We start from the raw sequence: 249,233 nt of genomic DNA, 5'->3' as shown, positions 1-249,233 counted from the left end.
CTGTCTGTCCTGTCTGTCTGTCCTGTCTGTCTGTCCTGTCTGTCCTGTCTGTCCTGTCTGTCCTGTCTGTCTGTCCTGTCTGTCTGTCCTGTCTGTCCTGTCTGTCTGTCCTGTCTGTCTGTCCTGTCTGTCTGTCCTGTCTGTCTGTCCTGTCTGTCTGTCCTGTCTGTCTGTCTGTCTGTCCTGTCTATCCTGTCTGTCATGTCTGTCCTGTCTGTCCTGTCTGTCCTGTCTGTCCTGTTCTGTCCTGTCTGTCTGTCCTGTCTGTCTGTCCTGTCTGTCTGTCTGTCCTGTCTGTCTGTCCTGTCCTGTCTGTCCTGTCTGTCTGTCCTGTCTGTCTGTCCTGTCTGTCTGTCCTGTCTGTCCTGTTCTGTCCTGTCTGTCCTGTCTGTCCTGTCTGTCCTGTCTGTCCTGTCTGTCTGTCCTGTCTGTCTGTCCTGTCTGTCTGTCTGTCCTGTCTGTCCTGTCCTGTCTGTCTGTCCTGTCTGTCTGTCCTGTCTGTCTGTCCTGTCTGTCTGTCCTGTCTGTCTGTCCTGTCTGTCTGTCCTGTCTGTCTGTCCTGTCTGTCTGTCCTGTCTGTCTGTCCTGTCTGTCTGTCCTGTCTGTCTGTCCTGTCTGTCTGTCCTGTCTGTCTGTCCTGTCTGTCCTGTCTGTCTGTCTGTCCTGTCTGTCTTCCTGTCTGTCCTGTCCCTTGTCCTGTCCTGTCCTGTCTGTCTGTCCTGTCTGTCTGTCTGTCCTGTCTGTCCTGTCTGTCTGTCCTGTCTGTCTGTCCTGTCTGTCTGTCCTGTCTGTCTGTCCTGTCTGTCTGTCCTGTCTGTCTGTCCTGTCTGTCCCTGTCTGTCTGTCCTGTCTGTCTGTCCTGTCTGTCTGTCCTGTCTGTCTGTCCTGTCTGTCTGTCCTGTCTGTCTGTCCTGTCTGTCTGTCCTGTCTGTCTGTCCTGTCTGTCTGTCCTGTCTGTCTGTCCTGTCTGTCTGTCCTGTCTGTCTGTCCTGTCTGTCTGTCCTGTCTGTCTGTCCTGTCTGTCCTGTCCTGTCTGTCCTGTCCTGTCTGTCTGTCCTGTCTGTCTGTCCTGTCTGTCTCCTGTCCTGTCTGTCTGTCCTGTCTGTCTGTCCTGTCTGTCTGTCCTGTCTGTCTGTCCTGTCTGTCTGTCCTGTCTGTCTGTCCTGTCTGTCTGTCCTGTCTGTCTGTCCTGTCTGTCCTGTCTGTCCTGTCTGTCTGTCTGTCCTGTCTGTCCTGTCTGTCCTGTCTGTCTGTCCTGTCTGTCTGTCCTGTCTGTCTGTCCTGTCTGTCTGTCCTGTCTGTCTGTCCTGTCTGTCTGTCCTGTCTGTCTGTCCCTGTCTGTCCTGTCTGTCTGTCCTGTCTGTCTGTCCTGTCTGTCTGTCCTGTCTGTCTGTCCTGTCTGTCTGTCCTGTCTGTCTGTCCTGTCTGTCTGTCCTGTCTGTTTGTCTGTCTGTCTGTCCTGTCTGTCTGTCCTGTCTGTCTGTCCTGTCTGTCTGTCCTGTCTGTCTGTCCTGTCTGTCTGTCCTGTCTGTCTGTCCTGTCTGTCTGTCCTGTCTGTCTGTCCTGTCCCTGTCTGTCTGTCCTGTCTGTCTGTCCTGTCTGTCTGTCCTGTCTGTCTGTCTGTCCTCCTGTCTGTCTGTCTGTCTGTCCTGTCCCTGTCTGTCTGTCCTGTCTGTCCTGTCTGTCCTGTCTGTCCTGTCTGTCCTGTCCTGTCCTGTCTGTCCTGTCTGTCCTGTCTGTCCTGTCTGTCCTGTCTGTCCTGTCTGTCTGTCCTGTCTGTCTGTCCTGTCTGTCTGTCCTGTCTGTCTGTCCTGTCTGTCTGTCCTGTCTGTCTGTCCTGTCTGTCTGTCCTGTCTGTCCTGTCTGTCTGTCCTCTGTCCCTGTCTGTCCTGTCTGTCTGTCCTGTCTGTCTGTCCTGTCCTGTCTGTCCTGTCTGTCTGTCCTGTCTGTCTGTCCTGTCTGTCTGTCCTGTCTGTCTGTCCCTGTCTGTCCTGTCTGTCTGTCCTGTCTGTCTGTCCTGTCCTGTCTGTCCTGTCTGTCTGTCCTGTCTGTCTGTCCTGTCTGTCTGTCCTGTCTGTCTGTCCTGTCTGTCTGTCCTGTCTGTCTGTCCTGTCTGTCTGTCCTGTCTGTCTGTCCTGTCCTGTCTGTCCTGTCTGTCTGTCCTGTCTGTCTGTCCTGTCTGTCTGTCCTGTCTGTCTGTCCTGTCTGTCTGTCCTGTCTGTCTGTCCTGTCTGTCTGTCCTGTCTGTCTGTCCTGTCCTGTTCTGTCTTGTCCTGTCTGTCCTGTCCTGTCTGTCTGTCCCTGTCTGTCTGTCCTGTCTGTCTGTCCTGTCTGTCTGTCCTGTCTGTCTGTCCTGTCTGTCTGTCCTGTCTGTCCTGTCTGTCTGTCTGTCCTGTCTGTCTGTCCTGTCTGTCTGTCCTGTCTGTCTGTCCTGTCTGTCCTGTCTGTCCTGTCTGTCTGTCCTGTCTGTCTGTCCTGTCTGTCTGTCCTGTCTGTCCTGTCTGTCTGTCCTGTTCCCTGTCTGTCCTGTCTGTCTGTCCTGTCTGTCTGTCCTTTCTGTCTGTCCTGTCTGTCTGTCCTGTCTGTCTGTCCTGTCTGTCTGTCCTGTCTGTCTGTCCTGTCTGTCCTGTCTGTCTGTCCTGTCTGTCTGTCCTGTCTGTCTGTCCTGTCTGTCTGTCCTGTCTGTCTGTCCTGTCTGTCTGTCCCTGTCTGTCCTGTCTGTCCTGTCTGTCCTGTCTGTCCCCTGTCTGTCCTGTCTGTCCTGTCCTGTCTGTCCTGTCTGTCTGTCCTGTCCTGTCTGTCCTGTCTGTCTGTCCTGTCTGGTCTGTCCCCTTCTGTCTGTCCTGTCCTGTCTGTGTCCTGTCTGTCTGTCCTGTCTGTCCTGTCCTGTCTGTCTGTCCTGTCTGTCTGTCCTGTCTGTCTGTCCTGTCTGTCTGTCCTGTCTGTCTGTCCTGTCTGTCTGTCCGTCCTGTCTCTGTCCTGTCTGTCTGTCCTGTCTGTCTGTCCTGTCTGTCTGTCCTGTCTGTCTGTCCTGTCTGTCTGTCCTTTCTGTCTGTCCTGTCTGTCTGTCCTGTCTGTCTGTCCTGTCCTGTCTGTCCCTGTCTGTCTGTCCTGTCTGTCTGTCCTGTCTGTCTGTCCTGTCTGTCTGTCCTGTCTGTCTGTCCTGTCTGTCTGTCCTGTCCTGTCTGTCCTGTCTGTCTGTCCTGTCTGTCTGTCCTGTCTGTCTGTCCTGTCCTGTCCTGTCTCTGTCTGTCCTGTCCCTGTCTGTCTGTCCTGTCCTGTCCTGTCCTGTCCCTGTCTGTTCCTGTCCTGTCCTGTCTGTCCTGTCTGTCTGTCCTGTCTGTCTGTCCTGTCTGTCTGTCCTGTCTGTCTTGTCTGTCTGCCCTGTCTGTCTGTCCTGTCTGTCTGTCCTGTCTGTCCCTGTCCCCTGTCCTGTCTGTCCCTGTCCTGTCCTGTCTGTCCTGTCTGTCTGTCCTGTCTGTCTGTCCTGTCTGTCTGTCCTGTCTGTCTGTCCTGTCTGTCTGTCCTGTCTGTCTGTCCTGTCTGTCTGTCCTGTCCTGTCTGTCCTGTCTGTCTGTCCTGTCTGTCTGTCCTGTCCTGTCTGTCCTGTCTGTCTGTCCTGTCCTGTCTGTCCTGTCTGTCTGTTCCTGTCTGTCTGTCCTGGTCTGTCCTGTCTGTCTGTCCTGTCTGTCTGTCCTGTCTGTCTGTCCTGTCTGTCTGTCCTGTCTGTCTGTCCTGTCTGTCTGTCCTGTCTGTCTGTCCTGTCTGTCTGTCCTGTCTGTCTGTCCTGTCTGGCGGAAGACCCCTCTTGTTTAGCTTATGGATCGTAGCTATATATACATCCGGAGGTATAATTAAAATAGCATCCTCCTTGTTCCTTCTCTGGGAGAAAAGTACAATAGCCTCTACGAAAGTATGTCTGTTCGTGGGTGTCTTGGTTGAATGTCGGAAGAGGCTATCCCCTGTTCAAGGTCCTTGATTTCTTCGGCTTTGTTTCTGGGGCACATCCTTGCTGCATCTTCCTGCCACTTGGCTGGGGAAACTTTGGTTCGTTATTTTCGCAGGCAGACTCGCCGGGAGCCAATTAAATTTTTGAATCTGAATGACGGAAAAGAGCTGCCAAAGCAAACACCTCAACTCCTATAGTCCTTGCCCGATTCTCCCCTCGTCCTGCTAACAGTGTATCATTAATAAGCAACGCCAACGAAACCAACAACAACTAAAACAACAAGAACAAGAACAACAACCCAGGATAATAGTTTGCCAGAAGAGTGGGACACATATTTTTGGTTTGGCAAAAAGTTGGGAGCCAGTTTCCTTGGTTGTTTGGCAACAACTTTCGTGTTGACAGTTGGCATATCTCGATGGCGCCACCTCCTTGCCATCCGGCCCCCCCTTCCCGCTCCCGTTCCCGCTCTTACATTAACTTGTCAGAGGGGGGAGGGGACAGGAGGGGCAGGAGGAGAAGGAAGTTGAAGCGTGCAAATTAATTTAAGCGCCGCATGCAAGGAGCTCGCACGCAGGAGGGCGCAGCCTTCTTCTCACCTTGTCACAGCTCCTGTCTTTCATACCTTATCAGTGCAGGCCCTCTCCTCCTCAGAGTCGTGTGTGCCGGCACTTGGGCTCTCCAGTGCCCTGGCACTCGCCTGGCGAACGGGGCCAGGCCATAATGGGGTGCCGGGCCAGAGAATAGTCTTGGCATTTGGCACATGGAAAAAATATATTCAGCTGCAGGTGCATACGAATTACGCATTACTCCGAGGGCTCAAAGTGGGCCCTAAACACTACGCACCAGCCCTGCTCATCGCTCCGCCACCCCAAGGAAGGGCCGCCCTCTCAGTTCCACAATTTCGAGGCAGCTCCGAAAACTTTTCGCATATTTGTTTAGAAAACTATCTGAAATAAATCATATGCCGTGCACATCGACTCTCAGAATGCGAAAAGTTCAACTTAATTAGTGATTCCCTCACAGGCTCCGTCTCGATTCTACCATTTTTGAACAGCCCTGGCAAATGCAAATCGAAAAATGCCCAAAAAGGCAGTGATGGCTCTCCGATGAAGCCACAGAACATCATCAGGCAGGGCCTAAATGTGTAAATAACTGCAATGCTTTATAGATATAGCCCCAAGTCGGGGCCGAAGCAGAAACAGAAACCAAAATAACCCGGGGCCGAAAAATAAGTTCTACGGGAGGAGGGCTCGGGCTCCTTCACATTCGAGCTGTTTTCTGTTTAGAGTCCTTTCTGCCCGCCTTCTACATTGCTTAAACTTGCACTAACACTCCAAACAACAGTCGCTCATGTGTGCGGCGCTCGGCACTTACGCAGGACAATTGCATTTGGGTAACGGAAGCGAAAATTGCTTCAAATGGCTGCATATCGGAAGTGGAAATGGCCGCCGGGCGAAATCGCTTCGCACAATTCACGTTGCCTCTGTCTTGGTGCTGGCACTGTCTTCATGTGGGAGTTGCCACAGGTCCTAGCCGAAACCCGCCAAAAGGCTGAAAGTGTGGGCTGCAGCGTTAGTACCAGGTATCGCATAGCCCCACGATACGCCGTGGCAGCCTCCTCCTGGCTTCGGTTCCAAGTCTCCATTCGCAGTTTCCAGGCTCCAATACCGTCAACCTTCTCCGTAGAACGTCCTGCAGTTCTCCTGACCCGGATTCCGGCCAAACGGGCATTTCCGCAACGCACACTAGCCCACTTTCAGTCAATAGCAATTGCAATCCGAATCCAAATCCAAATCCAAAAGTTCCACGACCAAAGACCAACTTGCCACTGCGAACTTTGGCTAATGTGCCACGCCGCCCGCACCCCTGTTGTTGGTGTTGCGAGTGTTGCTGTAGCTGGTTGTGTTGATGGTATTGTTGCCCCATCAGCCCTGGGGCTGTTGGTTGCTGGCTCGCCCCAGCCCAGCACGAGGCATGAGGCATGAGGCATGAGGCATGAGGCACGAGGCACCAAAACCAACAATGGCAAGAACAAAATGCAACAAGGCGAGCTGCTCGCTCCTGCTGCTGCTCCAGACAAAAATCAAATAAATAAACATTCATATGAAGGAATGTTGCATGCAACTGGGCAAGCAAGCAACAAAGCAACTAAGCAACCAGGCAACCATACAACCGACCGACTGAGCGACCGTCCGACCGGCTAACTTGGCCAACAGACACTCGTCTTGGCCGGGCCAGAAGCAAAAGTTTTTTGCCGCAAGGCTGCTCCAAATGTTTTATAGGTGATAGAAAAATATTTTGAGAACGTGATGAGAATTTATCGTTTGCCATCACATCGCATCTCGGGACGCAGCAAAGGGAGAAAAATGAAGGCGAGCTGCGTCTATCGACAAAGAGTCAACAGCAACAACAGGGACAGGGACTCGCCTCCTCTGGCGCAGGGAAGAATATGGCATATTTGGTCCTGGCAAACGCCAAACGCTTAAATAAACTGACTGTAAATGATATGAGGTTGCCTGGTGGGATGCCTTTTCAAGGGCAAGGGTCCTTTCACTTCGCCGAGAGACAGGGTACCGAGGAAGGACCCTGAAGAACGACGCCACCGAAGAAGTCCTCCGAAGTCACTTACGCCCGATACAATAAATCCTAGGCTGGGTAGGCATTGTATCCTTTCTTCGCTGCAGCATTCCAGCCACTGCTCTGAGCGACGGCTGCCAGGGGCGTTAATTAATTTCAATTAAGCTTCCTGCTCCTCCCTCCCGCGTGGTGGGTCCGAAACACCGTACGGGGAAGGTCTCCAGCCACAAGGTTGCAGGACGAGGAGTGTAGTGTAAAGTGGAAAAAAGCCAGCTTAAGCCGAACTCTGCTAACTCGGCCATCACAAATTGGCAATGGCAATCGATTGTGGCAGTGCTGCAATTGCAGCTTTGCAGTTGCGCCCTCGACTTCTTGGCAATTAATTCCAGTTACTGGGCAAAAACTCCGGGAATTAATATTCATTTGGCTCGGAGTGACTGGGAAATAGAGGCGTTCTCGACCGGGGTCTCTTCCCGGCCCTGCAGGCCCTGCAGAAGAAGTCTAGTTTGTAGTTGTGCCGGACATTTGAAGAACTTAACAAACCGTAAGAAATGAACATTAAACAGAGTGTGGACGAGTCTGTTTTTCTTTGTATCTTTGATTGTGTTCCCTGGTCGAATGATTTTCGAGTGGGAGGGTGCGACTGGAGGGAGGAGGTGGATGGGGAGCGGGGGACGGGGACGGGGAATGGGGGTTATGTGAAGGTCGGTGGAGGGTCAACGTCTCAGCCAGCAATTCAAATAAAGTCCTCGACTCGACAGCGATGAACCTTCGCAAATTGAAACAAGATCCTTCCAGGGAGCCAGGACGACGACACATTTTTGACACTTGCGGTGCGAAAGGGGCCCAGGATCCCAGGATGCAGGATCCCAGGATCCCAAGGAGGGGTATGTGAGTGCTGTTGAATTTTTGTTATTTGTCCGCTTGTTATCTTTAAACGCTGTAAATGGCTTTGAAAACTGCCAGGACACAGTTACAGACAAGGCTTCGGGGAAGGGATGCCCCCAGAGCTTGCCTAGGGATGGCAGCTGAAGACATCGCACTGCGAACTTATACCGACCACTTTATTGGCAACGAGCAGCGCCCATTTGTGTGGCAATGATGCAGGAATACACAAAATTAAACGATGAGGAGCTCACGAGAGTCAAAAGGTCACCCACCTCTATCGAGGCACCCGGCAGTGTTTGTCCCAACCAGCAAATTGGACACAAATAAAAATGCTATTGACACAGTTTGTCAAAATGCCAAGCTGTCCTTTGTCCTTTGTCCTTTTGGGGTTTGCTGGGCCAGCCCCTCGCCCCACGCCCCCCGCCCCACATCCTGTCCAGCTGTGTGTGTTGTTGTGCGCTTGTTTGGTTTGGCCATCGAAATAAGCTTGATAGAGTTGTTATGGCTTTTGCCATTTGTGCTCATCGTTGTTGATTTGTTTTGGCTTCTCAAGGGATATCCCGGCCACATTCCCATTGCCCATCGCCCATTGCCCATCCCACTGCATCCTGCTCCCACATCTTTCGGGTTAAAAGGGCCAGTCCAGTCCGGCGGAGTGTATTAAATGTTTGCTGGAGGGGGGAAGGTCTAAACTGTGTGACAATGACGAAGTGTTGACAAATGTGTTGGGGGATTTGCGGTTGGCTGGCTGGCAGGACTGGCTGGCCGCGTCTCTGGCTTGTGATTCGGCTTTAAACAACAGATTTCGGCCTCCGCCGCCGCCGAATTGAAGTCGTGCGTTGTATTTGATTACAGATCAGCGGAAAGTGTCCCATCCAGAGCGCCACCCCCTTCAGGCCCCCTTCTGGCCGACAGCCCACCACACTGCTAATGTGGGTCGGCCATAAGCGTGTGCTGGCCGACATGTTTGGGCCCGGCTTTTTGTGCGGCCACTGGCCAGTGGCCAAAACAGTATTTAACGCTCAACAAAGGCGGCATTAAGGATCTGAACGGCCGCAGACATAAAGGCGGCGCAGGCAGGGCCAGAAGGACCTGCCGGAGGAGAAGCGGGAGCGGGAGCAGGAGCGCCAGGAGGAGTCCGCCTGCATTGAATTGCATTTAATGCATGGCCAACATAATTTTAATGAGTTTTTGCTCTTAATCCGTTTGCAAGATGTTTTCAATGAGCCTTCGGCTCCCTCTGCTCTCGCCCTCTTCCCACGGCATTGCTGGCGGTTTTTTATCCACTCTTTTTGAAACGTTTGTTTTTGTTTTTTCTGTGTTCTTTCCGAGAAATACTTCCATAATGCGCCGCCGACGGCCGCCTGTCAGCGAGTGTATGTATGTGTGTCTTTCGAGAGCGTGTTCCGCCCATATTTTCTTTCTATCTGCGCTGCAACAATTTCCCTTTTGGCCGCAGGACACGGGACCGAGGACAGAGGACACAGGACTCTGCCGCGCCCCGCTCCGCCCAGCCCCGCCCCTGTGTTTGTTATAATTTTCCGCTGTTTCCAGCATTTTAATTTGATTCCATCACCGGGAAGCGGCAGCTCGCACCCTCCCCACCAGGGCCCCGCATGCATTTCATGACTTTTTTGTGGCCGGGCGGGGAAATCCCACCAGGGAGAGCATCTGCAAAGACGCAGAAGAGCTTTCCTGGGGCGCTTTTGTGTGACACTTTTATGTTTTTAGTTTGCCAGTCTCCTGTCGCTCATCCTGCACGCGGCCTGCATTTGGGCATTGCCGTTTTTAATCTGCACACAAATATATGTGTCTATATGGGATTAAATTGCGGGGGCCCAGGACCAGGACCAGGACCAGGACCAGGACCAGTAGAAGGACTAGGCCGAAGCCCAACTCAGACCCAGAGCCAGAGCCAGAGCCAGAAACAGAAGCAGCATCCAAATCAGAGCCAGAATGATTGAAATGCCAATTAACCAATATATTTGCTTCAACAATTCCACGGCGCTTGCCTGGGAAATGGGGAATGCCCAGCATCCTTTGGGCCAAATTCGAAATCAAAGCGCATTTGGGGCAATGCTAAGAATTCATTCTGGCCTTAAGACCTGGCCCGCAGAAGGCCTCCCCGCCTTCTGCGGGCCAGAGTCAGAGTCGGAAGGCGACTAAAGGATGCCCAGTACATCTCGCATCCAACGTCTTGGGAGTACAGTCCAGAGCCGCTTCGGCCAGGCCCAATACGGTCTGAGCCACTTCCAGAGGACTGTAATCAAAAGCGCGATGAACACCCCGAAAGGATGGCTGCTGGAAGCTTGAGGAAGCATTGCATGTTTTGAGGGGCAGCTTGGAAATGTAAAATATTTTTAATTAATTCGTCGTCGCTGGCTGCCACAATTTCAATTTTCGAATTTAGAAGAAGCGGCCAAGAACGAAAAGAAAACCGAAATATAATATTTTCATTTAAATCTGTCTCACTTTCATCTCGCCTCCCGCCGGCGCGCCCGGCGAACCCTTTTCTGTGGCTTTCATTTAATTTTGGCCGCCCTTGTTTGTGCAACACTCGAGAGCACCAAGGACTCCCGCTCCGGCTCCCGCTCCCAAGGACCAGCGACTCACCTTCCCGCTCCCCTCACAGTCCCTTACAGTCCCTCACAGCCCCCTACAGCCCCTCACAGCTGATGGGCAAAGGCAAACTTTCTTCCCGGCCTTTCCGGTTTTGTTTATTCATGAGCTTGATTTCTCTGGCCGCCCAGCCAAGACTTCTGTAACTTTTTGAGCCGCTCAGGTGAAAGTTGGGCGAGTGAAAGTCAAGGGAGGGTCGGGTGGCGACAAGCAGTCGGAAAAACTCATAATTATTTTATTGGCATTCGGGCTCTGGCATCTGATAAACACATTCCATTCAATAGCCGTCCCGGCCTCTGAGTTTTCGGCCTAAACTGGCCGGAGTCGGAGTCCTGCAGCTTCCACATATTATTCCCCGCCTGCAACTTCTGTGGTTCTGACGGGGAGTGGGATGCCCCCCCGGGCGGATATCGAAATGGCAGTGCAATGCAGTGCACTTCGCAAATCCCATCTGCCAGAACGAACACATATTATATCCTATGAGGTTCCTGTGTGTCTGCCACATGTAAGCGCATTGCGTGGCGCAGCAGGCAGGGGCGTGGGGCTGCACACAGGCCTTTGGCCGATAATGGAGCTTATCTTGCCCGGATAACGCCGCATCACAAAGCCAGGGGCCGGTTCGCAATTCGTGACAACTCACAGAGACAAAAATTGGAGGCGGTAGTTGCAAGGCTCCCGGGCGATTACTGCCCACTAATTGGGACTCCTCCCGCTTTGAAGTGGGATTGGCTCGGGGTCGCCTATTACTTCCCAGGAAGAAATACCTTTCGGGAAGGTCCCTTATTTTTCTCAATGTCCTTATTTGTAGGTCGTGTGTGTGCTGTCTGGCTGGGAGTGTGTGGGTTTGCGAGAAAATTGTATTATGTGAGGCATAAATTCGCATCGTCCGCCATTTGTGCCAACGACATCGACATCATTGACATTCATTGGATTTGGTGGCCATTCGCACCTGATGCTGAATATCTCTGCTGCCTTCCCAGCCCCCCTCTCCACTCCTCTTAACTCCTCTCCGCCCCTCGCCACGCGCCGTCACTGTGTCGCACCCCTTTCGGGCCATCCGGGGATCCATGACCCTGACACAAAGTGTTTTATGGTTATTCAAATGCGGCCAGTCAACGAGACCCATAACCGTAAAATGATTTACCAGGTTTGCCAGGACAGGTGGGTGAAATGGCTCCCGGAGGGGGCGCGGCGGGGAGGGGTGTTCCAGGATTCAGGGAGCCACTCATTATGCCACTGTATGGCGGCACAAATCGCTTCTACGAAAATTACATTACTGAGAGGGGCGTGGAGTGGGGCTTTAAACATTCATTTAATTTTTAGGCCATGTACTATGCTATAGCCTGGATTTTTAATTTAGATCCCAGACTTTAACGCGCTTCCCCTCCACGTCCAATTCCACTCCATTTTTATCCGAAGGCGGCATTGCGGACAAGTGTTTTTAAAGCACTTCCCCTGCACACTCTATTAAAATGTAATTATTCATTGCTAGGCCGTTGCCACTTTGCACCTGACAGACCGCACACGTCCTCCCCCGCCACTGTCCCGTCCCACCAGCCCCCGCCTCCTCGGCCATTTCAATTTGGCCTCCTCTGGGAGGGAGCTGGGGGGCTGGGGCTGGCGTTTCTGCTTTGCATAAAGAATCCCTTAAAATAATTACAGTTTTCAAAACTGTTTCGGAGCTAGCACTTCTGGCCTTCTTTTTTCGACCACCCACCCACCGTGCCTCCGTGCCACCGTGCCACCTAGGCAGCCCCCTCTCCGCCCCCCTGTCATTGAGCTTGTTGTGTACAAATTTTTAGTGCCTTGTTCTCGGGCATTTATTAGCTGTCATGGAGGGGTAGGTGGGCAGCTTGGAGGGGGTGCTTGCGAGCCGGGTGCCGGGCGCCGGGCGGACACAAGGTAAGACGCCTGGCCGCCAACAACAAGTGAAATAAAATGTAAAACAAAAGCAAACAACAAAGTTGGCCATATTTTTAATGCGACCTCCCTGGCCTCCCGTCCCCACCTCGTCCTCCCCGACCACCCCGCCCCCCTCGGCGCCCATGGAACCACGCATTAAATTAAATGATGTGAAAATAATGTTGGTGTTTGTGCCTCCGGGGCGGAGGTGGGCAGGAGTCGGAGGAAATGCGCGCCAAGGCGGCAAATGTGCAAATAATTCGAAATAAAATGTAACCGAAGGCACAAATGGCCAGACGTCCTCGGAGGAGGAGGGGCAGAGGGACAGGCAGAGGGGTATCCTGGGAAGCCAGACAAAGGAGCACATTAATTACGCACACCCACATACACTCCCGGAGATTTGGCCAACACTCAAATAATTTAACGCACATTACTCACATGCAAAATAAGCTGTTTGCTGTTCATCCCGCAGCTGGCTGCCGGCTCCTCCCGTAGCGGCCTTTCCGCAGGGAGATCATGCTTTCCCTGCTCTGGCGATGGGTTTGCTTTTGTGGCGTCGCAGTACTACCTGAAAAGTTCAAGCACATGGTCAGGATTGGTGTTGGCACGGCTATATTATAACTATATATATTGCTATATTGGTAATATTTAAAGAACCGCGTGATTTTCAACCATACCGAATTGGATCACCCTTCCGCCTATAAGAGCTCCTCCAAATTGCACCCGATCTGAAGGACGTACACAGTTCTCTTCTCAAATTCGTGATGGACCCCCTTGATGGTCTTATGGCCCCTTGCGAAGGCCATATCTTGGGAAATATTTATCCGATCCCTAAAAGGGATGCAGTTATGGAATTGTGGAATGATTCTCTTTAAATCTGCATCAAAATCTAGAGGTCGAATTTTTTTTAGATTTTTTTCAAAAATTTATGATGGACCCCCCTGAAAATCGAGGCATGCCCCCCGAAATGCACATATGGCCCCTTGCGAAGGCCATATCTTGGGAAATATTTATCCGATCCCTAGATGGGATGCAGTTATGGAATTGTGGAATGATTCTCTTTAAATCTGCATCAAAATCTAGAGGTCGAATTTTTTTTAGATTTTTTTCAAAAATTTATGATGAACCCCCTTAAAATCGAGGCATGCCCCCGAAATGCACATATGGCCCCTTGCGAAGGCCATATCTTGGGAAATATTTATCCGATCCCTAAAAGGGATGCAGTTATGGAATTGTGGAACGATTCTCTTTAAATCTGCATCAAAATCTAGAGGTCGAATTTTTTTTAGATTTTTTTCAAAAATTTATGATAGACCCCCCTGAAAATCGAGGCATGCCCCCCGAAATGCACATATGGCCCCTTGCGAAGGCCATATCTTGGGAAATATTTATCCGATCCCTAGATGGGATGCAGTTATGGAATTGTGGAATGATTCTCTTTAAATCTGCATCAAAATCTAGAGGTCGAATTTTTTTTAGATTTTTTTCAAAAATTTATGATGAACCCCCTTAAAATCGAGGCATGCCCCCGAAATGCACATATGGCCCCTTGCGAAGGCCATATCTTAAGAAATATTTATCCGATCCTTAAAAGGGATGCAGTTATGGAATCGTTGAACTATTCTCTATAAATCTGCATTAAAACATGGAGGTCGAATTTTTTTTTGATTTATTTCAAAAATTTCTGATGGACCCCCTTGAAAAGCGAGAGAAGCCCCGAAACGCACATATGACCCCTTGCGAAGGCCATATCTTGGGAAATATTTATCCGATCCCTAAAAGGAATGCAGTTATGGAATCGTGAAACTATTATCTATAAATCTGCATCAAAACCTGGAGGTCGAATTTTTTTTTGATTTATTTCAAAAATTTCTGATAGACCCCCTTAAAAATCGAGGCAATCTCCCGAAACGCACAAATGGCCGTTTGCGGAGGCCATATTTTGAGAAATATGTATCCGATCCCTAAAAGGGATGCAGTTATGGAATCGTGGAACTATTATCTATCAATCTGCACCAAAACCTCGAGGTCGAATTTTTTTTTTATTTATTTGAAAAAATCGAGGCAAGCCCGCGAAACGCACATATGGCCCTTTTCGAGGGCTATATCATGGGAAGTATTTATCCGATCCCTAAAAGGGATGCAGTTATGGAATCGTGGAACTATTCTCTATAACTCTGCATATTGGTTAATTTCTGTAGGATTCCTGAGCGGAATACCTTAAAAAATTTTTAGATCGATTCTTTATCGTTCTGCATCAAAATCAAAAAACAAAATATTTATTAGATTATTTTGTAAAATTTTCAGGGGGATACCCAATATCAATAGTAAAAGATGCTTGGAAGGACATTTTGGGCCTCTGCGATGGCTATATCTTGGCCAATTTTCTTTTAATTCTTGAGCGGCATAGTCCAAACCGATTCCTTAGCAATCTGCATCTTTTAGTATTTTTTATAGTGTTTGGGTTTGGTATGGTATTTTATGGTATCGTGGCTCACAACGCAGCGATATATCGATACCATTTGATGGAGCAGGTTTCATCTCTAGTTTTCAAACCAAATATGGCGAAGTGATTTTTTTCCACTTTTTATATTTATTCGTCCGGTTTGCAAGCAAATTGTGTCAGCCTGGTTCGTAAGCCGGTTAGTCCAAAGTTCTTTCGATTAAAACTATATATATATATTGGTCTAATAGATACCATTCAGATCGTAAGCCAAGAAAACCACTGAGATATGTGGAACCAATGGCAAGCGGCTTCTGTGCCTATTTCAGCGCCGCCGCCGACTCCATCGGTGCCACCTCCTCTGCCGGATGCCCCTCCTCCGCCGCCGCCGTCGGACCAGGGAGCTTCTGGCGCAGCTGCTGCTTCAGCGCCATCCGTATCAACGGCCGTCGCAGCACCCACAGCCACCGTCGGCGGCGTCAGCATTGCCGTCAACCCTTATAGCAGCACCGGCCCGGCGACAATGGGTGGTGCTGGCAACCCCTATGAGCAGTATACGGCTGCTCAATACGCAGCGATGACTCCGGAGCAGCAGTACGCCCTCCAGCACCACTGGCACCAGTGGCAGACCTACCAGCAGGAGTACGCCAAGTGGCATGCTCAGTACGGTGAGCAGGTAAGTACTGAATGTGATTACCTTTTTACGCTCTCAGCCTAATCCCGGGTTTTTCTCATTCCTACAGTACAAGCGCGAAATGGCTGCTGCGGCTGCAGCTAATTCAGGAGGAGCGACCGTAACTGTGGCCCCCTCACCCGTCGCCGCTCCGGCCCCCGCCCCCGTCATCGCTCCCGCACCAGTCCCAACTCCGGTTGCGCCAGGTCCTCAGGCTTATCCCCCGGGTCAAAACTATTACCCGACTGTTGCCACAAGCTCCGCTCCTATGACTGCCGGTCCAACGCCCCCCTTGGTGGGGCCCGGAATACCCGGAAAGATAATGGCTCAGCCGCAGTTGTATAACCAACCACCACCGCCGCCACCCCAGAAATCTGGCGGCTTTAATCAGCAGAACATGTGGCAAGGACCACCGCCAAATATGCAGCACCAGCAGCAAGGGCCGAACAGATACGGCAACCAAATTAATTACAACAACCAAGGCATGGACAACCAGGGTTTCCCCAATCTTCATCAACCACCTCCTAATTTGCACAGGCCGCCACCGCAGAACCAAAATCCCGTTCAGCAACAGCAAGACAACCAGTGGGGCAATAGCCGGTCGCCTTGGCAGCAAGGTTCATCGGATAACTCTGGCCAGGGACGCTGGGATGGCCCTCCACCGCTGCAAAACGACATTACCAATCGTTGGAGTGGACCGCCTCCTGGAATAAGTAACAACACTAACAACGATAGCAATCGTGTTCGCTGGGAGCCGCCGGGGCCACTACCGCCACAAGTTACTGGTGCAGATAAAAAAAGCTGGATGACTGGGCCACCGCCCGATGATCAAAATCCGAATCGCCGCTGGGATGGACCCCCGCCAAGCATGAACGATTTGCAGCAGAATCAGAATAACCGGCAGAACAGCAATAGGTGGGGCGGAAATTCTAATGACGAAATTAGAAACAAACCGAATAACTTTCAGGACCAACGAACCAATTGGGGAGGCGATAACAGTCAGGAGTCGGACGGCGTTTCGCGTAATTCCAACCAAGGCAAAATCCAGCAGAGCACCTTTACCAAGAACAGCTCGACTGACTTTGTGCGGGATTTAGCGGGTAACGCTGACAATTTTGGAAAACGTTCTGGAAACTTTCAAAACAACTATGGAAATAACTTTAATCAGAACCAAAACCAGGGAGGAAATTTTGGTGGCGGAGGAGGAAAACAAGGAGGTCCTGGTAACTTCGCTAGCAGAGGAGGAGGCCCTGATAATTTTGGAAATAACAATAATTTCAATCAAACCAATCGCCGCCAAAATAATCGCTGGGTTGACAACGATAATCGCAACCAAAATCAAAACAAGAACTTCAATAACCAGGGATGCTACGATGGTGATAGTGATAGCGGGAGCTACAACAACTCAAACCGCGGAAACTTCAATCAGCGTAATTTCAATAATCAACAGAATCAACAGAACTCCTCGTATAATCAAAATCAACTTTGGAACCAGAACCAACAGCCAAATCGCCAGCAAAATCCGCAGCAACAGCCGGACCTAGACGAAGCCAGCTTTGATCGTCTGTTCGATCAATGGGAAAAACAGTTTGAGGATTGGAAAAAGGCCAACGCCAACCATCCGGATAGGGAGGAGTACCACAGATATGAGGAAGAGTTTGAAAAACAACGACGTCGGATTGCCGAACGAAGAGAGCAGATGCGCCGACGTCGTCAACAAGCTGGCGCAACTGGAGGCGGAATGGGACAAGGACAAGGATCTGGATCGGGGCCAGAATCAAACTCTAGTTTTGGGGGTGCCTACCAAGAAGGTTCGAGAAGCGATTCGGAGAAGCCATCACATGAAGAACGTGCCGCTGACCAGTTCAGGCCTGTTCAGGGAAATTATAATGAACAGAGTCAAGGTGCCGGCTCGAATTCAAATAAATTCAATGAACCTTCAAAAAGCAGAACTAAAGCCTTTGCAAATGAAAACCGTGAATATGACAGGGGAAATGTTGGAAGTACAGATGGAAGTTACTGGGGCCCTCCAGATTCAGAGCCAAACTTCACCCCAATGCCAGAATCCAGTCAGGAGAACAAGAACACTTCAAAACCAGAAGATGACAATGGAAACAAACCCCCTGTAGCTTCTGTTAGCCAGCAAACTAAGCAAACTGCGTCTGCATCTGTATCTTCCGCATCTACAGCAGTGCCACCTGCAAAAACTCTGATAACAGGAAAACGTCGTCAACCGGGCGGAGACCCTACTTTGACGACGCCCGCCAAACAGGTCCGAGAGGAGGCAATCCTGACCATTTCCTTGGACGACGACGACGACGAGGAGGAGGAAGCCGAGTGCAATAAGAGTCAGGCTGCGGCTACGCCCATGGGAAATATTTTTAAGAAAAGTGATGGCATTCCTGGCTTAGATTTGGTAGACGAGGAAGGCAGCAAGAATCCGCCTTCGCTTTTTGGAGGCGTGGGCCAACAGGAAGCGTCTGCTCTATCAAAGCCGTCAGATCAGCCAGCAAGCAAAAATCAGAACAACGAATCCCTTAGCAATGCACTTAAAGATCCCGATTTTATCAACAACCTTACTCAGGCAGTGGCCAATGTCCAGGAGCGTGAGCAGCAACAGCAGCAACAAAAGCCACAGGAGCAGAAGAATGAAGATGGAGATAATTTTGCAGGCAGCGATGGGCGACCCCTGTCCTTCGCGGAGTGGCAGCGGAAAAAAAACAATGGGCAGGATAGTAAATCGCGGGACTCGTTTGACTCAAGTAGCCCAGGTGGGCAAAATCAAGCTTCCGATCCAGGCAAAGACTCTGGCAAGAGTCCAGGCCCAATTGCAGGTCCCGGACCTGTTCAAAAGTCTGGTTCACGATATAGTCCAAATATTAATGACCCCCAAGTGGCTGGCAACAATTTTATGAATTTCGAAGGCAACGAATCAGGATGTGGACCATCGGCGGGTCCTGGCCCTTCCCGTGGTATGGAATTTGGTCCCCGAAACTTTGGACCCAGTGGCCAGGGTCCAAACTTCGGTCCAGGTGGTCCTGGAGGGCCAAATTTTGGACCCAATTTCGGTCCAGGCGGCCCGGGTCCCAATTTCGGACCCAATGGTCCGGGATTTGGCTTCGGGCCGCGATCAGGACCTAACTTCAGGCACAACGGTCCCCCAGGCTATGGTTTTGGATTCGGACCAAATTTCGGACCGGGACCGGGTCCAGGACCAGGACCTCGCGGTTTCGGACCACGTGGAGGTGGCTTTGGACCACGACGCGGCGATGACTTTGGACCACGACGCGGTGACGACTTTGGAGGCCCACCCTTCGGAGGACCCAATTTCGGACCGGGCGGTGGTTCTGGAGGGCCGAGAGGATTTAATGGGCCTAACTTTTTGTCAGGACCCAACAGTGATAACAATCCTTTCCGACGTCAGAGCGGTCCGCCCATGCCCAACTTCGACGATGACGGCGGAGAAGGTGGTGGTGGTGGTACTCAGCGCGGACAGAGGAACTTTCAGAACCGGAGCTTCGGAGGAGGCAACAACCGCAAAAACTGGAATGACGGGTATGTGTCCTAATCCGCTTTTTAATTTTAACCTTTAAATAACGCCTTTCGAAAAATTGTCGCAAAAAATGTGTATAGAGTTCACAATGTCTCGATTTATCCAAAGTCAAAATCCACTTGAGGAAATAATAAATAGAAGGGGAGGAAAGAGGTAGTTGCTACAGTCCCCCTTGAAACCTCGAATTTTTGATTTGTCTGATTGCCTGAAGCATCTTTTTTGAATAAAGTGCAGTTTGTACGATACATTCCATGTTGTCGAATTTCTTCATTAATCTAAAGATACAGAATAAACAATAGGCTGCATAAGAAAATTAAATGATTTTTTTAAAGAGAGAGAAAAAGAAGTTTTAGTTAACTAATTTAGGATTTGTATTTTTTCATTGATTGCAATTTCAGTTTGTTGTCCGAAATATGTATAAGATCTGTAAGATCAGGACCTCCGTAAAAATCAGGAGAAGATTGCCTCGCCAAACCCACCATCACCCCGCGCTTTGTCCTCCTCTCTTTCTCTCTCGCCCTTTGTCTCTCTCACTTTCGCTCTCTGTACTGATCTCATTCAATTTATGTAGTTACCTTGCGCAGGCGTTTTTCTGGTTATCGTTAATGCTGGAATTTCGATTCCAACCCCGTTTTCTCTTCTTTTCTTCTACTTCTATGCAATACTGATACAAAAACGAATCATAAAAAACTATAAAAAATATATATATATATATGTCTATATATGCTATATGTGTATTACAAATAATGTGGCACCACAAAAATATAATTTACCGAAAAAACCAACAAAAAAACGGATTATGCAACTATTGGCTTTGGCATTTGGTTGCCCCTAAAAACCAATACCCGATATACATGTGGTATGTTTTGGTGTTGCACTTACATTTCGCACCCACCGATCCGTGTCTGATCTGATCCATTGTCTGAGCGCAGCAAGAACAGGGGCGGTAAAAACCAACAGCAGCACCAGCAGCAGCGCAGGATCTGAGATATGAACTCTGAACTCCGAGCTGTGACCTATGAACTTTGACCTCTGCAGTTTGAACAGCATAAGATCAGAAACAATTTTTTAACTGAACTTTGAAACGGGATCTGTGTAGGAAAGTCAGAGATATTATTTATTGGGGGTGCCCACCTGACCTGACCCATCGCAGAACCCAGAGAGCAAATACTAAATTTAGACTTTAAGGCCACACCATCTGCCAGATCCGAAAGAAATACGAATAACAGACACACTTGAAAGAATACAGAAACAGAATTGCTCGATATTCGAAGTTTTTTTTATATACATTACTCTTATTCATCCTAAAGAAAAAACTCATCAAAAAAGTAAAAAATTACATCATCAAAGGATTATTTTTTGATTCATTAACATTTAACTGACGCGATTTAAATATTCTTTTAATGTAAATTCAACGGAAAAAGAAAACATCAGTCTCGCTTAGTGGAATATGTAAATCTTTTATATAGACACGAAGTTATATAAATCGTATATGTTAAAAATATACCATGGATTTAATTGATTAATAAAGGAAGACAAAAGTAAACCAATTTTCCTCGGGGGAAACTCAAGAGCCAAACTGCATGAAGTGGTCCGATTTTTTGTGTACTGTCTGTCTGTCTGATGGAATTTAAGATGTTCCTATTCAATTCCAAGTTTTATTGATCCGATCGTATGAAACAGGCTTCGTAATGGGTATCTTATAGTCAAAGTGTAATATATAAGGAAATTCTGTTAAAACCCAGACAGAAATTGTCTCATTACTTGCCCAAAATTCTCGAAAACTCAAAGAAATGAGTTTATTTCTATAAGCCCTATTGATATATTGATTTTTATATCCTAAAGAAAAACAAATCGGAACCATTATTGCTTAAGATATGTAGAATCCGGCGATATTAATAATAAACTCGCTTCGTACTTTTAAGGGCTAAAATAAAGTTAAATCTTGTCCGTTGTCCGCTTTAATATTGTGTAAAACGAATCAAACAATTTTCTAGGATTTTGACTTCCTGTTGTGGTATTAGCCTGTACTGATCCGAATCGCACTGTAAAATAAAAATGTGGTCCGCTTAGCTTTAATTTTTTCTTTGAACAGAATGTGTTTAACATATTTCTCCGATTATGAGCGATATTTAGGATTTTAATCCAAATTTTAATTAAACGGATCTAGCCGTTAGCCTAGCCTAAGTATAGAGCCAGATATTATACGTATAAATCATATTTATGGTCGCCGATCCCCTTCCTTTTGAGGGGGACTTGGCATATCTGCCCCTGCCTGCCACGCCCCTGAAAACTCAAAAAAAAAAAGATTTTTAGTAAATTTCAAACCAAGTAAAAGTTCAAGTGTTTTTCTTTTGGTTTTTGAACATTGAAAACCTCAATACGAAACGAAAAATCCTTTGAATGTGAAACCAAAACCAAATTCAAATTTAAAAAATATGTATAACAACAACCAAACAAAAACCAACTGCAACTGCAACTCCAACCAACTACCACATCATCAACCAAACCTACAAACATAATCAACAAAATTATATACAAACTGTGTGCGCCACCCACTGACCTACCGTCTGTAACCCGCAACCTGAACACCAAAGCGAGGTGCCGTTTCCTGACGAACCTGTCTACCGACCGATGAAGGTTTTCGACTACTCTAACACTCCCACTGCGGCGAAGGTGATCGACTACGGCCACATGTCGGCGGACGGCTCAGGACCAAGCGGAATGCCTAGCATGGGCTCCGGAATGCCCGATTTTCGACCAGTACAGACCTTTGAGTACGGCCATGCATCGTTGCCGGGATCGAATCGAATGCCTGCAGGAGGAGGAGGAGGCGGAGTATGTCTTGGAGGAGGAATGCGAGGATTAGGAGGAGGACAGAACTCCATAGGTTTGGGAGGAGGTTCAGGACATGGATATGGACAGGGAGCTAACTTGGCAGGCAAGCGTAAAAACAAAAGAAAAAATAAACTGCAACGCCAACAGGGGCGCTATAACATACAGGAAAATGAAAATCAAAACACTTTGCCAAACGATGAAAACCGCCAGCCAGAGGTGAGTTATCCAGACGAAAAGTCTGAGACTCTCTAAAATTGCATTGTTTAAGCAACTCATTGATTCTTCCCAATCCATAGGACAATGAAATGGAAGTAGTCCATCAAGACGATTCGTCTCAGGACCATGGAAGCCAATCAAATGATCTCGAAGATATTTCCGACGGTGAAGAGTAAGAATTTTATAAATATCGTTAAAAATAATCACGGCATTTTATGACATTTTTTTGTTTCAGTAATCTTACTCCAATCGACTGTAATGAGGTGGATTCACTGCCGTCGCCCCCATCTATGCAAACTTGGAGTGATGTCTCCGATCTAGCGGGAAATCCGCACCTTCCTCAAGTATCAGTAAATGAACCTGTATCTTACGGTCGGGATAAGATATTCACGCCACCTCCAGCAGCCCCGCCATTGTCTTTGTTTCCCTCAAGGGCCACTGCCAACCAGAAATTGCCCCAGATGGTCAGTGCGTCCCACTTGGAGATGAGCGTGCCGACAAACGAGAATTGCAACACTATAACCGTAGACGAAGTGCTGCTCCCGCCCGGACGCCTGACCCGTCCTAAGCGAATCTGCATCATTTTGCGGGGACCACCCGGCTGCGGCAAGTCGCATGTGGCCCGTCTGATCAAGGACAAGGAGCTGGAGATGGGCGGCGCCAATCCACGCATTCTCAGCATTGACGACTATTTTATCATTGAAAATGACTATGAAGAGAAGTGTCCCAAGACAGGGAAAAAGGTGGGATGGTGATTTACTCGTTAGGTATGAAGTACTATTTGTTATTTTTTAAAGATTCCCAAAAAGGAGATCCTGTACGAGTACGACGACACCATGGAGGACACCTATATGCAGTATCTCTTGAAGTCGTTCAAAAAGACGCTGAGCGACAATTTGTACGATTTCATTATTGTGGACTGCAACAACAATTCGCTGCGCACGATGAACGAATTCTACTGCCATGCAAAAGACTCAAACTTTGTGGTATTACATTAAATTCTATTTGTAGACCACAGCTGGAAATAAAGTAAATCAACCTTATTCCCTACAGCCCTATATTGTGGACTTGCACTGTGATCTGGAAACGTGTCTGGGAAGGAATTCGCACCAGCGCACCAAAAATGATATTGAGGTGGTGCTCAACAACTGGTGCCCCACGCCACTGCACTACATCAAACTAGACGTCAGCTCGCTGCTGGAGAACGTGGTGGAGATGGAAGACGTTGAGAACATGGCAACGGTAACTATGCAGTAAGGCGGCGGTGCAATGCCTGGACTCACCGCAAGCCAATCTGTCGAGCCGGGTCTTCGGGGTGGCTAGGGGCGCGTCGTAGTCAGCCGACCCTATTGGCGCTAGCTACGGACGCCACTGGCCAGTCCGGAGCCTTCAGCTCTGGCATTCAACTGAACTCAGAAACGTCGGAAAGCAAACCGAATTAGATACTCAAATTTATGCTCACAATTAGAGTTTAAGCCAAGAATCCCAAAAATGGGCAACATCTTTGACCTGGCCGGGCCAAGTTCTTTCTGAAAACGTATTAACCACAAGAAGCTCAATATTATGTTAAGTTGTTCTTTGGAGTTTACGCTTATATATATTATGATATATATTCTACTTTACAATTTTATTACATGCCATATGCACAGTTCCTTAGCTCTAAGATCCACTTTCTTATCTAAAATTAAGCTCCCTAGTAAAGGCAACTCTGCAAGCGGGGTCAAGCGAACTTTTTTTTGATATATGGCGGCTTCGTTTCACTTTCAGGATGACAATGCCAACGCCAGCGACGCTGCTCCGTCGGTCGCAGTTACAGGCTCCGACATTGCGAATGTGGAGGAGGAAGACGATGACAACAGTGCCGATGCCTCGAACGATGTAAGTTTTTGTGATTTTGTTTCTTTAACTCTCAAAGAGATTTCACCGACCGATTGAGAGAGGGGTAACGCTCCATTTAGTCGGTGAAAGTGACGCATCCTTCCTTATTCCTTCATCTTGACTTTGTGCTCATCGAGTCTGCAATTTCTACACATTTTTCAAATCCAATTGCAATCCATTTAATCGGCAATACGTATTTCGTTTCGCGTTCAGTGCGGCTTCCTGAAAAGCAAGTGGGAGTGCGACACTACCGAGGACAATTTAGGTAAGTTCTTTGGCATTTTCGCTTGGAGATTTAGACAAACTCTTATGTGATTTCCTCTTCCAGCCCGTTTGGATGGCACCAAGCGACTGATGCAGAACCGCAAGGCAGCCAGCATGGCGGACTACCTCCAGCTGGATGAAGAATGGGAGCCACCCAGATTCACAGCCAACGGGAAAAAGAGGGTGAGTGTGTGGTATAAACAGAGAGATGGTTACCCTCGGATATTTCTATCTCTTTTCTTTTCATTACAATTTTTGTAATTTTTTTTTTAAAGTTAACTAACTAGACATACGTGATAGTTTATAATTATTAATGTTTCATCGGTTTATTTATAGTTTTAAAAAGCTTTTAAAATGAAGTATAAAGCCTGTTAATGAGGTTCAAAGAAACTTGCATAACTTTTTCTTTTCTTACATTTTAGGTACGCTGGGCCGACATCGAGGAAAAGCGTTCGCAGGAAAAGATGCGCGCAATCGGATTCGTAGTAGGTCAGACCGATTGGAACCGGATGATGGATCCTCATGCTGGGAGTCGGGCTTTGAACAAGACAAAATATATTGAGCGCATTAATAAGCGTCGGTAGGCGCCTTTTTCTGGCAAATGACAATTGTCAGTAGGCACGCAGACTCAGACAACTTGCGTTATTGATCGTAATGCATTTCCAGGGAGCATGCGGGGATTGGAACACTCTTACCCAACAACCACCATGTACTAAATAAAAACCACCATTACCACCACCTACCATCAATAATAGCTTCAAAGGCCTCCAAATTAAAATAATTACTTATCATCTACGCTATTCAGTATAATATTGTAATCATTCAATCCATTGTTGCATTAACTTTTTGTGGAGGAAACAATGTTCGTGTCGCTGAGCTCACGATGCATTTGATCACATTAATAATTATTTTAAATATCCATCCCTTCGCGGGATGAGTAAGTAGACTAAAGCATATGTTTAGAATAGCAATTTAAACTTTTGTATTTGAATTTGAAATTTAGACATTTCATAGTCGACGAAATAAGAAACTTGCAAAATTTGTATGTATAGAAAATATAACATACATAGAAACAGGAGTCCTCGTTCGATTTAGGTCTGTGTTCAACATTTACTGTTTAGACGGGTTCAACGAACTTCTCTTTGCTCGAGAGGGTAAACAAGCATTGACAGCTGTTCCGAGAGAAGACGAGATAGGGGTCCACCAGGGGTGGAGCCTGGGAAGAAGACTGCATCGCTCACATGCTTGCCAAGGCGATTTAAAAATGTCAGCTCCAGGCAGAGTTGCACAACACGGCGTATGAAGTATGCGCATGTTGGAGTGGTTGGGTGGCTCTGCTGGTTGGGAGTTTGGGGGTGCCAGTCACGCAGGGGAGGTAGGAAGCGGTGTGGCGTAAATGGCACCAAAAGTCACCAATAGTTCACATCCACTGACACGCAACCCAGTGCAATCGGTGATGCCGGCAATGTCGATAGTTTTGATCAATCAAGGGAAAGTTTGGTCAGAAACACATTTAAATCATTCAATGTTAGGTTTATAACACAACAAGATAAAGTTTCATATGAAATTATACGTAATTGCATACGTCTTGAAGCCAGGAGGAAAAAGGAGGAAAGGTAAGTTTTGTCTTAGGTCGTAGTATTCTAAGATATATCTTCCTAAATAATACTCAACTGAAATCTCTGAATTAAAATCGAATGTAAAATTTTGGAGATTGCGCTAATAGTTTTCATCGAAACCAACAGAAGAAATAAGACTTATAACAGGGCAAAACGAGTTTTAAAAGAAACGATTTATAGCTCTCATAACAATGGACTAATAAATTTGATTATCCTTCGAAAGGCCTGGATAATTTGGCGGCTTTTTCGCCAAGTTTGTGGCTCTGCCAGGCGTTTTACCGAAGTCCCTCGTACGAAGCCGAATGCTGCTCTGCTTGGATTTGCTGCTGGTTGGCTGGCTCGCTGCTATGCTCTGTCAGTCGAGCCTCACAACTCAAACGCAACGGTAGACGAGAATAAAGAACGGCGAAAGCCTCGTGCTCCTCCAAGCCCCAAAACCAAGAACAACAACAAGGCGTCCAATGGCAAAACAAGCAATGGCAGTAGCAGCAACTACACATTCCTGTTAACCGTTAACCAAATGGCAATTTAATTAAATAATATATATTTTTTTTGAGTTTTCTAACAGTAATAAAACGAGTTACCGTTCTAAAACTGTAACTAATACCTTGAAATAGTGAAAAAATAAAGCGAAAGGCAGCAGCCGCATTTTGAAGTTACGTCAAAAGGAGTCAGTCGCCAAAGCTGGGTACCCGAAGAGCGCGAGGGAGAGATCTGACGGAAAGCAACGAAAACACAACAGGAGAGCACGCGATAAACGAATATAACTGAAATTGTGAAAGGAGCAGAGTGAAGAAGGCAGTAGCAGAGAAAGCGGCAGCGTCATCGAAAGGAGAAAGTTGTTTTTGGCGCGTCGTCCTCGCCGCCATTTCATTTCCTTTTTATTTTTTGTTTCCCTAGTTTTGGCTTTTGTTTGCGTTTTAGTTTTTGCGTTTGCAGTCAGCCGGCTTGGCCATAGAGTCGATAAACCAGATTGTGGGAGAGGAAGTGTAGGAGCTAAGGAGCCAGGGAGGAGGAGCAGGCAAAAAAAGAAGGCTACACCGAAGGCTTATGTAAAGCGTAATATGGAAGCATGTCGTCCACTTCCAGCTCCGTGCTAGCGTTGTCATCGTTTAATCTATTATTTTTCACCCAAGGTAAGCACCTGACACTTTACATAAGCCCTTATCGGCATCCACATAGAACTCGAACTCGGACATGGACATGGACATGGCTGGGCGGGGACTTAGAGAATTCAGTTATTGTAGAAGTCAGCTAAAATAAAGTAATACAATTCCTACGCCGGAGCAACTAAGGCCTTCAGGCTAGAGAAACAAATATTTTTTGGCCTACATGTCGTATGAGTTATTTTTTTTTAGCTCATGAAAAATCATAGAAAAGGTCTCACAAAGGCAGTCAATTATACGTGTTATTACTCATACATAATAATATTTAATATTTGAATACATAATATTTGAATTTAATTAAAACAAAAGCGGCAGAAATGTTGTTTGCTGGCACAGCTGTTCCTAGATGGAAAACTAATTTTTTTAGTTTTCCGCTTAGTTTCGGTTTAAAACAGCCGCCAGGCTTAATTGAAGGCTTTGGGGCAAGCCAAGCGCTAATAATTGGAAACGGAATGTGGCTAAACTATAGCAGGATGGAAACAAAAGAGAGGGGTCTGCTGACAGCCAAACACTCTCCGTGGGGAATATTTCCCAATCAAATAAAACGCCGCTGTTGACCCAACACTGTGGTTTCGACACTTGCAGCACAACCACAGAGAGTGGGAAATATGCAACAATCTGCTTTGTTCTTCTTCAAGGACTGAAACTATTTTTAGGCACTTAGTTGCCCCACACACTTAAGCCACACAAAGCACAATTGGACTGCGCTGCAACTTGTAAATTGAGGACTACAGTACCGTGGAATATATTTTAACAACAATCCCAATCAGTGCATCCATTTACTTCTTTGGAAGAAAAATCCAATATAATCCAAAGTCTCATTTATTTTTATATATTTTCTACCTTTCCAAAGGCTGTGCATTTTAAAATACGCAACTTAAGGACTCTTTTGACAATTAAACCTTACCAAAAAAACGAAAAGCTTGCCCTGAAATGTAGGCAATAAAAAATGCAATTTGCAATTATTCCTACCGACAACAACAAGTTCAACAAGTGTGACCTACGGGGTTGGAAATGGGTAGGGGACAATATTAAAGACTTAGCTGGCCCGGTACTCAGTTGCCTGGCCCCCTGGCCCGCTGACCCCACTGCCCCTTTTCCCTGCCTCATCGCCGTCTAGGTTACTCTTCTGCAAAGCAAATAAAGTGCGAAATGAGAATTGACATGCAGCATGGACGGCACAGTGGGAGATGGAAATAGATTTATTTAGAAAACGGTTTGTTGTTAGTTTCGACCAAACATAGACTGTTTATACAAAAGAAAAATCTGGTGCCAGGAATTGAATTTCGATATAGTGGCTCTAACTTTTCGCAACCACTGTGCGGGGTGGAAAGCCTTTCGCAAGCTGAGCCAGTGGCTGGGATTAGCTCTTGTTGTGACCTCGTGGCCTGGTGGCATGCAAAATGCAACTAATTATGAATTTTAATTAATTCTGGCGTTTTATTTTGTTTGCTTCTGTTACCGCTGCGTAGCCCGTGGGCAATAATACAAATAATAAAGTGACTCTGGGAATTGCAGCAGAAGTGTTCAGCTCTATCCCCTCTCTTTTGTCCCCAAAGGCTTTCTTCTACTCTTTGCACTTTTCCCAGCACTTTCTCTTGCCATTGAGGGGCACGCCCACGACTTGGCAAGGATAAAAATAAAACAGCAGGAAAACAAGAACATTGAATGACTCTGTGGATCCGACCAACCCCACCACACCCAGCTAGGCTTCAAGTGGTTGTTTTTGTTCGTGTTTCGTTTGATTGGGCCGGGTTCATGGCATTTTGGCCATGGGAGCTTGCATTTCGCTCTTGACCAGCTGCGGGGACATTGAAAAACCAGCTGCCACCGTCACCGCAACCAGGAAATGTTTTCATTTTCAGAATGCAAATCTTACGAAAAGCACCAAATTCAGCTTTGAGCATTCTTTTCGATATTTTGCCAAGGCAACGAAATCACTGAGGCCACAAGGCCAAAAATTCAATACCCAAACATTGAAAACTGGCAAAAATTTGTGTTTAATTAGAGAAAATATAACATTGGCTTTTCATAATTTTTTCTTGCAACAATTTTCTGGATTGCCCACAGGCTTCATGTTTATAAATGAAAATGCTTTGCCGCCTATTTCTGCCATATTTTATGTTTTTTTTTAACGAGAATAATATTGTATTGGGCTGGCATACTAAATATTTCGATTTTGGGTGCAACAGCTGCTTGAGACAGATTATGTGACCTCCATCCTTAACCCTATAACGCCCAATGCTGACTCCATGGAAGCTTTAATTTAATACTCTAGTGGCTTAAACTGTATTTTGTCTATTGGACATTTGTAATTAACTGTGTGGTCGTTCTAGGACAAATGCATTATTAAGTTCCATAAAAATGTCAGGGATGTCGTAGAAGTGCACTGAGAGAAGTTCCGGCCTAATCATACCCACGCATTTTGCCCACAGATATGTACACACAGAATCTTTATTGATTGGTTTAAATCCAGTTCGAAGCCTGCAACTGAGGCGAAGGTGTACGGTTTTTTACAAGAGCTCGTCAAATGCCTTGCACAGATCCTCAAGAGGATGCTTCCTTTGGGTAATTGGACCCGATCTCTCAGGTGTGTGCCATCAGGAAAACTTTATTGCTTGTCACGTTGCATACAGACAAGTGAAAAGACAGCAAAAAGGCTTAGGACATACAAATATGCAGCATACAAACAAGAAACGTGCCAGAAACTAGGGGCACATTTCCAACCACCGTGTTGTTAAACCAATTGACAAACATTGTCATTATATTACTGTTTCATTCCATCTCCCATTTCTGTTTCAATTTTCCCTCTTTTTGTTACTTTTCCTTAAAGCCTAAACCGCCTTTTAGTCAATTCGTTCTCTGGAGGAGTTCCTTCTACTCGAAAATAGCCGGGTTCAGGATTCAAGGGTATCCCATTTTATAAACAATAGCCGTCGCCCGCCGGACCGTCTCCAGATTTATTTTCCTGGGTTTCCATATTTGTTTGTTTTGTCTGATAGAGACAAAGAATCTCCCACTTTGATAGGGGGATGTGGGTGTTTGTTTATGGCAAAATCAATGCAAACCTTGTCTAAAAATAGCAACTGTCCAAAATGCGTCACAATACGGGTTGGCTAAAAGGCCCTACGCGACCTAATTAAATCGTCCGACAATTGATGGATTGGCGCATCGAAAAAAGTAAATTATTGGTTGATTGAATGACGAACTGATTGACTGACCCTGCACTGGGAGAATCGAGGTTGATGGTTAAGGTAAATAGTTTTCTAGGAAGCTTAAAAATAAGAACCTATCTATAAGCTTCTTAAGTTTTAAACTATCTTAAGCTTCTTAAGTTTTAAACTAAAAAGTGCTTCATAACGAGTCCCTTAATCTTAGTTAGACTTTTTTTCCCCGTGTAAGTTTAGTCGCTTTTATTGGCGATTCGTGTGGAAATCAATTAACTGACGTCAGCAAGGGTGTGAGTGGGGTTTGCCCCTGGAAAGGGGGCGGTGGGAGGCAGTGGGCCATGTGTGGGCAGGATGATAGTGAGTTGAAGAACAACAACAGTGCATACCTTTCGGCAAGCAGATTGCCGAATCGCCTTGCATAACCTCACACATGCGAAGAGTACTTTTGTTTTCTGCAATCCCCTTCCCCCTTTCTACCCACTGGAGCTTCCTGTAAAAGCTTTCTTCCCCCACCCCTTTCCCCCTCCCATTGAAAACTTATTATGGCCACTTTTTGGTTTGCACAACTTTATCAACATTATGGATGACTGACTGACTTACTTCTGCTTTCACACTCCACCAACGTTGAACCTAAGAATTATTTGATATCTGGCAATCCAGAAATATTAAGATGTTTTCCTGGGTGTTTTTGGGCTCTGCGAATTGCAATCGAGGAACCCTATTATGCTCCATCAGTTTACCGGGATTCTTTTGTTGGATCATACATAATTATGTGAAAAATATTGTTATGGTTTCACGTTGCTGTGGATGAGATTTCTATGTTTATTTAAATTGTTTTTCCTCGTTAAAAATAAAGTTTTTTCCAGACGTATGATGTGAATCCAATAATAAAATAAGATATATGTATATATAATATATGAGGAACATTAATAGCCCTTTGCCTTCTCTTCTTATTTAATCAGGTCCTTTCTTACTCAGTTTTTTTTCCGATGGCTGTCGAACAGTCGAAAGAGAGGAAGCAGAAGGAGCGAAAACAGGCATCGCCATAAATATGTAAACAGTGCATGCTACCTTGTGGGTACTGTACTTTGTACACGAGTGACCTTCGCGTGTCGGGGCAACATTTAACATTTAACATGGAGAATTTTCTGAATATTAGCTGCAAGCAGTTAGCAAAAAAAAAGCGCACAGGGAGGCACAATAACAACAACATTGCAATATTAAGGACAATGGGTGTTGCTGCCATCCACCTTTGGTGATGAGCTCTGAACCTGATATTTGATTTATTAGCCGTTAGTTGCCGGCTTGATAAGGGACACGAACTGCATGAAAATGACCAGGGCCTCTAGCATGAAGAAGAATACCTTTTTGGGATTTAAATTGTTTTTAGATAAGTCTTGTTGATAGGAAAAATGTTGATAGGTTACCCCGGCCAAGGTCTGGAGATTCAGGTGGTAGATACCACATATTTCGAACTCTATGGGATCCTGCATGATCTGCATGGCAAACTCCTCGATCTGGACTCTCTCGTTATGCGTGTGTCCTGATCGATCCTTGAGCAGAATATGCAGGAGTTTTGACTGAAAAGTGAGTGTATATTAAGATGGTTGTGCTAAGTATTATGCCAAAAATTCACCTTTCCCACACATCGGTGGCAGGCGGCACACAAAGTTGATAGCTTGTAGATAGTGGGTAGGACCACGTAACTGGCCATGGCAAAAAGAAGCCAGTTTCCGGGCATCTGCTCCAGATAGTCGCCCATAAAGTAGACGTTGCACACAATGAGACAGTCGCCGGTGCACAAGACATTCAGGAGGAGCAAGGAGAAGCCGTAGAGCTGGGTGACACTCCGCGATAGCCTGGCCAGGCGGGCGTACTCGGCCCTCAGGACCTGATAATCTACCAGGTCGCCTTTCTGAGCCTTGACCAGCAGAAGGTCCATCTGGTAGTCTAGGCGCTCAACCAGAAGCTGCATTTGCAGATAGCGGCCTCGAACCGCTTGGGTGCTATAGGCGTACCGGAGGTTCTCTAAGTACATTCCACTCCACGCCGCGGACAAGTAGCTCACAAGAAGGATGTAGAAGATCAGCAGGATTTCCAGGCCGAACTGTCTGTAGAAAAAGCGGCTGGACCGCACTGCCGGCAGCTCCTCCAAGAGACGACAACTTCGTCGGCACTCGACCATCGCCCCAAAGGCTATGCCCAAGTGGAGCACCCTGTATGCTACACTGATGCTTTGAATGCTTTGTACGAAGTAGAAGGCTAATACCTTTCCATAAGTTTCTTTGCCACGAACGAATTTTCGTATCTGGTTGGCCAGTTCAGTCATCACCATCAGGAGGAAGCAGCTTCCGAAGAGGCGACCCAGGCGGTTGCCATTCCAGCCGCAGGCCAAGCCTAGGAGCTGAAAGTAGCCCCAGAGACAGTGTTCTAGCCACCAGGACATCGGGTCAAAGACTGAAGCACTTTTGACTTCCACACAGGGGTTTAGGTCAGGGGTTATCTGTCAATTAATCAAAGTGTGCACCAAGTATACAAGTTAATCAGTAAATGGGGTTGGGTTTCCTGGGCTACCGTCGATGTTCTTTTTGGTAATCAATGAAGAACGCCTTTCATTTTATATTAGAAGTAGACTTTTTACTCGTAATTTCTTTCAGTGCTCACGGTGCTTAGTTCGACGATCAAGTACAATGAATATGCCACTGACAGGGGCGGTAATGTGAGCATTCCCTGCATTGCCCAGGGCAACATAATGTGGGTGAAAGAGCACGGCAGCAACAGCACTATAGTTCAGGTGCGTACACTGTAAGGGCATTTCTAATCCCCTAAAATATTCCAATCCCCTAATCATAAAAAATACAGACTGGTCGTGTTTTGGTACTGCGCAATGTGAGTACCGCGGATTCTGGCATTTACGTGTGCTTCGCCTCGCAGCCACGCCCATCAACAACGCCTGTAATTGTAGCATCTGTAAAACCTGCCACATCAACAACTACCTCGCCAGCATCCAAGAAAGAGGAGCCCGTGCAGAATGAACAGAATGACAGCACAGAGTCCCCTAAGGATTCGGAGCAGGAGGAGATGGCATACCAGGCTTTCCAGCGAACTAGACTCACCGTCCGTACGGTCCCCGGCCCGGTGACCCAGCTCTACTTCAAGGCCTCGACCATCCTTGGCTTTCTCATCTGGCGGTTTAACAAGACCCAGTCCGGGGGCTACCCGGTGCGCAGCTTCACGGCTGAGTTCCGAAACGTCTCCTACAGCTCTCCGCCGGCAAACGCCAGTTTCGAGCATGTCTGGAGCCGAATGGATCCCATCAACATAGCTCCCAATGTGGTGAGTTGTTCGGCTGAGTTCTTCTTAAAGGTTTAATACGGCATACAGCATTTTTCAATTTTGCATATGATAGTTTTCGATTGAAATTTTATACTTGAATTCCCTCCGAATTTTACAGCGTCAAATGGAGGTATATCGACTGGCACCCAACACTACCTATGAGTTTCGGATATGGGCCAACAACGAGCTGGGTAGCGGAGAGGTGGTCACCACGAATGTCACAACTCTGCCGGAGACCAAAGAGGAGGGTGAGTACTCCCGGTCCGAGGCTCAGATAAGAGTTTCTTTAAGTCTAGAATAAGCTAGGTCAATCCGCGCTATACTCTATGTCGTTGACTATACCTGTACCTATTACTGATCATTTTGGAATATATTTTCGATGTGTAAACCGTAAAACGTAAAAGTAAATCGTTTCTTAGCTGGTCATTCCTAATTTCCAATTGGTGTGGACATCCTGCGAGGGGGATTGCAAACAATCCCGCTGATACAAAGAGGCGCTCTGGAATTTTGCAATTCCTGTCGCGGAATCAAGTCTAGTTTTTTTATTGATTGGTAGAGAAACCTAAGATATAGATCATTGTTTAGTACATCCAATTTTAATATATTTTTATGGTAATTTTCGTTTTGCATCTATCTCTTTCTCCCTTCTCTCTGTGTGAATCTTTCCGACCTCGGTCTATCTTTCTTTATCTCTGGCCCAGATCTCATACGCCTTATAAAACCCGACTTAGACAATTTCGATCCACGCATTTGGATAGTAGCTGTCAGCATAGTGCTCGGAACCCTTGTGATATTAGCGATTGGACTCTGCATTGTGCTCTCCAAGGAGTGCTATCAGTCAACGCAAATGGGTACAGACTAAGTCGATCAACTTTAGACCAACTCCAAAAACTCCAGACTCAGCTCCAAAATCCAGTTTTGAATAAATCAAAAATTACCTGTAGACTATCATCACCTTTAGTGGCGGAAAATGTTTTTTTTTTTTTTTTTTATTTTCCATATTTTATTTTATTTTAAATAATTCTCTTTTAAGTAATTTACAACATTTAAATGCAATGTTAACTGTTTTTGTTATGGCTATTGATGTTGTTGCTGTGTCGTTGTTGTTGCTATATTATTGTTGCTGTTGCCGCTTATATTTATTAATGTTGTAAAAAGTTTAGTTTGCTTTAAGATTTTTTACATATAGTTGCGACGCTGGTTGTTTTTTGTAAACCATTTAGCCACCAAAATAATATATTAAAATCTTTCTGTATATAAAAATATGGTTAGGAACTGTAAATAAAATTACAGATAAATACGAGGCTTACGACCAGGTCATAAAACCGCATTTACGGGTTCCCATTACCACTCAAATATATAATCGAAACATTTTATTATATCCTCAGAGCGGAAAAATTTGTTTCATAAATGAAAATAACTTTGTGTATTCTATTTTGTAGCTTAAGCTTAGAAAACACTCAGTAAGGGCAAAAAATCTTCCTAAGTCATTTAAAAATTAAATAGTAATCTCTTAATTTTCGAACCTATATTTTTTACTCACGTATATATGAGTTAAAGCCTCTATAAAGTAGTGTCCTAGACCAAAGAATAAGAAGCTTTAAGCACTTCAACTGTGATAGCCAGCACTTGTAGCCGAAAATCAATTACTGGATAAAAGAAAATCAAACTAAATAGAAAACAAATAGACGCCTCAAAATAAACTTTAAGCTCCAGCGAACCAAAGTCTTGCTTATAAAAATCGTTAAAATTTATATCATAAAATTGTTAAATGCCTAGAGACCAAGGAAATGCTTTATTAATGTTGTAACCGTGTATGTAATTTACTCTTAAATATAATATTGTGTTATTTGCATTTACAACTTAATATAAAACCCAAAAAGAGCACGAATATTAAACGTTTTAATGAGGAAAAGAAATATGTTTCGTTGAGTATTTGATTTAGTTCTTTTTGGAGATACTCCAGCTTGGATTTTAATAATGATGCACTCTCCAAAAACACACTATATACATACTTTATCCATACTATATCCATACAAAGATCGCATACCTCTTTAGCGAGAGAAAATTGTTGCTTCCATTACGCATACGTCCTGTGGGCCCAGTGCGCCGTTTGTAGGCTAAAGTGTCGCTTTTTTCAAGTGGCACTTGGCTGAAGCGCCACAGACGCTTGTAAATATTTGCGTTAAGCTGTTGCACACACCAATACACACACACCAACACAAACACAAAAAGATATTCCAAAAAAAATAAAATAAAATAAAAGGTAAAGTACTGAACAAATAATAAAAATTTGTCTAATAAATGTATTTTTTCTCTCTCTCTTTCTGTCCGTCTCTTTCTATCTTTTATCTACCTATATGATTGACTATACCTCTATGTAAATTTTAATATTTTACCTGGAACTATCTTGAAGAACTGCAAGATGGTTGGGACAGCATAGAGCTTATACCGAATATAATACTTAATCCCGGTTTCAGCGAGTCTGACGGTGCTGGAGAGCCTGGTGGCGATAGGGAGCATGCAGATGGCGAGGAGGAGGAGGAAAACGGGGAGGAGGAAGAAGAGGTCATAGACCAGGCCCCGCCTCTGGCGTTTCCCCGCAGTATTTTGTTTTCTCCGCCCCAGGGCCACCAGCTGCAACATCCTCACACTACCTCCGCCCATCTGCACTTGAAGCACCACCCCCACTATCCGTACTACCCGAACCGTCGACAGAACCACTTCCCGCATCACCGTAGACGCGACGAGGAGGAGGAGGAGGAGTACGAGGAAGAGCAGGAGCCCACCATGGAGAGGTTCAAGCGGAAGGTGTCGGTCTTCTTCACCGGTCCCACCATCAAACGTATTTGAGAGTACAAAAACTTCAGCGCCGGGTTGTTAATTGCTGTTTGATCGGCCGATAGTCTACAAAATAAATACATAGTATATAGCGAGAGAGAGCTTACCGGCTAAATATTATTTTTATTAGGTTTTTGCTTGAAGGCTAGAAAATAAAACAGAGCACCAAAGATAGTCCTGTCCCCTTTGATTTTTGCTCATTGTTGCTTATTCAGATCACAAGATATATAAATAAATAGATATATATAGCATACACTAGTATTGTACACTGATAACAAATATATTGCTGTGATAAAAATTCAATTGAGAGGACATTGTAAGAACTCGAAACCTAAAACACACAATGAAAATTATTAACCATTATAAATTTTGCTGAAGCTCGTAAAAGAAAAAAATACCCACTTGAATTTTGCGTAGTTAAATATGTCATCTGAGTTTATATATAAATTATAGTAAAGTCGTAAAAATTTCCTTAGAAATCTAAAGGATCTTATCTTAAAAAAGATATCTAGGGGGTCCACTTTAGTTTCTTTGTTATTTAAGATCTTGGAGATTAAATTTAAAAATATACATTTAACAGATACTTTGTGGCATTTGGTTAAAATTAAATGGTCCTCTGATTTTTCTAAAACATTATATAAAATCAAAATGAAAATAAAAAAATATGCTGCAAAGAATCTCTTATAGTCAGAGCTTACGACTATAGCGTTCCAATTTTTTGGGTTTTAGGTTCAAAACGATTTAACAAACTGTGAAACAATTTTATAATTGAGCAAATATTTTGCACTGTAGAGCGCACCAATCGATCTATTTATGGATATATAAATATATTGATAAAGTAAAGTTTGATAAAAATTTTAAATAAAAATGGGAAATTGGCAATGCCTTGTGCTTCAGTTCGGCCTCAAAGCTAATAAAATTAAAACCAAAAAGAGTATGACATTATATACGAAATTATATACATACATAGATATATAGTTTATTTAGTTGAAAAACCAAAAATTTCAAATGATAAAATAAAAAACTGCTTCCACACACAAACAACAATAAAAAAACGAAAACCAAAAACCAAACAATGAAATTGTTATAAAAGATAAATCAAAACTAATTTTTAAGAAACGATTATTGTGTATATATATACGGATTAAAAACAAATAAATATGGACATACGGAGGGAGTGTTGTACATAAGAATATTTGGTATCTTAAGAAAGACTGTAGTTACCTTCTAAGACACTGGCCTGCGCTATTAACCAGTTCCTTGGTTCGATATCATAGGCACTCCAGAAATTATTGTTTTTTCATCGATCTGCTAAAGATACCCACAAAAACATATACAGAAATACTATATATTTCTAATCAATTCGAAACGGACACCTAACATAAAAGCAAAGTAAATCGAAAGAGTTGAATACCAACTAAATTAAATGCTAACTAAATCTGGCCTACGCCCTGATCTTAAACTCTTGGCTGTATTTCTAGTTCTTATAGCTTTGGGTTGTGGCTTATTATTACTGCGCTTATCGAGGGAGATGGGCTTCTAACACCAATGAAAATCAACAAGAACTTAAATATTAAAAAAATTATAAATAAATCTAAGTTTACAAGCAAAATTGCAAGTATTTTCCACGAAGAGGAGACTCAACTCAAACTAATAGTTTGTTTAAAAATAGGACACATCCTTCTTTTTTGATCCTTGGAATTGATTTTCAGGATCTTTGAATGGATTTACATAACAATAATTAAATAAAATAAAAGATACAAGAAACTTTGACGAATTTTCTTTAAAAATGCATGTGTTTTTTATTGTTTGACAAAAAAAACGAAGCGTATTGTATTAAAAAATAGTGGATGGGAAGCTTATGGATATGGATGTCTGGGGATGGGCTGTACTGATCGGTCGCATGAGGGGTGTGCGAGGAGCGATCTGGGTTGTCATCTTGACCATCCAGGACCTCTGACTCCAGAATTCTATAACTCTGGCGCCGTTCTACTGGCGGCGGGATGCCTGGGAGGAGGACTGGCGCCAAGGCTGGTGGACGGCGTGGTAGCCGGACTGGGTCTGGGCAGGAGTACTGCGGCCGAAGGGACTCTTCGAGTTTACCTGAAGCATGTAGTCTCCCTCAAGGTCGAAGTCGGTGGCGATGCCCATGTAGGCGCGCTTGCCATACCCCTTGTTCTGCTTGTACTCTTTGTAGGAGCTGGCGGCCACCGAGGGGAAGTTTCGTTCGTTTCCGGGGCGGACGGACTCGGCAAAGTAGCGAGTTGCACGCATAGCGGCCTCCACGACGTTGTCAGCTCCGGGAACTCCGGTACCAGGTCCGTTGGGGTAGAAATCAACATTAGCCAGGCGCTCGGAGGTGCCCATGCCGTAGGCCGAAGTGTGGATGGCATCGACAAAGTCGGCGTCACCGCGTGCCAGGCCAGTAAGCTTCTCCTCAGGTTTGCCGTAAATCTTGGAGGGGTCCAGGGCGGTGATGCGGCGCAGCTTGTGTCCGGTCTGGCGCGTGAACTGGCGGCCAGCGACTCCGGCAACGTGGGCAGCGGGGCCGGATCCGATAAGGTGGATGATCTCCTGTGGCACGTTGACAGTGTTGGTCAGTTCCACGAGGCGGTTGCCAATGATCTCGCCGATCCGCTCGATGTTCAAAGTTGCGTATTGCTCGAAGTTCTCGATGGCATCGCCCAACTGGATCACGATCAGGTCTCCGGTCTTGGTATCATCCTGGTCATCGTTCTGCTTCCTGCGCTGCTGCTGCTGCTCTTCGGAGGAGTCGGAGTCGGTACCAGGGTAGGGCTGGAGGTTGTAGCGTTGTTGGTACGCCTGGACCAGTTTGCGGGTGGCCTTCTGCACCTGGGACGAGCGCTGAGGCAGACCCTGGATGAAGATGGTCACCTCGTCGTCACCGAAGTTCTGCTGGCGTTTCACAGTCTGGACGAAGTTGTTTAGGTTGAACTGAATCTTCTGGCCATTCTCGCCGACAATGTAACCGCGTACTTGGCTGGGTTCCGGGGTGTACTCTGGCTTAAAGACTCCATTGAACTGGGACAGATGATCTACGAATGGGATATAAGTTACTGCTTAGCCGCAAGGTTTTCAATGAATAATAAGTGTGTACTTACAGAGTTTGTCCAGCAGGGAGGCTCCCTCCTCGAGGCTCATCTCCTGTAGCTTGTTCAGGGTGACCTGCTTCAGGGAAGGAAGCTCCTCAATTTCCCGGGGGCTAACCCAGTTGCTGGGCTGGTCCACTCCATTCAAAGAGTTAGAGCGGCTCTGAGGATTGGCCATGACGGAGGCCGCCAGGAGGCAGGCCACCAGGCATACGGTGCGCAGAGGATTCATTTTGGGTTCCGTTCCGGTTTTCGGCTTCGTAAGACTGTTTCAGACACCGTACTAAACTGTACTGCATGCCCCTGACTGCAAATGGGCCCTTTTTATAGCTCCCGAAAAATATACAACTCGTCAAGCAAATCCAAGAGTCAGCGATATTGCACACGCGCCGGAAGAAATTGATTGCGATCGAATCGATTTAGCAACCGCACCTGACTTCTACCCGGATCAGCAGAAATTATAGACATTCTCTGATTAGGCAACCTCTTGATGAGTTGTGCAATTTTCACTTTTTCGTTTTTTTATTTTCTGTTGACAATCTCTTATTGAAAATTTCTTCAATCCCTATATTCTTTCCACGCTTATGTAATTTTGTAGGCGAGATTTTGGTAACAGAAATTTCGTTTTTCAATAACATTTTTAAACCTATGGCTTTTTTGCAGCTTTGAAAGCTTTTCCAAGTATATATTAATAATGTGTTCAGAAATTATTTTTTTTAACGTTATATCTTTAAGAAGTCCCTGGAAAAACTTTCACTGGATAATTGTTATATCAAGCCCCAAAAACTTCCATTCTAATAAATATTTTGGTTAAATGCTTATATTGATATTTAAGCATATACTTTTTTAACTGTGGAAATATACAAGAGTTACAAAATAAAAAAAAATATTTGAAGCGACGCATCGAATATCAAATTATAATAACACAATTATCGATATCAATTATAGTTTGAATGGGAACAATTTATTTTTTTGCTATTAATATTATTCGAATTGTTGATACAAACCAAAAGTAGTATTAAAAATAATTAAATTTCTTAAAATTAAGTTTTATATACATATGTATTGTAGGACCCCTTTCAAATCTTGCAATCCCTCATGGAAACTGAAAACTTTCCGCCATTCGTCTTATCAAGTGTAAATCTAGAATCATTGAACTGATTTGTCCTTGAATTAGAGATGGAAAACTAAGATCAAAGAAAAACTAAAAACTTAAGAAGCATATCAAATCCAAAAGAAGATACAATTTTAAAATAGATCATTTTAAAATAGATCATTTTATAATAAGAATTAAAGCCAGATCCCCCAAGACTTAAAACATTTAACAATGTGTGAAAACTACAAAGTAAATACAATTTAATAATTTTAATTAAGCGATTAGCAGCCGCATCAATCGCGTCAGGCAAAGGTAAATGGTCTTATCGGTCGTGTAGAAAACCTACTATATATGGAGCGACTCATGCGATTCCCAGGCGGAAAACCTTACGTTGCAGAAAGCAATATATTGCTGGCACTAGCATAAAATATAATTGATTCTATATATTCACATATGGGGCTACTCTGGCTATATAAACCCCTGTCTTTGAGTGCCAAAATCAGTTCAACTCGCTCTGTGTTGAAGTCGCAATCCCGGATCCGAACCCGAACCATGAACCCCATGAAAGTGCTCAGCCTTTTGGCTTTCCTGGCGGTAGCCGCCTTAGGCAAACCCAACAACCGCATGGACAACTCCGTAAGCCAGGCCCTGAAGCCGTCCCAGTGGCTCTCCGGCTCCCAGCTGGAGGCCATTCCTGCGGTGGATGACCTCACCCTCGAACGTCTGGAAAGCATGAGCCTCGAGAAAGGAGCAGAGTTGGTGCAACAGATCTGTAAGTAAATATGCAGATTTCCTTATTGGCTATTAAGTCCTTAAAATTTGTGAGGTTTCAAAATCCCCAAGACAATCCTAAACACTTAAATTAAATTAATTGGAACTTCAGTCAAGAAAGTAAACTATAACGGCCTCTACCCTCCAATAGACCACTTGTCCCAGATTCACCACAATGTGGAGCCCAACTTCGTGCCCAGCAACATTCAAGCCTACGTGCCCAAGCCCAATGGCGAGAAATTGGCTGCTCCCCTGAACGAGATGATCCAGCGCCTGAAGCAGAAGCAGAACTTCGGCGACGATGAGGTGACCATCATTCTGACCGGCCTGCCCCAGACCACCGAGACCGTTAAGAAGGCCACCCGGAAGCTGGTCCAGGCCTACATGCAGCGATACAACTTGCAGCAGCAGCGCCAGAAGGGCAAGAACACCAACCAGGACTACGACTATGGAAGCGAGAAGCGCAACCAGCGCACCAGCAGCGAGGAGAACTCCAGCGAGGAGGTTAAGAACGCCAAAACCCAGAGCGGAGACATCATTGTAAGTTTTCCTAAGGTTCCCCAGTTACTAAACAAGAATAACTAAGTCCTTGAATTCCCCTTCGTTAGGTGATTGATCTAGGATCCACCCTGACTAACTACAAGCGCTACGCCATGCTAGACATTGAAAAGACTGGTGCCAAGATCGGCAAGTGGATCGTCCAGATGGTCAACGAGCTTGACATGCCTTTCGACACCATCCATCTGATTGGTCAGAACGTGGGCGCCCATGTCGCCGGAGCCGCCGCCCAGGAGTTCACTCGCCTCACCGGACACCAGCTGCGTCGCGTCACCGGTCTGGATCCCTCCAAGATCGTAGCCAAGAGCAAGAACACCCTGACCGGACTGGCCCGCGGCGATGCAGAGTTCGTCGATGCCATCCATACATCCGTCTACGGTATGGGCACCCCTATTCGCTCAGGAGACGTCGACTTCTACCCCAACGGACCCGCCGCCGGAGTGCCCGGAGCCAGCAACGTAGTGGAGGCCGCCATGCGCGCCACCCGCTATTTCGCCGAATCCGTTCGCCCTGGAAACGAGCGCAGCTTCCCCGCCGTCCCAGCCAACTCTCTGGAGCAGTACAAGCGCAACGATGGCTTCGGCAAGCGCGCCTACATGGGAATTGATACCGCTCACGACCTCGAAGGCGACTATATCCTCCAGGTGAACGCCCAGAGCCCCTTCGGCCGCAACGCCCCCGCCCAAAAGCAGAGCAGCTACCACGGCGTTCACCAGACGTGGAGCAGCAAGGACAACAAGGACTATGAATAAGGAGCACGCTCGCAACTTCCCCTCCCCTCCCGCAAACCACAACCACGACCCAGCTCGGGACCGTGCACTGGAAAGCCTGTTAGTTTAAGTCGATTTGAATTGGCATTTTCTTGAGTAACTTTTAGTAAGCAGAGCTCAAAATTCAACATGCAATAAACGCAAAAGACTCTTTTTGAATAAGAGCTTGAACGTTATCAAATAGAAATCGTTTAAATTCAAAGGGGGATAAAAATCACAAATATACATATAGCTTCATATGGATTCACTTCAAAAAGTAATAAACTCACAAAACTTACCCGCTGCATCCATAGCATTTATTTCCCTTTTCTTTTTCTCCATTTTGTATGCATCTCTTACGCAAAAAGTCCCGTTATTGAACAACTGCACCATACGATTGCATCGCTGCACATTAACACGAAAAGCAATAACAAACACTTGCATTTAAAAACTGCACTAAAATTACTTTCGATCGTAACAAGACTCCGATATTTTTTTTATAACTTTTAAACTAGTAAATAAACACTTACCAAGTTTTAATACAACCGGATATATAACTGTCCGAGATGTTCAGCGGTGGTTCCACGTCTCCTTTCTAGCCTAGGGATTATATGCCCCCAGGCCAGGGTTGTATCTTCGCCAATACAGATCCGATTTTCAGCGGAAACCTTTAACCGCTTCGTAGACCATTTCGATCAATTTTTTTATATATTTAGTCTTAGTCTTATAATATTTTTCATGGGGTGCCCTGGGAAAGCCTGGTAAGGAAAATATGGCCCCAAGCGATTGCTGTATCTTTGCCAATATATATCCGATTCTTAAGCGGAATACCTTAAAAGATTCGTAGACCCATTCCCTATCAATCTGCATCAAAATCTTGAAACAACATTTTCGATCCATTTTTCTCCACTTTTTTCATGGGGTGCCCTGGGAAAGCTTGGTATGGAAAATATGGCCCCAAGCGATTGCTGTATCTTTGCCAATATATATCCGATTCTTAAGCAGAATACATTAAAAGATTCGTAGACCCATTCCCTATCAATCTGCATCAAAATCTTGAAACAACATTTTCGATCCATTTTTTTCATTTTTTTCATGGGGTGCCCTGGGAAAGCTTGGTATGGAAAATATGGCCCCAAGCGATTGCTGTATCTTTGCCAATATATATCCGATTCTTAAGCGGAATACCTTAAACGATTCGTAGATTCATTTCCTATCAATCTGCATCAAAATCTTGAAACAGCATTTTCGATCCATTTTTTTCATGGGGTGCCCATGGGAAAGCCTGGTATGGAAAATATGGCCCCAAGCGATTGCTGTATCTTTGCCAATATATATCCGATTCTTAAGCGGAATACCTTAAAAGATTTGTAGACCGATTCCCTATTAATCTGCCTCAAAATCTTGGAACAAAATTTTCGATCCATTTTTCTCCACTTTTTTCATGGGGTGCCCTGGAAAGCTTGGTATGGAAAATATGGCCCCAAACCACTGCTGTACCTTTGCCAATATATATCCGATTCTTAAGCGGAATACCTTAAACGACTGGTATACCGGTTCTCTATGAATCTGCATCAAAATCTTGGAACGAAATTTTCGATCTATTTTTCTTCGTTTTTTTCATGGGATGCCCATGGCCCATCGCAGCACTGTTCGTAGTTTTTGTAGGATAGACTTAAAAATCGTGTCAAAAACTCGAAATTTAATATGTATAAACCCTGCGCTCGATTTTGGATTTTAGGGTTTCTGAGCCAGGTGGGTAAGGCTTGAGTATTGATAGTTTATAATCGCAAGCTTGGAAATAAGCTGGCACCACCATTCATTGTTATGGCAAGGCGGAAAATTTGCAACTAAGCTGTTGAAAGCTTTTATAACAATAATTCAATGTTATTATGTAAAATACAGAAAAATTTCTTTAAAAACACGGACTTTAACATATGAACTTATCATTATCTTAATTCAATAATAACGCTGCTGTCGTTAACTTAAATGTCATCTGTATCGGTGAATTACAAGAAGTAGAAGTTTGGATTACTTGATATGTTTATTTAATAATGAAAGCATATTATCCATTACGAATATACACATGCATACATACATATATCTTATGTATTTATATTGCTGTTTATATTGCTTACTCGCTGAGTGGGCAGGCGCAAAAAAAATGGATCGGGTTGAACTCGATTCGATGGATTGGTTTAAGTTTTAAAGGACACAATATCACTAAGCTTAAATAAGATTCATTAATGTCGACTCCTCCATTTCCTCGTCGTCGGGGAACTAATCACAAATTTGAAATTAAACATTTACAACATGGAATGGAGGAATAGGTGCAAAAGTGATGAGAAGTGAGGTGAGGTGGGATGAGGGTCAAGATCGGATATATGGAAAGGAATGAGGGTGTTATCAGTCTAGTCCCGGCAGACCTGCTCCGCGGGCGACCAGGTGCACATGCCCCCCACCCCATTGTAGGTCAATCCCTTGGGGCAAGTGTACTCCCAGCCCACGATGCCGCCGGTCTCCTCGAATCTCGCGCAGGAGATAAACTTTCGGCAGTTCAGCGGATGTGGAAAGTTTCCTTGCGCCCGACACTCGATTATGCCACGCCCATGGACAATGACCTTGGGTTCTTCAGGCGCCTTAGTGCTGATTCTTCGGGTCTTGCTCGTTTTGGTGGTCTTTGTGGTTCCCACGTTGTCGCTGCGACGACGTTGCGCCACCTGGTAGCTTTCCACCCCCATCCCCGACAGTTCCTCACCCTGTTCCCCCTTGTGGGCCAACGTGGCGGTCACCACGGCCCCTGGATTGCTGGGAGGACGACTGTACACCTCGATATACTTGTGCGGGCGGCGGCGGCTCTGCTGGCGGCGAGAGAGGGGCGGGGCCGAGTGCCCACCCTTCGAGGCGGTAGAGGCGCTAGTAGGCTGTGCCGTGGTGGGTGTCACAGTTGCCGCTGTTGACTGAGGTCGACGGGGGCGTGGTATCAACTGGCGGCCTGCAAGAAAGTAATTTTTAATTTTCTTTTATTTCTTGGTAAATTTAACTTTTAAATCTTAGTAAATTTAAAATTAAAATTAGTGGAACTGCGTTAATACGTAAATACACAACTTCACTCTAAAAATGTATGTCTTTACGTGCAACGTATATTGCACAAATAACACTTACGAATTGCAGTGTTAATTCCTGACAGAGGTTGAGCCTGAGGTGCTTGTGTGGTAGTGTCGGTGCTGCTGCTGCCCACAGGTGAGAGGTCAAAGGTGGAACGATGTTTCACCTGGTCAGGTATCTGATTAAAGCGACTTGTGTGAATGCTTGATTTGGCCACCTGATCCTCATCGTCCTCGTTTGGATACAAACTAGTGGTGGTTTCCAGGGCGAGGGGCACATTGGTCGTGCGGACAGACGGTGGAGACGTGGAAATCAGAGTCAAACGGCGTTTAAAAAGTGGATTCTGGGTGCGCGGAATTTCTGTTGCTGTTAGAAGAAAATTTAAGTTACTTTTCTATGGTAATGGTCGTGGTTTTTAATCCTCGAAGCTTAGGGGATCCTCTTTGGAAGAAGCAGATCTACATACATGCATACATAGGCAAAGATACAGCCCTCGCTTGGGGACATATTTGCCCTTCCAGGATTTTCCCAATGTACTTCTTCAGGAGGATTTGTGTTCGGATTTTTCTTTTTCAATTTTCTTGATATTTTCTCAATTTGTAGCCTTCGTAATTTCAAGTCCTTGGAGAGGTTTTTCTTAGTGTACTTACCGCTCTCATCGGCGTTGGTTGCTGGTGCAAAAGTTGTCAACCGACGCGTCTGGAATTGGCGGCGCAGCGCAAAGCTAGCGGGCTGGAACTTGTGTTGTTTTTGTGTGACGTCATTGCTGCTGCTGCCGCTGCCCGACATTGGCGTCAGCGTCGCTGTTTCGCTGAAAGCGGCTGCGGCGGCTGCCTTAGCTTTAAGCTTGCTCAGGTAGCTATTGCTGCTGGTGGGAGATGTTGTTGTTGGCATGTTGGTTGTTGCTGCTGCTGCTGACGCGATCGTGGTGGCTACTGTGGGCAGCTTACTGCGCAGCCGGCTGTATTTGGAGGTCGTGGCTGGCAGTTCGACGATCTGCGTTCTTGTAGCCTCTGACGCCGTCGCAGTAGCAGCTAGCGTCGACGCAGGCGAGTTAATAATGCGGCGGCGCACACTCAAGACCGGACGGCGAGAGACGTTGGCAGTCGTCGGCTGGCGCAGCTGTTAGTTGAAAGTGAACACATGAAAGTAGACAAGCAGTGCTCCGATTAAAATTTTAATATTAAAATAAAGCAAATAAATTTATATTGTCACTGTGCTTTAGTGGTGTTTTATATTTTTTGATAATCTCCGATCAGTGAAGTTTCTGGCAGTTCAACAACAACTCAAAAGCGCGCTACAACAATATGCAAAAAGTCAATGAATAAATAATAATATAGATAAAATCAGCCAGGGTTAAATAATATGTACATAAGATTTATACATAAGTCTTAAAATAAATTAATTACTATTTGGTTGTGTTTTGTGGTTTTGTGTGTATTATTTGGGGGTGAAAATGGAAAACCCGAGAGCCATCCACAATAACTTTCGCCCCTTTTCTCCTCAAACTCTTTCCCTTTTCAGAAAATTGTATGTTTCTTTTTGACCGAGAGTTGAAGCAAGAAAACACCCAGCAAAGTTGCCGCAGTAGTCGCGAAAATGCAGTCAGGCATTTTAATTGAAGGACGTTCGGATCTGAATTTGAGTTCAAAATAAACAAATAACCCACACTGAGCAGCACAACAAGTTATTGGCCCGGCCAATGTCCAGTGGCCATTAGTTTTGCGCTAGTTTGCTTTTGCCCAACAATCTAGTTGACATTGAAAAACGTAGATTAGTCCATTATATGCTATTAAATAATGAACAACAAAGAGTTGTTTTATACCCATAAAGGAAATTGTTACATATAGAAATTGAATATATATTTTCCTAATTTTCACGGCATGAAATCACAAAAAAAATCATATCACACATAAAAAAATCATATCCAAACACCAAAAAATCTGGGGAGCGTGTATTTTTTTGGTGTTTGGATATTTGGCATTTGGCAATCCAGCTACATGCCAATGTGATTGCATAATCCCAAGCTCTAACCCCCCGCCTGCCTCTTGTGGCAGATGCGCACTTCTTCTTCGTCGGCAAACTGGTTGGCTTTTTGATTAAATGTTGTGCAAGCGAGCTGGTCAGCATCTGGATGGCTCAAAGTATTAAAAAAAAAAAAAAAACGAGGAATGCGGAGAGTGATGATACGTGCAGGGCGTTGTCAGCTGCTTCTTTCCACTTCTCCCGGGAGACACAAAGTTGTGAAAGTTGCGAAACAAAAGACTTAAGACACGAACTCGACACTTCAGTAGGGAAAGTTGCAATCGCAAAGGGCGATGCTTGTGTTTCAAGGGCACACAAAACTAAAAATAAGAGCTGTCAAACGATGTATATATGTTACACAATATACAAAACTCCATTTTTTTCATGTACACCTAATACACTTGAAAACGAAAATAATAAAGCCCTATTTGTTGGAGTGCAACATCTTTTATCTGCTTTAATGGCTTCTTTGAGTGCTCGCGTATTTTTAAATGGGATGTTTCATGGACACATCAATTGAAGAAAAATAAAACGTGGTAAAAGTGGAAAATCGTCCAGTAAGTCGGTAACGATCTTTTTGTCATCTTGATTTGTGGAGAGGCGCCTTTTTGGTCGGGATTGTTATGTTTGGCACGTGGTTTTGCTGTTGGTAATTATCGTTGCTTGATTCGACTTGTTATTTTTTGTGGGGATTATGAAACATGTCTGGGACCCAGAGCCTCTCGAAACTAAACTGCCAGCAATTTGCAAATTTTTTCAACCTAACTCGTTTATATGCTTTTTTTTTCATGTTTCCCTCACTCCATACCCCTTGAACATCTTGCGGACTCATCGAAAGTTGAAGCCGATTATCCAGACTACACATACATGCATAAGTTAGCTTAGTGCTTTACCATATAAAATACCTATGGATGTATGTATTTATACATTTCGGTTGCTTTGGGGGTAATATTTATCCCAGAAAATAGATGTATATACATATGTATATAAAGTCAGGCTGACATTAAAACAAAGCAAGAAAACACGGAATCTTTGTTAGGCTAAATGTCGAATAAAATAAAAAATTTCAAGTGACATTTGAAAGATCAAAAAACGGCAAAAGTTCAAAGTAACCAGATGGATATAAATGCATTGCTAATGCTGCAACTGCTAAAAAATGCATCTATTTGGCGCCTCCTAAAATTTATTTATTTTGGTATTTACATTTAAAAAATAGCGCCCTATTTGAAATATACTGTAAAGAATAAAATTAACTAAATAAAAAATTTAAATTTATATACACAATTGTCCACGTCGTTCCCATGTATATACAAATTTCATATATGTATATATATATCGGAAAGGGGTTAGCTTAGGAGGGGGCTTTTAAAGGGTTTAAGGATGTAAGTGTTTTGTTGTGGAAAAAATAATATGTATAGGTTGTTTCATTTTGTTCATTATTTTATTTTTGTGCATAAATATTTTACAACTAAAGCTAATCTTAAAATATTCGTTTTCGAACAGTGGAAAAGATAAAAAAAATGAGTTGAAAATTAAAAAGATAGAAGAGGAATAGAAAAAGGAAGTTTTTAAAAAGAACTGCGCCTGATAAAAAGCAATTAAGAGTTATTTTTCCACTGTGGGTCGTTTAAATATTCTCATTATTTATGTTATTTCCGATTTTTAAATTGTTGAACCAAGAAAGACTCTTCGCATCTGAATGGGGTGTTTGTGATTTTATGTGTGTGAGTAGATGTTTTGTGTTCATTTAGGTATGGCAGCTCGAAGAATACGAATAGTTAAAATAATTTATACAAGAAGAATATTTAATAAGCAGCAGCACTGTAGAAAAAATGCGCTTTGAAACAAAAGCAGCCAAAAGATTGATTTTTTAAGTTCGATTTTGAAGAAAAAAGCAATGAAGCCAATTTGCTACGGTTCGGAATTTAGTTTAGTTAAAGGGGTTAAAAGCTCGCTGAAGAATTCTTCTGGGAACTTAGAACTCGATATAAAACTGGATAAGGGCTAAGACTAGAAATAACTAACTATGTTGTTGTGTTTCATATTTTTGTGTGTTCTTTTGTGACCTATTCCGGCACCATTGTGGTGGTGTCGTTGAAAACCTCATCCACTGTGGTGGTGGGTGTTTCTACTGTGGTCGTTGTGGGTGCCGCTGTTGTGGTTGAGGTCTTGCGGTTGCGCAGGCGTCGGCCCCGCCCTTTGCGTCCGCTTTTCTTGCGATGCACCACATGTTCTTCGGTGCTAAAGCTCACTGATTCGCTAACTCTTTTGCCATTAACAGTTTGGTATGTTTGGTTATTGTTGTTTTCTGTTACAGTGTTTGGGTTGATATTTTCCATTTCGTTTTTTAAAGATGTTGTTGTTGCATTTGTGGCGCCAAAATCTTTTCCCTGACTAATAGCGTCACTGCTGATCACTGTTTTTGCCTCTGAGGTTGTGTATGCCGCCCCACCAAGCTGACCCACAATAGCCGCTCCAATAGGAACGGCTTTCGGAGTCGGTGTATCTAGTATGCTGTCACTAGTTGTCTCAATGACCAAGTTTGTGGTTTGTTCAACGGCTTCTTCTTTATCTAATGTGTCGATTGTTGTTTGGGTGGTTGATTCCCTGTCGTCAATGTCAAAGGGTGCCCGCACCACCTGGTGTTGGCGCACAGAAAAAGCGGAATTAGAGTCCGGCGACACGGTGGTTGCAGTGCCGGAGATTTCTATGGCAGGAGTGGTGGTGTCCTCCGCCTCGTTCAGGGACTTCTGCACCTTGCTCAGTATTACCTGATCAAGATTGGCTATCGAGATAACCAGGGGCGAGGACTCATTGGATTCGGGTCTTAAGAGGGGAACAATCGGTCTTACATAAGCGGGCGCCATAGTTGCCAGGGTATTGGTGGTACTGGTGTTCCGGTCGTCGGTAATTTCCGGACTAATTGTGGTTATTCCCTCCACTCCGTCTTCGCTCCACAAGCTATTTCCACTTAGCTGCTTGCCTTTTCGCGCCGAGTCAAACAAACCCTCCAGGGAAATGGTTGAGGTCTCCAACGCACCACTTATGACTTCAGGCAATAAGGACTTTCCGTTTCTTTCCTGCTCCGGTAGTTCTGGTAGGGAATTTCTCACAGGCGGCGAGTTGCGCGCCTCGAAAATCGTCGGTTCCGTGGGGGTGTAGTCCGCCACAGTGCTGTGGCCATCATTGATCTGAATATCGCTGCCGTCCACCAGGTGGACGTATTTCACCACACTAATTTCGCCTAGCTGCTCCACGTGGGGCAAAGACTCCACACGCAGGATTCCAAAGTCCTGGTTGGCCTTTGACTTGCGCTGAGAAGCCTTGGCCTGCTTAGAATTGATCTCGACGATGCGATTAATCTCAATAAACTTGTGCTTTGGCACTACCTCGATCTGTCTGGTGGGTAGCAGAAGGGGCATAGGCTTCCTTGTAGTGGTCTGCGCCTCGTCCTCCGATTCGCCCTCCAACAGGGTGAACACATGCAGCAGAGTGGTGGCCGGAGGAGGAGCCTGGGTGGTGCTCGAGGGCGATCCAAACAGCGTTGAACTGGGGAGGTCCTGTGAATTGACGGAAGTGGCTTCATTAGCATTGATCGCTGTTTCAGTTTCTGTATCTATTTCGGTAACTGTTTCTATTTTTGTTTCTGTGACGGGTTCAGTTTCGGGTACAGTTTCGGTTTCAGTTTCAGTTTCTGGTGTAATGGTGGTGGCTGGGTTTGCCTGTGTGTCTGATTGTGTGGTGCTGGGTGGTGCTGGTGGTTGAGGTTCTGGTGTACTGGGTGTGGTGGTCACAAAGCCTTGCTCTTCAGTGGTCTCCTCCTCTACCGGCGTGGTCACCTCTGTTCCACTCTCCACTTCCGATTCTAATTCTAATCCGAACCCAGTCGCAGCACCATTCTCCGGCCTTGGGACCTTTTGCTTCAGCGTGGTGTGCTTCTTGCTATGTATATCAAAAATCTTTTTGTTTCTGGCATTCAATGCGTCGATATTTAAATCTTCGATCAGTGAGTTTTCGCTGGCCGTTTCGGCCGCCTCGGTCGAGGGTCCGGTATATTTCCGCTCATAACTCCTTGTATTACTGGGAATGAAGGGTGCCGGCTTGAGGGGCGTAAGGGGGGTGGTACGCTCGTAGTCGCTTGCCACTGGCTTGATTGTCAGATTGGGGGAAGCGACTCCCGGGGGTCGGTTAACCACTCGAGGTCGCTTGGTGGTGCCGAAGCGGTTGGTTGGTCCGCTGGCATTGGTGGTGCTGGACGATGGGCGGTTGCGCGGGTTAAATGGGACATTTCCGCCTCCGCTAGCTGAGGGCCCAGTGGCCCCAATTCCAGTGACTCCAAAGGTAGGTCTACTGCCAGGTGGAGCACGATTGTCCTTAGGCTTGTAGGGCGAATTGAATTTGGGCTTGGTGTCCTGCTTGGGCTTTTCTTCTTCTCCATCGAAGGGCTTCTCCGGTGTCTCATCTTCTTCTTCGTCGTCCTCCTCAGAATCATCTTCCTCGTCATCGTCCTCTTCTTCCTCGCTATTTTCGTTGCTATTCTCATGAGCCTGTAGCTTGACGGACAGCTTGTCCTTAGGCACAAAAGGTCTTCTCAAAATACCGCCACCCAGTTGGTTTTGCAGAGGCTGCTCGTATTGCGCCTTCAGCTCCTCCTCTTGGTCCTCGTTCTCGTCATCTTGATCGCCGCTCTGGGACTTGAAGCGCTCAGTGCCCGGCAGTCTAGCTCCACGCGGGTCGCTTCGCACGAAGCCCTCTCCGCGCTGACGCACGTTCGAGTTGAAGGGGTCAAATCGGCCATTCTTGCGCCTCACAAATTTGGACGTGGGCCGGGTAGTGCTAAAGTTAATTGGCGCCTTAGTAGTCGCCACTGCCCCACCTCCCGACGGGGGAGTGTAGGGCCGTCTAGCCACCAATTTCCGCTTAAAAAAGGGTCGCGGTGAAGTAGGCGTCTCCTCTGCTTGTTCTCCTGGCAACTCCTGACGCGGCTTTTCCAACTTCTCAGCGAGTAGTTTTTTCAGGCGATCGTTAATTACCCCTTGCTCCCCCTCTCCACGGGCCTGCTCGGCCTTGACCTTGTCCCTTAGCCTCTGCAGATCTGAGACCTCTTGTTCCTGTTCTCTTTGAGACAGAGTTTTTAATCGATTGCTGGGGATAAAAGGCTTGCGGGTGGTTTCCTCAGCATTCGACTCCGCCGCACTAGAAGCCGTGCTAGAGTCGACGGGCCTAAGTTTTCGAACCACTTTCCGGAATCGTTTGGTACCAGTGGCGCTTACGGTGCTTGTGGATGTGTCTGTGGGTGGTGAAGTGACTGTGGCTGTGTCGAATGTTTGTGGGGAGTTGGTGTCAGTGACGCTATTAGGGAGACTGTCTAAGGCGATGCTATTGGTATTGTTTAGGGGTCTGCGGAATTTCAGCACTCGAATGCGCTTTGGCGTCGGCCTGCTAGTAGTGGTGGTGGTCGTTTCGGTGGCTTCGTCCTCACTGGCCTCTTCGTCCTGGTCTTCTCGAGCATCTTCTGTCTGGCCAGGCCTGCCTTTGGCCTCCGTCTCGTCAGTCTGCTGATCGACTAGGGTTAGTTTAGTTACCTGGGCGCGCTGGCGAGCCCCGAAGGCCAAACGTCTGGCGTTCGTCGAGGAAGGAGCTTGGGTAGTGGTGCTGGTGGTTGTGCTGCCGATGCCTCTGGTGCGGCTCAGCTGATAACGGTTCTGAAATCGTCGTTTAAAATTAACGTCATTTCCTAACGCATTCTCCCCCTGCTTCTCTAGACTAGCATCATTATCATCTTCGTTATTATTATCATTATCAGTATCATCTTCATCGCCTTGACTAGCTGGCTTAATATTAGGTTTGTTGCTGTTTGTGAAACTTCGGTTTGACTTGAAACGATTAATCAAATAATTGGCTACGGTGCTGTTACTACGTTGACTAGCTACATTCAGTGCGGTGCTAAGGTTATTGGTGCTGTTAGAGTTAGTAATAGTGGTAGTGTTAGTGGTAGTGGTTGCGGTAGTGCCTGCCTGGTTATTGTTACCAGCATATACCTCCGAGGAGTCATCCTCCTCTTCTTCGTCATGGTCATATTCGTCCTCAGTTTCGTCCGAGTCAGTTTCATGTGGCTTTTTGCGTATATCAGTGGGTTTTTGGGTGCCGGCCGTGCTTAGTGGTTGCCTCTGCCTGCTGGCAAGCAGTTGACTTAATCGCGAACTTGGAGGGGGTCGCCTATGTCTTTCTTGTTCTCCTTCCTCATCATACTCGTCGTCTGCTTCTTCCTCATCCTGCTGCGACTCCTCGTCCTCCTCCTCCTGATCCTCGTCTTCTTCCTGTCGGTGATATAGGTTCCTGTTTATGGCCACTAAATTACGACGCGTACTCGAGCTGACTCTGGGTGGTGCCGAAGTGGTTCGACGAGCCGCAAAGGTGGGTGGCTTCCGAGAAGATTGCTCATCCTCTGCTGTGGGCTTCAAAGCTCGATGGCGGTTGGTTTGAAGGAAGCCCGGACGAGGCAGTACCACACGTTCTTCTTCATTTTCACTGTCCACAGTCCTATCGCTATCTTCCTCTCTGTCGGTGGCTACAGCTCGTGGGGTTGTGAATCTAGTGCGTGAACGGTTCAAGGCCGCGTAGGAACGACGTGTGCTAATCTCTACACTGTTCGTTGCCCCCGAAGCGGTTGTTGTTGTGGGTCGACGTGACAAAGACGGTCGCCGTGTGTTGCTTGGAATTACCTCACCTTGATCTATTTTATTGTCAGTACTTGGATCCTTTGTTGTTGTTGTAGTATAAGTGGTATTGAAGCGTCGGCGTATCAAAAGCTGCTGTCTTGAAGGAGCTGCTGTTGTTGGGACTTTTAGTGTTGAGCTCTCTTTATCATCTTGATCAATCTCATTATCCAGATTTTCCTCTGGCTTAGCGGTTGTTGTTGTGGTTGTCCCATTAAAGCGTCGACGGATCACCAGCTGGCGACGTGAGGTAGTGCTGTTTGGAGTGGTCGACGGTGTTTTTGTCGTTGAGGTCGATTTTACATCTTCAAGGGGAATCTCATTATCATTATCGATGTGAGCTTCTAATTCAGCTTCTTCAGTTGTACCCTCAGTATCTTGGGATTCATTGGGCTTCTCGGGAGAGTGTTCCGTTTGATTTTCCTCCTCTTCTATTTCATCAGTGACTGGGGCTAATGTAGGTAATTCCGCATCGTTATTTTCATTATTTTCTATTTCATTTTCAATTATTGCTTCAGACTTTTCTGTCGTTGTTGTTGTTGTTGTAGAAGTCACTCTACGACTGATGCCGACATAAGGCTGCCTAGTGGTTCCTACAGTAGACACTATGGTAGTCTCAGTTGGGGATGCACTTGTTGCCTCAGCGGTAGGGGTGGTACTGCTGATGCGACCCTTAAATCGATTTAGACCAGCGTAGAGTCGTCTCGTTGTGGACTCTGTCTTAATCTGGTCATCGTCTTCGAGCTCTTCTGTCGTGGCAGGAGTTGACGTTGTAGAGCGACTGCGGAATCGTTGGGGAACGCTGTAGCTTCTTCGGGTGGTTATATCCAGTGTCTCTTCTTTAGCGCTCTCCGGGAGCTTGGTGGATGGTGTCAAGCGAGTCCGATTCAATCTTGTATAGGTACGCAGCGCTCTTGCATCCGATTCGTCTCTTTCTTTTTCTTCCAGAAGTGAGATGCTGACAATCTTGGAGGTTCCATTAGTTGATGCAGTATCTAATGGAATAGTTTTAAAGGTTTTTCCCCGTCTATGCAACGACTTGTCTTTTTCTTGAACGGCTTGCCCGTAGTCATCCTCATCGATCTCACCAGTGATTTCTTCATCGTCTATAGTCTCCTCTCCTGATCCGACTAATTTTGCCCCCGGGTGACCTACTTTGACCCGGGGGTTTTCAATAAAAAATGACCGAGCTCGGCATTAATTTCTCTAGCCTGCTCCATTGCCAGGCGATGGTCCTCGTTTTCGCCCTCGCCATCAAGCGAATTGTTTGGTGTCTCGTTACCACTGACATTGAACACATCGTGTATCTGCTGTTTTATGTTCACAGTCACATTTTCGATGTCCGGTGGGGCTGAGGACTTGTCAATGTAAGTAATTGGGGAGTCCTTCACATACTGGTAGTACTTCCTTCTGTGATATATGGGAAGGGAAAGCTTATCATCGCTCTCATCGTCTGTAGCCACAGTTTCCTTGACTGTGGCTTCGTTTTCAACTCGATTACCTGACTGCAGGCGGTTAATAGCCTTCGTCAGTTGATCTTTAAGATTGCCTAAATCCGCTTCAGTAGTACTGGAGATTACGGTTGTTGGCTCAGTAGTAGTAGAGGTCGTGCTGGTTCTCAGTCGATTCACAAATCTCAACTTTGCTGCTGCTAATTGGTTTTCCGTGGTCTCTTCCTCAGCCGTTTCAGAAACGATATAGGGAGAGGTGGTGGTTTTGGCAATCAGGGGTTTTCTATGACCTACAAATCTCTTTGTGGTGGATTCCGTAGATGCAGTTTCGGTACTAACTTCAATAGTTGTGGCTGGCTCTTTGGTTGGCCTCTTGAAAGTAATGTTGGTCCTCCTAGTGCTGGCTTCAACTTTATTCGCTTCTTTAGTGGACACGGATGTGGTGGAAGTGGTTGTGCTACCTCTGGTGGGCCTGGTTCTTCGGATGATGGCTCTGGCGGTGGTACTGACTGGAGACTCCTCCTCTTCCACCTCGTTTCCTGACTCGTACTGGTATTCCTCCACTTCCTCGTGTTCTACTGTTTCCTTGGGTCTTTTTAGCAAACGTCTGCGAATCTTGGTTACAGTTGCCTCTGTAGTTTGGGCCTTTTGGCGATTGCGCGGGGCAAAGTCTAGAGCCAGGAGAGAAGACAGATCATTGCTCTGGAAGCGGACAGAACCACGATTGCGAGTCACACTGCGCTTTGTGGTGCTCGGCGTTGGCGGCCGCGTAACTTCATCCACTATATACTCGTATTCAGCGGGTTTCTCTTCTATAGTTTTGGTGTGAATGTGCTTCACCACTTTCTGACCCGCGTCTAAGGTGCGCACATAGGTTGTGCGGGTGCGAGTAATGCCGTTGCCTAGATTCTCAGTTTTTGTGGTTGTGCGGTTGCGTAGAGTATTAAACTTTTTCACTTGTTTCGCCTCCTCTGGGTGTTCCGACGTCAGCGGACGTTCCGTTTCCTCAAGTTCGTTACTTTCAGATTTCTTAACTTCCAATGGTGCTTCGGTGCTCTGCTGGTGGTTTCTGACCCTTTTGTTTGCGTCAGCAGCCAGGAGAGAAGAAAGATCTCCCTCTTGACGAGGTCTGTATTTTCCTCGAATAATAACGCGACGACGGGGAAGATCGGTTGAAGTCTCAACTTCTTTTTCCCCTTCTGTAGGTATAATTATTGGGGATTCAGTACTTCTGCTGCGAATGAGGGGTCTTCTCGTGGTGCTGATTGTTTCGGCTGCTTCTGTAGTAGTGGTTCTTACTGCATCCGTCTTGTTGCGGAAAAGCGAACGTCGAGTAGTTGGAGGCTCTGGGGTTGTTATCTCTGATTCAATTTCATTACTAGTTGTGCTGCCATCTTTGGTGGCATCGGATCTCGAAGCTTCTGTGGTGGTACTGATAAATAAAGAACTTCGTGTCGGCGTATCTTCGGTTGTTGTATCCGTTTGAATGTCCGCTTCAGTAGAGCTGCTAATGTTTTCTTCAGTGATGCCATGTCTAAGGAAAGAAGGTCGGTTGGTGGCCTCGGTTGATGTGCTATCATCGGTCAAAGCTTCACCAGAACTGCTTAGAGCTACAGTAGTGGTTCTCTCCCCAGTTGAAGATTCTGTGGTGCTACTTTTAAAGGAGTATCGTGATGATTGTTTAGTGGATGTCGATTCTTCTTGATTAATGGTATCAGTGGTGCTACTAATGCTTTCTTCTGTGGGGACTGCCGTCGAACTTCCTCTGAAAAATTTGCGGCTTTTAATTCCTTTTGCAGTTGACTCTTCAACTGCAACCGATGGCACGGCTGATATGCTACCATCGGTAAGAGATTGACTGTTTAGAGTTTCAGTAGTGGTGCTGATGCTCTCCCCGGTTGAATCTTCTGTGGTGCTACTTCTAAAGAAGGTGCGTCGCGATGATTGCTCAGTGGATGTCGATTCTTCTTTTTCAATGGCACCAGTGGTGCTACTAATGCTTTCTTCCGTTGCGACAACTGTCGAACTTCCTCTGACAAATTTTCGGCTTTTAATTCCTTTTGCAGTTGACGCTTCAACAGATATTGCTTCAGTAGTGCTACTAGGCTTTTCAGTGCTGCTGACTCTAGTCCTTAAAACTGCTCGATGTCTCGGATTCACACTTGATGTTGATTCTTCTTTGGCAACGGATTCCGTCGCTGTTGAACCAAATATGTCAAAATCACGACGGCTTGGTTTTGCTGTGGTTATTATGATACTTTCTGTCACTGGCAGTGGTTCATTACTGATCACTGGTTGTTCAGTGATGGGTTCTTTATCTCCTTTGGGGACTAGTGGGCTTTTTTCGATTAGTGACTCATTCCTCATATCAATTGAGCTACTGATGGATGCTTCGGATTTTGCCGTTGTACTGCTGATTGTCGACTCGGAAGAACTTTCGCTCTTTGATTCTTCAAGAGGGGTCGAAGTGGTTACTTTGGCTAATTTATCAGCCTCTGAGGAAAGCAGTGCTGCCATTTCTGTCACTGATTCAGGGGATTCCTGCTCGGTGGCTGTATTGCTATCATCAGCATTGTCACTGCCAGCTGGGGCTTTCGTTTCGCCCCGTTTCTCGTCGTCAATAACCTCCGCGGCTATATTTTCATCTTCGGTTGAGGCATCAACAATCTGACCATCTAATATGGGAGTAAAATGATGAATGGGTAAAATTACAGTCTATGTTAGATTTTCTTACCTGACTGATGGTTGATGCTTTGGTAGCTGCGTGCCTTCTGGTCGCTTTCGGCGGCAGCGTGAGCCACTTCGGACTCGTCTTCAGCAGAATTTAAGCGGCGACTGCGAAACTTTGTGGTACTGGAAAGGTCCTGGTCTAATGATATGTCGTTCAACTGCTTGCCGGCAAAACGGCGCGAGTCTTTATCATCTCTCGCTAGAGAATTACGAGGACGCGCGGTCGGTTTGCGCACTGCCCGCCATGTGTACTTTGTCTTGGTCTGGGTAATGCCACCATTATCGGCATCATCGATATGGTTTGGAGTTTGACTTAAACTAGAGCTAACTACTTCATGCCTTAAGCTATTGCCACCATTACCAGCTACTTCTACTTGGGATTCTTGTTGGTCTTGGTGGTGTAGGTTGTGCAGTGTGGATCTGGTTGCTGTTTGAAGACTGGCACTCACCTTGGGCCTATCCCCTGGGGATGGTCGCGTCTTCTTCACTACACTGGCAACGGCATCAGTTTCGTTTGTATTATCGTTATCGGTACTGTTATTGTTATCAGATTGGTTGGTGGTGGTGGTGGGGATGCTACTACTAGGTCGTGTGCGACGTCGGGGATAACCAAAGGGTCGGGGACTAGAAACACTGCTCAGGCTGGCAGAGGAATTCGGTTCGATGGTTGTATGTTCGGGTTGGGTTTGGGGTGGCCTTCTGCCCGGGTTGGTATTAATGGAGGCTCTAATTTTATTAAAACTACTCAAACCGTTTCTTGGACTAGCATCGTTCGCAGCTTCAGAATTGTTGTTGTTTGCAGTTGTATTTGTTGTTCTCGTTGCTGTGGTATTAGTTATGCGCCTCCGATTGGTAGTTGCATACTTATACTGTGTCTTGGGTTTCGTTACCTCACTGTCATCACTGTCGTTATCGTTGTCAATGTCGTTATTCAGTTCACTGTGGATCCCTGTCGACGTCGTCGTTACTGGTGTTGTTGTCTTCGGTGTGGTGGTCGTTGTCGTGGCCAGTTCGGGTTCCGTGGTGGTTGTTGGAGGTGCTAAGTCAGGGGATTCGGGGATAAGGGGGTTAGGCGACCCGTCGGCCGAACTTTCCGAGTCGACGCCAGGAATTGTTGTTGTTGGGGTAGTGGTTGCTAGACTTGGTGTGGGTGTAGATGTGAATGTGGTAGATGGGTTGTTAGTGGTGGTTGTGGTTGAGGATCTATCATTTGGTTCAGTGGTTTCGTTAGTGTTTGTTTCTGTGGTTGTTTCGGGCTCTTGATTGGTGCTGGTTGGTGTAGGGAGTGCTGTGGTGCTGCTTTCTTCTGTTACTGTTGTTGGTATTATGTTATTCTGTTTCGCTTGGCTGTTCTTGTTGTTGTTGCTGTTGTAGTGGATGTTGTTGTTGTTGGCCTTGGCGGTCTCTGTGCCTGAGGTGGTTGTTGTTTCTGGTGTTGCTGTGGTTGTTGTACTTCTGCGGCCTATGCTCGCATATTTACGTGTGTTTGTGCTTTGTTTTCTCTGTACCGTAATGTTCTCCTCCTCGTACTCCTCCTCCTCGTCTTCTTGGTCAGCAGGCTCTTCCGAGTCCTTGGAAGCTTCCAAAGTGGCCGCTTTTGTAGGTCGTGTTCGCTCGAAGTATTTGTAACTAAAATGAGATGATTCTTGAATTATTGTTCAAACACAGATTTGAGCTCAATACTCACCGAGTTGTGGTTGAACTAGGTACTGCTTCGGTGGCTTCCGTAGTGGTGGTGCCTGGTCCTGTGGTGGTCCGTTCTCTTGCACGGTTTAAGGTGGCATAGGATTTGACCTGCTGCTGGGACCTGCTGTTCTTCTCCACCACCTCTTCCTCCTCCTCCTCCTGTTTGGAGGACTCTCCTACCAATGGTGCCATTGTGGTGGGTCTTGTTCGCCGAAGACTGGTATACGACGGAGTTACGGAGCTTAAAGCACGGCGTGTGGTTGTCTCCACCTGCTCATTTTCCTCGTCCTCTTCCTCGTGTTGGCTGTGCTCCTCAGCATCGCCCTGGTTGGGGGATCGCTGGCGATTGATGGTCACATATTGCTTGCGTTCTTTGAGAAAACCATCGAACTCAGCCAGCTTATCGATTCCCTCGTTTTGAGGACCCTGGCGACTGTTGCCTCTCAAAACCGAGGAGTACTTGGAGTAGGTGTTGCCGGCAGACACACTGGTGCTCGTTGTTGCTTCAGTGCCCGACGCCTCGGCGATTTTCAAACGGTTACGTGTTAAGGAGCTCAAAGTTCCGGGGCGACTCAGCACTCGGTCATACAAGGATTTGCTGATCGTCGAGGGCGTGGTTACTGCCCCGTTGGCGGAGTTCTCCTTTAGTGTAATAGAGCCGTCCTTGTTGCGCAGGAGGTGCTTTTCCAATTGCTCCACTCCTCCCACTTTACGTATCAGATCAATCAGCTCCTTGATTACCTGAGGATCCTCCTCTCCGTCGTGTGACTTGTTGGGCGATTGTTCATCCGTATCCTCCTCGTACTCCAGGTCCTCCACTGGCTCCGGAGTGGTTGTAGTGGTCGTTGTACTAGTGCTGGTGCTGCTGGTCCGTGGGTACACAGGGCGAGCGGTCGGAGCCGCTGTCACTCGATTAGAACGGGCAGTGGTGGTCGTGGTCGTGGTGGTGGAAGTCAAAGGAGCGACTGTAGTGGATCTAAAGGATAAATTTAATTTTGAAATAGCCATTGGATCGATTTTAAAAAGCGTCCACTCACTTTTTAGTCTTGCAGGGTACATTCCTAGCAAAGTCACACGAATCAGCTGCAGGATTAAAGTACAGTCCCGACGGGCAGGTGAACATATGGGCTACGATTCCAAGGCCGGAAGGACCACTGTCTAAACACCAGTAATACTTCTTGCAGTCCCTAGGGTGCTGGAAGAAGCCCTCTTCCTCGCACTTGAAGTCCGAGCCTGGGTCTGGGGTGGTAGGCGGAGGCGGAGTGGTGGACGCCCTACCTCCGATATATAGGGACGAACCCTCGGCATCAGTCAGCTTGAAGGTTGTGCTGGGGGGCGGGGATTGGGTGGTTCTGGAGACAGCCGGACGTCGGGCCCCATTAGCGGGTCGCACTGACGTCGATGTATTCTCTGGTTTTCCGTTCAAGCGATTTCTGGTGCTTCCATTATCGCGGCTACGGGATCGCGATGGTTTTTGAGGTCCACTCGGCTTGGCCACCTCGTTGATGCCCAGACTGGACAGAGAATATAATATTAAACAGGTATTATGTGAAATGCAATAGATTATTTTACCCCAATGCCTCGACCATGGCCTCCTTGGCTGCCTCAATCAGTGGGTAGGGCTTTCCATTACAGGTTCCCCGGAAATCGTCGTTATCAATAGCCCAGAACATAATTCCGCCCAGGCCTTGGGCCACTACGTACTCGGCCTTCTTGCGCACAATAGCCTCGTCATCGTAGCCCACCCACTGGTTCCTCCTGAAGGCATAGGGACCCATGACATTGGCGTTTGGTTGTACCACCGTCCACTCGGGATCGTCCTTGAGCGTCTGACAGATCTGGAAAGCAGGGTCTCTAGGTGACTGGTAAAATTCGTTTCAAACGCTTACTTCATAATAGGCCAAGTAACCCTTTTCGCGGGTCGCGTCCCCCTGCTCTCCAGGACCCTCGGAAGGAGCACCCAGCTCGGTGCTCTCCTCGTTGATCAACGTATAGGATCGACCATAGGTGGGAATTCCCAACACCAGCTTGTCTCTGTCTGCTCCAGCTTTCAGGTAGTACTTGATGGAGTAGTCCTAAAAAAATGTATAATATTAGAATAAGAAGGGAATAAAACCAAACCAATCCCTACAATATTCAACTCGGCATCGTAGTTATACTCGGAGTCCTCCTCCAGGGAATATAGAGGAGCATGGTGGTTGACGGAGGGCTCGTGGGAGGAGTGAAAATCATAGGTGAGGACGTTGAACCAGTCGAGGTACTTGTTCAGCTTTGGCACATCATAGCCCTTATCGATGTATTCTATGCCGGCGGGCACGGCCATGGTCAGGAGGAGACGTGTCCGTCCCGTCTTCTCCGCCTCCCGCTCGAATTCGGCTCGAAGCTCCTGGACGAATTGGGCGTAGTTGTCGCGGTCCCGGGACTTGCCGCCTTCGCGGTGGGCGGGGTACTCCCAGTCGAGGTCGATACCGTCGAAGTGGTTTTGGCGCAGGAACTTCAGGATATTTTTGATGAACTGCTGTCGACGATCCGGACTGGCCACCAGGGGGGAGAAGCGAGAACTAGCCTCGTTCCAGCCTCCGATAGCAATCATGGTCTTTAGCTGCTTGTTGTAGGTCTTCAGTCCGGTGAACTTAGCATACCCACCTAGTGGATGGAGTTGGAGGAGGATGCATGGTGTCCATCAGACGGACAGGAAATTAAAATCGAGCCAAATTAACTCGCCGGATAGAAGGGGCGTGTCTGGGTTGCGGGCACGAGCTCACAAACACAAACACTGACTCACCCTGCTCAATGTCCTGGTACTTGTCGAAGGGCTTCATTTGGTTGTCCTTCGTGAATCCACCAAATGCGTACACCAGATGTGTACACAGGTATGGATTGATGTTCTGTGGATTGAATTTTGCTGTTCCGGGACGGTAGACACTCCAGTTTGTGTAGTAACAGACGACGCGACCCTCGCTGCTGGCCTCTGTTTTGAGTTGGGGTGTAAGGGTTTTAATCGAATAATTATGGAATTGATTAAAAAAAGGAAACTTGATAGCTTCTTCTATTTAAGAGATCAAAGGAATTCATGTGCACTTATATAACCTGAGAGTGCCAGGACCTCATACACTTCTAACTATACTATGTGTATGCTGTGAGAAGCACTACCTCTTTAATAAATTTTATAATTTTTAATTTTCATAAAAAATAGTTTTTAACTTACCATTAATGCAATAGGCGAGTGCGCAGAGAAGGAAGAGCATTTGCCAAGCCGCTCCACGCCGGAACTGCAATGGACAACAAATAAATCGAATATAATTTGACATAATGAAATGATTGCTTTTGAAAAAAGTTTCTAACTCCGGGCGGAAGTAGTCTTGGGGGGTTTCGAGATCGGATCTCGGATCGATTAGCGCGAACCGCTTCGAATTCGATACAGCATTGACACAGTGACATCGATGTATCGCACGGATCGGAGATTGGACAGGTCTCCGGTCCGCACGATTGACAAAAGACCCACGGTTCCCATGAAGGTCGAAGCGACCCGTCAAAAAGACAAGGCTTACATAAGCTGTGATGAGATGAATTTCATATGCAAATCGGACCTAATCAGATGCAGGAGCGCCTTTGGGCCACGCCCTTTTCGGTTATAAGCGACGAGGCGACACGGAAACGGAGCGGGGTATGTTATTTGTGCAGAGTGGCTCTCGGGTTTTGGCAATTGAGTCTGAGTCACACTCAAAAATATCTTAAACGGATTTTCATATTAAAATGCCAAAGTGTTACAACAGCCCCACAATGGGCCCAAATCTTTTTCGGATTTTGGTCAGCAGCCATCGAAAGAGAAACAACAAGCCGACAAATATTACATAACATAATACTCAGGCTGAACAGAAACTGAAAACTGAAAACAACTTGACTTCGATTGCGTATGTGCGTGTGTTTGTGCATGTGAGCCATGCCGGTTTTAATTTTTTTTTTTTACAATTTTTATACATTTTTTGGGTTTCATTGATCGAAGTGATTTTTACTCATAGCGCTGAAACAAAGTGCCTGGAATAAAAATTTATGAAGCTGCTATGTAAGACATCTCGTCATCTTTGCCGAAAACATCTGCCTTCGCAGCCTGGTTGCTGGGGACAGGTTAGCTCTATAACTAATTAGCAGTCTATAAGGCTGTATCTTTGCGTCGGTATCTGTGGCTGTATGTGTCGTTATAAGATGAGCCAGCTGCTAGCAGAAAGTGAATTTTGCTAATTACGAGGGGCGATACCAGCTTTCTTTTGCTAAAAACCAAGCATAAAATTATTAAGTAAAATCCGAAGATGAAGCCTTTACTGGGAATGGAATAAGGCACTAGCCCCTTTCCGTAGAAACGTTTTCGTACTTTTCCTCTTGAAATCCCTTAGAGTATACTAGAGTCCTTTGAAAAGGATCTTTACAAAAGCTCTTTTCTTGGCAATGCTACCACTTTGACTCAGTTTCTGCGGCATAGAGGCAAAGAGGGGGCATCAAATGGGGACAGCTTTCGCCACTTGGCCTCGCCATATCCGGCGCACTTGTGCCATTTTGGCACTCGAAAACATTCTGGCGGGATCGGAATCCGAGTGGCCAACAGCTAATAGCAAATGGCTAATAGTAATGGCTAATGGGCTGAAAGCATTGGTGTGCTTGGTGGGTCATTGGACCAGGTAAGACCGCAAGTAAACAAGCTCTGTTTATGGAACACTTTGGCAATTTACATTTATATATAGCCATCATTTACATGGTTGTAGTACTGTTGCTGTTGTCGCTCACGCATTGCTTAACATTGCTTTATGGCAGCTTTTTCTGGTACTGCAGCTGCTTACATAAAAGACTGCAGGCCAAAATAAAAATGACCAAACAGAAATAATCAAAATGAAAAAGAAATGACAACAATTTGGATTGTACAATGCGCATGAGCATTCGCATTTCACATTTCGCATTGATTGGCCAGCGTTTGCTCTGACAAATTTGCCGATTTTACGCACAGTGAACATTACACAGAGAAAAAATACACAGAAAAAGAGTAAGTCATGAGGGGAAACAATCAAAGTAATGATCGAAAAAATGCTCCAATTACAGTAATTTTTTCCAAGTGTCTTGGCCACACTTGCCCTGAAAGACAAGTCAAAGATTTGTTTCAGTTTTTCTAGCCTTTTTCAATTCCAACTTGTTTCTGTGGCTGGCAATTAAAATCGGAGCCGAGTACAGTAAGGTAGTGTAGATGTTGCTGCTGTGACTACAACAACCAAGAAGAAACCTGCAACTTGCAACCTAAGTTGCTGCAGGGCAGGCCAAAACCGTTCTCAATTTTGGCCGGATTTACAGCTAGTAGCACACAATTTATGGACAAGCTGCTGTTGCAGTTGCTACTGCGACAAGTTGCAACACTTAACTGTGTGTGTGTGGCACATTTACACATATTTATTCGCTTATAAAATGCAGCTGGATGGGTTACGTAAGTCATCGCGTTACGCTACTAAAAAACAAAACCCAAAAAACACTCCACAAATATGCAGAAACGTTGCGTATAACATTATACTTGCAGTTTCGGCGTTGCAGTTGGTTTGCATAAAATCTGGATTTAACCTTGAATCGGCGAGACCCGTTTGACTTCGACTAGTTGGAATTGGAAGCAGGTTTTCTTCTTTCCGTTGAGAACTTGGGTCACGAGAGATTGATTGCACTTTGGTGATCAGTCGCGATTGAAAGTGGTTGGCGCGGGAACTAGAATTCCTTTCGTTGAAAAATGAGTCACCCCCTCTATTTAATTAGAGTTAATTGAGCGCACGCTGAAGCACCATAAATGCCTAGCTGTTCATAAATCTATATATAAACATAAATATGCGAATTTTTTAGAGTTAGGATTGGCTTTGAAACGGTGTTGGCATGTTTATGCGTTTATGCGTTCGGCATGGCTTAATTACAGCAGACAGTTTTGAATATGATAGGTCAGATAATGGAATGTTAATGACTCATTGGCAGCTGTGAGTACAATGAATACTCTGGCTGTGAACCATACATGAATTTTTGGTGAGTTGCGAGTCTTGTTATGGCCATCAATCTTGGCCAGAAAAAACTCCCTGTATAATGCAATGGCTATTCATAATACCCGCCGCTCTAGCAGCTGCAGCTTGAGACTCACGTGCACTCAGACCCTCCAACACTCGCACTCACTCGTTCAATCCCGTATTCACACACACTCGCTTGGCCCAAAATCATGACTGGCTGGAAACTGTCGGAGCTAAAAAAAAACTAAGAACCAAGGGATAAAGAAAAACGCTGTAAACTTTAGCATACAACTTAAAATTCAAAGAAGGTCCAACGCTGCAGCCTCTCCCCTTCTCACCTCGCTCCCCCTGCCCCTCGTCCCTGGTCCCTTCCCTTTCCGCATTGACTGGAAATTTCCGCTGTAGCACGTAGAATGTGCTGCACATCATGTCACGTTTCAGGTACCAACGTCACAATGTCAACGCCCCACAAAATCCAAAAACAAAATAAGCCAAGAAATAAAACAAAAGCAAGAAGGCCCGAAGAGATCAATGGCTTGGTAAGTGGGTTGCGTATACGCCCCGTGAGCCCTCCAACATTTCATGTATTTTATTTCGGGTGTGCCCTGAGCTGGAACTGAAACTTAAACTCAGGCTGAAGCTGTAACTGAAGAGTTTTGTAAACAAAACTTTTGACATTTGAGCATTTTCGGGGATTCCGAACCACTCCACATGTACGCCGAAATAAACCAAAATCCACCGGCCCTGGCTGCTATTTCGACTCCGACTCAGCCCAGTGGGAGTGTCTGACCAAAAACAAAACGGGCCACAATAATGCCACAGATCGGCCGATAAGCTGATGCATTTACTTTTGCATTTTGGCCGCGATTTATGTCGTGCGAATACTGTGCTTTGTTGGCCAACATCCGAGATTAGCGTGCGAACTGTTTTCAGAGTCTCAGTCAGTCAAGGCACTTTCAATTAACAACTGAATAGGCCAAAAAGCACGAGACACGACAGAACAACTGCCTAAAAGTGGTAGCTGAAAACACTCAAGTCTTGGGATGGCACTCACGTGCGAGGTTTCCATCAATTAATCCAATGAATTTGATTTTGGGAAGAGTGGAAAGCTACTGGACTGGCATGGGAATAATTAGTGGTGCACACTCGCACTTGCGATGCCAATTATGGAGCAGAAGCCACCCAGTCATTGACTCCGCTTAGGGAACCAGTTGGCCCCAACTCCTGACCATCCTTGTATCAGATTAATCGCCTTTTGGCGTGACAAGAGACAGGAGCCAAAAGCCAATACCGAAATCGCAAAGAAAAGCGAAAGTTGATGTCGCCGGATGCTGAAAAAGTTGGGGTGAGATTATGTCCATCTTTTATTCGCTGTTTCTCAGCCGGATCGTTGGATGCAATGGGTCAGCAAACGGCGGCCAAGAGCCAAAAAAAGAAACGATCTGCGAAGCGGTTTTCCAGCTCTCACACAATTGAGCCATAAACCAATGGGGCCGCCAATTGCCGTCTAAACTGGACAACTGATAAACCATTTCATTACTAAACTAGTCCCGCATCTTTGGCTCTTGACAAGAGTGCATGTTGCGTGGATCCCCTCCCACCGACCAACGTCAATGCATCGATGTCAAAATTTGCATTTCTGAAAATTCGGTTTCTGCCTTTTGGCCAAACTTTGTGCAGTTTCAAGTTCATACGGCGAAGCTATTGTTTTCGAATGGCATTGCCTTGAAATTTAGAAACCGAAGATGGAGATAAAAACGGAGATGGAGATAGTGGATGGAGATCTTCGTTCTATCATTGTTTTCGTCACGTCACGAGCCCAACAATGGGCTGTTCATTAAATCCAATTACGTGCCAAATATTTCTCGTCGGCTGCCTTTTAATTCCTTTCAATTTTGCTGAATTTCCAGCTCTTTTGACCACCCAATTTTGACCCACTTACCAGCACTACTCCATCGACAACCATAGTTTGATACTCTTCCTACTTTAATTCTGGGCAGAAATAATAAGCCCAAACTTTCAGAAAGGATAGTGTGTTCGATTACTCATAATTGCCCCTTTTTCGCGCTTTATTTTGCCAGACTTAAGCTCATGTCCCGTCATTTTTCCTGTCCAATCAAAACATTGCCCTCTTTGGTGGTGATGCAGCGTGAAAATTCAATTTAAGGCTTGAGTGATCTAAGCAGTTGAACTGCCAGGACCCTGCCAGAATTGGTTTCGCCAATGTTCGATTTCTATGCATACATTCTTTCTATGCTTTTCGAATTCCGGTTGCTCAGTAGATGAATCACTGACTCCGCACAACGTTAAATGTCAAAGCATTCTGTTTTCCCTTCGCCACATAATTTCAGTTCAGCTCAACCGCTTCCAGCTCTTTGAAGTGTCAGCTTCGATGTCAAGGAGCTCCATCAATCGATTGGTCAAAACAAACGAGACATCATGTCGTTTAGTAAGTGGGCTAAGGCTTATCAATATGCACTTGGCTATGTTAATGGTACAGTTTTCCCCATTAAATCCGCGCATATCGAGTACAGATGTTTGGCGAAAGTGCAAAAAAAAAACTTGTTTACTGAGCGAAACTAAATTTATAAGTGACTTTTGAGCTTCTTAATTAGTTTCGTTTTGCTTGGTAAGATAAGATAACACAGCTAATACTCTAATTTAGCCATTTAGTGTATTTTCCCACAACTTTTTGGTGGTTTTCGTTGACATCTCCTGGCCAAGCAGTGGCTGTTTTGACCATAAACTTTCCCCTTCCATCTGACAGGTTAATACCATAATTAATGTTTGATCACAGCTTAATTGCCACTCCGACTGCACACCTGCGATGGCCGGCTTCGGATTTGCCTGGCAGGAAAAACAGAAAATCGGTGGAGTTTCCCCCAAAACCCCATTTAGTCTGCACAAATTTTCATCGTCTTCTTGGGTGAAGAGCTGTTTTTGTTTTGATTTTTGGTGGACTTCTGGCGCAATTTACGACATCGTCAAAATCTGCTAGTGAGTCAATACCAGAAAGTCTAATGTAGTAAAGAAAGCTATTCAGGAGAAGTGCTCAAACGTTTCAGATAGATTATTTTGTTAGCAGTTTCAGCAGCCAGAACCAGTTGAGAATTGTAAAATGCAATGAATGGCATTGGTAACAGTTGGGAATTATAAACCATAAGATTACTTCATGGTTTTTCAAGGCAATGACATTTTCTGTGCGTGCGGAAGGTGCGTAATTTGCAGCCGTCTCTTGAAAGTGAAATCGAAAGTTGGCCCCTCGCCAGGGGCACCCCCTGCCGGCTCCTCTCTCCGAGGGTTGATCGATAAAAAGTCTCATCGCATTAACTTCGAAGTAATCATTGTAGTGGCCGATAATTGGCAAACGAAGCAAAATTAGCAGGCGGCTAACGGTAGGTGTTATAAACCACCTCATCTCCTGTTAAATTTCGTTTTTATTTTTCACTTTTATGCCTTGTTGTTGTTGTCTCTATAGCTGGTGGTCAAATTAAAGAGTTGTAAAGAGCTGCGAGCATTTCTTTCGCTCGTTTGAACCAATTATGTCATATCAACTGAACAATGAAATCCAAACACTAAAAACCAACGGAAGAAGCTCCATCGGAGGCGAGGTCTTGCGTAAGCTTTATGCCCTTTTAAACACAGCTTTGGTATACAACTTATTTATGCCTTTTCTTATTAGCTCTAGCTTTGGTGGCTGCTTCTTGCCCCTTTCAATTTCGTTCGGTCGAAATTGTTTAACCAAACAAAGCAGAATACATCCGGTAACAAAGCATCAGCAAAAACCACGTTAAGATGAAAAACTGAAATGAGAAAAAAGCGCCATGCGCACTGAGGGTCCAGGTGGCGGTTTCATGATCTTCCTAGGGTTATGACCGGGAAAATCATCTTAATTAGATCGAAACGTGACTCGGCTCGATTAAATTTGATTTTTTGATAACAAATTATGATTTTTATTAGAGAAAATAGAGGCAAAAAATTACTGAAAGGGAAGATTGGTAACTTTCTTATTTAATAATGACATTTGTTAATTAAATATCAAAATTCACTTCACAGATTTCACTTTTAGACAGAGAAAATAGTTGCCGAGTTTGCGCATAAAACCTTTTTCCAAGCTAGTCTAATTTATTGTTCTGTACTTTTTCTTAAAAACCACTGACAATTGAGTCAACAAAGTCCATTTGTTTGTTTTTGACCACCATCCTTGTGGCAATTAAAGTCCATTGTTCATTTTGATTCAGTTTTTTAGCAGTTTCTTGTCTGTTTTTTTCTTAGCTTAGAGCCGTTTCGTTTCGGCCTGGTGGCAAATGCAGTCACATTCTTTTTGTAGAAAATAAAGTACCCTGTATACTTTGGTATGTTACAATGCACGCTTTTATAGATATAGGAAGGAGAAAGAGATCTTCGAGTAGTTATAATTGTCCCACTCTAAGAAATAGAGAATAAGAAAATATGTATATCAATTTTTCCTCAGTCACAAATAAAGTTCCGAAGCATACACACGGTGTTTTAATTTTGTCGCTTCGAATTCTGCCGCTCAAGAGGTTATGGGCCCAGGCACTGGAGAATTCAAGTTATTCGGTGTGTGACTCGATATTAAGAACAATGAGTGCTCTTTATCAAATTGATAAGTTAGAGGAGACGAACTATGACACATGGAAAATACAGATGCGATCTGTATTGGTGCATTCCGGTTTGTGGAGTGTTACGTCTGGAGAGCTAACTGAAACAAATGTTCCAGAAGGACAACAGTTTGCGGCCTTGGACAGTAAGGCGTTGGCAACAATAACATTGAGTGTAAAGTCATCTCAATTGACCTACATCAAGAATTGCTTGACGGCTGTGGAGGCATGGACCAAGTTGAAGGAGGTTCATCAACCAAGCGGACCTGTACGAAAGGTACAGTTGTACAAGAAATTGCTTAATAAACGGATGGAGCAAGGGCAGAGTATGACGACCTACATAAGTGAATTTGTGGAAATTCTGGATGGTCTAACTGGAGTTGGAATAGAGCTAAACGACGAACTTCGCACTATCGTTTTGCTATCAAGCCTTCCAGAGCAATTTGAACATTTCGTGGTCGCTATGGAGACACGAGATAAGTTACCTTCGTTCGAAGTTCTCACCATAAAGTTAAAGGAGGAGAGCGAAAGAAAAGGAATAGCAGATGAACGAGTTGACACTAAGGCATTCGCTGCAACGCAGAAACACAACTCACAGACGAAAACCTATGGGCAGAAGAAAAGAAAGAATATCGTTTGTTTCAAGTGTGGTGAACAAGGACACATTAAGTCCCAGTGTCAAAATGAGGGTGAGGGAGATCACCGCATGGCATCAAGAAATGTGGCGAATCGCCAAAGCAGCCTTTTGCACGCCTGTGACGTCAACAACATTGACAATTCAACATGGTGTTTGGATAGTGGCGCAACAAGCCATATGTGTTGCGAAAGAGAGCTATTCACAAAGTTTGAGAAACACACTGAACAGATCGGACTTGCCAATGCTGGTTTCCTTCAAGCAGAAGGTATAGGTGACGTCAAGATACAGACAGGCCAGTGCATGTTGACACTAAAAAATGTTCTTTACGTTCCGAAGATGACCGGAAATTTCTATTCAGTGAGCAGTGCTGTCCAGAACAGATGCAAGGTGACCTTTGACTTAGAGAATGCCAAGGTGATGCAAGATGGAGAATGCATAGTAAAAGCCAAAAAGATTGGCAACTTGTATTTGTTTGTGGGTGGTCGCAGCAAATGTTTTGCCATGTCAGCTGTAGATGGGATTTTGCTACACAAGAGATATGGACATATTAATTTCTCTAGCTTGAAAGAGATGGTATCCAAAGGGATAGTTCGAGGGATAGATAATATTCGGTTGCCAGAGAATATTAGTTGCAAAACGTGTATGGTTAGCAAAATCCATGTTCAACCCTTTCCATCAGCAACAAGTAATCGGGCCAAGGAGATTTTAGATCTAGTACATGCAGATGTTTGTGGACCTTTCCCAACATTGTCCCTCGGAGGTTCCAAGTATTTTTTGACGTTCATTGACGATAAGTCCAGAAGGATTTTTGTTTACTTCCTGCGTGGGAAGAATGAGGTGCTACCCAAATTCGTCGATTTCAAGAACCTGGTGGAGCGACAGACAGGAAGAAGACTTAAATGCCTGCGGAGTGATAATGGCGGAGAATTTGTCAATAAACAGTTTGACGAATGTCTGAGGCAGCATGGAATCGACAGACAGCTAACAATAGCGTATACTCCCCAGCAAAATGGAGTTGCGGAACGGGCAAATCGTACGCTAGTGGAGATGTCAAGATGCCTTCTGGTCCAGGCGGGACTGGGAGATCAGTTTTGGGCAGAAGCTGTCAACACTTCGGTTTATTTGCGAAACCGCTCCCCTACTAGCGCATTAGAGAGTATGACTCCTATGGAAGCGTGGACGGGTAAGAGACCTTATGTACAACACCTAAAAGTTTTTGGATCTCTTGCAGTTGCTCTGGACAAGGGTCCGAGGAAGGGCAGCAAATTTCAACCTAAAGGCAAAGAGTACATTATGGTTGGGTACTCTGTGGCAGCAAAAGGTTATCGACTATATGATCCATCAACTCGGCAATTGGTCGAGAAACGAGATGTGTTATTTGATGAACATCATGACGTGGCATCCAAGGGTGATGCTGTGACGATCAATCTGGAGGAACTGGAGGAGGCCCACCAGCAGCAGGGACCCGGAGATGCAGAAATCGTTTCTGACTTATCCATCGACGCCGGCAGCTCCGATGAGAGTACAGATCAGTACGAGAGTGCCGAAGAAAAAAGTGAGCATGTCGTGGAGGAGGCACGCAGGGGCCCCGGTCGTCCTAAGATCATTCGGAGTGGAAAACCTGGACGCCCAAAGAAGCAGTACAATATACTAGGCGCCCTTGTTTCGGAAAATGTTCCGATTCCATTAACTTGCAAAGAGGCGCTGAAGAGTAAATATGCAAAGGAGTGGCGTGAAGCCATGGAAAGAGAACATGATTCTCTAGTTGCCAACCAGACTTGGGAAATCACTGATTTACCCAAAAATCAGCGAGCAATTGGATGCAAGTGGGTATTCAACGTGAAGCGTGATAAAGATGGCCAAATAGAACGTTTCAAGGCTCGACTGGTAGCAAAAGGATGCTCCCAGCAGTTTGGCGTAAATTACCTAGAAACCTTTTCGCCGGTATGCCGATTGGAGAGTGTGCGCTTTATTATAGCACTGGCGGCTGAGCTCAAGCTACATCTTCATCAAATGGATGTATGCACCGCGTATCTTAACAGTGATCTGAATGAGACGGTCTACATGAAGCAGCCGGAAGGGTACTCAGATGAAACAAATCCTGACAAGGTATTGCTTCTGAAAAGAGCAATATATGGTTTAAAGCAATCCGGAAGGGCCTGGAACGAGAAGCTAAATGGCGTGTTAACTAATATGGGATTCGTTGCCTGTGATAACGAGCCATGTTTGTACAAACATTGTGGAGAAGGTAATCTTGTATTAATCCTTGTATATGTTGACGATATACTTATAGCCAGCCAATCGCACGAGGATTTGCTAAAAATCAAGAGCAGCATCTCACGATCATTCGAGTGCGTTGACAAGGGTCAACTTAACCATTTCCTGGGCATGGAAATCGAACGGGACGGTGATCTTGGAGCAATTACTTTAGGGCACACGCAATATATCAAGGACTTATTGCATACCCATGGGATTGATTTTTGCAAATCGGCGAAGACACCTTTGGATCCTGGTTTTCAAGTAGATTGCACAAGTCCCCAATGCAAAAAGGTGGATCCTACTTCTTATCAGTCCGTAGTAGGAGAGCTTATGTGGCTAGCTCTTACAACAAGGCCAGACATATTGCATTCAGTGTCAAAATTGGCACAACGGAATCAAAACCCGCATGCTGAACACATGGCAGGCGTAAAGCACGTCTTTAGATATCTCTCATCTACGATTGACAAGAAACTACACTACCGACAATGTGGTCAATCGTTCTGTGGATACGTGGACGCGGATTGGGCAGGTGATAGGCTTGACAGGAAGTCCTATACTGGTTATATCTACCTGTTAGCAGGTGGTCCGATTTCTTGGCGTTCGGAAAAGCAGCGAAGTGTGGCGTTGAGCAGTACCGAGGCGGAGTACATGGCACTATCGGCGGCATTTAAGGAGGCGATAGTCATGCGAAGGCTGATTATGGAAATTGGTTGCGGAGACAACGACACCCCGATCGTCGTTTATGGGGATAATCTGAGTGCGCAGGCGCTAACTAAGAATCCCGTTCATCATTCCAGAACAAAGCACATTGATATACGTTATCATTTTGTTAGAGACGTTGTTAAGAAAGGGCAAGTTTTGTTAAAATACAAATGTACAACCGAAATGATAGCAGATATTTTGACAAAAAATCTTCCTAAAACGAAACACGAAGAGCTTACAAATATGTTTAATTTGTTTTGATATTTAGTTTTGTAAACAAGCTTGCATTGAGGAAGGGTGTAGAAAATAAAGTACCCTGTATACTTTGGTATGTTACAATGCACGCTTTTATAGATATAGGAAGGAGAAAGAGATCTTCGAGTAGTTATAATTGTCCCACTCTAAGAAATAGAGAATAAGAAAATATGTATATCAATTTTTCCTCAGTCACAAATAAAGTTCCGAAGCATACACACGGTGTTTTAATTTTGTCGCTTCGAATTCTGCCGCTCAAGACTTTTAAATACCAATTGGGGGTCAGTTAGTCTCTGTCGGCCAAGACTCGAGGTGCGAGACTCAAGACTCAGGAATTTTTCAGCAAGTGTTTTGTTATTGTTTCTGTTATGGCTATTGTCCATTGGGTATTTGGTATTAGGTATTGGCCAAACTCAAACGAGTTTAGATGCGGAGAGTGGTCGTGCTCTGGCTTAATAAATTAATTTATAACTTTTGCTTTTTTCTTCTCAGTGACTGAATAAAAACAGGTTGACCTTCAGGCTGCATAACCGCTACATGGAGGAATATAATATATGTATGTATAGTAGGTCTGTAAGATCACCCATACTCTGGTGATTTGTATATGTAGTATATTTTATTTGGGTTCGGTATGCGTGAGGCTGTCAGGTGAATTTACAGTTATGTTTCAAGGGTGCGAACTGTATATTTTATGAAACGATTGTACGATCATGACTAAAAATATATTTTAATTGGCAAGTGTGGTAAGTCTGGCTAGCAGGCAACACTTGGCTAAAACCCAATCTTAAATCCAAAATCGACTTCAACGGGGCCCCCTTTTCACAGGGGCGTAGTAATGATTTGCATGTTCCCCAAATCAATGTCTCCCCAAGCATTCCATCCACTTGAGCCCTTTTCCGTCAGCCAGGTCGGGTAGTTGTTGCCATGAAATCAAATCATCCCAGCGGTCTGTGGAGCATGTCTTTGTCCTAAGCCAGCGCTTTGCCAAACCAAACCCCCCTTTTCCAGAGGCCGCCTCCTACGTAACGAGCAGAGCAGCGACAGCAAAAACAAATCCAACAGAAGCACAAAAATTGCAAATTTTGCAATGGGGCTGCTGAAGGAAGGCAGAGCAGATACCTCCAGATGCACGTGTGTCTGTGAAGCTGACAGATACAATTACCAAAGCAATTGCAGTGGATGCGACTGGGAATGCTGGCATTTCAGGCCAATATTAAACCGCATAGCCGAAAACCGGTAACTTAATGAGACCGACTTGTGGGCCCACTTAAGTCTTCTATAATGCTTTTTGAATAAAATGCCAAAACGCATCAATCCCACCAATACATCCTAGTCAGCCCCATACCCCCCGCTAGCGGCCTACAGGGTCGCGAATACATTCACTTTTACCCTCTTGTTGTTGTCGTTCCAAGCCTTTGTTGCCGGGTTTCACTTTCAGCCAGCGGCGAATTCCGATTTGCCAATCTGGATTTGCCTCTTTCTTTGGACGCTACGCGGATGCGAGGCGGATGTGGCACCTCCAGGGGGTCAAAATTATATAGATTTAATATATTCGTAAAATTAGCTGTTGGAATAACTATTTTCCTACCATTGGGATATTGAAAAGCTCTATTCTTGTATTCAATAAGCATAAGTCTATGAATGAGTCTATTCAGTTTTAGTTCATACAACTAGAAATGATCATTGTATCGAGGAACAGGGACTCCATGGGACTTTGCAAAACTGTGGAATTGTGGATACATTATAAACAAATATCAGATGCTTCGTCGGATGACTACGCTTCCAGCTTGTTTTTGGCTGAGGCTTGCTTTTGGATCGTCTCAGGGGCCCAGTTCACTGTCATTGTCTTTGGGTGCGGCATGCCACTGCGTTGGCGTTGATGCTGGCTACAATCTTGTTGCACTCCAGGTGCATGAATGTGCAATTTTCAGCAAGCGGGCTGGGCTTAGTTAGGTTAATACACACAGACGTACAGTTCCAATTCGATTTCCGCCTGGCTAAGACAAAGACCTCGGCCAGGTTTCCTCTTCTCACGCATTTTTGTGGCCTGACGTGATTGGAGATGGAGCCCCCTACTATCCAAGCCCAAAGACTCATCTGCTATCGAGCACTTGTCGCCAAAACACGTTCGCCTACTCACACAAGACACCGAAAAAAAGCGTGGCAAAAATAAGTTCAGGCAAAAATACGACAAAAACAACAAAACCCAGGCTATAAAAACCACAATTCCTAAACGAGTTTTCAGCGCATGCGCAACTAAATTTGCATGGAATTTGCGATTGAGAATCGTTTGTGGGTCCAAAAAACTGATTTACTTACATCTACGGATGCGAGTGGTGTGAGTATTTTGTATCTTTAAAATGCGTGCAATGTCTTTGATATGTATCCTCTAAATTAAGGGTGCTTCGTGTTTGAAAGTTTTGCACCCAATTAGCATGGGAAGTGCAATCAGAGGTGTTAATCGGGGTAAAAGTTTGGGGATTATGTAACTCGAAGTTTGTAAAAACGTTATAAGCCGATATAAATCTATGATGTAATCTAATCTAGATTTAATCTATGACAGAACTACTTTAAAATCATATTCAATCTGTAGTTTTCCATCTTTTCATCAAGCAAATTTTATTGCCCAAAAAACATAAAAATCTATAATCAAACTTTAAAGTGGAAGCTGGAAGAAGGAAACACTCGTTTCTTTCTCATGGCGAGAATTCCATTCCGCGATGTGTCACACATTAATTATGCAATCATCTAAGAGAGACATTTAATATCAACAAGTCAAACCGGGCCAACGAAATCGAAATCAACTCCGATGAATAATTCAGATATGTGGTAGGTACATATATTCAAAGATGAAGATCCCAGAACCAGTTTAATGGCTCGAAGGCTTCGATTCTTCCTGAACGCATAGACTGTCCTTGGCAGTCCTGTCAGGGACAACCACTTTCGATTTACAACTTGAGGCCCAATCCCGTCAAGGTTGTCGGGACCCCTGTTAGCCCCCTTATGGGTGCCAGGAAATGGTTAACGCTGGTCTAAAAATTTACGACTCTCAGCCAGATTTGCGCTAATTGCGTACAAAATGCAGCAGGCGATATAAAAATGATTTCTTGGCGAGTTTTTCGATTCAATTGCTGCAAAGTTGCAAGTTGCAACCACTTACCGGAAGCATTTTGGCGGCTTTTTGCTGGTCGAGATGGCAATATAAGGCTCCTTGGGATATATGTGGCTTCCAAATTGGATGTTGTAGCTGCTGCTCCCCTTCTTGTTGCTGTTTTTCCGACTTCTTCTTGTTATTGTTATTGTTGTTGCTGTTGTTGGAGTAAACGCGACGACAACGGCGAGGAGGAAAAAATAACGCAAAAGATTTAGTGTGAGATTTTTGTTTGTCGCTGCATTTTTCTAGTTTTTTTTTTAAATATTACTGCTTTGAAAAATGGGCTAAGTGCGGTCTGTGATTTTTGCTGTTGTTGTTTGTTGCGGCTAAAACTGGGTAGAGCTGTACACTGAAAAAAATACGAAGACAAGGCAAAAGTTTGAGGCAAAAGAGACTATCCAAATGGCAGCAGTCTTCGTTTTTTTGCTGCCTGTATTTTATGCAATCTGCACAGATCTTGGTTAAATGGTCCACCGCCTTCCAGCAAACAGCCAAGGCAGCAAAAGCAGGCAAGGGATGCCAAAACCAGGCCGAAAGTAAAAACCATGTTACACACGTCTGCGCATTCAGTTTTTCACTTTCGGCCATCCGCGGCGGCGCCTTTTTTCAGTTTTCATTTTTTATTTTTTAGTCTTTAAGCCCGCTAATGTTAATAGCAAATAATCGAAAAGTAAATCCACACAACACCAGTTGAATCCTATCTGCACATTTTGCACATTCACTCGAGACACGCAAGAAAATTGAATGCCAAGAAACAAATTAAAAAAAAATAAAAAAATTTATCAAAATGGAAAAGTTCCAGAAAAAAAATTGAAAATAAGTAACAGCACCGCAGCTTTATTTTCTGTTTAGTATTCACGCCGTAGTGGCGAGTTACCGCTAAGCCAACAATACCGTTCAAGAGTCGCCGCTGCACTGACGGGCCCGTTGCCGTTTTGGCCAACAGAAACCAGCCAACAGAAACCAGTCAACAGCAACCAGACGGCAGCAACATGCGACATAACAACAGCAGCAACTAACAACGCCAAAACGAGTTGCTGCGCTGCCGCAAAAGCACTCTGTTAACGATGGGGTCTGTTAGCCAGGCCAAGAGCTGTTAGCTTGGCCAGTTTCTTCTGTTCTTGGACCCAATAATTAATACCAGAGTAAACACGACAAAATTTCCTGGTAATAGTGGGCTGTAATGAAGTTATGATGATTACCACCAGCAGCCAAAAAACTTATCAATTACGGGCTGTTTCTGTGGTTAAAATCAAAGCAGCAGCATAGTCGGCCTATAGGTCTCGACCACAATTCAAGGGATAGTAAAATATTGTGAAAGAGCCATAAGTGTTAAAAAAATAAATCCTTTTAACCTTTTGGATTAAAAAAATATTTCTATTGCTCCAAGAGTTTGTTTCAAAAAAACCACCAATCTTTCGGGTCTTACGCTTAATAAGACACTCAAAGTATCGAATTTGTGAAATCGTTCAGAGAAATTCGTATGAAAGTAAAATATAAATACGACCCACAGTTTTTACATTGGTAGATAATGCCCCCAGCTTTTTGGATCATCTTGTAGTGCCCAATATTGCAACAGGTTGATTTTTTTGGCCGAAACGGAGATGGTTAATGGGCTTAATTTGTTGCGCACACAACAGAGACTGCGGTGTTCGAAAAAACCACATTATGGGTTTGGCCGGAACTTCAAAATCAATTCAAAGCCTATATGGGACAGGGCTTTATTATTTTTGTGGCTGACCTTTCTGGGAGCCCCTTTCCCCTTTCCCCGCCTCTAGCAGAAACACTAAGAAAAAGTTTACATAATAGCTTTAAATGCTGTCATCGAAATGCCAACGGCTGCCAAGCAGCGGCGCGAAATGAATTTCAAATATTTTATCAAGCGATTTGCTTATGCCCCATTATTTCAGATGTTGTTGTTAGTGTGATTGCTGTGGCTGTCCTCCTCTTTCTCTTTTTCTTTCTCTTTTATTCCTCTCCCCCAAAACTAAAAAATAGGTGCCTGGCTCTGCTCTCCAATATTTAAATGCCGCTTTATGCCCTTCCCAGTTTTGATTATTACGATATCCCAGTAACATTACTATTAATTTTCAGACATTCAAGGGGGCGGCCATGAAAAACCTGGAAAATTCTGTAAAAATACCTAACTAAAATAAGGGAAAATATGGCCCCAAGCGACTGCTGTATCTTTGCCAATATATATCCGATTCTTAAGCGGAATACCTTAAAAGATTCTTAGACCAATTTCCTACCAATATGCATCAAAATCTTGGAACAACATTTTCGATCCATTTTTCTTCATTTTTTTCATGGGGTGCCCATGGGAAAGCCTGGTAGGGAAAATATGGCCCCAAGCGATTGCTGTATCTTTGCCAATATATATCCGATTCTTAAGCGGAATACGTCAAACGATTCGTAGACCAATTCCCTATCAATCTGTATCAAAATCTGGGAACAACATTTTCGATCCATTTTTCTTCATTTTTTTCATGGGGTGCCCATGGGAAAGCCTGGTAGGGAAAATATGGCCCCAAGCGATTGCTGTATCTTTGCCAATATATATACGATTCTTAAGCGGAATACGTCAAACGATTCGTAGACCGATTCCCTATCAATCTGCATCAAAATCTGGGAACAACATTTTCGATCCATTTTTCTTCATTTTTTTCATGGGGTGCCCATGGGAAAGCCTGGTAGGGAAAATATGGCCCCAAGCGATTGCTGTATCTTTGCCAATATATATCCGATTCTTAAGCGGAATACGTCAAACGATTCGTAGACCAATTCCCTATCAATCTGTATCAAAATCTGGGAACAACATTTTCGATCCATTTTTCTTCATTTTTTTCATGGGGTGCCCATGGGAAAGCCTGGTAGGGAAAATATGGCCCCAAGCGATTGCTGTATCTTTGCCAATATATATACGATTCTTAAGCGGAATACGTCAAACGATTCGTAGACCGATTCCCTATCAATCTGCATCAAAATCTGGGAACAACATTTTCGATCCATTTTTCTTCATTTTTTTCATGGGGTGCCCATGGGAAAGCCTGGTAGGGAAAATATGGCCCCAAGCGATTGCTGTATCTTTGCCAATATATATCCGATTCTTAAGCGGAATACGTCAAACTATTCGTAGACCGATTCCCTATCAATCTTCATCAAAATCTGGGAACAACATTTTCGATCCATTTTTCTTCATTTTTTTCATGGGGTGCCCATGGGAAAGCCTGGTAGGGAAAATATGGCCCCAAGCGATTGCTGTATCTTTGCCAATATATATCCGATTCTTAAGCGGAATACCTTAAACGATTCATAGACCGATTCCCTATCAATCTGCATCAAAATCTGGGAACGTCATTTTTGATCCATTTTTCTTCATTTTTTTCATGGGGTGCCCATGGGAAAGCCTGGTAGGGAAAATATGGCCCCGAGCGATTGCTGTATCTTTGCCAATATATATCTGATTCTTAAGCGGAATATCTTAAACGACTCGTAGACCGATTCCCTATCAATCTGCATCAAAATCTGGGAACGTCATTTTTGATCCATTTTTCTTCTTTTTTTCATGGGGTGCCCATGGGAAAGCCTGGTAGGGAAAATATGGCCCCAAGCGATTGCTGTATCTTTGCCAATATATATCCGATTCTTAAGCGGAATACGTCAAACGATTCGTAGACCAATTCCCTATCAATCTGTATCAAAATCTGGGAACAACATTTTCGATCCATTTTTCTTCATTTTTTTCATGGGGTGCCCATGGGAAAGCCTGGTAGGGAAAATATGGCCCCAAGCGATTGCTGTATCTTTGCCAATATATATCCGATTCTTAAGCGGAATACCTTAAACGATTCATAGACCGATTCCCTATCAATCTGCATCAAAATCTGGGAACGTCATTTTTGATCCATTTTTCTTAATTTTTTTTCATGGGGTGCCCATGGGAAAGCCTGGTAGGGAAAATATGGCCCCAAGCGATTGCTGTATCTTTGCCAATATATATCCGATTCTTAAGCGGAATACCTTAAAAGATTCTTAGACCAATTTCCTACCAATATGCATCAAAATCTTGGAACAACATTTTCGATCCATTTTTCTTAATTTTTTTTCATGGGGTGCCCATGGGAAAGCCTGGTAGGGAAAATATGGCCCCAAGCGATTGCTGTATCTTTGCCAATATATATCCGATTCTTAAGCGGAATACGTCAAACAATTCGTAGACCAATTCCCTATCAATCTGCATCAAAATTTGGGAACAACATTTTCGATCCATTTTTCTTCATTTTTTCCATGGGGTGCCCTGGAAAGCTTGGTATGGAAAATATGGCCCCAAGCGATTGCTGTATCTTTGCCAATATATATCCGATTCTTAAGCGAAATACCTTAAAAGATTCGTAGACCCATTCCCTATCAATCTGCATCAAAATCTGGGAACGTCATTTTTGATCCATTTTTCTTCATTTTTTTCATGGGGTGCCCATGGGAAAGCCTGGAAGGGAAAATATGGCCCCAAGCGATTGCTGCATCTTTGCCAATATATATCCGATTCTTAAGCGAAATACCTTAAAAGATTCGTAGACCCATTCCCTATCAATCTGCATCAAAATCTTGGAACAAAATTTTCGATCCATTTTCTTAATTTTTTTTCATGGGGTGCTCATGGGAAAGCCTGGTAGGGAAAATATGGCCCCAAGCGATTGCTGTATCTTTGCCAATATATATCCGATTCTTAAGCGGAATACCTTAAACGATTTAATTTCCTATCAATCTGCATCAAAATCTTGGAACTTTTTCGATCAATTTTTCTTAATTTTTTTTATCGTTAATTTAAAGCTTGCCGGTTTTTTAGAGCGCGGACTATCGATATTTTAATCGATAGTCCTTTCAGTGCTGCCACATTTTTCAAATAAGTGGCGCCTATTTCTTTATAAAATTTTTGTGTAATTATAAATTTAATTTAAGGCAGGTTTAGGGTAAGTATATTATAAATATCTAACTTCTTTAAATTTAAATTGTTAGAATTTTAAGGCATATCAGTAGTTCTGCATTCATATTGAATGAAACGCTAAAATAAATATAATCTTACAAATTAATAATTGGTAGAGAATTATTGAGAATTTAAAATACGTTGAGTTTATATATACTTCGGGATTATTATGAATAGTTTGAATATCAATTTGAATTTGGCGCTCCGTTAGTGGTATATAAATGTAGTATATTTTCCTCAGTGTTGGTAAATTCCATTACATGCAGTATTTTCGTAACGCCACCTGCGGAAATACCGCGCACCCGCTGTTTGGTCTCACTCTGTGGATAAAGAAGTTAATTTTTTTTTTTGCTGTGACAAAATAATTGCAAAAGCGAAAAGTAAACGCTAATAACCAAAATATAGCCTCTGGCATGGCCTTAGCCACTTAACTATATGGTGCCCGTGCAGCAGCAGCAAAAACCTCAGAGATTGGAAATCCAAAGTAAACTAAACTTAACCTCGCAAAACGAAGCGAAGTCGGCGAGTGAAAAGTCTTTGTGAGTGTGTTAGTGTTCGCGTTTTTTTTTTATTGTTATTGCTACTATTGTAGCACACGCTGGTCGCGAAACTTAATTTTAATTTGTATTGGAAAAAAGAAGAACGGAAGGAGTCCCCAACCGGCGAATGTCACTCTCTTTGGCACACGCAGAAATTGCTGAAACTGACATGTGTGCATAAAAAAAGGCAAAGGAAATAAAAGAAAACTCTCGAAAACACAAATACAGTAGCAAAGGTAAAAACAGCAAAGCAAAGCCAAGCAAAGACACAATCAACGCAAAGTAAAAGCAATAAAAATACCGGTGCAAAAGGCAAATGCAAAATAGCAACAAAATGTACGTACAATCTGTGTGATTATCAGTGTTTGTTTGAGTTTGTGCCTGCCAGGGGCTTAAAGGACGAGTCCCAATCATATATTTTTCAACTTTGTTAAAGTTGCATTAGTTTTCATCTTTTTTTACACTGCATTCGCTTCGGTCGCTCTTTTGAGCATCTTCGCTATTTCCGTCTCTCTCGCTCGCACTCACTCCAATTGGACTCGTGATGTCGATCTCAAAGCGCAGGCAAGCAGGATGCAGAGTATCGCTAAGAGAAAGAGGGGAAGGGGATAAATAACAGACAGTCGAGGAGGAAAAATTAGGTCTAAAAATTAACCCTTATTCAGTCCATAAAGGAAACATATTCTGTTCTGGAGAGTGCTTACGTGTTTCAAACTCTAGAAAAAAGTTCAAAGTATTATAATATTTTCTCTAGGATTTTTACTCAAATTTTGTTTGCTATAAATAGCAACAAAATTATGATGATAAGAAAACGCTTTTAGATAAGAGTCTGCTAGTCACACACAGTGGACCCGAAAATTCTAAAGACTAGTATGTTTACAGAAGGTACTTAAAATTATTATCAATAGCGCTGTTTTTTGTTTTCCAGATGAATTTGCCATCTGTCGAATTTTGTCGCATTTATTGCCGACGAATGCAGTCGCTGTTAAGTTGCCCGTACAAATGGTGAAGAGAGGTTACACCTTTAAAGCTTGCATCGGAAACAATCCCGTGTGTAAAACCGCTAACTGTGAATCCACCAAAACAAGAAAAAACAATATACCCGATAACTATTAACCGCAATGGATCAGTTTCAAACGTCGCTAAATCCACGAAAACAGGAGTTACTGGAGGCGCGTTTTATCGGAATCAGGGTAAGTCCATGACAATTCAAATTACCTTATTCGAAGTCTGTTTTTTCGGTGTACTTGATTGGCCTGTTTGGCCTCCTGTCAGCGGTGACGCCGCCGCCGCCGCGAAAGTCGGTGCAACGGAAAAGAGAACAAAAACAACAAGCTCAGCCGGCTAGTGCTTAGGCATGTTATTAACAGTGACGTTTTGCCGGCTCTCTCTCGTCTGCTGGCTCTCTCAGAGGTTCGCTCTACGATCCATGTGGTCGTAGGTCGGGCGCTGTCTCCCCATTGTTCCCACTTATTGCACTGTCACAACTTATTTTTCTTCATTTTCCATGTTTTTCCTTATCTTTCTGCAAAATTTTAATTTTAAACACGCACTCTGCAAAAATTAAATTAAATCATAAGTACCCTCCCACTCGCCAAAGGGGAGTCAGTCGGGACTCAGGACTTGGTATTGTCAAATCGCTACTTAAGGGGTAAAACAAAATACAAAAACAATAAAGCTAAAACGAAAAAAGCAGCATCCACGGAAGCTGGCGTTAACGCCACCGCCGGCAGCGACAGCGACAGCAGACAAAGCAGCGTTTTGGCGACTTTGCATTTGCCGAAATTTGTAAACAGTTCGTTGTCGGACTTCGTGGTAGTCCTGTGTCGCCTCTGAGTTTTCCACCAAAAGCATCAGAAACTTTCTGCACCCGAAAAAAGAAGGAAGCCAGCCGCGGCACTGACGTCGACGTCGTCCGAGGCAGAGGCAGTGGCCAGGCACTGACAGCAGCCGACGCAGCGGCAGCGTACTTATTGCCGCAGTCGCGTTGCAAACGTTGAAAACCCAAGGCCAAAGGCGGCCCACAAAGGAGAAACGTCTACAAATATATCCGTGGAGAAGATAGGCAGAGCAGAGGCGAAGTAGGCGAGCAAAGAGTGGAGCGAAAAATCGGTTTTCCGAGCCGCCGCCGGGTTTTCTCAATCGCTTGCCACGCTTCAATGGAGTTTCGGTTTCAGTTCGCGTTGCATATTCGCGGTTTGCTGCGTCGCTGTCCCGGTCGTTGTTATCGCAATTGTTGTCGGTGGCGTTATCGTTATCGGAATCGGTACCCACTCCCAGTGGCGCAGCCGAGGAAGTAGGAGTGCGGGGAACTCGAAGAACAGCATCAACAAATGCAATTATTTTTAGTTTTTTGTGTGCATTTTTTTTTGTGAATACTTTGAAGTGCTTTCCTGGAGACAAACCCTTTAAAACACTAATCATAAAACATTGAAACACGAAGTACAACAATAAATGAAGCTAAACTAAACAAAAAGCCTTACTAGCCCCAACATAAAACGCAAGCGAACAGTGGAAAGCGCAGAGGGAGAAGGAGAGAGAGCGCGATGCCCGTGGTAAAGCAGCGGAAAATGAGCCGCTTTAAGGTTAGTCTACAAAATCCCGAAGAGAGCTGCAAGAAAATGGCGAAAAAATGTTTGGAAAATCTCAAACAAATAGCGGGAAGGGGAGGGGAGGGGAGGGGCATTAGGAGAAAGTGTGAAGACGAGGTGGATTGGAAGCAGAGTCGGAAGCCCCAAAACTGTGAGGGAATAAAAGGAACAACTGGGCTTGGGTGACTTTGATCTTAAACGTTATGGCAAAAAATACTTTATGATACTATGGAATATCCATTTAGCATAGGATAACTTGATAGAATCCCATTGGAATTGGATGAGCTCTTTAAATCCGAGATTAGGCTGGTCCGTCTTCCCTTTAAGCCAAGATCTTCAGCAATTGAACTTCATGCACAAATTGGCACGCTTGGGGCATAAAAGAAAACTAGTGAGGAAACCTAATTTCTCTTTTGTCTTGTTTCCACTTCTAATTCTTCTTCTTATTTCGCCACTTATTGCTTGAATACTCCAAGAAAATAGGAGAAAAAATTCAAATACAACACAGAAACTAGTAGAAGAAAAAAGCGAAGGAAAAAATTCGCAAGTTCATTGAACTTGCCATGAAAATTATACGCCGCCAGCTCACGACGCCAGAAGAAAACACTAAAGAGAGAAAAGGAGGAGGAGGAAGAGGAGGTGGAGCAGTAGAAAAAGCAGTAGAATCAGAAGCAGAAGTGAAAAAACCAGAAACGAGTCATGAGGCGTCGTTTTTGCTGCATAGATTTTGCGACCTGACCTAAAATGCAAAAGTTTTTTCTTTTCTGTCAATGAGCAGTTAACGATGTCGCTTCAAACGTCTGTTACTTAACAGTCCCTCTACAGAGCGAGTGGTCGTGGAGCTGCGGGTGAAAGGCGGAGAAAGAGGCGGAGCAGGAAAGAAAAGCCGAGTGGACCGAGTGGAAAGAATAAGAAGTGATCTGAAATGTTGTTCTTGGGTTGCGATAATAATCTTTGATTAGGGAATGTGGGTTAAATTAATATTATTTAAATTGTTTTGAAGCCCTAAGCCTTTCTGAAGGAGTTGCTGCGAAATACACTAAAAGAAATACATATGACAGTTTTAAGTTATCTCTAAACTAGGACTCTTATCCTGGGACTTACCCTAACACTAAAAACTAGATGTGAATTTCAAGTTAAGAGTAAGAGTACATAAGCTTTTTTAAAGCTATAGCTTTTCTTTTTTGAGAAGGACGTAGGCCTTACTGGAGTGGAATGGTGGGGGGGCGGTGGGGGTGCAGTAAAGGCGACGACAACGCCGCTCAGTGGCGCCCCCAAGAGTACAATATGCTATGTATTATGTATGTGTGCTTGTTTCCATACATATACATACATATATATATGTATATATGTCTATGTACATACATAGATACGTATTTTTTTGGCTGTGCTGATGCTTTTTCTCGGGTTTATTTTATTTGTTCTCTCTTTCTCTGGTTGACACAAATGGGCGGAAGGAGGAGGGCGAGGTGGCTCGTGGCGGGAGGTACTGGGGTGTCATATTCGTAGGTGCCGCCATCTGACGGTGGTTGTGTGAGGTTAACATCACAGCGGATATGAAATTTTCAATATTTACAGTTGCTTTTGCTTTTGCTTTTGTTGTTGCCAATGTATGCAACTCTCGCACACACACACACACCCACACATACCCTCACCCTCACCCTCACTCATGGGACGGGGAGCGACAGTAGGCGGGGCAAAAGCTTCGTCCTTCCACCTACTCAAAACCGAAAGCCCCTTCCTGCCCCCAACATTTTTCTACGCCCCTTGAGAGTCGCCTCTTTTTGTGCTTATGTAAGCATTTTCAGCATGTTTCACTTTTATATACTTTGAGTTGGCGTTAGCTGAAAAAGGGGGCGGGGCTGCCCACGCATAACCAACAAGCTCGCAACCTCCATGCTCCATTCTCCACGTCCCCTTCCACACGCCAGAAAGCCCTGTCTTTGTCCTTTTTCCAGGCTCTTTTCCCTGCCACTTTTCCAGCCAAATCTTTGTTATCCTTCTGCTTTCCATTTTTTCCTCTCCACCTCTTACTCTATCATCCTTTTACGTTGCTTTTATTTTGTAATATATTTTGTACTCGGGGAGGTGCACTTTTCCACCGACAGATGACGCTGCTAGTCCCATCTAATGAGTCAATTTGTTTAGCATTTTCGGTCTAAGATTTCTAGAACTACTAGAAGGGCAACATATTACGCAAAAGAGCGTTTGGCCGACTGAGTTTGTGTCCAGTATTCCGTAAATAAAATGTTTCTTTGTTCCACGCGGCGTATGCGCAATTATTGCAATTAAAAATTAAGTATACGCCCGGCTGGCCCGGCACCCCAAACAGAAGGAATAATTGAGAAGTCAAGTAGTAATCGTAGTAAGTAAGCCGAGCGCCTATGTTAATCCGAAAAACATATTCCACTTTTTAATGCAAATTATCCAGCGATTCGGGGGGCATGGAAACGCACTTTCCATTAGGAGCCGCACTCGTTAGAGCCACATAGGTGTGTGGCATGGCATGGGCATGTACATAAATCTGGAGACTAGCATATGGCCACATGACCGGAACAGAACTAATATAATATGCGTTAAGTATATGCAGCTCAACGCACACGCATGCAGGCACAATAATTCTGCATCTGCGTGGGTGTGTGTGCAACTTTTGTACAATGAGAAGTGCTCTGACCAGCGAGCTATACATATTTATATGAATTCGTTTGCCCACTGAGCTACGAGTCCACGAGAAGCAAGTCAAGAATAGTGGACCTCCTGGGCACATGACTCCCAAATTATGTGCGATATGAAAACAGGGTTTTTTCTCCCGACTTTGTAATTAATTTTCCACCACTCTCGGATGCCCCCGATGGTCTTTTCCGTGTTTGCAAAACATTTTGCCAGTCACATAAACCCCAACTGCACACACGCAGGCATTCGCGAGTGGGTATTCCAATTCGTTTAAATGTGTGTGTCCGCAACACGCAGATTCGCAAGGATTTGACAATTGAAAATTAGCGGATTAGGGCCACCATAGCCGTGGCTTCACAGTGGCATTAGTGGGGAAACGGGGCTCTCGGGGCCAGGAGGTTTGGGGGTTTCAGTGCGGTTTAGGGTTTCCAGGATATTCGGGGTGAAATGCTTTCCATTAATTTGTTGGCTTTCGAAAACACTTGACTGCAATAACTCGAACAAGGCAGCCAAAGGGTTGCTATATGTGGTTGCTCAATGTCCTGGTTTTGAGCTAAAAACTGTGAATGGTTTCCCTTAATGGAGAATGTAGTTGATATGCCTATGCCACCTGTGTCCGCTCGGAACTAGACTGTGAGTTCTTGCGATGTTTTTGCACTCACGCGCTCATCTCCATCTCACGGCCTGCCGAGTGTGTTGGGTCCTGTATCGCATGTGTGTGGGTAGGTGGGGGCTGTGGGTATTTGGCTGTGTCGCCCAGTGGTTCGGTGGCTCGCTAGCTGGATGGCTGAATGGCTGGATGGCTGACTGCATGGCAACGCAGTTCGACGCATTTTGGGCGGCTGCCTTCAGTGGAATCGTCAGTTCGGCACCAGTTGGTAGGTGGGAGATTGCTTAGAAGTGGGCGTGGGGGGTCGTGTAGTTCTGTGGGTGGTGTCATAGGTGAGTGTGTGGGTGGGAGCGGGTGTGTGGTCCACCATCGAAACATTGCCCATACAGCCATTTCCCCGGCAGTTTGCACATAGTTATTCCAACCCGCTGTTCCCGCAGATACAGCAGCTCCAGCTCCAGCTCCAGCTCTGGCTCCAACTACAACTACAACTAAAAATCTACAGCCACAAACACATCTACAGACACACACTCACACAAACACAGATACAGATTCAGATACAAATACAGATTTGACTCCAGAGATGGAGATGGAGATGGGATTGGGATGCAGATAGCGAGATACATATGTATCTGGTATCGGGTATTGGGCACATAGCATAGGCATAAGCCCCTGTGTGTGTATCCGCCGCCTCTTCTGCATATATATTATTTGTATATATTTATTTGCCGGAGAAGTTCCTTGTTAGTTTTGTCTCAATCGCATTTCCTTCTTTCACTTTTTCGCGACGCGCTTTCACTGATTTTCTACACCCTTGATGTACACTCTCTGGGGTCCTTTGGCTGGTCCTCCACCCCTTCACATTTGCTTGAGTTGCAAAATATGTTATCTTCGATTCCTGAGAAATAATTAAAATAAAAAACAGTTCTACTAAAATAAGTTTTTGGATTTTATATTTGATTGAATGTGGCTGAGTAATACCTTTATGGTATAAGCCTGGGACTATCGGGTGCCCCGTCAACCGCAGGTCTTCTACACTTTCTACACTTGAAGAAAAAGATTTCTGTTTCCACCTATGACATTTTTTAATTAATGTAACTAGGAAGTTTGTGCAACTGGGTAGTTGAACCAATTTGGTTATTAGGAACAAATTTAAAAACTAAACAATTCTTTCGGATGTGTGTGACTCTTCTAGACTCTTCTAGATGTTGCAAACTTTTTGCCATCTTTCCCGCCTGCCTCCTAACATTTTCCGATTTTCCTTGCTGGGTGTGTGTGTGCACTGCACGTGTGTGTGTGTGTGTGTCAGGCGCTGTGTCTGGCAAGCAAATTAAAAATTCAATTTTGTTGTGCAACTTTGCACTTGCAATGCAGCTATGCAGCCATGCAGCCCTCTTCCCTTCTCTCACATTCTCCAACATTTATCCCTGCTTCCGCTTCTTACTTTCTCCGCTGCCGCCGCATTCCCCAATTTCCACTGTTGCGTGCATTTAAGCCATATTTCCCCTATTTTTATTTTGAGAGTGAGTGCCACAACACTCATAATCGCTTCACCTATCAGTCACTCTCTGTTTTCTGAACCTTTCTTCTCCTAGGGTGTCCTGGCTGTGTTTTCCCCATGGCCACTGTGTGAGTGTGCGAGTGCCACGCCTACAATGTGTATTTTTTCTGCCATGCAAATTGGGGTGGCACTGCACCCCCGCTCCCTGCTTGTACGAGAACACCAGTCAAGAGTTATTTGTAATATGCAATTTTTTACTGTTTCTTGACAGACTGCATGATATTCTGTTTAATTTGCCTGTTTTTGTCCTTGAATATGTGCTGAAACTGGAAGCTAAGCTCAGTATTCTTTGGCCTGGCCTCTCGCCCCCACTTGTCCCCCAACTGCAACGGGCTTCGGGTTCAGTTCCAGCACAAATTCGTTTGTTTAGTTTACCTGTCGACGGTTGTTGTTGCCTGTTCAGTGTCCGAGTACCTATTGCCCAGTGCCCGTTATGTCGTTCGTGTTGCGTCGGTCAGTTTTGGTTTTTGGTTGCCACACAACAGGAAAAACAACAGCAGCAGCAGCAGCAGCCACTAAGGGCACAAAGCGGCAGCAGCACAGAAACTGCGCACAGTTGCTGGCAGGACAATAGCAACTATTGGCTTACAGGTTCAACTGACCAAACACTTTCTGGCCAACAACCGATTCTGGGGAAGCATTTTCTGCTCCGAACTATATTAATTACATGAATACTAAAAACAATTCGGTTGGCGCGCCGGTTTCTACGATTCTGACCACCGGTGTAGAGTAAGTATTTTGCGTTGCGATTTTCAACATCTCCTCCAGAGGCTGAAGATGAGGCTCTTGTTGTTGCTGCTGCCTGCGATGACGACAACAGCGCTGGCTTCCAGTTGTTGTTCTTGTTACTCGCTGCTGCCTAGGCTCACATTCTCATTACAGTTCATTCACCCAAAAGATACGGCTTTATGTATCTATTAGTTATGTATGTGCCTCTCAGCCTTCAGTTTAGTTAGTTGGCTGCTGTTGCTAAAGTTGGTGTTGCAGCAACCGCAGAAACGGCAGCCTCCGCCTGCCTCCCGTTTTAGCCAAGTTTTGATTTGTGTTATGTTGCAGACTCACACACACGCGCTGGCCAAAGGCAGCAGCCGCCGATGCAGATACAGATACATTCCTCTTGACCATCTGTCGGCGTCATCTGTCCCCTCTCCCTGGCCCTCCCCTTTTTCCACTTTATTCCCATCTCACTTGCTCCCGTATCCATGTTTCTCATTATTTGACTAAAGATAAAGAAAGAATTGTTTGAAAACTACCAACCTCAGATGCATTTCACGTTCAGAGCTTGCGTGTAGCCTCTTTAATGGCCGAGTTCCCAACACCGACTGAATGAATACCCTCTATCCTACTTATGCATAGTCTTACCTCTAGTCTGCGTACACCCTCACTTCATAATGCAACTAATATTTACGATGTTTCTTTCCCTTTCAGGTGAGTGTCTGGGCCATTCCAAAACTAGCAATTTGCGATTTCTAGGGTAAGCCGTACACAACAGCAGAGAACTGTATGAATTGGCAATAACAATATTAAATTCTACCAGAGAACACGTCCATCCAAGACCTCCTTTTCATACGTATCGGGCTTTCCTCAGTATCTATTCCGTGAAACGTGTGTGTGGTTTAGGTTTTTGTATCTTTGGGCTTTTCGGCCAAAAAAGAAACCCTTGGAAAGTGGAAGAGACCGGGCACAGAGCTCCATTGGTCCCCCACTTGGCCACCTCTCCTCTCACTTTTCAGGGCTTAATTTTCCAATGTGCAACATGCAGCATCTGCGAGACGGAGAGAGTCGGCGGGAGAGAGCGAGAGAAAAGAAGGTAGTTAGAAAAGAGCGAGCCAGAGTGGTGATGAGGGGTGCGGTGCTGATGGTGGTGGTGGTGATGGTGATGGGGCAGTGGAGCTGGTTGATGGTAATGCCATGCCGATGGTGCTGCTGATGTTGGTGGCTGCCATTTCCAGTGTGTATTTAGCAAAATGTTTTGCTGTTGCTTTTGTAGTTTAGTTTTCCCACTTCCAGGCATCAGTCAACTACAGTTGCAACATCAGCTTGCAACCAGCACCAGGAACCTGTAACAACAAAAGGTTCGCAACAGAGCCCGGCAGAGCCACGAAGAGCAACAACCTCGATTCGTGGTTTTGTGTCTATTACCACCACGCACCCGCCGCCTCCCACCACCCCCTTCTAAGCCCCGCTTTGCAGTTCATAGGGCTAACACTGGGGTTCCCCAATGAAAATGAAACATCTCCATCCGAGTAATGCAACGCTGCACTCGAGTTACTCAAATTAAGAAGTGGCCCTTGCCCCAAGCTTGTGAAACACAGGAGGCATTAGGCAATCATTGGTTTTGGTTTTTTATTTCAGATATTCACAGTTTCGGGGCTACGTTTCGGTACTCAGCTGCGCTCTCCTTTTGGCCAACTATTTGTGTTCATTGTAATGCATCTTGTTTGGGCTGGAAATAATACAAAATGAATATTAAAATAAAAGGCGATCTTAGAATCATTGGCAGGAGTCATTTAATTCATCTTTTTATGCATCAGAATGGGTGGTGGAGCGTTGGCCAAAACAATTGACTGCTCTAAAGCAAATTGGGAGAATCACTTAGGTTCCTGTGCTCATTTTTCCTCACATTCGCATAAAAATGAGAAAGTTCCAATCGTCACCACATTCCTATTTAAAGTATATATGTTTAAAAGTATGTTTATTTGAAATTGAAGTATATTTAAAGAGAAATATCGGTTTAGTGCCGATTAGTGCCTGGGCAAAGAGTCTTATTTCTGAATAATTACTATGTGGGTCTGAGGATTCTGAATATGATAATGCAGTAGGTTGGCTGATTTAAGCCAGTTCCCAACCATTAGGCCCTAATCATTTGGGCCAATAATCAACCCAATAATTCACCCTTCGCACTCGATATTCCAAAAAGTACAAAGCTTCCAAACCCATTGGCCAGAGACCAGTGGTGTTGGGGTATTGAAAATCACACAGTCACAGTTTATGGTTAGGTAACTCCTCTCAGAGCTCCCCATGGCCAAGTCTTTGGTTTGGCACCGATATGCGAATGAGATGGTTGGCACAGTTGGCTCAAGTGCGAGAGGGACGGGGCTGCGACACTCGCATCCTGCAACACATATCGCATCGCAAGTGCAATGCGAAGAAGCAGGCAGCAAATTGGGAACACATTCGAGAGGTTTCGGGGCTAATAAGTGAAGTATCCGTAATTGTTTGATGGCCAAGTCTTGCTCACACATTTTCGGGTGGGCGGGTTGTCGGGTGGTAGTGCGGTGCCGGTGCAGTAGGGTAGGGGGCGTGCCTCTGTACTAATCCCACATGCAACACACAAACAGACGCACAACGTCGGCTCTAACCCAGAAATCATAATTCTCTCCCAGGCGGATTATAAATGCTCGGTGTGTCTGTATTGGTGAGTGAGTGCGTGGGTGTATCTGTGAGATGCGTGACTTGCATTCGCAGGATGCGCGCGCTGCATTCGGTAAAGTACACACACCATCACACAGCGGCAAACCCACACACTGACACTGCAAGGAACAAACGACGACAATGGCCCTCAATCACAGTTTCTAGGCGAAACTGTGAATGTGGCGACAAGGGGCGCACAGTGCAGGGGGAGTCACCGAAGGATTGGTGGAAAATGGTGGAACATTTTCGGGAGCCGCCAACCCATTAGCACGATGGGAATGCGATGACGAGCCCAGCCTCGGTTGGCTGGCTCTGCTGAAAGCATTTTCCTCTGCCTATTTTAATGGTGCCGGGCAAGACTATATACAAGTATTGATTTAATAGCATAACTTATTGTTCAAAATAGAAGAAGCTATATAGTAGTGGGATAGGAATGGTCAAAACATAGGCTTTCCTTTTCAAATTGCTTAAAGCCATACCCTGTCCTTCCGCACCGCTAACATATCCTGCCTCAGATGTCCATTCTGTATCCTAAACACTTTTTTAAAGGACCAAAACTCCATTATTATTTTGTCGTAGGTTTGTTGGAGGTTAAAGGTACCTTTTTAAGGCTATCCGCTTTTATAAAACCCCTTCAGCTGCAGTTCCCCAGGCCCTTTTATTTCACAAAGTTCTGGGAGATTTATTTCCATTTGCATAACATGTGCAGTACATGACTAGCTGTCCCTTTCTGTAGGTGCCGAATTTTGACAGTTTTCCTGAGGCTTTCCGCTACTAGTTCCGCCGCGTGTGGCACCACTTTTCCCTCCTCTCGCCAGTCGCCTTGTGCACTCCCCTATTTCCGTATTTCCTGGCACCATTTTTTTACCCTTTGCCCGTGGTTATGTTACTCTTCTATGGCTTTTCTGACCTTTGTCAGCTGTGGCAGGCTCGGGAAACCTTTCGATGCAGTTCTCGCATGCTCATCCCGCCTTAAGCAGCAGATCCTCCTCTCCTAGGAAACCTATTTTCCTGTCGCCTTTTGAGTTATTTTGTTTTCAAGTGCGTTTGCTTAACTTGCATCAGTCCAAAAGTGTCGGTTGCCCCGGGCAGGAGTAGTGTATGCATGGAAACCCCCCCAGGATTCGGCTGGATGTAGTTGGTTGTGTCACGAACCAAAAATTGTGCGCTGGCTCAATTCTATGAGTCCATAACTCAGCTAACGATACCAGCACCTCTCTCGCTCCCCCTCTGCTCTCCGCTCTGCCTCGCTCTCGCTCCGTCTCTTTCCAGCATTGTGGGGGAAGGCAGCGGCCCTCTTATTCGCCCAAGTGAATGGCCATCTCTTTCTGGCCGCGTTTTTTGGGGCCATCAGAAATTCTCCGAAGAGAGGAGTCAAAGCCAAAGCCAAAGCTTCGCATCGCAAGTTGCCACTTTAAGTTGGTTCCGTTGGCTGTCGTTGCCGGGCTAACGGTGGCCCCCACTCAGTCCCACACCCCCACATAACCCCGCACTCACACACTCTCGTTCAGGACCCTCTCGCAAAAACACATGTCCAAGGAAAACGGAAGTCTCATCGCAGAAAAGTCAAAAAGGAGATGAAAACATACAGAAGAAAAACTGGCTGGCAATGCCGAAAGTGGAACTGTTACAGGGTAAAGGGTTGATGAATATTCAGCGATGATACTCCAAAAACTTCTGGTAAATATCAATTGCCGACAACAGAGAAACATATTCAAAAACAATAGGATCGTTTAAGAAGCAAACTTTGAACAATGTGAAGTGAATCGCTAAATTAAGTCTTCGGGAAGTGCCAAGCTCCGATTAAGTTTAGTAATTGGCGCTTCAAGAGTCTCCCAACTTCGGGAAAGACTTTAAGCCGTTTTCAAAACCGCAAAGGGGTTTTTAGGTAAAAGCATGCTTTTGAACGCTGTTGTTGAACCTCCTACGGCTTCCGTATTCATTATCTTCAACCTGCGAATCCATGATGCAAGCTTTAAGTTTCCGCTTAAGTTCAACTGCGTAGAACCCCCAAAAAATCATAAAAGCTGACCTAGCGCAATCGAACCCCTTGAAATCCGGACTATCGAGGTTCGATTGCTGTTCGATTGCAACACGCAACCTGCGACATGCAACATCCAAGTGGATTCCAATTGGGAGCTTCGTTTGTTGTCATCGGCATCTGCTGATGTTGCTGCTTTTCAAACTGTGTCAGAGTTGCAGTTTTTTCATCTATGCTCTAGCTTTTTGCTCGCAGCTTACAAAACCAGTTGTAAATGAAATGCGGGAGAAAGGGAAGAAGAAAGGTGGGGGCACTGAGCCCCCTGAATGGCAAGAGCAGGAGGGGACAGGGGAGCATGACCGAAGGAGGCAAGACAGAAACTGGCACTGTCCTACGAAAAAGAGTCCCTGTGTCCCTGTGTGGCGAAAAGAACACGCCTGGGCCACTGCTTCGCTACTGAGCATGTAAATATGGACTCATGAGCACACCATACCCCCAATGGGACACCAGAGGCCGCAAAAAAGTAACCACAGCAATACAGATAGTAGCATAAAAATGTCAACGATTTTTTTTATTAGTGTAGTACCTAGTTATCCCTCTATGCTGGGCCTTAATCATTTAGTGGCGGTATTGGGTTGGACACTATTGCCTTTGGGCTCGCACTAGAAGCTGATTTTGCGACCAAACTTGGGAGGCATTAGCATTAACATTAACGTTACACAGGCTGCTCGACTCGAGGCAAGTCAGGTCCTTTCCCTCTCTGTTACCACCTCACTCCGTCCTTTTGCAGCCAACCCCTGTCGCATTTTTCACTCATTTTCCCCCCATTTCCATTCCCCAGCGCCCGCCCCGCCCCCGCCCTCGATTTTTCTTTTATTTAGCGTGCTTCTTTCTGTTTTCTTGTGCTTTAACGTTGGCTTTGGCTTCTTTCTATGGCCGTCGTTGCGACGCCGACTGCGCTGCCACTTTCTGCTGCACACACACAAGGGCAGCGTAGCACTCACAGACACACCAATACCCACTCACGTATTTACTACATTCCTCAGTACTTGAAGCGCCTCCGGAAGTGATGGTTTTCATCTCTGCGGCGGTGCGTCGCGAATTTTGAGAGCAAACAACCGAAAAAGCAATAGTGAACGCAGAAGTAACACAAATTGTGCAAATATCGGAACGGAAAGGCTGTAGGGGAAATACATAGTTTGATAAAACGGGAGCGGCAGAAGCTGCGTTAATTTTATTTTTGTTTGGTGCTCAAAAACAAAGCAAAACAGGATTTGTAAGTTAGGACATCGATAATTTGTCATGTGGGTGTCCAACGAATAAAATTGAACGCGAGAGCAGAAGACCCAGCTGGAAGAATGCGAAGCAAAAGAAACACCACCGATTTGGGTCTACTACAGCGCACCTGCATTGTTGGCGGAAAATCGGTGAGATACTAAGCTATATAAACAGTTTAGACGTTGACTAATAAACCAAAACACCATTCCGCTAAATGTTTTATTGCATAAATGACTCCAAATACCCATTCAAATGAATTCATAAATGAAAGAACTGCCCAGAAAATGTAACAAAATCACTCAAATTAAATCAAGATAGCCCGAAACAAAATGAATTTGTCTCCTTGGACCCACAACAAATTTCCCATTCATATTCAACCAGAAAATAATAATTAGTCAAGCAAAGTGTATAGGGGCCCTCTTCTCCGCCACTCTCCCTCTCTTTATTGAGCTTTTCAATATGCCAAATGAGAGCCCAAGAATACACATGCGCGCGAGAGCGAACCAACGAGAGCGAGAGCAGAGCAACACACGATTTGATTCGCTACTTCACATGACTTTTTTAAGCTTCTGTCTGGCGTTTTTTGCCGCTGCTGGGCGCCTGTTACATTCTGTAGACTGCAGCGTCATTGCAGCGACGCTCACCCTTGGATTTGTTGTTATTTTTAAAAGCTACAGCAGCGTCAGCAGCAGCACCATTAGAAACTCCAACTTTATTCGAATAAAATTTCACAAAACGTGCGACAAGCGAAACGAAAATCAAAAACCGCAACGAACTTTAACTACAACAATCTGTAGCTATGCTCGCATACAGGTAAGAGACTCGACGTGGCCTGTGGTTTGTCAAGAGTGGGTGGAGGGGAGGGGCAAGTGCGAGAGGGCGAGACAGACCGAGTGATGAGCGGCTGTGTTGATTGTTTTGAGTGGCCGCTGGGGGGCGCTAATTTGCTTTTCTCAGAGGGCTCCCACACAGCCAATAAAATTGTGTTAGTACAGTGGAGGTCCACTAAATGGATTTATTAACAGCAGTAATAGCGCAGAAACAAGGAATTAGAACCTTTGCATAGCCATCTCTGGATTTCTTTCTTCAAATACCAATAAAGTAATTTCAATCGAAATTTCTAAAGAAAATATCATCACATGTGCATACATATGTATATTTTTATCTTGTAGTCGCTTTACTCACAATTAGTGTCATTGTTGTGCTTTTGATTGGACGATTATTTGTGGAGGTGAAATGCTTGTTCGCGCATTCTTCAGTTCCAGTATTTCCAGGTGGCACCGTGCAACAAATACAGAGTAATTTGGTTCAGTAATCGGATGTGGCGAAACTTGTTATCGTTTTGGGGATAAAAGTTAACTAAAAGCCACAGACAAAATATACCCCAACCTCAAACCTATACCCCCATGGATTGAAGTGAATTAAGTTTAAAGTGAAATTTTAATATTGTTTGTTTTATGTTGTCCAATCGTTAATTTTTTCGTTAAAAATTCGTTAATACAATAAGTATTATGTATTTCGTGATAGAGTGACAACCCTGTGCAATTAATGCTCTCTCCGGCTATCCCACTCGCTGGCCCACATCCCACATCGTTCTCCGGCGCTCTGTTATGCTCTCTGGCTGTTGTTCCCGCTGTTTGCCTGTTAAATTGGCGGTTAGACGCGCGCGTCAGGTAGAAAGCGCGGACACGGATGCAGCACCACACGCCATAAGGCGTCGATTGCTTTGCTGAGCAGTGCCTAAGCAAAGCTGAGAGCAGTCAGTCAGACCCTGCTGCCGAGGACTTCCTTTTTCTATTCTCAGCGGTGGTTGTTTGTCGGCTTTTTTTTTGTTTCTCCTGCTACTATCAGCAGCTTCAAGTTTATCGATTTTTTTTTCTGGCGCTCCCCAGCTAGCTGCTCCCACTGCTCTCTCGCTGGCACTGGTCTCGGGCAAAGCAACGACACTCTCTTTAACTTGTGTGGCTGCTGGCGATTGCTGCGCGCCTGTTCTTTCCCTCGAATATCGAATCTCGATTTCGATGAGATTTTGTTACTAGCCAACTACACAATACGAAACCGCACTCAACCCATCCCTCCAATTATTTATTTATTATATGGATTACAAATGCCTCTTCAAAAGAATGCAAAAATGTAAAACAGCAACGGACGGCAGATCGAGAAAAAACAGCGACAGACGGGTCTGAAATTCTTAGCAACGGTCGTCGCACTCACCTTCACCATATCACAGAACTCGTATGGTTGTGTGTATTTGTATCTGAACCCAACAAACCTCACCACTCGACAGCTGCTGGCTCTCGCTTCGCCTCTCTCTGGCTCTCGCCTTGATTTCATCATATTTAATTCCGTTTAAATGAAAATGAACTCAAACCGATTACCTAGCAATATATCCCCCCGATTCCGATTTCCTACTCCTACGGCGGCAGCAACTATATATATAGCAATCTGGCAGACTTCTGGCAAACAGAACGTGCAAGCGTCGCGCCTTGCAGCCAACTGAAGTGATAACATGCGGCCAACTGGCAGGGCAGCAACAGCTACGCATACAGATACGGATTCAGATACAGATACTTATACAGGGGCAGCTACACTGGTATACAACTATACAGATATACGGACCCTCTACACCAAACATAGCAGCGCAGCAGCAGCACCAGAGGCAGTAGCGATGGGCAACGAACCCCAACATTTTACCAACAACAACAGCTATACATACAACACGTATAAAACAGCTAAAGATACAAAAACAACAGCCACTCAACAGTCAAGTGTTCGGCTTGTGGCCCAGGCAAAAAGCGGCGTGTGAAGTGTTTCCTATACAGCCCACATCACACAATGGCGAAATAGACCGACGAGATGATACCCTCTAAGCTGTGTCAATTTGAAAAGGATTAATTATCATAAATCCCACATTGCTATGAAAAAATGCATCGTCACCATACAATTACCTCTTGATTAGGTTCTAGAAGGTAACAAATGGATATACCCCCGTTAGAGGGTACTGAAAATCGACGAGTAAAACGGAAAGAGATGAAAAAACGCAAACAAAAACGAAAAAGTATAACGAGGCAGGCCGACAAAATTGCAAAGCTCTCCGTGTGCGCGCGACCCCAAAGCTTAAACCGTTGAGTCGAGGACTGACTGCCGCCGAGTGTGGAGTGTTGAATGAACACGCACGAACACGTTCGCATTCGCAAAATGACAGAAGCCGACACACACGGGCTGTCAGCAAATTCTCTCACACAAATCCAAAAACCAGAACACATGATTAGCCTAGTAAAATGAGCCATAGCTATGCACCGCACTATGGTTCAGTCGGCCGATTTCTGTTGCTGAAACTAATATCTGAATAATATTTCTAACTAATACCTAAATAAACAAGAGATGGACCTAAGTAGATCGAAGACTGAGGCACACTCCTAAGACTGTTATGAGTAGCACTCAGAAATAGTTTTTTAGTTGCGGAGGTGTCAACTGGATAGCCAAATTACTTAAAAGAATCCTTATATTGGAGTTCAGCTACATTCAGTGTCCCAAAAAGTATGCTATGTTTTTCTAAGGCAACCCACTGTGCTTATCTGACCCTTTCCCTTTTCTCCATGTGCAAGCCAGTAAAAAAAAATAAACCGGTTGCACTGCTTACCGACATTTTCCGCTACGTTGCCGGCTAGAAAGAGATTCGGGGAGCCAGAGTACGGGTGTGTATGTGTGTGTGGGTTGGGGGGAATGGAGTCTGAAAGAGCACCGTTGGATGGGTGAGACGATGGGGTTAGCCCCACGAGAGAAAGAGAACGAGAGAGAGAACAAGAGAGCATAAGCAGCAAAGAAAGGTCGTCGTGTTGTTGATTTTCGTTGTCGGCAAGCCGAACAAGTGTTCATGTATCTGTGTGTTGGAATAACTGTATCTGTGTGCTGCCATAACCGGAAGGTCGCTTTTACCACACATTTATTATGGAAAATCGCGTAATCACTGTCGTATCACATTTTTCTTATTTTGGCTTCTTGGACGAGAGAGTGGTGAAAAAATACGAACCACAGAGAACCAAAAACAGAAAAAGGGAAAGAAAGAGGCAGTATAGCTTTCTCTGTCCTTAGTCTGTAGTCCTGTAGCTCGGTGTTGGTTTGTTTTATTTTTAGAAGGCTTCAAACTTGTTGCAAGGTGCTCGCATGTTTGATGTGCGAACTCTATGCAAACTTTACCTTTTTTTTCTCTCTTTTTTGCTTTTTTTCGCTCTTGTTTGTTTGCTTTATTTTCCCCATCTTGGCATTAAAGCTCTCGGGGGTCCATAATTTTTAGTATGGCACTCGCTGATTAAATGGAAGGCGGCATTATGCACAATTTCGATTGGATGACATGGTACTCGTTCGCACGAAAAGGGTTGCCACCAAACTGTATTAATCATTAAAAACTTGAGCTTGCTTGAAAAAAGCCTTGTATCTGACAATTGAGGATTGTGTGTATTATTTTTTGAATTACATTAATGAACAAATAATATGTGAGTCGAGGTAGCCCAAGGCATTTCATTTATTCGACATTTGATTTAATTTGAGGAAGTACTCAATGCCTTTTTTATCGTTTTGTCTTTAAGTTTCACACCTTTTACTACTTGCTTGAATTTTGAATTGTCTGACATATGTATTTACTCACCCATTTCTGGGAGCTTTTCTGTTTGTGTTTTAGTTTTTTCCCCATTTTTTATATTGTACTTTCGGTTGAGCTTTGCCGTTGCTACCTTTCGCCCGAAAAAATCCGCACACACAGACAGCTACAGAAATTTTCCAGCTCTGGGGATCTCGCCGATATTCCAATGCAATTTTATTCGAGGCAGGGGCGTGGGCCTGGTGGCTGGCTGGTTGGTTGGTTGGCTGGCTGGCTGGCTGGCTGGCTCCGACGGCTAGGGTGTGTATATGTACATATGTATGTAAATTAACTAGAAGTTTAAGCCATATTTTATATGAATATTATAAACAATTATTTGGGCACTTGCCACCAAGCTCTTTTGAGTCTTTATAATATAAACATTCCCACACTCGCATCTAGCACCCTAACGGAAGACCAAGCTTGAGAAATGAAATAAACAAATTCCCCCTATTGAGCCGGCCACGGCAAAAACAACATTAGACTAAACATCCGCTAGAATCACGCCACTGCGGCTCCCCTTTTTAAGCATCCGTATTGATACCCAAATTTTCCATGCTGATCACAGCAATCCCATTCGGGAAATTCTCTTCGGAATTCAATTCGTAATATACTTCGGGAAGATCCCGAACCAAGAAGGAAAAGAATCAGCTCAAGCCTGGTCAGTCGGAATCTAGCTTAGGTTAAGATATAATGCCTTGTTAGACTTAAGATCGGAATGAAACCTAATAAAGTTTAAATATATATTTTTTTAAAAGTTAAAACCCGTCGTGATTATAATTGGCGCCCAACGTGGGGCACGCGTTAATTAAAAATATCGATTAAAAAAAGATATTCGCGAGTGCCTCAAATAAAAATCATAGACCTGAAAAATAAAGGTTTCTATGTAAAAAAACTTATATCACGTACCGGTAATAACTAGAATAACCTCAACACCCAAAGTGGAATTTTTCAAGAAAAAAGTGACACAAAAGGAGAACAAAAACAAAATATACAAACTAAATAAATTTTGAACCACCAAAAAGTGAAAAATCAAACGAACTCAAAAAAGTGAAAAAAATTAACCCTCAACGCCCTAAGTGGAATTTTTTCAAGAAAAAAGTGACACAAAAGAGAACAAAAACAAAATATACAAATGAATAAATTTTGAACCACCAAAAAAGTAAAGAATCAAACGAACAAAGTGAAAAAATTAACTAAAATAAAATTACAAAAAAAAAAAAAAAAAAAAAAAACACACAAACACAACAAACAACCCCGACAAACAAGAAGATAAAAAAGAAAAAGATTAAAAATAAAAAGTAAAAACTTAAACAAACTCGAAAAAAGTGAAAAAAAAATTAAATAAAATAAATTAAAAACCAAAAACCTATATTTAAAAAAAAAAAAAAAAAAAAAAAAAAAAAAAAAACGGCAGAAGACCCCCCACTCAACGGAAAAAGGACTGGGAAGGAAGAAAAAAAAAAAAAAAAAGCAATTTCATCAGAGGAACACCAAAAAAAAATCACAAACGTGAGATAGATTATTGTTTAGTTTTATAAAAAAAATAAATAATTAAAAATAAAAAACACATCAATGTAAATCCTATTTTACACACCGACACTATATTGAATTTATATGTAACCTTTTTTTTTTTCCTCCTCTATTGTGTTTTTATAAATCCCCGTCTCAAAATATGTCTATATATATTTCATATAATATACCAATTATATACTAAATTAAATTCAAGAAAAAAATTGCCTGCTGTTTTGCTAAATAGTGATTAATACTGGAAGAATTAATAAACGCTTTAAGAAACTTTAAAATGACAGACTCAAACGGTCCATCTACTAGCCATAGCGCTAATTTAAGCCGACAAACACCTGAACAAACACTAACATCAGACCTAATTGTCCGATTGATAGCTAACAACCTAACACCACTACATGAGGAAATAAAAACGTTACGTTCTCTCTTGGATTCCAAATCCAATTTAGTGACCGAATTCCAAATCGAACAGATTGACGATACCATTCCATGCGACGAAACACTAGAAATAGTCAAATCCGTTCCCCAATTTTCTGGAAATTTAGACAATTACGTAGCTTGGCGAGAAGCCGCTGAAACAGCAATGGGACTCTATGTCCGCAAAAGTCGTCGGTACTTTGTAGCCCTAACCATTTTAAGAAACAAGATTGTAGGCAAAGCCAATGACGCTTTAACAAACCATGGAACCGTATTGAACTTTGACGCTATTTTGGCCAGACTCGATTTTGTCTTTAGCGACAAGAGGCCAATCCACATAATCGAACAAGAATTAAGCGTGCTGACACAAAACAGATTTTCTGTTATGGACTTTTATAATTTGGTTAACAAAAAGTTAACCCTCTTAATAAATAAAACCATAATGACGTACGGAAAAGAAAATCCAATAACTACAGAAGCAAACCTCAGACATAGACAAAATGCCTTGAGGGTATTCATAACTGGCCTAAACGGCCCAATTTCTGGCATGTTATTTTCCCTAAATCCTCCAGACTTACCAAACGCTCTAGCTAGAGTTCAAGAAATGGAGAGCAATCATATGAGGGCACAGTTCGCTTATCGTTTTAGCGCACCTCAGCGCCGTTATAACGATAACCAACGAAACCAAAACGAACCATATTATAGATCTGATGGTCAGAATCAGGGCAATCAATTGCGCCTGAACAGAACCAACGACAATTACAAAAATTATAACGGACAAAATCCCAATTATCAGCATAACAATAGAAGTTCTCCTCAGAATAATAATAATTCCCAAAATAAAAATAACCCCCAAAATAGTAATAGCTACCAAAACCATAATAGCTATCAACACAATAACACTCGGTATAATCCCTATCCAAGTTATAATACTTGGACTCAAAGGAATAATACATACCAAAACAGAAGCGAACCTATGGAAGTGGACTCCAGCATCCAAATCCAAAATAAAAATAGTAACCAAGTATTCCCAAATGGTGAACAATACCAAACTACAAATAGCCTCCAATATAATTCATTCCAACAACCAGAACAGGCAGTTAAACGCGCACAAATTGAGTCATCTGCTCAACCTAGAAACAAACAAATGCGCATAAATAATATCAAAGAGGAACATTTTTTAGGAGAAGAATAGGTCTGCCACACATATTACGATTTGACAAAAAAATTAATAAAAAACTTAATGTTATGATAGATACAGGAGCCACAGCCTGTTACATAAAAAAAGGTACCTACCAAAACGGGATAGAATTGCCCATTTACAAAAGAGTATCCACGGTTAATGGATACTCAACAATAAAAAAATGCCACTACATAACAATTTTTCAAACAAAACAAATTTTTTACGAAATAGAGGGCCTAAAGGCAGACTTATTAATAGGATACAATTTACTAAAAAAGATAGGAGCAGTCATTGACACGAACAATGACACACTAAAATGTAAGGGAAAAATCGAAAAATTGCACTATGATGAAAAAATAAATTTATTAGAACTAAACAAAGAAACAACCATACTTCCACTAAAAAAATATATATTAGACAAATATTTTAACTACGAAAATTTGTCAAGCAAGAATTCACTTAGCATAAAAAGTTTGGGATATATAAGCCCCAAACACGCCGTCGACGCTCATTCCGACATATACACTTTAGAGTACTCAGGGTCCAAAAACTCTGTCAGCGATATTTCCGAAAATTATAAATGCAACAGTTTGGGGTACATACAACCCGAACACGCCGTCGATGTTCAATCCGACACACACAATTCGAAACACTTAAGTTCTAAGAGCACCATCAGCGATACTTCTGACAATTTCAAATCTAATAGTTTGGGTTATATAAAACCCAAACACGCCGTCGATGTTCATTCCGACACAAGAAATTTGGAATACTCAGGTTCCAAATGCACCAAAAGTCAGATTTCCGACAACTACCCCTCAAGTGGTTCAGGGTACTCAGACACTGAACACGATGCCGATGTAAAATCCGATTCAAACGATATAAAGAATATAGATAACACGGCCGAAAATATTTTTGGCATAAACAATGTAAAAAACAATATAGACGAAACCGATACAGAAAACTACATTGAACTAATAATAAGCACAATAAAAAAAGTACATTCAGAAATAAATACAAATTTACCATTCCGGACGGACGTTCGCTGTGAAATAGACACAATAAACGATAAACCGATTTACTCAAGGCAATACCCATACTCACAAGCAGTAAACGAATTTGTTAATCAAGAAATACAACGAATGATTAATGATGAAATCATTAGACCCAGCAAAAGTCCTTATAACTCACCCGTAATTGTAGTATCAAAAAAAGGTACTAATGAAGATGGCACCCCTAAACATAGATTATGCATCGATTTCAGGAAACTAAACCTTAGCACGATTCCAGATAGATACCCCATGCAAGATCCGACAGTCATTTTATCAAATCTAGGAAAAGCTAAATACTTTAGTACTATAGACTTAGAATCAGGTTTCCACCAAATTTTGATGAAAGAATCAGACGTAGAAAAAACTTCATTTTCAATTAACAACGGAAAGTACGAATTCATTAGAATGCCATTCGGGTTAACAAACGCACCTCGAATCTTCCAGAGGGCAATGGATGATATACTTCGAGAACATGTTGGTAAATTCTGCCATGTCTACATGGATGACATAATTGTTTTCTCTCACTCCCTCGAACAACATTTCAAAGACCTAAATTCAATCATTAATATTTTACATAAAGCCAATATGAAAATATCATTAGAAAAATCTCAATTTTTTAAATTAGAAACTTCATTTTTAGGATATGTAGTAGCGCAAAACGTTATTAAAACCGATCCTCAAAAAATAGACACCATATCGAATTACCCAATTCCCAAAAATATCAGAGAGCTGCGTAGCTTCCTGGGTCTCACTGGGTATTATAGAAAATTTGTAAAAAACTATGCAACCATTGCCAAACCCCTGACTAGATTATTAGAAGGTTCCAATGGAAAAATATCCAAGAGGATGTCAAAAAATGTTTTAATTACTCTTGACGAGACTGCAATACAGGCATTTAATGAACTCAAAGAACACCTAATTTGCCAAATAGAACTGGTCCAACCAGACTATTCAAAACAATTTACATTAACAACTGACGCATCCGACGTAGCCATAGGAGCAGTACTTTCTCAGGACGGATACCCAATCACTTTTATATCAAAAACCCTTAACAAAACTGAAAGAAATTACGCGACTAACAAAAAAGAACTTTTAGCAATAGTATGGGCATTAAAAAACCTAAGAAACTATTTGTACGGAGTATCAGGAATTGAAATACATACAGACCATCAATCACTCTCATACGCAATTTCGGATAAAAACCCAAATGTGGAATTAAAACGATGGTTCAATTACATAGAAAGCTTCAGGCCAAAAATTTTGTATAAACCGGGTACTACCAATGTAGTAGCAGACGCACTGTCCCGAATTGAAATAAATAATATTACAGAAGATGAAGACGTAGAATCCACGGATTACGGAACCCAACACTCAGCCGAAAGTAGCTTTAGTAACATTATAGGCGAAACAAAAAAACCACTTAATCAATTTAAACAACAACTTTTAATAGCAAAGGGAAAATTCACAATTCATGAACAGATAAATGTATTTGAAAATAAACGTCATATTATTGAATATGATCAACCAGAAAACTTAGTTACAGTCCTTAAAGAATATCTACAACCCAATATTAATACAGGGATTCATTGTACTCCTGAAGTGTTGTATGAAATTCAAGTTCAATTAAAAAATAACTTCATTAATAAATTCGTATATACAAAAAGTTTTGTTGTAGACATAACAAATAATGACGATAAAGCAATAATTATAGAGGAAACACACTGTAGAGCGCACCGAGGATTAGATGAAAATTATAAACAAATAACCAGATTATACTATTGGCCGAATCTGTACAAAAAATTAAAAGAATATATAACAAATTGTGAAATTTGTAATACGAACAAATATAATAGAAACCCGACTCAAATACCTATTGGAGAAGCCCCCATTCCAAAAATAGAAGGCCAACACTTACATATTGACATTTTTTACGCGCAAAATCTAACCTTCTTAACTTGCATTGATGCCTATTCCAAATACCTCGTTGTAAAAGAAATTACTAACAAAAAAAATATCGATATAAAAGTCTATGAAATACTTCAAACATTTCCCCAAGTTAAAACGATTATGACAGATAACGAACCTAGCTTTACATCAGCACAATTTAAATCCTTCCTACAGCGTTCTGGTATTTCAATCCATTACGCAGACCCCAGACATAGCCTTTCGAATGGACAAGTTGAAAGAGCCCATTCAACCCTAACTGAGATAGCTCGTTGTATTAAAGATGAGTACCGTCTCCTAGAATATTCCGAAGTTATTATAAGAGCAGCAAAAAGCTACAATATGACAATTCATTCAGTAACAAATCAAAAACCATACGACATTTTATTCAACAAAATAGATCACAGTGACTTACCATTAAAACTACAAACAGCACAAACTAAAATGTTAGATTATCATAATAAAAATAAATTAGATAAAAATTATCATGTAGGAGAAGTAGTATACGAGAAAATACACGGAGAAAGAAACAAATTAGGTCCCAGATTTAAAAAACAAGTCGTTCAGGAAAATTTACCCAATAAAGTAATCATTAATAATAGGAAACGAGTTATTCATAAAGACAACATTAAATAAGCCATATTTTACAGAAAATGGAAATACCATTTATCATCACCATTTTGATAATCACTTGCCACTCCGAAATAATCGACTACACTAACAACGAATACCTACTACTGAAGAATGAAAACGATGTATTGACGTATGACTCATTCGAGGACCTCTTTCATATCACAAACCTAAGTTTTTACAAAGAAATAATTAGAATAGAAGATAAAAATACTAACAACAGCAACTCAGATTCAGACTGGGACATTTCCCAAAATCTAAACATTATTAAAATTCTTATGTCCCAATTAATACCATCAAGAAATAAAAGGGGCATTAACGAATTGGGCACAGCATGGAAATGGCTAGCAGGTACACCAGACCATGACGACTTAATAAGAATAGAAAACAAAATTAACGAACTGACAGAAAACAATAACAAACAATTCACAATAAATTCACGTATATTTCAAGAAGTCCAACTTATGACCAAAATTCTTAACACAATCGTTGTTAACAAAGAAACAAAAGTAAGACAACACCGACTACAATTAATTACACTTGATATCCAAAATTTAATCGATACAATCACCTTAGCAAAAATAGACATTTTTAATACGAAAATACTAAACGAACAAGATATTAAAGAAATATTTAGACACGAAAATAAACCAGTTGTACTATCAGATCTGTTAGACATCTCCACTTTTAAAATAATAAAAAACCAAGACCTACTTATAATATACATAAAATACCCAATTATAAACAATATCTGTAGCTTGTACACATCAAGGGCAATTGCCCAAAATAATGGAAAATTAATAATAGACGATAAGACAGCATACTGTAATGGAAAATTCTATAAAATAACAAACTTTAAAAAAGAAATATTCAATAACTATTGTAAACTCTCAAACGAGAGCTCGTGTTTTATAAATCTCTTAAATGGAAAAAAGGCAAACTGTTCAAAAATACGAGAAAAAAATAAACAATTTGAAAATTTAGATGAAGGCGCTATTCTCCTCACTGGAGAAAATATTGTAAACGAAACAAAACTAAATGGCGCATTTTTGATTTTATTTAATGAAAGCATAATTATCAATAATATAAAATACATCAACGAAAAACAGAAAATGTTGGATTATATATCACAGTATAAATACAATAATTATATAATAACAGATTACATATTTTCCAACGATTCCGAACTAAGTTTAGACAACATAAGCATTATAAACCCGTTTGTAAAAATAGGAAATACAAAAATATCCCTTGAACTCATATTATTAATTGTAATACTTATCCTTTGTGCCATATATAAATCACGTAAAATAATATTCAAAATGCTAAAACAAATTCAATTAAAACGAACCAATATTGAACAAGAAATAGAAATTCCAAAAAACGAAACCACTGCAGAATCCATTGCAGAAGTTGAATCTGAAAGAAATATTGAAATAACATTTGCCGAACTTAATAATAAAATCACCTCCCTCACCGCACAATTGTAATGAATCGGGACGATTCATCTTAGGAGGGGGAGAATTAACTAGAAGTTTAAGCCATATTTTATATGAATATTATAAACAATTATTTGGGCACTTGCCACCAAGCTCTTTTGAGTCTTTATAATATAAACATTCCCACACTCGCATCTAGCACCCTAACGGAAGACCAAGCTTGAGAAATGAAATAAACAAATTCCCCCTATTGAGCCGGCCACGGCAAAAACAACATTAGACTAAACATCCGCTAGAATCACGCCACTGCGGCTCCCCTTTTTAAGCATCCGTATTGATACCCAAATTTTCCATGCTGATCACAGCAATCCCATTCGGGAAATTCTCTTCGGAATTCAATTCGTAATATACTTCGGGAAGATCCCGAACCAAGAAGGAAAAGAATCAGCTCAAGCCTGGTCAGTCGGAATCTAGCTTAGGTTAAGATATAATGCCTTGTTAGACTTAAGATCGGAATGAAACCTAATAAAGTTTAAATATATATTTTTTTAAAAGTTAAAACCCGTCGTGATTATAATTTGTATATAATTTTTAAGTTTTTCTCCCGGCCAAATTTATTTTTATTGTGTTGCATGCAAGTTGCCGGACCACATTGGCCAGATTCCTTCAATCTTATAGGTTATGTACGCTCTCATAAAAGGATATTGAAAATGTTTCGACTAATCAGTGTAGAAGTTATAGCATTATCTTTTGTGATTGTTATGCAATGCCCTCAGTTTAGATTTCTAGTGTTTTTGTTTTGCTGGAAAGTGGAAGGCCTGGGGTATGTTTTCTTTTTTCGTTACCACCTCCGGTGCCGCATTTTCATTTTCACCCTGGAAAATGTCTCTGGTGTCGAGCTCTCCCTACTGGAAATCCTTTTCCTGGCTTTTCTGCTCTCAAGTTGCATGTTGCACGCGTGTGTGGACCCCATGGACACTCTGCCTCTGCCCCCCTGCTCGTCGTGTCCCAGCCCCGTCCTTTCGCACCCCGGTTTTGACCCGGACACAGACCCGGATTTGTTACCAAGACCCGTACCCGCAATCCCCCGCAGCCCGCAGCCGCGCACCATCGCTGATGAGTTGTAAAGTGGATTTTGTGTATTTGACGATTGTTCGACTTGCGTGGCTGATGCTGTCGTTGGTGCTTTCGGCGTGGCCATTGCAAAACTGGTTACTGTTGGCTGAACTGCAGTTGCCAACAACTGGTCTCTCTTTCTTGCCTTGCTCCTGCTACGGTGCAGGCATCTCACTCTGGTACTGGTGCTTTGGCTGGTGCACCCGTTTTTCCATTTTGGATATTCTGCCCTATAAAAATATGCTCAATCCGGGCAGGAGCCAGGCACTCTATTTAGTGCGAGCCTTTAGTGGAGCTTTATTGTGATGATACTTCTTGAAGGGCAAAATGGCGAAACATTTTCAATGTGGATGTGTAACCTCGCAGGTGCATTCCTGTAGGACATACATGATTACTTGTGCCATTCGCGTATTGAGCAATGGACTTGGGACATTCGGGTATCTTGTCGATACATCTTTATTTGGAGTGTATTTTTTATTTATTATTCTTTTCTCTCTGAGATGAAAGACGAGCACAGCTCGGGTATATGTTTTAACAATACGCCTCTATGGCACATACACATGTACACATGTGTGTAAATAAATACATACGATTCGATTCCTACGTCTTTGAGAAATCTTGGCATTATAATTAGCTCTGCCCCTTGAATGATTTTTGGTCCATCTAGGAAGAGTGTCTACATACACCGTCCATGTACGTTTTGTATGTCTTTCTGTGTGTGTGTGTGTATATGTATGTATTTATTATATATACGTATATATATATATATATATATGGTATTTCGTGTACATATGGCCCGATTACTGAACACACAAGCTTTGCAGTCCATTTTGCTACAGTTAAAGTGCGCTTGTTGCTGCCCCATGTGTGTTATTGCTGTTGTACGGGCAGCATCTTAATGTTGCTGGTGTTGTTCTTGTTGTTGTTGTTGTTGTTGTTGTACGTGCGTGCGGAATATTATGCGCCGCGCACAAAGCACACACACGCATAAATATACACACATATAGAGATATATGAATACGAACATACATATAGAGTCCCACCTATACAATCCCATCTATAAACGACGCATGCCGCGATTGCGATGCGACGATGTTGCTGCGATTGTTGTTGGTGTTGCCACCACGATGTTGGCCGTTGTTGTTGCGGGTCTTGCGTCGTCTCGTGGTTGTCGTTGTCGGCCACTTCATCATCGACAAGCAGCGGCAACATCGCAGCAGCAGCAGCAGCAGCAGCAGCAGCAACAGCAGCAGAGACACAGGCAGAGACACTAACACAGCCCAGGCAGCTGGCTAAAACTAAGTAGGAAGACCCAGACCTCGGCCGAAACACAAAAAGGTCCACTTGTCCTGCTCCTGCTTCTGCCTTTCTCCTCTCTCCTCTCTCGTGTTGCTGCCTCTGTCTCTTGATGTTGCTGCTGCCACAGGAATAGAAGCATGAGCAGCAGAAGTTGCTGTGGACCTGTTTCGATTACCATCGAAACTTCCATCGTATGATGGACTTGGCCAGAAGCTTGTCACCTGCGAGATACATTCACGGATGCCTATAGAATAAACAAAAGATATAGGTTGATTAATGGATATATTCCTAGTCGTGTCATAGGCAGTCTTGTCTGTGATTCTTTTGGAGGTCCTGCACGCATCCTTACGTTGTGTTCGTATCTGCATCTGGCCCTGCATTTGTATCTGTATCTGCAGCTGTAGTGAATATCTGAGTATCTGTGCAATCCTTTGCTACAACGCAATTGTTGCCACCTTCTGCTGCCTCTTCTGCCGCCTCTTTATTTGTTGAAGAGGCGGCGAGTAGATGGATAGGTGGCTACATAGCCACATGATGGGTGCCGGGAGGTGTGTCAGGGGCGCCACAAGAGGGATGACTGGCGAAATAGAGGCAGGAGGAGCTCAACAACAAAAACATGAGGAGTTTCCACCGGTGAGGCCGCGAACCTGGCGACGAAAACTGACTGAAGCGATGCCAGGATGAGTGAGTTAAACCCCGTGTTTGCGGGCCAAAGTAGGGCGGGACGCTGTACACTTCGGGTCAATTGAATAGATCCAAATCATTTTGTAAAGTGTTTCCCACAACTAAAATGAGATAAATGCAGTACTCTGCTTCTTTCTTAGTTGACAAAAATGATTTCAAAGCCTGGGCACATATTTTTGCGACCATGACTGTTTTTGGCAGGAGGGGGACCTGCTCGAAAGAAAAAAACCAAACAAGGCGGTGAGTGCGATTGCGAAAAAAAATTTTGTGTGCGCGAATGGGCCACGGTGATAGTGTAGGCAGCGGCGTCGACGCCGACAGCGCTGCTGACGTAGCTGCTACGCAGTTGGAAGTTTTTAGCTAAGTTGGCGTCGCTGCCTGCATTCGCGAGAGTGTGTGCGTGTGCACATTTAAATTGAAACAACGTCCGCCGCGCCGCGCCTCTCCCCGCCCCATCCCTCCAACAGCTCGTTCACTCAGCCCCCTTCGGAGCTCCATCGTCTTCTGCTTCTTGTTCGGTTTCTGCATGCAAAGCAACCAGCAGCAGCAGCAGCAGCAGCAGGAGCCGCAGCAGCGCCATCGACGTCGGCAGTGGGGCCATCGAGAGAACGAGACAAAGAGAGAGAGAGAGAGAGGGCGAGCGTCGAGCGTCGAGAGTCTGGCCTCGAGAGGGGGCGGACGGGGCAGGGAGAGTGGCGAGCAGCATCAATTCAGTTTCGGTTTCAGTCGCAATTCAAACGCCATCAAAATCAAAACGGTAACGAAAAACAACAACAAATCGGCGCAATACTCCAAATATCCCAAGCAGCCCCAACAAACACACAGCAACCGCAACAGCGGCAGAAAAACGCAAACAAAATAGTAGCTAAAAAACGCTGCAAAAGCAAACACAATTATATAGAATGTCAAGCAAAACTAAAAGTTGTAATACATAAAAGCCAAATATGTGAAATTGTAAATTAATAGTTCTTTCGGTGCCAGCGTAGAAGAGGCCGAGGGCGAGCCGGAGCGGAGCGGAGCGGAGCTCTGGCGAGTACATGTATAATGGCATTTTGTTAAACAATTCAATTCCCAAAAACACAAAGTGTAAACACAGAGAGCCAAACAAAAAGAGAACGGCCCGGAGAGAGCGGTGTGCTTTTATTGTTTTTTCTGCAATTTTTTCCTGTGTGTGCTAGTGTACAAAAAAAATAAAAAGTAAACATAACCTAAGGCAAAACAATGCGGGAAATTAATGGAATGAGAAAAATATGGCCAATAAAGTTGATGGGTGGTGAGGGGCGGGCAGAGCGTGGACGGCGGGGGGCGGGGGCGGGGGAGCTCCGACTGGAAAGAACAAAATGTGGGCTAAAGTGTTTGTGGCTCTCTATCGGTACAGTACTCTTTCCCAAAGGGTACTATAAACGTGCTACTAGGTACAAACAATATTACTTATCCAAATAAGTAATTCGGAATTTAATCGAGATTTAGGACATTTTCTTATCAGCGGTCACCTTCAGCGAACCGCCTATTATTTTTTCGTTAGAACAAAGATTTGAAGTGAAATGATATCGGATGAGGTGGAATGTAACAGAACCCCTCTTCATGTGCTTCGACACGTGCACAAAAAAATTTATTTTTTCAGAGGTGGCGAAATGGAGGATGAAGTGTGTAACCAAAGTGGACAAAAAAATGTTCCAATACCTAGAAAATGGGGTGTTTGTGAAATTTTTTCAAAGTTTTTCGCCGGCCCCTCTATCCTTTTTGGGTTTCCTTTTAGGTGCTATTTCCTTTTGTGTGTTAAAGGGTATGATGCGGCATGTTGGGCTTTGTGGCATTTTTTGCCCTTTGATTTCGCAGAAAAGGCAAAAGATACAGTCTAGATACCAAAGTCTAGATACCCTTAAAAAAGAAATACCCAAATCCCAGTGTAATTGTCTGCCACTTTCATGTAATGTTTTTTAGAAGATTCTTGAAGGTAAAGATAAAATATAAAGTTCATCGGAAAGGGTGTAGAGTAGTTTTTATATGTTTTCTAATGGGTATGCAAATTGTATCTCTATCTCACGCTTCCGTGCTTCTGTGTGAGTGTATATGTGTATCTGCAAGCGCGTCTCGAATAAATCACGTATTTTTCAGCACCAGATAACGGTTCAGCGATCTCGTCTCGTAGACGAGAACCAACGCGACTGATGTATCTGATGGATACACACACAGAAATTGATATTGCCCGTAATTAACATGGCCAAGTAGTTGCTCTCTTGGTTCGAGCCAACTTGCTGTTGTTGTCTAGTGGTGTTAGTGGTCGTTTATAATTTGAGTTGTTTTTGTTGCTGGCATTGTTGTCAACCCAACAACACGGCTACAAATCCACCAAGCAACGAACGCAAAAGTAAAAGACAAACAGTGTCAGAAATCGGTACAGTGGTCACCCCCTACAAGCATCATTCTTCTAGCATTATGTTTCAATTGACACAATTTCGGTTGGTCGGGTGCCCACTTAGTGGGTTGCCTTGGAGTTCATTTGGCGGAGCTGCAGATGCTTTATCTTTTCAAATTAGAACTGATACACAGAACTTCGGATACAGATACTCTTTAAGATACAGATACACACAGCCGTGGGTGGGGCTAAGTGGGGGAATATGAACTAAATTCAATGCCCGGTCTCATGGCGTTTGTCGCTTACTTGTCTCTCTCTTTTATATTTTTCTTCGAACTCAAATTCCAAACTGAATCCACCTCCGAATTCGAACTCGAAGTATCAGCTGCGAAGTGTGCAGGTGCGCGGGTGGGGATTGAAATTGGGATTTAATCGAGGCGCTGGCGATGATGGTGGACACTCGAATAAAAAGATACACATATTGTATGTATAATGCAACAATATAACAAAAAACCAAATTTGTCGCTGCTTCGAAGTACAAGCAAATAAATGTATTTGCTCATGCGAGTGTAAAAGTATCTGCGGGACGCACACATATTTAGGGCATTGACTAACAGATTCGCTGGCCTCGGTGTTCAGTATACATAATTAGTGTCGGTAGTATTGGAAAATAGGTATGCAAGGGGGGGAACACACAGTCTTCAACTTCATAATACTTGGCACAGCAGAGACTGCTTTGACAATTGTGTAAGATAGACGATACCCTTTACATATCCTTGTCGGCTGGAAGGGGATGGACTCAGGGAAGGAATGGGGTATTGTTAGAGAGGGATACTTGGACGCAGTAGAGTGGTAAGCACTTCTATAGGTAAATTCTGCTCAAGTTATTTTTCTGTCAACCATTTGCGGGGCTTATCGCTCTCAGGCAGTTGTTGTTTATCGACAGTTGTTGTTGTTTGTGGTGTTGCTAACTGGGCTCTTTTTTCCCGTCTTGGACTTCTTCTCAGTCTCAGTCTCAGTCTCAGTCTCGGTCTCGGTCTGGGTCTACTTCTTTGTCTTGGTTTTCTTCTTCTGGTTGAGCTTCTGCCTGGTCTTCCTCTTTTGCCTCGGTGCTGTGCTTCTTCTCCCTCTACTTGTACAGTGGCAAATATGACTTCAACCGGTTCAATGGTTGAAGCTGAAGCTCCTCACCCCAACCCGCTCAGCTTCGGCTTTTTTTCTTGTTGCTTGTTTAGATACAGATACACATTATGTATACAACTCGATGGTTGTTGTTATTTCTGTGGCCAAACAGATACGGACGCAAACAGCCGCACACACCAACAGCGAGCACACGTATAGATGTCTACAAAGAAATTCATACAGACGGACAGACCGAGTTTGAGGCGCGACTGATGCCTACAGTGTACCATTTACCATTTACGAATTCATTTTCAGTACATAATAGTATATAGAGAAGCTCACACAGACACCCATGCTCGCACATATACACTGCGCGTCATCAGATTAGCGCCCCCCTTTTGGTTTTACTTTATTGCATCTATCTCTGTTTCTATTGCACGCAACTTCAAAATTTTTGTTGTTGCTTTTAAAATGCACAAATTGTCGCTTTCTGACAGAAATACCGTTAGGTGAGAGAATCCGTTATCTATTTTTTCTTCTTTTGTTTTACTTTCTCTGCAAAAGCTTGCACTGATTTTGCGTCATCAGATTAGCGCCTGTAAATTCAAATTTAGTTATCTCGCGTAATTTTTGACGTACAGTTGTGAAATTTTTTGTGCTGATTAATTGAATAATTGTTTATAAACTGAGAATCAAAATGGGTAAAGGAACTGTCCTATCTTTAGAAGAAAAGTCTAAGATCGAAGCCTTTAGTGAAAGTGGCTTATCTTTACATAAAATTGCTGAAAAAATGGGAAGGCATAGAAAAACTATAGCCAGTTTTCTTAAAAATAAACAAGGCTATGGTAAAAATATGAAAGGCGGTAACAACAGAGTTATTTCCGAAGCAGACATTCGGTCTATAGTTAGACATGCGTCTAATTCACACGACTCTTCTACAAAAATTAAAGAAAAAAGCGGTGTGGAAGCTAGCAAGTCTACGGTATTACGAGTCATAAAAAAAGCAGAACACTTGAAAAGACTAAAACTAAAAAAAAAACCACAACTAAATAAGTTACGAAAGGAAATGCGCCTAAATTTTGCTCGCTCGCATATGACATGGTCGAAGGAGTGGCGCTTTGTAGTCTTTTCCGATGAAAAGAAATTTAATTTAGAAGGCCCTGACGGCTATAATTATTATTTCCACGACATGCGTAAAGAAGAGCATATTTTAGATCGTTTACATAGCCGGGTAGGTGGCGTAATGGTATGGGGAGCCATATCCTATTATGGCACCTATGAGTTACAATTTCTCACCCCGAAAATGAACGCCATGGCGTATAATAATCTTTTAAAAACGGCTTTCCCACATTTCCAAAATTGTTTTGGAAATCTTAAATGGCGTTTTCAACACGACAACGCTCCAATCCACACTGCCCGATCTGTAAAATCGTGGATACAGGGCCAAAACGTTGATGTCCTGGCGTGGCCGCCGTACTCTCCGGACTTAAATATAATAGAGAACGTGTGGGGATGGCTCTCGAGAAAAGTTTACGAGTCTGGAAAGCAGTATAGTACAAAATTGGAGCTCATCGACGGGATTAAAGAAGCTTGGTCTTCCATATCATTACAATACATTGAGAAATTGTACGAGTCACTTCCTAGCAGGATCTGTGAGGTCCTGGAAAATGGGGGCGGGACCACCCATTATTAATTTGATTAAAAAATAAGTAAATAATAAGATTAAGCATAAAACACTACTAGTTGTTAAGCATTAAGTGAAAATTCATTAAATTTAAGCAGGGGGCGCTAATCTGATGAAGCAAAATTAAATTCATATATTTGGTATACATTTTCTTTTCAAATAAATAAAATATTATTGTTATACTTATCATTATATACCTTATCTTATTTTGAAGAATATTATTAAAAGTATCGTCAAAAAAAAGTTTTATGGCTTAGCCTTGATAGTTTGGATAATATTGGACATTACCCGAGAATGATCAGGGGGCGCTAATCTGATGACGCGCAGTGTATATTCTCTTTCTTTTCTCATATTGTTGTTGAAAAAACAACGGAGGAAAAGTTTTTCTATTGGGCTGCTTCTTTGCCACTTTGCGCTTTACTCAATTCCCCCCTCCTCCCCCATTTCCATTCCCATCCCCATCCCCATCCCCATCCCCATCCCCATCCCCATTCCCATTCCCATTCCATTGTGCATCATTTATTCATGCACTCATTTGCACATGCTTTCCAATACCCCCATAACCCGTGCTCCATGCCTCAGTGTCCCCCGATTCCATTTGACATTATCTCTTTATAAAAATAAAATGGGGAAAAGCAAAAGCGAGAGCAAAAGTTAATAAAAGCAAAAAGGTAGCGAAAACCAGGCGTTGTTCTGCGAAGTTTTATAGCGAAGCTGCTAATTTCTTGTTAATTGAGTAAACATTTTGTTGCTCAACTTCTCGTCATTACAAGGGCCCAAGCTTCCACTGAAAGCTCATGAGGTGTTGAGACTCCACAAGTACCGGGTATGAGAACTAATTCCAAAGTTAAAAGTTCGCAATCCCCTGGGAGATCTGTTCCCCCAGATGCTCCGATGTCGCCCCACGAAAAGAGTGAAATTATTGAAAATTAATCACATGTGGAAGGCCGAAAGATACTAAATCATTGGTGAGTCACTTGAAAAATGTAGCCACGCCGGAGAGAACCGACGATTGAAACCAAAATGTTCATGAGACACCAAAAAAGTCGCGAGAATCGACAAATAGCTGAGAGATGAACGAGGAACGTGGAATTTATCACAAAAGTTGAGTCATTCGGAGGTCACTGGTATAAATTATAATTCGATAATGCCCCTACTTCAGAATGATATCACTTGGCCCGCAACTTATGTTGCTCGGAGATATGATGGCATATTCTGACAGATACTATTTCCTACAGATATATTCCGAAAGAACCATTCTTTCAAGTAAATGCGACTTAAACTCGAACTTGAATGTGTTTTGGGAAATTAGAGGAACAGGAAATGTGCCACACTGCTCCCAGCCCCCAGCCCTCGCTCTCCTCGCTTTGCACCTTCTCCCTATTTTCCATCCACCTTTCTCCTGCTTTCTGCTCCTATTACTCACCTCTTGCTCTGCCCGAATACTGCAATTGCTTTTTTGGCACACACAATATTTCCGCCTAACAACGCGACGAAGAAGAAGGCCAAAAGGAGGATGGATAGGGAAGAGCAAAAAGGAGGGGCGGAAGAGGGGGAGCGTGGCCCCCAAATACTTCTGGTGGGTGGTGGGTGGTGCGTGGTGGCAGGGCGGGTGGCAGGGGTCGGCTAGGTAGCTGAAACAGTTATGCTAGAACATTTTGTTATTGCCTTTGCTACACTTTTTGCACTTGCGTGTGCGTGTGTATCTGTGTGCGTGCCACTGGCAGTGGCAGTTGTGTGTGTGTGTGTGTGTGTATCTGTGAGTGTGTGGCTTATGTACTCTCATGGTATTATTTTTTCCTTGCGCCCTATGAACAATTTTTGTTGCTTCTGGTTCGCTTTTAATGCCATTTTTGCGTACTCTCCTTCTGGTTTGTGTGTGTGAGTGCATTTTGCTGAGGTGTGTGTGTGTGTGTGTGTAGCCCAGCTGCCTTTGCAGCCGACATCGACGTCGACTGTGGCAGATCCCCGTTGCTTCGATTTAATTTTTTTTCGCCGCTCAGTTGAAAGAGCAAAACAAACGCAACAACAACAACAATAACGACGCGGCGCGAGCTAAAAACAAATCATTCTAAAAAACACAATAATTTAATGCCTAATAAATAAACAAATTCAAAGTAATCTCGTTTCTTCTCTGTTTGGTGCCTTGAAGCTCGGATATTTTTTCAAGTGTTCTCTTTTTTTTTTTTCGAATTGAATCGAATCGAATCGAATAGCCTCTGTCGCCTGCCGCCTGCCGCCTGCCTGCGTTGCCTGCTGCCGACGTTCGAGTCGCTTCGGTCGTTGATACAAATTTTTTACCTTGAGCTCATTTCAAGTTTAAATAAGCAAACAAAAATAAGTGAAAAGAGAAACAATAAAATTGAAAACGACACAAAATAAAATATAAAAAGTGATGACAAAAATGGCGATGTGACTGACAATTATGACTGACCTAAAGTGAAAAGTGTAAAAAAAAAAGCAACACTAGAAGATACAAAAAGCTATAATATTGGAGGAGGATACAAAGATCAAGTGTGATTAAAGCCAAATAGTGTGCGTTTTTCTGAAAGTGTGACACCTAATTTTTGTTCGTTAATTCTTATTCGGCAGGCAGGTACATGAAAAGTTAAGCAAAAGAATATATATTTTAAAAATATATACCGAGAAACATATATATGTGTAGCAGCGGTGTTCCTACATGTGTGCGATGCAAAATTGGCAATTGCAGGCGCCCAGCTACCAACAACAACATTACCATCACCACCACCACCAACATATTCAACATCATAACCATCAACAACAACTGCACCAAGAACTGCACTTGCAACAGCAACAGCAACAGCAACAACAGCAGCAGCAGCAGCAGCAAATAATATTGCCACGGCAACAATTGCTAGTGTGTAACACTCCAATAAATAATAACAGCAATAGTAGTTGTCACAATAGTTATCAAAGCTATAGCTACAGCACCAATAACAACAACAACAACAACAACACTTTCACCAACAACAACAACAGTCAGCAGCAACACCAACAGAACAACAACAATCTCGAGGACGATGTTTATTATTTGTTTTATAAAGATTTCTATGTAAGTCTCCCCATTTCAACATAAACGGATACCATTTATATTCCTTAACTTAGCGTGGAGTGGTAGGGTCGCACAATACAATAAAAACTTACTAATAGATAACAAACAAAATCGATTGGCGGTGCTATGCAACTCAATTCGTTAACTTTCAGCGATCCCCAACGGATACTACGGATAAATAATGAGTTAAAAAATGTAACATACAAGAGTCACAAATGGTAACTAATAGAATGATAACGATGGAAGTATGAATGCGATGGAAAAATTGCATAGTTAGTTTAACTTTAATGAGTCGTAGCCTTCCATATTGGGCCCATACTTTTGATGCCAATCATAGTAGGATTCGGTTGCGGGCTCTGGGTTTTCATGAGGTAAGCCCGTGGAACGAGAGCATGCGTCATCGATTACGGGCTGACTTTTGATAACTGGAAAGGGAATAACCAACCCCAACCCAACCCCAACCCCCAACCACTTTCGTGACCGATCAGGCGAAGCGACAGGACTACCCTTCTTGATTTTTAAGTATTTCTATACATATGTACTACGTATGTATGTATACATACCTATTTTACCATCCGCATAACCCTTATATCTATTTATATAAATACAGAGTCGGCTGCCTCCCGTGCTGCTGCTCACACAGAAAATGCATTTCAATGTCAATGTCAATACATCGCCGCCTCGTCTTTCGCCTTCCCTCTGGCCGCCTTATAGAGGTTGTTAAATAGTGCTGATATTGGCGGGTCTACGGGGTATCTACGGGTTCCACTTGGGGTTGTGCTTAGCCGCATATCCATATCGCCTTTATTGTTGTATACTTAGCCAAACTAATGCGTCATTTGGACTGCAATTTCATTGCCACTCTGCATATAATGTGCAAACAGTTGGGGAAAACTGGGAATGCTCAGGCAGGGCGCTATGTGCTGATGTGCTCCGTCCGATATGATTCAGTTCACTTTATTCAGTGGGTGTATTTATTGTGGGCTTTGGCAAAGCTTGAAGTAACTATATTGGCACCAAAGTCGGTGGAATTAGTTACCGATTGAAAGTAGAACACCCCCAAATGCAGTTTCGAAGAAATTCGGCTTCACCTGCTGGTAATCCGAACGAGAACTACGCCTTTTCTTGCTACTGATGACAGTGTATAATATCGCATGCCTTATATGCCCCATGTTGCCTCTCGCTTTCTCCGCAGTCTGTCCCTCTCTGGAGTCTCATGTTTACATGCCTGCTTTGAAGATAATTGAATGTACCATTCCGCTTTGTTAGCCCTTAATACTTTGAGAAGGATCGTGCGAAATTTTCAACCCCGAAAAGGGCGAAAACATTATGTATATAATATACGTATATATATCTTTTGTGTCTATCTCATTTTTGTGTTTTGTCTGGGAAATGTTAATTACGCATTAAATGTGATGACATTTTCCACAAGCCAGGGTTTACGTTTCAGTTTTTCATTTCCAGTTCTCAAATACACAAAACTGCGCACTTCAATCAATTCCTTCGCGTGGTTGCTGTTGCTTTTGCCGCCTCTGTTATTACTTTTTTGAGCAAAGTTCACGCGGTTGGGCAATCACCCCCCCGATCTCCGCCCCTTCAAACGTTCTCATACATTACATCCTAATAGTTGCCGTCGTCGGTCAGAGTTCTAGTCCAAATTAGAGAAATATCACCGAGGCAGGCGTAAATTCTATCAAAACACTCCTAAGCTTCTTAAAAAGTCACCAAGGATAATGCCTAAAAACGTTCTTAGAAGTGCAGGTACTGCAAGGTGTTATTTTATCGCCACAAAAATTATATTTATTGCAACAACCTTTATAGAGCGAATACTCCGTATTTGAATGGCATTGATGGTACTACGCGACAAGTCCACCCCCACCTTGCCACCTTCTCCCGCCCGACGGCCCCCTGCTCTCCACTTGGTTACTTAATGCGTCATGAAAAGACCAAAGGTGGTAGAAAACAGAAAATCTCCAACTGATGCGGCAGTTGTGCCATTTGCCACAACCCTCGCTACACAGCGAAAATGGAGAGTCCTAGTCAGGAGCTTCGGATTGCTTGAGTCATAAACATACTGTTATCCTATTTTGGGTATTGCGTTGTTTTATTTTCTTTATTCCTACGTATTTATTATATTATTATGAAATGAAATGCTGCTGTGGAACTACTACCTAAGTGCCAGCACAAGTTTGGGAAAGTTTCTTAGAGCTAGCACGAATTAACAAGTGCCAGCACATACGAATGGCCGCAAATATAGGGGCGCGGAGGCCGGATGTGTGGGAAGAGTGCGGTCCCAGCTTGGTACATTTTTTCCCAATTAAGTTGGGTTACTGGGAGTTTATAATACTTCACCAGATAGTGTGCAGAGCTAAAAACTCAATCACGACTGGCTCATTTCACATGGAAACAAGGAAAATTGTTCGAGAAATCTCTGGAGGAAGAGTGGGGATTGGGGTGACAACAACAAGGAAGGATGCTGCCAAGCTGGACGGGGTCATCTGCAACAAAAACGGCTGACGAACGCACATGCGTGTAGAAGCTGCAATGTGGTGCACTGGGAAAAACATCTTTGTCAATTGAGGAGAATTTTCTAGAGACCTCCCCTCAAAAAAAATGGAGTGCCACTTTGGTCCCTTCCGAAGGCTGTATCTTGGCCAATTTTGATCCGATTCTTTAGCCAAGACCCTTAAACGATTCCTGGATCCATTCTCCGTCATTCTGCATCCAAATCTAGAAAACAATTTTTCGATCCGATTTTTTTTAATTTTCCTAGGGACCTCCCATCAAAAAGAAAGGAGTGCCACTTTGGCCCCTTCCGAAGGCTGTATCTTGGGCAATTTTAGTCCGATTTTTTAGCCAAGACCCTTAAACGATTCCTGGATCCATTCTCCGTCATTCTGCATCCAAATCTAGAAAACAATTTTTCGATCCGATTTTTTTTAATTTTCCTAGGGACCTCCCATCAAAAAGAAAGGAGTGCCACTTTGGCCCCTTCCGAAGGCTGTATCTTGGGCAATTTTAGTCCGATTCTTTAGCCAAGACCCTTAAACGATTCCTGGATCCATTCTCCGTCATTCTGCATCCAAATCTAGAAAACAATTTTTCGATCCGATTTTTTTTAATTTTCCTAGGGACCTCCCATCAAAAAGAAAGGAGTGCCACTTTGGCCCCTTCCGAAGGCTGTATCTTGGGCAATTTTAGTCCGATTTTTTAGCCAAGACCCTTAAACGATTCCTGGATCCATTCTCCGTCATTCTGCATCCAAATCTAGAAAACAATTTTTCGATCCGATTTTTTTTAATTTTCCTAGGGACCTCCCATCAAAAAGAAAGGAGTGCCACTTTGGCCCCTTCCGAAGGCTGTATCTTGGGCAATTTTAGTCCGATTCTTTAGCCAAGACCCTTAAACGATTCCTGGATCCATTCTCCGTCATTCTGCATCCAAATCTAGAAAACAATTTTTCGATCCGATTTTTTTTAATTTTCCTAGGGACCTCCCATCAAAAAGAAAGGAGTGCCACTTTGGCCCCTTCCGAAGGCTGTATCTTGGGCAATTTTAGTCCGATTTTTTAGCCAAGACCCTTAAACGATTCCTGGATCCATTCTCCGTCATTCTGCATCCAAATCTAGAAAACAATTTTTCGATCCGATTTTTTTTAATTTTCCTAGGGACCTCCCATCAAAAAGAAAGGAGTGCCACTTTGGCCCCTTCCGAAGGCTGTATCTTGGGCAATTTTAGTCCGATTCTTTAGCCAAGACCCTTAAACGATTCCTGGATCCATTCTCCGTCATTCTGCATCCAAATCTAGAAAACAATTTTTCGATCCGATTTTTTTTAATTTTCCTAGGGACCTCCCATCAAAAAGAAAGGAGTGCCACTTTGGCCCCTTCCGAAGGCTGTATCTTGGGCAATTTTAGTCCGATTTTTTAGCCAAGACCCTTAAACGATTCCTGGATCCATTCTCCGTCATTCTGCATCCAAATCTAGAAAACAATTTTTCGATCCGATTTTTTTTAATTTTCCTAGGGACCTCCCATCAAAAAGAAAGGAGTGCCACTTTGGCCCCTTCCGAAGGCTGTATCTTGGGCAATTTTAGTCCGATTCTTTAGCCAAGACCCTTAAACGATTCCTGGACCCATTCTCCGTCATTCTGCATCCAAATCTAGAAAACAATTTTTCGATCCGATTTTTTTTTAATTTCCTAGGGACCTCCCCTTAAAAAGAAAGGAGTGCCACTTTGGCCCCTTCCGAAGGCTGTATCTTGGGCAATTTTAGTCCGATTCTTTCGCCAAGACCCTTAAACGATTCCTGGATCCATTCTCCGTCATTCTGCATCCAAATCTAGAAAACAATTTTTCGATCCCTTAAAAAGAAAGGAGTGCCACTTTGGCCCCTTCCGAAGGCTGTATCTTGGGCAATTTTAGTCCGATTATTTCGCCAAGACCCTTAAACGATTCCTGGATCCATTCTCCGTCATTCTGCATCCAAATCTAGAAAACAATTTTTCGATCCGATTTTTTTTAATTTTCCTAGGGACCTCCCATCAAAAAGAAAGGAGTGCCACTTTGGCCCCTTCCGAAGGCTGTATCTTGGGCAATTTTAGTCCGATTCTTTAGCCAAGACCCTTAAACGATTCCTGGACCCATTCTCCGTCATTCTGCATCCAAATCTAGAAAACAATTTTTCGATCCGATTTTTTTTTAATTTCCTAGGGACCTCCCCTTAAAAAGAAAGGAGTGCCACTTTGGCCCCTTCCGAAGGCTGTATCTTGGCCAATTTTAGTCCGATTCTTTCGCCAAGACCCTTAAACGATTCCTGGATCCATTCTCCGTCATTCTGCATCCAAATCTAGAAAACAATTTTTCGATCCGATTTTTTTTAATTTTCCTAGGGACCTCCCCTTAAAAAGAAAGGAGTGCCACTTTGGCCCCTTCCGAAGGCTGTATCTTGGCCAATTTTGATCCGATTCTTTAGCCAAGACCCTTAAACGATTCCTGGATCCATTCTCCGTCATTCTGCATCCAAATCTAGAAAACAATTTTTCGATCCGATTTTTTTTAATTTTCCTAGGGACCTCCCCTCAAAAAGAAAGGAGTGCCACTTTGGCCCCTTCCGAAGGCTGTATCTTGGGAAATTTTAGTCCGATTCTTTAGCCAAGACCCTTAAACGATTCCTGGACCCATTCTCCGTCATTCTGCATCCAAATCTAGAAAACAATTTTTCGATCCGATTTTTTTTTAATTTCCTAGGGACCTCCCCTTAAAAAGAAAGGAGTGCCACTTTGGCCCCTTCCGAAGGCTGTATCTTGGGCAATTTTAGTCCGATTCTTTCGCCAAGACCCTTAAACGATTCCTGGATCCATTCTCCGCCATTCTGCATCCAAATCTAGAAAACAATTTTTCGATCCGATTTTTTTTAATTTTCCTAGGGACCTTCCTTCAAAAAGAAAGGAGTGCCACTTTGGCCCCTTCCGAAGGCTGTATCTTGGCCAATTTGGATCAGATTCTTTAGCCAAGACCCTTAAACGATTCCTGGATCCATTCTCCGTCATTCTGCATCCAAATCTAGAAAACAATTTTTCGATCCGATTTTTTTCAATTTTGCTAGGGACCTCCCCTCAAAAAGAGAGGAGTGACACTTTGGCCCCTTCCGAAGGCTGTATCTTGGCCAATTTGGATCAGATTCTTTAGCCAAGACCCTTAAACGATTCCTGGACCCATTCTCCGTCATTCTGCATCCAAATCTAGAAAACAATTTTTCGATCCGATTTTTTTTTAATTTCCTAGGGACCTCCCCTTAAAAAGAAAGGAGTGCCACTTTGGCCCCTTCCGAAGGCTGTATCTTGGGCAATTTTAGTCCGATTCTTTAGCCAAGACCCTTAAACGATTCCTGGACCCATTCTCCGTCATTCTGCATCCAAATCTAGAAAACAATTTTTCGATCCGATTTTTTTTTAATTTCCTAGGGACCTCCCCTTAAAAAGAAAGGAGTGCCACTTTGGCCCCTTCCGAAGGCTGTATCTTGGGCAATTTTAGTCCGATTCTTTAGCCAAGACCCTTAAACGATTCCTGGATCCATTCTCCGTCATCCTGCATCCAAATCTAGAAAAAAATTTTTCGATCCGATTTTTTTTAATTTTCCTAGGGACCTTCCTTCAAAAAGAAAGGAGTGCCACTTTGGCCCCTTCCGAAGGCTGTATCTTGGCCAATTTGGATCAGATTCTTTAGCCAAGACCCTTAAACGATTCCTGGATCCATTCTCCGTCATTCTGCATCCAAATCTAGAAAACAATTTTTCGATCCGATTTTTTTCAATTTTGCTAGGGACCTCCCCTCAAAAAGAGAGGAGTGACACTTTGGCCCCTTCCGAAGGCTGTATCTTGGCCAATTTGGATCAGATTCTTTAGCCAAGACCCTTAAACGATTCCTGGACCCATTCTCCGCCATTCTGCATCCAAATCTAGAAAACAATTTTTCGATCCGATTTTTTTTAATTTTCCTAGGGACCTCCCATCAAAAAGAAAGGAGTGCCACTTTGGCCCCTTCCGAAGGCTGTATCTTGGGCAATTTTAGTCCGATTCTTTAGCCAAGACCCTTAAACGATTCCTGGATCCATTCTTCGTCATTCTGCATCCAAATCTAGAAAACAATTTTTCGATCCGATTTTTTTTAATTTTCCTAGGGACCTCCCCTCAAAAAGAAAGGAGTGCCACTTTGGCCCCTTCCGAAGGCTGTATCTTGGGCAATTTTAGTCCGATTCTTTAGCCAAGACCCTTAAACGATTCCTGGATCCATTCTCCGTCATTCTGCATCCAAATCTAGAAAACAATTTTTCGATCCGATTTTTTTCAATTTTGCTAGGGACCTCCCCTCAAAAAGAGAGGAGTGACACTTTGGCCCCTTCCGACGGCTGTATCTTGGCCAATTTTGATCCGATTCTTTAGCCAATGTATTTGGAATTCTTTACGAATGTATTTGGAGTGTAGAACAGACAGGGGTAAACATATCTCTCCTACACACACGTACGGATCTACCTGTTGGTTCTCAATTGGATTATCATTGTGACCAGTGACCAGGCGACCAGCGTTTACTCCTTCAGTATTCGCAATTTGCACTTCCGACAGCGTTTATTAGAGTGCGAATATATCGATAAACGAACCGTTTAAGGTATTCCACTCAAGAATTCAGATCTACGTTGGCGAACGAAGCCTCCTCTCCTTCCAGCACTCCCCTGGAATGAAAATGTTGCGTTTTCGTGTTTGTGTTTATAAAGAAATGTTGGAAGTACGCCAATGGAGATTGGAAATCGAGAACTGGCACTGCGCATTACGAAATGATTTTATTTGCCACTATAAATTGCAGTTGATTTAATTTCACCGTATCTACTTTACTTTGTAAGGCAACGGGAAACCTATTTGGAGCAGCAATTGAGCGGAGTGCAAAAATCTGGTTCCCATTGTCCGTGTATCTTTTGGATATTTATTGTGTGTGTGGTTGTCTGTGTCCGTGTCGGTGTCGGTGTATGTGTATGTGTGTAGTTGTATCTGCAGCTATATCAGTTGCATTCAAATCCAAAGAAATCGTCGAGAAAGGCAGTTGACAATTGTGGAATTGCGATTGCAATTGGAACTCGACGGCAGAAATCTGAGACGGAAAACTGGTTTTTCCTCTCAGCCACCGTGCTCCGTCCACTGCCTCCACGCTTATACATTATATTTATACACTTAGGCCTAGGCCTATGAGTGCAGTTCAATGAATCGAAGTTAACGAAGAAAAACCCAGTCAAAAAAAAAAAATTTGACATAGTATTCGTCGATATGGCTTGCATATGTACACGTATATATTCGACTTTATTGTCACTTGCGGTGATCAACTCGCATTATTCTGCGCTGTTGTTCGGTGCAAGTTTTCATTTGGCATTTTATTTTGTTTATAGTTTTGGTGTAATTTTCAGCTTGCACGAACGAGCACAGAGTCGACACACACAGTCGTGTTTGTAAATCGTTAATCGAGGCATCTCACTCTTCCGAAAACTAACAATTGTTTTTGCTCGAATTGACTTCGCAGAAATCACACATTTAGTGAGCAGTGGTTTCTGGGAAAGCGTGAACCGAACATAGCGCAAGCTAATAATGTATTTTGATTATAAAAGGCACACAGTACTTTTAGGCCACTTGTAATTACCTGGTTCCTTTTGCCCTCCCCCCCTTGCAATTTTCTATGCAGTTCTTTAAAAACGTCTTAGGTTGATTTTTCTCACATTTTGCACTTGAACGACTTTCAGTTGAAATTTGTATTTATGTAATCGGAGGCATCTACTCGTATTCGTATAAGTTGGGCACATAGTATATTCATTTTCCACTGCAATCTCCTCTCTCCTTTCCGATTCGGATTTGGTTTTGCTGATTTACTTTGTTCGGTTGCCCCATAAACAAAGCAATTTACATACAGAACCCCATATATCAGCGTTCTGGCGTATATGTGTATGCGAGTACATTGTGATTGCCTCTCTAAAGATTTCGCAGTTGTTGCTGCTTTTGTCATGCTACTGCAATCAATGAGAAACAACAGCAAAAGCCAACTAAACCATAACAAATAGCGCTGAACCTAGAAGCGCCCCGAAAAAGTGCCAGCTTTCATGTTTTCGGGAGACTAATAAAATTCTATGATCCAAAATTCTATTTATAGTATCTTGTACGCATACTAATGAATTTCATTTTATTCTTTCAGGTAAGTTCCCCACGCTTTTGAGAAGCAGTTTAATTGGTTAACAAATTGTGAGTAATAAAATGTAAATTAAGAAAACCAAAAGCTTTCAAATCATCAAATTTCAAACACTATTTGTGTATACTTTTGAAAGCAACCTTTTAAATTCCACACCATCTGAAAATGGGCCTAAAGTTCACATACACAACACGGTCCAGTCCGCACTCGTGTTTAGTTGGAAGTGAAATACAAATTGCTGGGCAAACAAATTATAGATAAGTTCCTAGGCTACTTAACCTTTGAATTGAAAGAGCTGTTCGACACGGGAAATCGGCTATATTTCAGCTTCGTTTTAGGCCTCGGGTAGAATTGGAAATAAAAAGGGCCAAGTCCTCAGGATGTCTTTGTCCCCTAAAAATATATATTATTCCTTATATTTATTCTCCGCTTTCATCATTATCCTGTCGCTATAAGTTAGCGATGAACGAATGAATTTTTTCTCGGCGCAGACACATGTTAATTGCGAAGAGTGGGTTGTAGGAGTGTTCTTTTGGCATCTAGATGTGTTGCACAACACCCACACCCACACCCACACACTCGCGCACCACATTTTCATTAATTATTTAATGGCAAGTCACAAGATGGTGGGTGGCTAGCGTGGAAGGACCTCTTTTTGTCCTCCGTCTCTTCGCCCTATTCTCTGCTATTCGAGAGCAAAGAGCAAAGGCCAAAGAAAGTAGTGGAGGCCAAAAAGGATAGATGTGGAGAGCACTCATCCACTTGACATATATTTTTTCTCTGTGGCATGTTGCAATTTTTGAGTCTAATTATCCAACCGTGAAACAAAGGAGCGTCTCTGTGAAAACTACTTATCAAGAGCGGAGGACACGACCAATCCTTCAGGGGATGCTTCCCCAGCAAACTCCATCAGTTGTTGCCCTGTCTTATGACGGGCAGGATGTCCTTTCCAAGAGCCATGACTGAGGCATTAATAGAGATATTATTTAATTACGATTGCTGTTTGAAGTGCGTCAAGAAATTGGTTCTCCTTATTGAGCTGTTGTGCTCTTTGTGTCCCTGTGATTTTCGCCTTCGGCCTTAATCGCGTGACACGGCTTGAATTCGTTTTTATAATTCGAGGCCACCTACACACCCGCCTTCTGTGTATACATACCTTAGTACAGAATCAGATAGGAAAATAAATAATTTTTTTTATATATACATTTATATATACATATATACCTATTGTACATACATAGACATATAACGCTGTAGTAGCGTCCGACTCTTTTTTCGCAACCCCTTTTCATAATTTGTTGTATTTTTTCCACCCATTTCACTCGTCTGTGTTTTGTTTTTGGCTCCTTTTCATTTTCAATTTTTTCTTTAAAAAGGACGTTTTCGTTGTTTGCCTTTTGGGTGCAGAAGCGATGATATAAGCAACTGAAGAAAATTGTTAACCAACCACCAACAAAACGAGAGAGGGTGGTGAGGGGTGGCGGGATGTGTGGTGGCTGGTGGCTGGGCAGGAGGGGGCGGGAAGTGGGAGAGTGGGGAAGTGGGGAAAAAAGCAGGCAAACCAGATGAGACGAGACCATAAAACCGACAAACTGCGACACGAAGGATACGATGTCCTGTCCAAAGGCAGTCAACCAACCAGGCATCACCACTTCCCTCCTCCCCCACCCCCTCAGTCAGTTGGCCAGAGGCGCAGGCAGGACTCTGTCAGAGGGGGTTCTAGCATTTAGTTTAAGGCGCTAATTATGTGTGGCATATCAGCGAGGCTCAAAATTAAATTATTTATTTTTAAAATTTAGTTCCTAACTGTATCTTGTCCTTTCTCTCTCTCTGACACAAATCTCTCTTCAACTTCAGATAACCAAGACTTCGCCAGTGTTTTTTGCTCACTTTTTATGCCTGTGTGCTGCTTCTTCTTCGTGCCATCATCTTGTCGGAAAAACCTTAAATAATTTAACACTTCGCCCCACCACTTCGTCTCCCCAGCGCTGCTCCTTCCCGCCCCCTTCCGCCTTGGTTTTGTTTGGTTTTGGTGTTTTTCTTTCTTTTTTCGGTCTGTGGTGAATTACAAGTACCGAATGGAAAAATTGTGAGTGGGGGCGGCGAAGTGGGCGGGGGGCGAGGGGCGGGTGGCGGGTGGCGGGTGGCGGTAGAGTGGTGGCTTCCCATGTGTTGAAATAAGAGTGTTGAGTTAGTTTTCCGCCTGACGGAAAATAGAATATTTTTGTAGCATATTTTGCTGCGCAACATTCCCTGCCTACTTTAACCAGACTTTCACATCTATGTGTGTATATGTGTGTGTGGAATGAGTTTGTGTTTGTGCCGGGATAAGCGGGTGTACTCGTACCTAAAAAGTTGTCCTTTTTTCGCTGTGTATGTGATTTAAATGAATTAATTAAGGTTTCAATAACGAGTTATGAATGAGAAATAAAAGCCTTAAAAAACTTTTCCTAAAAGCTACTCTTGTTTGAAAATAAAAATGCCATTTTCTTCGAATGTGCCTGTTTTTTTACATTTTTCTAGGCCATGTCCGCCATTTTCTCCTACGCTCCTCGGCCCCTACCACCACGCGCCTCTCGTTTTTCTCTTGACATTTTGCAGCCAACACCCCCAAACCCTTTCGCGTTCTCCCCCCCCCCCCCCCTGGTTTTTGGTCCGTTGCTAACCAATAAGTTTGTGACTTCCGCCGAATAGCGCGAGCCACGTACATGCACACCCACACATACATGCTCGTATGTACGTGTGCATGTGTGGGAGAGTGCCCCTCGCCTTGTCCGTCCCTCCCTTCCAAGGGCCTTGGCAACATTCACTCCGCCATTTTGAAATTGATACACAGTCGAAAAGGTGGCGGGGGGAAGGTTGGGCTGATGGCTTAGGTGGTGCGTGGTGCATGTCGCGGGGTGTGGCGTGCGGGGGTCAGTAGGAGCAGGCAAGGGATGGAATGCTGAAATTTTCAAGAGGACCGGGGGAGAGGTGGGGGATTGTGGTGGGTTTAGAGTGCAGCAGGTGCGGAAACATCGAATGCATTTGCCCCAAAACACGCACATACACAGAAGCTCTCAAAGCTCACACACACACACACACGCAGCAACACGCACCTCACACACACACGCCTATGCACATTCTCCCACAAACACAAACACAAACACAAACACATGCACGCGCTGAGAGATGCAAACTTTCCATATTTCCAGGCGAGTTTGAAATATTTGCTTTGGTTTTGGCTTGGCCTCCATGTTTGACGGGCCAGTTCCCCTCCTTCTCCTTCTCCTTCTGCTTCCACGGCGCCCGCACTCCACCCCTCCACCATTCCCCACTCACCTACTTATCGCCCACCCGCCCCCAGGTCCTTCAGCAGCTGCTGACGGCTGCCCTGCTCCCTCCGACCAGTACACTGAAAGATGGAGGGAACACCTCGTCTAAAAATGGTTGGATGCTCTCGCATTGAATTCTATGAATGAGTTGAGTGCTTTGAACCCAAATAAAAAAGGTTTTTTTTTAACAGTGTAGCGCTGTGCTCTTTTTTCCAAGTGCACCTCTCCGCGGTGACAGCGCTGCCACAGCCTCTGCCGCCGCCTCTACTCAGCCCTGTTATGTTGCTTTAGTTTGGCACTGAGATGCTGCTGCCTTCCTGCCAGGCAGGACATGAGCGAGACAAACGTAACGATTCCAGTGCGGGAAGCGAAGGACCTCGTGCCCCTCGTGCCCCTCGTGCCCCTCGTGCCCCTCGTGCCCCTCGACGCCTTCGCCCACCCCCCTATCCCCCATCCCCCATCCCCCATCCCCCTCCTCTAATCGTTAACCCAAGAGTGAGCTGCGAATTTTGGCGAGAGTAACCAAACTCGGCCAGAAACAACATCACCACCTCCTCACGTGCCCCTCTCCGCCTTGTCGCGCAACTCAAAGCCAGCGACAGGGGCAGGGCAAGGGCAGGGTAGTGTAGTGGCGCAGATGAGCCAGCCGGACTGAAAGTCGATGGCTTAAACCAATCACAGCTGCAGAGCACCTCCGAAAGACCGGACATAACGCATACGCCCCGTATTCCGATCGCCTGCCAACCCGGAAGCAACAGTAACAGCTATCTTACAGATTTAAAGATGCTATCATGACTGTTTTCAATAACTATTACGCCTATTGCTACTAGTATGACCTTCTGCACTTGCAATGCCAAAGGCAGTACATGGATAAAATTAATCATACGCCCTGTTGGGCAAAATCGGACTAAACTTCTATTTCTGTGTGACAATGTGGGATTTGACGGCCAGATATTGCTTTATCACAACTATTTTTTGTAAAATCTTTCCTCTAAATGGGAATTTAAGGAAAACTCTATCGATATCCTGAATAGTTTTCCTCGGGGAGCAGGAGCACTGGTATTATAAAATGGGGCTTGACACTGCGGCGGCGGCAGATTGGAATAAACAACGAACCTGGGGGCACAATCAGAATCGAAAAACGTATCTGAGTGGGAAGCAAAGAGGCGAGAAAGCAACGAGACAAAAAGGCAAAGAAGCAAAGAGGCGAAAAAGCAGCGTGTAAAGCGAAGGCATAGTGAAAGAGCAGCGTAAAATTCCAATGAAATTACGTATGAATGATTTTTATTATTAAAGTGCGCAATTGCCACGACTCGGTCATTGTTTTCTCTATTGTATATAGAGCTACACACACACACACACACACATACATACATGTAAAGCGTACTGTGTACATATGTATTTGAAAAGTATATAGTGGGTACATGCACACTCTTATGTGCAACTAAGTATGTCACACAATTAGTCTGGCTGATAAATATTCCGCGCTGCTCTTTTTATTCAAATTTCAATATCCACCAACGGACTTCCGAACAGTCAGTCCCCACCGCAGTGAACTTCTGAAAATCGGCGTTCAAAATCACATTTCAATGTAGATTAAATGGCCGGAAACTTGAATTTTAATGTGATAATTGGCCCTCGAGAGTGCAAAGAATGCCAACACACTTTAAATATGAAAATTGTAGGGCTCGCCGCTATCTCAGTTTGCAGTTGATTCGTGTTTGGTCTTCTGAACGGTCCGCCCCAACTACAGAATCTTATCTAGGCGATTTTAAATAACATTGTTCCAATAGAAACACAAAGTTCAGAAAACAAAACGCTGCTCAACTAAGTAGGGGGCAATGTGCTCAAATAAAGGGGCACTCTTACAGAGTTCCATACAGACATACATACATACATACATATGTATGTATGTTCGTAAATATGTGTGGGGCGGACTAACACACACATAGTTACACAAAAAAGGCAAACAAAACCGCAAGATAAGGGTAGGAGGGTACAAAATGGGAATCAAAATCAATAACTGAATAGGCATTGGAAAAAATAGCTAGAGCTAGTGGAAAATAAGAACGTAAAGCGATGCGGAATTGATCAATAAATATGCTTATCCAATATAGGTAACATACATCCGTACATGTATGTATGTATGTACATATGTATATATGCAACCAAGTTACGTGTTGTGTGCTTTCGTAAACCGATTCTCTGGAAAACGAGTTGCCTCCAGCTGAAAGCCAAAAAGCCACCAAAGCTTGTCCTGAATGAGGCGGACTTCAGTTCCTCGTCCATTTCACCATTTTAGCATTATGGACGACAAGTAAACACCAGATTGAAGTCCACATAATGTTCTCCACTGAAAGGGCCTCTTATCTCCATTTCTTAATGCCTTCATCCGCTGGAACACAAAATAAAAATGACGTTTAGGTGTTCGGAGGAGGCATTTGGAACTCTCATTTGTGGAATATTTATGAAAAGTAGGAAAGTCCGATACCGATAGGGAAGGAATTTGGGGTCTACTCTCTCTCTAGAACTTCCGCCATACGTTCCCGGGTGATTTTTTCTCTGCTTTCTCTGCCTCCGTTATCTTCGTCCCTCCGCAGCGCCCAGCCCCAGCCCCAGCCCCCATCCCGTCCACTGCCCCAGACCCCTCCATAAATTGATAAGAAGAATGAAGTTAACTCATAGCCGCAATCCCCATATAAGTAATAAATTTCTATATATACCATTCGCATTTAGTGTGTGTTCCGTATGTACATGTGTATGTATATGCATGTGTGTGTGTGTGTCCCAACAACTATTTTTATTTACTTCGTAGTTCTGCCCTCTTGAACTTTTCTAAAAATAACACTCAGTTTCCCCCCGCCCGCGCCCGTCATTTCGTGTTAATATAATATGAATAGTCCTCAAAAATTCCATTCTCCTTGGAACTCCTACACCAGCTGTTTATTTTATAAATATTTCATTAAAAGACAAATTTTTAGGGCACAAGTTGTAGTTCCTCTGAAGCTTGTTGCTAAAAACTGCCACGCCCCTTGTCTGGCCCACTCAGCTGTATGTGTTTGTCTGGTATGGGTATGGTAGATACCCCTGGATACCGCGGCATTTCTCCCAAATTTTGGGGTTATCCCAGATTGGAACTATAGATCTCTAGGCAGCCGTAGCCGTAGCCGTTCGGTGTGCCGCCATGTTTTCATTTTCTCCGACTCTACTCCATCGTACTTGAGCTTTTATTTTGCAGATTTTCTACGTTGCGCCTTCTTTTATTATGACTATTATTTCCCTTCTTGCGCTAGTCGCTGGTGCTGCCGCAGTTGCTGCTGCTGCTGCTGCCGCTGCCCTCTGCCGCAGTCACCGCTGACGTCGCCGCTCGGCGATTTGCGCTTACTCACAATCAAATCTCACGCCGCATTTTTAGTCTCAATAATAACTGAAACGAAAAACACGCGCAGCCGAAACGAAGCGCAAACCAAAAGAAACGCGAAAACGCAAAACGGCAACGACAACGGCGACGGACAACAACGCAAAATCGAAACGAAAACAACGACACATCGTCAAACGTCAGTTGCCTCTTATTTATTTTATTCTGTCACTCTTTCATCTGTGTTCGTTTTTTTTTTACATATATATTTTTTTTAAATTGTGTTTTATCTCCTACTTCTTCTTCGGGCTCATTGTTTCTTACGCTTTTTCGCCCCAAGAGAGCCCAATTGTGTGTGTGTGTGTGCTCATTGTTTTTGCATTTCGCGTTTGCTCAAATAGTAAATTAAACTGTTTTCAAAGAGTGAGTGAAGGGAGGAAGAACGAAAGAATAAAAGGAAAGAAGGAGAGGAGAGGAGAAAGAGGAGAGCTTGGCCAGCAGCTCAGCTCGTTCGTTTCGTTTTCGTCGTCTCTCGCTGCGTTTTTTGTTGTCGTGGGTCGTCGTCGACGTCTGTTTGGGACCGAGTGGGCTGCTCTCTTTATCTTCTCATCCGTCGGCGACGGAGAGTGGGGGCTCTGTTTTTGTTGTGTTTGTTTGTTTTTGATTTTGTTTTTGTTTTTGTTTTTGTGTTTGTGTTTGTTTGTTGTTGTACTTGTTGGTGCAGCATAATTAGACGTCGTCGAAGTCTCGTGAACTGCGAGAGCTAAAGTCCCGAAAGCCGAACCCAAGATCTAGCTCCATCTTCAGCACTGAGTTTCGGAGCAGGTGCCGACAGAGCAGTCATTTGTGCAGTTTTTAGTTTTTAATTCCCCTGGCGTCATACATTTTCCCCACAATAAATTAGATTTTGTTGAGTTGGTTGGTGCTTTTTCAATGTCAACGGCCCAATGCAATGTTTGTTGTTAATGAGAAAGCTTGTTATAATAGCATTAGTCTCCCCATTTCTCTCGTTGCGGTGTCTCTCTATTCCGTCACACACCACCTCTAGCTCTCTCATTCGCTCTGTTTTGCCGCAATTGTTTTGTTTTAGCATTCGCGGCATGATAATTTGTTGTTTCTCCCAGTTCAGGATTATACATACATACATGTGTGTTCCAATTTGTTTAATTTTTTGTTTAAATTAATTTTTTTTTTAGTTTTTTTTTTTATAAAAAGGGAAAAAAACAAAAGACAAACGACAAAGAAAGACAAACCCAATAAACCTCAAAAGCTGTAGCAATTCTACAACTCAGCCAGGAAAAGTTAGTTCTGTTAGTTGCCAGTTTATCCCCTTTCTATCTGTAATTTGTATATATGTATATATAGTCGCCACAGTCTTCGACTTGACTGACCCGTATACCCTATACAAAAAAATGTTTGTTTTCAGTTCGCTGTGTTTTTTTTCTCCGACATTTTTTTAATGGTGCGGTAGCTTAGTAATTTATGATATTGAATATATTTCGGAGACAGTGAAGTCTCGATACATGGAAACCACAAGTTCAATAAAAACTAGAAGAGTAAGCAGTTCAATTTCTTCTGTCATGGGGCGTAAAGGGGATGTGAAGGGAAATACAATTCCGTGTACGTCATAGGTCAACATCGAAGGCAGACTGTAGGTTCGTGTGCACATCTGACGATTATAGAGCGGTGGGCTGTGTGTGTTTGTTGATTGACTCAACTTGACGACGGCGACACACGCGCCGCCTCACAAAACTTTTGTTTTACACGCCGAATCTCTTATTTTATTTGTTATGCTGGTCGATTACGTCAGCTGACATTCGTTTTCATTTTTCAGGGACCTGGGAAAGCATAATATACATAAGCATACGTGTGTATGTCCGTCCGTCTGTCTGCGCATAGCCACCAACCGTATGCAAAAATCATACGAAGACATGCTACATATGTATGTGTGTACAGGGTACAGGGTACAGGGTACATGGTACATGGGGCAAGTAAATCATTTGGCGGTGCCATTCGCATTTGTTTTGGGTGTTTCGGGTGAAAGTTGGACAATCCAAGCGGAGGAAAGCCGAAAACTGCGCCGACTACCGACTATCGAGTGACTGAAAGAGTCAGCGTCGAAGTCAACCCATCCTTGGGAAGAAAATAACAACTGCCAAAAGTACAAAGTGCCCAGCCGAGCTAATTGATTTTCATGTTCGTTGCTGAGAGCCGAAATATGCACCAGTAAGTACCCACCATACATCACGTCATTCCATGCCAATGACTTTTGTCGTGTTCGGGCACGTAATTTTATTTTCGTCTTGAATTTCATTTCGTTTAATTTGTGGTTAATTGACTTGCCCCATTTGCATATCCATTGTTTGTGTGTACACATGTGTGTGTATCGCGGCGATCGGAAAGATCTTGGCACAAAATCTACAGGGGGCCAAGAAAGCTTCTAGTCGGCTCCACTAGGTTTTGAGACACCCTGTCTGCCTTTCCCGTACATTCGTCCACAACACTCTCTGCTTCTACCAAAACCGTAGGATTGCATAAAATCATGATTTGTCAGTACAATAAAAAAAAAGATTTTAGGAAAATACATACATATGTAAATTATAATCACGACGGGTTTTAACTTTTAAAAAAATATATATTTAAACTTTATTAGGTTTCATTCCGATCTTAAGTCTAACAAGGCATTATATCTTAACCTAAGCTAGATTCCGACTGACCAGGCTTGAGCTGATTCTTTTCCTTCTTGGTTCGGGATCTTCCCGAAGTATATTACGAATTGAATTCCGAAGAGAATTTCCCGAATGGGATTGCTGTGATCAGCATGGAAAATTTGGGTATCAATACGGATGCTTAAAAAGGGGAGCCGCAGTGGCGTGATTCTAGCGGATGTTTAGTCTAATGTTGTTTTTGCCGTGGCCGGCTCAATAGGGGGAATTTGTTTATTTCATTTCTCAAGCTTGGTCTTCCGTTAGGGTGCTAGATGCGAGTGTGGGAATGTTTATATTATAAAGACTCAAAAGAGCTTGGTGGCAAGTGCCCAAATAATTGTTTATAATATTCATATAAAATATGGCTTAAACTTCTAGTTAATTCTCCCCCTCCTAAGATGAATCGTCCCGATTCATTACAATTGTGCGGTGAGGGAGGTGATTTTATTATTAAGTTCGGCAAATGTTATTTCAATATTTCTTTCAGATTCAACTTCTGCAATGGATTCTGCAGTGGTTTCGTTTTTTGGAATTTCTATTTCTTGTTCAATATTGGTTCGTTTTAATTGAATTTGTTTTAGCATTTTGAATATTATTTTACGTGATTTATATATGGCACAAAGGATAAGTATTACAATTAATAATATGAGTTCAAGGGATATTTTTGTATTTCCTATTTTTACAAACGGGTTTATAATGCTTATGTTGTCTAAACTTAGTTCGGAATCGTTGGAAAATATGTAATCTGTTATTATATAATTATTGTATTTATACTGTGATATATAATCCAACATTTTCTGTTTTTCGTTGATGTATTTTATATTATTGATAATTATGCTTTCATTAAATAAAATCAAAAATGCGCCATTTAGTTTTGTTTCGTTTACAATATTTTCTCCAGTGAGGAGAATAGCGCCTTCATCTAAATTTTCAAATTGTTTATTTTTTTCTCGTATTTTTGAACAGTTTGCCTTTTTTCCATTTAAGAGATTTATAAAACACGAGCTCTCGTTTGAGAGTTTACAATAGTTATTGAATATTTCTTTTTTAAAGTTTGTTATTTTATAGAATTTTCCATTACAGTATGCTGTCTTATCGTCTATTATTAATTTTCCATTATTTTGGGCAATTGCCCTTGATGTGTACAAGCTACAGATATTGTTTATAATTGGGTATTTTATGTATATTATAAGTAGGTCTTGGTTTTTTATTATTTTAAAAGTGGAGATGTCTAACAGATCTGATAGTACAACTGGTTTATTTTCGTGTCTAAATATTTCTTTAATATCTTGTTCGTTTAGTATTTTCGTATTAAAAATGTCTATTTTTGCTAAGGTGATTGTATCGATTAAATTTTGGATATCAAGTGTAATTAATTGTAGTCGGTGTTGTCTTACTTTTGTTTCTTTGTTAACAACGATTGTGTTAAGAATTTTGGTCATAAGTTGGACTTCTTGAAATATACGTGAATTTATTGTGAATTGTTTGTTATTGTTTTCTGTCAGTTCGTTAATTTTGTTTTCTATTCTTATTAAGTCGTCATGGTCTGGTGTACCTGCTAGCCATTTCCATGCTGTGCCCAATTCGTTAATGCCCCTTTTATTTCTTGATGGTATTAATTGGGACATAAGAATTTTAATAATGTTTAGATTTTGGGAAATGTCCCAGTCTGAATCTGAGTTGCTGTTGTTAGTATTTTTATCTTCTATTCTAATTATTTCTTTGTAAAAACTTAGGTTTGTGATATGAAAGAGGTCCTCGAATGAGTCATACGTCAATACATCGTTTTCATTCTTCAGTAGTAGGTATTCGTTGTTAGTGTAGTCGATTATTTCGGAGTGGCAAGTGATTATCAAAATGGTGATGATAAATGGTATTTCCATTTTCTGTAAAATATGGCTTATTTAATGTTGTCTTTATGAATAACTCGTTTCCTATTATTAATGATTACTTTATTGGGTAAATTTTCCTGAACGACTTGTTTTTTAAATCTGGGACCTAATTTGTTTCTTTCTCCGTGTATTTTCTCGTATACTACTTCTCCTACATGATAATTTTTATCTAATTTATTTTTATTATGATAATCTAACATTTTAGTTTGTGCTGTTTGTAGTTTTAATGGTAAGTCACTGTGATCTATTTTGTTGAATAAAATGTCGTATGGTTTTTGATTTGTTACTGAATGAATTGTCATATTGTAGCTTTTTGCTGCTCTTATAATAACTTCGGAATATTCTAGGAGACGGTACTCATCTTTAATACAACGAGCTATCTCAGTTAGGGTTGAATGGGCTCTTTCAACTTGTCCATTCGAAAGGCTATGTCTGGGGTCTGCGTAATGGATTGAAATACCAGAACGCTGTAGGAAGGATTTAAATTGTGCTGATGTAAAGCTAGGTTCGTTATCTGTCATAATCGTTTTAACTTGGGGAAATGTTTGAAGTATTTCATAGACTTTTATATCGATATTTTTTTTGTTAGTAATTTCTTTTACAACGAGGTATTTGGAATAGGCATCAATGCAAGTTAAGAAGGTTAGATTTTGCGCGTAAAAAATGTCAATATGTAAGTGTTGGCCTTCTATTTTTGGAATGGGGGCTTCTCCAATAGGTATTTGAGTCGGGTTTCTATTATATTTGTTCGTATTACAAATTTCACAATTTGTTATATATTCTTTTAATTTTTTGTACAGATTCGGCCAATAGTATAATCTGGTTATTTGTTTATAATTTTCATCTAATCCTCGGTGCGCTCTACAGTGTGTTTCCTCTATAATTATTGCTTTATCGTCATTATTTGTTATGTCTACAACAAAACTTTTTGTATATACGAATTTATTAATGAAGTTATTTTTTAATTGAACTTGAATTTCATACAACACTTCAGGAGTACAATGAATCCCTGTATTAATATTGGGTTGTAGATATTCTTTAAGGACTGTAACTAAGTTTTCTGGTTGATCATATTCAATAATATGACGTTTATTTTCAAATACATTTATCTGTTCATGAATTGTGAATTTTCCCTTTGCTATTAAAAGTTGTTGTTTAAATTGATTAAGTGGTTTTTTTGTTTCGCCTATAATGTTACTAAAGCTACTTTCGGCTGAGTGTTGGGTTCCGTAATCCGTGGATTCTACGTCTTCATCTTCTGTAATATTATTTATTTCAATTCGGGACAGTGCGTCTGCTACTACATTGGTAGTACCCGGTTTATACAAAATTTTTGGCCTGAAGCTTTCTATGTAATTGAACCATCGTTTTAATTCCACATTTGGGTTTTTATCCGAAATTGCGTATGAGAGTGATTGATGGTCTGTATGTATTTCAATTCCTGATACTCCGTACAAATAGTTTCTTAGGTTTTTTAATGCCCATACTATTGCTAAAAGTTCTTTTTTGTTAGTCGCGTAATTTCTTTCAGTTTTGTTAAGGGTTTTTGATATAAAAGTGATTGGGTATCCGTCCTGAGAAAGTACTGCTCCTATGGCTACGTCGGATGCGTCAGTTGTTAATGTAAATTGTTTTGAATAGTCTGGTTGGACCAGTTCTATTTGGCAAATTAGGTGTTCTTTGAGTTCATTAAATGCCTGTATTGCAGTCTCGTCAAGAGTAATTAAAACATTTTTTGACATCCTCTTGGATATTTTTCCATTGGAACCTTCTAATAATCTAGTCAGGGGTTTGGCAATGGTTGCATAGTTTTTTACAAATTTTCTATAATACCCAGTGAGACCCAGGAAGCTACGCAGCTCTCTGATATTTTTGGGAATTGGGTAATTCGATATGGTGTCTATTTTTTGAGGATCGGTTTTAATAACGTTTTGCGCTACTACATATCCTAAAAATGAAGTTTCTAATTTAAAAAATTGAGATTTTTCTAATGATATTTTCATATTGGCTTTATGTAAAATATTAATGATTGAATTTAGGTCTTTGAAATGTTGTTCGAGGGAGTGAGAGAAAACAATTATGTCATCCATGTAGACATGGCAGAATTTACCAACATGTTCTCGAAGTATATCATCCATTGCCCTCTGGAAGATTCGAGGTGCGTTTGTTAACCCGAATGGCATTCTAATGAATTCGTACTTTCCGTTGTTAATTGAAAATGAAGTTTTTTCTACGTCTGATTCTTTCATCAAAATTTGGTGGAAACCTGATTCTAAGTCTATAGTACTAAAGTATTTAGCTTTTCCTAGATTTGATAAAATGACTGTCGGATCTTGCATGGGGTATCTATCTGGAATCGTGCTAAGGTTTAGTTTCCTGAAATCGATGCATAATCTATGTTTAGGGGTGCCATCTTCATTAGTACCTTTTTTTGATACTACAATTACGGGTGAGTTATAAGGACTTTTGCTGGGTCTAATGATTTCATCATTAATCATTCGTTGTATTTCTTGATTAACAAATTCGTTTACTGCTTGTGAGTATGGGTATTGCCTTGAGTAAATCGGTTTATCGTTTATTGTGTCTATTTCACAGCGAACGTCCGTCCGGAATGGTAAATTTGTATTTATTTCTGAATGTACTTTTTTTATTGTGCTTATTATTAGTTCAATGTAGTTTTCTGTATCGGTTTCGTCTATATTGTTTTTTACATTGTTTATGCCAAAAATATTTTCGGCCGTGTTATCTATATTCTTTATATCGTTTGAATCGGATTTTACATCGGCATCGTGTTCAGTGTCTGAGTACCCTGAACCACTTGAGGGGTAGTTGTCGGAAATCTGACTTTTGGTGCATTTGGAACCTGAGTATTCCAAATTTCTTGTGTCGGAATGAACATCGACGGCGTGTTTGGGTTTTATATAACCCAAACTATTAGATTTGAAATTGTCAGAAGTATCGCTGATGGTGCTCTTAGAACTTAAGTGTTTCGAATTGTGTGTGTCGGATTGAACATCGACGGCGTGTTCGGGTTGTATGTACCCCAAACTGTTGCATTTATAATTTTCGGAAATATCGCTGACAGAGTTTTTGGACCCTGAGTACTCTAAAGTGTATATGTCGGAATGAGCGTCGACGGCGTGTTTGGGGCTTATATATCCCAAACTTTTTATGCTAAGTGAATTCTTGCTTGACAAATTTTCGTAGTTAAAATATTTGTCTAATATATATTTTTTTAGTGGAAGTATGGTTGTTTCTTTGTTTAGTTCTAATAAATTTATTTTTTCATCATAGTGCAATTTTTCGATTTTTCCCTTACATTTTAGTGTGTCATTGTTCGTGTCAATGACTGCTCCTATCTTTTTTAGTAAATTGTATCCTATTAATAAGTCTGCCTTTAGGCCCTCTATTTCGTAAAAAATTTGTTTTGTTTGAAAAATTGTTATGTAGTGGCATTTTTTTATTGTTGAGTATCCATTAACCGTGGATACTCTTTTGTAAATGGGCAATTCTATCCCGTTTTGGTAGGTACCTTTTTTTATGTAACAGGCTGTGGCTCCTGTATCTATCATAACATTAAGTTTTTTATTAATTTTTTTGTCAAATCGTAATATGTGTGGCAGACCTATTCTTCTCCTAAAAAATGTTCCTCTTTGATATTATTTATGCGCATTTGTTTGTTTCTAGGTTGAGCAGATGACTCAATTTGTGCGCGTTTAACTGCCTGTTCTGGTTGTTGGAATGAATTATATTGGAGGCTATTTGTAGTTTGGTATTGTTCACCATTTGGGAATACTTGGTTACTATTTTTATTTTGGATTTGGATGCTGGAGTCCACTTCCATAGGTTCGCTTCTGTTTTGGTATGTATTATTCCTTTGAGTCCAAGTATTATAACTTGGATAGGGATTATACCGAGTGTTATTGTGTTGATAGCTATTATGGTTTTGGTAGCTATTACTATTTTGGGGGTTATTTTTATTTTGGGAATTATTATTATTCTGAGGAGAACTTCTATTGTTATGCTGATAATTGGGATTTTGTCCGTTATAATTTTTGTAATTGTCGTTGGTTCTGTTCAGGCGCAATTGATTGCCCTGATTCTGACCATCAGATCTATAATATGGTTCGTTTTGGTTTCGTTGGTTATCGTTATAACGGCGCTGAGGTGCGCTAAAACGATAAGCGAACTGTGCCCTCATATGATTGCTCTCCATTTCTTGAACTCTAGCTAGAGCGTTTGGTAAGTCTGGAGGATTTAGGGAAAATAACATGCCAGAAATTGGGCCGTTTAGGCCAGTTATGAATACCCTCAAGGCATTTTGTCTATGTCTGAGGTTTGCTTCTGTAGTTATTGGATTTTCTTTTCCGTACGTCATTATGGTTTTATTTATTAAGAGGGTTAACTTTTTGTTAACCAAATTATAAAAGTCCATAACAGAAAATCTGTTTTGTGTCAGCACGCTTAATTCTTGTTCGATTATGTGGATTGGCCTCTTGTCGCTAAAGACAAAATCGAGTCTGGCCAAAATAGCGTCAAAGTTCAATACGGTTCCATGGTTTGTTAAAGCGTCATTGGCTTTGCCTACAATCTTGTTTCTTAAAATGGTTAGGGCTACAAAGTACCGACGACTTTTGCGGACATAGAGTCCCATTGCTGTTTCAGCGGCTTCTCGCCAAGCTACGTAATTGTCTAAATTTCCAGAAAATTGGGGAACGGATTTGACTATTTCTAGTGTTTCGTCGCATGGAATGGTATCGTCAATCTGTTCGATTTGGAATTCGGTCACTAAATTGGATTTGGAATCCAAGAGAGAACGTAACGTTTTTATTTCCTCATGTAGTGGTGTTAGGTTGTTAGCTATCAATCGGACAATTAGGTCTGATGTTAGTGTTTGTTCAGGTGTTTGTCGGCTTAAATTAGCGCTATGGCTAGTAGATGGACCGTTTGAGTCTGTCATTTTAAAGTTTCTTAAAGCGTTTATTAATTCTTCCAGTATTAATCACTATTTAGCAAAACAGCAGGCAATTTTTTTCTTGAATTTAATTTAGTATATAATTGGTATATTATATGAAATATATATAGACATATTTTGAGACGGGGATTTATAAAAACACAATAGAGGAGGAAAAAAAAAAAGGTTACATATAAATTCAATATAGTGTCGGTGTGTAAAATAGGATTTACATTGATGTGTTTTTTATTTTTAATTATTTATTTTTTTTATAAAACTAAACAATAATCTATCTCACGTTTGTGATTTTTTTTTGGTGTTCCTCTGATGAAATTGCTTTTTTTTTTTTTTTCTTCCTTCCCAGTCCTTTTTCCGTTGAGTGGGGGGTCTTCTGCCGTTTTTTTTTTTTTTTTTTTTTTTTTTTTTTTTTTTTTAAATATAGGTTTTTGGTTTTTAATTTATTTTATTTAATTTTTTTTTCACTTTTTTCGAGTTTGTTTAAGTTTTTACTTTTTATTTTTAATCTTTTTCTTTTTTATCTTCTTGTTTGTCGGGGTTGTTTGTTGTGTTTGTGTGTTTTTTTTTTTTTTTTTTTTTTTTTTGTAATTTTATTTTAGTTAATTTTTTCACTTTGTTCGTTTGATTCTTTACTTTTTTGGTGGTTCAAAATTTATTCATTTGTATATTTTGTTTTTGTTCTCTTTTGTGTCACTTTTTTCTTGAAAAAATTCCACTTAGGGCGTTGAGGGTTAATTTTTTTCACTTTTTTGAGTTCGTTTGATTTTTCACTTTTTGGTGGTTCAAAATTTATTTAGTTTGTATATTTTGTTTTTGTTCTCCTTTTGTGTCACTTTTTTCTTGAAAAATTCCACTTTGGGTGTTGAGGTTATTCTAGTTATTACCGGTACGTGATATAAGTTTTTTTACATAGAAACCTTTATTTTTCAGGTCTATGATTTTTATTTGAGGCACTCGCGAATATCTTTTTTTAATCGATATTTTTAATTAACGCGTGCCCCACGTTGGGCGCCAATTATAATCACGACGGGTTTTAACTTTTAAAAAAATATATATTTAAACTTTATTAGGTTTCATTCCGATCTTAAGTCTAACAAGGCATTATATCTTAACCTAAGCTAGATTCCGACTGACCAGGCTTGAGCTGATTCTTTTCCTTCTTGGTTCGGGATCTTCCCGAAGTATATTACGAATTGAATTCCGAAGAGAATTTCCCGAATGGGATTGCTGTGATCAGCATGGAAAATTTGGGTATCAATACGGATGCTTAAAAAGGGGAGCCGCAGTGGCGTGATTCTAGCGGATGTTTAGTCTAATGTTGTTTTTGCCGTGGCCGGCTCAATAGGGGGAATTTGTTTATTTCATTTCTCAAGCTTGGTCTTCCGTTAGGGTGCTAGATGCGAGTGTGGGAATGTTTATATTATAAAGACTCAAAAGAGCTTGGTGGCAAGTGCCCAAATAATTGTTTATAATATTCATATAAAATATGGCTTAAACTTCTAGTTAATTTGTATGTACTTCAGTTCTGCTGCAGAGACTAATGTGCGAGCTTTCTAACGCAGCAGCCGCAGTAGCAGAGATGTGGCAGCGGCAGTGCAGCCGGCGGCCTTGCCAAAAGAACAGTTGAGAAGCACCAAGAAGCAGAAAGAGAGAGCCGAGCGACAATGTCGCTGCAGACGGCTCGTACGCTCGACACGACATGTTGCGTATTGTGCAGTTGGATCGAAAAAGGACGGTTCGGATCTCTCGCTCTCGCCCGACTGCACAACACCCAACCTTGCTCGACAGGCCGTGTGTTCGAAGCAAACTAAAGGCACGAACAATGAAAATCATCGAGTAAAACTGCAGACGGCGGTGGTGCGGTGCGGTGGTGTCGTTTATTCGTTTTGTCGGCGGTTGCTAAACAGAATTTAAGTTCACTCGGTTAGCAGACACCGCGCTTCGTTACCAACAAGCAAACGTACACGTAGAAAAAATCTACATGCAGGCGGCAACAGCGGCATAAGAAACTGAAACCGAAACAGAAACGAAAAAAAGAACAGAAAGCAAAGCAGAAAAATACTTATCGAACGTTCGTTGAGTTCAGTTGATTTTTTTGTTGTTTATGTGTGTAAGTGTAGCGCGAGTGTCGTGTGTGTGTGTGTGTGGATTGGAATTGCCAATTTTAGCCGACTGGCTCTCATTGTCGAACTTAAAGAGCGAGCAACGTGACGTGTCGCGTCGTGTCGCAAAAATTCGCGCACAACTTCCTACTAAAAAAAAAAGTTCCACAAAAATACCAGTTTTTTTTTCATGTGTCTGTGTTAGTGCGAATCACAAAGCAAAAGCAAATGAGATCCCTGGAGAGGGAGAGAGAGAGCAGCTGATTTAGCCGGCAACTGTGTCAGCTGTTCAGAGAGAGAGAAAGACATGCTATGCTCTCTTCCCACTTTAATAGTGCATTCGCTTTAGCAATGTACGAACAACAAATTCAGCACCAAGAGCCCCAACAAACGCATTCGAAAAATCAGAAAAAACGCAGTACAACCGTAACATCAAACAGCGATAGCAGCAGCAGCTGCAACAACAGCTACATTATGTTAGCCTCTGCCGCAGCGACCTCGGCCGCCGCCCGCAAACGCAGCCGTAGCGCTAGCAACGGTAGCAAACGCAATGCCGGCAGCGGCCGCAAATTGACCAAGAGCGTGAGTTTTTTTTGTGCTTCTCTCTGTTTACATTAAAAGGTTGGCCGCACGTGCTGTTCGATAGCAAGAGAATGAGGGAGAGCGAGCGAGTGGCAGGGATTGCTGCGCGCCGAGCCTGCGTCGACAGCGACGCCAGCGTTAACAGTGCCAAATTGGGCCACACAACAATAACAGAGTAACCAACTGTTAGGGTGATAATGTTAAGCCAATGGGAGTAACTCAAATTAAAATGGGGGGAAAAATTGAAGATCTCTGATAAGTGCGCAAAAATAAATTGAAATAGAAGCGGAGAATCTGATAACTTAGGAACTGCTGGAAAAATAAACAAAGAGGAATCGAGCAAACAAACAGTTTTGTGAAACGGGCAATAAACAGACTGATAAGAGCGAAGAACCAGCCACAAAAATAGAAGCATTAAAATGAAATATTCGATTCATATATGTATTGTTAAATAAATTTTAGATTATGCAGTTTAATCGTGTTAGGGCCTTTGTTTTAAGAAGAATATTGTGTAAAAAATTAGTTTTTATTTAACTCCACCCGTCGGAAATTACCCAAGGGCCTTGCCTGGATTGAAATGGGTTAATCGGCGCTGTTTACGGCCCTAAATTAATTGCCACTTTTAGATAGTGTTTTATATTTTTAAATTGCAAACAATTGTCAATAGCCTAAATTTAAGCTGCAATAACAACAATACGAACGAATCGCTTATACGTTATTCATTCATTTGTTAGGCCAGCAGATGTTGGCGCTCTCCGGTTGGAGCTTCACTCTGCCTCTCTCCGGCGCCGCTCGTTAAGCTTCGGTTCCACTTCGGCTGGCAGTCGTGTCTAAAAATAAAACAGCATGTGTTTGCGGCTCTTTGTGTTGGTGTTGTATTTTTTGTCTGGGCAGAAGGCAATGAAAACGAAAATTTGCGTGACGTCTCTCGACCTTGACTCATCGACGCTGTTAAACTGCTGAGCGTCAGCAGAACAGCGGTAGACTCGGCAGCGACCCGGCGTCGCAGCTCGAGCCGAGTTCGTTGCTGAGGTTCGATGTTGGCTGCCGTTTGTTGTTGTTGCGGTTCCTTCTGTTTATTTATTTATTTTATTTTTTTACCCATATATTTTAATTTTTTTTCGTTTCGTTTGCTTGAAGTCAACGTCTTTGGCGGGATGGCAAACCAGTTTCATAAAAACAATCACACGCACAAGCAAATGGGTATATCTACGTATATTTGAAAGACACCTACTACTCTGTTATCACAATGTATGCAAAAAAAAATAAAAATAAATTATACAAACAGACATACATGATGTACATATAGGAGAAAACTGGTTCGCTTAGCTAAAATAAACTACACACTGCACTGCAGCAAGAAAGTGGAACCTCAATTATACAAAAGTCAAAAGAAAAACAGTATATAAAACTATAGCTAAATTTGTTTGTGGCTAGGATTGTCTGTATTAGGCAATGTGTACTGTAGTTCCTAGAATAACGTTGCACGCACTAGAAAAAATACAACGGTTGTTGAAGCACTATTGGAATGTTCCTCTCAACGGGGTTTCGCTCTCTGCGCTCGTCCCCCCCTCTCTTCAACTTATTTTCTCTCAATAAGAAATGCATGCGTAATGCAAGTGAGTTCCGTTGCTTTCTGTGCCACACCCACACAAGGCCCAGCCACCCACCCTGCTTGCCTCTAGCTCTCCCCCCGATGCTGGCTCCACAGCTGCCCCCACCACATCATTTGTCATGCCATTCCGTTCCATCTTGGTCCGAATTTCAATTCCACATTTGAGAGTATCAGCGCGCTGCTCTTCTAGTCTTTTTCGCATGCCCATGTTCCCCTTCTTCTGTGGGCCCCTCTCCCGGTCCCTTTTCCACTGCAGCACAGCACAGCAGCAGCATAATCATCATCATAGATTTATCTCATTCACGCGCATGTAAAGCAAAGGCCCAAAAATTAAGTCGTAGTCGTTTGTAGCTTTTCGTTTTGCGCTTTGCCTTTTGCCCTCTTTCTTCATTTCCACCTCTTGCTCCCCCGTCAATGTTTCCCCCACTCCTCCTCGGCTCATTCGCTTGTTATCATCATCAGCTCATTCCATTGTCTGGCCTTTCGTTCGTCTCGTTTTCTCCCCATTTCCCTTTACCTTTCCCCATTCTCCATCTTTCTTCTCTCCCTCGTCATCGCTCTTTCTACCTCTCTTTGGCTTTGTCTGCGGCTCTGGTATAGCCAATTTTGTGTTCGCTGGCCGTTACAATTTTTTGCTTTGGCCATGTTTGGCAACATTTTTCCCCCCTTCCTGAGCTTTTCTTCTCCACTTCTCATTTATGTATGTATGTATGTATGTTTTCTCCTTGTCCCCATCCCCATCTCCCTTCTTGTTGTCTCTTTCGTCTCATTCGCGAGTCGATGCAGCGACAGCTGTTGACCAGAGACTCCCGAAGAAGGGATGGGGCCAAAGACGAAACCGAAGATCGCAAAGGTGGTAGCTTATCTACCGTCTATTGTCGATCTTCTAAACTTTATTCCTAATTTGAAATTTAATTTGAAAAAGGGTATAAAATGTCTATTTTAATTATCTAAAATCGTCTCTCATGCAATTAGTTTGTTGGGTGGCAAAATGTAAAAATATTTGCTTTCGGTGACCAAACGAACAATTGGCCAAACCTCGTAACGTTCTATTTATTGCCTTTTACGAATATTTACACCCGTCCATATTGTTCTCTGCTCGTCAAAATCAACTGCCCATTGCCGCCGCCATTACGAATGCAAGTTTGTAGCAAATGGGCTCGAAATTCGAACAAAACTCTGGGAATTAAAACAAACTCGAGATATGGAATTATTTATTTTAATAAGTTGGCAACACTGTTGCGCTGTTGTTGTTTCTGCTGTTATTTTTTAAGTGTGGTAACGGCGCCCTCTGCCGGTGTCGTCGCTCGCGAATTGTCAAAGACGCCGGCTGCTCGCCGTTCTCGTCTCTATCCTCTCTGCCAACAACAATAGCAGCAGAAGCAGCAACAGCAGCTGCTTTCCGTTGGAAGTTGCTGGCTATGTTGTGGAATGGTAAGAAATAGAGGGGAAGGGAAGCAGGAAGGAAGAGGCTGCAGCGCTAAAGCGACGCAGTCAGCGTCGCTGTTTGCTGCCGCTGTCGCTGCTTGCCGTGTTGTAGTTGTAGTTGCGGCCTTTAGTTTGCTCAACGCGCGCGGAAGTCGCTAGGCGAAAAATATTTATCATAAAAAACAAGCAGCAGGCCCGAAGTAAGCAAAACGGAGGGGCGAGTCGTAGAAGAAGAAGCGCCAACGGTTGTCAATCGGATTAATTTGTATTGTACTTTTCTTTTCGTATCTGTTTTGGTGTTCGGATTTTGCAAATGAGCGAATAGTAACGCTTACTCTTGCTCCCGCACTCTCGCACGCTCGCTCTCTCGCTGCTTGCGAACGTGCGCTCTCTTTCTTTCCCACGGGCTCTCGCGAGGCGAGACGCTCTGCTGGCTCTCTCACCTCTCTTTCGCTTCTTCTTGGTTGTTAACTCTGTGTATTTGCACCTTCTTTCTTTCGCTCCGCTCGTTACCATTTTACAAACACACACGCGCACGTTGAAAGCGACTGCAAAAAAAATCGGACTAAACTGCGAGTCGAAAACGAAATAACCGCAAATAAATACAGAAAAAATATTAAAAATATGCATCGAATGTGAAAATTTAGTGCTTGAAAAAGTCTCGGAAGCAAGGAATACGTGAAAATACAATAAAAAGCAATATGAATGTGATAAAATTGTAATAGAATGTGAAAAACCCACACACGCGCGCCTCCACCGACACATACTCACACGCACGAAGGACGCATACACACACATATACACAGTCACGTATGTGTGTGCTGAAAAATATGCGGCGCTTAAAGAAGGTGAACGGCATTATAGTGGTCATTAAAACTTGTTAAAATTATCTGTAGACTTTTTGAAATCATCCAATAAGCCTGAAATTGATTGAAAGTGCGAGTGCCAGAGCAAAAGAGAGTAAGCAAGAGGGAGGGGGAATTAAAAAATAGTGCAAAAAAGTTATGGGTAGCCATTTTCATTTCTTAAATTGTTTTAAATTTTCTTCTGTTCATTTCATTGTCTTTACGCTTTGCTTTTTGATAAAAAAAAAATTACACACACACACGCAGATGCATTCGCTCTTCGTTGTTTTTGCTGTCTCTGTCTTTCTTTGGCTCTCTCCGAACGCATACTGCCTCCTCTCTCGTTTTCATTTCATTGCATCTCGCTCACGCTTACTCACACTGGAACATTTATTTTGCACATTTTCCTTTGCGCTGCCTCAGCCGCTGCCACCGCCCCTGGGTTGCCACCTAGTTGCAATAGCGTGCATGTGGCAGCACTCTCTCTCTCTGAAGCGGAACTGAGGGAAGCGAAGCAAGGGATCAAAACAAACACGGCGACAGAACGGCAGGCAGTTTTGCAAAGTGGCAAGCCAAAAAATAAATAAAATACAAATTAACGAAAAAATAAACACATTTTGTTATTTTAAGTTTATTGTGGCAGCATTGAATCAGCGGTGGCAATATTTTAAATTCGGTTTTTGTCTAATGTCAGATGCATGTCATCTTAACTGTTGAGAGACAAAGATAATGTCCATTCCCTTTCATATCATGAAAGTAATCGTGGTCCAACAACAAAACTATTTATTTAATAGAAATTGTATAACTTAACTGAGAATGCTATACAACATAAATCATAATGCAACCGTCAACAAAGTCCATTTTTTCAATTGAAAGTCTCGTGTAGTCCTTTCACAATCATATTTCCTTAGTTGGAGTACTAACAGAGCACTAACCATATATCTTTCTGCCATTGTAGATGTCCGCCGGCGCTCAGTTGCAAATGGCCCCACAAACCACTTCGGCCCTAAGTCACCACCACCCCAATCAGCAGCAGCAGCTGCAGCCGCCGCAGCAGCAGCCGACACCACAGCCCCCGCCCCAACAGCAGCACCAGCACTTCGCTAACCACCACGGCGCCCAGCAGCAGACGGGACAGCAGGAGCAGCAGAACCCCCAGCAGCAGGCACAGCAGATCCTGACGCAGCCACACTTGCAGCACCTGCAGAAGCATCCGCATCAGCTGCACCAGCTACAGCACCAGCAGCAAGCGGCGCAGCAGCAGCAGCAGTTGCACCAGGCGCAGCAGCAGCAACACTTCCACCAGCAGCAGCAGTCGCTGCAGCAACAAGGGCTGCAGTCACACCAGGGCAGCAGTAACCCGGACTCGAATATGAGCACTGGCTCCTCGCACAGCGAGAAGGATGTCAACGACATGCTAAGTGCAGGAGCGACTCCTGCCCTTCAGCAGCAACAACAGCATCCCGCCTTTCCACCCGCCCTGGGCATGCAGCAGCCTCCACCGCCGCCCCCGCAGCAGCATTCAAACAATGGGGGCGTGGCCGGAGAGATATCGTACATGACGTCCGCCACGACGACGGCCAACAAACAGCCGCGCACGCCAGCGGAACGAAAACGCAAGCGGAAATTGCCGCACAGCAGTACAGAAGAAGCGGGGAGTGGCGGTGGCGGAGGATCCGGCGGAGGAGGCTCTGGCGGATCGGTGAACAACAGCGGCCTGAAGGGAAAGTCCCTCGCCTTTCGTGATATGCCCAAGGTCAATATGAGCCTGGGCCTTGTCGACCGTCTGGGCGGTGGCAGTGGTGGCGGGGCAGGTGGAGCAGGGAGCGGCGGCTCCGGAGCCAGTGGAGGCTCTGGATCCGGGAGTGGTGGCGGTAAGAGCGCTCGTCTCATGCTGCCCGGCAGCGACAACAAGAAGATCAACGACTACTTCAACAAGCAGCAGACGGGCGTCGCCGTCGTGCAAGGCGGCGGCGGAGGCAATCCCTCGGGCCTGAGAGGTTCCCACACAGGCGGAGGCAGTAAGTCGCCCTCGTCCGGCCAGCAGCAGCAGCAACAGGCGACGCAACAAACGGCGGCGGGCGGTGCAAGCGGTGGGAGCGGCAGCCAAGTGCAAGTGCAGACCAGTAGCGCCTACTCGCTGTACCCGCCGGCCAGCCCGCAGACCCAGACACCGCAGCAGCAGCAACAGCAGCCCGGGTCTGATTTCCACTACGTTAACTCCAGCAAGGCACAACAGCAGCAGCAGCGGCAGCAGCAGCAGCAGCAACAGACTTCCAATCAAATGGTTCCTCCGCACGTGGTCGTTGGCCTGGGTCATCCCCTTACCCTGGCCTCCATCCAACAGCAGCAGACGCCGCAGCAGCAGCAACAGCAGCAGCAGCAGCAACAACAGCAACAGCAGCAGCAGCAACAGCAGCTCGGACCACCGACGACATCGACGGCGACTGTGGTGCCCTCGCATCCTCATCAAATCGGCTCCCTGGGCGTTGTAGGGATGGTAGGGGTGGGCGTTGGTGTTGGAGTGGGCGTGAATGTGGGCGTAGGGCCGCCCCTGCCCCCACCTCCTCCAATGGGCTTACCTGCGGCAATCCTCACATACACCAAGGCGACGCAGACCGACATCTTCCTGCACCAGCTCGAGGACCGTGAGACTGAGCTGGAGTCCATCAAGGTGAAGCTGGACGAGGTGACGCGGTTGTCGGACGAACAAAAATGCCAGATCCTTGGCAACCAGAAGACGATCGACCAGCACAAGTCGCACATTGCCAAGTGCATCGATGTAGTGAAGAAGCTGCTGAAGGAGAAGAGCAGCATCGAGAAGAAGGAGGCGCGCCAGAAGTGCATGCAGAACCGCCTTCGACTCGGCCAGTTTGTTACTCAACGAGTGGGCGCCACATTCCAGGTAAGTTGGTCCTCCCCTCCCGAGCAGAACAAATACTAAATATCATTTTGGTTCGCAGGAGAACTGGACGGACGGGTATGCGTTCCAGGAGCTGAGCAGGCGTCAGGAGGAGATCACCGCGGAGCGCGAGGAGATCGACCGGCAGAAGAAGCAGCTGATGAAGAAGCGTCCCGCCGAGTCAGGACGTAAGCGAAACAACAACAGCAACCAGAACAACCAGCAGCAGCAGGCGCAGCACCAACAGCAGCAGCAAAACTCCAACTCGAACGACTCTTCCCAGCTGACGGGAGGCGTGGTCAGCGGTCCGGGTAGCGACCGTCTGGGTGGAGGAGCGGGTGTGAGCGTTGACAGCGGCTTGGGCGGCAACAATGCGGGCGGCATCGGTGGCGGAGGCGGTGCCGGCGTCGCAGGCAGCGGCGGTGGCGTTGGAGGAGTCGGCGCCGTTGGAAGCGGAGGCGGTGGCGGCGGACGCGGCCTGTCCCGATCCAACTCGACACAGGCCAATCAGGCCCAGATGCTGCACAACGGCGGCGGTGGATCCGGCGGCAACGTCGGCAACTCTGGCGGCGTCGGCGACCGGTTATCGGATCGGGGTGGAGGAGGCATCGGCGGCAACGACAGCGGCAGTTGCTCCGACTCGGGCACCTTCCTTAAGCCGGACCCCGTATCCGGGGCGTACACTGCGCAGGAGTACTACGAATACGATGAGATCCTAAAATTGCGGCAAAACGCACTCAAGAAGGAGGACGCCGACCTCCAGCTCGAAATGGAGAAGCTCGAGCGAGAGCGCAACCTGCACATCCGCGAGCTGAAGCGGATACTCAACGAGGATCAGGTGGGTTTTCTCTCCCTTGGTGGAGCAATCAGCCTCCCTTGCCTCCGACTAATCAACCGTTCGATAATTTTACATCCGCAGTCCCGCTTCAACAATCATCCCGTGCTGAACGACCGCTATCTCCTGCTGATGCTCCTGGGCAAGGGCGGGTTCTCAGAGGTGCACAAGGCCTTCGACCTCAAGGAGCAACGCTATGTCGCATGTAAGGTGCACCAATTAAACAAGGATTGGAAGGAGGATAAGAAAGCTAATTATATCAAGTGAGTAGAAGCGATGAGGAGGAGATAAGGGCGCCAGGGACAGAGTAGACTGCAGTAGCTATTATTCCAAGTGGAAGCGTAGGGCATTGAGTAGTTTCTAACAATGAAGGATAGCAGTTTTCGCTAGCCAAAGATGCAAAATTAAAATGAAAATTGCCTAGTCTGGGCGGGACATTCCGACTTTCCATAAACCTTGACTAAAATCTCTTCCATCGAACAAACAAATTCCAAATCACAGACACGCCTTGCGGGAGTACAATATACACAAGGCTCTGGATCACCCGCGGGTCGTCAAGCTCTACGACGTCTTTGAGATCGACGCGAATTCGTTTTGTACGGTCCTCGAGTACTGCGACGGCCACGATCTGGACTTCTATCTAAAGCAACATAAGACTATACCCGAGCGTGAGGCGCGCTCGATAATAATGCAGGTAAGTACCCCCACTCCTACAAATACTATCCGTGAGCTAACGATTCTGTGCCGTCTCCTTGCCAGGTTGTGTCTGCCCTTAAGTATCTAAATGAGATTAAGCCGCCGGTTATCCACTACGACCTGAAGCCCGGCAACATACTGCTGACCGAAGGCAACGTCTGTGGCGAGATCAAAATCACCGACTTCGGTTTGTCCAAGGTAATGGACGACGAGAACTACAATCCCGACCACGGCATGGATCTGACCTCCCAGGGCGCGGGCACCTACTGGTGAGTGCACTGCCAACATCCCCTCCGCATCCTCTTGCTTACGACAGCGATTTGTTTACAGGTACCTGCCACCCGAGTGCTTTGTGGTGGGCAAGAATCCGCCGAAGATATCCTCGAAGGTGGACGTGTGGAGCGTGGGCGTGATCTTCTATCAGTGCCTCTACGGTAAGAAGCCGTTCGGGCACAATCAGTCGCAAGCGACCATCCTCGAGGAGAACACGATCCTGAAGGCCACCGAGGTGCAGTTCTCCAACAAGCCGACCGTCTCCAACGAGGCCAAGGTAAGTGTGTGCTTTTAGTTGCCACTTGGGGTGTTAAAACTAATTCATCTTCGAACAGAGCTTCATCCGCGGCTGCTTGGCTTACCGAAAGGAGGACCGCATGGACGTGTTCGCCCTGGCCCGGCACGAGTACATCCAGCCGCCGATACCGAAGCACGGAAGGGGCTCGCTCAACCAGCAGCAGCAAGCGCAGCAGCAACAGCAACAGCAGCAACAACAGCAGCAGCAGTCGTCGACGTCGCAGGCCAACTCCGCCGGCCAGACATCGTTCTCTGCCCACATGTTTGGCAATATGAACCAATCTAGTTCATCCTAGCTGCCAACCAAGCGAAATTCGAACTCATAATTCGCCGTTGCTAACGCGCCAGCAGCACTGAACCTGCAACAGCTGCAGCAGCAGCAACTGCAGGTTAGTAGTAGCAATAATTATGCAGCAACACTGCTCGATGCAGCAGCTTTCTGCTATGAGACCCACTACATGATGGAGGCCACCCACTATAGCAGCAGCAGCAACTACAACAATAACAATAACATTACCAGCAACAGCAATTACAACTACAACTGCAACAACTATTACAACTACGGCTACAACAACAACAACAGCAGCAACCTTAACTACAACAAAAACAGCCAGAAGCAGAGCATAGTGGGGAGTGGCGAAGCGACTGGTGCCGGTGCCGCTGCTGCTGCTGCTGCTGTTGCTGCTGCTGCCACCGCCACCACTGCCACAGCCACAGTGCAGACAACAACACCAACGTACCAGGGGAAGTACAAGCGCTGGCAGCAGCAACAACTGCAACAGCAGGCACAACTGCAGCAGCAGCAGCACAAGCTGCTGATGCAACAAGAGCTGCTGTAGTAGTCGTCAGTGGCCCCACGCGGCCCCGCAGAACTATGATTCCCGACAAGGAGAACAAGAGCTGCCTGCAACACTGCCGCCAAGCAACGGTTGCTGCTGCAACACCCCGATGAATTTTCACAGTCGCAAAACAACAAAAATCTAAATTAAAGAAACTATATATGAGTATATATGCATATATATGTATATTAAATGTGATAAACAGCGTAAAGCATAAAAAATACAAAAAAATACAAAAAACAAAAAAAAAAAAAATACAAAAAACCCCAACAAATCAGAGATCTGCGAAGGAGCTGGACGAGGACGGAAGGAGGAGCAGATGGACGGCAGATAGAGGAGCCAAGCTGAAGAGAAAATTATACATTAAAATCTGCAATGGCATTCGAGTGCAGAGCAGTGACCGCAGAGGAGACCGGATATAGGGAGATAGGGAATGTCGCCGAGAATGAGTTACAAGCTTGAGAAATTGTTTATAAAGGCTGCTATAAACACATACTTTTTTTTTGTTAATTATAAATAACAAGCAGAATAATTAATATAAATATAATGATTAAATGCTAAATGTAAATTAGTACGTAGATGGTAACTAAAACCTAAAAATCTTAAAAAACAAAAAAAAAAACAAAAAAAGCCAGAGCCGATTCCCAAGAACGCTTAGAAGCCAGGTGGACAGAAGGAAGAAAAGCATCAAGAGTGGCAAACGTGTGCACAGAAAACTCGTTTCTTCTTTGTATCCAGTAATGATTAATTCGAAATCAGAACAAGTTAGCTTAGACTCGAGCTAATAAGCACACTGTTTAAAACAAAGTGAAATGGTTAGAGGCCGACTTATATACCCAGGAACAACTTACACACAAGAGCGGGAATCAGTTGAAGCTTGCATTCTATTGAAGGACTTTGTTTTTCTTCTGTGGTTCAATCATCACAACCAATCAATCACAATCACCACACAACCCACATCTCATGTACTCACACTCCGACACCGCAGACTGTTTTCGTAGTCATCGTAGTCCCAGCCGAGGTAGTCAAGGAATTTAAATTGTTTTTAATTACCAGTATTCATTTTATCCATACTTCACGCCGATATATTTTTACACATATATTGTTTTATGTTTAGGATATTTTTACATTTTCCAATTCTGATTTTAACTTACTCGTAAAGTATATTTTTACCGATACATACTTTTTTACTATGCAAATCAAAGAGTAATCATTTTTTTTTTTTTGAAAATTGAAAATTTCCGCAATAGTTCTTATTCTAGTACAAAATGCCAGAACACATCCGAGCGCACACCCGCACACACGACCTCATTCTCACTTATTTGTACATATATGACCGTATTTGAACAAACAGAACGAAACCCAAAATATCGAATGCAATTTTAAAGGCTTCAGAGACAGTTTAGATTGGAGGGAAACCCAAGAAATAGCATTTGTTTTAAACGTGCCACAAAACAAGAAATGCTGAGGAGTATATGGGAGCAGAAGACAGTATGGTGGGCGGGGGAGGTTGCCCCTCGCCCTGCAGGAGGAACGTAGAGCCCATTCGAAGTAATCGACTTCTAAATACATAATAAAGTAATGTAATAGTTTTTATTTATATATATATATACATATATATAACAAATATATATACATACATTTTTTTTTTTAATTTTAGAATATATTTGTAATGCACTATGCGTAAATTGTATTAAATATTAATATCCAAGGCATATTAATAGAAATATATATATATAAACCATATAAACTACTAAATCATGAACTACCAAGCTAAATGTTTCAGTAATACATTGATCTATATGTATGTAGCCCGATACGAGGTCTGCCCGATTCCGGACGGAATATAAACGAGAAGCTCAGCTCGGCGATGGGGAACAGAAGGAGAAGGATAATAAGGGGCAGGAGGGGAACAGGATCAGGCGAGGCAGATATTTATACATTTTTCGTCTTTTGGGAGCTGAGGAGAAAGCGCAAAGTGGAAAGCCGAACTTAGATTTAATGGAAAGGAAAGGGGAGGACGAACGGGACTCGCGGACTGGAATGAGAGAAAGCTGGCGGCAAGAAAGGAAAAGGGACGAAAAAAAGGCCCTAACAAATAGCAAAAAAAATTGTACATATTTATATAAATAATTTATGCCTAATTAAAACTAAAATTAATGATGAAAATCTAAAAAAAAAAACGATAAGAAGCAAAGAGCAGAAAAACTGTTTCAGATTTGTATGTACGTACTTTCCTTTAATTTTAGCAAATCAGTTTGTAAGAATTTTTTTTTTTATTTTTTTTTTTTATACTATAATTCAGAATTATTTTTTTGTTTGATTTGTGTAAACCTTTAGCAGTATCCCATACCGTATGCGTACATACATATGTATGTATGTAGAGGCCCTTTTCTAAATGCAAGGATGTGTGGTGATTTAATTTGTAGAACAGGATACGGAGAATGACAGGCGCAGGAGTGATATGCGTCAGAAGTGACAAAGAGGTAGATAGATGCGGGAAAGAGAAAGCAAAAGCTAAAGCGTATGAGCAAGTCTATCGATAATATAATTATGTAAAATGCAAATCTTCAAAATATAACTTATATATATTTTAATGAGAAAAACGGAAAAGATAAACGAACTACTATATTTTTATTTTTATTTTTATTATTATTATTATGCTTATGATTATAATTATACAATTATTTTTTATTACCACTTAACGGTTTCGGTTCGATCCGCAGCCCGAAGAAACCAATAACAAGAACCAAGATACAGAAACAACAACAGAAACTACAACAGAGAAGCAAAATAAACAAGCGAAATGTTTGATAAAAAAAACCCCGACGAGATGTTTTCATTTATTTTTAATGTATTTTTTAACATTATTTGCTTCCATTTATTCAATGTAACTTTGTTTTTGTATAGAGGACAGGTGCCACACACACACACACATGCAAACAAACACACACACAAGCATATAAAGCTAACAAATTAATAACTACTAAGTGTTTAAATAGTACTAAACGAATCAAAATATAAATACATGGGAAAAACAAAAAATTAAATTTAAAGCGGTAGCTGATGCTGAAAAGGCAGAAGAGCCATATGCATCACAGAAAATAAAGAGGAAGCTGGAGGAGCTGGAAACGAAGGCTAAGAGTAAGAGGACGAGAAAAAACAAAAAACATTAAATTATTTGTTGAGTATTTTATTAAATAATAATTACGATAATAATTATAAAATTTAAATTGAACGAATGAAAAAAGAGCAAGAACAAAAACTCAATATACATACATATATATATATATATATATATATATTTATATATATATATATATATATAAATATATATATATATATATATATATATAAATATATATATATATATATACAAATTATTTAATAGTTATGCTAAAAAATTATTTAAAGTGAATGATATGAAAAATATTTGCATGCGCCACAACAAACGAACGGGAAAATAGAAAAGTCGAATGTATTCAGAATATGCCACCCCACCCCTCGGAAAGCCTCCACCCCCCTTTCCAGCCTCCCAAAACTTACATTCCATAACCAATCTCCCATCGTCCTTGCGGGATGTGGAAAAACTAGGAAAGAAGAATAAACAAAAGAAAGGATAAAGAACGGGGTGGAAACTGTGAGGATTGAACGTGGTTGAGCAAGTGGAAGATACTAAATTAATGAGTAAACATAAAGATTAATTAATAAATTAATTCCAGAACAAAAACGAAAGAAAAGAAAAACAAAAGGTAAAGCAAGATGAAAAAACAAGACAAAAACAAAAGAAACATTGAAAATAAAAAATACTAAAATGATTTAAAAAAAAGGAAGTTTTTAGTGGCAAAAGGGTTTCTAATCTTTCAGGTTGAAAACGTTACGCACCAGTAACCAGTTCTAACTCACACTGGCCGATACAAGAAAGTAGGTAAGTAAAAACCAAAGGGATAGAGCTTTCAATATTTTAATAATGTTACGGAAACAGTCCACAAGTACGAGGAAAGATCTAAATTAAAGTTTATATAGCAACCGAAGATTAAATAATATTTTAGTTTATGTTATTTTCCTTAATTTATTCCGTTTGAGACATTCCGCATCGAAATCGGTTGAGAAATGGCCGACATATGTAGGGTCTCCAGCAAATTGAAATTTCGCGCCTTCGGCTGCGCCGCCACATCCTTGATTTTATAATTCCCAACCGCTTCTAGCGTCGGGCAACTATAAATGAAGTGCTGCTGCAGCGAATTAATTTTTTAAATCCGTTAACACTCTGCCATTTACCGTCCGATTTGGACGGGAGTGGTCTTAAACGATTCCTTGGAGCTGCTTTAAGCGATCTATGCAAAAAAATTTCGAGATTTCAACATATTTCGATCAAAAAATTTTCTATGGTGAAATCGAAAAACTAATGATGCAGTTCGAAGGACATCCGAGTCCTGATTCCAAAAACGCATAGCGTTGCCAGATCGGGCCAGGAATGGCCGAGATATAAGCTATAGAAGGTACACATTTTTCAAAAGCTCATATCTCGGCCATTTCTCATCCGATCTGGCAATGCCCTACATTTTCGGAATCAGCGCCCCAAAATTAGTCGAAATGCATCCAAAGATCGTCGAAATCGGACAAAAAAATTTTTCGCGAAAATCGAGAAAAAACGTGATGTTACCCCTTTCCATTTTTTCAAAAATCGGGTCGAAAATGAGTTGTTCGATTTCGAAAAACTAAAGATGCAGTTCGAAGGACATTCGAGTCCTGATTCCAAAAACGCATAGCGTTGCCAGATCGGGCCAGGAATGGCCGAGATATAAGCTATAGAAGGTACACATTTTTCGAATGCTCATATCTCGGCCATTTCTTATCCGATCTGGCAATGCCCTACATTTTCGGAATCAGCGCCCCAAAATTAGTCGAAATGCATCCAAAGATCGTCGAAATCGGACAAAAAAATTTTTCGCGAAAATCGAGAAAAAACGTGATGTTACCCCTTTCCATTTTTTCAAAAATCGGGTCGAAAATGAGTTGTTCGATTTCGAAAAACTAAAGATGCAGTTCGAAGGACATTCGAGTCCTGATTCCAAAAACGCATAGCGTTGCCAGATCGGGCCAGGAATGGCCGAGATATAAGCTATAGAAGGTACACATTTTTCGAATGCTCATATCTCGGCCATTTCTTATCCGATCTGGCAATGCCCTACATTTTCGGAATCAGCGCCCCAAAATTAGGCGAAATGCATCCAAAGATCGTCGAAATCGGACAAAAAAATTTTTCGCGAAAATCGAGAAAAAACGTGATGTTACCCCTTTCCATTTTTTCAAAAATCGGGTCGAAAATGAGTTGTTCGATTTCGAAAAACTAAAGATGCAGTTCGAAGGACATTCGAGTCCTGATTCCAAAAACGCATAGCGTTGCCAGATCGGGCCAGGAATGGCCGAGATATAAGCTATAGAAGGTACACATTTTTCAAATGCTCATATCTCGGACATTTCTCATCCGATCTGGCAATGCCCTACATTTTCGGAATCAGCGCCCCAAAATTAGTCGAAATGCATCCAAAGATCGCCGAAATCGGACAAAAAAATTTTTCGCGAAAATCGAGAAAAAACGTGATGTTACCCCTTTCCATTTTTTCAAAAATCGGGTCGAAAATGAGTTGTTCGATTTCGAAAAACTAAAGATGCAGTTCGAAGGACATCCGAGTCCTGATTCCAAAAACGCATAGCGTTGCCAGATCGGGCCAGGAATGGCCGAGATATAAGCTATAGAAGGTACACATTTTTCAAATGCTCATATCTCGGCCATTTCTCAACCGGGCGTTATCGCCACTTGGATTTTGGGCAAAATTTTAGATACAAGTTTTTATTAAGATAAGCCCACAAAATAATTTCTTTTTGAAGTTAAGCCTTTGCATTTCTACTTAAATGATACCCGCCCCAATGAAGTCCATGTTAAATCAGTGCCTTCTGCTGGCCGCGACTGTGCTTCGAATGCCTTCTCATTTTTGAAAGTGGAGCGGCCATGTGACGATCCTTAGTCTGCTCCGACGGCCCGTCCAGTCGCTTCACGCCACTGAAATAATAAGAAGGGAATATTACAGGCAAATGCAACCACAAGAAATAAAATAAAAATGTATATGTGTGTATCTGATCCAATCATCCATTCTTTCCAGAATACGTACTTAAATTTGTATGGAAAGCAGCCCGCTACTACCGCCAGTTCCGTTCTATTGCAACGCTTTCGACCAGTCATCTTCGCTGCCCTTGATCAGGAACTCCTGCCACTGCTCGGCCTTTAGCCTTTTGAGCTCCTTCCGGTGTTGCTTGCTTAGCATGTTTGCGGTCTGGTCCCTTATTCAAGGGGAAGGCTTAGCGGCTTCAGCTCCTCCTCCTTCGATCGATTTTCGGCGTGCAGCATCCCGCCCTTACTGTGCTGCTCCCGGCACTCTTTCTTGTAGGCGATGCAGCAGAATGGAAATCCGTATCCTTGGCCGAATCTGTCCCTTCAGCAATCTAAGCTTCCTCTACAGCGTTTTAGATATATAAACTTCGTTAAAATATGCAAAATTCTGATAATAAATATATTGATTTACCTTTATTGACACAGGATCTGCACATGGTCGCGCCCTGTTACCAATTACGATGACAGTGGTCATCGTCTAAGAATCGCGAGTAGAAATGCTCTGGATAGTTGGGGCCAAACGAAAGACATCCAACAGGTCTGCCTTCTTCACATTCCATTTTCCAACGGCTATTTCCTTGCCCGAATCTTTCCATGGCTGAAAAATTAGAGATTATTATAGATTTTAGAGCAGGATTTACAATAAACTTACTTAGATATGGCGTCATCTTCTTCTTATAGCACCTAACACAGTCTGCCGCGCCATCACATTCAAGTGCTTTATGACGTTCTTTCATCCTGTTCTCTATTTCCTTTTTCGCCGTCCTAATGCAGCTTTTTTCGGTTACCAGCGATGACAGTTTCATCAACGTTACTGGGGATTTAAACAAGTTGAAATAAAATTAAAGCGTTTAAATAAAAGCAAGTCAGCTTAGAGATCAGAAAGTCAGCATAGCGATAAGCAAATAAATATCGATAGCACCTTCGCCGGCATCCTATCGATAGATACCATGGGCGATATTCTATCGATAATACCGCCGGCGAAAACATATCGATATACTATCGGCGTTTACCAATAAACATAACCGTTCACCTCTAGCACGTTTCTGTCGTTTTGCAACACTGAATTACGAGAGCGGGAAATTAAACAAACTTTTTTTCCCCAAATATCTTACCTTGAGGCGTTTTTGGACGATCATCTATATCATCTGGGCATCCCCATGGAAAATTAAAGGAAAATTAAAGAAAATTAATATTTTCCAGATTTTTTGTTAATTTTTCTGGGCATCCCCCTTGGAAAATTGAAGGAGTCCATGGGGAGCTGAATATGGCCCACTGAGAAGGCTATATCTTGGCCAATATTGTTCCGATTCTTGCGCGGAATATCTTATTCGATTTGTGTATCGATTCCCAGTCGAACTGCATTAAAACCTGACTACGTAATATTTTTCAGATTTTTTTTAAATTTTTCTGGGCAACCCCCTTGGAAAATTGAAGGAGTCCATGGGGAGCTGAATATGGCCCACTGAGAATGCTATATCTTGGCCAATATTGTTCCGATTCTTGCGCGGAATATCTTATTCGATTTGTGGATCGATTCCCTGTCGAACTGCATTAAAACCTGACAACGTAATATTTTTCAGATTTTTTTTACAGTTTCTGGGCAGCCCCCTTGGAAAATTGAAGGAGTCCATGGGGAGCTGAATATGGCCCACTGAGAATGCTATATCTTGGCCAATATTGTTCCGATTCTTGCGCGGAATATCTTAATCGATTTGTGGATCGATTCCCTGTCGAACTGCATTAAAACCTGACAACGTAATATTTTCCAGATTTTTTGTTAATTTTTCTGGGCATCCCCCTTGGAAAATTGAAGGAGTCCATGGGGAGCTGAATATGGCCCACTGAGAAGGCTATATCTTGGCCAATATTGTTCCGATTCTTGCGCGGAATATCTTATTCGATTTGTGGATCGATTCCCTGTCGAACTGCATTAAAACCTGACTACGTAATATTTTTCAGATTTTTTTTAAATTTTTCTGGGCAACCCCCTTGGAAAATTGAAGGAGTCCATGGGGAGCTGAATATGGCCCACTGAGAATGCTATATCTTGGCCAATATTGTTCCGATTCTTGCGCGGAATATCTTATTCGATTTGTGGATCGATTCCCTGTCGAACTGCATTAAAACCTGACAACGTAATATTTTTCAGATTTTTTTTACAGTTTCTGGGCAGCCCCCTTGGAAAATTGATGGAGTCCATGGGGAGCTGAATATGGCCCACTGAGAATGCTATATCTTGGCCAATATTGTTCCGATTCTTGCGCGGAATATCTTATTCGATTTGTGGATCGATTCCCTGTCGAACTGCATTAAAACCTGACAACGTAATATTTTTCAGATTTTTTTTACAGTTTCTGGGCAGCCCCCTTGGAAAATTGAAGGAGTCCATGGGGAGCTGAATATGGCCCACTGAGAAGGCTATATCTTGGCCAATATTGTTCCGATTCTTGCGCGGAATATCTTATTCGATTTGTGGATCGATTCCCTGTCGAACTGCATTAAAACCTGACTACGTAATATTTTTCAGATTTTTTTTAAATTTTTCTGGGCAACCCCCTTGGAAAATTGAAGGAGTCCATGGGGAGCTGAATATGGCCCACTGAGAATGCTATATCTTGGCCAATATTGTTCCGATTCTTGCGCGGAATATCTTATTCGATTTGTGGATCGATTCCCTGTCGAACTGCATTAAAACCTGACAACGTAATATTTTTCAGATTTTTTTTACAGTTTCTGGGCAGCCCCCTTGGAAAATTGAAGGAGTCCATGGGGAGCTGAATATGGCCCACTGAGAAGGCTATATCTTGGCCAATATTGTTCCGATTCTTGCGCGGAATATCTTATTCGATTTGTGGATCGATTCCCTGTCGAACTGCATTAAAACCTGACAACGTAATATTTTTCAGATTTTTTTTACAGTTTCTGGGCAGCCCCCTTGGAAAATTGATGGAGTCCATGGGGAGCTGAATATGGCCCACTGAGAATGCTATATCTTGGCCAATATTGTTCCGATTCTTGCGCGGAATATCTTATTCGATTTGTGGATCGATTCCCTGTCGAACTGCATTAAAACCTGACAACGTAATATTTTTCAGATTTTTTTTACAGTTTCTGGGCAGCCCCCTTGGAAAATTGAAGGAGTCCATGGGGAGCTGAATATGGCCCACTGAGAAGGCTATATCTTGGCCAATATTGTTCCGATTCCTGCGCGGAATATCTTATTCGATTTGTGGATAGATTCCCTGTCGAACTGCATTAAAACCTGACTACGTCATATTTTTCAAATTTTTTGTTAATTTTTCTGGGCAGCCCCCTTGGAAAGTCAAGTAGTCCATGGCGAGCTGAATATGACCCACAGAGAAGACGATGTGTTGGAAGCGGCCTTCCTCGCATCCCCCTCCCAAGTCGTGTAACGCTCAGCACACTCAAAAGTATGCCTCTGAAGGTGCATATTAAAATAACTATAATATGATTAATGAAACAATTGGGTTTGCCAATCTTATGACTTAATTCGAGATAGTAAAAACAATTAGACTTCGGATTCTCGTTTCTTTATTTCGATCACTGGTTACTTAAATGTTTGACATGCTTGGAACTCAGGCCACGAATATTTGAATGTGTGAATGAATGGGCCAGAGGGTGAATTTGAGTGATTCGCGTTCGCGTAGGTGTGGGTGGCTAAATGCATTTGCTTAGTACAATATTATTGAAATTTTAGTCAGTACAATTTTGTTTGAAAAAAACGATGGTATGCACTTTTCTTTAGATTGACTTCCTTCCGTTTTGCGGCTTGCTATCTGCTGCTGGAACAGAGTATCGTTTATTAGGGCTAAATTTGTAATATACATAGTATTTTTTTTATATATTTGGTTTCTTATCGAGCATTAGTTAAACTAGATCGACAGACATGCCATGACTTCACTTTTAAATGTGAGTAACATTTTCGGTGCATTTTGGTTGGCTTGAGTAAGCTGGGAATTGCCCAAGGCGGCATGAAGTTGGTAATGAAACTGGCCAAGATTAGATGAGTGGATGATTAGTGGACAAAAGGCCTGTTCTCTTCTAACCCTTTCGTCTGGAATTGGTTTCCATTCATTTTGGCTTTATGTTTTTCGCCAGTGCTTCTAGTTCCTCTTGTTCCGGGTGTTTGGAGTTCTTCTGTTAATTGTAGCTTAATTTTTATTTATGTTTTTAAATTATAAATTTAAACTGGCCCAAAAGAATTGGAAGTAATTCGTATTTCAATCCTTTTTGTTTTTCCTTTTCCGTTTTTTAAGAAATCGCTAAGGCAGCAGCTGTCTCCGTTCTCTACTTCTCTTTGTCTCCTCTCTCTTTTTAATTCGTTTCTCTGTTTCTCTGTTTCTCAGTCTGACTCTGTTTCTATATCTCTACTCCGAAGACCTGTTGTCCTGCTCTGTGTGGTGTGAAGGGTCTGGCATGATTTTTCGCGTTTGTTAGTATTTGCATACAACTTAGTCCAAGCCGTCATCCACGAAGTCGGCGGAGTCCTTAGTGGCCTTGGGCTCCGGTCCGGACTCTGGGCCGGCCTTTGGCGGCTCAGCCTGCCCGAAAGCAGCTCCAATGTCTCCACCGGGCACGAACTTCTTGATCAGATTGAAAATTTTCGGATTAGACACGTACTTCGAGATGTTGGCCGGGTTGGCGAGGATGTCCTGGAAAAGATTTTAAGTGAATCACTAATGCGGATCGTTCACAAATATAACACGTCTCTCATTCCCTTAAAAATCGCAAAAGCAAGTATAAAATTTGCAACAAACGTTGTTGTAAGCTTTTAGGGAAGTGTTAAGAAGCTAATCAACACTTACCTGCATGGCGGCGGCCACCTCAGGATCCTTCATGAGTCCCATCAAGTCGGCCATGTCTACACCACCGGGCATTCCGCCACCGCCAGCTCCAGCTCCAGGGAATCCACCTGGGAAACCTCCAGGGAATCCGCCCGGGAAACCTCCGGCGCCACCAGCACCCGATCCAGTCGAGTTGGCACTCTGCTTGGCCTGCTCCTTGCGCGCCCGCCGCTGGGCCCGCTGGCGCTCCTTGACCTTGCGCTCAGCCTGGCGGCGCTCTTGCTTGACGCGGTGTTGCTCGATCTTCTTGGCATTGGGCGTCACCTCGCGCAGCCACTCGTCGGCTTCCTCGTCGAAGTCCAGCTTGCAGGCCTGGCGCAGATCCTTGGCCGCCTCAGCAAAGTCGCCCAGCAGTCGGTGAGCGCGGCCGCGGAACTTGTAGGCGGCCGCCGAGTCGCAATTCAGCTCCAGGGCCTTGTCGCAGTCCCGAATGCATGCGTTCGGCTTCTTCAGCTTGAGGAAGGCTTGGCCGCGCTTGGCGTGAAAGAGGGCGTTGCCCGGATTAAGCTCGATGGCCTTGGTATAGAGGGTTATGGCCTCCTCGAACTTTTGCTCGCCGTAGGCGGCCGCAGCCTGGCCACGCAAGTCACCGGCTTGATCAGCCTCCTCCTCGGTCGGCGCCTTGGCGGAGTCGCCCATAGGCTGAGGAGGCTCATTGTCGGCTTCGATGACTCCTGGAAAGGTATTTGTATATTTTATTTATGTGGGATAAATTCTAGAACATTCCGTGAAGCATTTGGATATTTATTTTCAAAATAATGTATTATAAAATTACTGGCACGCACAGCCACATATGGACAACCAGCAAAGACATCTTCGTGCCTTCTTCTAGAGCTTTCGACGCGGCAAAGATCAACAAATAATAAGTAATTTTCTCGTATTCTAGGTGTGACCCTTGCAACTCAACCACGTGACTTGGCAAAAATTGCAAGGCCCCCCTGCCTGCAGGGTTTTCGCCTTTACATTAAACCATGTGCGGCACTTACCCTCCATGTCCAGCTCCACCTCAGACTCTGGCTCAGACAGGGACTCCTCATCCTGGCTGTCATCGGAGAGACTCTCGGAGGCCTCCGCCGGCTTCTTGCCTTTGCCACCGGCATCGCCGCCGAAGGGGCACTTTCTGGTGAGGAAAAAAACAGCAAAGGATGCGTTAAGGGTGCTGGCATTTGAATGAAACGTGTTAAACTAGATAAAAGCACTTACCCGCCAGCGGCGGCGTCGGGCATCTTGAAATCACCGGCCGGGACCTTTCCGCCGAACTTCTCGACGAAATCCTTCACAAACTGCAACTGCGGCATGTTCAAGACCGTGGGATTTGCGTCCACAAACTCAATAAAGCTCTTCAGCTTAAGCAGATCCTCGTGTTGCATTGGCGCTGCCATTTTGCGTTGTAACTCCTGCTAAATATGTTGTCGAAAATGCTAAATTCGTTTTTTTCTTCTCACTTCACTTCAGTGTTGCCAGATAGCCGAATCAGATTTCGGTCAAACCAAAGACCGAAAATCCACTAAAAAATCCCAAATCCTAAAATACCAAATTCTGCACCTTACAGTACTGATTTAACAGGCACTTTACAGACCGTCAACGGTGGTGCCAGACTGAGCCAAAATATAATAAAATACCAAAGTATTTTCGATATTTAGGCAAAGTAGCTGTCTCGATATAATATATACCATTTTTTAAAGAAAAAGTTCAATGTTTGCATTTATTTATATCCTCTACCTAATATTATCGTAGGGTTAAAATATCGGAAATATTATCGAACCCGAAAACCAGTTTGAACATTGAATTGAGTATTTTGGTATTTTTAGACCGATAGATTTTGGGTGAATATCGAAATCGACAGCTGGTCACACTGATATCTAAGATTTTGAAGCGGTAGGACGTGTGTTCGCGCTGCTGCCGACGAAGTGTTTTTTGACCGCCAACGAACTGTTCGTGCGCGCTGCGAGTCTTTTGTACCTCGGACTACCTAACAACCTACCAGTAAAAAAAACTGCCACTACCACAACCGCGCGCGAAATAACTTACAGATACCAACGAAAACCCCAAGCCAACGCGAATTAAACCACCACCGCCAGCGAGTTTACTGTTGCTGCTGTGCTTGGGTTTCTTGTTGTTGTGGCTGCTGCTGTTCTTGTGCCGTGCGTACCACAAACTTTTAGACATTAACCTTTGCTGGACTCGTATCTGGGGGCAGGCAAACAAAGCGGAGTTTGTCCTGTGCTGCTAGTGATTTTTCCCCGTCCAGGCCCGCAGAACGGTACTGGAATCGCAAGAAGTAGCAGCAGCAGCAACAAAAACAACAACGGCGTCCCGTCCCACACATACATACACACATTCTGAAGTCGCGGGAACTCTTTTTTTTGTTTTTTGTTGGGCTGCTGTACACTGAACACAGTGGCTGTCAAGATAGTGGTGGCGCGAATTAATTGAAAATCGCAGAAAAGTGCAGTGGTTTGCTGGAGTTGGCCACCGAAAAGGTGGTTTGCATTCCGCAAGAGAGTTGTTGTCGAAACTCTGCTGCCTGCCAGCATGATCTAACGTTTTGGCCGCCACTGTTCGATTTTGTGTGTGTATGCGTGTTGCAGTTGCATAGTTTTATAGTTTTTCTCCTCTCGTGCTGGAATTTCTCGTCTTCCGCGGAAATGTCGCGTGTGTTTACCTTTTAATCCCAAGATTCTTTTTGTTCTTGTGCAGTTACGACTTAGCAGTTACGAATTTTCCCAAACAAAGTAAAGAGAGAGATACAAGTTGGATAAAAAATAGAAGAAATACGCGAAACAAAATCCAAGAGGGGACCGATCTTCCCAAACACACGTACATCCCATCTACACACACACCGCACCGCACCGCACCACACCACACCGGAACACACCAAAACACAACACACCACAAGCACCACACTCCACACACACACCATGTTCACCGAAAAGGGAATCTTCCCGATTGGCGACGGACTACTGGATATAGACGACGATCGCCTCAAGGGATTACTCGTCTCGCACGACATCAACGAAATCTACGAAGTCGAACAGACACCATTTGCCAGGTGAGTTGCTCGAAATTTGTCATCTTTGGGCTAAGATCTACCCTCCCTCCTCTACCCGCCCATTGGTTCTTTGGTCCCCAGTTCTTTAGTTCTCCAGTTCTCCAGCTCTGCAGTCGCTAGGAAGCGGCGGCTGCCGTTTAATTGAATGCTTTTATTTGCTCTTCGTCAGTCTTATTTTTTGGCAATAAAAAACGAGTTTCTTGAGCAGCAGCTGCCAAAAAAAGCGAAACCCGAAAACCGAAACAAAGCTAAAAATGTTGAAGAAAGTCAGTCGGAGTCAGCTTATTTTCTGAAAAACTTCTGCGTCTCAAAACTCGTTTTGTTTTTTCTTTTCTTGTTTCTTGCGCCTGGCCGTGTGTGAGTGCTGTGTGTGGCGGTGTGTGTGCGAGAGAGCTTCTACTTCAGAAACACACAGGCGCAGGGCAGTGGTGGGGGGCAGAAGGGAGGCGGGCGACGTGAGAGTCTTGTGCAGATAACGGCACAGTGGGAACCTAAAAGTCAGGGCCTCCCCGCGAGTCTCCCCGCGGTGATATGTAGAATAGAGTTCCCCGTGTGGAAGGGCTTCAGGAGCGGCTCTCACCTCCTGGAAGACCGTTCTCCCAAACAGAGTCTTCAGCGGAGCAATGCGGGCCGCCGATCCCACCGTGCACCACCGCCCTGCCCGCCGCCTTCTGCCTCCCCTTGAGCAGCTGTTACCGGTTGCTGAAAAGTGGCACTCTCTCCCACCTCTGCTCGCTTTTCTCCGGGCCTCTCCGAGCGTTCTTCGCGCCAGTGGCCCTTCGAGCGCCATTCCAGCCAGAGCTGGATTCTTGGTCGGTACTCACCAGCACTGGTGGCCCCCCTCTTCCCCCACTGATAAGATTATTTTCGCCAACACACAGGCTTATCAGCGGCGAGCGAAGAAGTCAAAATTGAACCCAAATCCCATCGTGGAGTGCGAGGGGAGCCCTCGAATTTCGTATTTGCGGCGCAGGTTGGAATCACGCTGCTATCGCGTAGTACTTTGGTTGCGTAATGCAGGTGCCCTCCGGGCCACTGTTTCTGAGCCCTGCAGAACTCCTATCGGGGTCGGGGAACCTCCTGGCTTGGCAGAAAGGTTCTGTAGCGAACGGGTCGGGTCACCTTTCTTCGGTTGGTCGTTTGCCGATATTCGCCTGGGCTTTCTCACAAATATCCGGTTCCGAGCTCGTCCAGAGCCACTTGTTGCTGTGCTTGCTCCCTTCCCGGGGGTGCCCGGCTCTGTTTCAGCCGCGTTCTTTTGCTTTTTCCCTTTTTGGGTCGACGGCAGTCTGCTAGCGGCGCATTTTCGGGCTGTTCCATCGAGGAAGGCTTCTGCGGGCCAGCAGCAGCTTGCTGGGTAGCTGTTATCAGCTCGGGCGATAAGGAATGGGCCAGGGCAGGTGGGAGACACCCGCGCCACTACGGTTCAGTCGCATCCAAGTGACCCGCCGAGTGTCACAACATCGGCCCCCTGCAGCCCAATGACTGGCCGAGCCAGAGCCCACCGACCGAAGCCTGCCAAAACGCAAATGCCTGACAATTGCAAGCGTCAATCAATCAGCTCGGGGAGGGAGGTGCCGGGGAGGGCGCCCTGGCCGGAATGCCGAAATGTTGGCCAATTGGGCGACGACGCACAGCCAATGTAGGTGCCTGCAGAGACTCGCTTTATTCCACTCGGCTGTGCATAATTGGACTTGGATGGATTGGATGATGAATCGCGCGGAAAAAGTGTGTCTTGCCGTTTCGGCCGCGGCGGTGGTTGCGGTTGCAGTCGTGGTGGTGGTGGTGGTGGCTGGGCTATGGCCTAAATAAGTCGGGGCGCACAGAAATGATATCGACGGCGGGGCGGCGGAGTGGCTTGTAAGAGGACTGGGTTCAAAGTTGTCTGTGAAGTGCTCGGCTCGCGCACTGGGAGCTGCACAAAGCCCACTTGCCTTCAGCTTCAGCTCCGGCTTGCCTCCATTGTCCAGCTTCGGAGGCGGCCTTTCAGGCCAAAATTAGGACGCTCGGTGGGCAGAAACATCGGCTTGCATAACGGCGGTCTTATTTTCGCGAAGAAACAGTGTGTTGTGTGTGGCTCGAGTCGCTCGAATGTGCGAGTCATTAGCGGAGGCAACAATTGCAATTCAATTCGAGTCGCACACGAGGAAAGTCGCACCTCAGCGGCACACACGCTTTTCGGCCCTCGGCCTCGCCGCATCGGGGCTGAGGTGGTAATTTATTCGCTTCTCTGTCCCACGACACTGGTTCTACCCGTCTCCGGCCATCTGAGTGAGCTTAGGGAAAATTCCACGCGAGCTGGCCTCCAAGCCGATGTCTCCAGATCTCGCCACTGGGACAGAAGTTCCCCAGGCCGCAAGTGCCAGCTCCAGCCCACGCACAAGGCGAAAAGTACTGCGGCCCGGCTGGCTGACGTCACGAGCCTTCGGCAACCATCCCCAAAACGTGGCCAGAACCCCCGGCCGCCATACAGCACAGGAAGGGCACCCCCGCCCGAAATCAGCTGATAAATGACTTTGGATTCTGCTCAGTCCCAGTTCGGTGTGCTTCGGGGGTGGATTCTCGTTTTCGTCCTGGGCCTGGGCATCTGGCCCGGGCTGCCTCAAGCAAACTTTTCCGTGGGCGAGGTTCAGGCCACATCAGAGCAGGGGCTGCGGGGTAATCCCATCGTTCTTGTGTGGGTTCTGGGGCAGAGGACGTGTGCCTATCGCGCATCTCGTCCGACAAAGTCAGCGGGATGCGACAGATTTTGTTGCCTGGGCAGCGGGGGAGAGGGCTATTGATTTCAGACTGACACCGAGAGTCCTTAAAGGACTCGCTGCTTGCAAAGGCACTTCTTCGGTGCTGCGGACCTGCGCCTCAAGCCCATGCGTCCGATTATTTTGGCAATTAAAGTAAAGTGTAGCGCGCACTGCCTCCGTGGGGCGATGCTCGCTCCGCTGTTGTTTGTTTGCAAATTAATTCCTCAAACTGCCATTTTGGCTAATTAACCGCGAGCCAGTCGCGACGCCCACGCCGCCAATAACTCACTGCCTTCTATTGATACAGTTTTGATTGTGGCTGGTTGGGACGGAGCGATGAGTTCATTTTAATTGAGTTTCCGATATGCCGCCTTGAGTGGCTCGTGCTGGGAGTGTCTGGCCGAAGCGCCGAGGGGCAAGTCTATATTTAGGAATGATGGAACGGCCTCCTCCTGGAAGCCCAGTGCTCCCAGGACCACTCGGGGGATCTCTTCTGGCAGCACCTTGCCTTTGAACGCAGGTAGCAGAGTCTGTGAGAGCTGTGGAGGAAGAATCTCTCTACGGAACCGGTGCTACGGAAGGCACAACCAGGCCACTCCGACATCGCACTAGGCATGTAGGAACTGAAGCCACCCCAGAGCTGGGGGGTGGGAAGAGTCCGGAGGCAAATACTAGCACGGCCCTCTCCTCCTCCCTAGTCCGACGCAAAACTCGCACACACCGAGAGGTCGGACACCCCGGGCACTGACATCTGGTGGAGGGAGGGCCACCCCTTCGTAGTGTTGCCCTTCCGGGGACTAGGGACTTCGCTCTTGTGTTCTGTTCCAGAGCTGTCTCGGGATTGTCACTGGCCCTGGCCCTGGCCCTGGCTCGGGCTGTGGCTCTTCTGGCTGCTTTGAACCTTAATTGCCCCATAAAGTCCCACACCACCCCCCCGCCTAACGGCCTTGTTCGGCCCTCTCTTTGACAAAGCTGCAGCTGCATTTAATGAGGTTTTTGGCCGCCGTTGTGGGAGGGTGGGCAGCTGGGCAGGAGGTCATTGGCAGGGTGACTAAGTCACGCGACAGATCTGTGATACGGGGTGGAACCAGAGGTCCTGTCAGGGTGCCAGAGGACCAGCTGAGGGGCATGGGGCCAGCTCTTCCCTTCCACCAGGCTCAGTGGCGACTCCCCCTTAGAAAACTGGCCTTGACTTTTCAAATGCCAAGGCCGTCACGAGAACTCTGGCTTTCTAATTATTTTTTTTTGTTATTTCTGAAGGCCTATAGCTTCTGTTGTGAGCTTTTCAGTGACGTTCCTAGCCTGCTGGTGGCTTTGTTTTGGAAATTTTGGGGAAACTCTTCGCAGCTCCTGCTTCGATCTCCACTTCCGGCTGACACGGCCCCAGACCTCTGGTTATGACTGCTGTGGTCCACTGCAAGGGCGCTGCCAAAGAGCGGGCTGCGAATGGGTTGGGAATCAATGGCCAGGGACTTGAAACCTTTGCTCCTGTTTTCGGGCTACTTGCTTCTTGGAAAAGTGGTAGATAGTGGGGCTTTTACTCATCGCTAGACTTCTGATTGCAGCCCTGTTTGCGCGACTTTTGTGTAACTTTTATCCGACTCGCCGGAATTTTATCTCGGCCATGCAAACATGCCTCTGTGGGGCGGTGCTTTCCTCGCTATCGCCCCTCCGGAGCTTAGTGGCTCTTCTGCCTGAGATAAGATAGCAGCAACTCGATCGGCGAGTGGGAATTCGTACTTCTGCTTGGTCGGCTTGGCGGAGGGCGCAGTGCCAAGTTCCACTTCGTCCACCCACTTATTCCGAGTGCCAAGGTAGCCAGCTCTTGTCCTACTTTGGTGCCCGCTCCCGCGCTGAGTAATGCGGAGCCCAGCACTGTTTCCCGGCCATCACGTGCAGAGCTCATGCCTCCCAGCGCCCCCCGCTCACATTTCCGCCTCCGGGCCAGGCAGCTCCTAATTCCGAGCTGAGCCCAGTGACGCATTCGTTGGGGGGAACAGTTTGGTTCTTCTCTCCTGCAGATTAATATTAGAGAAGCTAATTGAAAAAGTAATGTAGTTTTCTGTAAAATGTAGTAGAAACTGTCGAAGGTGGCCTTGCTTTATGGGATACTCATTTTTTACGACTCTGAGCTTTTTATCGCCCCGCGATAACGTTGCAAGTGGCCCAGGCATCGATTAGATATCGATATGGCCCGGGTCCGGGCGGTACAGTCTTCCACAACCGTTGCCTTGCCGGCTCGGTTCTCAGGGCCTGGGTCCAACAGCCCTCCGAGCAGTCTTCCGAGGGATTTCGGTCTTATGCTTTGGCTCGGGGCTGGGCCCGGTTCAATGTCGCTTTGTCGTGGCTCGGCTTTTGTCAGCCAGATCTCCCTGCCACTGCCACTGCCACAGCTACTGCCCCCACACCCCACACCCCTCCACTCTAGCCCCGCAGTGTGTAATTAATTCAGCGGAAATGCTGGCTCCGCTCTCCAAGCGCCGCGAGTGCCGTTCATGCGTCATCGCTGCACTTTGTTTGCTTTAATTAAAGCCCGCCCCACCGACACCTTTGCCAGCCAGCCTGGCCAATTTTGGAAGCGCATTCCTATGCACTCCCTCCCCCTCGAGCCGCTCCTCCCCCGCCCGCTGGTGCGCTGGGGCGCCGCTATCGCCGGCGATCTCTTTCCCGCATCCGCGAGTGTGCTCGTGTGCGCGGCTCATTAATTTCAGTGTCAGTTGATTGATCGATTAATCGCTTGATTAGCGCGAGCCGCTTTCCTCGATTCACATTTCGAGCGGGGCAATGTCAAATAGTGGGTTTCATTATCACCCAGAAGCGCTCGCTGATAAAGGCAGCTCCTGCCCAGCCCGCGCCCCCGCCTCCGCCCCCGTCCGGGGCCAGCTCTAGCAGTGTGCGCTGTTACATTATTGTTTGCAAAACTTAGAGGTACTGTCTGGGGCCCTTGGAGCGAGGAAACAGGGGCAGAGGCCCTCCACTCGCGGGCCACACACAAATCTGTTTCCTCAACCGAAACAGCGCGCGATTGGGTAACAGAACGCGAGGCACTTGCATCATCTGTCCAGTCAATGAACTAGCTGGATCTTGCGCCAATCCTCAGACTAGCTCGTGTGCGGGTGACTCAGGGTGGCGCAGTTTGGGCTCCTCTGCCGATGGCTGTCTCCGCGCTGGCGCCCTTAACCTGGCTTGCTCGGAAAGAGCTACTTGGCCGCTGCACCAAAAGCAGCAAGTTGCCAGTGGCCAGTGGCCAGGGGGCCGTTGAATGGAATTGTCTAATTGGCGGAGCAACAGGCGCACTATTTTGGCCAGCAACGAAGACACTCTACGTGATTTGCATGAAAAGCCACAAAAACAAGCCAAAAAGTGGCAGAAACCAAGAGAAAAGGTTTCACATTCGAAACGCGTAACTCGCCTCGGTTGCTCGGCTCGTCTTGGCCAACAAAGGCGGTGCACTGGGAGAAAAGGCCTGGAGCAGTGGTAGAATGTGTTAGGGAAGAGGCTGGAAACAAAGCTTATCAAAGAATAGCCCAATCGACACATCACTCGAGGCAATTGGCTGCCTGATGCCTCGCTTCTGGCCCAATAGGTCTGTCTTCTATGGGTTCTAGTAGCCCCCTCATCCCTGAAGAGCATATATATTCCTGATCCGGACCACCTCCCAGAGGGAGGGTATCTAGGTTTCGGCCGCAGCCAGAGCTGGCGCTTCCCGATCGTTTTTTGGCCAACAAGACATTGTAACTAGGCAGTTGGCAAAAAAAAACGTGACATCGTTTTGGAACTTCAAAATTGGTGTTGTGTTGCTTTGTTGTCTCGTTGAAGGCTTTAACCCATGCTGACCCGGCTCGCTCGCAGTGGCTGCTTTTCTTTCCGCGAGCCCTCCGCTGCCGTCTTGCCACACTGGGCCGCAAACTGGCAACATTCGGGCTTCGTTTCGCCATACCCTCTAGACGGGCACGACTGCGTCCCATCTGGGGGTTGGCTCCAAGAAGCCCCAGTGTGCAGATCCCACGAGCCAACACCGGCTGGCAGAGTATCGAGGCCGCCGACTTAGCCAGACTGTCGGTTTCCCTGCTCGGGGGCTTGACAAATTTGAAATTTTAATTTTAACGGTTTGCTTTTTCGGGTTTTGGGGTTTTTTATGGCGAATTGTGGCTGCAATTGCCTCACATGGGGCCCGGGAGCGGGCACTTGGCATCAGCTTGCGATCAGCTGCTGGTGCTGGCTGCGCTCGACGGGCTTCCGTTCGGTTCTGTCGTTCCAGGACTGGGGAAGTGGTCCCTACCGGGGGTGGAGTTCCCTCAGCCCCCGAGCCCTGTGCATTCTAGACGCCAACCCGCCACCGAGTGCCCTGGCTCTGGCAGTGTATCCGCTAGCGTCCCCTGAAATCTATTTAGACCCGCGTCCATTGATAATTCGCACACTCGCTCGCTGGCGTCTTGCACAACGGCGAATGAAAAGTAGAAATGTGTAGAAATGCTGAGGCCGCTGGGTGTAAGTTTTATTTTCTCTGTTAATTAGTTATTTCGTGTTCATCTGCCGCTTGTTTTTGTTTTGCTTCGATTTGCGACAAAAGTTGCATAAAGCGATTCGCGAATAGATTCCCAGCCGACCTCCCCGCTCCGCGCTGCTGTAATTGCTTTAATTGTTATTCAAGAAACGCGCCGATTGGGGTTCTAGGTTCTGCCGGGTTCTGGACCCCCGACTCCCGACTCCCTTCTCCCGGCTCCCGAGGGGATGTGCCCACCAACAACGACAATTAATGGCTTATTTTGCAATTTGTTGTAATTGAGTGAGTGCAGCGTGCAGCTGCGCTCCAGAGCGGGCGCCAGGGGGCGGTCCTGCCAGTTCTGTGGCCAGTGCGAGGCGACCTGGGGAGGGCTCGAAGAGAAAGCACAGTGCGCCCGAAAGGCCCTGGGACGAGCTGCTTTTTCCCTCAGAATAGGCCCGCCGAGACGGCTCTTGGCCAAATTCACAGCAGCCCAGCAGCCGAGCAGCGGCACACACACACACTCTGTGACACTGCGTTCGCGTTCCGCACTATAAACGCCCCGGCACGCCAGGCACACAAGAGGAGGCGAGGCAGGGCCCAGGGGCGGAGATCGGCGGCCAGAACCGAGTCAAGAACAGATCGCGGAGCAGAGATCAGCCCCAACCGCACCCGCTAGCACAGCCAAGACCACTCACAAGAGCAGGGCGAGAGCAGACTCGGCGCAGAGAGCCAAGGAATGCAGGAAAGGCAAATCAAATCAAATGGACAGGCCGAAGGAATGCGGCTTAACGATCGCAGCTGGAGAAGGGAGAGGAGTGGAGCGGAGGCGCCGTCAAGGTCGTTGCTGCTCGCCTTGAGAGCCGCACAGCAAGGCTGGCAACAAAGCAGATGCATCAAGTGGAACTGCCAAGAAACTGGTAACTGGCAACTGGCAACTCTGCGGAGAAGAATCGGCCCAGCCGAACTGGAAACCAAGCAAAAAGAGTGTGGCTGCCCAGCCACCAGCCATCCCTCCCTGTTCCGCAAGTCATTGTTCTCGCGCCCCTGCCTCTGCGGGCTGCGAGTGCCAAGAAGCACTCTACTAATTAGCAGATCTTGATGATGGATCCCCGGAGAGTCTGCTGGCCGCTCAAGCCCCGAAAATCTGGCCAGTCTTCTGCTCTGCAGACCAAAGAAACCCCCAGCTGGGGGTTTCTTTGGTCTCTCCTTCAACGCCTTGGAGCGGGCAGGCTGTGGTCTACTATCGGCGGTTCAGTCGGCTGGGAGTGGAGTAGTCCTATGGCTCCTATCCCTGCATCTGCCGCCCAGCTATTGCCCTTCCGATCACCCACCCGGATGAACCGAGATCATTTCGACAGTTCGAGACTCGAGATCGTCAGAGCCAGCTTGCGAGTTGAGTTATTAACGTCGCACTTAACCTTCCTTGACTCCACGCCCGATTCTACCTTACCTGCTTATTTTGAGTAATTAAGTGACATTTATTGTCCTTAGTTAACAAGCTTGAAGGCAGCTTCTTGTGTGCTGTCCGCGAGCTTTTCTTCTCTTGTCGGAGTTGGGCTCTTTCCGCCCGAAGGTGATTAGCGATCGGCGGCGGTAATGTGTTTTTAATTATTGGGACTTATTGATTTTCTCACCTTTTCGCGAGCCTTGAACTGCTGACCTCTGGCGCGCTTTGTGGAGCATGCCTTGGGAGCTGGGAGCCTTTGGAAGCATCTCAGCTTCCTCACTGTGTGCTGGGGTGCAGGGGTGCTGGGGTGCTGGGGAGCTGGGTAAGTGGCAGCGATATAAATACAAATGCCACTCGAACTCGAACTTCGCCGGCCACCGCCTGGCAGTGCTATTGTTTTTGGTCGCTGCGCTGGGGCCTGAAATAGCCAGAAACTAAAATAAAAATCATAATAATAACACAGTAACCACATGGAGAGGAGCGGATTCGTATTTTTAGACACTGGCTCCCCGAAACTTCCAGCCTCGGAGGGCGTGGCTCTCCCATTTTCAGCGGAATTTCTGTGCAGTGCCGTCCCGTCCCTGCTGTTTGTTTTGTTGTGTTTTCGTTGAATAAATTAAAATTGTATAGTCACGTCCCCGAATATGAGTACAAATATTGTTTTTATTCTTCTATCGCCTCTTGGTGTCTGTCTCCCAGCCGTGCTGGCATTCTTCGCGTAGAATCCCGAGTAACGTACCTATCTTCTTTGTCTATTTGCAGGTAAGATGTCCGATAGTTTCCATTGTTATGATAATTACGGAGAGCGGGGGCTTCGGGTGAGTTGGGACACACAAATCGCAATCCATTGTCCACCTACGGCGGGGAATCTGCGCCTGCGAGCTGGGCAGGAGGTTCCAGCGAGGCATTCTGGGCCGGAGCCCTGGGACACTCGCACCGATCGCAGGAGTGGGGCTAATTAGTCGTAATTGGGGACAGCGATGGAGATCGAAGCATATCAGAGCTTCAAACCAAGGGCCTTGCATAATTCGAGAACCTGTAGCGCAGCTGCTGGCTGGGAAGAGAGAAGTACGTAGAGGGAGAGAAGGCGGAGGGCACATTCGGAGACAGCCGGATCGGCAAAGCATGAAACGATGATGTTCAAGTTCCACGTCCATGTGGCGGGGAGGGAAGGCAGTCCAGAGTCAGGGAGTCAGTGGGAAGTGGAAAGTCAAAGCACTCTAGAGCACTTTGAACTCCCCAGTACACGACCAGCGAGCGTGGAGTGTCGGAGTGTCTGTTTGTAGAACAAATTGTCGGCCATGGCGCACGGAGGGACGGACGGAGCCCCAGTTAGTTAATGAATAGGAAAGAATTCTACAAATAAATAAGTGCTGTAGAAAGAAAGCGGTAAACTATTTCCCATTTAGACTTATTGCACAACCAGAGAGTGCTGCCCCCGAGTCTGAGGCACAAGCACGGCCAGGGAGGCCGACTAGCCATCGCCCCGACTAGCCATCGCCCGACTAGTTAGTAGATATCTCCGACTGCTCGTCTATCATTGCTCTTTTGGAGGTAAAGAGGGGGCTTATACTAATTTCTCCGGCCACCGAAGCCATTCTCTCCTCTGCCCAAATCTTGATTCGATCTCCGATACTGAATAGAAGCTCAACGGTAATTGATTGGAGGGAGAATCGGACGATGTTCGATGATGAAGACCGTGATGACGACGATGGCGACTGGTGGTGGCTGGCTGCTTAGCTCAGCTCGAGTCGATCGAGTCGCTTAGGAAGCGAGTAGCGAATGTAATTTCTTTAACCTCGCCATTGTCTGGCGGTTCCCAGCCCGGCGTTGATTGATTCTCAGTTTGCCTGTCCGCTAGTCCGCCTGTCCGCCAGTCCAACGACTTGTTGTCTAGTCATGCAGAACGGAACCGCTCCAATAAAAAATATTTGACAAAGTAAATAAAACAGAGCCCCCTTCGGATCCCCATCAACCGCTGAACACCTCTCTAATTGCGAAAAGTACAACTCGAAAACAAAACTGTTTCCTTTCTCGATTGTTTCGTTTTCGGAAGGTTTATTAGTAAGGCGCGTGAGACATTTGTCAAGAGATGTGCGTGGCTTAGGGCCTACACGGCGGACGGGCGGACAGGCGGACAGGCGGACAGCGGGCAGTGGCAGCAATTACTTGCCAAAAGTTCAATGTCAAGATTTTCGTTCACTTTTCTACCAGTTTATTGAACCTTTCGGCTCGGCGGGCACTTACAGCGCCATAAACATTGACAAAGGAGAGCTGCCAGCTGCGATCGCTTTTTAATGGGTACACTGATAAACCTTTAGGGGCATTTGTTCACCGGCTCGCCAACTTCTTCCGATCCAATTCGAGGGCCAAACTGAAATTAGTTCCCAGAGATAGTAGATTTTCTGGAAGAGCCCCTCTGAACATGAGACCCAGGAAGACTCCAATGTCCCTCCAATCCTGTCCGATGAATACCTTACATTTTGGGGAATCCGATTAATGGGAACTACGAACGAGTTACTTCTTCGCGGGGCAGATACACAGCTGCAGACTCGGATACAGATACAAAACAAATATAGATGCTTGTTGGTGCAACTCCCGTTCGGCAACGCATTTGGATGTAATTGGAGCACACACGAGTGCCGCCCAGCACACATGTGCGAGTGCCAGCCGTTGGGTCCTATGAAGGACACTCTGATGTCTGTATTTTGTCCGGAGTCCGTCCGAGGGGAGGCAAGCTGTTGGAATGCTCACGCCGAGAACCGAGTCGCGCGAGAATCTAAATAAAAGCTCACCGCTCGGCGGACAAATATTTCAACTTGAAACAGAAAAACTTCTTGGAAAACATTGGCAGCGAATCGGACAGCCAGATGCAGATACAGATACAGATGCAGATGCAGATGCAGATAAATATACATCTGCGAACGCTGCACACAAATGCCAGCTCGGCAAATACTCTACAAGTATTTCGGTTTCGAGCAAGTTTCAGGTTAACTTGTTGTGTTCGAAAAAATGTGGCGAGAACAGTGTTTTCCTCGGCAGTTCTTGGTGTGTGTGGCTGGTCGCTGAGATGCTTGGAGCGACCTTTGCAGGCGTTTTGGCCAAACTTGTTTCGGCCGCTGCCGCCTAGCCAAAAATGTGCTGCGAAATCAGAACCAGAGCCCAACTGATTCGGGCAAAGCCAGATCGAATCGATTTTAATTGGGGCCTGGGATGTAACGCCGGCCAGCAGATGGATGAGTCGGGGGAGCTGGCGCAGAAGAAGCTACTGCGTAATAGGAGAGAGCCCGCACCCCGAGGGGTTCTGCGCCGAAATCATGCATCCGGCTGCACCACCACGGCCGCGCTCCCATCGTCATAATGGCCGCACTCATCCAAAACTGTCACATTAACTGTGATGAGGTGGTGCATGGTCGGCGAGGAGAGCTGCGCTTGGAGAGTCGGCCGGAGTGGTCGCCTCGCGGAAAAGTGCAGGCGAAAAGCGAAGAAACTCTGTTTCTTTTTCTTTCTCTCTGCCGCCGCAGCAGCAGAAGCAGCAGCAGAAGCAGCAGCAGCAGCCGTAGCTGACGCCACTCTGTTGCTTTTCTTTTAACTTTCACCTGATGCCGGCGACAAGCCAGTGGCAAAAAGCGCCTGCTCTCGAGCGGCATTAGAAGCAGTCATTATCGCCGTGATTATGAATGCGAATGCGATTATGATTTGGAAACTGAATTATAAGCACACACGACGAGACGAGAGTGCCCGGAATGTGTCGCCGCACATCGTCAAATTGTGGCAGGTAAGTGGAACTGTGTTGGAAAGTTCCGCTTGCTTGGGTGGCGGGGAAACCCAAGACCCAAGACCCTCCCTGATACGCGAGCCCAAGTGAAGGTTTTCCTGCCCCTGCCATCCACGCATTGCCGTTCGTGGCAATGAACTCTGGGGCAAGTATGTGTGGCGCTGCCCCCTGCCCGCTGCTCCCTGCCTTCAAACATCAATCGCTTCAAAAATTGGATACTAATTTTATTATTTTTGTTTCCGAAGCCAGGCCGTTTTGCGCGCAAGGGCAACTCTGGCATATCTCTCGGTTTCTCGGTATCTCCCATTGTGTGAGGATGACCTGGTTTTGCCTCCGAGCAGCCCAGCTCCGCACTCCCCCGGCGTTATCTTTTGCCATGGCATACTGACTGAAGACTGAAGACTGAAGACTGAAGACCGAAGACCGGAGACCGGCACATAAACCAACCATTACTGCCATTAAGCCGCAGCAACAACAGAAAGCGCAAAAGCAACAGTTCGGGCAGACACACAAAGTAATCTCTCAAGTCTCCGCATATGTAAACAAATTGCAGAAACGCACACAGGCCCACAGGCACTCGGAACTCGGTGAGTGTGTGCGAGCGTGTGTGCAACCACTAGCTGACCTTAGCTCTCGACAGACTCAGCAGCACCGAGGCAGCAATAGCAGCCGTGGAACCGGGGGGAGAGTGATAGTGGAGACAGGAGATTGGAGATTGGAGAACCGAGTTATCGCGAAACGGCCGGAGAACAATAAAGCTTACAAATAATTAAAGCTATCGAGATAATTGGGACGGGGTATCTATCTGGGCGATGGTGCCTGGTACTCGTAGTGCCCTGGACAGAGCAGAACCCATGGCTCAGCATTTGGGCCGAAAACCCTCTGGAAGGTGGGGCCTTTGGGGATCGCTCAACCCGAAGAGGTGGCTTCAGGCCCCTCTCCCTTTCTTCCACGCCTCCGACTCGCTCGGTTCTGTAAACAAAAGACCGTTAATTGACATAGAATTTCGGGTTTGCGCCGCTCGCCCGGCTTCCCAAATAATTTCCATAAACTTTTGTCCTCTCAACGACGGTCTGTCGGGGGGTCGGGTGGTCGGGTGGTCGTTGGGTCGGGCGGTCGTATACCTTACCTACATCATTTATTTTTCGTTTAAAACAAAAGCAGCGGCAGAGGCACTCAGGCCAGTTCAACAGCCTCGTGAACTGTCCCCCGGGCTCTAGCGCTCTATACCAGCGCCCAAAGTAGCCCTTTTCGGCTGGGACTAGGGGGGTGGGCTCTGGTCTGGCAGGTGGGCAGGAAGTCCCGGCCTTCCGTGCCAGAAGAAGGCAACAGCTCGCGAATAATTGGCATGCCTTCGTAATCGCCTCCTCTTGATTAACATGTCAGTCCGATTGAGTTCCCGCGACGAATCTCTGTCCCAGAATGATGATTGATTCGCACCCGCTGACTGCACGGATGCAGATGCTCGATAAACTCCAACATCAACTCATCATCTGTCATCGTTGCGCCCAGGGATCGCCCCAGTCGGCTTCGCTTTCCGACGCACCATTTTGGAGGCGAGCGGGCGGGACTCGCAATTGAAATGTTGTGTTAATTGCGACTAATTAGACATCAATAGAGCATAGAAATAATTAAAGACGTGTCTATATAAGAGCAGGGGACTTTCGACTGGCGCGAGAGCCGCAGATCGCCGAGTGAATCAGTCGCGCAAACTAGTTTGCATTGACCTTTGCCTGCCTAGCTGCCTGGCTGCGAGGCTGGAGAACGGGGCACAGCTGTGGGGGGCAGCAAGAAGTGCTCAGCAGGAAACAGTGGCCAGTGGCCAGAAGCAAGGTGCATTTTCTCTCCGTGCACAGCCACCTGAGGGGCGGCGTGCACACTTTTTGTGAAAAAAGCGGCGAAGGTGAGCCCGTGGGGGAGCTGCCCATAATTATATATTTCAACGCGAAGACGGCAATAACAATAACTTTTATATCCTATGCAAATGAACTTGAAGTTTATTTTTATTGCAGCGCATTATCTGCCGCTCTTAGTCATTATGAAACAATTAAAAGTACATACGTACGCACCAGACTCGGAGCCGGAGCCAGAGCCATAGCCAAAGCCAGAGGTGGAAATACAATAAAGTCCGAGGCGTGGGCGGGTGCTGGTGCCGAGCTCTATCCTCCATCTGCAAGCACTCGCAGATTTCCGCTCCATTACTCACCCGGGGATCCATTTTGCGAACGGCAATAACCATCAATTATCGTCTGTCAATCGCGAGTCTTGTAATGTGTATCTGCGAGATACAGATACATGGCATTGTGCTGCCGCCGCTGCCTCGCATTAGATATATTGATAGATTTTTTATTACAAAAATTATTATTCATAATTAATTGATTTTCCACTCTGCCCGCCACTGCTGGCCACTGCCGGCCACTGCTGGCTTATTATTGTGATCCCAGGCATTGCATAATAGTTCCCCCTGCCTCCCCAGCCCCCCAGCCACCAACAGCGCCAAAGTATCAATCTTACCTGCGATTTCTGCCGTGATCTAGCTCTTTTATTTGGTTTCTCGGCATTTTGTCTGGCTTGTGAAAGGTACACGGCTCTCAACGGGAGATTGGCGGCGGGCCGCGATCTGGTGCGCGGAGGGTTCAACAAACCGCGCGGAATTCAAATCCATTGACCCAAAAACCGCACAGCCTGGGTCTGCAGCAATCGGCAATTGAAAGCGGCTCCAAAAGGCGCAAATAGGTGAGCCGAAGGCTGCGCGACCACTGGCCGATCGCAATGCGAATCATTAGGCGCACAATGAGCAATCAGCGGCCAGCGGAGAAAGGAGGGGGAGTCCAGCCCGGCTCCAGGCCAAGGCCAGACGCAGTAGGAAGTAAAAGCGAGAGGGAGAAAGGGCAGCGGCAGCGGGCAGCGGCCCAATAGGGACAAGGTCGTGGCGCCAGCTGAATCGCTAATTGGCGAGGTGGCTGCGGCGGAGGAGCAGCTCGGCGAAAGCCACTGCAGTTGGTTAATGGCTCGGCGGACCATCGTAACCAGCGACTGATTCATGACCGCTCGCTGCCTACAACCACTTCACACATTGCGTATACGCAGCATGTGCCGCCTCTCGGCCCGACCCGAGCCGATACAGACGCAGTTTGCGGACTACCTTGAACGACCTTGTCGCCGCTCCGGCGCCTGCTAACAAACTTGGTCAAAATGCATTAAACCCCGAAACCGAACCGAAAGCACAGCAGCAGCAGCAGCAGCAGCAGCCAACAAGCCCAAACACAAACCGCACGCGAGTCTCGCTTAACATTTTTGTAGCGTTTTGGTTGCGACTCGATTCGTGTTGATGTTTCCATTTGGACTCTGATTCGGATTTGGATTTGCTTCTGCTTCTGGTGCACCTGTGCTGGTGTTGCTGTGCTGGCAGTTTTATTTTCGAGTTTATTCGGTCGCTATTGTGGCTACCAGTCATCTTCTGGGCCTGGGCCTCTGGCCTTTGGCGGCTGGCGTCTGGGCTCTCTGCCCCCTCCGATCGCTCGGTCTGCGTGTGGGCTGTGCACTTTGGCCAGCTGTGACGTTGATGTGGTGTCATCATTGACACCACAGCCACGAAAACCCAGCCCCAAGAGCCATAAAGTGCGACCAATAAAATAAAATCAAGACGTTGGGCCGCCCACGGGCTTTGAATCACTGATTTTGACCAGCGGCCGACTGTTGTTCCCTCCGGTTGTCTTTCGGCGGGCCTACGTCTTGTCCTTGTGGCTGTCAGTCGCTCCGACTGGGGGGAGAGGCCAAGATCTGGCTTTCTTTGGGCCCACATCGAACCACAGCCACTGTGTCGCTCCCCCTGATTCTCGGGTCGGAGGGGCAGAGATTCCCACAACTCCAGCAAACTCCCCACTTTATTCAAATGCCGGCTGAGAGGAACTGAAAGCCGAGTCGTTAACGGCACTGTCGCAGTGCCAAATAGACCAAGAACAATGGGCCTAATTGGGTCAAGTGTGCGCCGAAAATAAGAACCCAGCTTTCGCCGCAGAACAATGGAGGCACGGTTCGTGCCAGCCCGTTACAGCGACATATTTTTGGGCCGGGAAGGCCACTGGCGCTGTGCAAGCCAACCTTGAACTTGACTTCTTGGCCGAGCTCTAATACACTTTATGCAACCATATTTAATTACAGCCAGGGCCCAAGATTTTGGCACGCAAACCCCAGAATCGTGACAAACAGTTTGGCAGCACCAGTGCTTTCCGGGCGGAGCTGGCTCGAACTTGGCTGGCCAACTGTTGTGGACCGACCCCCGACGCCCCGCTTTGGTTCGGCAATCAAAAGTTTGCCAGAACAGAACTGGCTCCCCAACTCGAGCTCCATTTCTGGCCGACAGTCGAAGGCTGAGCGAGTCAGGAATAGAAGCATCCCTTCGATTGTTCCAGGCCTCCCGCTCCATGCCGCACTTGTGGAGCAATTAATGTAATGCCTCCGCCATTATCTGGCGACAAATCCACTTCCCGCTCCCGCTGCCTGGGAGCCGCAATTACATATTCATACCACTAGGCGTCTGGGTCTGAGTCTGAGTCTGAGTCCAAGTCCGACTCAGAATATGGCGAACCGAACCGAACCCCAGAGTGCCGTCTCTTCGGGGGAAAGAGATCTTTGGGACCGAGCCGCGCCAAGTCGAGAGCAACACCCAGTGGGTACTTCGAACGTGTTTTGTCTAGTTTTAATTAGCATAATTTGCGAGCAAATGCTAAATAGAACCGACTCGTCGGGGGGCCGGGTGCCCGGGGGGAGCGGTATCGCAGTTGTGAAATGTGTCGAGGGCTTTGAAGTCTGATGTGACAGCCGAGGCGCTGCAGCAGTGTGGCTGTGCGGCTGTCCCAGCGTCGAAGTGGTGGCTCAAATCGATTCTGGCGCTGTTCAGGTTGTGCAGCAACTCTCCCATCGATCTGTGCTCAGAGCGCTATGGAAGTGGAAGTAGGAACAGCAGTTGTCGGGCTTGCCTTGTTTTTGGCGCGTGAGCTCCAGCACCACCCGCGCCCACAAGCCGCGATCAAAGGCAGTGCGCTCGCGATTGTCGATTCCAGAAAAGATGCCAAATGTACGGAGATACAGATATGGAAGTCTCGAACACTCAAGCTCAGCTCTAGCTCTGGCTCTGACTCGGGCTCGATCATTGCCTTTTTCCGTGTTTCGCCGCCAAAACGGGGCAGTTGGCATTTGTTATTGTTTCGGCTGTTTGGCGGTTCGGCTTTGGCGGTTGGCGCGGTGGCGCCGCAAAAACAGCGCCTGGCAAAACGCGCTCGCGACAAAAACCGCCAGCTCATGATTTAGTGCGGCTTAGTTCCCCCAGTTGTTTCCAACGTCAAACTTCAATTAGCTTTTAACTTATAAACTTAAGCGTTCAATAAATCGCGACCGCCCCCCTCGAACAAGGCAGAGTCGCCCCAGCATCCGCCCCCGCCCCTGGCCCTGCTGTTGGCAAATTAACAACAAATACCAATAACTCACGGCGCTGGAAAAGTCCAGCGGGCATCGCGATGCAAACACGTTTACGGCGGGCGAAGCCAGTGGCGTGGCGGGCGCTTTCCAAGGGGCTTGCTAGAGTGCTTTACGGGGCTCACCCCCTCCGGACTGGGCCCCTGGGAGGGGCTAATCGCAGCACTGATTTATGCATGCGAGCCACAAATAATAAACTGGGAAGTGGAGTAGCTCTGAGTCAGTGACTGACTGCCAGACTCGCACGAGGGCAGGGTGTTATCACTTTGGTCCGCCTAGTGATACTAAGCGAGCTTCCTAGGAACGCCAGAGCCAGAAGGGGTCAGCCAGAGAATCCCTTTGCCCGAGAACCCGACGAATGGCATTCTCGCGCGCCTCTGGAATGAAAATTTCTCGCAGGGAAGCCTGGTGGTGGGGGCGGAGTCGGCCGCAGGGTCCTTGGGGCAGCTCTGACCCAATTACTCAACCAAGGAGGAAGGAGTAATGAGTGGCAGACCTAGTACCTGCGAATTCCAGGCGCTTTTCGGGGCCAGATGAGCAGGTAATTGAAACGAAGCTGTCCAGACCGGGCGGGCCATAACCAATTACCATAACTTGAATCAGCCCAGCAGCCGAGGGGCTGCTACCTCGAAGCCCAATGCTGAGCCGAAATAAACCGGAGAGTGACTCACTAGGAACTCGTTCCGTGAATCACCTAACCGCATTTGAATTCCCCAGTCAATTGTTAGTTAATTGTGCCTCACTAGCCCGTTAGCCGGGCCGACGAGTGCGGCTTAAATGCGTGCTCGGAAACGTCTTTCGTGATTCCATTATTCCGCTTACAGGCTGGCCTGTTTATACTTCTATGCAGCTCTGGGTCGGGGGCGGCAGTGGGGCAGCTGCACCACGGTCGCGGCCTTTGTTAATTGCCGCCAGCAACGGCAGCCCAGCTCACAAATCTGAAAACATCGAGGAAAACGGCAACTAGATGCGAGTTCAGAAACAACAAGCGATTAATGTGCAGCCAATATTTATTGTCTCGGCAATATATCCATGCAATAATTGCATTCAAGTGGTGCCATTAATTATCTTTTTGCCACTCGCCGCCCCCTCTCTCCCTCTCGCACTCGCTGCTCTCGCCCCCGCGTACACTCGGAGAAAAAGCGGAAGCTGGCCCGGATGACCTTAAGTGGTTTGCATCTCCGCCGGTCTCCGCCGATTGCACAACCGACACCACCCGCTCAGCGAGATCTGAGGGCTTCGCCGTTTGGCCGAAACGGTCGGCGAGCGGTCGGGAGAATCAATTAAGGTGGCGTTTGCACAAATCTTCGGCAGGCAGAAATGGGTTAAAAGCCCGCTGGGTCTTGGCCGCGTTTCCCCGTTTTCCGTCTGGTGGGTGGCCTGTGCCGCCTCGTCCCGCTGCTGGGAGTTTCGGGTCTCCTGCTGCGCCCAGTCGGCGGCTTCAGGGCCGCGATGGAATGGGGGGCAGGGGAGCTAGAACTAGGACCCAGAGACTGGCACTGGCTGCCACTGGCACTGGGGCGAGAACCGCGAACCGCGAACGCTCCGAAGTCGTGTCGCTGTCCATATTTATATTCGAATTGATTCTGCAGAGGGGCAGTTGGCGCTGCCTTGTTTTGCGCAACGCTTTGCCGCTTTTTACTTGCTACAACTGAAACTAAAACTAATGAAAACAAAAACAGAGCTCCTTTGAACTTTTGCCGCCGCCATAACGAGCGTACATTTATTGTCGTTGCTGCGCTGCTGGCTGCTTGTTTGGCGGCTGTCGCTGCTGCCGCTGAAATGCAAATTAAAAGTCTATGCAGCGACTGCACCGGCAGCAGCTGAAGTACGAGCAGCCACCAAGCCACGCCGACAATAACAAGTCGGCGGCAGCCCCCGCCAGAGGGGGCAAGAACACAGCAGAGGCTTGTTTTCCAGGGTGAGTGATAGGCCCCTGACTTCTTCGCTCTTATCAATCGCCCCTTTTGCTGCCCCTGCCCTGCCCCCTGTCCCATAATTTTCAATAATTCTAGGGCTCTCTGGCTCCAGTCTCCCAAGCAATAGTTCGAATCCCCAATACCCTTCTGGGTGGCACTGCAGGAGGATCTGTAGACCTCCACGACACCTCCTACCACAAGTAAGCGACTCATTGCTCAGCTATTGTTCTTCCAGAGCACTTCGTTGATTTGGCTTTTCCATTTCCCCGCCTGCCTCCTTTGTTTTCGACTCCGATAGCAGTCCCCAGAGCGGCATTCGGTTGTTTTGTTATCGTCACGCCTCTGACCCGCGATACTGCCGCTCTACCGCTCTGCCGCCCTGCCTCCGCCCCATGCGTGCTGCGTGTGATATGGAAAATATTAAGAGTCGGCCCGGACGACTCGAGACTTGCTGCATTTTAATTTATTTCGTTGTGCCATTTTACGCAAATTGAGGACAGCCGGCACGACAATGCGGGCTGTGGCGGCCGCCTGTTGCTCCGGCTGCTCTTGCTGCGTTCGGGTGTTGCCAGTCGGCTGATAAGAAATTGTCAGTTTCCCTGATTGCAATGCCAGTGAGAGTGGGGGAGGGGAGAGATGGGGCGGCCCCTGCTTTCAGTAACTAGTTCGTAGCTCCCTCGCCACAAAACACAACTAACTCGTGTTTTTTTCTCTCTTTCCAGGTAAGCCGAGTGATCTGCCGGAGAAGAGTCTTCCCCAGTCTCCGGAGTTGAGTGAGTCCAGAGCCCCGAATCACAGCTGGGGCGTAAGGTTTGATGGACAGTGGGGACCCTGTCGGGGCTGAGTTTCTCCGCCTAATGAGCTGCCAACTCCCTCTTCTTCCCAGTACTTGTTTTGGCCACATTTTACTGCCTTTCGCGTCTTAGGGGAGTGGGGGAAAGTGCCAAGTGAGTTATCAGCTAATTGCAGTGCTGACAGCTCTCCGCGGGAGAAGTGCAGCCTGTGCACCTGCCATGTCATAGTAGCTGTGGAATAAACCCCAGATATTGGTGCTGCCACGCCCCGTTTAGCCCCACTCCCAGCCACCGTCCTCTGCCATCCACCACCCACCGCCCACCTCCCACTCCCTAAATTGTGTTAATTGAAATCCGTCTGTTGTTCGTTTTAGGCTGTTTCTTGCCATTTGCCAATTTGCGTGCCAGTTGCGGTCACGTTTCGGTGTCTAAGGCAACGCCACGCCTCTTGGGGTGCCCGCCGCCCACGGCAACGGCCCCTGCGCCACCACCACCCCCCGAAATGTGCCACTCGCACGGGTTGCGCAAAATGTTTATCACATTTGGCCAGCAGTTGGTGGCTAAACTCGAAAAAAGAACGGGTGCTTTGGGCCGGAGAGAAGGTGGTGCCGGAGCGGAGTTGGGAGCTGGTCTGTGGGTATCGACGGAGCACGACGGAAACACCGCTTCAGACGAGGCTCTCCGAATTTGTTTGCGGTGTAAGCGCTTTGTGGGTCAGCTCATTGAAAAGCTGACTGCCAATTGCAGCTAACCAATTAGCGATGGCTGACTGTTGCGCCGCTGCTGGCTCATTCTGGTGGACAAACCGCTTTTCACTTGCCCCCACTTTTCGAGCAGTCATCGCTCCAGCCAGCCCCGAAAAAGCCAGCCAGACCATACCTTTGTCCGCGGCAGTTACTTCGTTCTTGGCCCAGATCGTTTTTTCCGCCACTGCTGCACCAGCAACTCTCTCTTTCTCTTCTTTCTGCGGCAGCTTCTGCGGCCCCCTGCCCGTCCGCACCTCGTTTGTTATAAAATAATTGACAGAAGCAGAAGCAGAAGCCAAGATCCGTCAGGCCGGCGAGAGCAGGGAAAAATTAAATAACATTGCGAGAAATGAAAAGCGCGAAGAATTCGCTCGCGAGTGGGACAGGGGCAGGCGGGGGGAGAACGGCGAGAGTACCTGCATTATGTAGAAGCCTGAAGTCTGAGCTCGAAAAAGAAAGTAGCTGCGAGAAACCGAGCAGGCCGAGTGGGGAAGCGGCAGAAAGCGAGGGGGTCTGCTGAAACCAGAATCAGGAGAAGCTCCCTAACTAGTGCGGGGCAAGATGGGATCTTAGAGCCTCCTCGAATCCTCCCAGTACCACCCAGCTCGAATGCGAAGTGATAGCCAGTCGCCGTCCGACCGCCGCTTGGCCAACTTTCAAGGCAACAGAAATTGCATAAAGCGCCGCAGAGGGAGGCGACTGCGAATATGAGTCGGCGGGGCCTTTGTCTATGAGTTATCTAATGGCGGACTGGCCAGCGCCGGTGGGACATGGCGCACTCGCATTGTCCGAGCCGAGACCGCAAAGCGAACGCACAATGGGGCGGGGAAATTGCAGCCGGAGCGTGGAAAGCATTTCATGGTTCAATGCCAGAGAGGGAGACAAGCAGCGAAAATACACGCCAGAAATAAATTAGGTGGCCCAAAAGGAGGATTCCGCGCTGGCTTTGAAGAGGGCTTCGGTGTCGACAGTAGGCCGGCTCGGAAGACCGTCTTCGTCCGCCCGGCCGCCTCTCAGCCGGCGATTAGTCTTAAACGCTCGGCCAACCGCGCCGGCCAACCCAACCCGTCTAAACGACAGGGGCTCTTGGGGAGAAACTGTTTTGTCGCCAAGTTGCGGTAATTATTATGTCAGTCGGTTGCGGCGCTCGAGAGTCTCCTACACCGGGAGAAACGGCTGCGACTGGCCCCAGAAGACGGAATAGTTACCTAACACTTGAAGCCAACAGCCGCGCAGCTTTCCTGCCTTTTTCCAGAGTGCATGGGGCCGGGTGGGGGCTGTGGCAGGGAGGGGGCAGTGACAGCTCAGAACCCGGTGGACGCCTGCGGCATTTCCAATTAGCCAAACAGCGGTTTGCGGGCGGGGAGCGGGGAGCGGGGAACAAACAACAAAAGTGAATTTAATTGATTTGCATATTTGTTTACGGATATTACGGATCCCCGGAGGGAGGGGCTGGGGATGGGGACTGGGGAATAGGTGTAGGACAGCAGGCACACACTCGAAGCACACACACCCCACCCATAATCTACTCAATCTGCAGGGTACAGCTCGCGTCCACCGCCCCTTCTGCTGGGGCACCCCTGCTGGCGTTTAAAACCGCCGCCAAAACGCGTTGGCGTTCGCGCTCATAATTGCCGCTGCTGCTGGCGCCAGGTTCTCTTCCTCTGCCCCAGGTCGAGTGGCACACACGTCGGTGGGGTGTAATTGGGCGGACTACTGCCAACAGTGGCCCAGAACTGCGGCCGAGAGGTGCAGCTGGCCAGTGACTCGACCTGCACTGCCCAATAGGAAGCTGACCTCTGTCTACGGCCGCGTAGATCGGAAGACGGGGCATGATGGCCGTCCGAGTCGGTGGGCCCTCAAGGCCGCCGGCCCAGAGGTTGGCACGTTATTGCCACCAAGCTGCGATAAACCGACCTGGCCGACCGAGGCTGGGAAGGGAAAAATGGGAAAACTATAACAATTTCCCCTCATAAATTATGCAACGCTATTTCCTATGTAGAGGGAAGCGACTGGGAGCTTAGGGTTTCTGCTTTGCATCCGCGGGATGGAGACGGATGGCTGATGGAGTGATGGAGTGATCGAGTGGTGGGGGCGGGGGAGGCTGGGAGCGAGGGGGGGAGGCAAAAATGCGGACACTGCTGCGAAAGTCGCGCCAAACCGCAAGAAGACAATTGCACACACACGAAGACGAAGACGCCACTCAGCACTCGGCAAAAAGTGTTGATGTTAGCCAACTCCGTTTTCGGGCCGCCGCATTCCATTGTCTGTTTTGTAGTGCGCTTTGTTTTCACCCGTCCCGTCCCATCCCGTCCCGCCTTCTGGCCCCGGCTCGGTTTCTGCCACATTTTCTGCGCGTTTTCCCCCAACATGTAACAGGGTAATTATGAGTTTCAAAACGGGGCTTCAGGACGAGCGGAGTCCCGGGTTCTGACTGCTCGGCGGGCTCATGAGCCTCTCCGCCATTTGCTGTGCCTCGGACTGGAATTTAATTGGAAACGGGAAGAAGCTGGAGGAGGAAAGTGCGACGGCTGCTAAGAATAAACAAACACTGGGTTCCGTATTTCGTAGTGAATGGGTGAGCTGGCCAGTGAGTGAGCGACTGAATGGTCGCACGCATGAGCGAGTGAATGAAACCGAAAGCAGGGCGGCTGAGCCAGCACGCCGAGGGTGTGGGAGATCAATGAATGAAAAGTGCCCCCGTCTGTGTTCCGGCCCGTAATTGAAGTTGAATTTGTTGGTTCTGAACCGAGCACGGCCGCGCTGTGGGGCAGGGACAGAAGACCGCAATTACTATTCAATACTACGCTCGCCATGTGCCATTCGATACAGGCCCGCCCTCTGCCCACTATTTCGCGCAGCCAATCAGCCCTTCGCCAACCGCCATCGGATCACTGCGCGCCCAAGTCGGGCGTCAGTGGAAAGTGAAATCAATCGGGGAAATGCAACTACTCGGGCCACTCGTGAATCACCGCCCAGCCATAGCTGCCCCCCATATTTCCCCCCAAACATAGCTTCCGCGAGCCACGCCCGACGCGCTCGAACTTTAAATGCTCCGACTTCCTACCTATCCACCCCCGCCCAAGACCGTCCCTCCCTAGCGGAACTGGTAACTGGTAACTAGGGGCGCCCCCGCCCCTCGGAAACAGAACCATTCACATGCCTGTTCGGAAATCTTTACGCATGATTTTGCCTTGTTCTGTCCGCTTCGGTGGCTCTGGGCTCCCCACCAGTCTCCAAAGGGGAACAACGTCCGAATTGTATAAATAGTATGAAAGAATCATAAAAATGCACCGCTGCATGTCCGCTGTCCGCTGTCCGCTGTCCGCTGTTGGCTGTCTGCTGTCCCCTGTCCCCTGTCCGCGTGTCCGCCCCCCATCTTTATCAATTACACCCAGAGAAACGTATGAGAAATTCTAAAAATACCCGCCAACTATGTGGCATAAATTTAGGTGCCCGTGCGCAGTGCAGTCTTGGGCTCCGCCGCTCTTCCGCTGCAAGTGGCGGTGATCAGGGAGATCGTGCCCCGGTCGCCAGGGGCGGGGCAGCAGGGGGCCTACGTGCCGCGCATTAATGCAGCCCGGAGTTCTGCCCTTGCCACTGCAGAACTAAGTCCAATGCCAGCCCAGCTCAGGGGAGCTGTGGGAGGCGCGGCGACGCAGCGGAGGAGAGTTGAAAGGAAGAGTACTCCTCGAGATGCGGCATTCCGTCCACCGAGAAGCTGTCTGACCCCCTTTTCGGCGAGCTCCTCTCCCGGTTTTCCTCGCGTTTTCCATTTTCCCCAAAACCCGGGTGGGAGTGCACCCACCGGAGGAGAGGAAATTTGTGAAACTGAAACGAAACTCACTTTTACTTGGCCGTCGCTCCTCTCGCTCTCCGTCTGCAGCGCCTCCCTGGCGGCCCCGCGTCGCCTCTGGGGCAGCCGGTTCTTCTGCTCCTCCTGCTCGCAAACCTGTAAAGTAAAAGCTGCAACTGCAGCCGCGGAGCGTCACATGTTTGACCCATTTTCTGGCCAACAGAAGAGCTGAAGCAAAACTCAGCAAAAATATTTGCGCTGGGACTCACTCGCCCGGTCCGCGCTGGCCCGCAGCCCATTATGATCGGGGATGCTTTCGGTTTCCATTTTTTCCGCCTGTGGACTTCCTTTCGGACTCACCTCGCCTCGTAAAATTAAAAATATTCTCACACACGCGAAACTGCTAAAGAGTTATAAAAATAATTAATTGCCAATTAATTGTTTATTTTGCACACGCAGGGTGTGGCGACACGACTAAAAAGTAAAACTAAATGCAGTAAAGGCCCTGACAGCGCTCCGAATCAGATGTAGCGCCATCTCTGGAATATTATGGGCTAGACAGATCCGAGATTCAAAACGGCAATCGAAGCGAGTGCAAGACCCAGGGCACAGAGCTCTCGAGGCACGCCGTGGACTGTGCGCTCTTCGCATATCTGCCGAAGAATTCCGCTTATCATGCCATAGAACTCCGATATCCGTAATCTGGAAATTATTCTTCGTGTGCTCCCCACTGGACCGTCTAATTCTCCACTCGCCGCGATAAGAGACTCGCCTCTTCCATGGCTCTTTATCGAGCAATAGTCGTTGGCCCGAGTGGTTCCAGCGAGAGCTCTTCTGCTTTTGGGGGCCAGCACCCAGCACCCCTCAGTTTTCCCCCGGGGGAGCGTTTTCCGGCTCACATGCGAGGCAGACTCTGTTCGTTTCTGTTCAACTTTTTCTTTCACTTGGCAGAAAGCAGCGGACCGCTTGCGTGTCTGCACTTCGGTTCGATTATTTCTGCCTGCGATTCCCCAATCAAATTTGAGCCGAGTGTGGCAGCTCTTTATTCCATTTTCATTTCCATTTCCATTTCTCCGTTTTCCGTTTTAATTTGCGACTCCGCCTTGGCGGCCAGTGGGCCAAGTTTGCGAGGGGCCACCGCCGAGTTGCAATATTATTTATAGCGCCGAAGAAACCGACAGTGCTGGCTCTGAAGTCACTCTTTGGACGCGAGACTCCTCGCTGCAATGGGTATATTCAGCCCGTGAGGCTGCCTGGAATAATCAATAGCACTGATCCGAGACTGCGGTGGGCGGTCATCAATCACGTTGTTGTGGGGGTGCTATGAGACCCGAACTGGCCAAGAAGGTAGCTTTTGTGGCGGTGCACTGCGGAATCTGGCAGAGGCTTCTACAGGGAGGAGGAATTCTTCAGCTATTTCCCGCTTTCTACGAACTCCGCCAATGGTTCAATCTTCTTTGTAATTCTAGCCTGGATTTAGCTCCGGATTGAAGACTCCGAGTCACGCTATTGGGGGGACTGGGCCTGGGCCTGGGCCTGAGCATTAAACAAATGGGAGCCCGAGATACGTGAGAACCCTTGAGGAGTCGCGGGGAACCAGTTCAGAACGACTCCCTTGCATGCCAAGAATTTGGAGACTTTAATTCACTCTGTAAAGTCGGGCTTTTGTATTTCATTTATGCCACTGCGCACTCGCCCCCTGGGACTCCCCGGCCACAAGCGTTCCATGAAATTTCCCACAATTTGGCTCCAGCCGCCGCACTCTGCAGTCTGAGGTCTGCAACTGGAAACGAGTTTCCCTCCAGTCGCCTGCCTTGCCGGCTGATGGAAAACTTTCAATGGCTGCTACTGCTGCCAGTTGGAACCTCTCCTGCCTCTTGCCTCATGCCTCATACCCCATGCCGCCTGCCCTCGCCCGACCCCCGCACTTTTCCACTCCCCCATCGGTCCTCCTAAGCCCCCGCCCCTGACAGAAAATGCATTCGCATTCATGTGTGAAAACATTTCCACTTTTTCCCAGAGAAATGCCGTGGCATGGGGAAAATAAGAGCTCTTGAGAAAAGCAGGGGAGAAAAGTGTAGTGGCGAGGGGCAGAGCGGGGGAAATTAGCATAATTGACTGGCATTCTGTAGAGAGCGAGTCTGGGGCGAACGAAGACCAATCTAAGCGGATCCGGTCTCCAGGTGGGTCCGGGGGCGACCGCTGGGGCCTCAGATCCTTCTGGGATCAGCCAGAGGTTCCTGTGACTCCATGCCGCCCCTGCCTCTGGCCGTGATTTAGTGGACCCGTGGACTTGTGACTCATTCGCGGCTGCCTGCTGGTTGGGAGAAGCGTCCGGGGGAAGACGCGTCTTCCACGAAGGCTGCCGACAGAAGAGGAACGCGAAAGAGCAGCAGCAGAAGGTGAAGCGTTCTTGGTCCATGAATCATCCTTCAAATGGGACCAGGTCGAGTGGGAGAAGGGGCTGGATCGCTGGTTACCCGTTAGTCGAAGAAGGGGACTGCAAATTACGCAACAAAAGTACCCCAAGACTAGGGGCAGCGAGTAGCTGGGCCAAGAGTGTGGTTGTGGCCACGTTATTGCATCAAAGTCAAAACCAAGGCACCCTTGCGCGCTGCCCCTTGCCCCTGGCCACCTCCTGCCCCGGCCCCCCTCCCACAGCGTCGTGTAACTTAACGCTTTGAACTTTAACGCTTCGCTGGGTTTCACGCATGCAGAATTCAAACGCTCTGTTGTTGTAGGAGTTTGTTGTCGTCCCAATTCTGTCAATCAACTGCAGTCTTTTTCGTGTGCTGTGTGCTGTGTGGTGTGTGCCGTGTGTGTTGCTGTGCCTAGCTCTCGTATTTTTGTGGGTGCCAAAGCGTTTTGTTTGGATAATGTTAACCACAAAAGGCCAAAGTCAAAGTATTAATGACAGCGGGCTGGCTCGCTCGCCCGGAGGGGGCGGGCGGGAAGTGACAGCCAAAAAGCAAAGGGAAAGGCCCGAAGCCCAGAGCCAGAGAGCCAGAAAGCCAGAAAGCCAGAAAACCAAAAGCCTGAAAATGCGTCAAGCTGCAATTGAGGACTGAGCAGTGGAGGAGGTCAAGGGCCAAGCCAGAGTGTTGACTTAGCCGACTTATTTTTATTAACCCCCCTGCCCCTGCCCCTGCCCCTGCCCCTGCCCCTGCCCATGGCCTCAAACCCGAAATCCAAACAAGAGGCATGCAAGAGCGGTAAAAGCCATGTACGAAAATGAATCACGCCGCCAAAGAAACTGTGCCTGACTGCGTTCTGGAACTTGGGCAAGACTCTTCCGAGAAGCCCTCTGCGGGTCGGCCAACTGGTTTGGAACTAAAGCCCGGACTAGCCTGACAACCAGCTAGCCGGGCCGTTAGTCCAAATTGCTGCCATGACACGCCGCCCCACATACTCCGCTGCCTCGCCCGCCCTTCATTGAGTCTCGATTCCGACTTTATGTAACCTCTTAAGCGGCTTAAAGAAACAACACAGCCCGGAGTTCAGCCTTCGGCGGCAGCTGCCGGAGGAGGAGGGGCAGGGCGCCGGGGAGGGGATGGCAAGAGGCATGTGTCCCATGCCGCATGTGTGGAGCGGCGGGGAGGCAGCAATTAAACACGAAATCATAATTTGTGGCTGCTGCCAGTTGGGTTTCCCAAGAAGCTCCCATCCCTCGCTGTGCCCCGCATGCAAAAGTCGCCTCCCGCTACCCCGCCCGGCGGGGCTGTCTCTTTCGCACTCCTCCCGGTCGACCGTCGGTGGCTCATCTCCTGCGAGCCGCATCAACATCCGCCTTATCGGAACGGCAGCAATAACAAGCGGGACTCGAGGCGTGAGGGGCCTAGCCGAAAGGAAAATAAATAATGTTGTCGAGGCCGAGGGAGTGGAGGAGCGAGTGCCCGGCAAGCATCACTTCTGACTCCGAGTCGCAGCGCTGCCAGATACACCCATCAAGTCCAACGGCCCAAGGTCGTAGCTGCGAATCGGAACTGAACTGGAGTAAGCCCGCAGAGAGCCAGGGCAGGGCGCCAGGGAGGGGAATAATACAAATTCTTGGTGAAACACAATACCCCCAGCAAGGGTATTCGTGCGGGCGAGTAGAAGTCGCTCTTTGCGCGGCCTCCAGCGGCCTTGATTTCGCCGATGACACGTACAGTGCGCCACATCAGTGTATGTGCACCGCACACCCGCGGTCTGCGCAGCCAGTTGCGTGTTTCGAGCTCTTCGCGCTATCTCCTCCGCAGAGACTCGGAGTCGCGTTTTACGTGTCCAACAAGCAGACTTCTCCGGCCAGAAGATAGAGCCGCAGATAGAGCGCGGCGGTCCTACGAAGGGCCTCTGCACCGCTGGCTTATTCCCGATCCTAATGCTCGCCACATCCCGCCTGAAGGCCCTGGAAGTCGTTCCCTCGCAGTTGCCAGACACGTCAATATGTCTGCAGATCGGCGATCCAGCAGCCCGGCTCCAGAGAACTCGAGGAATGCGTCTTATCACTGGCCAGCCAATCACAGTCGAGGCAGACACAAAAACAAATAAAGCGCCGCGACTGGCAGCTCAAGGATAACAACAGCCACGCGGGCTGCGGGCCAGCAGCCAGCTCGAGTCAATTGGAGCCAAAAGCGAAAAGAGGCCCGCGAGCGGGCAGCTGCAGCGGCCAGTCGCCAGTGGCACGGTGCTGGGCTATGTATCGTAATCAGAGCCGCTCGAAAGTGCTGCGAGTGGAAATCGCATTCGACGGGGGAGTGAAAGGCGCAGCCAGTCCTGCCTAGTCCCCAAATCCTCGAAAACCAACTAGCTAACGAGCCTGACACACTTCCAGGCTCCTGAGTGGGTGGCGGGGTGTCAATGGCCTTGCCCCGCCACCCACTTGACTGACTGACTCACAGAATGCACGCTGCAGGGGCGGTGGGAAGTGGGAAGTGGGTGAGGGGCGGAAATGAATGCGGATGTGCCGGAGAAGGATACTGCGCCGGAACCGTGGGTGCCGGCGGTGCGGAACATGAGTATAATGTGCGAATGGGACAGAGGCCGCTGACTCGCATTACCCACCATTTGGACGCGGGCTGCAGCCTCTCCGGCCCACTGTGGCCCCACCTACGGGCCGCCTTTGTGCGAATCTGCATATGGATATGAGTTTTGCGGGAGAGTGTGCCCGTAAGCCGCTCGTAATAATGTCAAGTGCTCTGGGCGAAGGCAGAGCCTCTTCGCCCGGCGGAGATAAACAAACGTGGAAAAACAAACACGATGCAGGCAGAAACAAAACAAGCCGCCGTTGAAAGGAACGCAGCCTACCAGGACACTCGCCTCCAAGCTGCAGGCCTTTGTGAACCTGTCCGAGTTGACGGAACCTCGCAGGGTGCTTGACACCGCCTAATTGAAACGGAAATGGAATGAATGAAGTAAGCGATGGGAACACACTTAACGCCGGGAATCAAGGGTCGCGCGGAAGATGCAAATCAGGGGCGGGGAGGGGCCTCGAGGAGCCACAGACAAGTCCTTGGCCGGACTCAGGCACAGCTCCCCCACCCTCGCTCGCCGCTGCCAAGCGCTAAGCTCTGACCAAATTTGTCCACAATTAAAAACAAAGCGCGCGCGACGCCCACGCGGTTCGAGCGCGTTTGCGTTTGCGTTTTTTGCCGCTTGCCGTCACTCGATTTTAAGCCGACCAAAAATGGACAGCGAGCGTCGAAAAAATCGCAGCTCCGCCGCGGCTCTAAGACGCATTAACAATTGGCACATTTAACGGAAATTATTGATGTCAATTTGCAAATTGGAAAGTGCTCTCGACGAAAAGCAGGCGGCAGCCACACACAGCCCGCAATATCATAATCACCTCACAATGGAAGCGTATTCGAATGCGAGTCCCCTGAAGTGGGCTTCACATTTCTGATTTCTGATTTCTGATTTCTGATTTGTGATTCGTTCAGGCGCGGGCAGAGTTGGCCGAGCGGGAAGCCGAATGGATAGGAATGAGTTATGGACAAAAGCCATGAATGAAAGACACTTTGCCGTCTTTGGCTCTGGGTTTGATTGTGGTTCTCTTCGAGATCGCGATAGACGCATGAATCATGGGTGAGCAGCAGTTCGCAGGTGTGGGATGGATGGCAGCGGTACTTGGTGTCGTAAAAAATGCAGATTTTGGCCAAATGCTGCCTACTCCAGCCCACTCTGGGCGTCACAAAAGGCGCCTGCCCTCAGGGCTTGTTGGGCATGGCATGGTCTCTGACCCCTTGCAGAGAGCCCTCCTGGTTCGTGCCTCTGGGCCAGGTGCTCCACGGGGCAGTGCACCGCCCTGGCTGCTAAGAACTGATAGCCCGGAGCTCCTGCAGGCACTGTACGGAGCTTCTGCCCCAAAACCACCAACAGTTTCTGCCAGTGCACGAGTGTCTCTTGTCTTGTTAGTCACCTTTCAAACACTTGGTCAGAAAACGGGCAGAAACTCAAATAAAAGAAACTATTAGTTGGCCTGACGCAAATGCAGACGAAAATGGAAACACTCGAGGGGTGGGGGCTGCGATGGAGAGAGAGATGGGGAATGGGGAATGCGGATCGAGGATGCGGCTGATGTGACGGGCTGTGATGGGCTCTGATGACTCCATTTTGCACTCCACTTCCCTGCACTCTACTCCCGGTTCATTGCACTCGCCTCCTCTCGTTCTGCCCTCGTCTGCGCTCCCTCTCCCTCTTTCGCCGCAGCGTGCTAAAAGCATCCATCCAGCCCCAGCCCCAGCCTCAGCAGCAACAACATCAAGAACAACAACAGCACTTGGAGGCAACTTGGATGCACTTTGGGCCCAGGCCATCAAAGGCAGCAGCGAGGAGAAAACGTCGAAGGCGCAAGCAGAGGAAGTGCAAATTCTTGGGCCGTCGAAAAATGCAGCTTGCGAAATGTTATTGTAGTGACTCGGAGAGCGAGAGGGGAGGGCTTACCTGAACCGTTTTGGCCGCTGTAAGTGCGTTCTGGCCAGACTCCCTGGGACTGCATCGCCGGGGCAGGGGGCCGCCGGATGGAGGCACTGCTGAACCCGCCAGTGCACTGTTCGATTAGTGCTAACGGGAAGGCCTGAAAGCAAGGCACTTGAATCGAAACCTTCAGACTCAGTCAGTCAGCCGCACTGCGCCGCTTTTGGCTAACCGGCTAACCTTTTGGCCAGAACAAACAGCACCCGCCTGGCAATTTAGCAATTTACACCTTGTTAGAGATGTAGAATCCGAATGCGAACGCGAACGCGATGCTTGCAATTGCAAATTAGCTCACAAATGCGGGTGACATTGTTCGGCGTCCCATTAGAGTCGGAATGGGAATCGGATTCAGAATCAGAATCAGAATCAGCATTCGAATTAGCCCGGCTAGTGCGGGGGAGTATACACATGCCTCATGTTGTTGCTCAGTTCCCAGTGCGATTTGCATTCGACCTTTGTTTCGAAAATCTGTTCAGAGTCGGATCTACGGCGGGGATGGCCTGGCTCCCTCTGCCTTTGCCTTCGACCCAGTTAGGGGCTTTCCGAAATGGTGTTCTGATTTGCGTAATCGCATAAACTAACCCGAAAACTAAACCAACACGCTCGATCGGGGAATGCGTAAACAAGCGGCTAGAACTGGCTGTAGGGAACTGGGGAACCAGACCACCAGCAATCTGGTCTGGGAAAGCGAGAAGCACGGCACAGTGCGGGTCGCTTCCCCACTCCCGTGCTGGCCTGCGGCTCATGCCTCTAATTGGGCAAGAAAACAAAGAGTCAGGGAACGGGCCAGGTCGCAGAGCACTCTTGAGCCAAAGCGCCGTACTTGCACATCTCCGGGTGGTTTGTGGGCAGGACGACGGGGGAGCGGGCCTGGATCTGGGCGGCCACATCGACCTCCTCGGAACCAGCTCTTCTGGCAGCGGATCCCGCACACAAATCACATCTTGTTTACAATTGCGGCGGATCGCTCGTCGCCTGCGAAATCTTCAAATCCAAAACAAACTTTTCGGTAATGCCGTTGCCTTTTCCAGTCGCCCAGTGGTGCGGCAAATGACTGGAAAAGGGCAATGTGAATACTGCGCAGCTCCAGAGCTCCAGCCATTCGAAAGCCCCTCGCAGAACGGCCCGGAGAAGCCGCGTATTATCTCGACACGTGCACGCGCCGCGTTTTGTGCGCGTTTTAAAACGCCACCTTATTTGGCTCTTTGTTTCAGAGTTTCGAGTGTTCTCAGTGTCTCCAGGTTGTCGTCTTTGGTGGATCATGAGCCGCCTCGTGTGCGTCAGCGATTAATGGGTACTGGGCTGGGAGCGGGGATGCTGGCGGCTTGAGGCGAGGGGAGGGTCTGATACGCCATGTATGTAGATGCGATCGATTGACGATCATTTGATGCGATCAGGCCAAAAAGCAGCGGAAAAAGCGGCCAAAGCTGACCAATTTTAGAAGCTTCGCCAAATCCACTTCACATCCAACAAAATTCACACTCGCTTTTGGCCAACTCCATAAAGCGTTAATTATCTGGCATTCTGAGAGCCAAAAGCTAAATCAAATTCGATCGGAGCGGTATGCTCGGCTGCTGGTTTTTTCCAGTGCACTTTCGGCTCTTGTCGAGCGGTTTCGGCCGGCCGAAAGGGCAGGGGAGCTGCGTGGGCCAGTAGCTCGCTTCTCAGCCGCCGATCAACCATGAACTCGGCTACGGCTTTCCGATACCCCTTTCCGATACCCAGGCGGCTCATCGTGCCGAGCGACCTTTAGAGTTCATTTAACCGCCCAGAGCTGACACTTAACGGCCCAAGAATTCCACGCCCACGCAGCTCCCTCCCCACCGCCCCCCTGGGGAACTTGTCGTCTCTGATCGAAACTGTAAACCAAACACAATCCATCCCAGCTCCAGTCCACCATCCACCACCAGCACCAGCACCAGTACCAGTCATTCCGAGGCATGACTCTTTCCTCTCGCCGTCTTACGTAACGGTCAGCCAGGTAGGAGCGCAAAACGAGTAAAAAACAGAAGCAGAAGCAGAAACGGCGGAGCAGATGGAATTCCAAAATGATAAAATAAATACAGCAGAGAGGGCAATAACTTTATTACGATCTGAGAAGACCTTGCCCAATTAGGCGATGTGCTTTTAGTTGCTGTTGTGGTTCGTGATCAGCGACCGGAGGCCGGGGAGCAGCGAGCTGAGGGCGGAGGGCGGGAAGGAGTGCAAAAATCGTAATTTAATTTAAATTTATGGCGAAAAAAAGGGTCAGAGCAGGCGGAACGACGGCTCCAATACCCTGGAATCCCTGGAAAGTGGGCAGCAGAGTCCCCTGCTGGATCTGTGTCAGTTTTGACCAGGCTTCCTCCTGTACCTGGCCAAGTAGACCAGAGCGCGGCTGCAGGCTCTAAACAATTCCACTCAATGGCGGAACAACTGTGCATTATGATGCAAAGCCGCCAGACGATGTCGCATTTCTGCTGGCGTGCAAGTGGCTGCTCGCCTGGCCCAAATGCTAGGCACGGTAGCCTCCTCCAGCCGGGGCTGTCTGCACGGCGGGAAACAAGTACGCAGAAACCAAAGCACACACTCCCGACCAGACACATGTCACTGGGGGGAGGGGTGGCCACAGAGAAAGACAGGAGCAGCCCAGTCCAAGTCAGTGTTTGTCGTTGGCCTCCATCCGCTGTCAGTGTCGGAGTCGGAGCAGGAGAGAAGGGGTGCTCCAGACGGTGGCAGCGGAGGAGGGGGACAATTAGAGAACCAGTCCATTGAAGCCGCGACAGTCGCGCGGAGCTCATTATTGATGGGCAACCCCCTTCTGGAGTCGGGTTCATTAGCTAAACGGCGATCGTTGTCCCCGATGGAGAACAAAAGTGCCATTAAATCTGGCATCTAATCGGATCGATGGTCGATTTGGGGAAGAGAAATAGGCACATGACAGATGCGAAGACAATCGATTATCGATTCTTCCGATGATTGTCATTGAAGCTCGGAGTATCCAGAGCTTGAGTCCTAGCAAGTAGCAGCAGAAAAAGGTTCTGCCAGATTTCAGCAGAAGAAGAATACTTTAGGCTTTCGGGGCTAGAGTATCCAAAGATTGATTCCTAGCAGTGGATTGAAGTCCCTTTTTGCCATTCTGACGGCGTTCAAGTGGTCGGAATTGCGTGATCGGGGTCTTCGTGGAGGAGAACGAGCTGATAGGGAAGAAAAAGACGGGTTCCGGAGTGGTCGGGAGACGCGAGCAGTGCAGGAGCAGCTGGGCAACTATTTGGTATGCCAGCGCTGTCACCAATGCTTCTTTTCCCAGCCGCTTCTGGCCACGGCTCTTGGCTCTCGGCTCCTGTACTTGTTGTTGGCAGTGGTGCTGCCGTGTTTCGGTTGCTGGCTTGTTGCCGGAAGCGCAATTGCTTCATTATGGCACGTACTTTGTCAAAAGGCGTTGAGTTGAGTCACATTTTATTCCATTTGGTGCACTCGAAAAAACTTGAATGGGGTTTGCCAGAATTTCGGTTTATTGGGCGGCATGGCCACTGGAGGCACTCGCTGAATGGGTGTTGAAAGTGGGGTGTTCGGTTCTTCGCGTGTGCCTCAAGCAGGAGTAGAGCGGCTTGGCAACTCGCCTCATTGAATGCTAGAAACCATCGCCTTCTGATTCGCGCTGTGTGGGCTGAGCGGCTCCGCGCCGTCCACATCCCAATCCACATCCGCTCTGTTCACATCAACTCATTCACTAATATACCTCTCCCCTCTTCTCGCTTGCAGGGGCAAATTCGCCGCCGTGCGCCGCGCCGTTCACAAGAACACGGGCTCCCACTTCGCAGCGAAGTTCCTGAAGCGCCGACGCCGGGCGCAGAGCAGCGACAAGGAGATCAAGCACGAGATCGCGGTCCTCATGCTCTGCGCGGGAGAGCACAACATCGTCAACCTCAACGCGGTCCACGAGACGCGCTCCGACACAGCACTGCTCCTGGAGCTGTAAGTCTTCGTTCCGACACCCGGTACTGGAGCAGCGCCCCCTTCCTTTGGGCGCACTGCCTCCATTCACATATCCTACGATCCAGAAGAAAATAACCGCGAATTTTCACCTTTCAGGGCCACTGGTGGCGAGCTGCAGACGATTCTGGACAACGAGGAGTGCCTGACCGAAGTCCAGGCCCGCCACTGCATGCGCGAGGTACTCAAGGCGCTCAAGTTCCTGCACGACCGCTCCATCGCCCACCTGGACCTCAAGCCTCAGAACATCCTGCTCGCCGGCGAGCGCATAGAAGGTGAGTTCGAATGGAACACCCGCCTCAGCAGACTAATCCTTAATTTTCTGTTCACTTGGCAGATGGCCTCAAACTGTGTGACTTTGGGATCTCGCGGGTCGTGTGCGAGGGAATAAATGTGCGGGAAATGGCCGGAACCCCCGACTACGTGGCTCCCGAGGTGCTCCAGTACGAACCCCTCTCCCTTCTGACGGATATTTGGTCGGTGGGAGTGCTAACCTACGTCCTGCTCTCCGGCTTCTCGCCCTTCGGCGGCGACACCAAGCAGGAGACCTTCCTCAACATCTCGCAGTGCGCCCTCACCTTTCCGAGCAACCTCTTCGGCGGCGTCTCCCCGGTGGCCATCGACTTTATCCGTCGCGCATTGCGAATTAAGCCAAAGTGAGAAACTGACCGGGATCATGGGAAGATTAAGATTTTTCCATCGTTTAACCTCATTTGTTGCAACATACTAATCTGTTTATCTTCCAGCGATCGCATGAGTGCCGCCGGCTGCCTGGAGCACGTCTGGCTGAAGGACGACTGCTCCCTGGACAGGACCATTTTCCTCCAGCCCCAAAGCGACGCCGAGGAGGAGGAGGACGATGTGGAGGACGTGGAGGAAGAGGAGGAGGAAGAAGAAGTGGTAGTGGGAGTCCCGGTTGAGGCGGAGAAAGAGCCAGCAGCTCAGGAACCGATAAAGGAGCCGCAGACACAGTCACAGGCACAGCAACATACCCCTCCCGCTGCCACCCAGACGCTGGGATCGCTCTCGCCGAAGCCCAGCATTGCCAGCAAGCCGACGCACAACGGCCACTACCGGGCGAACAGCAGCGGCAGCATCTCCAAGATCCCGATCGCCACCAGCAAGCTGCTGAGCAGCCCCAGCTGCGAGACCACTACTGCGATCCACACCTTCGGGCACGGAAGCACCCAGAAGCCCACCCAAATCGTGACGCCTACTCGCCGGGCCTCGGACTCGGACAAGGAAAACACCTTCACAGCCACGTTCGTAAAGAAGCCAGTCGCCACAATCCAGCTAGGCAGCTCCAACGGCATCGAGGACGCTACAGTGGTGGCAGCCACCCTGACACTCTTTCCGGATGCTCCCACTACACCAAAGGTGATCCGCAAGACACCTACGGGGGAATCCCACAGGTCGGCCACGTCGGTGAAGGCCCTGGTGAAAAAGTTTCAACTGGAGGACTCGACGGGATCGGTGACGGGAGGCCGCCGGAGCGGAGGAGCCGCGCCAGTCTCGCCCACAACGCCGACGACGGCAGCCACCCGAATGATTACCATCCGGCGGGCCTCCGAGCCCCTGACGGTGGTCAACAAGAAGCAGCCGTCGCAGGCTCTGCACTCGAACGGAAACCCGAGTCCCAGTCCGGGCAGCAGTCCCACCAGCTCCTCCGGCAGCACGGCCGCCTTGCTGATCCACAGCCAGCGCCTGGGCACTACACCGGCGCTCGCCAGCCACCTGATGAGCAATGCTAACAGCAATGCCAGCAGCACCACTGCCACATCTGCACCACCATCTGCATCTGCTTCAGCATCTGTATCTGCCACAGCCACCTCGAACAGCAGTAGTTCGGGAAAAGCGGCGGGCGGCGCTAGCGCTGCATCTGCTCACCATCTGCACCACCACCACATGCACCATCATCACCACCACCACCACCACGTGGTGATCGCGGCGAAGAACGCAGCCGCCGTGGCCGCCACCAACAACATGAGTCTGGACCAGGGTATCATCTGTTAGCTAAGGGCCAGCCGGGCGAGCCGCAACGCCAAGAGTTTCTTTCACCGCTTCCTGTGCTGCATGTAACTGCCGGCGGAGGGGGGGACCTCGCCGCCGGGCGCCGTCCACTGGAGAAGTGGGTCACCTAGCTGCAGGATCACTAGGCGGGAGGAAGGTCGGCTGGAGGATGACTGGAGGAGCAGGAGCCGGTTGGTGGAGCGAATAAGGAGCGACTGGAACGAGCGGTGGTGCTGCAGGAGGAGATGGAGCTGGATGGAGAAGTGGAACTGGAGCTGGAGCTGGAAGCGAAACGAGCAGGAGGAGGAGGACGCGTTGATTTATATTTGAGCATAGTTAGTATTTAGTTAATGTCAGACGGCCTTGACATCTTCGCCAGCATGGGAGCCACATCGAGGATCCCCGAGGATCAGGGATATCCCTTACCCACCACACACACAAACACACCCACACCCACACACGTAGGAGATGAGATGAGGAGATGAGACCAGGAAGGAGAGGAATGCCTAAATCTAGATTAAAATGAAAAATGAAACCTTGTACTGCGGCCGTAATGGCAAAATTGAGAAGTAGGAACAGATCTGAAAAGTTATAGAGTCGAGCCGGCTTCGTCGGACTTTCGGTAGACATATCATATAGCCCATATGTTTGTTATGCGAAGAGCAAAACGCAAGGAGCATGAAGAGTGAAGCGAGGAAGTGAACAGAACGTAACTGAACAGACGAGCTGAACAGAAGCATAGTTTATTGTTTCAACGAATATTTACATATATACATAAAGGAAGAAATGTCAATTCGGCCCAGGACCGCCTGGCCTAGCATTAATTATACTAGTTATACATTATCTATATGCCTACGTATGTACACTTTTAAACATATTCATAGCATATATTACTATACATGTACCAAAAACGAATGGGGATCTGTCCCAGCGATAGGATGCGCGCCACGTCGGCCGCATCCGTTCCGCCATTTGCTTGCAGGCATGGAGTGTTCGTTAGTCGTAATCAATCAGTCTACCCACTCTGTCAGCCAACACCTGTGCATCAGCATCAATCAGGAGGTCAATCATAAGCATATACAAGTTGTTCGTTCGTTCGTTCGTTCGCCTAGAAGAGTTTAGAGAATGTTAAAGCCAAGCAAAATTGTTAATCGTGTGTCTGTGTGTTCAATCGTTCAATCGTTCAATCGTTGCATAAATGTTAGGATGCCTAGGAACCACGCATTGTAGTAGTACTAGTTGTCATCGTTAGAGCCCCACGTCCTGTTCCTGTTCCTGTTCCTGTTCCTGCACCTATTCCGCCCCATCCCGTCCGCCCCAACCACCCCCAGTCCACCTCGTTGAGTCGGTTTTGTATATATTTCCAGCACGAGCACTATGCAGAGAGTGCATACTGTGGAGGGTCGTGCAGAGGTCGGCCAGCTAGCTAGCAGCAGCAGCAGCAGCTTATTGAATTACGTTTAATTCTTTTTTTTTACCCCATTATCAGTAATCGTATTTTAGAGCTTCGATGCGAGTGTATTTATTAGGCAAACGTTTCGAGGAGGGTCAGTTAATTGTTAAAGGAGAGAGCTTAATTTATCGCAATCGATTACCTTTTCTTTTATACTTAATACTTGCGTGTACTTCTCTTAATACTATTATTTTTTTTAATACACCTAAATCACAGTTATGTGTTTAATATATCTGTACATTAGTAGTTAAATGCAGTGCAGCCCCGTACTGCAAGGAGAAACTGCGACCGTGAAACAAATAAAATATAAAAACAAGGTTAATAAGCTGGACGTAAGAGTTGAGGAATGTGTTTTTAATTTTTAGTAATTCTAATCGATTTTGTGTTTAGAAAATCTAATTCAATGAGAAGACAAAGATGCATATTATATTCTACATTATAAAGAAATTATTTTATAGCTAACTAATTTAAAATATATTCAATAAAACGACAAAAATTAAATATTTACACTTGTTACTTGTTATTTTATTACACTTATTGCAATTTATTCAATATTTAATGCGAAAATTCAGAGATTTTCGCTCTCATCGCTGTCTCTGCACGATGACGTCACGAGCCAGGCGGGCCGAGCGACCGACCAAATCGCAAAAGTTTCATATGAAAAACTACCAGGAGCACCAGGCGCGCAGAAATCAGCAGGAGGTGGATTTTATCTCGTTTCCCCACCCCCCTTGCCTAAAACCTCCACAAATTTTGACTCCCTTTGGTTTGTGTCTTGGCTATCCCACTTTTCTCTCGCTCAGATCCCCATAACGGTACTTGCAAAACTCTGGCTTCCCATTGGCCAACGACTGTGAGCGGCCATCATTGTTCTCCTCTTCTACAACCCCCCCCTCCCCCCCGACAACTTCAATGAAGTCACGTGTCCGTGAGCAAAGTTACTGGCTCTCTGGCAGTCGGCTGTGTGTTTCTGAGCGCCCGGTACTTCGGCTCGGCGCGCAGGCGAAAATCGAACGAAAGTAGAAATCGAAATCTCGGCGCAGACGCACGTAGTACGTGCCGATGGACATTGTTAATACATAACTGTAAATAGCTTGGAAAGTGCTTCTGCAACAGTGTTGCAACACCAAAAAAGCCGCAATAAACTTCAAAAATAAAAAGTTATTCAGAATTGACGATATATTTATAGAAAAACATATAGCGACACATCGTTATTCGAATACATGAATACAATCTGTTTGGTATAAAAGAATAAGACAAAAAATGATTCAGATCACTATAAGTAAGAGTAAGTGCAACTAGCGACCAAAGAACGTTTCACAGTACAACAAATATTTCTCTGCTCCCACTACGTAACTATAATTGCTTCCGGCTCCACGATCCTTACTCCTGGATAGAGTTCTCGCTCGCCTCCCTTGTGCGGCTTCTCCTTGTGGGAAGAACAAATGCTATGAGATTGCAGACACCACTTGCCCGATTTCTGACTCGCTGAGTGGGTGGTGGTAGGTGGTTGGTTTGGTTTGGTTCAGTTTGGATGGAGATTGGAAGTGGAGCGCCTAGATGCCGCGGTAGGAGCGGTGGGCCAGGAAGGCGCTGATGAAGTACAGAACGGCGTTCACCAGGCCAAGGACTCCAGCCGCCATATAGCCGTCGTGCTTGACGTCGCGCAGTCTGAGGAGCAGCACAATGGAGGAGGCCAGCAGCAGGATGGCAGCCACGCTGTGGTAGATCAGCTCCTGAAGAAGGGTCAACAGAAGGGTGAGTACAGTTTCATTAAGCTATCGACTAGAACGTACATAAATCGTCTTGGCAATAATGCCTCCGGTGCTCAGCGAGGTGAGACAGGCGAGGAGTAGACAGAACGTCCCTATCATGAAGGTTGTGGCCATCAGGAAGTGGAACAGGTCCTGCTGGTGGTTGAAGTTGCGGCGGTAGTCCTCATAGTTGTACGCTAGGATTCCCACAACAGCTGCTCCGATGATCTGCATGAAGCGGGAGTTCGAAATTGGATTAGAAATGCTGCAAAGCTCACCGCCAAGGGTTTCACTTACCAGTTCGAACAGCTTGAGGATCCCCGGGAAGGACTTCAGATAGCCCGTGTTCAGGACAATGTAGGAGGTGTTAGTGGTGCTGGTGGTGGTGCGGGTGATCGTCACTGAGTGAGACATCTTGGTAGGTGTTCGGTGGTTTCCTTCGGAGGATTACTGCAAGGGAGGGTAATGTGAGAATCGGATACTGGGGTGGGAGACCAACAACATATGTATACTAGTAGTGCACTTGCAGAGGCTTCTTAAATGACCCACAAACTGTAATTTTTGCATTCTGGACATTGCGTTTTGGCCAGCTGTTTCAGATCGAACGCCCTTGCCACGCCCACCGATCGGCACTCACCCACACCTCGCTGCGAGTTTGTATACAGGGATTTGTGTATTTTTGGCCATCAGTTCGTTGCTGTTTGTGTTTTGGATTTTTGGTTTTTGTCTAATTTTAAAATTGTTTTCAATGCCGGCCTCGCGAGCCAGCGGATCTGGGCAGGAAAAAAGCGCCAAGCCGAAGCGTTATTGAAGCATCAGCATCGGAAAATCTATTTACTTGACGGCCACCCCTCCCATTCCCACCCCCGTTCGGCTGCGTGGCCCCACCCGCCAGTCATCAGGAATCGGCGAACGCACATGCGAATATATATCTCGCATATACACCGCGGGTGTATGTACATATGTAGGTTTCCAAGGAATATATAGAGAATTTAATCGGTGACGTCACGACCTCGATGGTCTGCTGCCTTTTGTTGGTTGCAAAAAGCTGGGAAAAGGCCAAGGAATGGAACTGGGGCACACTCATCGGACAGATGTCGTGGGTGGGGCTGGCGCAGAACTGTTGGATTGCACAGAATGGCCTGGACTAGATGCGCAGAAGTGGTGCTATTCCTTTAGTTCCCTAACCGAGGGGACTGGAAGCGATAGAGTGACTAAGAACGCTAGCTGAACCCCGCCCTTTCCTCCTGTTCCTCTCCTGTTGATTCACCCATCGGCTACGCAGTAATGAAAACGATGACGCCATCCGGAGAGTGACGCAACTGCTTACAGACAGACCCTGGTGGCAATGACGATCTTGGCGATGATGTGATAGTGCTCATTAAAATTCACAGAAGTGGTACGCCCAAGACCAAGGGTGGGGGAAGGCTGTTTGGACCCGACATTCCACAGCCGACGAAACTAAAACTGGAACTGGAACTGGAACCGAATCAAAACACAAAACAAAAACACAAAAGAACCATGTGCAACAGTTTTGAAAACAAAACGTATGGTGATTAGGCAGCGGATATCGTCTGGGGAAGACTACTGGACTGAAGCACAGCCCGGACCGGGGGTATGATATCATGCCCCAGAAATCCATGCTAACTGAATTAATCAACAGGTTGTGGTGCCACCAGCAGCTACATTTACATACATATCCTATGTTCCCCGAAACGTGCCCATACAGAAACGATCTGCATATTTTCAATAATTTTTATGTGGAAGGGAAGGGCGAATACTACATTCCTCCAGACAAAGGGAAGTGTTCAAAAATGTAAGCAATTTGAAAATGAGCAGTGCTCTTGCCACTCTTTAGGAACGGAGCGGAAAAAAATCAATCATTTGTGTACTTAAATTGGTGGATACCGCAATCGGTGGAGTACTTTCTGATAAGAACCAGCAATGCCTTCCAAGTCCACTGCACTTGGCAAACAAAACACGGCAGAGGGAGCTCGGCACTCCGACTCGCCTCGCATTTTTGGCCAATCGAAGTGATATCATCGCCGCGTAGCTGCTGGCGAATACAAAATAATGCAGCAATGACAAACAAAACAGTAAAAGTTGAGTAGCACTGGGGGGCTAACCGAAGCCGCGCCCACAAGTCCCGAAATTAAATTCTCACACTGCCAAAATATTAAACAAAACAAAAATAAAAAAAACCTAGATACATATACGAATAGGTATATATTTCAACGAAATTTATATATCTTGCTGTCGGTGTGGATCTTACTCTTACTTTTTCAAATTCGGCGTAGGATTCTGCCAACGTATGTATCTCGGACTGGTTTTGGTTCTAGCGAGTTTCTACTTATGCGTCTCGGCGCGCTCACGTTGAAAAATCAACTGAAACCGAAACTGAAAAACGCTCTGCGTTTGCTTTTCGGCAGCTGCCGTCGCTTCAGTCACTGTCTCAGTCGACGGCGGCAGAGGCAGTAGCGCAACTGGCAAAACAAAACAAGAGGTAGCAGAAGGCTTACAAACACTAGACCAGCAATGCTCCGGCCACAGTTGGGGCTTTCAACGCCTAAGACCTTCTGGTCTTACGGATATCCAGACAGCTGAACTGCTTTACAGGGTATGCTTTCCCACGCAAGCCGGCGGCACAACAAGTTGTGCTCAGTGGCGGTCAACGAATCGCCTGGTAGACACGCCAGTGCTGGAGCGAGTGCGCCGCGGCATTACTAGGTGGGACCATGACGTCATGATATCATCGGATACGAGGCAGCCGGCCCCCAGGTCGCCCACCTTAATATTTTCGCAAGGCTCAAGTCCAGTCTGGCCCCGGGCCATTCCCCTTAACAGCTCCATTTCGATTAGAAAGATAGTAGCAATTGATTCGGACCCGTTGAAAGTTTCCTTCTGACTCACACCGCTGCTCTGCCTGCGCTGACAGTCGTCGCGGCAGTAGGTGAAGGTGAGAGAGATTGGGAGTGGGTCCCGCTGCACAGTGATTCCTCCAAGGTTGCGATGCGATTCCAGATCGAAGCTGAGAACAGAAGCGAGATTATTAAAATGTCTCAAAAGGCAGCCAACACTTGCTTTCTCGATTTACGAGGCACTCGATGAGTAATGCGGCGCTAGTCCAAGGAAAACACGCTGACCGAGAAGCTCTCCGCGCCGTCAGTAACAGGCAGTCATCATATAAATGGCCTTTATCAATGCTATTATTAAGGCACACCAACTCATGGAATGCAAATAAAAAACACCATTTGGGTGCGTAATAATTACAAAACAATGCAAACAACATCGGATTGATATCACTGGACGCTTAAATAACATCAGGCTTCTAAAAACAACAGAAATCTCATCAAGTTGCAAAGATTAACTTGGCGGGACGACGCGCGAAAAGGCAAATGGCGGAATTCATTTTGGAAAAATCAACTGTAAAAGGCAGAGCGATTGCGTGTGTTGGTTCTGACTTTAAACGCTAAATGAGCCTAAAAAATTACTTACCAAAATACTTTTATAACACCATTTTAATTTATAGAATTAGTTAATGTGTATATTATATTTTTTAAAATAATTCAAGGATGCGCGCCCATATACATATATCGATTTAGCTGCGACAAAAAAGCGATAAGTTTCAAAACGCAATTGTGAGCCGATAGTTTTAGTGCTTAAACATGTAGCATTATATCGATAGTAGATACTTAAGCGATATTTGCCATTAAATCTAGTGTTGAAAAAGGCAGTATTGTATCGAATGAGTTCCATACCAAACAATAGTTACAAAAAATACCTTATTGCGAACCTATTTACAATATCAGAATCGGTGCCCACGTCTGAACTAAACAACAGTGTTGAAAAGGGTGCCTAGTTCGGAATCGGAGCCAGAGTATCGCGAAATTGCATGTTTATTAGTAACGGACGTCTAAATTTTTCTTGTTGTGCCAAATGCTAGTTTGTATGTTTTGCGGAGAAATGCAAATTTCAGAGGACAGTACGCGTGTCAATGTCAAGAGCTGCGCATAAATAATTGCCGCCGAACGCCGCTAATTGTCTTGGCTAGGTATTGATACTAGGAAGCAACAATTCTGAGCAAAACAGTTGCGTTCGGGGAACCGAGAAATTCAACAGGTAATGTTTTCGAAGACGAATACTCTCCCAAAATCATCTCATTTTTTTTTTGTGTTCGCGCGTGTGTGTGGGCAACAATTATTAAAAATGTCTGTCGCGGCAATGGAAAAAAACAAACAAAAAAAAAAACAACAATAATGCCGGCCACTTAGGAAAAAAAATGCAAATTAATGAGCAAGAACACTGAAAAAAACCACTGGAGCGCCAAGGGAGAGACAGGGATAGCTAACGGTCTGATTAAAAAATGTTGTCTATTCCCGTAATCATCAATTTATCATCCTCCCTTTCGCTCCCCCAGCCCTGCAACGCTCTCACGTGAACTGCGCTCTCGCACCTCCCCCTTTGGCCTGTCTGTGTGTGAAGGTCATGGCTATGTATGGGTGACCCTGCACTTGGAGCAAAAATATATTTTATTGATTTGCTTCATTTTTCGCCTCTTTCAGTTTCAGTTTCAGTTTCAGTTTGTGCTTCAGTTTCTGCTTCGGCTTCTCTCCTGCTTCTCTCGCCTCCAGCGCTGCACGAAAACAACAAAAAACAGCTGCTGCTGTGACTAACTAACTTTGTGAATACCCTGCCGAGAGAGAGTCCATCGCGTAGGCGCCGATGGTCGCGTGACAGTTGCCAATAACCGAAACTGGGCCTAAATGGTCACAATGGCAGAGCCCAGGTTGTCAAGATAAAGCCACTTTAGCTCCATCTGTTGGGGACCGCCCGAAACACGCGTATTATGGTGAGCTAAGCAAGGGATTCAAATTGATGCATTCCCAGGGGCAGAAAAATCTCTGTCCTGCATTTCGGGTACGTTTCCTTAGCCGTTGAGTTGGGGAACTCAACATGTGTACAGAAGGCGCACTCCGCCTTGGGGTCGTTAGGTTGTTTGTTATTCGGTCGCTAAGTAGGAGCTGCTCCTGTTGCTCGTTCAGTTCCGGCTACTGCTCCTGCTCCTTCTCCTGCTCCCTACTGACACCTCGTCAGCGTTGACTGGGCCATATATAACGCTAGTTGGATGGACAGCTGGATAGCCCGCTAGATGGATGGGTGAGGTCATAGGGGCTGCCTGTCAGGAACCACTGTGCTGACAAGCCAGCACTAAGACAAGCCATTAGCTGATATATGAATCCACCAACTCCCATAATCTATAATGCCGAAGCTCCGGCGGTTTCGCTCAGTGCAGCGAGGTGTTGTGTTTGCTTGTTTGCCCATTCGAGCCATCGGTCAATGCAATTACTTAACCACAATTATTTATAGCGGGCATTTTGTACTACACCCCGCATACACAAGTAGCAGGTAAACAACAAGTAGCTCGGCGTGCCCTTCCCCACCACGGCCACCAGTAGCGGCGGAGACTTGCTGACTGCGTGGATTCCAGAGCCCAGTCGGGGCCCAGATGCGGCGTTGGATCTCCATCGGCTGCTCCGATAATCCACCAGCCCCTAATGAAAGTGCTGATGTTTCCGTTCGACACGATCGCGATTAGATGAGCACTTGCAGGGGGACAATGGACGGACATTGGTAGCACATTGGAGACATTCGCTGGGATTCGTCAGTATCGGAAATTAATTTGTAACATGCTCTCATTCGGGAACCGCAAGCCACACGCAGATAATGGAACAGGCCTGATTGTCATGTTTTGTTTATACATATCTGTGTGGAGTTTCATAAATGGCAGAACGGCCAGGCCCGGACCCGCCCTTATCCTCGCCCGGATCTGAGCCCTCGAAGGCCACAGATGACGTGACGTGTCCCACTTGAGGCCTCCACTTGAGTTCGGCTCCGTTAATTTTCCACCCATCGGCCGGCGCGGCTCCTTATCAAGCAAGTGAAACAAATGGCTAAAAGAGTCCTCTGCCCTATGCAAATCCGCCACACGATAACAAATACAGGGTCTATAAATAAACAAATCGCTGTTTGCTCGCCATTAGCTGTGTAATTTTATGCAGATAATAAAGCGGTTACGGCGATAAGGAGGCCCATGTAAGAGGCTAGAGGTAAGAAGCTGTCTCCGTGCACCTGCACTGGCCTGTAAACCATTTCTAATCTTTGCATTTTTAGGTCGCCGCGGCGCAGTCTGCCCGGACAATATTACAAAGGAGTCTTGGAGGCGTCTATCAACTGGAGAGTAACAATCCCCGAAAGGCGTTCCTCACCGAATATGATACAAACTCGAGATAAATGGAAATGTATGCCGGAGAAGTACGAAAACATCATATATGCCTGGGATAAGATAAGGACTCGCAAACATCAGGTGCTTCTAGTCTGGAGGGAACTGGAAACGCCAAGTCGCCGGTATTGGTGCAACTCCGCGCCACAATGGAACTGATTCAAGACACATCACCAAAAATAGGCAACAGTCATCGGTTCCTGGATAAGATTGGCGAAGAAAGGATCTAATCGACTCGCGCTGGTCACTCCATGCGATGGATGTGGGACGATAGTGCAGACCTTCGAATGGAGATTTCGAACGAGGCAAAGATCAAGTGGGGTTTGGACGCATTAAAGGGGCAGGAAAATATATCCGCACATGTTTGTGACGCTGGGTTTTCGGCAGTGACGAAAGTGCCGAAAGATAAGATATCGAATGTGAATACGCATACATGTACGATATGTGGTATGTGGTGACAAGGCCAATGACCAATGCGATCTGGAGACCGCTCTGCTGACTCAAGACGTTCTGGACGGTTCTGCTCACCGCTTTATGGATGCATAAATAGTATTGCCTGTCATTGCCGGATGGCCGCAAGTTTGTGGCCCAACTTTGGGGTCCCGATTGGGAGTCGGAACTTATCTGGGAATGCTTTCGTTATGATCGAGTCGGTTATTCGAGTCTCGCCCCATTATGTCTGTCGTAAATATATAGACCGAGTTCTCCGCCTATCGGTTCCATTTCGAATCGGCGATAAGCTCCAACACGTCTGCCTCTTGCAGCGTTCCCTGATCCGATCCGCAACTTGATATTTTGGATTATAAAACTGCCAATTAAAATCATATTTGAGCTAGTGCCCTGGAATCTTTAACTGGGCTCGTGTTAATCTGGCTTCGAGCACCCAACCGATAGAAAAATAATTTAGTTTATGGCCCTCTCGTCTGGGCCCGGCGCTTGACTCTACCGGCAATAAACCCGACCGTGTGACCAGTGAGTTCGAAGTTAGTTTCCAGTAAGAATGGGGTTAATGCGTCGGAAAAACAATTAAGTGATCCGAAGCCCCGAGAAGTCATATTTAATTTAAGATTGCACTTGTGAAAATTAAGAGGCCTTATCTTTACCGCCTTCGGCACCTGCCTTCGAGTCCCATGTACGATTATGAAACATTTGCGTTTGCTCTGTGAACTAATTACCTAATTATGCAAATTCCCTCGCAAAATTAAATGGTTTAAAAGATTCATATAGTCTTGAACTTGCGCTGCGATTGCAATGTCATTTTTATGTTGCGAATTTTCGTGCAAAGTTCGTGGCGACCTTCAGTAGTTTTCCTCTCACAACTGGGCCAAGCCCCAAATGATTGTTCTATTGACCCTCTGCCAGATCGTGGACAGGCCACTTTCCACCCTAGCTGCCCTTTCTCGAAGGAGTTCCGCTGCCAATCAAAGGGTAATTACCCAGGACCTCCGCTCGCAACACTTTCCATTTTCGCCTATTAAAAATTGAAGTGAAACGGAAACCAATCGATGCAAATCGCCTGCGCCGAGGAAGAACACAGTGCAAACAAGGTACCCCGGCTGCCAGAATATTTAAGCGGAAAATTACTCGGGGTTAGAGTAAACAAAGTGGGAGGATCCAGTTCGATAAAGACATTATTCCGCCAACGCCAACGTACTTTAATTACACAGTTCCACGAGCGGCGAAGTGCATCGCACGGGGTGGGACTCTTTCAATTGATTTCCTGACCCCCAACGGCAGACCCCTGTCTCATTTCTTTCGAGACAGGAAACTAAACATTCTCCTGTTGGCTTAACTCTAGAGCTTATCAGTGTCAACCGTCTTCTTTCAGGTGCACACCGGACTGGATCCGGAGATCTGAACCCAACCGCGGAGGCCAGAAGAACAACCAGGAGGAGTTGCAGGCGTCACTCGTTGGAGGCGCCGGCACTAAGACCTTTTCCGAGACGCGAGCGCCCAGCGGAACAGTCGCCACCACGACGTCGACATCACAGCCGCCGCCGCAAGCTGCGCCGCTGTCACCAGCCGAGCACTTGGACGCCAGCGCCGACGATCGCGGGCGTGTCTACAAGCTGAGAAAGAAGAAATACCTAGACGCGGCGCACATAACGTAGGCAGGAGTGGAGAAGTTCGGAGGAATCAACGGAATTGGGTCGGAGACGGAACTGGAAGGAAACCAAAGCTAAAAAAGGTGCTAAAGCTACACAACGGTGCGAGGAGTTGGGATTGGCCACATAGAGCTTATAGCCACACCAAAAAGGTAGGTAGGTAGGGTTTGAGGAAATATGCAATGAAATACTCATGTTATGCTTTTTTCTTGCAGGAGGAGATCATCGAAATCCAAAGCAAAGCCAGCAAGAAGCAAAACGATGCCTGTGCAGTCGCCCATCGAGATCAGTAACCGTGCAATTGAGCACATAGACGATGTGGACCCGCTGGAGTACCACGGCCACTGGGAGCCAGTGGGCGTGGCTCGGGTTCAGAACACAGGTACCTCCGCGATGGTCACCTTCAGCAAGCGAAAGCAACAGCCGTATATCATCGGTGGAGCGCTGGACACCAACAAGTACGTGTTTGAACAGCTGCACTTTCACTGGTCGGACTCGGACGAGTCCGGGTGCGAGCACACTCTTGAGGGCATGAAGTACTCGATGGAGGCCCACGCGGTCCACTACAACGCCAAGTACAAGGACTTCACCGAGGCCAAGAACAAGCCAGACGGCCTGGCCGTGGTGGCCTTTTTTATCCAAGCCTGCGGCGAGAAGGACTGTCCAGAATTCAAGAAGATCACCGAGGGCATCCGGATTGTGCAGAAGATCCATACGAGTGCTTCACTGGATTCCGGTGAGTGAAATTACCACCTGAAAGTTTCAATGCAGGGTATACTAAGCTATTGTTGCATAGATTGCCTATCGTGGATTGGACTGCAGGAGTTGAGCAAACACTATTACACATACAAAGGATCTTTGACGACGGCGCCGTACTTCGAGAGCGTCACCTGGATCATTTACCGCACTCCCATCTACGTGTCGCGCGGTCAGGTAAGGGTGTGAACTAATCCGTCTATCACACTCCAACTAGCAACTGCTGTTTCCTGTTTGCTTTCCAGGTCAGTGTATTTCGCAACTTGCAATCTTGTCCCAAAGACGAATCCAAAAAGATAGTCAACAATTATCGAGAGATCCAACGCCCCCACAAGGATCCGGAGATCTTTTTCGCGCGCAACACCAACCCGAAGTCCAAGTTATGATGTGCTTGCCATGTGGTCATTCCCCCCTCTTCCGCGCCGCTTCCCATTGCCCCCAACCCGCACCTGCTCCCCTAATTCCAATCTCCAAGATTTCTCCGCCCACGAAAAGCTATATCTCCATGCATACTACTATTGTTTATGGTTGTCTGTCAGCTGCGTTTGTTAATTGCCTCATGTACATAGGGTTATATATAACTAATATACATATATATTATAATATATATATTCATACTTATACAAATAATCGAAGTAGCTACGATACGTTAACGTGTATGAATTCATTTTAGTCAGAACACGCAGTTGCCTTGCATTGAATATTTCAGAGAAATATCGGGCACAACTACTTAAGACATCTACAAGAGACATAAATTTACCACTTAAGCTTAAGTTAAATAAATGGTAAAAGCGAAAAGAATGAATAAGAATGAGAGAGCAAGTCACACACGTACACATCTTTTCTATGTCAAAACTGAATTTTTTTTAATGTATTATAGATGATCGAACCGTAATTGTTTGTAAGAGCTCTTACCCATTCGTGTGTAATTTTTTTCGTGATTAGTTGTAACTAATAAACAAGTACGCTGATAACTCCTACAGTCTGGCCCACCATAATAATCGGTTACTCCTAAAATAATCCAATCCCATTGCTTCGATCCAATAAGATGTTAAGGGGAAGTCCTTTCCACAGGAAAATAACAGGATGGAAGTCCACGATGCGCTAACAGAAAGATGGATGTAGTTCGACATAAAAAATTTAAATCCCTTATTTTTAAAGTTATCCGCTACTGCCAGTTTAAAATTATAACGCAGGTTAGGACGATATTAAAAAAAAAAAAGAGAGTAACATTTTAAATTCACCGCCATCATAATTTAGTGTTGCAAAACTCCAAATGCTTGCTAGAGGTGGAAGATTTCCAGTATTGGTAAACGGCGACAGTTTCTATCGATAGAATATCGCCCGAGGTACTATCGATATTTTATTGAGTATTGATAAACGCAGATAGTATCTATCGATAGGATGTCGCCAGCGGTGCTATCGATATTTATTTGCTCATCGCTACGCTGATTCCGAAAATCAACGCCGTTGCCAGATCGGTTGAGAAATGGCCGAGATATGAGCTTTTGAAAAATGTGTACCTTCTATAGCTTATATCTCGGCCATTCCTGGCCCGATCTGGCAACGCTATGCGTTTTTGGAATCAGGACTCGGATGTCCTTCGAACTGCATCTTTAGTTTTTCGAAATCGAACAACTCATTTTCGACCCGATTTTTGAAAAAATGGAAAGGGGTAACATCACGTTTTTTCTCGATTTTCGCGAAAAATTTTTTTGTCCGATTTCGACGATCTTTGGATGCATTTCGACTAATTTTGGGGCGCTGATTCCGAAAATGTACGCCGTTGCCAGATCGGATGAGAAATGGCCGAGATATGAGCATTTGAAAAACGTGTACTTTCTATAGCTTATATCTCGGCCATTCCTGGCCCGATCTGGCAACGCTATGCGTTTTTGGAATCAGGACTCGAATGTCCTTCGAACTGCATCTTTAGTTTTTCGAAATCGAACAACTCATTTTCGACCCGATTTTTGAAAAAATGGAAAGGGGTAACATCACGTTTTTTCTCGATTTTCGCGAAAAATTTTTTTGTCCGATTTCGACGATCTTTGGATGCATTTCGACTAATTTTGGGGCGCTGATTCCGAAAATGTAGGGCATTGCCAGATCGGATGAGAAATGTCCGAGATATGAGCATTTGAAAAATGTGTACCTTCTATAGCTTATATCTCGGCCATTCCTGGCCCGATCTGGCAACGCTATGCGTTTTTGGAATCAGGACTCGAATGTCCTTCGAACTGCATCTTTAGTTTTTCGAAATCGAACAACTCATTTTCGACCCGATTTTTGAAAAAATGGAAAGGGGTAACATCACGTTTTTTCTCGATTTTCGCGAAAAATTTTTTTGTCCGATTTCGACGATCTTTGGATGCATTTCGACTAATTTTGGGGCGCTGATTCCGAAAATGTACGCCGTTGCCAGATCGGATGAGAAATGGCCGAGATATGAGCATTTGAAAAACGTGTACTTTCTATAGCTTATATCTCGGCCATTCCTGGCCCGATCTGGCAACGCTATGCGTTTTTGGAATCAGGACTCGAATGTCCTTCGAACTTGTAACGTCGGCGATAGTTCGAACGGGTTGGCAGCCTGGGGGGGTGCGGTGTTTCAGCCTTTCTGGCAGCCCAATCGCGTAATAGGACCCTATTCAGCGTTTCGTGGAGGATCTGATCGATCTGGTAACGCGCTCAAAGCTAAGGTTAGGAAACCGCGTGGGAGTGGCGTTCTTTTTGAATTTAACCACGAAACAAGCAAGTTCGTGCAAGAAAGGAGAAGCATCCGGAAATTTTCGAGCAACTGCAGCGTAGTTTTACCCGCTGAGGAATCATCGTGCTGGTGCAGGACCAGCAGGCATACAGAAAGAGGGCCACAAGCGGCAATTTGGCGGTGTACGTACTGCTCAGTCAAGGCAGGGCGCGATCGTAGAAGCTAGGTGAGTTTTAAGACTGGTCATGGTTATGCGAGCCTGACGTAGGTGTTTTCGTTTAGCTAGGTCAGGGGTACCAGCGTGCGAGCTAGACCCCTGGTGACAGAGAGGCATAGTGCGAGCAACGCTTGGCCAGAAGAAGAAGAGAAGAGCGGGTCACAGTTGCGGCGCGAATCTCTCAGTCAGGCCGCCCACGAGGCGGGGCTGAGGGGAGTCATCAAAACCAAGTAGGAGCTGGAGATACCGTGAGCTCGACCTGAAGTGAAGCAATCGGAGCGTTCGCGACGCTTTAAGGGGCGCTCCGCCAGAGATCCGGATAGGGTTCGGCCCTAACCTCACAGGAGTCGCCGTAAAGTAGGCGCCATCCTGGAGCAGTGACGAAGGACGGAGTGCTGGCGGCGCTTTAAGCAGCACCCCGTCGATCACAGGAGCCGTCGTGTAGTAGGCGCCATCCTGGAGTAGTGAAGGAAGACGGAGTGCTGGCGGCGCTTTAAGCAGCACCACGCCGGTCGCAGGAGCCGCCGTGCAGTAGGCGTCCTCCTGGAGGAGTAAAAACAAGGACGGAGTGCTGGCGGCGCTTTTAAGGAGCACGCCGTCGAACGGAGGAGTCGCCGCAAAATAGGCGAACTCCTATAGGAGCAGTAGCGGGAGCGGAGCGCTGGCTGCGCTTTAAAGGAGCGTTCCGTTATCCGGAGGAGTAGGCGTGGACTAGCCTTCAGCCGTAGGATAAGAAGCAGGGACAGGGCGCTTGCGGCGCTTTCAAGAAGCGCTTTGTCGATCAGGAGAGCGGAGAGACTCGACCGGCTGATGGCCTAACGGTGCCGGAAGAGGAGGAGAAGAAGTAGTGGGCGAAGATTTCGCGTCAGAGCTCTGCCACTGGCTGTATGTTTTGGTTGTTGGCATTGTTGACGGGTTAGGCAAAGGCCCTCCCGAATTACATATTATCTTTTCCAGCCTCGAGTAGTGGAAGCGCTTCAACGACTCGTCGCGGATGTATTGAGTGAGTAATCCTAAATCTATGCCAAGCCAGCAGAAGTGATACGGAATTCTCCGATCAATATTTTCCTCGTTTTCCGAGTTCCAGCCCAAGAGGCTTCACCGGTCATACAGTCAACCCCACGCGTGGCCTTTGTAGTAGCGCTCTCTTAGTAACTAAAATCTGTTGTCATGATATTGAACGCGAGTCCGCAAATCCTGCCAAGTCGAATATACATTTAAGTTCTCTAATCTTTAGCAATAAGACATTATTAAGCATAGTCAGAAAGATCATACATTGGAGTATTAGAATAGTTAGGAAGCTAGGATAAGGATGTCATCTAGAATTTTAAGGTCTTTTGTTAAGGAATAAAACAATGAAGTTTATAATGGAGTAAGAAAACATATTTCGCCTCGTTGGGGTCGCCACCGCCCTGCCACCAACCTATGCCATGTGCCTTCTTGGGGGATCTCCGAAGGATCCTAATATACTCTGGTCTGAGGAGCTCAGGTTTGACCCACGCTGTTCGTGGGGTCGCGCACGCATCATTATCGATTCAATTTATGATTCCCGAGGCAGCATCGAGGGGAGAGAAGGGGGTGTTCCAGAACCCACCCACTAGCCGGCGAGATCTGGCCGGACACAGCGTGCAACTCCCTCCTCTCGTCCGATATATCCAGAGATGCCACCTCACTGTTCGTTACAGTTATAATTATCTTAATCATAAATTTATCTGGCGCCCATCTAAGTGGCCATGTTTTTAGCATGGTTAGACGCAGCCATGTTTTGCGGACAAGTTTTTTCGGCTGGTTACAGTGGCATGGCAGTAACCAGACCAAAACCCTCAACAGTGGCGCGGGTACCGCTCGGAATTCTACACTCAGAGGAGAGAGTAGACCACAGTGCCTCGCAACCACAGCGATAGTTTCGAGTAGAGTTTAGCAGGACGGATTCTCGCAGGACTTTAGCAGGGGATAGGACCCAGCTGACCACGAGTTTCGGATAGCAGGCTGCTACAATAACGAAGGGACGGGAAAGACAGTGCCACAGTTGTTTGGAAAAGCAGTATCAGCTAGCGGACTGATATCTGACCAAGCCTGTAGATTGGCAGCTAAATCCCGTCATCCCCTAGGAGAGCAGAAGGACGCTTGGAGTTCATTCGTAACAGGCACGAAATGACCACGTCCAAAGGGTTTCAGCTTATAGAGCTGGAAAGGGGAGTTTTCTACGAGCGAAATTCCAGAACGGAATTAGGTGAGAAGCAATGGCGAAAAGAAGAAGAACGTTAGGCAGCGTGCATGGCGGTAGGCAGGCTAAAGACGAAGGCGAAGTTCAGTTTTAGAGTTTCGGTATTTGTGAAGCGAGCATTTTTTAGGGTAGGCAAGAAAGAAAGAAAGGATGAACCCGGCAGAGGCAGAGAAGGGGGCAGCGACACCTGTGAAGGTGCCCGTCTGCACATTATGTAATAAAGAGATGGCAACCGGCAGAGCCAGAACCAAGTGCGGACACGAGTTCCACAAAGCGTGTATAACAACACACGCCAAGTCGAAGTTGTCATGTCCGACGTGCAAGGTAGTGTGTTTCGAGAAAGCACAGGCGGCCAGCGATACGACTGGCGCGAGCACGAGTCAGCTGACTCGCAGAGCAGATTCACCCTGTGGGGCCAGCCAAGCGAGCTCTCAAGCAGAGTCGGCAGGAAGCACAGCGGAGTTAAGTTCGATTGTGTCCCAATCAATCAGCGCCATGCAGGCGACGCTGCTGGAACAACTGTCAGCGCAAATGGACAGACTGTTCCACCAAAGGGCGCAAGCAGAGAGGGAAGGAGAAGAGGGAACTGGAAGCTACGAGCAGCCTAGTGGGGTCTACGGTGATGAAAGAGAGATCCGGGATCAGGGCGACTACTTAGGAAATGGCGTAAGGCAACCGGCTGATCACAACTTTGGGTATAGACCAGAGAAAGTGGGTCAGATCCTGAATAGTTGGAAGATTCGTTTTAGCGGTCATCCCGACGGCATGACCATCGATAATTTCATCTATCGGGTTGAAGCTTTGACGCACCAGACGCTGGATAGTAACTTTTCAGCACTATGCGGAAATGCGAGTTTGTTATTTGATGGGAAAGCGGGAGAATTTTACTGGCGTTTTCACAAGTTGAATAGAGGAATGAGGTGGAATGACCTATGCGACGCGCTCAGGAAACACTTTAGGGACGATAGGTCGGATGAGGACATAAGAGAGGCAATAAGAGATCGGAAGCAGCGCGACAGAGAAGATTTTGACACGTTTTATGAGGCAGTAGAACAGCTGATGGATGGTCTGAGCGTTCCATTAAGCGATGCCACGCTAGTGGAGATGGTAAGGAGGAATCTCAGGTCCGAGATCCGCCACGAGCTGTTGAATGTGTCGATACGTTCGATAAGCCACTTACGGGAGATTTGTCGGCGCCGGGAACGATTCTTAGAGGAGGTGCGACGAGACTGCGGCACATCCAAGCCAGGATGGGGGAAGAAGCCGTATGGGGAAACCCAGAGACGGGAAGACAGAAGCTCACACAGAAGTTACAACAAATCGGTAGCGGAAGTAGGAAGCGACGTGGAATGGGAAGAGGCCCAAGAATTCTCAGGTGATGAAGCGGGTGAAGTGGAGGCAGTGGCTCTTATCTGCTGGAATTGCAGGAAAGAAGGTCACAGGTACCACGACTGCGCGGGCAAGCGGAAAGTTTTCTGTTTTGGGTGCGGAGCACCAAATGTCTACAAGCCATCGTGTCCGAAATGTCTAAAAAACGGAAGAGCGAATGCGCCGGATCGTCCATCTCAGCGCGTTCCGTCAGGTGTGAACAAGGACAAGTAGGAAGAGAGCTCAGTGAAGAGTGTAATAAAGCTAAGGTAGAGAGTAAGAATAGGTCAAGGAACACTAATAGGTTAAGGCAGTATTGGCAGTCAATGAAGACGGTTGAAACGATAAGGTATAAGGTCTCAGATAAACGTCCTTTCGCCGAAGTCAGATTGTTAGGTGAGGAAGTACTAGGACTATTGGATACTGGTGCGGCAGTTAGCTGTATCGGAGGGAGTTTCGCGAGGAAGGTCATAAGAAGCGGGGTCGACTTCAAGCGCAAAGGAACGATCGTAAGCACGGCCGATGGGCAACGACAGCAGGTGGTAGGCCATTTAACGACTGAGGTAGGGTTCAAAGATCGATGCAAGACGCACATGTTCTACCTGGTTCCCACTCTGAGCCAGGATTTGTATTTAGGTATCGATTTCTGGAGGAGTTTCGAGCTGTTGCCATCGGAGTTCCGAGTCGGCGAAATCTCCGTTAGTCAGGAGTTGTCTGAAGAACAGAAAGTTAGTCTAAAGGCAGTGGTAGAGCTATTTCCATCTTTCGCCAAGTTAGGATTGGGCAAAACGCATTTAATCAGCCACAGTATCGATGTCGGGGACACGAAAGCGGTCAAGCAGAGGCACTATCCGGTCTCTCCAGCGGTAGAGAAACTGCTCTACGGAGAGGTCGATAGGATGATGAGATTGGGAGTGATCGAGGAGTCGCAAAGTGCCTGGTCGTCGCCGGTGGTATTGGTACAGAAGCCAGGAAAGGTTCGGCTATGTCTGGACTGCAGGAAGGTGAATAGTTTCACCCAGGGCGACGCCTATCCACTTCCACAGATTGATGCGATCCTGAGTAGACTTCCCAGAGCGATGTTCATCTCTAGTCTGGATCTGAAGGATGCGTACTGGCAAATCCCGCTGGATCCGGCTTCACGCGACAAGACCGCGTTTACGGTTCCAGGGAAGCCATTGTACCAGTTTAAAGTTATGCCTTTCGGGCTAATGAATGCATCGCAGACTATGACTCGCCTCATGGACAAAGTGATTCCGGCCTCGTTGCGTAATGAGGTGTTCGTATATTTGGATGACCTGCTGGTCGTCTCCGACACCTTTGAGTCGCATCTGGCGGTTCTGACGACGGTGGCTGGGCACATTCAGAAAGCAGGGCTAACTCTGAACATCGAGAAGAGCCACTTTTGCATGCGTTCGGTTAAGTATTTGGGCCATGTGATCGGAGAAGGCGTCATAAGGACAGACCCCGAGAAGATAGAGGCGATGGTAAATTACCCGGTTCCACGGACGCTAAAGGCGTTACGGAGTTTTCTGGGCATGACTGGATGGTACAGCAAATTCATAAGCAATTATGCAGACATAGCGGCACCATTGACGGATCTGGTGAGGCCCAAGTGTCGTTTCACGATGTCGCAGGCTGGCCTAGAGGCTTTCACAAAGCTTAAGGAAGCGATGTGTCAGGCTCCGGTTCTGCACAGTCCGGATTTTACGAAGCCGTTCTACATTCACTGCGATGCGAGCAGTTACGGGATTGGTGGCGTCCTGGTTCAGAAGACGGAAGGGGACAAGGGTGACGAGTATCCAATCGCTTTTGTCTCAAAGAAGTTGAGCAAGGCCCAAAGGAATTACTCCGTCACGGAACAGGAATGCCTGGCCGCGATTATTTGTATTAAACGGTTTAGACCTTACGTAGAAGGGCATAAGTTCACGGTCATCACAGATCACGCGTCGCTAGGATGGCTCATGGCACAGCCGGATTTGAGATCTCGGTTGGGGCGATGGGCGGCGAAATTGCAGGCCTACAAGTTCCATATTGAGCATCGAAAGGGCAAACTTCACGTGGTTCCGGATGCGCTGTCTAGGGCATATGAAGGAGCGTCAGATGAGGAGATAGTTGCGGAGGTAGGAATGGATTATGAATCCCCACATTTCGAGGCGGAGGAGTACAAGACCCTTCGGGAGACGGTCGAAGCCAATGGCGAGACGGTACCAGATCTGAAGGTCATGGATGGCAAGGTCTTCCGACGGACGAAGCAAGTCCGGGGTTTAGAGCTAGCGGAGAATTTCGCATGGAAGTTATGGGTGCCAAAGGGGATGATTCCAGAGATATTAAGAGAGGCCCATGACAGTCCCACAGCAGCGCACGGAGGTGTCCGTAAAACGTTAGAGAGAGTTCGTCAAATGTACTACTGGCCAGGCTTAGCCAATGAGGTGAAGGAGTACGTAGGCAAGTGCGAGGTCTGTAAGATGAACAAGGTACCTAATCAGGTGATGAGGCCAGCGATGGGAAGGCCAGCGGAAACACAGAGATTCTTTCAGCGAATATATGTGGATTTCCTGGGGCCGTATCCGAGATCCAAGAGTGGAAATATTGGGTTATTCATCGCTTTAGACCATTACACCAAATTCGTGTTCCTCAAGGCGGTGAAGAAGCTCTCGGCGGATGTAGTGGTGAAGTACATGAAGCAGGAGTTGTTCCACACGTATGGAGTTCCGGAGACTGTGTTCTCAGATAATGGAACGCAATTCAAAGGAGAAGCATTTAGGACGCTAATGCGGGAGAATAGGGTGACGCAGGTTTTCACAGCGGTCCATTCGCCGCAGGCCAATGCGTCGGAAAGGGTAAATAGGTCGGTCATCGCAGCCATAAGGTCGTACGTAAATGCAGACCAGAGAAACTGGGACGAGCATCTCAGCGAGATCTGCTGTGCTTTGAGGACCTCGATCCATTCCGGCACGGGTGAGTCCCCATATTACTTGGTGTTTGGGCAACAGTTTGTAGGATCGGGAGGAACGTACAAGCTCATGAGAGAGCTAGGTATCATGGAGGACAGAGAAATCAGGCTGTCCAAGGAGGACTCGTTGGAGGTGGCACGCGCTCAAGCGCAGAAGGCCTTGGCGAGGCAGACGGAGAAGAATGAAAGGCTTTACAATGTGCGTTCGAGAGAGGTTTCATATCGAGAGGGCCAAGAGATCTTCAGGAGGAATTTCAAGCAGAGTAACTTCGCTGTAGGATATAATGCCAAGCTTGGGCCTAGGTATATTAAAGCTAGAGTTCGGAGGAGAACAGGAAGAGCTACTTACGAGCTGGAGGACATGCAAGGGCGAGCGATAGGTACCTATCATGCCAAAGACTTGAAGCAGTAGTTCTCGCCTCCGTGGTTTAGCTAAACAGGATCGTTTGAGACCCTGTTCTAGCTCTTGAGAAGGGGGCATTTTGTAACGTCGGCGATAGTTCGAACGGGTTGGCAGCCTGGGGGGGTGCGGTGTTTCAGCCTTTCTGGCAGCCCAATCGCGTAATAGGACCCTATTCAGCGTTTCGTGGAGGATCTGATCGATCTGGTAACGCGCTCAAAGCTAAGGTTAGGAAACCGCGTGGGAGTGGCGTTCTTTTTGAATTTAACCACGAAACAAGCAAGTTCGTGCAAGAAAGGAGAAGCATCCGGAAATTTTCGAGCAACTGCAGCGTAGTTTTACCCGCTGAGGAATCATCGTGCTGGTGCAGGACCAGCAGGCATACAGAAAGAGGGCCACAAGCGGCAATTTGGCGGTGTACGTACTGCTCAGTCAAGGCAGGGCGCGATCGTAGAAGCTAGGTGAGTTTTAAGACTGGTCATGGTTATGCGAGCCTGACGTAGGTGTTTTCGTTTAGCTAGGTCAGGGGTACCAGCGTGCGAGCTAGACCCCTGGTGACAGAGAGGCATAGTGCGAGCAACGCTTGGCCAGAAGAAGAAGAGAAGAGCGGGTCACAGTTGCGGCGCGAATCTCTCAGTCAGGCCGCCCACGAGGCGGGGCTGAGGGGAGTCATCAAAACCAAGTAGGAGCTGGAGATACCGTGAGCTCGACCTGAAGTGAAGCAATCGGAGCGTTCGCGACGCTTTAAGGGGCGCTCCGCCAGAGATCCGGATAGGGTTCGGCCCTAACCTCACAGGAGTCGCCGTAAAGTAGGCGCCATCCTGGAGCAGTGACGAAGGACGGAGTGCTGGCGGCGCTTTAAGCAGCACCCCGTCGATCACAGGAGCCGTCGTGTAGTAGGCGCCATCCTGGAGTAGTGAAGGAAGACGGAGTGCTGGCGGCGCTTTAAGCAGCACCACGCCGGTCGCAGGAGCCGCCGTGCAGTAGGCGTCCTCCTGGAGGAGTAAAAACAAGGACGGAGTGCTGGCGGCGCTTTTAAGGAGCACGCCGTCGAACGGAGGAGTCGCCGCAAAATAGGCGAACTCCTATAGGAGCAGTAGCGGGAGCGGAGCGCTGGCTGCGCTTTAAAGGAGCGTTCCGTTATCCGGAGGAGTAGGCGTGGACTAGCCTTCAGCCGTAGGATAAGAAGCAGGGACAGGGCGCTTGCGGCGCTTTCAAGAAGCGCTTTGTCGATCAGGAGAGCGGAGAGACTCGACCGGCTGATGGCCTAACGGTGCCGGAAGAGGAGGAGAAGAAGTAGTGGGCGAAGATTTCGCGTCAGAGCTCTGCCACTGGCTGTATGTTTTGTTGTTGGCATTGTTGACGGGTTAGGCAAAGGCCCTCCCGAATTACATATTATCTTTTCCAGCCTCGAGTAGTGGAAGCGCTTCAACGACTCGTCGCGGATGTATTGAGTGAGTAATCCTAAATCTATGCCAAGCCAGCAGAAGTGATACGGAATTCTCCGATCAATATTTTCCTCGTTTTCCGAGTTCCAGCCCAAGAGGCTTCACCGGTCATACAGTCAACCCCACGCGTGGCCTTTGTAGTAGCGCTCTCTTAGTAACTAAAATCTGTTGTCATGATATTGAACGCGAGTCCGCAAATCCTGCCAAGTCGAATATACATTTAAGTTCTCTAATCTTTAGCAATAAGACATTATTAAGCATAGTCAGAAAGATCATACATTGGAGTATTAGAATAGTTAGGAAGCTAGGATAAGGATGTCATCTAGAATTTTAAGGTCTTTTGTTAAGGAATAAAACAATGAAGTTTATAATGGAGTAAGAAAACATATTTCGCCTCGTTGGGGTCGCCACCGCCCTGCCACCAACCTATGCCATGTGCCTTCTTGGGGGATCTCCGAAGGATCCTAATATACTCTGGTCTGAGGAGCTCAGGTTTGACCCACGCTGTTCGTGGGGTCGCGCACGCATCATTATCGATTCAATTTATGATTCCCGAGGCAGCATCGAGGGGAGAGAAGGGGGTGTTCCAGAACCCACCCACTAGCCGGCGAGATCTGGCCGGACACAGCGTGCAACTCCCTCCTCTCGTCCGATATATCCAGAGATGCCACCTCACTGTTCGTTACAAACTGCATCTTAAGTTTTTCGAAATCGAACAACTCATTTTCGACTTCGATTTTCGAAAAATGGAAAGGGGTAACATCACGTTTTTTCTCGATTTTCGCGAAAAATTTTTTTGTCCGATTTCGACGATCTTTGGATGCATTTCGACTAATTTTGGGGCGCTGATTCCGAAAATGTAGGGCATTGCCAGATCGGATGAGAAATGTCCGAGATATGAGCATTTGAAAAATGTGTACCTTCTATAGCTTATATCTCGGCCATTCCTGGCCCGATCTGGCAACGCTATGCGTTTTTGGAATCAGGACTCGAATGTCCTTCGAACTGCATCTTTAGTTTTTCGAAATCGAACAACTCATTTTCGACCCGATTTTTGAAAAAATGGAAAGGGGTAACATCACGTTTTTTCCCGATTTTCGCGAAAAATTTTTTTGTCCGATTTCGACGATCTTTGGATGCATTTCGACTAATTTTGGGGCGCTGATTCTGAAAATGTAGGGCATTGCCAGATCGGATAAGAAATGGCCGAGATATGAGCTTTTGAAAAATGTGTACCTTCTATAGCTTATATCTCGGCCATTCCTGGCCCGATCTGGCAACGCTATGCGTTTTTGGAATCAGGACTCGAATGTCCTTCGAACTGCATCTTTAGTTTTTCGAAATCGAACAACTCATTTTCGACCCGATTTTTGAAAAAATGGAAAGGGGTAACATCACGTTTTTTCTCGATTTTCGCGAAAAATTTTTTTGTCCGATTTCGACGATCTTTGGATGCATTTCGACTAATTTTGGGGCGCTGATTCCGAAAATGTACGCCGTTGCCAGATCGGTTGAGAAATGGCCGAGATATGAGCATTCGAAAAATGTGTACCTTCTATAGCTTCGCTGCAGCAGCATTTGTTTTATAGTCGCCCGACGCTAGAAGCGGTTGGGAATTATAAAACCAAGGGAGCGACAGCGCAGCCGAAGGCGCGAAATTCCAATTTGTCGGAGGACCTATTTCGGCCATTTCTCAGCCGATTTCGATGCGGAATGTCTCAAACGAAGCCCAATAATGAATTATGCCCAATAATGAATTAAGATGCAAAAATGGCCATTTTGCGTTATCGCCACTTTGATTTTGGCCAAAATTTTAGATACAAGTTTTTATTAAGATAAGTCCACAAAATAATTTCTTTTTGAAGTTAAGCCTTTGCATTTCTACTTAAATGATACCCGCCCCAATGAAGTCCATGTTAAATCAGTGCCTTCTGCTGGCCGCGACTCTGCTTCGAATGCCTTCTCATTTTTGAAAGTGGAGCGGCCATGTGACGATCCTTAGTCTGCTCCGACGGCCCGTCCAGTCGCTTCACGCCACTGAAATAATAAGAAGGGAATATTACAGGCAAATGCAACCACAAGAAATAAAATAAAAATGTATATGTGTGTATCTGATCCAATCATCCATTCTTTCCAGAATACATACTTAAATTTGTATGGAAAGCAGCCCGCTACTATCGCCAGTTCCGTTCGATTGCAACGCTTTCGACCAGTCATATTCGCTGCTCTTGATCAGGAACTCCTCCCACTGCTCGGCCTTTAGCCTTTTGAGCTCCTTCCGGTGTTTCTTGCTTAGCATGTTTGCGGTCTGGTCCCTTATTCAAGGGAAAGGCTTAGCGGCTTCAGCTCCTCCTCCTTCGATCGATTTTCGGCGTGCAGCATCCCGCCCTTACTGTGCTGCTCCCGGCACTCTTTCTTGTAGGCGATGCAGCAGAATGGGAATCCGTATCCTTGGCCGAATCTGTCCCTTCAGCAATCTTAGCTCCCTCTACAGCGTTTTAGATATATAAACTTCGTTAAAATATGCAAAATTCTGATAATAAATATATTGATTTACCTTTATTGACACAGGATCTGCACATGGTCGCCGCCCTGTTGCCAATTACGATGACAGTGGTCATCGTCTAAGAATCGCGAGTAGAAATGCTCTGGATAGTTGGGGCCAAACGAAAGACATCCAATAGGTCTGCCTCCTTCACATTCCATTTTCCAACGGCTGTTTCCTTGCTCGCATCTTTCCATGACTGAAAAATTAGAGATTATTATAGATTTTAGAGCAGGATTTACAATAAACTTACTTAGATATGGCGTCATTCTTCTTCTTATAGCACCTAACACAGTCTGCCGCGCCATCACATTCAAGTGCTTTACTACGTTCTTTCATCCTGTTCTCTATTTCCTTTTTCGCCGCCCTAATGCAGCTTTTTTCGGTTACCAGCGATGAGAGTTTCATCAACGTTACTGGGGATTTAAATAAGTTGAAATAAAATTAAAGCATTTAAATAAAAGCAAGTCAGCTTAGAGATCAGAAAGTCAGCATAGCGATGAGCAAATAAATATCGATAGCACCTTCGCCGGCATCCTATCGATAGATACCATGGGCGATATTCTATCGATAGTACCGCCGGCGAAAACATATCGATATACTATCGGCGTTTACCAATACACATAACCGTTCACCTCTAGCACGTTTTTGTCATTTTACAACACTGAACTACGAGAGCGGGAAATTTCAAAAAAAGCTGTTTTTTTCCCCAAAAATCTTACCTTGAGGCGTTTATACAGGATCATCTATACCAAAGACAGTGAAATGGCGCTACTAAACGATCGTTCGAATAGTGTTTTTGTACTTGGCATTGGTGTAACGAAAGATAGTTTAGTCTCCTGTACTCTCTGGTACTCCTGTATTTCGAAGTCCTTTAGCACGAATTCATAGTGTGTACGTATGACAGGAGGTCTAGTTGACAACGGCTCCTGCGGGATTTACATTCCGGAATGGCCTTCTTTTAGTTACAGCAATCTTGCCTCGTTCACCGACCTGCGCCAGCGGGATGAAAATAGAGGTTACCGTGATGTCAATAAAAATATAATAAACCTGACTTACGTTTACTACAACCGAGGTCATCTTTCACCAACCTGCAGCGTTTACAGTCCGCCAGGAAGAGCGACTGTAAAATTTTAAGGAGCATAATTAGACTACCGTCCTCTATTCGGGGTCCGTCAGGTTCTGCAGACTCCTTAGATGCTTTCAAGCATCGCATCCGTCTCAGAGTAGTAACACCCGTGTATGGTCTTGGCCCCCGGCAGGCAGCAAATAGGTGTGCCTAGGTGTTCTTGGCCCGCTTCATTCCATTACTGAATAGAAAGTTAGAGATTATTATAGATTTTAGAGGAAGATTCACAAAAAAAATTACTCTGAATTACTTTTAATGTGGATCTGGTAAACATGCAACACGTCGCAGCTTCTATGGGACCGGTTTTGGCGGTTGACATGCAAACATGGAGCCAGGCATTCAGAGCCAGGAGTAGGGAGCTAGAAGCTGGGAGCCGTGAGTCAGGTCACTCCGCTGCAGAGGAGTTGGCTGTCGGGGACGAGGCAAGGTGGAAAGGTGGCATACTAAATTGCTTCGCATTACACGCCTCTTGTGCCGCGATGGATGTTCCGGATCTTTAGGGCCACGACTTTCGGTCCACTCCCTGTTTCCTCCCGCTTTCACCGCAATTTTCATTTCATTTTTCGGTCCGTTTTTAACTGCTTGCCGCAGATGCTATCAATATTTTCCCTCCTCTCCTTTGGGCTTTTATTTCCCCGCCCAAGGGCTTGCTTTGCCATCGCAGGCCACGACATCGGTTCCTTTCTTTGCTCTGCTGCCCCGCCACATTATTCTTCCTGAAGATTTCACATCATTTATAAGTCCTGACGACAAATTTGTCATTCTGAATCTGTCAATTTCTGCTTTATTAATATTGTACGGGACGAGCCGGACGAGTCCCCTTCGGTGGTGCCGCTTAGAGATATTCACTTACAGAGGCTTGGGGATGAGCGCCATCCACTTCCCACTTCCCACCTCCCAGTTCCCAGCCTGACTCTGTGCCTTAATATGCTTAAATATGCCTCAAATTACCCCAGAAACCTTCATGGTTAGAAGACGATCCAGGAAGTGAAGAACGATTGCTTCATCTTGGCTTCATGGAGTTAAAAGTGGTATTTTGGCACTGGATTGGGCCTGGAGTGGAATTTGTTTTGAAAGGTCCAATCGATACAGTCAATATCACTCCCATTAGCTCCTGTTCGGTGACAACGCCATCAATCCGCTCACCCCCGGCCTCGGAGTGCGCCCTGCTGTTGTGGCGAGGGCGTGGCTGTCAGGCGATTGACTTGCCGCTGACAATTGTCTCCGGCACAGATTCAGCTCCAGAGGCAGAGGCAGATGCAGAGGCAGATGCAGAGGCAGATGCAGAGGAGAGCCAGAGACTGACATATTACACATCCAGGTATCTGGGTGGGTGTCTCCGCCAAGAAGGATGGCGTTCCGCCCACTTGCCAGGAAGGCGATTTATGGCCCCCCAGGAATGGCTCGTATAATTCAGCAGATGAGTTTTTAGTTGACAGGTGGGGTGGTAATCGGAGGAGATTGAACGCACTGGGGCTGGGGCTGGGGCCCAACTAATCGACTTGTTGCCAGACAGCGGCGAAAGGACAGGTATATTATGGGAAAGGGTGAAGGCCGGCAAGTGATGGGGAATTAAAAGGTACTTACTACTCGCCAGTTGGTATGTTTGGGCCGCTGGAATCGTGTACGTATCTCAGCCTAATTTAAACACCTTTGTCATGATCAGAGTCTAACCCAAACACTTCGCAAGCCATAATTCATGTAAATTGCCGAACGATTTCTAATCAAATCGGGCGGAGAGCTGTGAGAAATATGTGTCGTCATAAACAAACTTTTCGAGGAGCATAATTTCGGCAAAAAGGTACATAAGTGTGTGCCTGTGCGCCCGGGAAAAATGGCAAGCATTTACGCCAGTGAATTTTATTGATGGCATAAATAAGAAAATAACTGGGACACCGGCGATGAAACCGGAACTGTTGATGGCAAGTGAGGTGGTGGGCGGTGAAGGTGGTGTGGGTGTGGGCGTGGGCGTGGGCGTGGGCGCACAGGACATATGCCTTTATTGGGCCATCGAACACCCCGGGATAGCTGACAGTGGTTGCCTTTTTTATTGGAGTGTGTTTGCCGCCTTCTGATTATGGCAGGCTCGGCCTAATCTGGCCCACCCTTGTCCTCAGTCCCCAAAGCAAGGACTCTGGTCCTATGTCCTGCGCATATCAATGCCTCCCCGTCCAGGCACCGTTCTTAAATTGTCCTTTTTCCAGCCGCCCAACTTTCTCTAATAACATAAACATGCCACGACCTCCTCCGTCCTCCGTCCAGGCTGCCGGAGGATGCCCTCTTGCCGCTGTGTCCTTTCCACAGCCCACGCCACCCGCGTCATAAACCAATCAAAAAATAATTCAATGAATTTTTATTGCCGAATTATGTTAAAAGTGATTTGAATGCGACAAATGGAGGAGAAGTCGTTTGGCGGCGTCACACGATGATCAGATGATTGTGGCGGAAGACCCCTCTTGTTTAGCTTATGGATCGTAGCTATATATACATCCGGAGGTATAATTAAAATAGCATCCTCCTTGTTCCTTCTCTGGGAGAAAAGTACAATAGCCTCTACGAAAGTATGTCTGTTCGTGGGTGTCTTGGTTGAATGTCGGAAGAGGCTATCCCCTGTTCAAGGTCCTTGATTTCTTCGGCTTTGTTTCTGGGGCACATCCTTGCTGCATCTTCCTGCCACTTGGCTGGGGAAACTTTGGTTCGTTATTTTCGCAGGCAGACTCGCCGGGAGCCAATTAAATTTTTGAATCTGAATGACGGAAAAGAGCTGCCAAAGCAAACACCTCAACTCCTATAGTCCTTGCCCGATTCTCCCCTCGTCCTGCTAACAGTGTATCATTAATAAGCAACGCCAACGAAACCAACAACAACTAAAACAACAAGAACAAGAACAACAACCCAGGATAATAGTTTGCCAGAAGAGTGGGACACATATTTTTGGTTTGGCAAAAAGTTGGGAGCCAGTTTCCTTGGTTGTTTGGCAACAACTTTCGTGTTGACAGTTGGCATATCTCGATGGCGCCACCTCCTTGCCATCCGGCCCCCCCTTCCCGCTCCCGTTCCCGCTCTTACATTAACTTGTCAGAGGGGGGAGGGGACAGGAGGGGCAGGAGGAGAAGGAAGTTGAAGCGTGCAAATTAATTTAAGCGCCGCATGCAAGGAGCTCGCACGCAGGAGGGCGCAGCCTTCTTCTCACCTTGTCACAGCTCCTGTCTTTCATACCTTATCAGTGCAGGCCCTCTCCTCCTCAGAGTCGTGTGTGCCGGCACTTGGGCTCTCCAGTGCCCTGGCACTCGCCTGGCGAACGGGGCCAGGCCATAATGGGGTGCCGGGCCAGAGAATAGTCTTGGCATTTGGCACATGGAAAAAATATATTCAGCTGCAGGTGCATACGAATTACGCATTACTCCGAGGGCTCAAAGTGGGCCCTAAACACTACGCACCAGCCCTGCTCATCGCTCCGCCACCCCAAGGAAGGGCCGCCCTCTCAGTTCCACAATTTCGAGGCAGCTCCGAAAACTTTTCGCATATTTGTTTAGAAAACTATCTGAAATAAATCATATGCCGTGCACATCGACTCTCAGAATGCGAAAAGTTCAACTTAATTAGTGATTCCCTCACAGGCTCCGTCTCGATTCTACCATTTTTGAACAGCCCTGGCAAATGCAAATCGAAAAATGCCCAAAAAGGCAGTGATGGCTCTCCGATGAAGCCACAGAACATCATCAGGCAGGGCCTAAATGTGTAAATAACTGCAATGCTTTATAGATATAGCCCCAAGTCGGGGCCGAAGCAGAAACAGAAACCAAAATAACCCGGGGCCGAAAAATAAGTTCTACGGGAGGAGGGCTCGGGCTCCTTCACATTCGAGCTGTTTTCTGTTTAGAGTCCTTTCTGCCCGCCTTCTACATTGCTTAAACTTGCACTAACACTCCAAACAACAGTCGCTCATGTGTGCGGCGCTCGGCACTTACGCAGGACAATTGCATTTGGGTAACGGAAGCGAAAATTGCTTCAAATGGCTGCATATCGGAAGTGGAAATGGCCGCCGGGCGAAATCGCTTCGCACAATTCACGTTGCCTCTGTCTTGGTGCTGGCACTGTCTTCATGTGGGAGTTGCCACAGGTCCTAGCCGAAACCCGCCAAAAGGCTGAAAGTGTGGGCTGCAGCGTTAGTACCAGGTATCGCATAGCCCCACGATACGCCGTGGCAGCCTCCTCCTGGCTTCGGTTCCAAGTCTCCATTCGCAGTTTCCAGGCTCCAATACCGTCAACCTTCTCCGTAGAACGTCCTGCAGTTCTCCTGACCCGGATTCCGGCCAAACGGGCATTTCCGCAACGCACACTAGCCCACTTTCAGTCAATAGCAATTGCAATCCGAATCCAAATCCAAATCCAAAAGTTCCACGACCAAAGACCAACTTGCCACTGCGAACTTTGGCTAATGTGCCACGCCGCCCGCACCCCTGTTGTTGGTGTTGCGAGTGTTGCTGTAGCTGGTTGTGTTGATGGTATTGTTGCCCCATCAGCCCTGGGGCTGTTGGTTGCTGGCTCGCCCCAGCCCAGCACGAGGCATGAGGCATGAGGCATGAGGCATGAGGCACGAGGCACCAAAACCAACAATGGCAAGAACAAAATGCAACAAGGCGAGCTGCTCGCTCCTGCTGCTGCTCCAGACAAAAATCAAATAAATAAACATTCATATGAAGGAATGTTGCATGCAACTGGGCAAGCAAGCAACAAAGCAACTAAGCAACCAGGCAACCATACAACCGACCGACTGAGCGACCGTCCGACCGGCTAACTTGGCCAACAGACACTCGTCTTGGCCGGGCCAGAAGCAAAAGTTTTTTGCCGCAAGGCTGCTCCAAATGTTTTATAGGTGATAGAAAAATATTTTGAGAACGTGATGAGAATTTATCGTTTGCCATCACATCGCATCTCGGGACGCAGCAAAGGGAGAAAAATGAAGGCGAGCTGCGTCTATCGACAAAGAGTCAACAGCAACAACAGGGACAGGGACTCGCCTCCTCTGGCGCAGGGAAGAATATGGCATATTTGGTCCTGGCAAACGCCAAACGCTTAAATAAACTGACTGTAAATGATATGAGGTTGCCTGGTGGGATGCCTTTTCAAGGGCAAGGGTCCTTTCACTTCGCCGAGAGACAGGGTACCGAGGAAGGACCCTGAAGAACGACGCCACCGAAGAAGTCCTCCGAAGTCACTTACGCCCGATACAATAAATCCTAGGCTGGGTAGGCATTGTATCCTTTCTTCGCTGCAGCATTCCAGCCACTGCTCTGAGCGACGGCTGCCAGGGGCGTTAATTAATTTCAATTAAGCTTCCTGCTCCTCCCTCCCGCGTGGTGGGTCCGAAACACCGTACGGGGAAGGTCTCCAGCCACAAGGTTGCAGGACGAGGAGTGTAGTGTAAAGTGGAAAAAAGCCAGCTTAAGCCGAACTCTGCTAACTCGGCCATCACAAATTGGCAATGGCAATCGATTGTGGCAGTGCTGCAATTGCAGCTTTGCAGTTGCGCCCTCGACTTCTTGGCAATTAATTCCAGTTACTGGGCAAAAACTCCGGGAATTAATATTCATTTGGCTCGGAGTGACTGGGAAATAGAGGCGTTCTCGACCGGGGTCTCTTCCCGGCCCTGCAGGCCCTGCAGAAGAAGTCTAGTTTGTAGTTGTGCCGGACATTTGAAGAACTTAACAAACCGTAAGAAATGAACATTAAACAGAGTGTGGACGAGTCTGTTTTTCTTTGTATCTTTGATTGTGTTCCCTGGTCGAATGATTTTCGAGTGGGAGGGTGCGACTGGAGGGAGGAGGTGGATGGGGAGCGGGGGACGGGGACGGGGAATGGGGGTTATGTGAAGGTCGGTGGAGGGTCAACGTCTCAGCCAGCAATTCAAATAAAGTCCTCGACTCGACAGCGATGAACCTTCGCAAATTGAAACAAGATCCTTCCAGGGAGCCAGGACGACGACACATTTTTGACACTTGCGGTGCGAAAGGGGCCCAGGATCCCAGGATGCAGGATCCCAGGATCCCAAGGAGGGGTATGTGAGTGCTGTTGAATTTTTGTTATTTGTCCGCTTGTTATCTTTAAACGCTGTAAATGGCTTTGAAAACTGCCAGGACACAGTTACAGACAAGGCTTCGGGGAAGGGATGCCCCCAGAGCTTGCCTAGGGATGGCAGCTGAAGACATCGCACTGCGAACTTATACCGACCACTTTATTGGCAACGAGCAGCGCCCATTTGTGTGGCAATGATGCAGGAATACACAAAATTAAACGATGAGGAGCTCACGAGAGTCAAAAGGTCACCCACCTCTATCGAGGCACCCGGCAGTGTTTGTCCCAACCAGCAAATTGGACACAAATAAAAATGCTATTGACACAGTTTGTCAAAATGCCAAGCTGTCCTTTGTCCTTTGTCCTTTTGGGGTTTGCTGGGCCAGCCCCTCGCCCCACGCCCCCCGCCCCACATCCTGTCCAGCTGTGTGTGTTGTTGTGCGCTTGTTTGGTTTGGCCATCGAAATAAGCTTGATAGAGTTGTTATGGCTTTTGCCATTTGTGCTCATCGTTGTTGATTTGTTTTGGCTTCTCAAGGGATATCCCGGCCACATTCCCATTGCCCATCGCCCATTGCCCATCCCACTGCATCCTGCTCCCACATCTTTCGGGTTAAAAGGGCCAGTCCAGTCCGGCGGAGTGTATTAAATGTTTGCTGGAGGGGGGAAGGTCTAAACTGTGTGACAATGACGAAGTGTTGACAAATGTGTTGGGGGATTTGCGGTTGGCTGGCTGGCAGGACTGGCTGGCCGCGTCTCTGGCTTGTGATTCGGCTTTAAACAACAGATTTCGGCCTCCGCCGCCGCCGAATTGAAGTCGTGCGTTGTATTTGATTACAGATCAGCGGAAAGTGTCCCATCCAGAGCGCCACCCCCTTCAGGCCCCCTTCTGGCCGACAGCCCACCACACTGCTAATGTGGGTCGGCCATAAGCGTGTGCTGGCCGACATGTTTGGGCCCGGCTTTTTGTGCGGCCACTGGCCAGTGGCCAAAACAGTATTTAACGCTCAACAAAGGCGGCATTAAGGATCTGAACGGCCGCAGACATAAAGGCGGCGCAGGCAGGGCCAGAAGGACCTGCCGGAGGAGAAGCGGGAGCGGGAGCAGGAGCGCCAGGAGGAGTCCGCCTGCATTGAATTGCATTTAATGCATGGCCAACATAATTTTAATGAGTTTTTGCTCTTAATCCGTTTGCAAGATGTTTTCAATGAGCCTTCGGCTCCCTCTGCTCTCGCCCTCTTCCCACGGCATTGCTGGCGGTTTTTTATCCACTCTTTTTGAAACGTTTGTTTTTGTTTTTTCTGTGTTCTTTCCGAGAAATACTTCCATAATGCGCCGCCGACGGCCGCCTGTCAGCGAGTGTATGTATGTGTGTCTTTCGAGAGCGTGTTCCGCCCATATTTTCTTTCTATCTGCGCTGCAACAATTTCCCTTTTGGCCGCAGGACACGGGACCGAGGACAGAGGACACAGGACTCTGCCGCGCCCCGCTCCGCCCAGCCCCGCCCCTGTGTTTGTTATAATTTTCCGCTGTTTCCAGCATTTTAATTTGATTCCATCACCGGGAAGCGGCAGCTCGCACCCTCCCCACCAGGGCCCCGCATGCATTTCATGACTTTTTTGTGGCCGGGCGGGGAAATCCCACCAGGGAGAGCATCTGCAAAGACGCAGAAGAGCTTTCCTGGGGCGCTTTTGTGTGACACTTTTATGTTTTTAGTTTGCCAGTCTCCTGTCGCTCATCCTGCACGCGGCCTGCATTTGGGCATTGCCGTTTTTAATCTGCACACAAATATATGTGTCTATATGGGATTAAATTGCGGGGGCCCAGGACCAGGACCAGGACCAGGACCAGGACCAGTAGAAGGACTAGGCCGAAGCCCAACTCAGACCCAGAGCCAGAGCCAGAGCCAGAAACAGAAGCAGCATCCAAATCAGAGCCAGAATGATTGAAATGCCAATTAACCAATATATTTGCTTCAACAATTCCACGGCGCTTGCCTGGGAAATGGGGAATGCCCAGCATCCTTTGGGCCAAATTCGAAATCAAAGCGCATTTGGGGCAATGCTAAGAATTCATTCTGGCCTTAAGACCTGGCCCGCAGAAGGCCTCCCCGCCTTCTGCGGGCCAGAGTCAGAGTCGGAAGGCGACTAAAGGATGCCCAGTACATCTCGCATCCAACGTCTTGGGAGTACAGTCCAGAGCCGCTTCGGCCAGGCCCAATACGGTCTGAGCCACTTCCAGAGGACTGTAATCAAAAGCGCGATGAACACCCCGAAAGGATGGCTGCTGGAAGCTTGAGGAAGCATTGCATGTTTTGAGGGGCAGCTTGGAAATGTAAAATATTTTTAATTAATTCGTCGTCGCTGGCTGCCACAATTTCAATTTTCGAATTTAGAAGAAGCGGCCAAGAACGAAAAGAAAACCGAAATATAATATTTTCATTTAAATCTGTCTCACTTTCATCTCGCCTCCCGCCGGCGCGCCCGGCGAACCCTTTTCTGTGGCTTTCATTTAATTTTGGCCGCCCTTGTTTGTGCAACACTCGAGAGCACCAAGGACTCCCGCTCCGGCTCCCGCTCCCAAGGACCAGCGACTCACCTTCCCGCTCCCCTCACAGTCCCTTACAGTCCCTCACAGCCCCCTACAGCCCCTCACAGCTGATGGGCAAAGGCAAACTTTCTTCCCGGCCTTTCCGGTTTTGTTTATTCATGAGCTTGATTTCTCTGGCCGCCCAGCCAAGACTTCTGTAACTTTTTGAGCCGCTCAGGTGAAAGTTGGGCGAGTGAAAGTCAAGGGAGGGTCGGGTGGCGACAAGCAGTCGGAAAAACTCATAATTATTTTATTGGCATTCGGGCTCTGGCATCTGATAAACACATTCCATTCAATAGCCGTCCCGGCCTCTGAGTTTTCGGCCTAAACTGGCCGGAGTCGGAGTCCTGCAGCTTCCACATATTATTCCCCGCCTGCAACTTCTGTGGTTCTGACGGGGAGTGGGATGCCCCCCCGGGCGGATATCGAAATGGCAGTGCAATGCAGTGCACTTCGCAAATCCCATCTGCCAGAACGAACACATATTATATCCTATGAGGTTCCTGTGTGTCTGCCACATGTAAGCGCATTGCGTGGCGCAGCAGGCAGGGGCGTGGGGCTGCACACAGGCCTTTGGCCGATAATGGAGCTTATCTTGCCCGGATAACGCCGCATCACAAAGCCAGGGGCCGGTTCGCAATTCGTGACAACTCACAGAGACAAAAATTGGAGGCGGTAGTTGCAAGGCTCCCGGGCGATTACTGCCCACTAATTGGGACTCCTCCCGCTTTGAAGTGGGATTGGCTCGGGGTCGCCTATTACTTCCCAGGAAGAAATACCTTTCGGGAAGGTCCCTTATTTTTCTCAATGTCCTTATTTGTAGGTCGTGTGTGTGCTGTCTGGCTGGGAGTGTGTGGGTTTGCGAGAAAATTGTATTATGTGAGGCATAAATTCGCATCGTCCGCCATTTGTGCCAACGACATCGACATCATTGACATTCATTGGATTTGGTGGCCATTCGCACCTGATGCTGAATATCTCTGCTGCCTTCCCAGCCCCCCTCTCCACTCCTCTTAACTCCTCTCCGCCCCTCGCCACGCGCCGTCACTGTGTCGCACCCCTTTCGGGCCATCCGGGGATCCATGACCCTGACACAAAGTGTTTTATGGTTATTCAAATGCGGCCAGTCAACGAGACCCATAACCGTAAAATGATTTACCAGGTTTGCCAGGACAGGTGGGTGAAATGGCTCCCGGAGGGGGCGCGGCGGGGAGGGGTGTTCCAGGATTCAGGGAGCCACTCATTATGCCACTGTATGGCGGCACAAATCGCTTCTACGAAAATTACATTACTGAGAGGGGCGTGGAGTGGGGCTTTAAACATTCATTTAATTTTTAGGCCATGTACTATGCTATAGCCTGGATTTTTAATTTAGATCCCAGACTTTAACGCGCTTCCCCTCCACGTCCAATTCCACTCCATTTTTATCCGAAGGCGGCATTGCGGACAAGTGTTTTTAAAGCACTTCCCCTGCACACTCTATTAAAATGTAATTATTCATTGCTAGGCCGTTGCCACTTTGCACCTGACAGACCGCACACGTCCTCCCCCGCCACTGTCCCGTCCCACCAGCCCCCGCCTCCTCGGCCATTTCAATTTGGCCTCCTCTGGGAGGGAGCTGGGGGGCTGGGGCTGGCGTTTCTGCTTTGCATAAAGAATCCCTTAAAATAATTACAGTTTTCAAAACTGTTTCGGAGCTAGCACTTCTGGCCTTCTTTTTTCGACCACCCACCCACCGTGCCTCCGTGCCACCGTGCCACCTAGGCAGCCCCCTCTCCGCCCCCCTGTCATTGAGCTTGTTGTGTACAAATTTTTAGTGCCTTGTTCTCGGGCATTTATTAGCTGTCATGGAGGGGTAGGTGGGCAGCTTGGAGGGGGTGCTTGCGAGCCGGGTGCCGGGCGCCGGGCGGACACAAGGTAAGACGCCTGGCCGCCAACAACAAGTGAAATAAAATGTAAAACAAAAGCAAACAACAAAGTTGGCCATATTTTTAATGCGACCTCCCTGGCCTCCCGTCCCCACCTCGTCCTCCCCGACCACCCCGCCCCCCTCGGCGCCCATGGAACCACGCATTAAATTAAATGATGTGAAAATAATGTTGGTGTTTGTGCCTCCGGGGCGGAGGTGGGCAGGAGTCGGAGGAAATGCGCGCCAAGGCGGCAAATGTGCAAATAATTCGAAATAAAATGTAACCGAAGGCACAAATGGCCAGACGTCCTCGGAGGAGGA

General features: G+C 46.1%; 11 protein-coding genes and 4 long non-coding RNA genes across 46 annotated transcripts; 6 read left to right on the top strand and 9 right to left on the bottom strand.

The window, feature by feature from the left end:
* Positions 1-14,437: 14,437 nt before the first annotated feature.
* Positions 14,438-24,878, top strand: LOC6501915 (uncharacterized protein DDB_G0283357). 6 transcript variants are annotated; one of them, XM_014904169.3, is made up of 12 exons: positions 14,439-14,577; positions 14,641-15,054; positions 15,122-18,606; positions 21,202-21,658; positions 21,739-21,830; positions 21,894-22,401; positions 22,456-22,644; positions 22,712-22,900; positions 23,426-23,536; positions 23,750-23,801; positions 23,865-23,983; positions 24,223-24,878. In XM_014904169.3, the coding sequence occupies exons 2-12, from the start codon at positions 14,668-14,670 to the stop codon at positions 24,382-24,384; spliced, it is 5,751 nt and encodes a 1,916-aa protein (XP_014759655.1). In that variant the 5' UTR covers positions 14,439-14,577; positions 14,641-14,667; the 3' UTR covers positions 24,385-24,878. The 6 variants fall into 6 exon arrangements, with proteins under 6 accessions (XP_032308127.1, XP_014759655.1, XP_032308125.1 ...); XM_014904167.3 differs by having other exon boundaries at positions 14,442-14,565; positions 14,630-15,054; XM_014904172.3 differs by having other exon boundaries at positions 14,442-14,577; positions 14,630-15,054.
* Positions 24,879-25,750: 872 nt separating this feature from the next.
* LOC6501916 (contactin-2) lies at positions 25,751-36,585 on the top strand. 3 transcript variants are annotated; one of them, XM_014904173.3, is made up of 6 exons: positions 25,751-26,555; positions 32,413-32,549; positions 32,618-33,091; positions 33,210-33,339; positions 33,793-33,942; positions 35,508-36,585. In XM_014904173.3, the coding sequence occupies exons 1-6, from the start codon at positions 26,492-26,494 to the stop codon at positions 35,942-35,944; spliced, it is 1,392 nt and encodes a 463-aa protein (XP_014759659.1). In that variant the 5' UTR covers positions 25,751-26,491; the 3' UTR covers positions 35,945-36,585. The 3 variants fall into 3 exon arrangements, with proteins under 3 accessions (XP_014759659.1, XP_001966679.1, XP_014759660.1); XM_001966643.4 differs by lacking the exon at positions 33,793-33,942; XM_014904174.3 differs by lacking the exon at positions 33,793-33,942 and having other exon boundaries at positions 25,752-26,555; positions 35,572-35,818.
* LOC6501914 (putative gustatory receptor 9a) lies at positions 31,025-32,201 on the bottom strand. The gene is made up of 3 exons (XM_001966644.3): positions 31,392-32,201; positions 31,183-31,335; positions 31,025-31,119 (listed from the first exon to the last, which is right to left on the bottom strand). The coding sequence occupies exons 1-3, from the start codon at positions 32,199-32,201 to the stop codon at positions 31,042-31,044; spliced, it is 1,041 nt and encodes a 346-aa protein (XP_001966680.1). The 3' UTR covers positions 31,025-31,041.
* A 1,124-nt stretch (positions 36,586-37,709) lies between the features above and the next one.
* On the bottom strand, positions 37,710-39,326 carry LOC6501913 (vitellogenin-2). Its single transcript, XM_001966645.3, has 2 exons — positions 39,055-39,326; positions 37,710-38,988 (listed from the first exon to the last, which is right to left on the bottom strand). Exons 1-2 carry the CDS (start codon positions 39,272-39,274, stop codon positions 37,922-37,924), a joined length of 1,287 nt encoding a protein of 428 aa, XP_001966681.3. The 5' UTR covers positions 39,275-39,326; the 3' UTR covers positions 37,710-37,921.
* A 1,289-nt stretch (positions 39,327-40,615) lies between these two features.
* On the top strand, positions 40,616-42,418 carry LOC6501917 (vitellogenin-1). Its single transcript, XM_001966646.4, has 3 exons — positions 40,616-40,910; positions 41,061-41,449; positions 41,518-42,418. Exons 1-3 carry the CDS (start codon positions 40,691-40,693, stop codon positions 42,217-42,219), a joined length of 1,311 nt encoding a protein of 436 aa, XP_001966682.3. The 5' UTR covers positions 40,616-40,690; the 3' UTR covers positions 42,220-42,418.
* Positions 42,419-44,241: 1,823 nt separating this feature from the next.
* LOC6501911 (mucin-5AC) lies at positions 44,242-78,600 on the bottom strand. 5 transcript variants are annotated; one of them, XM_032452231.2, is made up of 13 exons: positions 78,479-78,600; positions 77,591-77,738; positions 63,144-63,207; positions 62,721-62,906; positions 62,067-62,581; positions 61,825-62,010; positions 61,508-61,773; positions 60,973-61,449; positions 59,937-60,911; positions 58,699-59,878; positions 45,975-46,446; positions 45,382-45,690; positions 44,242-45,211 (listed from the first exon to the last, which is right to left on the bottom strand). In XM_032452231.2, the coding sequence occupies exons 1-13, from the start codon at positions 78,583-78,585 to the stop codon at positions 44,628-44,630; spliced, it is 5,469 nt and encodes a 1,822-aa protein (XP_032308122.2). In that variant the 5' UTR covers positions 78,586-78,600; the 3' UTR covers positions 44,242-44,627. The 5 variants fall into 5 exon arrangements, with proteins under 5 accessions (XP_032308122.2, XP_032308123.2, XP_032308124.2 ...); XM_032452232.2 differs by having other exon boundaries at positions 59,140-59,878; XM_032452233.2 differs by having other exon boundaries at positions 59,758-59,878.
* Positions 78,601-82,806: 4,206 nt separating this feature from the next.
* Positions 82,807-84,447, bottom strand: LOC123257635. Of its 2 annotated transcripts, none has more exons than XR_006507753.1 (3): positions 84,329-84,447; positions 83,455-83,696; positions 82,807-82,891 (listed from the first exon to the last, which is right to left on the bottom strand). It is a non-coding gene; the product is annotated as an uncharacterized LOC123257635 (long non-coding RNA). The 2 variants fall into 2 exon arrangements; XR_006507754.1 differs by lacking the exon at positions 84,329-84,447 and adding an exon at positions 83,815-83,998.
* LOC6501918 (neurogenic protein mastermind) lies at positions 82,860-158,221 on the top strand. Of its 9 annotated transcripts, none has more exons than XM_032452365.2 (9): positions 82,860-83,110; positions 84,039-84,303; positions 153,881-155,827; positions 155,886-156,662; positions 156,744-156,922; positions 157,161-157,353; positions 157,419-157,624; positions 157,686-157,905; positions 157,964-158,221. In XM_032452365.2, exons 2-9 carry the CDS (start codon positions 84,232-84,234, stop codon positions 158,219-158,221), a joined length of 3,852 nt encoding a protein of 1,283 aa, XP_032308256.1. In that variant the 5' UTR covers positions 82,860-83,110; positions 84,039-84,231. The 9 variants fall into 9 exon arrangements, with proteins under 9 accessions (XP_032308256.1, XP_014759663.1, XP_014759661.1 ...); XM_014904177.3 differs by having other exon boundaries at positions 82,860-83,346; XM_014904175.3 differs by having other exon boundaries at positions 82,860-83,446.
* LOC116655123 lies at positions 92,867-99,734 on the bottom strand. 4 transcript variants are annotated; one of them, XR_006507751.1, is made up of 3 exons: positions 99,433-99,734; positions 98,404-98,471; positions 92,867-92,991 (listed from the first exon to the last, which is right to left on the bottom strand). It is a non-coding gene; the product is annotated as an uncharacterized LOC116655123 (long non-coding RNA). The 4 variants fall into 4 exon arrangements; XR_006507752.1 differs by having other exon boundaries at positions 98,404-99,541; positions 99,597-99,734; XR_004310279.1 differs by having other exon boundaries at positions 98,404-99,734.
* A 6,384-nt stretch (positions 158,222-164,605) lies between the features above and the next one.
* LOC6501906 lies at positions 164,606-165,849 on the bottom strand. Its single transcript, XR_001408280.3, has 4 exons — positions 165,592-165,849; positions 165,352-165,537; positions 164,941-165,282; positions 164,606-164,831 (listed from the first exon to the last, which is right to left on the bottom strand). It is a non-coding gene; the product is annotated as an uncharacterized LOC6501906 (long non-coding RNA).
* A 2,628-nt stretch (positions 165,850-168,477) lies between these two features.
* On the bottom strand, positions 168,478-171,289 carry LOC6501909 (hsc70-interacting protein 1). The gene is made up of 4 exons (XM_001966652.4): positions 171,011-171,289; positions 170,794-170,927; positions 169,769-170,481; positions 168,478-169,615 (listed from the first exon to the last, which is right to left on the bottom strand). The coding sequence occupies exons 1-4, from the start codon at positions 171,187-171,189 to the stop codon at positions 169,415-169,417; spliced, it is 1,227 nt and encodes a 408-aa protein (XP_001966688.2). The 5' UTR covers positions 171,190-171,289; the 3' UTR covers positions 168,478-169,414.
* Positions 171,290-171,629: 340 nt separating this feature from the next.
* On the top strand, positions 171,630-212,945 carry LOC6501919 (death-associated protein kinase related). 4 transcript variants are annotated; one of them, XM_032452424.2, is made up of 6 exons: positions 171,630-171,685; positions 172,508-172,859; positions 208,749-208,961; positions 209,079-209,254; positions 209,317-209,635; positions 209,726-212,945. In XM_032452424.2, exons 2-6 carry the CDS (start codon positions 172,729-172,731, stop codon positions 210,990-210,992), a joined length of 2,106 nt encoding a protein of 701 aa, XP_032308315.1. In that variant the 5' UTR covers positions 171,630-171,685; positions 172,508-172,728; the 3' UTR covers positions 210,993-212,945. The 4 variants fall into 4 exon arrangements, with proteins under 4 accessions (XP_032308315.1, XP_001966689.2, XP_032308316.1 ...); XM_001966653.4 differs by having other exon boundaries at positions 171,630-171,793; XM_032452425.2 differs by having other exon boundaries at positions 171,630-172,070.
* A 658-nt stretch (positions 212,946-213,603) lies between these two features.
* LOC6501907 lies at positions 213,604-216,623 on the bottom strand. 2 transcript variants are annotated; one of them, XM_032452215.2, is made up of 4 exons: positions 216,469-216,623; positions 214,494-214,646; positions 214,239-214,424; positions 213,604-214,178 (listed from the first exon to the last, which is right to left on the bottom strand). In XM_032452215.2, exons 2-4 carry the CDS (start codon positions 214,608-214,610, stop codon positions 213,999-214,001), a joined length of 483 nt encoding a protein of 160 aa, XP_032308106.1. In that variant the 5' UTR covers positions 214,611-214,646; positions 216,469-216,623; the 3' UTR covers positions 213,604-213,998. The 2 variants fall into 2 exon arrangements, with proteins under 2 accessions (XP_032308106.1, XP_001966690.1); XM_001966654.4 differs by having other exon boundaries at positions 216,475-216,622.
* A 1,321-nt stretch (positions 216,624-217,944) lies between these two features.
* Positions 217,945-224,323, top strand: LOC6501920 (carbonic anhydrase 2). 5 transcript variants are annotated; one of them, XM_001966655.4, is made up of 7 exons: positions 218,468-218,546; positions 218,614-218,689; positions 218,759-219,045; positions 222,305-222,733; positions 222,797-223,317; positions 223,378-223,514; positions 223,583-224,323. In XM_001966655.4, exons 5-7 carry the CDS (start codon positions 222,843-222,845, stop codon positions 223,721-223,723), a joined length of 753 nt encoding a protein of 250 aa, XP_001966691.2. In that variant the 5' UTR covers positions 218,468-218,546; positions 218,614-218,689; positions 218,759-219,045; positions 222,305-222,733; positions 222,797-222,842; the 3' UTR covers positions 223,724-224,323. The 5 variants fall into 5 exon arrangements, with proteins under 5 accessions (XP_014759669.1, XP_014759668.1, XP_001966691.2 ...); XM_044717545.1 differs by lacking the exons at positions 218,468-218,546; positions 218,614-218,689; positions 218,759-219,045 and adding exons at positions 219,626-220,303; positions 220,368-221,448; XM_014904183.3 differs by lacking the exons at positions 218,468-218,546; positions 218,614-218,689; positions 218,759-219,045 and adding an exon at positions 217,945-218,315 and having other exon boundaries at positions 222,305-222,737.
* A 12,117-nt stretch (positions 224,324-236,440) lies between these two features.
* On the bottom strand, positions 236,441-237,721 carry LOC116654460. Its single transcript, XR_001408282.2, has 4 exons — positions 237,462-237,721; positions 237,221-237,407; positions 236,810-237,151; positions 236,441-236,700 (listed from the first exon to the last, which is right to left on the bottom strand). It is a non-coding gene; the product is annotated as an uncharacterized LOC116654460 (long non-coding RNA).
* Positions 237,722-249,233: the final 11,512 nt, after the last annotated feature.

This window comes from Drosophila ananassae, chromosome XR, assembly GCF_017639315.1.
Source record: "Drosophila ananassae strain 14024-0371.13 chromosome XR, ASM1763931v2, whole genome shotgun sequence".
NCBI classification, from domain to species: domain Eukaryota; kingdom Metazoa; phylum Arthropoda; class Insecta; order Diptera; family Drosophilidae; genus Drosophila; species Drosophila ananassae.
This window is presented reverse-complemented; position numbering and strand designations above follow the sequence as displayed.

Coding starts and splice junctions, on each gene's coding strand:
- LOC6501915 (XM_014904169.3), top strand. CDS start 14,668: ATGTGGAACCAATGGCAAGCGGCTTCTGTGCCTATTTCAGCGCCGCCG. Junction 22,645..22,711: donor CAAAAGACTCAAACTTTGTG/GTATTACATTAA, acceptor TATTCCCTACAG/CCCTATATTGTGGACTTGCA. Junction 23,802..23,864: donor CACTACCGAGGACAATTTAG/GTAAGTTCTTTG, acceptor TTCCTCTTCCAG/CCCGTTTGGATGGCACCAAG.
- LOC6501916 (XM_014904173.3), top strand. CDS start 26,492: ATGTCGTCCACTTCCAGCTCCGTGCTAGCGTTGTCATCGTTTAATCTA. Junction 33,340..33,792: donor GCCGGAGACCAAAGAGGAGG/GTGAGTACTCCC, acceptor TCTCTGGCCCAG/ATCTCATACGCCTTATAAAA. Junction 33,943..35,507: donor CTATCAGTCAACGCAAATGG/GTACAGACTAAG, acceptor ACTATCTTGAAG/AACTGCAAGATGGTTGGGAC.
- LOC6501914 (XM_001966644.3), bottom strand. CDS start 32,201: ATGTCCTGGTGGCTAGAACACTGTCTCTGGGGCTACTTTCAGCTCCTA. Junction 31,336..31,391: donor GCCACCGATGTGTGGGAAAG/GTGAATTTTTGG, acceptor CTCACTTTTCAG/TCAAAACTCCTGCATATTCT. Junction 31,120..31,182: donor ATCTCCAGACCTTGGCCGGG/GTAACCTATCAA, acceptor AATCCCAAAAAG/GTATTCTTCTTCATGCTAGA.
- LOC6501913 (XM_001966645.3), bottom strand. CDS start 39,274: ATGAATCCTCTGCGCACCGTATGCCTGGTGGCCTGCCTCCTGGCGGCC. Junction 38,989..39,054: donor CTCCCTGCTGGACAAACTCT/GTAAGTACACAC, acceptor TCCCATTCGTAG/ATCATCTGTCCCAGTTCAAT.
- LOC6501917 (XM_001966646.4), top strand. CDS start 40,691: ATGAACCCCATGAAAGTGCTCAGCCTTTTGGCTTTCCTGGCGGTAGCC. Junction 40,911..41,060: donor AGAGTTGGTGCAACAGATCT/GTAAGTAAATAT, acceptor ACCCTCCAATAG/ACCACTTGTCCCAGATTCAC. Junction 41,450..41,517: donor CCCAGAGCGGAGACATCATT/GTAAGTTTTCCT, acceptor CCCCTTCGTTAG/GTGATTGATCTAGGATCCAC.
- LOC6501911 (XM_032452227.2), bottom strand. CDS start 78,585: ATGTCGCATGTTGCTGCCGTCTGGTTGCTGTTGACTGGTTTCTGTTGG. Junction 77,739..78,478: donor GCAGCGGCGACTCTTGAACG/GTATTGTTGGCT, acceptor CTCCAACAACAG/CAACAACAATAACAATAACA. Junction 53,055..58,698: donor CCCCAGGGGATAGGCCCAAG/GTGAGTGCCAGT, acceptor CGACGATTTCAG/AACCGTTATCAGCTGAGCCG.
- LOC6501918 (XM_014904181.3), top strand. CDS start 148,765: ATGCTCTCTTCCCACTTTAATAGTGCATTCGCTTTAGCAATGTACGAA. Junction 149,035..153,880: donor GCCGCAAATTGACCAAGAGC/GTGAGTTTTTTT, acceptor CTGCCATTGTAG/ATGTCCGCCGGCGCTCAGTT. Junction 157,625..157,685: donor CAGGGCGCGGGCACCTACTG/GTGAGTGCACTG, acceptor ATTTGTTTACAG/GTACCTGCCACCCGAGTGCT.
- LOC6501909 (XM_001966652.4), bottom strand. CDS start 171,189: ATGGCAGCGCCAATGCAACACGAGGATCTGCTTAAGCTGAAGAGCTTT. Junction 170,928..171,010: donor CCCGACGCCGCCGCTGGCGG/GTAAGTGCTTTT, acceptor TTTCCTCACCAG/AAAGTGCCCCTTCGGCGGCG. Junction 170,482..170,793: donor GGTGGAGCTGGACATGGAGG/GTAAGTGCCGCA, acceptor ATACCTTTCCAG/GAGTCATCGAAGCCGACAAT.
- LOC6501919 (XM_032452424.2), top strand. CDS start 172,729: ATGTTCACCGAAAAGGGAATCTTCCCGATTGGCGACGGACTACTGGAT. Junction 172,860..208,748: donor GAACAGACACCATTTGCCAG/GTGAGTTGCTCG, acceptor TCTCGCTTGCAG/GGGCAAATTCGCCGCCGTGC. Junction 209,636..209,725: donor GCATTGCGAATTAAGCCAAA/GTGAGAAACTGA, acceptor TTTATCTTCCAG/CGATCGCATGAGTGCCGCCG.
- LOC6501907 (XM_032452215.2), bottom strand. CDS start 214,610: ATGTCTCACTCAGTGACGATCACCCGCACCACCACCAGCACCACTAAC. Junction 214,425..214,493: donor TCCTCAAGCTGTTCGAACTG/GTAAGTGAAACC, acceptor CGCTTCATGCAG/ATCATCGGAGCAGCTGTTGT. Junction 214,179..214,238: donor TTATTGCCAAGACGATTTAT/GTACGTTCTAGT, acceptor ACCCTTCTTCAG/GAGCTGATCTACCACAGCGT.
- LOC6501920 (XM_014904183.3), top strand. CDS start 222,843: ATGCCTGTGCAGTCGCCCATCGAGATCAGTAACCGTGCAATTGAGCAC. Junction 223,318..223,377: donor GAGTGCTTCACTGGATTCCG/GTGAGTGAAATT, acceptor ATTGTTGCATAG/ATTGCCTATCGTGGATTGGA. Junction 223,515..223,582: donor TCTACGTGTCGCGCGGTCAG/GTAAGGGTGTGA, acceptor TTTGCTTTCCAG/GTCAGTGTATTTCGCAACTT.